At 42.9% G+C, this 288,358-nt stretch overlaps 2 protein-coding genes and 1 pseudogene across 7 annotated transcripts; 2 read left to right on the top strand and 1 right to left on the bottom strand.

The window, feature by feature from the left end:
• Positions 1-111,324: 111,324 nt before the first annotated feature.
• On the top strand, positions 111,325-232,205 carry Fat1 (FAT atypical cadherin 1). 6 transcript variants are annotated; one of them, XR_005972364.1, is made up of 31 exons: positions 114,005-114,123; positions 126,194-129,476; positions 163,391-163,705; positions 179,817-179,878; positions 180,818-181,147; positions 181,435-181,645; positions 183,135-183,203; positions 184,141-184,280; positions 196,632-196,907; positions 197,013-197,223; positions 202,802-206,869; positions 207,513-207,709; positions 209,336-209,489; positions 209,992-210,225; positions 211,380-211,769; positions 213,140-213,354; positions 213,651-213,788; positions 214,860-215,003; positions 215,512-215,709; positions 216,021-216,822; positions 217,602-217,733; positions 218,991-219,148; positions 219,824-220,286; positions 221,162-221,315; positions 221,484-221,594; positions 223,210-223,841; positions 224,575-224,712; positions 225,257-225,309; positions 227,139-227,198; positions 229,792-229,827; positions 230,757-230,798. XR_005972364.1 is itself a non-coding variant. In XM_041632272.1 (30 exons), the coding sequence occupies exons 2-30, from the start codon at positions 126,212-126,214 to the stop codon at positions 231,383-231,385; spliced, it is 13,932 nt and encodes a 4,643-aa protein (XP_041488206.1). In that variant the 5' UTR covers positions 111,325-111,400; positions 126,194-126,211; the 3' UTR covers positions 231,386-232,205. The 6 variants fall into 6 exon arrangements, 5 of the variants coding, with proteins under 5 accessions (XP_041488206.1, XP_041488205.1, XP_041488207.1 ...); XM_041632272.1 differs by lacking the exons at positions 114,005-114,123; positions 225,257-225,309 and adding an exon at positions 111,325-111,400 and having other exon boundaries at positions 230,757-232,205; XM_041632271.1 differs by lacking the exon at positions 225,257-225,309 and having other exon boundaries at positions 230,757-232,205.
• Positions 232,206-240,606: 8,401 nt separating this feature from the next.
• Mtnr1a (melatonin receptor 1A) lies at positions 240,607-250,560 on the top strand. The gene is made up of 2 exons (XM_041632568.1): positions 240,607-240,807; positions 249,692-250,560. The coding sequence occupies exons 1-2, from the start codon at positions 240,615-240,617 to the stop codon at positions 250,558-250,560; spliced, it is 1,062 nt and encodes a 353-aa protein (XP_041488502.1). The 5' UTR covers positions 240,607-240,614.
• A 21,449-nt stretch (positions 250,561-272,009) lies between these two features.
• Positions 272,010-273,284, bottom strand: LOC121433802 (annotated as a pseudogene).
• Positions 273,285-288,358: the final 15,074 nt, after the last annotated feature.

Below are 288,358 nucleotides of genomic sequence, written 5' to 3'. Positions count from 1 at the left end.
AAAAAAGCTACTTCGCCCACCTCTTCTCCCTTTAACACCCCTATACTTGCTGTCAAAAAACCTAACGGTAGCCGGGCGGTGGTGGCGCACGCCTTTAATCCCAGCACTCGGGAGGCAGAGGCAGGCGGATCTCTGTGAGTTCGAGGCCAGCCTGGTCTACAAGAGCTAGTTCCAGGACAGGAACCAAAAGCTACGGAGAAACCCTGTCTCGAAAAATCAAAAAAAAAAAAAAAAAAAAAAAAAAAACCTAACGGAACCTATCGCCTGGTTCAAGACCTCCAGCTCATTAACTCCTCAGTGGTCCCTCTTCAAATGTTCTTGTTAAGATGTCACAGGAGCTTCACCTCAACTGGGTAAAATGTTTGCATCTGGCCCTTCTTAGGCTTAGGGCTCTCCCCAAAAGCCCCCTTTCCATCTCGCCATTTGAACTCATGTACGGGTGGCCAGTTTTAACCCCCAGTCTCTCATCTAAAACCTTTCCCCTTCCTGATCACCTGCCTACTCCACTGTTATCCCATCTTTGCTCCCTATTATGGGATTTTACTGACTACTCATTACATCAACCATGTGCTAATTCATGCCTGTCACTGATTAAAATAGGAGATCAGGTGCTATTCTCTCTTCCAGACCTATTTCCCTAACCCCTTTCCCCTAAATGGCAGGGCTCCTTTAAAGTAATTTCTGTAACTCCCAGAGCTGTCAAGCTCGAGGGACTTCCTCATTGGATCCACCTGTCCCACCTAGCTCAAGATACCCACTCCTATATGGTAACTCAAACAGGGCCCTGCTCCCTTAATTTCCAGAGGACACCAAGATCAGCCACTCTTTCTCCAGTTCCAGAAAAATAAAAGTTTCATCACCGCACTCTACCCTCCTGTGCCATATACTCCCCTTCTTCCTCTTTTTCCTATCTGCTTTACCAACTTCCCTGTATCTCCAATGTCATACTTAAATTTCCAGTTAACCACTCAGCTGTTATTACAGGGACCATCATCAAACAAAGAGCTGGAAGTACAGGGATTGCCAAAAGCCCAGGTTGTAAGAAACAATGAACTTGGGGACATTTACAGCCCCAGACTCCAAAAACTCACAAAACAGACTTTAACGTAACAAGTTTATCACTGACTGCAGCAGTGTCTTCTGGATGTTAAGGTAACACCATGATGCTAAAGAGAACAAGTGCCTTAAGATTTGCTTCAGGTAAAGCATTAAGGGATCTAATAATTTCCCTTTCTAATAATTCCCCTTTTCCTTCCTCCTCCCCAATATCTTCCATTCTAACACTATATCATCGTAATATAAGCTTTTAATATGTCTAAAAATTATTTCTTTTCAAACATTTTTTCATAAGATCCAGGGAGCCAATTGGACCTATCTAAATGGACCAGACTCACCCAGAATAAGTATTATTTAATTCTTCCCTTATCGTTTATAATCTCTGGAACCCCTTGGAAATTCCCTCCTCCACCTCACCCCAAAAAAAATCCCTCTATCTTCCATCTTGGGACTCTCCTCCCTTAATCACCAGGATCTAAATTTTTTTCCAGAAATAATTTTCTGCCTTTCCAGCATCTTGCAAGGTCCAAGCTGCCAGCCAGCCTGTTCCACAGAGCCTGGAAAAAACACAAAAGTAATCAACCACCCCAGGACGTGGTCAAACATCTCCAATGCCCACAAAATCAGCAGGAAGCAGTCATGAGAGACCTTACGACATCCCATTCCCACCCATTAAAGACCACAAACTCCCCAAAAAGGTGGAATGTTATTATTTCAGCCACAATAAGGCTGACACTTCTGGGTTCTAGGGCCATGCATGTGTGGACAACCCCTCAGGCAGGAGTGCCTAATGGCCCCAAGGCCCAGCGTGACCCAAGTGCAGCATGGATTACATCATCTACATATGACTCAGCTAAGCCCTCACGCATATGCATGAGCCCCATCATCTGCATATGATGTAGCCACATCAACCCCTTTGCACATGTGCTAGGCAGCTTTTAAGAGCTGGACGAGCCATCTTCCTCTCCTTTCTCTCTCTCTCTCTCTCTCTCTCTCTCTCTCTCTCTCTCTCTCTCTCTGCACATTGACTTCCCCAGACCTTTACACGCCCCCACCCCCATGAACTCCTAAGTGGGTTTGTCATGTGTTCCGCATTTCCTTCTCACTCATACCAGGTAATTTAAAAACAAGTTATTAAGGTATATACCTACAAGTTATAAAGGAGTGAGGACAAATAGACACTATGAAATTTCTCTCTCCCGCTGCCTTCCACAGTCTTAGAAATACTTTTCATTGTGCAAAAAACATCTGTCACTATCATTCTGCTGCTGTCTAAAACTTCTGTTTTCACAAAACCAAAGAACTCTTTGAGTTCCAGGGAGCTGAATTGAAGGATCCACCTTAAACAGGTCAGATACATTCCCTCAATTCCCTGATTCTAATTTTTTTTCCCCTAAACTTAACTTTGTCCTCTGTTCTGCCAATACCTTAAACAGGTATAAGAGATACCAGACATTTCCATACCACAAACACCAGACAGGAACAAAGAGACCAACTAACCCAGGATGTGACCAGCACTCAGCTTCCTTGGGTTCCCCCTACAAGATGACACCCACAAATAAGCAGAAAGCAGTCCTGAGAATCTGCTGCCCCAATTCCTTTAACCTGTTGTGCCTAACCTCCCACCTTTTTATTGTAAAAAAAAGAGATGGGAATGTAATGGTCTGTCCTGTCCCTTTAAGAGACAAGTCATGCCCACTCCCTCCCTCATCCACGTCTCTCTCTGTCTCTCTGTCTCTCTCTCTGTCTCTCTCTCTCTCTCAGAGCTTCTATCTCTCTCCCCTTTCCCCACTTCTCCCCTTTCCCCTGTCTGTTTCTCTGTTTTTTTCTCTCTCTCTGTTTCTCTCTCTCTGCCTCTCTCTCCTCTTCTCCCTTCTTCTCTTCTCCCCCTTTCCCCTGCCCTTGCATAACCCACTAAATAAATACCCACTTTCTATGCATGGGATGCCTATCCATCTCAGTCTCTCACCCGCCATGCAGCTTCCTGCCTGGGACCCAGCTCCCTTCATGACCTGTCATGGTCTCAGGACCCACTGCCCACTGCCTGCTGCCCCGTGGACCTGCAGCATGACCTTATGGTTCGCTGCCCACTGCCGCCACTCAGGGACCTGCAGCATTTTATTTAAACCATTATAGTAGGGCATTGCCTGTTCAAGATATTATTGACAAATATCAAAGGGGCTAATTGAAATTCTGTATACTCAGTCAGTAATGAATAAAGCCACAGATGAACAAGTTGAAATACCCAACTTGTTCTACCCCAGTTGTATTCTGTGTTCTGATTCTACATAGATTTTTATTTTTTATTTTTTTGACAAGGAAAGGAAAATGTCAAAATGACATAGTCAAGGCTTCCCGCCCTGCACTCCACCAGATATTTTGTGTTCTCACAGCAACCTGCATCAGGCATAATAGTAAGCAATGAGTTTGGCACTGAATGCATAAAAATTTTGCTTTCTGTTGTCCTAAGAAGTGTCACAGGCAGAAAAATGGTTTGTTTTGATTTCCTCGGGATGGGCACTAACTACTGAGCCATTACTCATAAAAAGCACAAAATTGGAACTGGGATCTTGCAAAGCCCATGCCAGCTATGACATCAGAATTTCAAACCTTCTGAGCATAGGCAGCTCTAACCAACTCCTCGCTGAATTCACCAGCTGGCTTTCATCACGAAACCAGCGCCCTCCTTCATGGTCGGCTGCCACTCCCAACCCCCACCCCAGCCCACACACTCTCCGGTCCATTTCTCCTTCGGTGGCAATGACTGCCAGCCCAAGGTTTTTCAAGAATCCCACCACTTTTCTCTGTGTTCATGTGCTCTGCCCCTACCCACCTCAGGGGCAGATGTTTGTCTGTCACAATACCATTCATTTGAACACAGAGGTACTCTTTCAGCCTTGTTAATGTATGGGAATCACATGGTGCTCAATGCATTTGCCAAACAGACAGAATGTTGACTACTTCGTTGTGTGTGTGAGAGAGAGCTTCTAACCTACCAGCACTTGATAACTCACATGGTTGCCCTAAGTTCTTACAACAATCTTAAGAGTATTTTACTCCTCACCCACAGCATCTCCTAGGCCATGACTCAAACAGTTTCATCATGAACTTCTGACATGTGACAGACAGAGGCCTCTCCCAGCACTCAGATGGCAGTGTTGCCTCTGTACCATCTCCCTCTCTAAGACTCATGGTTTTTGGTCACTCTTGGATACATGTTAGACATTTTCTATATCCCACCAAGCTGAGACTGTACACTGGCCCTGCAGGAGTCTATCGTTTGATTTTTGTCTATGGAGAAAGAAAAGCAGAAGGATGTGATGATAATGCAGTCAATTGCCTAAATGACTAGCTTAATCTAAAAGTTATTATAAAACCTTACACCTACTCTTAAGACTTTTCCTAAGAGGGAGCTCATTCCCTAGGTGTTGTGTTTGTATTCCATGACTGTAAACTGCTTTTCCAGTCTGGTAAAATTTTTGCCCTCTCCTAAGTCATGTAATCTAATTTCAAGAGAAAGCTAATACCATAGCAATTAAAAGGAAAACACAAATTAGAAGCCACAATACTCCCAAGTGCGTGTTTACAACATATTATTTATAATGCCATGCAAAGCCCTAGTGTATATCACCATGTTTACAGTTTTGTGGCCATTCCGAATAGGTTAATATTCACATTTTACAGGTGACAAACCAAAATGAATGAAGTTAAGAAAAGTGCCCAGCCTCGCATCCCAATGTTACATAAAGCTGTATTAACTAACAGTCATCAACCATTTTTAACCTGTAGTTTTTCAGGGCTCAGGTTGGTAAGTGATTGCCAGAACCCAGTCCTGAGTGTCTTCATCTTGTACCTTTATGTTTGGATTCTTAGTAAATGTGGTTTTTTTTAATGCTGCAATAAAAGATAAGAATTAGGCGAGTGCTATAAAGCACTTAAAATAACATTGCTGGCAAGTCGTGACTTCAAATGAACTTCCAAATGAACTGCATTACAGAGCAGTGAGTTAAGCCTCCCGTGTTCTCAAGGTAAGCAGAAACAGAAAAGGATGTAAAACAAAAATATCATAGCAGTATATAGGCTTCATAAAGCAGCCAAAATTCTGAGTTCAAGTAGGATGGAAGCAGCAAATTTCACAACTGGCTCTCTCATAAAAATAGCACCTCCATAATGAGATGTGGGCTCCTAGAACCAAGAGTAGAGTGTTTGCATTGTGTGGGGAAGAAAGATAGTTATTGAGTTGCTTGAAAATTGAGTTTATTAGGTCTTTTTACGTTGCTCTTCTAGTATCTGCAATTTGCACCTTTAGTAGTAGAAAGTAGTAAACTAAAGGTTAGCTTTATTTCAATTCCTGAGATACACCATTGCTTAATGATGGTACTACTGTAGTTCCCGTTTGTTGTAATTCACTCATCAACTTGCAAAAAAGGCACACACCCAGGAATGGTGTATAAAACTTGTAAATGAGGTGCATAAATATAGCAATACACATGATGTATGCTACCAGCATGGCCTGGAATACAATGATACACTTGAGTTCCAACTCAAAATATATCACCACTGTTTCTGGAAGACAATAACAGAAACTCTTCAACAGCACTGCAAAGTAACGGTTTTAAGTTGAATGCTAAATTGTTATAATAGATGAAGTCATTTCACATCAGTGAGACAGATGCAGCTACTAAGTAATTGAAGGTAAATTTAATAATGAACAAAGAGGGTGAGATTTAAAGGAATCCTATGTTTATTTTTGATGATCACTGCTACTTTTAAAACTGAAGACAAAAAACTAGAAAACAACCTGTCTGGCCTCGTTCTCATTTTGTGCAAAGAGAGCACAGCTCCCCATCAGACACAAGCGAAGGGATTTCACTTTAACCTCAGGTGTGAAGTCTTCCCTTCCAGTTCCCTGCCTTAACCATTTCCATCATCAAAACATATTCCGACTGAAAAGGTAGTAATGACTCAAATTGAGTAGTTAGGACCCATTTTTCTCTCTTTGCCCCACAGACACCAGGGAGAAAATGTCTGTGCATCACAGCATTAGAGCAAAAGGTCTGAATGCAAGTCAATTCCAAAATGACTTCTGCAAATCATTAGGGAACACTTCAAATTAAATATCAGGGTCCCTCTAAAGAATGAGCAGCTGAGCTTGGAAGAGAGAACAAAGAAAATCCTCTAAGGTCAAAACAAGTTTAAAAGTAAGAGCCCCTGGGAGGTACAAAGGCAGTGGAAGAAGTGGTTGAACTGGCCTGTCCTCTAGTTGCAGGAGACCTTGAACTTTGACTTTGGGTCGAAATAGGGTCTGGTGTACAGGCAAACCACCGCAGCCTGGAAGACTACTGTAACAATAGCAGGATAAAAGAGATGGGTGGAAAGATAGGGTGTAGGCACAGACGAATTTATCTTCCACTAAAGTTATCCATGGAAGGAAAGGAGGGAACACAGTGCTGAGAGTTGGGGGCCAGAAAAATCAAGTTGCTCAGAGAATTTGTGTGAACTTGGAGCCCGAAGTATCATCGATTTTACATCCCTGAAGATCGCAAATCAATTTCATTTTTGATTAAACAATACACACAAGGAATAAAAGGACACAAAACAGTAGTGAGCTGGTTGATGATTCTCGCATACTGAGAAAATGAAAACAGAGAGCTAGCAGCAAGCTGTGAGCCTTTGGGGGGGGGGGGCAGCTCCTAACCTCCATACCCCTCAAAGGGATGTCATTATCTGTCAAATAAAATAGTTTGTGAATTTATTTTTTTTATTGTATATTCTTTGGCAATTTCATACATGTCTACAACATTTAGATATGTACATGGATACAATATTTAGATAATATCTACCCCTTCCAGCTCTTCCCAGATCCCCACACCACCACTTCCTCTTCCTCTTTCTCTACCCTCTCTTTTGTTTTGCTCCCTTCTCCTTCTATGACCCTTGATATTAATTAGTACTATATACATGTATAGAGTCCCTACGTGTATGGTTGTGCGTTGGAGCCTAGACAAACTACCATGGGCCCTGCCCATAAGGATAAGGGATTCTCCTCTCCCTTTGTAGCCCTTACCTTTAAAAAGTTCTTCAGTTAGAGTTGGGACCTAAGGATCTGCTCCACAATCTACGGCAGGGTATTAGCTGGGTTGATGTATCAGATCTGACAAAGGCAACCACAGTTGCTATGAGTTTATTGGCAGAATGATCCTGTCATGTTCAGCAGCCATGGTTACTTCTGAAACATGTTACCCATGAAAGTGTACAGTATTAAATCTCTTGAGCCAGGCTTTTTTCTCTTTATTTTCTTTACTCTGTTCAACCAAGTTACTCATATCTGTTCTCATTGTGATATAGTTTTCCACTGAGTAAATACATCTATGATAATTTTTGTGATCATTATACTGTTGATTTGGGTTAATTTCAAGTATGAATCATATGTCTATGCTTTGATGAGTGCATTCATGTTTATCTCTTCCATTCATGAAAGGGACAGATGGATCATGGGAAACAAAAATCTTTGTAAGTTAGTGCTAATATCAAATATACTCTCAGTCGGCAAGGTATAGGGGTTCTCCTCATTCTATGGCCTAGCTAAAGCCAAGTCCTTTTCACCTGTTTTATGTAAGTTGTTTAGATATATCACTATTTTCAATGTAAACTATAACCCTGCTTGATAGTATATCCACATGTCTGGAAGAAGCAAATCAAATGCTTCCTGGAGAAACATGTTCTCAACTCAAGCAAATAACCAGAAGAAACTAAAGGAATTACTTTTGTGCTAAAGTATCATCAGAGAAAAAAACTTATAAACAGTGAAGATTTATTAAATTGGAATTGAGGGGTAGAGACCAATCTTGGTTATGGCATTTGCTGATTTCCATAGTGTAAGTATTAAAGTTTTCAAGCTACTAAGATGACTTCTCTGAACACAGATGTGAGAAGAGATGTCAGCTCTCAGGAACCCTGGGAGGTGGCTCTGGATTGCCTGCGACAATGTCAATGTTCAATGCGCTGAATAGCTTAGCCTGAGCAAAGCTACCTGAAATCATCAAACTCACCCTTGGAGTGGGTGTGATGGCTAGTGTTCGTTGTGGATGGGCTGAAATGGGAGATGCCCAGGAGCTAGAAAAGCAGAGTTTTGGGTGTGTCTGTGAAAGTCTTTTCTGACACACTGGTGTAGAACAACTGGAAGGGAAACAGTACGAATGCACGTGGCACCTTCCAACAGACTCGGGTCTGACCGAAGAAAAGTGCAAAGGAGAGAGCAAGCTCCGCTCTTCCTGAGCAAGTGAATGCATCACTGAGTGCCTGAGACTCTGGTGGCTTCAGACGTTTAAGGTGACTTCACACCAGCAACTCCCAGGAAGCTGTTAGGCTTTGAGCCTCACTTTGGTGGGATAGCCATGGTTTCCTCTGAGGCTTCTAACTTGTTTAACTGAGTAGGAACTGGACGGGTCTCTGAAGGGCCAAACATGTAAGCAGCCATTGTTGCACTAACTGGTCTCCTACTTTAGAAATGAGTCTAATGAATCCAGGTGCACATGTACGTGTGTATGTGTGGTGTGTGTGTGTGTGTGTGTGTGTGTGTGTGTGTTCTGTTCCTCTAGAGAACCCCTGACCACGTGGATTCCTTCCCCTGGGAACAGAGGACTAGCTCCCAGGCCAATCAGGCGCAGTTACAAAGGATTGGCCATAAAGACAAAATACAATGAATTGCCCTAACCCAAACTACATTTTCTCATCACAACTCAATACAGACAGGAACCAGTAACAACAGAAAGGAGCGGAATCACAGCCATTCAGAAATTGCGAAATTGATAGGATTTATCTGGAATGGTTGCTTCAGCTCTCCGAGAACAAAGTTTACTAAATATCAGACCAGAACAAAAGGCAATGTACTACTGTGGGTATAACTGATTCTTCATTGGTGGGGGATGCTGAGGATCAAACTAGACTCATGTGTGCTAGATACTCACCACACGCCACCCCCTCATCTAAAATTCTATGGTTTTTGACCCCGTGGTGGCTTTCTTATGAGTGTACTGATAAGCCAGTATGTTTCATATAATCTGATGGTTCTTTAGATGATGATTCATACATTCAACACAAATATTTTTCAAGGCAAAATGTAAACTAATATTTTGAGCTGGAAGTCTTGGTATTGATTTTAGGAAAGAGAATAAAAGCAAAGCATCTAACACTGGGTAAAAGAAGCTGTTTTCTTAGGAGAGATCCTACCCCTGTTATTTTGCTAATGGACATGGTATCAAACCACCCTCTGAAGGCTTATCTTTATACACGTAGACTAGAGTAGCTCTCAACACTTACCAGATCAGCTTCTTTATGTTATGATGATGAATATATCAATCCTCTGGCCAAGGTGCAGAGGATAATAGACTGTGAGGGTGGTCAACCTTAAGTAGAATGTGCATATCACAGCTCCTCTCCTCCCAAGGCTCAAGGATCACCACAGTCAAGCACAGGAAGACGGCTGACAACCCAAGGTTGTAGGGGACCATGTTTTCCGGACACAACAGTACCACTACACAGAACTCACAGCAGCCGTGGCTGCATGGACGCTATCGGCCCAAGACAGCCACATTTCCAACATGTTTCAGGACTATGGGAGGGCGACGTAGCCCACCCTTAGTTGATGAGCTATTGGCAGTTGATAGCTACTTAGGGAGGAAGAACTGATTTTCTTCAGGGAAGTGGCCACTGATAGAGTGCCCATGCTTCAGCAAATTACCTTACACCCGTACACCCAGGTACTAACAGCATTAAATGGACTCAGTGGGTTAAAAAGAAAGGCCATGAAGTTGGAAGAAAGAAGCAATAGGGGAGTATGGGAGGAACTGGAAGAGAGAGTGGAGTGCAGATATATTACTAAACATATTGTTTACGAGTATGACATTCTCAAACAATAGAAAGAACTTTCCCTTAGCTCCTTTCTTCTCATTTCCACTTTTTATTACAGTTTTCCCCATGTTGTTAATAAAAGTTGTTCTGTTTTCTCAGATGCAAACTGTTTTGCTGCAATATACTTCTTTGAAAGATTAAACTGTATAGTTAAGTTCACTACCCCCACCTAATCACGGGAAAACTGAAACAACAACCTCTCTAAATGTGTCGCCTTTTTCAGCTCAAGTATTTCAGGCGACTCACTCCTCAAGGTCCATTATTTTCTTCATTTGTTCAGTTCATATTTAAATGATATGAACTCTGTGCTCAGTCAACCTGGTCGTTGAAGATGCAATAAGAAATATAAGGACTGGAGAGATGGCCCAGTCAATTTAGAGCCCCGGCTGCTCTTCTAGAGGACCAGGGTTTGATTCCCAGTACCCACAGGGTGGCTCACAACTGTCTATAATTCCAATCACAGGGGTCTGTTGTCCTTTACTGCTCTCAGTTGGCACTGAATACACATTGTGCACATACAGAACATTCAAGCAAAATGCCTATAGAATAGAATAAATAGACACATATTATTTAAAAAAGAAAAATACTTAGTTCCAAATATCAGCTTACTTTGTAGTGAAGAAAACACATACATACATACATACATACATACATACATACGTAATGTGTTAAGTAAATATTTATCTAATTAACTAAACATACTACATATTCTACGGAACTCATTTCTTTTCATGAAAGTATGCAATGTAGAAAAAACTGTACAAGCGTTCTATTAAAATTGGTCCCAAATCTGTATTTGCACAGAACAAAGAGTCTTTGTATAAAACAACTGATCCCTTTAGCTTCAAAATATAACTTAGTCCAGAATAAAGCTGAAGCCTCCACTGCTTTAGAACAAGTGGAGAAAATTCTTCCTTTACGGAACATCCATTACAACAGCTTTTGAAATATGATCAGCTAACTTTATAACTAAAACCGAAGTGCCCAGAAAAACAAACGAGCCATTCTCCTCAGCAATGTGCTGTTCCTTTGCAACAGTTGTTAGGTGGTGGCATAATCCCTCTAGCAAAAAAGCCAAAAGGTTGCTCTTTCCCCCAAAAGAAAAAAAAATCAATTTGCGCATAGTGTTTAGTCGACTATGACCTATTTGTGTAGCATAATTCCCAAGATACTCAGCTCACAAATGGGACCACTTGTTGGATCTGCTGGCTGGAGCCAGTCTCTTAAAAGTTGAAGACGGAAGGCCTCTGGGGGCTTTATGTAAAAGGGAGAGACAGAATCCAATCCTTCATAGCATGCTGGCAGCCTGCCAAGGTGTGCTGGAGGAATTCAAAAACACAGATCCTGGAATGCAAGCCCATCTGGGGAGCTGGTCCGTGACAGAGGAGAAATCTCGGGGAGCTGCCACTGCCACTGGGTATGCTGGCTCACACTGACACTGAATCACCCAGAGGGGGGCAGAGACTGCGTCATCATTCTGACTTCAAGACATCCTGTTTCAGCCACTTGGAGGGAGGGACGGGGATGAAAAATGATTTGTCTCTCGCATAGAAACATAAGCAAATGATTTATCTTAATTATTTTTAGATTGCAAGATGTTGCCTCGTGTGTCAAATGTACATTAAAGAGCAATTAGTTGAAATGTCAGCATTAAACGATTCGCTACTTAGCATTTCAAAAGCAGAAGCCAAAACTGATGAAAGAAAGAATCAGTGTACCCCAGTACGAGAAGATGAAAGTTTGGGTAACTGTAGACACTTGCTTCTGCTCTGAATTTGGAATGAAGATGTCTCAAATGAGGCGCAGTACCAAAACTGTGTGTGTGTGTGTGTGCGTGTGCGCGCACACACGCATGCATATACTCACACATACACAGCACAATCCACTGCCGTCTCCCATGAGCCAAATCTGGCTCACCAATCTTTATACAGAAGTTTTATGGTTGCACAGCCACGCCCGTTCATTTCTGTATTGCCAATGTATTCCAGCTATCACGAGAGTCGGATAGTTGCCAGAGTCCCCATGTTCCACACACCCTTAAACAATTTTCCTTTCCATAGAAACAGAAGGAATGGGGAAAGTTTGCTTATAGAACAAAGCTTGGGAAAGTGAGTATCATCCTACCAGGTTCACTCTCGACCCAAATCCCACACTACACAAAAAGAGCTGTTCGGAGAGCCCTCGCCAGACTGGAGACTAGGGGTAAGGCTATTGAAGATGGGAGAGAAAAGCTATGGGAAGATGGCTAGGAATGGTTTCAAAACTTGCACAGAGTCCAAATGTGTTCATGTGAGTCATGCTAGAAAAAGCATGAATCCAAGGCACTGGGTGGACAACGAGAAGGGTGTTGTCGGGGCAGGGAGTGAGGAGACAAAAGTCCATTAAATAACAGGCAGCCTTTCAGAAGAAAAGAAGTACAAGTTCTATCATAAGTCCCCCAAATGATTTTTTTTCATCAAGTGAAAAAGTATTGAGTAATTTTTGGGTAATAATATACATTTCACTTAGTCCTTGGAAACAAGAGTAAAAAGAAAAACACCAAAAATGGGCAAATGATGGGTCAAATAATTTCATGTGTGACAAAGCACAGATTGTAAAGCTCAATAAACATGATACTTACATTAATTTCTCTCTTAGTTAGGGTTCTTATTGCTGTGGAAAGACACCATGACCACAGCAGCTCTTACAAAGAAAACATTTAGTTGGGGTGGCTTGCAATGTCAGAGGTGCGGTCCATTATGATCCTGAAGGGGAGCATGGCAGCAGGCAGGCAGATGTGGGGGTGCTGGAGCTGAGAGTCCTACAGACTCAGAGGCAACAAGAAGTCGACTGATGGTCACACTGAGGGACACTTGAGAAAAAGAGACTTCAAAGCCCTCTCCCAACAAAGCCACACCTCCTAATAGTGCCATTCATTTTGGGGACCATTTTCTTTCAATCCACCACAATTGCCCTCATCATTTCTATTTGACATTGCATGAGAAGTGCCAGCTACTGCAGTAATGCAAAAATTAGAAATGAAAATGCACCTGAAGCCAGGCAGTGGTGGCGCACGCCTCTAATCCCAGCATTTGGGAGGCAGAGGCAGGTCAACCTGTGAGTTCAAAACCAGCCTGGTCTATGAGAGCTAGTTCCAGGACAGGCTCCAAAGCTACAGAGAAACCCTGTCTCAAAAGAAGAAAGAAAGAAAGAAAGAAAGAAAGAAAGAAAGAAGAAAGAGAGAGAGAGAGAAAGAAAGAAAGAGGAAGAAAGAAATAAGGAAATATCTCTAAACTAAAAAGCAGGAAAGAAAACTCTACTTAAGGATGACAAAATTGCCTATGTGAAAAAACTCAATAGAAATTACTTTATCAAAAAAAACCCATTGGAACTAATAAATGCTTTTATAGAAGTTTTAAGAAAAAAAACATGATCAGTATGCAAAAGCCTATATCATCCTATATGCTGATGATAAACAATTGGAAGCTGAAATCTAATATCAAAAGGTATGAAACACGCCAGGATAAACACTTGCCCAGCAAATGACAGCTGAGAGAAATCTCCAGAGTTCTCAGATATTACATTACGAAAGCAGGATGCTAATGGCATCATGATAGATACGTAGACCCATGGAGCAGAGCAGAAAGCAAAAACAGACCCCCATGGACAAGCAATTTTAGGCACAAAATGTGAAGGCAACTTAGTGGAGGAAGGTATTTATAATAAGCAGTATTGGAACAAGTGGTAATGCATAAAATGCAATAAAAAACTTTAATCAATACATTGTATCATATTAAAAATTAATGCAAATAATATGGTTCTAAGTGGAAAACCAAAACCTATAAAACTTCTGGGAGAAGCGTCAGTTGGATAAATCTTTCTAACTTTAAACAAAAATTTGTTGTTTTTTGTTGTTATTGTTATTTTGTTTTGTTTCTGCTGTTTGTTTTTGAAGCAGAGTTTCTCTGCGCAGTCTTGGCTATCCTGGAACTTGCTCTGTAGACCAGGTTGGTCTCAAACCAGGCTGCGCTTAAACTCAGAGATCCGCTTGTCTCTGTCTCCTCAGTTCTGAAAATAAAGGTGTGAGCCACCATCATCTTTAGACAAAAAGTTTTACACCAAACACCAGAAAACACATGCATAAACATATTGACCAATATGATCATACTGAAATAAAAACTTTGATCTTTTAAAAATAACACCAATAATTAAATATAAAAACAAGCCTAAGAAGAGGAAAAAATATTTGAAAGGTCAGTTTCAGAGAGAGGACTCATACCTGGATTATGTAAAGAATTGAAAAAACCCAATAAGAAAGCAAACAGTTGAAAGATATTTCAGAAACTTTACACAAATAGTTTATCAGAAATGTATAGGTGACCTATAAGCCTATGAATAAAAACATTATTAGTAATTGGGAAACACTGCTATTTATCCATGAAAACTACATCAGCCACTTTCAGTCATAATATTCGAATCACAGTGTCCAAAAGTACCTAATACACTCAGTAAGTGTTAACTTCACACTCATTGTATTGAGGGAAAGGAGTTAAACAAAACAGAGTAAAATCCTATCCATTGTAATCGCATAAAACTCCGCAAAATGCTACGATACATTGAAATTCATAAATCAGTAGGTCCTCAGAAGAGAACAAGTCAAGGAGTAAAGGGCCATTGCCAGGGAGGGGCTTGGGAAAGCCAAGAGGACCGTTTGTGGGCAGACAGCATCTTCACACTTAATTGGTGGTGCCTCACACATGGCACAATGAATCAAGCTGGATAGTGTTCAGATGTGCATCTTAATGGCAGTGTGCACAGTGGAGTGGACGTTGTACCTAAACAAGGCAGCTCTGATGGAGAATATTTAAAGATGTACATCACAAAAAGTCAATTTCATTTGGAGCCAAGTTGATTACAATATATATCAATATTTATTGATCCTCCAGGCAATTTTGCATATCTTACTAGAGTCAGCCATCATAACATATCATGGGTGACAGGAACTATGGGCTTCATCTGAGAGATAAGAAAACCAAGTTGAGCGTCCACTAACTTCCTGAGTGTCACACAGCCTCAAGGAGCAACTTGCTTTTGAATTCTGAGCCCCAACCCACTCTCCAGCATGCTCTGCCTTGGCAATAATTATCTCATTTTAAGGAACAATTAGCAAGTAATACATTAACTTAATATCCATTCTAAATTGTCCTAATCTCTCAAGCCACCTAAAGTATTCTTAATTACGAACATCTATAAATCTAACCTACTTCATACAAGTATTTATTATCATACAAAAGTCCCACCTATAGTGTATTAGGAAGGGAATGGCCTTAGTGTTCTTGTTCTAGAGTAAATACAACTGGATATTTATGTACAAGAGAATGAAGTCTGAACCCCGCCCTATGCCACATATAAAAATTAACTCGAAGTGAACCAAATCTGAATGAAAGAGCTATAAAACTATAAATCCCTTAGAAAACAAAAGAACTCATCTCCGTGATTTTAAATTTGACAATGAACCCCTAGCGGTGACACCAACTTAAGACTACTTTATAGGACGATTTCTCACAGCCTGACGTTCTTCGGTACAGGAAGGTGCTAGAACAAAATTTGTTGATACATATACTTACTTAGCAAAATAAATAGCTGTCTTATGAGCCAACGAGCTCTTGCCTTTAAAGGACAATCTTCTTTTAAAAAAGAAATTGATGAACCATTCAGGATTGTATATGATAGTCGACAACCTTTGACTTATAGGAGGCTTCAAAATATAAGGTCTGCACTGTCTCTTATGTTTCCATTCAGTCTGTCACATCAGTCACAGAAAAACAAACTGAAGTTCTGTGTCAGATGAGTTATTACTTCCAAATCACAGAAAGTCTGCAAAGTACACCATGTGTTCACACATTATTTTATTTAAATAAATGAGATCTCGTGAAAACTCCGTCAGCCTCACCACAGTGTTTAGGGTGATAAATTTCCAAGGATTTCAGTAGCTGACAATTTTGCAAAGGAACAAAAACTGATTTGTTTCTCTATTTTACAACAAAAGGGACCAGAATAGACACACATGGCTGATGGAGGAACGTCATTGGCCAATAAAGAAACTGCTTGGCCCTGTGGGTGGAGTCAACAGAACAAAATGCTGGGAGGAAGAGGAAGTGAGGTCAGAGACTCCACCGCTCTGCTCTCGGGAGCAGACGCCTGAAAGAGACGCCATGCCCCGCTCCCGGGATGAAGCTCCGACCCAGGATGGACATAGGCTAGAATCTTCCTGGTAAGCGCACCTTGGGGTGCCATACACAGATGATTAGAAATGGGCTAAATTAATATGTGAGAATTAGCCTAGAAGAGAATGGGCCAAGCGGTGTTTAAAAGAATACAGTGTCTGTGTAATTATTTCGGGGCATAAGCTAGCCGAGCAGGCGGCTGGGGTGCCAGGGACACAGCCCCGCCGCCCTTATTACTACACATGGCTAAATTTTTCTGTGTGTGGTTTTTAACTTAAATATATCTAATGTCTCTCAACAGAATTCTTTGATACACAGTTTGAAAGTTTTAGTCTCTTTCTAGAACACACCAACATTTACTTCGTCAAAACAACCTCCTAGGATACTAGTTCCGATCATTCTGAACAGAGTCCTAAACTCTAGACTATTCCAAAGAGATGCCCTCTTTGACTAACAGATTAAGCCAGAGATACCAACCCCATTCTTCCAGTCCTTTCAATCTTAGTTATCAAAAAAAAAATTCACCTTTTATTTTTGACTGTACCACTTTGTGATTATGGTCTATGGCTACCCCCTCTATGGCACCTAAAACTCACATTATACAATAAATTCTAGTTGCATTCATATTAGACATGTGTATTTACATGGGTATCTCTATTCTTTGACACTGAAATAGACACAGAACTTGAGTTATACAGATATAAATCTGGAACCCGTCATGGATTCAGATACAGACATGAACAGAGCTGCCTCTGCCAGCAAGAGTCTATAGACAAAGAGCAGGATTTATATTTCCTAAATTAGACGGAAAAGCATAGCTGTCATGGCCAACCCCTCCTCAAGTGTAGGGTCTTCTCTTTGGTATTCCTGACTTTGACTTGGAATACATCTATTCATAGCTCACAAGATCTCAAAAAAAAAAAAAAACACATTGTACTTTCTTGAGCAACTCAAATTTATAGGCAGTTAATCATTGGAGCTGGGGTAAAAAAAATGTCTGCACCATGCGGTCTACCCACTGGCCTTAGATCAATCAAAATGTCTGTTTTCTGTGGGAAAAGGAAAGAAGAGGCATACTAGTGGGGGAAAGAATTTAAAAAAAAAAACATATGATGTAGTGAAATGACAAGTGGGCAAACTAATTATTAATGGGTTATGAATTCATTTGAGAAGGTACTTGAAGAGACTAATGATGAGCTGGACATGTTTCATTAAGCCAGCTATGTCAGGTTCTGGGCACAGGACCTCATCTGTAAGTAAAATGATTTGACTAGTCAAGGGTTACAAGATGGCATGGTTTCTAGAGACAGAAGCTCATCACTGAACAGATGACAAGAGAGAACACTGGCGACAGGGTCAAACCTAAGAACTATATGCTCACAGAAGACTTGAAAATAATCCCAGCGAGAGCCCCCCCCACACACAACAAATACACCCTCGGTCGCAATCTGGAGTTCAGGTTTATGGTTTCTTCCTTAGGCTAGACAGACTTTCAACATACCAGGCTTCTTCCATCCTAAACATCTCCAAGTTTGTGCTCAAGAGGCCCTTCACGTCGTTACTTTCTGGAAAGCCTGCTGCTTGCAGGTTTCCTGAACTTCAGTCTGTATTCCAAGACATGATGTTATTTCTACATTATATATTATTTTCATTTTTGTAAATTCATTGTTTCTAGAGTACTTCTTACAATCTGTTTCTCTCCCACAGGAATTTCATCGCCATCATTCTATAAGAAACTGGGTATGTTTTTCTAGGAATATATAGTTCCCTCTATGAATCTCAAGGGGATCCCTCCTAAATCCAAGGTAGAAGCATAAGACAGCATTCCGGGAATGCCCCTTGACACTAAAATTCGGTCAGTTGGGGAAAACAAGATTAAAATCTTCAGTGTTCTGTTAAGTGTATGACCTTCCAAGTTTTCGATATCCTTATATCACAATTAAAAAAAAAAGATGAAAACAGACTGAGGAGATGGCTCAGTGAATAAAGCACTTGCCACAAAAGCATGAGGAGATAAATTCAAATCCACAGAACCCACATAAAGCTGTAGATAGTAGTTAGTGTGTCTGTCATGCCAGAGCATCTACTAGGAGATGGGAGGTGGAAACAGGAGAATCCCCACGTGACTACTGTTAACTGCCAACTTGACAGACTGTAGACTCACCAGGGAGATCAGGCTCTGGCTTATTTATGGGGGATTATCTTGAGTATGTTAATTGATTGATAGTGCTAACTGTGAGCGGCAGCATTCCCCATTCAGGGGAGCTTGTGCTATATAAGAGTGGAGAAAGTGAGCTGAAAATTCGCATGCGTGGAGTCATTGCCCTCCTCTCACTAGGGACATTATGTGACCAGCTGCTTGTAGCTCCTGGTGGCTTGACTTTCCCACCGTGATGGACTGAACCTGGAATCACGAGGTGAAGTCAACCTTCCACGTTCAGGTGACATGCATTGAAATAGTTTATCACAGTAAAGGGAAGGAAGACTAAAGCCCCCTAGAAGCTTTCAGACAAGCTAGCCTGGCACACACAGTTTATAACAGCAGACCCAGTGCATGTAGTAAGATATCTGCTGTCAAAAAAAGATGACAGGTAGCACACATACTGGTAGTTGTTCCCTGACCTCCACAAGAGCGCTATAGTACATGCGTAGATGTTTTTTTATTCCTAAATATGTACACACGTAGACAAAGACATAGATCCCTACATTATACAGAAACATACCAGAAATACACCCTCATTGGATTTTTCTATCCTGCCAGCTCCCAAATCACTACATGGAGACTCATTATTAAGTTAAGTATGAAAGCTCAGCTGAAAGCTTAGACCTGTCCTGCTAGCGCTTACAACTTAAATTAACCCATTTCTATTCATCTGTGTTTTGTCGTATAACTCATAGCATTTACCTATCCTCCTGCAAGTCTTGCTTTCTCCCTGGCTCGCTAGTAACTCTGCCTTCTTCCCAGCATTCTCTCTGCCCCAAAGATCCTGGCTAGCTTTTGGCTATTTAGCTTTTTATTAAACCAACCACACTTTATAAAGTGTGATGTGACGCCAGTAACACTGTCCTTTGGAAAACTGAATGACTCACAGGGTCATTCCGTGCCCCCAGCAGATCAATCTTTGCGTAAAAGACAATTTGTTGTAACCTAGTTTTCCAATCTAGAAAGTCTGATGCTTATCACGCTTAATACATAGATTTGACGTGAGAACACACTGAGATTGTATTTACTTCATAAAATGTAAATAATTATATAATAGGAGATACAATTAAATTTATTGACAATCTCGGATGCTGAGATGTAGTAGTTGAGAAAGGCCAGTGTTACTACTGCAAAAATAGAAAAAAATGAATTAAAAAATAATAATGTGTCCATAAAGATAACAGAGACCTTTGAAAACAATAAAGGAGACAAAAACTAAAACTCCAGTTAATCAGAAAGCTTCTGAGGGAAACTGGTCATAAGCAGCCATTTTTGTTCCCTAGGGACATTTGCGGAGTCTAGACCAGTCACACACAGAGGTGGGTGCAATCTCAGACGCTATCATGAAAAAGAAAAACCAGGAAAGCATTTAGCTACAGTAGGAAGACAGAGAACACAATAAAAACCTGAAGAGCCTTGTGCCCTAAAGTTCCACATCCTGAAATATTCGTGAGGTTTAGAGGTTCTGCATTAGGCTGTCCATCTAAGCCTGAAGCTCCTAAAAGTCAAGACAAGATCCTCTGCCAACTCCTAGCATTCAAGAAGTCCACTTGTCAAGAGAGAGTTCTGTCAATTTCTTGAGCAAGACATTTGCCGGTTTCCTTTAAAATTCCGGTTAGTTCTTGAAGATGTCTGGAAAAGATGGCTGGAGAGAGAGCTCATCTGGGAACTTTCAAGACACAGTCTTTTAGGAATGAAAAGGATTATTGATGAACTTTCCATCAAATACCATGAACACTGCTGTTGTGCTTTGGCTAGGAAGTGTAGCCCAAGGGGGCACGTGTGCTAACTGCTTGATTACTCACTGTTGACTCTGCTGAGAGGTGACTGGATCCCAAGGGCTGTACCTCATCTGTTGACGAGCCCATACTTACTCAGGTTGGAAGAAGTAAGTCCCCAGGGTATGCGTTTGGAGTGTCTATCTTGCCTTCATCCATTGCTCTCTGCTTCCTGGCTATCTAGAGGTGAGAAGCATTCCCTGCCAAATGCTTCCTGTGCCATGACTTCCCAGACCTAGCTAGGAACGCACTTCTGAAACTTGGAGCTGAGACAAACGCTTCTTCACCCATGTTACCTCGGTGTCTTATCCGAGTGAAGAAAAGGTTGACTAACTTGATCACATTCAAAGAACAGCCAGTAAGGTGGAGAATGAATTGTGACAATATTACCTATCACTCAGGTACAACTGGTATCAATCTCTGACAATGTAAGCAATGATCACCATACACTGTATCCGTCTGTCTGGACATTAGTGGAGGACTAAGTCTTACAGAACTATGAACCATGCATACTAAAAGTCAAAACTTACTAGGTGTGATGGTCTATATTCGTCCATTTGACAGGTATCACCTAGGAGATGGCCCTTGGACATGCCTGGAAGACATTATGTTGAGTAGGTTCATTGATGGTGTAGACACATCTTAACTGTGAGAAGGACCATTCCCTGAACAGGGATCTCGGACCCTGATATTATATAAAATAGAGAAAGCAAACTGGGGACAGTCATGCTCTCTGCTTTCAGATTGTGTATGTCACATGACCAGCTGCTCTAAACACCGACTGCCTTAGCTTTACTGTGAGCCAGGATAAACCCTTTATTCCTAAGTTGCTTTTACGAGGGCATTTTATCATAGTAACAGGAAAAGAAATTAAGACACTAGATATTAATAAATCAAAAAACATGGCCATAATGAAAGGAGACAGAGACAGAAACCCACATGGGAGCACCGGACAGAAATCTCAAGGTCCAAATCAGGAGCAGAAGGAGACGGAGCACGAGCAAGGAACTCAGGACCACGAGGGGTGCACCCACACACTGAGACAATGGGGATGTTCTATTGGGAACTCACCAAGGCCAACTGGCCTAGGTCTGAAAAAGCATGGGATAAAACTGGACTAGCTGAACATAGCGGACAATGAGGAATACTGAGAACTCAAGAACAATCACAGTGGGTTTTTGATCCTACTGCACGTACTGGCTTTGTGGGAGCCTAGGCAGTTTGGATGCTCACCTTATGAGACCTGGATAGAGGTGGGCGGTCCTTGGGCTTCCCACAGGTCAGGGAACCCTGATTGCTCTTCGAGCAGATGAGGGAGGGGGACTTGATCGGGGGAGGGGGAGGGAAATGGGAAGCAGTTGCGGGGAGGAGGCAGAAATCCTTAATAAATAAATAAATTTTTAAAAAAAAGGAAAAAAAAAACAAAAAACATGGCCATAATCAAGTAGGGAGACTATGACAGTGAAATAAGCCCCAAGGATAATTTCAATAAGAGAGTTAGAATGCATAACAAAAAATAGGGAAATATGCAAACAGAAACACAGAGATACACACATCAGAAAGCTTATGCTCCATTGCAGAATTATCTATAACTCTTAAACTGGAAACCAAGTGAATAAATGAACTGTGATAAATTCAAAGAATAAACTGCATTTGGCAGTAACGCTGAACAATGTAAAGCGCCTCATAATGATGTGTATGAACCTAGTAAGTGAATTATCAAGTGAGAAGAAAGCCAAGTTCAAAAATTCATACAAGATTTTTATAAAACCAGAGTTAGTTTGCCATTTAGGCTGGGAGTCTAGATAAGCGATAGAACACGAACCTAAAGGTGGGAAGATCTGGGACCACGAAAGGAAAACATGTCTATAGCTTAGAAATAAGGTAAATCGTTACAGTGTGGATGAGAGAAAAGCCTAGGATGAAGCAAGAGCAGAATGTGTCAGATGTTGGGAAAGCTGGGTAGTGCTGATGGTGTCTGTTTATTTTAAATTGTTTTCCTTGCAAATTCAAAACATGAGTACTGCACTTCCATCATTTCCACCAACACCTGCTCCAACCCTTCCTGTGCCCATTCACTTCCTCCCAAACTCATGATCTCTTCTTCTATATTATCCATGTTACATATGGAAGTATAGTTGCTATCTTTCAATACAGCCTGCTGAATCCATTTAATGTTGCTCACATATTGATGTGTTTAGGACTGATCACTTAGGATTGAATAACCTATCCGGGAACTCATCCTAGGGAAACTGAGTCTCCATATTTTTATCTAGGAGTGCAGCCTTCTGAGATTTTATGCATTCGTAATGGTATGTCAATTGGCATTGGTAATGTGTGGGGATTTTGTTTTTAAGATAACAATAATGCTGAGATTTCACGGGTACAGTTTTCCTGTCATTGTCTAGAAAACACTATGTAGTCTTACCCTCTGACGCTTACACTCTCTCTGCCCTTCTTCTCTGGTGTTCTCTGTGCCTTGGGTAGAGGGCTTCCATCGTAACAGCTGTGCATGGCACTCACTGCCAGCTGTTTTCTACATTTCAACCAGTTGTGGTTTTTTAGTCTCTGCTGAAAAAGAGAAAAAAAAAGTGTTATTGATGCGAACTACTAAGAGCTACACTTATCTGCAGGTATAGGTACAAGAACTTAGAATGCAATTAGAAATTCTATTGGTTTAATAAAATGCCAGTACTAGAAAATTCTCTGGAGCCTACGATGTCTCCAGGCATTGGAAGTTGGGCAGTTACAGTACCAGGGAGGGATTCCCGCCTTCAGAGTGAGCCTTAAGTTCAGTAAAGAGACATCGGTTGTCACCCAAATGAACGTGCCACAGGTCAGGGAACCCTGATTGCTCTTCGAGCTGATGAGGGAGGGGGTCTTGATCGGGGGAGGGGGAGGAAAATGGGAGACGGTGGCGGGGAGGAGGCAGAAATTCTTAATAAATAAATAAATTTAAAAAAAAGTGCCACCATTGCAGCATTGTGCATATCTGTCAGACCAGTCATGATTGTCATTCACAGAACTTAATGACTCCTAGACTCCCGGTGGCTTCACTTCTTCCTTGGTAGCATGCATTGCACCTAATGTTACTGTAAGAGCGAAACCTCTAGAATGTACTTCCAAATCAGCTCCCCCTTAATCCCTGCAAATCCTTTGTGTGACGTGTATGTCGTTCCCAGCAATACCATCTTGCTTTTCAAGTTCTGAGAAACAACGCAACTGTTTCTTGGTGATCTGGAGAGGGGCAGGAACACCACAGTAAAAACTAAACACTTGTTCTCTGCATATATTCAAAATAGATCTCTTTTTCCATAAAATTCAACGCATAGTTTTGTTGTTGTGTTTAACTAAAAAGTAAGCCATCTACTTGTCCACAGAAATCCTCAATCTAATTATATAAAGCACATAACACCACAGCCTATGTGCTGATAACCTGAGAATATTCTAGGAGGAAGTCATCTGGTCCAGTTTTCTGGGGAGGGCATCAGAGATGTCATTCTACCCCAGCCTGTCAGTCTCCCAATCACAGTCTTGCCTCCTCTTAGTTCTTTATTGTTTTTTTTTTTTAATTCACCGATAATTCTTCCCTTCCTAACAATTGATTCCATTCGCAGAGCATTCCTTTGTGCATAAGCTCCTTTTAAACACTCAAAAGATCGGGGTGGGGGAACCCCAACATACAGGCTCGTCTGTTTGGTAAGATCCAGACCCGGGAGACTTGTTCTCCACAGTATTTCCACTGCCATTTTGTCTGGCAGATCGTCAACTGTAATCCTCAGCTAATAGCCTCCAACTGAAACTCAGTCACTCAGAACAACATGAAAGGATTCTGCTGCCCCGGTTACATTTGGCTTGCTCTGGATCTGTAAGGACTTGTTGATAGTACATCAGAAATCCCTTCTGTGGGACTCAGAAGGATTTTCAGGGTCAAAACTTCACTTAGTCACTCTTGCACGACAGCACGGATACAGAGGAAATGCTGGACCACTGTGACGGCCATTGAACTGTATACCTGGAGACGCCACGCACGCGCATAAAAGAGATCCAGGCAGCTCGGCAAACTGGCCCACACCTGTAATTCCCCATACTTGGGAAGTAGAGGAAAGATCAAAGTCAGCCTGGGTGACATAGCAAGACCCTGTCTCAGACAGAAGCAGTAGCAACATCAGATATTCAGTCAAAAACACCAGAATGACAGCTCCCTCCTAGTATTATTACGTTTGTATGTTTTTCCAGAAAGCCCCATGCACTTCCAAAATCTGCATTACATCTTTAATTCAAAATATTAACACATGTGCTCCCATGACACAATACATGCTATGTTTACGGGCCATTTTTCTTTGTTAAGAGTGACCAGAACATCTTACTTATGTGTTGTAGAATCTGCATTTTATTAGCAGGGTCCTTGACAGGAAATTTTTAGAAAACCCCAGCTTTCTAAAAGAAGATCCTTTGTGGGCTCATGGATTTAAAAAACATCAAATCTAAGACCACGTCAATGAGTTGAGGGAGGTAGACATTTTTCCCAGAGCAAACAGAGCTGCAATGAGACCAGAATTTCACAAACGAGAAGGGATTCCAGGAACACATCCACGGCTATAACTTCCTTGCTAAAATAAAAACAGTTTTTAAAGTCAAATTCAATCCTGTGCTGTAGTTTAAAGAATCACACTTGTGAGAATGTCAGTATAATTAGCAAATGCACATTTGTTCGTGACTGAGAAATCTGGATTTTTTTTTTCTTCCATTACAAAAACACTGTAGTTTAGGCTCTAAATGCCAAAACCACTGTACTTCCCTGTGGCTGCTTACAGGGACATGTCTGTGACAACAGTCGCTCCTTCATCTGTCACTTCCTCCTCGGGAGGATGGTTGGCACATTTCATAAACAACAGGTACAGGCTTGTTTACCAATTCCTTCTCTTCCTTCTGGATAAAAAGGGATCATTTAATCTGCATCGTCAATCTTAAGGTTTCCAAATGTCAAGCTTAGGAAGTCAAGCCTCACTGGGGGGAAGGCATCGAGTGAGAGTAGTGTAAGAGCTTCGCTTGTGTCTCGCAAGCTTCACCACGAGCCAGAGCAAAATGGCTGTGGACTGTAGAAGGCTCTCTAATGCTTGACATTTCATAGGCTTCGGGAAGACAGGAGGCCAGCATTGGATGGTTTGTTGAACGTTTGCCAGTTACATTTGCAACATTAGAGAAACAGTTTGGACAACATTCCTAGAAATGTCCTCTGGAAGCAAGTCTAAATTTAGAAGAAATCTTTTTCTTAACCCATAAACAATAGCCTTGTAATAATGAGCTGCATATAAATCTCCTGGTTTGGGTTAATCACAACTAATTATGAAAGAAAAATGCACCATTCACACGTCCACCCACTGAATCCGCAGTGTGCACCACGGTGGATTTTTTTTTTTTAAATCCAAGAAAAAGCCACTTAGATTTAGTTTCTCCCTGATTCTTCTGATGCCAACACTTCATCTTACCAAAACGTTAAATGCCTGGTTTGGGAAATTATCTCTTTGTAGCAGTCATTTGGATTTGTAAGTTATATTAAAAATGTGATATTAGAAAGATTTTTGCAACTGTGGTGTAATCTCTGTGAACACTACTGTATGCAGTTGAGTCATCCATGTTATAGCAAAAGTGAACGACAAACAAGTGTGGGAGACACTGAGACCATTTCCAGCCTCAGTCGACAGACAGCTTAGGCAGCTGCTTCTGGGTGCAAAGTTTCACTGAACGCAAGGTTTGTGCTGTTATTGCTGCTTTCTGAAGCGAAGGGACGGCAAAGTCCATGTTTAATGTCACAATTAATGATTAATTTCTAAATGGCAAATCCTTCCTGCTCCCTCCTTTCTGTTCCCCTCCCCGCTCCAGTAGCTTCTTTAGCTTTGAAGTGGTCGATCTATAAAACCAAGGGGTGGGGGCAGAATAAGCACAAAGCCTCCTTCAACGGCCAAACCTCCTTCTGGAAGGTTTCTTTTGTCCCACAGAGGACAATCCATCCTTACCCCTCATTAGTTCTAATAAACTCGGACAGGTGGCTGGCTTTCTCCAAAGACTGGCTTTAAGACGATAACAAAATTTATGTCTACACACATCAGATGAAGTGCAGAATTTAGCTACCTTCTGTTGAACTCAATTAGTATGGGCTGCCAGCTTCGATTATTTAGGGAAGAAGAAAAGAACAGGAAACCTTCCTTAATAGGTGGAAGCACTTGCCTTGAACTGCCCAGGTCAGCAAGGTGACTCACAGGCTGTCTATTCCACTGCCCTTATAAATAAAGTTTTATTGGAACTTTGCTATTTGTTTGCATATTTTCTAAGGATGCCTCCTGCTGCAATTGCAGCATGGGTAACTATGACACAGGACAAATGGCCCAGAAAGTGTAATATATTCACTGGGTGGACTTTTCCAGACCATTTGCCAACTCCTGAGGTGACATGCACTTCAACCTTCCTTATTTTCACTTCTGGGGAAGTGGCCAGTGATGTGGGAAAAAAGTCATGTGGAGCAGAGGACAGTGACACCTTGTTGATGATGACATCTGCTTTCTAGTCCTCCTAATTTTAAAGAAGAAAAGGAGAATCATTTCATCCAGGACTTTAGAAAACCCACCGGTAAGCAAATTGACATGGTTTTAGTTTTGCTATGGCCTCAAAGGGCATTTAAAAATTTTCCCTGCTGAAAATCGCATCTTACTCAGTTAAGGAGATTTGTTGCTTTGATACGTGTGCTTTTCTCTTTAATTGCTGCAAGGATTTGAAATTGCAGGTGAAATCAAACGTTGAAATTCTGAGTCTCTTGCAAACTTGTCATTATGCATGCTATAGGCAAGTTAGTAATTTAGTTATGCCAATGATTGTGATAAGATACATCATTGCTGCATTATAATGCATAAACAGGTTTTATGTTCTTCTGCATAATATTAGAACTCAAATTTATGGAGTCACAGGGCTGTTATCATCATCCAGTTTTTAAATAAGGTAGCGAGTGGTGATTTATGTCACATATAAAGAAGTTTCCTTGTCAAGGTGCTTGCTGATCCATGGCATATAACTTGGATAAATGATAGGAGCCTTAGATGGGGTCATTAGGGATTATTTGCATTCATGGTTTCTTAAAAAGTTGTTTGTTGCTGCTGTTATTAATCTCAGGTGGCACTCATATATTCTTTCTCAATAAATTGTGGTTGTTTGGAATATCCAATCAAATAGTGTTGACATCAAGACTTTTAAAATTATAATATATCTATGAAGACCTAGGCATTGTTTGTTTTGTAAGAAAACAACACCCAGGAAGTCCCTAGTGCCCTGGGTAATGAAATCAACTTCACTTAGGAGGAAGTCTTGCTCAAAAGCAAAGTTCTTTTTCTGCAAAAGCCTGCATCCGTTCAGATCCAATCTAATCCCTAGGGTCCAACTACTAGCTTCCAGGAAACAAAAAGAGCAGAAGAACACACTAACTGCACCCAAGGGGGCGGCATCTCCTCAAGTCCACCTTGGTATTTCCATACCAAATAAATGCCAAGAGCAGAAAATAAAGCTCCTAGAGCTCATAAAGACATTGGGCAGTGACAATGTGTTTGCCTTATTTGGGTCCAAATTCAAATGAACAGTTAAAAATATATCCGTGACCTTTAAGAGATATTTAGGGACTTCAGCCTTTCCTGGATGCATGATGGAAGAATTGCTGTTAACGTTTGGATGCTATCAAGAAACTGTTGGTGTCAAGATACGGCTGTGGCTAAGCTGTCATTTCAAACAGTTCTTTGTCCTTAGAGCATCTGCTGAACTCCTGAAGGTGTGTGCTGCTCAGGATTGGCTTCAACATAGTAAAGGGACCAAGTACAATGGTGCCTGATGACAGCCTCAACTGTTTTAGATGCTAAGGTACAAGGATCAAAAGATAAATAACAGCAGCTGGGCAGGGTGGCACTTGTCTATTATCCCAGCACCCAAGAAGCTGAGGCTCGGGGGTTGTGAGTTCAAAGCCAGCCTGGGCTTTTTCTCCAAAGAGTAAAGCAGCAAAGGAGATGAAGGCAAAACTGGGAGAAAAAAGGGGAGGATGGAGCATGGAGAAAAAGGAAAGGAAGGGATGTTGAAAAGCTACAATGGAAAAGAAGGGGGTTGAGCAGGAGAAATGACTCTGCTGTGTGACAATGGTTTTTTTTATCCTGTCACTTGTATTATTTTTAATAAAATGCTGATTGGCCAGTAGAAAGGAAGGAAGTAGAGGCAGGGCAATGAAAACAGGAGAATTCTGGGAAGAGGAAAGAGTCTGTCTGCAGCTGTCATCCAGACGCAGAGGAAGCAAGATGTGACTGCCTCACCGAAAAAGGTACCAAGCCACATGGCTAACACAGACAAGGATTATAGGCTAATATTAGTTATAAGAGTTCATAAGAGCCGGGCGGTGGTGGCGCACGCCTTTAATCCCAGCACTTGGGAGGCAGAGGCAGGCAGATCTCTGTCAGTTCGAGACCAGCCTGGTCTACAAGAGCTAGTTCCAGGACAGGCTCTAAAACCACAGAGAAACCCCGTCTCGAAAAACCAAAAATAACCAAAAAAAAAAAAAAAGAGTTCATAAGAAGCCTGAGCTAATAGACCAATCAGTTTATAATTAATGTAGGCCTCTTTGGGTTTCTTTGGGACTGAATGGATGTGGGACCTGGTGGGACAGAAATCACAGTCAACATGACTCCATGATTAAGAACCCTGACTGCCCTTCCAGTGGACCCAGGTTCTGTGCCCAGCACCTATGCAGCTGCTCACAACCATCTGTTACTGCTGGCCAAGAGAGCTGATGTTTTCTGCAGGTCTTTCTCAATACTGTACACTCACACCCTGCACAGCCAAAGCATCCATAAAATAAAAATGAATAAAATCTCAAAACATGTTAAAAAATAATAGAGGCATGTGGAATCAGCTCAGTAAGTAAATTGCTTGCAAAAGGACCCGAGTTAAATCCTCAGAACCTATATTAGAAGCAGAGATTTATTATCCCAGCACAGGCGAAGCAGAGATGGGCAGATTTCTGTGGCTTGCTGGCCAGTGAGCCAAGCCTACCTGATGAGTTCTGTGCAGTCTCCAGAAAATGTGAACAGCCAAGGACTCCCAATGGTTCCCTCTGACCTCCCAATGCATGTATATACATATGTACACATATCCACACATACATAGAAAAGAGAAAGAATGTGGGAAGATATTGTAATAAAGATGGTTATGAAGTTGGGATGTCACTGTGTGATGGAACATTGAGGCTCAACACGCAATCTCTATTTATGCATATATTTAGGTTTTCCACAGTAAAAAGTTTAAAATACATGTGTGATATAAAATAAAACAAGGTGTCTCTTTGTCAGTAAAGCCATCAGTGGAGTCTAATAAAAGAAATAGCTTTAGAAAATTTTGTAGATATAGAATGAATTTCCATACTAGCTCAAAAGAAAAAAAATTATCTGCATGGAACAATAATAATAGGTAATGAAAATTAAAATACAATTTTTGCTTAAATCTCAAAAAGTAGGTGCTTGCCAAACAAAATAATACAGGCCTATAATCCTAACAGTTCAAAAGGCTGAGGCAAGAGGACCACGAGTTCAAAGCCAGCCTGGGTAACAGAGCAGATATACTCCAACCTGGCCAATTTAGTGTGATGATGTCACAGAGTTGAAAACTAAGACGAAGGTTGGAATATAACTCAGCTATGGAACTATTAGTTCAATGCTAATCCCCTGGGCGGGTGTGGTAGAAGCAAGACTTGAGGTGCATGCTTGTCTTGTCATCCAATGTGACTTTGAATTTTGCCTTTTAAACTTCAAATCCTTCACATAACTTGTTCTAAAAGAATGTGTGTGTGTGTGTGTGTGTGTGTGTGTGTGTGTGTGTGTGTGTGTGAGAGAGAGAGAGAGAGAGAGAGAGAATTTGGGTGTGGGTTTGTAGTTAGCCAGAACTCAAGTTCCGACGGACTCAGCTCTGTGTCTTCCTTTTCCAGCTCTTCCTCAAGAGGAGGAGGACTATCTCTGCTAGAGACTTATGTCAACACCACCAAGAGTGACTTAATGCAGCTCTTTGTGCCACTCCCCATAATAACATGTTCTTCCCAAACATATGAAACTGTTTAACCACACTCCTCTTTGAAGCAGATGGTCAAAAATTGCTTACTGTGTAGGCTCTTATTTTCTTCAGACAGTTGCAGGGAGCGGGGTCTGTAATGAGCCATGCACAATCACACACACACACACACACCCTACCACCACCACCACCACCAAAACGATAAAACACCTTGGCGTTGACAATTCAATTTTTGTGTGGCGCATTCAACAAGACTAAAGGGGAATCTTTGAAATTCTCTCACAAAACTGAATCGTGAGCCAAGTGTCGTGATGTGGCCCTGCCATCCCTGAACATGGGAGGCAGAAGGAGGCCAAGGACTGCTAGGCCCCTACGACCCAGATCTCCAGCGCACATTCCAGGCCAGCTAGGGCTACATAGTGAGAAAATGTCTCCACGCAAATAAATAGTATACAGTGAATGATGGCAGAATGAACCCAGGCAAACCCATGGACTTGGCTCCGGGATAAAATTAACAAGAATATAGTTTTATCGTGCCTTTCTTTTCCAATTACTTATCCCCTCTTGTGAGTACAATTTCTTAATCATCTGACCATAACTTCTATTAAGTTGTAAATGTCCTTCTATAAAGAAACCGTACGAGTTCATCCAAGCGCAAACCCTCGCAACAAGCAGCTGGACGGCCATCTGCTCCCGTCTCCCACCTCTGACCCCAGCCAGGTCCCAGTTCTTATACAGACTCGGAATTTCACGGAAATGTTGGAGGTCTGCTTTCTCTCCTCTGGAATCTTTCCCTGCTCTGTTTTCTGCACTAATCCTGAAGTGACTGATTCTCTCATAAAAACCTGCTACCGTGTCCCCACCCTGCGCTGTTGCCCCTGAACCGGCAGGTTCTCAACCTCATACGCAGGCTCCTCCCCCGAGACATGCGCACATCTTATCCTAGGAGCAGCCACACGGAAGGCCTGCATCATTCTATCCCTGATGTGCCACACAATAGTGCATGTTTATCTACATACACACACACACACACACGTTCATGTAAGATCTGCTTCACATATACACGGTAACCCTTTGATGTCTAGCACAGACACAACATCCACCAGTTAGGAAAATATTTCCATCGTCCACATAACATGCTCCTGCTGTCAGTATATCCCACTTTTTGGTAACTTGTTGGCTAAATGTCAGCCTGCTCTTTTATGAGCTTGGTAATCCCAGCAGCTGTATTTACCTTTATGCCTCTAGTCCCCTGCCAGCAAGCAGTGCACAGCAAACCTTCAGGAAGTGTTTGTTGATTGAATACATGAATAATTGAATATTGTAGTTTAGGAAACCCCTCGCTAATACCTTCTGCAATGGTTTAATCAATTATTTGATGAATACAGAGTCTTCTGTGTATTACACTATGACCAGCAGGAATGTGGGATTCAGAACTAAGCAAAGAATGATAAAGCATCCAGGCTTTGGGAGGGAAGATACCTGACACGCATATGTTGTTACAGTGTTCAAAATACGAAACAGAGAACTGTAAGTCACGTATGGAAAGCAAACAAATTGTTCCACAAATTAAATAAGGAATAACAGAGATTTCATGGAGAATATGTCAAACTTTTTAGTCATATGGGGGGAAAATTAAGTCATTTTATCCTTTTTTTAAATAAGAATCATTTCTTTATATTTTATGTTCATCAGTGTTCGTGTGTGTGTGTGTGTGTGTGTGTGTGTATACCATGTGTGTGCAGTATCCATGGAGGCCAGAAGAGGGCATCAGATCCCCTGGAACTGCAGTTACATGCAGTTATGAACCCATGTGAGCACTGGGAATGAAACCTGGGTCCTCTGCAGGAGTAGCAAATGCTCTTAACTGTCCAGCAATCTTTCCAGACCCACATGGAAAAAAATTAAACCTAAAAAGAAAACCTTAAGAGATACCAAATGAAGTTACTGTTCTTTAATGACTCACTTACTACTTTTTACTACCCTTTTAACTAATGTTCAAAATGTCGTTCTTAAAACTTAGAAATATGAATATTTGAAAAAAACAGCACCCAGTTTTGGCTATAGAGATGACTCAGTGGTTAAGAGCACATTCAGGGATTGCAACTTGGGTTTTCTGTTCCTAACAACCACATGGTGCTCACAACTGTCTCTAACTCTAGCTCAATGGACCTATCCGCTTCTTCTGACCTACTGGGCTAGGGCATATCTGTGGTGCATATACATACATGCAAGCAGGCTCTCATGAACATAAAACAAACTTAATAAATTTTTAAGAACACTAAGGGTATTATCCAGTTGCCTTCTTTAACAAGGAGAAAGAGTTATAACCTAAGTCCTCTTCCTCCAACTCCACTATTGTTTCCACCATAATATTCGGCCTCAGATTCCAAAAGTTAAGGGCTATGACTCCATGGGACACCTCACCCAGACTGGTGCTTAGCAGCAATGTAGAATCCATGAGGAATGGGGGAATCCAACTTTTTAATTAAAGCAGAGAATCTCAAGGGCCCATGGTGGGTGCTGACATATGACTTCTGCTCAGCGCTCTGCATGTCAAAGTGACAAATTTAATGACATGCAGGTAGATAGTGGTGTTACTATAGACATCTACAGATTGTGCTTTGGGTTGTGGTCACCCTAGACACGGACCCTAAAATGTGATTGAGGAAAGGAAACGGAGAGACAAAACAAAATCTTGCTGATGCTTGGCTGACACACTATTGCAGACTCACTTCAAATTTCCTCTTTTTTGTATCTTTTATGTGCTATTTGTAGGTGAAAATAAAGATATATTACTTGCATGAGACAATAAGAATCACTCCAAAACTATTTGAAGTGAAATAATACGTAATGTTTTATGTCTCTTTCTCTCTCCAGACTTTTAAGCATTTGACATATTACAGGTTCACCCTTATAGAAAATAAGGGGTGGTTTTGTATAATACAATTTTGGCTAAGGTTTGCATTGGTAAATGAACCTGATATAAACAGAATTTGCTCAATTGTTTGAAGATATTATTTAGTATCTTCCTTGCATAAAGCACAGTGTTGCATCAACAGGCAATTACCCTGCTTTCGAGACCCACGAGAATATTGAGATTAGATAGCCCCTTTTCACCTGCCATGCTTACAAGCTACTTTTATATTTGTGAATAATATTTGAACTCAGACTAAGAATGAGTCCTTTCCATAGTCAGTAATTGCGATACATCGCGTCTTGTCTTTTTCACGGTGTGTTGCATTAAATGAGGTGCAGAAAAGATCTAGCGACTCCCTAATGGGACGCTTGGGACTGAAAATTCCCAGATAGCTCTCTCAGATGATTTGATGTTTTAAGTGATACGATAAAGACAGGAGGGAGATCCCTCTCCCTAGTCAATCACGATCCACAATCAGAAGCTTCCCACAGGACCTCGGAGCTGTTTTATTCTTATTTAAATGATAGTTTGAAACTTGGGAGATGTGTCAAAAACTCTTTGCTTTGCTGGACCAGTCACATCTAGGCTCATAATCACAACTCCAGGGGAGATGGAAACTCCAAGACAACAAATCTAATAGACTTCATTCTTGGCGTTCAACCCAAGTGATGACTAACTTTGGGGTAAAAGTAACAAAGTGGAGAGGTATTGCCACTGCTCTGAGGGGAAACAGAGAGAAAACCTAACTCCTGAGAAGATACATGACAGGTGCTGACTTATTGTCAGTTTGATGTGAAAAGTACCTGCCTGGTCCTTGGAAACATCTCTACACTGTTGCTAAGTGTGTTTCCTTCCCTGACTCACAATGTTTGTTCCTGGTTACAGTTTCCAGACTATCGATTTGATAATCAATAAAGTGTTAACTATAACTCTGACCCTTGACATAGCGGCACCAGTGGGTAAGGCTTTTGTGGAGTAAGTGTGTTTTTGGAAAAAAAAAGAATAGTTACTGTAGCAACACTTATATTGCAAAAAAAACAAAAAGAAGATAGCAAATGTTACAGACATGCCTAAAGGTGAAGTGGGAAAACACTGACCGGGGAATCTCACGTTCAAAGTCAGCCTGTTCTCCACAGAAAGACTTGTCTCAAGACAACAGAGAACACATTCTAACCGGCGTAGAGGAGGGGAGCACTAGCAAAATAAAGAACAATCCTTCAAGCTGAAAACCCTTTTTGTTTTTTGTTTTCTCACTTAGTACTCACTCTGATGGGGCTTTCAACTCAGGTCATAATGAGGGGCCGGTGTAGGGAAACAGAAGTTTGAAAGAGTCAAGGAGGGCACAAGTAAAAAAAAGGGTATCGATCCTCTCTGGGAACAAACTCGTTGTCTGTAAAGGCTCAGCTTGTATGTAGTGACCGAGCTGTGTAGAGACGGAATCGGCTCCGGGTGGTTGCAAAAGACGGATAATGGGAGACACATTTCCAAGTGGTTGATAGAAGGACAGATCGTCCCAGCAACCTGCTCCCTGTGCTTTAATCACACACACGCACGCGCGAGCACACACACACATGCATGCATGCACTCATGCACACATGCACTTAAAAGTTCTAAAGGAACTGTAGAAATTCCTAAATGTTTGTCCATAGTATTTCTTCTAGCCTGTTGTTCATTTTCTTTAGGGTAATAATATATGATCTAAGCTCTCTGGGACTTAAGGATAGTGTGCTTCCATTAAACGGCTCATAAGATCAGACTGGGGAATTGACTGAGAGATTACAATCACTTCCTTTTCTTGTAGAGGGCCCAGGTTTGGTACCCAGAACCCACATGGTCACTCACAACCATCTGTCACTCCAGTTCCAAGGGATCTGACCCCCTCTTCTGAATTCTGTGGGCACCAGGCTTGCATGTGGTGCTCATGCAGTCAAGACTCTTAAAAATAAATACACCTTAAAATAAATAAATTTTAACATAGAAGGTCTCATAAGAACCTGAGATGACTCAGAAGATCAAATGGCCCTCTGCTATGCCTGGTGACCTAAATATGACCCTGGGGCCCACATGACAGAGAGGGAACCAACTAATGTAAGTAGTTCTCTGACCTCCACCTGACCCGTTTATGTCCCTGCACACATATATACACCAAGTTAATCAATTAATCAATGTAAATATAATTAAAAACTATAAAGGGCTCCTGAGGAAAGCATTTTAAATGCTTAGAGATTAGCCATTTGTCCTCTGGTCATCCCGGCACTATCCTAGTGAACTTTCGGTCTTTATGATGTCATCTGAGGTTCAAGTGCCAGGTCTTTGGCACTGTTGTCAGCAAGATGAACCCTGACCTTGTAGATTACATCCCATGGCCACAGACCAATGTAGCAGAAACTGAAAGAGTTTCATGAAACCATGGCTACAAAGCATTCTTAAAAACATCACAGACTAGTTCAGAAAAGAATTCTTGGGATTTAGGATCAAAAGCAACCTCAGTGTTAGTGATTGCTGCAATTTCCCTAAGCATCATTAGTTAACAATAATAACGAAAGCGTGTTTTACCCTACATAGAATACATTGTACCAAAAGAATGGAAGGCAAAGTTGGTGGTGTATTATGAGTGAAGAAAGGCAGGGAAGTGCAAAGATGCAGAACGTGTAGATTAGATTAGTCATACTAAAGTCTTCTAGATCTTGAAAGTTTTGCCATATGAAGCTAGTATGTAGCCATGTACAGGAGAAAAGCAGGGGTGATACCTTATTTCAAAATGTTGTTCTTAATCTAAGTTGTTCTATTTAACAATAAAGACTCAGGAGTTTGATGTTGGGGTGAAAACCTGCTAGATCAGAGAAGTCGAGAAGCAACCAGTTGACCTTTCTTTTTGACAGGAGACCCATCAAGAGAACACATCTCTCTACCTGTCCCAAACTAAATAGGCCCATGTATCTCCAAGTCCCTCCCTACTCCTTCCTGTGTGTCTCTCTATGTTCCTGGGTTCTCCATACTCCCTTAGCTGATTCTTGACAACAGGTCACTGGCTCCTCCCCCTGACCCATGGTTAATTTTATTTACACGGTCTTCGAGTCTCACAGTGTGATCAAATATCCCACCGCATATCAAAATAAAAAGAATGAACACACCTGAATGTCCTTAGAAAATGACACAATAAAGCCAATACTAATCACATATTTCACCTACAGCTATCCATAGGCACAAACCCAAGGTGAGTTATGTGAACTATTGTTTAAAAACACTGGCATAAATAATTTTTTAATTTTAGAGAACTCAAGTATGTGTCACTGATGTCTGCCTTTGTATCCAACACTTCACAGCCAAGAGTAAGTGGTTATTGTGTCCCATGGACAACGTGACCGTCTCAAGAATGTATTTGGAGAAATAGCACCATTTAGCACGTTGTTGTCCTTTATACACACTATAGTAAGAAACAAATTATTGTTCTAAAGAAAAGAGTTGATTATATTAAATCGCCAAATATAAGCTAAGCGTTTCAGTTAGAGATGCCACCGTGACACTATAATATTTAGAAATTGCAATCAGAAGTCCTCAAAAATCAATTTTAAGCTTGTACAAGCTCACTCAGAACGACATAATCATGGCATGTGTGAAGCCAACGAAGAGAAAATGGTGGATCCTGGAGAGTAAAATGAAGAAATCCAGTCTACATTGGTCCAATTTGCATAATCAATCAGCTTTCGCTTTTTCAGATTCAATGTACTTTTCTACCATTATTAAAGCAATAAATATTATTCACAAAGAAAAGCGGAGAGTGTGCCTTTAAAATCTAGTTTCATAAAACAGGAAATAAAATATTGTTATTTGCAAAGTTCTGGCAACCATTTGGCTCACATGAATACCTAATGTTTGATGCTTAACACTGAAGATTCCTGTACTTCTGCGAGGAGGATTTAATCGATTTCTAAAATAAGTTAGTGTTCCGTTCTCTCCCTCTCTCATCTCTCAACAACTGGGCATGCGTTGAAGTCAAGTCACAAACAGAAGAGACAATGCAATCAGGCAAATACTGACCTCACATTTTGAGTCTCTGTTCCTTCTCCCTGATAACTGTGATGCTGCTCCCTCCCTCATAGCCCTTATGTGAGGACGAAATGCAATTAGAGTCCACAAGCACGCATCTAGTATCATTGGTAGCGCTCAACAGGATGAAGAGGAGAGACAGAAGCAGGAAAAACTGCAGGTGTGAAGGGGTGTGAATCACACCAAGGGGAAGGGCCCGAATTGAAGAGTTGGTGGCATCGGGAATGATGACTTCATCCATCATTCTCACACGCGGTTCAGCGCTGCCAGGGAATCAGATAAGGTGTAGAAAGATGACCTCATTGGGGATACTCGTGCAAGCAATATGGAAATAATTGCAGCCTGGTGACAAAGTGTAATTGGCGGTTCTGCTGTTACTTAATTCTTTCTTATTTCTTTTCCCTAGGATTTGCTTATTGCTTATTGATTGATAGCTATTTGGGTTTCTTTTCTTATCCCTGCAACCAAACACATGACTGAAAGTAATGGAAGAGGAAGGATTTCTTTGGGATCACTATTTGAATGAGGGAATACAGTCCATAGTCACGTAGTGGGGAATGCATGGTGAGAGGTGGAAGAGAGGCTGAACAGTCTGTGACCGGGCAGGTGATCACTGGGGCCAGAAGTAGCCACGGGGCTATGAACCTAAGTGCCCACTCCCCAGACACTCACCTACCTGCTCCCGCTAACTTTCACCCTGTAAGACTTCCCAACCCCCCAATAGAGTACCACTCACTGTCTGGAGACCAAGTGTTCAAAGCATGTGGGTCTGTCGGGACCAGTTCATATTCAGATTTTGGCAAGGCCTTTGATACTCTTTCTTTGTATATACTCTCACCCTTACAACAGTTATATCTTCACAGGCCCAAAGCCCATTTCTCTTTCTTCCTGTGACAAAAAAGTAATCAACTATAATATCTAATTAATAGTTTAATTTTTAGAAGGAGAACTCTGATCTTTCCATTTCATGGATTTCCGAACACACTTCCCTAAAATTTAGCGTTCTTGAAATTTGATAAAACACCAGACTTGGTTTTCTCTGTACTTTACCAGGCAAGAGAAGAATTCTCTGACCTTCTTCTAAATTAGCTAAGAGGCTCACAAGACAGAAGCTATCCCCCCACCCAAGAAAAAAAAGAATGGCTCTATCTCTGCAGACATGCAAACAAGGAGAAGAATCTGAACAAATTTTTTGCTGAAACCCTCAAGTTTATGACCAGCCACAATCCTTTTATGCAATGATATTTCTGCACATGATCTGCTGTTCATCCTATGGAAGGATGAAAGTACTCTTACCGTTGCAGTGTCACCTCTGAAGACCCGAGTCATAGAAATCATGTCACATACATCACATGCTCTGCTCTTAATACAAACTACAAATAAACCAGAAGGCCTCATAAATAAACCCAGCAATGAGCATGAAAATGTTAATATTTTCCCTTGTATAATTTTTTTCTTTTTATTTGTTTATTAAAAATTTCTACCTCCTCCTATTTCCCTCCCACTCCCCTCACTCCCCATCCTTCTCGTTCTCCAGTCCTAAGAGAAGTCATGGTGCCCTGCCCTGTGGGAAGTCCAAGGTCCTCCTCTCTCCATCCAGGTCTAGGAAGGTGTGCATCCAAACAGACTAGGCTCCCACAAAGCCAGTCCATGCAGTAGAATGAAATCCCAGTGCCATTATCTTTGGCTTCTTAGTCAGCCCTCATTGTCAGCCACATTCAGAGAGTTCAGTTTGATCACATGCTCTTTCAGTCCCAGTCCAGCTGGCCTTGGTGAGCTCCCATTAGATCATTCCCACCGTCTCCGTGGGTGGACACACCCCTCGCCGTCCTGACTTCCTTGCTCATGTTCTCCCTCCTTCTGCTCCTCATTGGGACCTTGGGAGCTCAGTCCAGTGCTCCAATGTGGGTCTCTGTCTCTATCTCCATCCATCGCCAGATGAATGTTCTATGGTGATATGCAAGATATTCATCAGTGTGGCTATAGGATAGGGCCAGTTCAGGCACCCTTTCCTCAGTTGCCCAAGGAACAAGCTGTAGACATCTCCTTGGACACCTGGGAACCCCTCTAGAGTCAAGTCTCTTGCCAACCCTAAAATGGCTCCCTTAATTAAGATATCTACTTCCCTACTCCCATATCTACTTTTCCTCCATCCCAATTATCCCATTCCCCCAAGCTCTCACCAATCCTCCCCTTATTCCTTCTTTCTCCCCATCTCCCCTTACCCCCATCCCACTCCCACCCCAGTGCTCCCAACTTTTGCCTGGCAATCTTGTCTACTTCCAATATCCAGGAGGATAAATATATATTTTTCTTTGGGTTCACTTCCTTATTTAGCTTCTCTAGGATCACGAATTATGGGCTCAATGTCCTTTATTTATGGCTAGAATCCACTTATGAGTGAGTACATACCATATTCATATTTTTGGGTCTGGGTCATCTCACTCAGTGAATTTCCTCCCCCAAAATAAGAAGCAAGAATACATATAAAGTAGACTTACATTACTTTTCGCATAGTTAACATTAATATAGTATGAACACAGTTTGAACTTGAGCTATGTTGAAGCTAGAATTCAACATCTCTTGACCTATGTGGGAGACTAATAAGACCATCCTCCCATGTTTCTATTTAAATTACAGACTAAAAGCTTTCTTAAGTCATATCTACCATAAGGAACGGAAGACTGAAGTACAGGCCTTTAATGAAAAGACGGTGGAGTAAAATGCTAGAGACCTTCCAAGTACAGGAATGTTTCTATCAACCACACGTTCTTCAGCACAAACATGGATCCATGTCTAAGTCCTGGAGAAAGGAGCTGCAATAAAACCATGTGTAAAACTCTAAATACTCATTCAGTACACAACCACTAAGACCAAATGAACTACAAGGCAACAATGCTTTGTCATTTCTGCAGGAGAAAAGATCAAGTTAAATATCAGAATTATGGGTGGAGGAGCCTGAGGTTTAGAAGCTGGATGAGCATCTGCCATCCTCCATGACCAGCTATTTGGGTAGGGAGAATCCCCCCCCCACACACAGTGTGCTTCTCAGCCACACTCCCTTGACCGGTAAAGCATCATAAAAGGGAAGGACCTTCAAAGGAACAAAGCTGAAACATCTCCCGGAATTTCCACGTAGAGAATCTCACTGGCTAGGATTTCCACAGGGCATGATTCTGTTATAGTATCAAACTTTTATTTCCAGGCATGATGGAAACAGTGAATGAGGACCGAATGAATGTTTTATTTCAGAAGACTCCAGTTCCTAGACTCAGCTTTTTAAGAAACCATTTCCTTAATAGTACACTATAGCATGGGCAGCAGATGTAAGTGGTAGAGGGCTTGCCCAGTATGCCCAAAGTCCTGAGGCTCGTCCCAACATAGCAAAAAAATTATTAGTGAATGTTTTAATTAAAGAAATAAACCATAGCACAAATATCCAGAAGGAATCTTGTCTTTATGCCAGAGAGAAATATTTTACAGTTTAACCAAAGAAAACAAGTCCAAGGATTACAACTCGTTGCATTCATTCAAATTACCCTTTTGCAGGTATTGTCGAAGCAAATAGGGAGGGTGAAGATGTGGCACCTCCCACGTCTAATGCCAGCCCTTGAGGCTGAGAGGTAAGACGATGGTGACAGGGTCCATGCCAGTCTGGCCTAAGTGAGTTCCAGGCCAGCCATAACTGCATAGTGAGACCCTGTTACAAGGAATAAACACTAAACAAAACAAAATAAAACAAAAGACCCCAAAAAAGTAGTTTTGTCACCAACATAAACACTTGGGTTTATGTGTTCGAATGCCAGCCAGCTGACGCTCTCAGACTGACGCTCTCAAATCCAGTGACTTCCGGTGTCTCATTGTCCTTACTTATAAAATGACAATGGCAAGTATAAAATGCCTCGTGGTGGTGTGGTAAGGGTTTCCAAAGGTGAGGGCATGTAATGTACTTAAACCAATGCCAGAGAGCTGCCTGAATTTAACTTAGGGAAAATTAATTAATATGTAATTTAATATGACTTGTTCCAAAAATGTCTATAGAGTCCACACAAATGAGGAACTCTTTGATACTGACAGTATAGGAAAGGGGAAACATGCCAGATTACCTTTTCTAAGGAGTTGATGTTTCAAATAATCTCAATATGCAAATACTCTTGGTACCACATTAAAAAGCTCCCATCCTGAGCCAGGCAGTGGTAGAGTGCTCCATTAATCCCAGCATTTGGGGGGTAGAAGCAGGCAGAGCTCTGAGTTCAGGTCAGCCTGGTTTATAGAATTAGTTTCAAAACATCCAGGACTACACAGAGAAACCTTGTCTCCAAAAACAAATAATGATAAAAATAATCATATTAATAATAATGATAAAAATAATAAAACCAAGTTTCCATAATGGGGATGAAAAGAAGGTTCAGCAATTAAAAACACTGCTGGATTCTTAGCACCTATGGTGGGTGTCTCACAATCCCCTATAATGCCAGCTCCAGGAGATCTGACACACTCTCTGGCTTCAATGGGGATCTGCATACACATGGTACAGAACACACAGACATACACACACAAATAAAAATAAAAGAAAACTGTTAAGAACTTCCCTACGATTGGCTCTTCTGAGTTCATAGCTTCTCAGAGCTGCAAACAGTACTAGTAATTATCAGCATTTTGCCCCTGTGGTGATATTTTGTTTGTGCTATAACAAATAAACCTTGCCTGAAGATCAGAGTACAGAGCTAAACCACAAGTTAGCCATAGAGACCATTCAGTGGTGGTACACACCTTTAATCCCAGCACTTGGGAGACAAGACAGCTGGAATCTGTGTGAGTTCAAGGCCACCCTCGGCCACACTAGACTGATCCAGGATAAAAGAGAAACAGAGCCAGGTGGTGGTGTCTCACACCTTTAATCCCAGTACTTGGGAATCACATGCTTTTCATCCCAGCAGTAGGGAGGTGGAGATAGGAAGGGACTGGTCAGAGAGAGGAATGTAAGGTGGGAGGAGACAGGAGCTCAGGGCATTCAGTCTGAGGACTTGTAGAGACAGGATAGATACCCCATTTGGTCTGAGGATTTCGTAGAGGTAAGAACTAATGTCTGGCTGGCTGCTCTGCTATCTGATTTTTCAGCTATCACCTCCTACTATCCAGCTCAGGATTTTTGTTATCAAAACCAATTCGAAATCGTACTACAGCCCCAATGTATATACTTTTTTATTGTAAAAGCTGAAATACTGGAATAAATGTTTCTAACATTTTAAGAAATACATGCATGGTTCTTCAGAGCAACTTACCATCTCTGACACGTTAGCGCATGCAAACGATATGCATGGCGTGGTACGTTCAAACAATGCCTAATTCACATTAGAAATCGGATGGAGTCATGTGTCCTGCCACTCTGATATTCAGGAGTTGATGACAAACTTAGTCCTTGGGAAAGAATAACCTTAAAGTTACTGAATGATGTTCAAAGAATAGTGCAGCCAGTAAATCTCATTTGGGAAGGTAAATTTCAAGTAAAACTCACAGAATTGGGGGGGGGGATCTGTGAATTTCTACCATCCAGATAGTCTTAAATGTTTCAAGAAATAATAAATCTCAAAACATGAATGACTAATGTTCAAAAATGCTCAGAGCTTTACTCCACCCTGATCACTGCTCCGTGGGCAGGGAACCGACTGTGCTACATCACAGAGAAATTCAGTGGCTTAGCTGTCGTTTCCCGCTTCCAGCAGACATCTCCTCAGATTCTGAAAGCGTCTGTGACAGTTCTAATACACCCGGCTTTATGAAACTATGTCTACATACTCTTAAATAGGAAACGTGCTTATTTAAAGACTATCTGTGTTTGCAATACTGAAGGGTCTGAGGCGCTGTGTTTCTCTTGGGGCCTCCCAATGCCCTTCCTCAGGAGTTCACCCTCTGTGAGAGTGTGAGTGTTTTCCCTGGAACAGAGCAAAGGACGCTAGTGAAGTTTTTACCTTTCCTCTGTCAAGAGCACAGAGATAAATCGAAAGGTTAGCTCATCTCAGTCCTATGCTCACTATAACTCTCTCTCCCTCTCTCTGTCTTTTTATTTGTTCTGCTTGTTGTGGATTTAGCTCTTCAAAGTACTACAAAGTACTATCAAATTCCTTCTAGAAAAACTGAGTTCAGAAGTCATACTTGGAAGATTATATTACAGCCGATGAAAATTCTTCCCCTGGTACTGGGGCTGTAGCTTAGTGCCTGGACTGCTTAACTAGCATTCTTGAGATCCTGGTTTTGATCCTCACCCCTGAGCAACCACTCTCTCCCAAGATCAGGGAATCAATATTTTTATACTGGTCTTACTAGAACTCTTGGTTCTGCTAGACAAGGACACAGAATGGACTTGACAGCCTTTTGACCACCATGTATGTTAATGCAGTAACGTGTTCCGCTCTGTGGTAGAAACCTTTCGGGACTATATCAATCTCTGCACTATGTGGGCATAAGTGGGAACTACTAAATTTGAACCCTAGAACTACTGTCAAGCAAACAGTTCATTCCTTAAACAAAGCCATTCCCATTGCCTGAAAAGTCATTTTAAAAGAAACGTCCGGGGTTGGTGAAGCCGCAAGCAAACAGTCATTCTGGGTACTTCTGGTCAAGATGTCAATGAACACTGTCTTGCAGAAGTAGTACATCCCAGCACCTTGCACAAGGCTTTGGTGTACAAAAGACCCAGGTCCTGGTTCCACTTTTCTTACATAGTGATTGTATGACTTTGGTTCTGATTCAGCATTTTTAAAGCCCATGTTCGCCATCTTTAAGTAGATAGGATGATAGCAATGAGATTGTGCTGTTAGGATGGAGACCCAGAGTGGCACACACTGATTTAATTATTGCTTTTGTTTTGGTTGTTTGGAGTTAGGTTTGTTGTTTGTGTGTTTGTTTGTTTGTTTTTGTTTTGAGTTCTTGTTGCTGCTCCTGCCACAGCCTCCCGGGGCATACACTACAATGCTAAACTTGTTCATTCCTTTTAGTACTGTGATTTGCCAGTCCAAACCAAAGTTCTTAAACATTTGCCTCTAACCCAGGAACTCCACTTTTAGGAATTCAGCCTTAGGGAATAATTACTGACCCCCACAACGATTTAACTACTGGAACACTACAGAATTCCAGAGTTCTAATTCTGAACATCAGTGTATGCCCCGAGTCTTCCAGCCAGAGCCAGGAGGGACAAACTGTCTCCATGGTGACCCTGGATTAGATTTGCTGTATTCTGGCCTTTCTAAGTGAAATAATGGACTTAAAAGTGTGATTATGAGAATATGACTCTTTTGATGATGTAATGATTTTAATTATGGAATGATTCCTGTAAGGAATGCTGGGGACTTAGGGAACGAGAACATGTTTAAAATAATCTGAAAAGTTTTATGTAAGTTGTAAGTCCGAGGAGCTTTCTCATCTTCAGTGAAGAAATGCTCTCCACTAACAATAAATTAATAAGATTAGCCCCAGGACAATGTTTACTTGGTGAGATTCCCTAAGACCCCTGTATTAAAATCCACTGGCTTGTTTGATAAACAGACAGATTCCTGTGTCTGGGATAGCTGCTAACTCAGTGTCCTGGACAAGCACAAGCTTCTGTTTTTCTTAAAGCATCAGGAGTTAGGCAGGCTAAAATTGATCTCCGCTTAACAGAGATGAGGGCTTGGAGTTCACCCAGTAGAAAGGCCGTAGGTCTGCTCAGAGCGATCTTGGCTCTGCTTGGAAAGAAAAACCAATGGATAGATGATGTCTTCAAAGGACAGTCTAAGACTCCGTTGTTTCAGTTCACTTAGACCAGGTCAAAATGTGCCATCTACATCTGTGGCTGTTTCTGATCACAGGCATTTGCAGAATTTGATCCCTGGGTTTTTTTTCCTCGAGTTCCATCATAAAGAACATCCACACAGGCATTCTTTTCTTTGAGGGGCACTTTCGTGTAAACTCTTATATCCCTGACAAAACACAACAGCTGTCCGGCCCAGCTCTAGCAAGGGTCGTGTTTCTCTCTTTCCACTCTCTTCGTCGGAATAAGCCTTGAATTTATTGTCACAGATGAAAGCAGCTGAAATATGGACTGTTGGAGGCAAATACCTCCTGCTCTATGGCCAGTGTCCTACAGAGCCAAGGAATCCCTTGAGACATCTTCCCGTATTGTCAGCTGCGCCTCAGTTAGAGTGAAGAGTGTGATCTTTTACTAACTTCCCTATCACTTTCTCCAACTGTCCAATTTCAAAAATAAGGGATGGGCAGCAATGCAGTTGCTCCGACTCTGAGATTCTGGGGTTAACAACAGGAAGCAGAGCTGCTTCTCCGGTGGCGTGTTCCATAGACAGTGCCTCAGAAGTCATGTGTTTAAGGATGACAGCGGCTTGAGGAAACTTCTGGAAGATGACCAAGAAGGACATAGTAGTTCTAGCATATAGAAGTCTTCTTTTTTGTGTGCATGTGTTTGTGTTCATGTGTGTGCGGTTGCATATATGCTTACATATGCATGTGTTGGTGGAGGTCAGAGGACAACCTCAGGAGATATTTAACTTGTTTTTTGATATAGGATCTTATACTTGGGCTGGGGCTTGCTGACTAAGCCAGGCCGGTGGCTGGTGAATCCATTGGCCTGCCTATCTCCACCAACAGAGTGCTGAGGTTATGAGCGTGTACTACGTCCAGCATTTTTTAACATGGATTCTGGGATACTGAACTCATGTCTTCATGCTTATAAAGCAAGCATTTTCCCAACTGAGCTGTCTCCCTAACCTTTGCAAAATTTTCTTAATTGACCGGTGATATTACATATTTCATATATAGATATAGATAGATACATCATGTAATTGACATGTGCTAAATATATGCATATCTTAGTTTATGCATAAGAATATGTGTACAGATCTTATTATCCCACATCTGTTAAAGGGGGCCAGAGAGACAGCTCAGTTGGTAAAGTGCTTTCTGAACAAAGACCTGAGCTTCATCCCCATCATTCACATAAAAATCAAGCCATAGTGGCACATACTTTCAACCTCAGCACTAGGAGGAAGCAACAGGAGGATCCTTGAGACAGACTTCCTAACCCTCCAGTCTAGCCAAGCCACCGAGTTCCCGGCAAAACCTTTGCTCAAATAACAAGATGGACGAAGCCTGAGGAACCACATCCACTGTTGAAATTTGCACCCCATATGCACACAGAGTGTTCACATCAATTATAAAAAATTGTTTAATCAAAACACCTTTTAAATTCTAATATCTAAAAACCTATAAGTATGAAATATAAAACTGTGTTTTTGGTTTTGGTTAACCAGGAACGGACTAGTTCTGCCCATCTATCTTAAGCTTGTTTTTCAATCCACATTCTTCCATATGCAAACTCTCCACATGTAAACAGGCAAGATCGTCTGATGTGATTTCTCAGCAATGGAATTTCCTCTCTTCCCGGTAACCTCTCCTGTCCACATGCTTTTCAGACTGCCGTTCCCGATGTTTTATAAAGAACATTAAGTTTCTATCCAGTATTTACATCTCTCGTCCACAAGGGCAGGAGGCCAGATTCTTAGTCTAAGAGAATGAGAGATACTGCCAGGGCTCAGAGATGTACAGGAAAGAAAGGATCCCTCACAAGATCATGAACCTGAGAATGCTGGGCAGAGGCAGCTTGACAGAATAGAAAAGGGGGGAGCTAAAGTTAAGAAGTAGAGTGATATGTCTATAGAACTGGTTAAGAAGTACCATCCAAAGCTTGCCAAACAGTTCTTTCAACCTTAGATCCCTAGTACCTGCGTCCAGAGATCTGTGCAAGCTCCCAGGGAGGTGGGAAAGGAATATTTGTCCTGTGTTTTCACCCCATCCCCTGGGCATTCTGTGGAAGACAGTTTGTTTTCAAAAACTTCATTAGCCTAATAACCTACAGTCTTCATTTATTAATTTAAAATGAAATGAATTTTAGTGTTCAATGTGAAATGTAAGATACACACACACACACTTTGGCATACACACATTTTCTACCAAGAGTACATAAACTGTAATTAGAGCCTGTCTTGATTTAATTAAGAAGAATTTCTGCTGCTAAGCACAAAATAGGAGCCAAAATAGCAGCACAAGAGGTAAGGAATGAGGAAGGGCAAGCCAAGGATGTGTACACAATTCTCACTTAACTGGTCTAAGCTTCCCCAGGGCCTGCCTCTCTCCATGCTGATGGAAACAAAAGATAGATATGTGTACAAATATACATGCACTATACACCACACACACACACACACACACACACACACACACACACTTTGGCTGTTAAATATTAGGCATGGCTGAGAACACAGTGAATTGGTCTGAATTCTACCCAGCATTGAATAGATGTAACTGATACCTATAGACAGAAGTTTCTGTCCTGCTTGGTCCCACAACCATTCAGTCCCAAAGAAACACACAGAGGCTATTGTTAATTATAAACAGTTTGACCCGTTATCTCAGGCTTATTACTAACTAGCTCTTACAACTGAAATTAACCCATAATTCTTGTCTGTGTTTGACCATGTGACTTGGTACCTTTTCTCAGTAAAGCACTCTCATCTTGCTTCCTTTGTGTGGTGACTGACCTCTGCCTTTCCTCTTCCCAGAATTCTCTTAGTCTGGTTGCCCTGCCTATACCTTCTTCCTGGCTACTGGTCAATCAGCATTTAATAAACCAATATGAGAGACAAATTTTTACAGTGTACAAGAGCATTATCCCACAGCAGATGCGACTGCTCTCCTGGATTGGTACTTCCCAGTAACTGAGAAAATGGAAACACCTGTATTTCTTCACATAACTACGTGATTGTTACATGGAAGTCTCTTATATCTTTTTCCATCCCATCTTACCTCTGTATTTCCAGCTACCCCATTAATATTTACCCAATCCCAAGTCAGGATTCCTACTGAGCTTTTCTTTCTTTTTTTCCATTTCTTTTTGCTCTGGATAAGAGATTTGTTCTCATGGTTTTATGTATAATCTTTATATCCCAAACACCCTCACCTGAACCTTCCCCCAGGAACTCTCTCTTGTGTTCAAGACCCTAATGTTCAACCTGAACTTCACACACTCTCTTGTCCATCCAGCAGGTGCCTCAACCATCAGTATCTACTGTCCGCCCTGCACTGAAGGCTATGTTCTCCTGCTGAGAATAGGCAATGCTGCCATGATCAAACAGGATCACCTAGATTAAAAACAGGACTTAGGGTGGCCATAAGTTCTCTCCCTCCTGTCATTACTCTATTCCATAGCTTCTATCTGTTTTCTCCAGGCAAAAACCATATTTCTCCTCCACTGAAACTTCCAGCTGATATTTCCCCTTTACTTTCTGTTTTCTTTAACTTCCAGTGCAAAGATCCAGAATATTCTTTTGAGAAATGCAAACTTCGCTGATATCCCACATAATGTTCTATAATAGTACGCCATTGCTTTCCAGCTACTCACAGGTCTAAATACGAAATCTCTGGTGTTTTGTTAAAAAAAAAAAAAAGCACTGCACTTAACAGAACAGTGGTTAAGAAGAAGGTAAGGTGGTGAAACTGAATAATATATAGAAACGTGCATAAAAATAGAGAGTATTGGGGTAGAGGGATACAGAAAATGGAAAAGCAGAGATCAAATGGCATGGATTGACAGTCGTAGAAAATAGCCAGCACAGGGAACTATTGCAATGAACACCATGGGGACAATAGTTAGCCCTGTGTCACCAATGGCTGAAGATGCAGGAAGCGAGTAGTTAGGTGCTATCTCTAATAAAGGCCCATTGATAGAGATGGCAATTTGTTGTAAATACTTCATTTTATATGTATAAATATTATGTCATAAACCTTAACTGTGCAAATATTCATTATATGTATAAACATTATGTCATAAACCTTAAATATGTGCAATGATAAAAAATAAAATACAATGTGGATATCCAACGTAATAGTATTCAGTCTTCCAAAATCAGGAAATCCTGATTTTGTATTCGTAACACTTGAATAAATGTAGAAGTCGTGCTGTAAGTGAAGTAAGCAGACACAGAAAGATCAATGCTGTACGCTTTTGAATATCTTGTATGGAAACAGGAAATAGAATTGTGGGAAGATGCAGAACTGTAGGGGAAATGGGAAGATGATGATCAAGGAGTATGAGGTTTTGGTTAGACAGAAGAAATCAGGTCAGGAGATTAATCGTAGGACACGACGCCATCGTTAATAATGTGCTGCAACCCGGAAAATTGCTCTAAGAAATTTTAAATGTCCTGTCGACAAAAAAAAAAAAATGATAAGTATGTGAGGTGTTAAGGTGTTAGCTATGTTAGACTCCTTTCTTCAATCATTTCACAGCCTATGCATATATCCAAACATCATGTCATATACTGTAAATATATGCATTTTTCTTTAATGACAGTACCTTAATAAAATATGGTGTGTTTGAGAAATGTGGTTTCCCCAGCTCTCAGGCTAGTAACATCCTTACAAATGACTTCTTCTTTTCCAAATCCCTATCCACATCTATCACAACAGAACCTACAATCTGTTGGATACAACTATGTGGATGGCTAAAATAAAAGAGATATAAAACCTAGATTTGCTCAGTCTGTGGCTTGCTGCTGCTAAGAGGTGACTTAGTGATAAAGAGCACTTGCTGTTCTCGCAGAGGACCCAAGTTTGGGACCCAGTCCCCATGTCGGGCAGCTCCAAACCCGTAGTCACTCCAGCTCTACGGGATCCAGTTTTCTCTTCTGATCTCCACGGATACCCAGACAGACACTCAAATACATACACACATACACAGAAATAAAGTTAAACCTTTCTTTAAAGTCTGTTTGAAGTCTCCTCGTGATCTTTACCAAATGATTGCTCTGATTTGTTTTGTTTTTAGGGAGGCTAGGGCTAGAACTGCTGCGCATGCTAAGCAAGCCATACACCTTTCCCACCCCTCCTCCATTCCCAGAAAGTTTGGTTAAAAGAAAAGATTCCGTTGGGATGTCTTAGTCCTTTGCCCCATTATCTTTACCTCAACTCTCTATCTGGGATCTTGGGAGATGTCCGTATGGGAGAAGCAACATTTTAGGGCTAAGGAAAAATCTGATGTTACCATGGTGGAACAAGACTGTATCCTGATATGGTAAGATGGAGAACCTCTTGTAAAGCTCCCTGCCTTGCTCCTTGTTATGTGTCTCATGCGGTGCTGGACACAAAGTAAAAACAATAGCTGTGGAGTGAATGAATTAACAGGTGGAAGAGAAAGGAAGGAGAGGAAAGGAGGACGTGACAGAACCATGATGACGACGAACGGCAGCTTTCTTCAAACCTAAGTTTCTTCCTTCGTTTAAAACTAATGTGTTTGAAGCCAGGCAGTGGTGGTGCACGCCTTTAATCCCAGCTCTCAGGAGGCAGAAGCAGGCAGATCTCTGTGAGTTCGAGGCCAGCCTGTGTAGAGCGAGTTCCAAGGCAGGCTCCACAGCTACAGAGAAACCCTGTCTCAAAAAACAAACACACACAAAAAAATAGGTGTGTTTGAAAGATGCAGTGAGTCGGTAGCTGTAAATAACAGGCTATGGATAGTTATATTCTCTCATTAATTATCTCATTTGAAACCTTAAGGTGGTCCAAAATAAATGAATTCCATAAACAGGGAAGAATGTGGGTCATTAATATTCATGCTCAAATTATTTATTATCAAATTGGATAATCTATTCCTAATTTGCTTACAGAATCTTGGGATAGACCAGGATTGCAGATTTCCCCATTGTTCATGGGGAAAGCAAAGTCAGTGGAAAGAATGGTATTTGACGGGTGTGGTCTATTCCAGAGTATATGACTTGGCCCAGTCCTACTCTCAAACATCTGCCTTAGTCCACACTGAGCAGCTCTCCAAGGGCCTCTGGGTATAATTTGTTACTTGTAGTGTCCGTGCTACTACATGTAGTAAGGTCCTGTAGCGCCTGTACTACGTGTACTACAGTACTACGCCTGTAGCCTACCACCTGCACTAGGGAACTGAACATTTGCGAGCAGGGCAAGGGCCTGGAGATTGACACATACACACACAGAAAGAGAGACAGAGACACGGGTCATACTTGAAACAAGAATGTTCCTCTTTATTGTGTTCCAGGGCAGCTTCTATATAGATCCTTAACTGATAGCCACGCCCCAGCCAAATGTACCAGAAACCACTCCCCTGCCATCAGGAACTCCTGAGGGTCTCGTGCTCAGAGCAGCTGCAAACACAGAAAAATAGGTTGTTTTGCTCAGAGCAGCTGCAAGCATAACAAGTTGTTTACAAGAAATTCAAGATCTGGGGGTCCACAGACCCCAACAGTTACTCTTCTTTACATCTGAAACTTTCCCAATATTGACACGGCCACAGAGAGGCGGCATCATTTGTGCTAATGGACATGGCACAGCTGTATCACTCGTGTTAACAGAAATAGAACGGTAAGTCCGTGTGAAACACTGACATAGGGCAGGGATTGTATTGGTGGTCGTGGCTGAAGCTTTGGTAGCAGCATTCTTACTGTTGCTGTCAGCCTCAGCAAGGAGCAGCCGTATGCAAGCTTCACATTCTGAGGCTAGTTAGAAATACATCTCTCAGTTTTCTAGAAGCCCTGGACTATTGTGCCTGTGTGGTCAGACTTTGACCAAAGCCAGGTTCTTGACTTGTAGACAGTTATTGTCCTGTTATGCCTGTACATGGTGAAAAGGGGGGCAAGGGAATTCTCTGGATTCTTTTTAATAAGAGCAGCAATTTCAATTCTGACGGCCCTATTCTTATGCCTTCGTCACCCGCAAGATATTTGTTTCACATTCTACAACTTTTTTTATGATGGAATTTTAATATATGCATGTTGGATGGTGAGGGCAGAGACATTTGAGGCTATAACCCTCAACCAGTGGGTCACGACCCCTTTGATGGTTGTGTAGCAGATAATCTGCATATCAGATATTTATATTGCAATTCATAACAGTTGAAAAATTAGATATGAAGGAGAAATGAAGTAATTTCATGATTGGGGTTGCCAGAACATGAGGAGCTATATTGAAGGCTCACAGCACTCGGGAAGTTTGAGAGCCACTGGACTATAACCATATGGGGAAACATGAGGGGAATGTGAAAAATGAGAGGACACTGTCTTCTGAAGAATGTTATTTACCACACCTCACGAAGACAAGAAAAGACCCAAACTTGTTGTGAAATTTCAAAGAAAAAGGGATGTTCAGTAAACTTCGTTAACAATATATGTCATTGCCTGGAATCCTAACTCAGGAGGCTGAAGCAGGAGCATTGTTAGTTGAAGTCCACTCTTGGCTAAATGGCATAGCCTTGTCTCAGAAAGAAACAGACAAGAAAAGCAACAGCAAAAGATCAGAACTCGCATGTCATCGAGTAGGTAAATAATTGGAAAGAACAAGGAAGGAAAAAATTATGGGTGCCTTTTCTAGCCCTTTGATGCTTAATGCTTACATTTCCAAAAAATTAAAATATAAACAGCAAAGAATACTCTGTTCCAATGATTGGCAGTTACCAATATCTCAAACTCTTAACACTTTGAAGAGTTGACAGTTGACACAGCATTGCTCTAGGCATCGAACGTCAGCCGTACTAAATAAGACATAAATTAATTGGAATTAGAGATTTTTGAAAGTACTTCTGTTTGGCTTTAATGAATGGAAAAATTCCAAATTCAGGTAATTGAATTTAGAAGATATGTTGTTTCTCTTTTTTGTTTGCTCTTCTTAATGAAAGGAATCTTACCAATGTTCTTCATGTCCTGAGTGGATGCAGCAGTTAGCATACCATTTTAAATTCTGCGGTCTGTGATTCAAAAGAGGCATGCAGGAACAGCCCTCTCCAACAATTGAAGGGCTGTGGGTAGGAAAGGGGACAGGAATAGACAAGACAAGCGAGGGATGGCGTTTCTGTTCTTTCTGGAGGAAAATAAACAGTTTAGGTTAGGTAGAGACAAAGGTTGGGAATGCACTGAAAGATGAACAGAAGGCCAAGTGAAGCTGGGAGAAACATGTGGTCAGAGAGAAAAATGCCACCGGTAACCCAGTCTCAGCATGTCCTTGGGAGGTGTCAGATTGCCAACAGGGAGAGCCTAAGAAACCTTCTTCTTGTGCTTTTCCCTGAAGGTGATTGCAGGGAGCAAGTAAAACCCCGAGCTGGGAGAGGGGACAGGGATGCTGGCTTGTACGCGTGCAGCCAACAAGAGAGATGCAGCAAAGTCTTTTAAAGGTCGTTTGCAATCATTTTTCTGTCTTCCGACCTAAAACATGCGTAGTCCACATCGCACATTGGCTTCCTTCTCTTTTCTTCTTTTGTTTGTTTTTTGGTTTTTTGTTTGTTTCTCCACACAGCATGTCTCTGTGTAACAGTCCTGGCTGTCCAGGCTGGCCTCGAACTCCCCACGTTGACTCTCAAGAGGCGTTCCCACAGCTGAAGAAGATGCTCACTGATGGGAATCATTCCAGCAGCAAACAGAGTAGACACAAGAGCATGGCCACATGTCAGGGTCAGAGTAAGAATTATCTGCATGGGCGCTATAGTTTCAAAACACTAGTTCAAGAAACGGTACATCCTAAGAAATATGTAAGCTTACATAAGTAGAAGCCCCAGGGAAAGGCTCTCTCTCTCTCTCTCTCTCTCTCTCTCTCTCTCTCTCTCTCTCCCTCCCTCCCTCCCTCTCCAAACAGGCTCTGAGGGAGTGAAAGAAGGTTCTCTGTGCCAGGAACCATCCCGTCTTCCCCATTTCCTCAAACCCCTCCTGGTCTAACCCAGTTCCCTCGGAATGCTAGCCTCACGTCTAATGCCCTCCCCAAGCCTGAACTTCTCTTCTGAAACCTACGGAATGGGAGAGGGAGGCAGCAGGTCTTGGGCAGCAGGTGACTAGAGCAGCTGCCACTTCGTTTGCCTTGTCATCTTCCTGAGAAGAGGAGTGGCTACGTCATGTGGTATTAGATTGGGCCTGCACCTCTAACACTGGTGCAAAGTTCAGCAGAGTCATTGCAATTATTAGTCTCATCGGCAAGGCATTTCCTGGCAATTGAGCCACAGTTGGCCGTTCCCTAGTAACGACACCTCAAGATTTTAAAACTACTTTTACTGCAGCCGTTAATGAGTTGAAATAAACTGATTTATTTACACATCTGTCTTCTCTCTTGAAGCTTTTTGAATTATGAGACTTCCTTGACAGACCTTATGACTTTTACATATTCCCTGTGTCCCCAAACCTGCAAGTACATTGTACTTGTCTGACACTTTCCATATATATTTTTTCTATTATATACATATGTATATATATTTCCATTATATATAATTGATAAATATAGATATACATGATTTTCAGTGAAAACCAATGTATTACAAAAGTCCCTGAAAATGACTTTGCCACATTTTTTTTGTCCTCAAATAGAGTACCTCCAAATTAGAGAACGGTAATTTTCAACATCCTCAACCACGAGGAAAATGCCATTTAAAATCTCACTGAGTTTCTGCATCATCCCTGACACAATCACTATCATCAAGAAAACAAATGACATCAAATACTAGTGAGGGAGGCTCAGTTATTTATTGCTACGTGACCTAGGGTAGCCATTATAGACGTCAGTTTGAAAATCAGACACACACACACACACACACACACACACACACACGACACTAAAAGCAGAATTAACACATATTCCAGTTCTGCCACCCATGGACTTTATTATAGATAGCTTTAACTATCTACTAGACACAGCTTAGATTTGCCTGCATCTCTATCAAAGGATTGCCCAGGTCAGATTGTTGGGAACACATCTATGGGGAACTTTTTTGGTTGCTAACTGAAGCAGAAGGACCCAGTCAACTGTATTCCCTAAGCAGGTGGTCCTAGGCTACAAGGGCTAGCTAAAGAGGAGCTTGTGTAGAAGCCAACAGGCTGCAATAAATATCCCATGGTTTGTCCCAAGTCCCTGCTTGAGCTTCTTCCCTAACTTCCTTCAGTGGTGAGTTCTGGAAATGTAAGCCCAATAAATCCTTTCCTGCTTGAAGTTACCTTTCATCTTAGTTTTCCACAGCAACCAGAAAGGAACTAGTACAACTGGGTACCCAAAGGATCCTAACCCAGAAGCCACAGAGGCACGAGCGCATCCATGTTCATTGCTGCACTTTTCACAAGTACTAAGAAATTAAGCCCAGATGCCTATGAGAGGGTAAAGAAAATGGGAACCATGGTGGTGGTGGGGAATAGAAGGGATGTAGGGGGCGAGAGGGAGAGGGGGCAGAGAGATCAGAAGGAAGGAAAGCAGAAAGGGAGGGAGGGAGGGAGGGAGGGAGGGAGGGAGGGAGCAGGAAAAAAGGAAAAATAACCCTCCAATAAGTCTAAAATAGAGAAAAGCAAGAAGCTTAGGTTTAAAGATTTAAAGCTGATCATGGTCCTCTAGGAAAGAGAAAATCTGAGTGTTTGGTCTGTCACTGCTCTTAGAATGAGAGAATTTGCTCATAATAATAATAATAATAATATTATAAAAGAACTGTTCGCTGAGCTGACAGTAGGGTAGAACCACATAGTTTGGGACTCAGAGCCTGGTGGAACATCAGGGGAAAAGCGCTGTTGCCTGAAGGAGGAGGTGGACCTAAGGTGGTTAGAGAGAGCCTGGAAGGATGCTCAGGAGAGGCTTGGTGTGGATCATGAGCCTTGGAAGTCGCACCTATCTAAGCTACTGTGGGAAAGTCACCACTCCGGAAAGCACTGCTCCAAACCCTTTTCTGAGTGCATCTCGGGGTCTTTGTTCTCACTGTTCCCTGGAGCCTCCTTTCGCTTTGCTGGTCTAATAAGTGTTGTGCTGACACAGGACCTTAAAGAGCTTCTGCAGGGCAGCCTTGTTTGCAGCCGCCTGACAAAAGAGGCAGCCATCCACCCACCTGCAGGTTCCCAGTGGGCATTTCTTTCCTGGTGCTGCTAACGTGAAGAATAAAGCCAAAAGCTACAGGGGAGAACAAGGGAGGGCCTTCCAGAGGGCAGCAATATGTAGAGGGAATTCCAGGAAACTCAAAGCCTGGTACAGAAAATCGAAGAAAGCACACAAAGAGGAAGCAGCCTGACTGATGCATGGACCACAATCACGGGGGCACAAGGCACATAGAAGATATACAAACCATAGTTCTGGTGTCCGCTTGAAAGAGGGTCTTTCGGGGTCCCCTTCACCTGGGCTTGTGCCTACCAGGAGAAAGGCTGAGATGGAGGTGGAGGCAGGGCAAGAAATTTGGAAGAGTCCTGTGCCCACCTACATTCTACACATTTAATTATAATTCAACAGTCATGCTTCTAGTCTGAGTTTCAAAGGTTAAAAAAATTTTTTCATTTTATTTTTCTTAAAGTCAATAAATAAAATTATAAGTTTATTGTTGCAATATCTGCTTATTCTGACCAAAGATACATCATTCTTTCATTGTGGGAGATAGGAATCTCTCTATTTTTGTATGAAGTAAGCCTGTTAGTAAAAAATAATTATAGATAAAACCCTCAGTCTTGGACAGGATGGCTTTGGCATTTAGTTCTGAAGCCCCTCAGCAGAGATCAGAGTGTCCCATTTACTCTAGGTTTGTAGTTTTTATTCATCCCAAGAGAATGCTAATGACAATATTTTCATATGCCAATTTGCCTCGTGCAAAATGGTTGTCTTCTACGCCTCTTTAACGGTTTCCTCGTTCTCATCAACTTCCAGAGAATCCATCGTCGTCTGCATAGAACTGTTCTTGCTTTGATTTCTACAAACCACCATGCGATATCAACAAAGGCTTGCCTGATGATTTCGCCCACAGAAACGCGCTTGAAAATAACGCTTGTCATCCACCTAATGTTCCACGAAACTGACACGTTCTTGCTGGGGTCTTTCTGCCTGTGTTTAATCTCTGGGCTGTTTCAGAGATGAGAAAAATCACTTCTATATATCCAGTATGGCAAGCACTTTAATCTGAGACAGAACGCCTATGTCCTGCTTTTCTTATTTGCACACATGGAAATACGTAGCTATTTTGAATAGTAAAAATAAAGCTGCATAAGCTATCAAATCAAATCCAAAAGAGTTTCATCGCACTCAGGTATGTAGTTTTGTGTGGACTGACCATCTGAATGCTTGTCTTAATGTTTGCTTATAGTACTGATTCTGTTTGGTTTTGCTGGTGTTGGGACACAAAACACATATCTAGTGTATGGGTTCCATCTCATAATTAGGTTGTACATATAATTTAATATGTATGTATGTTGCATGTCTGCATTTGTGTGTGTATGTATGTATGTATGTTTCCTAGAGAATCCATAATAGTATAAGAGTCAGTGGAGATAAAGGACAGAGAAACAGACTTCAGTGTTTGAGGTAGCCTATCGGTCAGACACTAGCAGGTCGAAGGTCACTGAACGTGGTCACTTCCCTCATAATTATGAGCTTGTGAAACCAGAACCTGAAACTGCAGGACTCTGATTACTGGTCAAAACACGGCCTCTCAAGAGTCAGGTCGCTTGCCCTAGGAGACGTAACTTTGTAAACTGTGAAAGAAGATTATAAGATTCATGTCCAGCAAAAGGCTTTCTGGTGGAGAACAAGAACCTTCTAGTGTTCTTCCCCCCTACACCCCGAGGTTTCATTTACATGGGCTTGTCAGTTACCCGCACAGGAAAAGACCCTTGAAGAAAGCTGGCTTCTCCAGAAATGTTAAAAAATAGTATAAAGCTCCCCTAGATGTATAGACCTTCACCGTAGCCTCTGGCTATCACCCACTGTCACCCCGATGACTGTGGCTTCTCCACAGTGGCCCCTTTGATCTTCACCATCTCTCACCTTTGGAGGGCCTCATGCCGTTCTGTAATAAGCTCCACTTGTCTTCTACATGACACTCCTTGTCTCCTCTGAACTCATTTGACAGACAGCGACAAGACTAGGGAGCTGCAGGGAGGCCACAGAGAGATCCCGGTAACAGGTGTTGTAAAATTATTCCGAAAGACCGAATTTAATAAAGATGCAAATAGATTCGCCGTTTGTAAATAAGAAAGGTATGTGGTTGGCCAACAAATTGTGTGAAACTACAGCAGGAAGGTTTTAATAATCTTTCAAGATTTTTGGAAGCAGTTAAAGTACAATAAAAGAGGAGAATGAAGAGGACTGAGGGAAAAAAGGTGGTATTTCCACATGGGAGACGCTTCATTTCTAGGAGAGATGGGGGATACCTCAGAGCAAACAAGGGGGTAAAAGAGAGAGAGAGGGAGACTATTAAATCAGGGGAGAAAAACTAAATGCCAATGGCATCATTTCCTGAAAGTCTTGTAGTAAAGCTGTTTGCTCAGGCCTGACACGACATCACTACCAAGGAATAGAGACCCGTGGTGATCTGTGGAACCCTATAACCCCACAGTTACAGAAGTGACCAAGCGAGCCCACAGTTACAGCTCGGTCCATGATAACGTAATGGAGCTGATAACATTCCCTTGTAGAAGGAAAAGAGGGTCACCCCACCCTCACCCGAGAGTACTCCTGTCGCTTCCTCCTGCATCGCAGCTGCACATGGTCCAGGGAGCTGCTAGAGTTCCTAAAACATGGAAGGCCGACTGAGGGCATGGCTCAGCAGCGCAGCTTGCCTGAGTTGTCACCCATGTTAGGTTAGGACTTTCTGTGGCACAGAAAGTTCCTGTAAGTCATCCCTCAGCCATGCTTCTAGAGCTAAGCACAATACAGGCACTAGTTTAGCAAGCAGAACTTGAATAAAAAAAAAAAATCACTACTTCCTTCAGTCAGTGCCCTGTTTGGGAAGAACAGATGTTTCTTCACGTCTCCCCAGAAAACGTTACACAGCAGTACAACAAAAGGATCTTGTATAAAAAGGACAGAAAGGATATATTCAGATAGAAACTCTGAGTTGGAAATAATTTGATTGTCTTTTATAAGGGGAGGTATTCTTCTTCTCGGCACCATATTACACTTAGTACAGAAAGTGGCAAATCACCAAGATCTGGTTTCTTGATAAATTTACCAACTTCACACAAGTCCAGTTAGATTGACATGTCATAAAGTGGGAGCGTAAATGACTTTACTGATGCCATTTCGTTTCTTTACCAATGCGTAAGCCAGCTAAACAGCCACAACAAAGCAGCAAAGAGTAAAGAAGAAAGGAATGCATTTCTCCTTTAGATGACTGTCCAAGGCGAGTGTTCATCAGAGCATGATTCTCCCTATACAAACCGATTAAGGACTGGTGGAGGAAGGTCATTGGCTAATAAAGAAACTGCCTTGGCCCATTTGATAGGCCAGGCTTTAGGTGGGTAGAGTAAACAGAACAGAATGCTGGGAGGAAGAGGAAGTGAGCTCATATGCCTTAGCTCTGCTCTCTGGGGCAGATGCGATGAAGCTCCGACCCAGGATGGATGAAGGCTAGAATCTTCCAGGTAAGCGCACCTCGTTGCTACACACATTAATAGAAATGGGCCAGGCAGTGTTTAAATGAATACAGTTTGTGTGTTGTTATTTCAGGTGTAAAGCTAGCGGTGCCGGAGCTGGACGAAAAGCAAGCCCGCGCAGCTCCATCAACAAAGGACCAGTGTGGCAAGATATTTCTAACATGTGGCATCACTGGTGGCTTCAAAGCCACTGGCTTCAAAAAAATGTTCCTTTAGAAGGAAATCTGATGAAAATAAACCCCTCCCTTCCGTTCACATTCCTTTGACGCGTCCCATGAACACATTCTCTAGGCAATAGTCAGATCCCGTCTTAGCCACAACTCCACGCGTGAGGAAGGAAAGAAGAGCGAACGTGGGTGGCACACAAACAGAAATCTTTGCCCTAGTGTCTTTAAAAAGAAACTCTTAATTACAGCTTGTGTCTTGGACACACTCTCCCAAAATTAGATTTCAGAAGTGGCTCTTCTCTTGAGGAACTCCCTCCAAGAAATGAGCCAGCCGTGAGAGGAGAACTCCGTGACGCGGCCGTTTCTCAAATGCTGAACTGTAGATAACATCCCCGCCATGGAAGAACAGATAAAAAGCCCGATAGATCATAGAGGCTTATTAATTATTTACATAAGTAGCGCTTACTATGCCTCACTTGTGGGCTCTGACTCTTACCCGGGTGCAATTAATTAGAAACGGGATCAAAGCTACACGCGCCTTTTGATGTCCTATTTATATAACTTATTTCTGTCAGAAGAAAATAATCACAATGTCATGTGCCATGCGAACACAAGCACGTCCTTTCAAACATTGTTTTGAGTTGCTTAGCTTTTTCTCACAGAGGGGACATCCTGTGATGTGACATCTTGTCTATTCTCACTGCACTCTATTCTATACACACGCTTGGTGGTCCTTCTAACCATGCAACTTCCTCTGGCTGAATTTTTTTTTCTTTATTGATGTAGCTTTCCTAGGTTTCGTGTTGTTTTCTTCTTGCTCTTTGGATTCGAGTCCTTTCTTAGGTAAATGGCCCATTAGGGTTAAGGTGGCACTACTGGCTGATGTGTTTAAACTGTAGTTTGAGTGATTTTTCACTTATTTCCTTGTCTTGTATTTTGATAAGAATGAGGTTGTACGTTTCAAAAGATATTTAGACCAATTATTGGGTATTTGGAAAACCAGTTATCCCTAAGTTATAACCAGTTAAAAAAAAGCTACAAAATGTTCTAAAAATAACCAGTTGTATATTACCAAGAAAAGTGTTCTTTTAGTAGCCTCCATAAAATCACTTTTGGTTCTGGGCCTGTGAGGAGAGCTACTGTGTTTGGGACAAGTGTCCTCCACTGTGTAAATTCCTAGCTGAGATCCTCACTGTCCTCAAGGAAATAGTGTCTTCCCCACCTGCCTTGTCAAGATACAGTAAAAGGTGACAACATCATGGTCATTATTATTTTAAGGTTTTAAAGAGATTTCAATTTGCTAATTGAATCGAAGAGTAGAAAGAAGTGACGGAAACGGTAGCGATAAAAGATCACACCAATAATCACTGGGGAAAAAATTCTGTTACTTTAAGGGTCAGGAAAATTATTAAAGAATTTTTTCCGTCAAGGCAGAAGGAAAGTATATTTCAGTATTAGTAAGAAATGAGATCTGATGGGTGGAAGACACACCGAACACCCTCCTACAAATACCATTAATTCATTTTGGCCCTTTTCAACAAAAGAAAATCAGATCCGATTTTAAGTTTTCATCAAGTCAACTAAATTTTTATTCTGAAATGTGGTTTTCTAATTATAAGGGAACCTAAGGGTGGGATTAGTTAACTGTGCTATGTCCAGACCATACTGCTACAACAAAGATACACTATAACGTGAGAGATATCCGTAGTTCCCAGACTGAAGGTGGATAGGTGGTCCAGCTAACAAGACAGCAGAAAGAGTGGATTTGTGTAGGGGCTCATGCTGAAATCTCAGGGTAATATTCAAGTTCTTTTGACTCAGAACAGAGAGTTAGAGGAAGGAGTATGGATACTAGCAGGGGGAACTGTTTGTTTGCAAAAGAAACTTTAAGCACATGGGAACAGGGAGAAAGTTTAGAAACGCAAAGGGCAAGTGCTATAAAAGAACAAATATGGGGTTTATGTCATACTGCAAATACTCTGGGGGTCATTTGAGTTATTTGGACTTTGTCATGCATGCTCCGCTCCATGCGTGCAACTTCATAAACTGCATGCCGCATCAACATCTCAACATCTCATCTCAATGACATTCTATATGTGTTAGTAGCATTACAAAGAAGGGGCCAGTAGAACATAGGTTATGGGAGCACACCCTCATAATGGAATTCCTGCTGTCCTTCGGCAATGGATCACATCTTCTAGTTCCCTTAAGAACAGTTTATTCTGAAACAAGCTGAACAGGAACTCCTCTCAGAGGGGTCACGTGGAGTAAGTAAGGTGGCTGTGGTTTGGCTCCCTCGTCTCTCTGATCTCTCAGCATCAACCACATATCTGACTCAGCTTTTATTATTAAGGCCTTTTAGAACTTGTACTACAATCATGTGCATGCACGTAGACTTGTTTCAGAATAAACTGTTCTTAAGGGAACTAGAAGATGTGATCCGTTGCCGAAGGACAGCAGGAATTCCCTTATGAGGGTGTGCTCCCATAACCTATGTTCTACTGGCCCCTTCTTTGTAATGCTACTAACACAAATAGAATGTCATTGTCATCCATAGACTGACCTAGGAGGAGAATCGAATGAAGGATTGTCTACCCTAGGTTGGGTGGGGGAATATCTGCATGAGACTATTTTAATTACGCTAATGGGTATGGGAAGATCCAGCCCACTGTGGGCAGTAGCATTCTCTATGAAGGGGTTCTGGGGCTGTAGATGAGCAGAGAAAGGAACTAGGAAGTAGGCACGCATGCCCTTATTTTCCTCTGCTCTTGAGTGTGGATATGATGTGACCAGTTGTTTCTAGTCCTTTCTACCTTGACATCTCTGCAATAATGGAAAGTAACTCGAAACTGTAAACCAAAATAAGCCTTCTCCCCTCTAAGCTGCTTTAGGACAGGAATATTTTATCTCAGCAAAACTTAAAACCAGGACACAGGCCATTCCTGGGAACCACATTTTTAAAACATGAACCTTTGGAATGGAAGCATACTCAAAGCTTGCAATTCTCTCACCCCAGAGGGAAGAAACCCTCAAGGTTTTTGGTCTCAGATTTTTATACTTGTAAATTTTACAGAGGGTTGCAAAATGCTCCCATTTTTGCATATTGCATAAATATCTGTATCACATTTGAGACGAAAACAGAATGTTTAAAGCGTTTACTTGGTTCTTTTTATAAAAACAACACATTAGCTTCTTGTTTTTTGATGTAACAAACCAACTCAACGTTAAAGTCTCAAAACAGTGCCATGCCATTTGTTTTGCCTCTGGAAACCGGAAGTCTAACCTCCCATCATTGGCAGGACTCCACCCCTCCTGGAGGCCACAGGAAGAGCCATTACTTTGTTTCTCCCGCTTCCAGAGGCCATACACAGGACATGAACTCTGACCCAGGTCATCCGCCTGAGCAGCGCATCACTCATCTCTGTCTTGGCTATTTTTCTCATTGCAGTAGAGAGAGCATGAAAGGGTTTACTGGAGCTCAAGGTACAGCTCACTATGGCAGAGAAGTCACGGCTGCGTGGCAGAACAGTAGCGCAGCAGCGAGAGCGTAAGCCAGCTGGTCACTCAGCATCCACCTCGGTTGACTTTTTCCCCTTCAGTCCAGATCTCCAACCCATCGACTGGTACCGCCAACAATCAGTGCAGACCTCTTCGTCTCAGTTCTCCCGTTCAAACAGTTCCTCACAGACATGCTCAGAGGTTTGTTTCCTAGGTGACTCAGGATCCTGTCAAGTCAACCACCAATATTAAATGTCACACTTTCCTCTCCCTTTACTGGGCTCCCTCCCCTTCTTCTGGCACAACCATCTCCCTCCTGAAGCATACAGGTCCTAACATTGTGCCTTCCCCAGCAACCTGGGTTATCTTCTTTCTCAACATCCTTAACTTACTCTCATCTGTGAAACTCCAGTGTCCTATAAAGAAGTTACAGAGTCCAGATATTCAGATGTGGACACATTTGAGATGTCATATTTCTACCACAAATATTAGTAAAAGCCATTCATGTTAACAGAAAAAGGGCAGATATTCATGGAAATATAACTACATTTCCTCAAAACAGAAACTAAAATTTAATGAGAAGGGCGACATTGCTTTGCATTCTATAAATTTCTTCAATACACAGATCCATAGATGATATCTATACTCTTATATCTACTCTTATATACAACCCATCAGTTGGCCCTCATGGATTACTTTATATAAAGTAATGAGGAAAATATATCTCTACGTTATTACATATTTTTAAGCATTTTAAAGGCTTTTGAGTCAGTATGAGCAGCTTGTTTAATTTCTCATCAAAGCTTGATTGTGGAAAAATTTTAAAATACTTTTTTTGATTCTTTGAGAATTTCATACAATGTGTTTTGATCATATTCACCCTATCTCCTCTCAGATTTCTCTCCACCTCTCCACCTCCTAATTTTTTGTCTTTTTTTTTTCAATTCTTTTCTCATATATTACATCCCAACCACACTCTCCTCTCCCTCCCCTATGTCTTTTTTTTCAATAACTCATTTAATCCAATTTATGTTACCCATATATTCCTGGGTGTGGGGCTGTTCACTAGAGAGCAACCAAGCTACAAGGCAGTAATCCTTAAAGTTAATTTACGGTCTGTTCAGATTACATTTTGGGCCAGCTTGATGCAACCCAGGATCATCTGAGAAAACACCCCATCAGATTGCCTGTAGGCAAGTCTGTGGGGAATTATCTTGATTAACAGTTGAAATAAGATGTCTATCTCACTATGCATAGAGCCACCCCACCACCATTGCCCCGCCCTGATCCCGGGTCTTATTAGAAAGCAGGCTGAACAAGCCATGAAGAGCAAGCCAGTAATCAGCCCTCCTCTATGGCCTCTGCTTCAGTGTCTGCCTCGCATTCCTGCCCTGACTTCCTTTGCGAAGGACTGTGCCATGAAACCGTAAGCTGAAACAGACCTTTCCTCCTCAAGTTGCTTTCTCTCGTGGTGTTTTATCACGGCAACAGAAACCCTAAGACACTCTCCCTCTCTGACTGGCCCTCAGTTGTCCATCGCTCCTCACTTAGCTACGGGGGGCTAATCCCTTCTCTCTCCACACTAGAATACTGACTGTTTTGTTTTTGAGCATGTCTTGTGCAGGTGACCACGCCTGCTGTGAGTCCAGGAGAGCAGCAACCACGTCCAAAAAAAAAGACCCTTCCACTCTTGTCCTCACCCACCCCATCTTTCTGCCTCCTCTTCCACAGTGGACCTTGAGTCTTGGGGAAATAGCAACAAAAGAGCTCATTTATGGCTGAGCACTCCACTGACACTGTGTTCCCTACACTTGGACAAGCTGTAAGTTTCTGCATAAGCCACTGTCCTCTTCTCTGATGAGGTCTGAGGGCTGCACTAAGCCAGGTCGTGAAGAGATACAAATTTAGAAGGCAGTTTGATACTATGTCCTAGAATGCTACAATAGATTCACCTCCTCCCTGCTTGGAACATTCAAGCTCCCCACCCATGCGCCCTTGGCCAGATTTTCAGTACCAGGCATGGGTTTCCTCCCTTGGAGCAGGCATTAAGTCCCATCCAGAAAGTAATTGAACATGGTAAAGTTTTAAAGGTTATCACAGTGTAGAACCTGTGACAATTTCCTTGAACTTTTCATATTCTGTCACACGGAAATTCACTGGCTCCCGTTGCAATCTAAATATATCTTTTCTGCATAAGCATCATATATTCATCATTTGGAAACTGATTTACTAAGTTGCGTATACTTTTGGAATTTTAGGAAGCATATTACATGATAGTGTAAAGATTCATCAATACCTGTACCCTGTCATCAAAAAAGTCTTTAGCTATCGGGACACTGCCAGGCTTATCCTGGTAGATGCGAGGCTTTCACTTCTAATTTGTGTGTGTGTGTGTGTGTGTGTGTGTGTGTGTGTGTGTGTGTGTGTGTGTGAATTGAATTTTATTTCTGGTAACAAACACTGTCGGTTATTTTGCTTGAAGTAACAGGTTTACTGTATTCATTTTCAAGTCAACATCTGCCCCTACTCAGTGTGAATAGCTACAGTGTGTCTGTTCATTGCTTTTTTTTTTTTAGAGGAAATGAGATGACATTTAAAAATAAAAACTCAGTAAATTCCCCATTCTTAGCCTACTTGTACCATGCTCCTTTCCTGATTGTAATACTTCCCCTGACCATGTTCTGTGTGTGCTCCTCACCACTTTCTATAGACTGACAAAAGGTCATTGTGATGGTTTGAATGAGAATGACCCTCATAGGCTCATAGATTTTGAATGCTTGTGCTGCAGTTGGTGGAACCACTTGGGAAAGATCAGAAGGAGTGGCCTTGTTGGAGGAAGGGTGACTAGAAGTGGAGTTTGACGTTTCAAAAGTCCACCCCAGACCCATCCTTCCCCACCATCCCCCTCCCCATCTCTCCATTGTTGTTTCAACATGCAAGCTCTCAGCTACTGCCCCAGTACCTTGCTTCACTGTCTGCTGCCCTGCCCCCTGCCACGATAGTCATGAACTAACCCTCTGAAACTGCAAGCAAGCCCCCAGTAAACCCTTCTGTAAGTTACCAACCCTGAGCTGGTGGTCCTATGGAGTATAAGAAAGCAAAGCAGAGCAAACCATAGGAGAAAGCCAGTAAGAAGCACCTCTCCATGGTCTCTGCTTCAGTTCCTGCCACTAGGTTCCTGCTTGAGTTCCTGCCCTGGCTTCCCTCAGTGACAGATTGTGACACAGAGGTATATGCCAAATAAACCCTTTTCTCCCAAGGTTGCTTTGGTTAATGCTTTTTATCTCAGTGGTAGAAAGCAAACTAGTTTAGTACCTCATGGTCCAAGGATATATGTGGGAAAATTACTCCCTTAGGGCACCACCCTTGTCCACCCTCTCAATGCATATCATATCCAAAGTTGAAACTTAAGGAGGGAGGACTGGGGATAGAGTGCTGGAAAAAGAGCTGTGCTTTTTTGAACCAGTGATGGAGCAGTGATAGACCAGTGATGGACCAGGAGGACTGGGGATAGAGTGCTGGAAAAAGAGCTGTGCCCTTTTGGACCAGTGATGGAGTTGTGGTGGACCAGTGATAGACCAGTGATGGAGCAGTGATGGAGCTGTAATGGAGCAGTGATGCCAGCTGTAATGGAGCAGTGATGGAGCAGTGATGTAGCTGTGATGGACCAGTGATGGAGCAGTGATGTAGCTGTGATGGACCAGTGATGGAGCAGTGATGGAGAAGAGATGGACCAGTGATGGAGCAGTTATTGCTATTACTTCCACTCACAGGCCTTTACTGAGAACTCGGTCACGTGATCAAAGCCAGTAGCTGAGGATGATGCACAGCGTGACTTTAAACCACTAGGCTATGGTAGAAAATATGGCCAGCAGTAGAACTCCTGTGTTTGTTTAAAATTGGACTATTATTACTGAATTGGGAATAAAATTTTAGGAAAGAGCGATAATAGTATCATATAAGTTACACTAAATTAGTTTCTTTTAACGACTGAACATATCTAGAGGAACCATAAATTATTTATGTAATCATATTTTTTTGTTTTTATTTTCAATGTTTTATTATTATATTCATTTACTCTGTGTGTGTATATACAATGTGTGCTACTGTGTATATAACTAGCTGGAGTTTGTTCTTTCTTTCTACCATGTAGATCCTGAGATCAAACCCAGGTCATCAGGTATAGCAACAAGTGCCTTCAGTAATGAGCCAACCTGCTGGCCTTGTTTCTGGAAATAAGTAGCTCAAATTGGTCCCCAAGCTACAAATTTTCTGCCTCAGCCTCCCAAGTGCTGGATTATGGGTAAATGTCTCGGAGTCTAGCTTTGGTGCAGTTCTCCTGACGAGTCCCCCATTCGGAATTTCAAAGACGAGATTACAAACAGTTTGTGTGACAGAGTGAAGCTGGACGAACTGTACACAAGACTTTCAGGCTGGGAAGAAAAAAATAAGAGCAGGGGATCACCTTTTCCATTAGGTGGGACCGGACTAGCACTGGATAGTGTTAATAAAAACCAAAGATCTCCATATGCTCTCTCAGGAGCCCTCTCCTCGCCGGAGATGAGAGCCTACACGGTAGTGGCAGCAACACTTTTTTGTTGGCTTGTTACTTTAGCACATATTAATTGTATGACATGCTGAATTTCCTCGTGACATTTTCACGCATGCGTAAATGTACTTCATTCTTGCTCCCCTGTGATCGCCTTCCTCTTCCCTGGGAGTGCACCTGCTCCTGTCATGTCTTTCTGTGCACCCCAGTCCAGCTCCACATGTAAATAAACCTTCTCAGAATCACCTTTCTGTTTCTGGATACCTTTGCTTATCATTGTCATTTTCTAGTCCACTGGTTTGCCTGTAGACAAACAAAAAAGTTAAATTCTCGCTTCATGTTTCCTAGTTGCAAATGTGGAGGGGTGAGAAATCCACCTCATGACTGAAGATTGTCAGGTTACATGAGACAATCTATGTGATCCGCTTACCACAGGCTGTTCAACATAAGAGTCTGCAAAGCGGTTGTAAATCATTAGGTAGACAGGTGATATTGCTGGTTGGGAACTGAAAGTAAAACTCCTGAATTATCTCTGTGTTCTAGTCCAAGCATTCTCTTTCAGAGATCAAGTCAAAGGGTAATAGCAGCAAGCCCTTCACACTTTCCCAAATGAACAGTGGTACATTTCCCAAGTTCAAGGTTCACTATTCCGTATCCCCAACTTGCCTGACTCCTGTGTCTTTGTAAACATGCCCCTCCAGATGAATGTCCAGAAATCTCTTTTGGACCAGATCCAGAAACCATCCAGCAATCTCCTTCCATTGGGGTGGGAACCCTGTGGAACTTTGTCCAACAGGGTGGACCAATTGAGAGATGAGCAAACACAATGGAGATTCTGCCAAGTGTTTCCTTACATGATGTTGGTCTCTGAGAAGGCAAATGCTAGTGTTTGTCTGTCATTGACTGCCAGAGTTCTATGGTTCTGTATGTAGGTGTGTGGGTAGGTGGGTATGTACTGTGTGTGCCTGTGTATGTTTGTGTGTGTGTGTGTGTGTGTGTGTGTGTGTGTGTGTACCATGTGTGCTAATTTGTACTGTGTATACAAAGGTCAGAGGACAGCTTGAAGGAATTAGTTCTTTCTTTCTACCATGTACATCCTGGGATCAGACATCAGGCTTGGCAACTATGTGCCATTAGCAGTGAGCCATCTCACTGATTTTGTTTCTTATGTTTTGGAAAAGGGTAGCTCAGGCTGCTCCCAACCTTGCAAATCTAGCTTCTGAACAAGCTGGTCTAGGACAGGCTTACTGAACAGACAGATTCTCCTCAAGCCCACAGGCAGCTCTCTCTCTCTCTCTCTCTCTCTCTCTCTCTCTCTCTCTCTCTCTGCCTTTTGTCACTGTAAACTGAGGCAGTATCAACCACCTGTTCAATAACTGTCAAAGACTGAGAAAACCTTGGGGACAGAGATGGTTTTCCCCTCAGGTGCTTAGTTAATTTCCAGTTCAGCCACGGCACACTGAATACTTTGATGAAGAGGAAAAAAGGCTCTTGGTGAACTTGGCTGTAGGGATCTGAGGCCATTTTCCATACAGACTCCTGGCAGGGACAGAGGGCAGGGGTAGGCAGAGGACACAAATGGAGGGCTGTCATTCTGCTGATTACAGGGAGAGCACAGGGAGGGCGGCAGCCTCGCAGTCTGCCAAGAGTCCGTCTCTGCACATCAAAGGGAAGATGAGACTCAAGGAGGCCAGAGGCTAAGCAGGCTGCTGTGATGCTTCAGGAAGAGAACACGCTCAGTCCCGGTCCTGCCCTCTCCATCTTCGGGATGGATCAATAGCCCATGGAGTTCTGTCAATCCTGTAGTGGCTCACACTGATCCTTAAAGGTAAGAAAACATTACTCCTTCTGGTGTGATGACTTAAAAAAAATAAAACCCTGCACCATAAAAGTTTTCAAATGTTTTCTCCTTGGAAAAAGAAAGAAGAAAAATTGCCTGAGAGTAGAAAATCAGTGTTCCTCTTGACTGACATGGGACATCTAGGAATGGAACACAGACTACATCCAAACGCCAGCATCCTTGATGCCTTTCAGTAGCCTACCTTCTTAGATGCTCTAGCCTTATTTATGAGCATGATGGAAGGCTTCAGACAGAGCTATGGCCAGACCCACCACACACAGACACACACACACAGGCACGCACGCGCACACACACACACACACACACAGGCACGCACGCACGCACACACACAGACACACACACAGGCACGCACACACACACACACAGGCACGCACGCACGCACACACACAGACACACACACAGGCACGCACGCACGCACACACACACACACAACACACACACACACACAGGCACGCACGCACACACACACACACACAGGCACGCACGCACGCACACACACAGACACACACACACACAGGCACGCACGCACACACACACACACACACACATATTAACACACGCGTATGCACACATGTACACACTCAGGAGGCTTGCCGATGCAACTACTGATACCAGCAGCTGCAGAGAAGCCCTGAGGAGTCCATATGTGCCAGCAACCTGGCACACAGAGCATGGTTGGAATACTAGGAAATAACAGGGCATTAAACACTTAAAACTTCACTCCCTCCCTGAGCCCGCCCCCTCCCCCTTCTTAAGGTTGTTGAAGTATGCCAACAATAACCAAAGGATAGCTTATTACTGTCTAAACCACTTGTGTAATAATATTTATCCAACATTCCATAAGTCAGTAAATAAAAGCAAACAGATTATAAAATCAAAGCTCGTGAAAGCAGAAATGGGGAGCCAAAGCACATTAGAAGCATAAATAATTTAGAAGTGTTTACAACTTCTCATATTTTCCTGCAAAGTTTTACTGGAGAGTCATGCTTCATAATAATTACAGACCTCAGGGTTGATTTCTCTTCTGCTAACATCACCTTTATCCTTCTGTTTCATTTGGAGACTACATCAAACCTAGCCTCAAACACTGCAACGACTTCGCGGGCCCCTCCTCTCTCACCTTAGCCGAGTATCTGCAGATTTCCACTTTTCCCATCACTTGTTGTTAGCTCAAGCAATACATTAAAGACAAGAAGCAAACAAAATTCTGAATCAGCCGGACAATTTATCCTTAGGTTTCCCCTACAATGCTTTGTACTCTGGGACTGTGAATACAGGCCTTTTACCCCATTCTCCCACTCCCGGGCATTCATCTCTTTGCTTAGAGCCCAGAACACTTATTTAGTTCAGTAAATTATTGGTACTCGAAAGCGTGTAACACACAACCCATGCAGAGAGAGAGAGAGAGAGAGAGAGAGAGAGAGAGAGAGAGAGAGAGAGAGAGAGAAAGTGCTTCATTTCCATCACACCCAAAGTGGAAATCACTGAATTTGAATGAAATCTTCATCTGGAGGAAAGGTCATGTCAACGTGTGATTATTTTCAATTTGAAAAGGTTTTCCTTTTCTTTTGAAACACTTTACCATCTTTAACAACACTGTGAAAACTTCTGAGGCAGTTGACATCACAGCCAGACATCTTGCTAAGTCCAAACTAAGAAACAACTAACTCTATCTAGATAACATCCTGGTTGTTTAGCTAGTTTAAAGGAAGACCCCACTAAACTCAAGTCCATAGACTTTCCTAGTGCTCCCTTTGCATTGGGAACACAATCAGCAGCCCCATTAACACTGGTCATTAGTATGAGAATCATAATTATTGTGGTTAAAATGCTAACACTATCCCGTTTCTTCCAAGCCCAAAGGAAGGGTGTTTGCTAAATTGATAATCAAAATCCACTTTAATACAGCAGTGGATTATTAGTAAATCACTTTAGATCATTGTCCTATCCTTAACTAGACTCTGTTATCTCTAGTAATGCCCCAAACATAAAACAGAAGGAATCTCAAGTTCCCCTTCAAATAGAAATTCACCTTGGCAAACATGCTTAATATCAGAAAACAATCAAAGGGTAAATGTCAGTAATCCATGCTGATCTTTAGTTTTCAGGCAACATTTGGCTGCCCCCTGTTTGACAGAAACATGCGAATGCCCATCTCAAAGCACCGATCAGTCCAGGAGACAAAATTTACAATCCCTTTCATGAGCCGGCACATGTGATAATGCGCATTTCATATGCTGCAAGTGAAAAAATAATTTTACCCTGGAATAGCATTTGTCTCTCTGTCAGATGACATCAAACATTTTTAATCTCCCTTTGACACAGACCATATACCTCATGAATAATTAAGTAATGATTCACAATTGGCCAGTTTTCCTTCATTTTTTTCCCTAACCTCGCAGACATCAAAGGACTGTTGTATAGGTAAGAGGAGAGGCTGATGCAAAGATCAATCAAAACCATCTTATCACTCCTTGTCTGGCTTCACTAAGGAGAAATGCTTCCTTAAACCATGACTGGAGGAATCCCAACTGCAGCTTCAAAGTCTCAAACAGAGCTTCGCTCATTCCATCCCATAATTCTAATTCTGCCACACCTGTTTACTCATCTGTATGAGAGTCTGTGTGCAGTTATGTAAATACATCCCCCGGGTTGGCCAAGACTAAGTCCTCCTGCTGACTAACCTATACAAGGAGGGACCAGGGCTGCCCAGTGTAGAAAATGTTGCTTCAATGTAGTCATACAGCGTTCCAAGCACAGACGGAAACTGAGAAAATTTGGTTTGTGATTAAAATCTGTAGTTCATGCTCTTTTGTAAATATTTTGTTGAATGATTTGGTTTCCAATAGCATAAAAACTAAGAGAAAACAACTATTAGAGTAAGCCCTGGTCCTAGGCAGCCATCCCCTTCTTATTAAAATCAACAAGTGCTAAGCTAAGGATGGACTGGAATCCAATTACGCAGGATACTAAAACAAAGCATATTTCAGAAATATGTTGCAGATACTCAGTTAGTATTAATTATGGCGTGTTTGGCCTTCAAAAGTCATGCACTTAGAATTGAATTATTTCTCAAAACTTTTGGGTCTGATTTAATTTCCCTTGTTTTCTTACTTTAATCCACTGTTCTTAATAAAAGATGTGTTCAACTTTGACCAATAGGATTAAATTACCCTAGTTCAAATTTAAGCCAGCCTCTGGGTCACATTCTGCTAGAGATGCCTACAAGGGACTGACTTTGGCACGTGGTTGCCAGAAGATGGATGCTGTTCTTGGACTAGGGCAAAGGCAAGTTTAAGGTTGGCACCAACTTCAAGTCATATTCCTTTGAGTAGACAGTTGGTACACTCCATCTGGGATCATCCTACAGATTAAATGTTGCTGAGACTCAGAAAAATGATACCCTAAAGTATGGCGCATTGGCATGCTGAGTACTTTGAACTAAAGGAGCTTGGGAGGCCCCAGACACAAGGTCTCTCTCTTTGGACCTTATCCTGCTTCCATCTCCTGCTGGTTCCTCTTTTCCCTCTGAAGCGAATCATAGAAAACAGAATTCTTCTCCAAACCAGAACAAACTCACTGGAACTATTCTCTGACAAAGCAAGCCACAAGTCACCCTATTCCACTGTCTCTTCTTCTTGGGAAACCCTCATTATAAAGGGTTGGTACTCAATATTCAAGAGAAAGAATGCTATGTAGAGAACCAAGAAATATCTGGACATATAGGATTTGCTGGGAGTTCCCCTCAGTCGCTCATCAATCATATCATGAAATGTCCCGTTACATTTCTACACAAGTGTCCACTCTGCAGTTAATTGTAAATGTGGATGTGTTTACTCATTAGCTTCTGGATTCTTGTCCTAGAGGAAGGAGTAGTGCGGCAGAGCTTCTCATGGTATTGCATGCTTTCTGGAACGTGTGTTCTGTGTTCAGCCATAGGAAGAAATTTGGACATTAGAAATAGAATAGGGTGAATCTCTGATCTTCTTGATTAAGAAATGGGTTACTTTCTGTTGTACTTTGCATGTTCTTTATTCCAGTTTTTACTAAAGAGGCAATTATGGTCAGTGTCCTTCATTTTGCTATCCTGATGTACTCATGCTCATTTAGAGGAAGCAAAACTAGGCCAGAGTAAGGTGTGAGTGAAGAAAACATTGGGGCTGAGCGTAGTTCCTTGCGGTTTCACCATCATTTCTGACCATTTTCCCTTGGTCTTCATTTCTAAACATTCCTATGCCACATAAAACTTTGTGGCATTACATGAATTTGCTATGTTTCCTCTTGGCACAAAATCACCAGCCACAATTCTTAGGATAGAGAAGGTAAGATGTCTCACATTGTCTTGTCAGTGTGGTAGCATTCAAGTACAGTCACTTCATAGAAAATGTTTGGGATGGCGCCTGGTATCAGGAGGAAAGCATGTAACAAATATGGTTATTATTTATTAATGTTGTTTTATTGTTGCCGCAACTCTTGAGGGACAACTGGAGAAGCAAATCTCTACCAGTCCTCAGTATTGGCTTACTGTAAGTACATACACTTAATGTCTTTGCAATCAGCTTCATGTAGAGGTCTCAAAGAAAGCCTTTTCCATATGCACTATACATTATGAATAATTTATGTTGTATGTATGAACATACGTACACATATAAAGGTCACTGAAGGCTCAAAACAAGCTCTTTATTCAATTAGGAAAAGGTATTTCAGTGTTGATGTTTTTCAGAGCAGATGAACTTGTAGACTAATCCAGGAGAGAAAGTTGTCTTGAAGAAAATTGTGTATTGGGGTGGGGGAACCATATGTAAATTTATGGATAAGAATATTTGCACAATCTGTTACATAATCTTTCAGGATAAAGATAAACCTGGGCAGATCACAATTCATTTCCAATCATTTTGTATCTTCCATGAAAATCAACCCTAAATTCTAAATGCAGCTCCATTGTTTTTCTATAGTAAATCAGTTTATTGAACCATACATCTTAATATATATAAACCTATGTTTAATTATTTCATCAGTAAAGTGAAATCTTTTTTTCTACTTCTCCACTACATCAATAAAAAGTGCTTTTCAACACCAGCTTGAAGGCGTCTTACACTCCATCAATCGCTAGGAGAAACTTCTATCTCATGATGAGGCCTTGAAAACTTGAATCTCTCTGATCACACTTGGTTTGAAAGTTCAAGCTGAATTTTGAATTGTTGTATTTCTGTGTTTCCTGGAACCAGCCTCTGACAGCAGTGGACAACCCTGACGCAGCATGCTAAAGATGACAGAATAACCAGATAGCGCAGCACGTGCTTGCTGTCTCAATCTTCAGGAGGCAGAGGCCAGAGAGTTGTGAGTCTGAGGCCAGCCTGGACTGCAGAAATAGCTGAGGGCAAAGCATTCGCCGTGAAAACATGGAGGCTTGAGTTCAGATCCCCAGAACCACATAAAAGCCACACACAGGACCACATGTTTGTGATCCAATGGGTCAGCAGCAGGATGGCAAGAGACAGACATGCTCAGATTATGGGCAAGCTAGTTTAACAGATGCAGGAAAAGCCAAAGATTCTGTCTCAAACAAGGTGGAGTCTGATGCCAAGGTTGTCCTCTGAGGTCTATACTGCATGCCGTGGCATGCGTATGCCAACACACACAGTCAAACATTCATACTCTTCCCCCCTCACAGGCAGACACACAGAGAGAGGCAGACATTCACTCACACTTTCACACACAGCAAACATTCACACACACACACACACACACACACACACACACACACCATAAAAAAAGCAAAAAAAAAAAACCCACAAATGTAACCTTCCCCACAACAATAATAAATAAGTAGATAGATAGATAAATAAATTAAATAAATAAGTGGCAGAAATCCAAAGACAAGTTAGGAATCTTCAAGGCTTCCAGCATGAGACCTACATGGGCATGTTGGTTGCTTAGGAAGTGTGAAAGCACAAAACTGTGACTCAACAAGGCTTTGCTTATGCTAAATCTACTTTTATTTGATAATCAGCTCCTGATGGGTGAAAATGACAGAAGAGGCACTTATTCTATTAACTTTCCAGGGTGTACGTAGTTGTGCTCAGAGAGGTCATGGACAAAAGTCAGTCCAAAAGAGCCCATGGAAACGAGGCTCCCTCCCTCTCACAGCATTCCCACAGCCTCTCCTGCACGGGCATCTGGTGCGAGAGAGTGGGTACATTTCTGCCCTAGTCAAGGCGGGTTTTTCTAGTTACTTCAGTATGAAAAAGGAATTTTTAAAAGTGCCCTCCCCACTTTATTGCAATAAACTTCCTATTAAGTAAATCAAACTACATTTAGATACCCACATATGCCAGAGCCACTCAGCACATAGTCTAAGAGTCGTGATACTGTGCCCCAAGGAGGGTTCTTGGTCAAGGTGTTTTAAGGTCTCAATTAAGATCAACACAATGTTTGATTAATATTTCAGTACGAGTCTCTTTGATCTCTACTTTATTTGGACTTCCTTCTTGCCTATCTTTTTTCACTTCCATAAAAGTATATGCTGGGCAGAGTACGTACATATAAGTACTTTTCTACATATAAAAGTAAATGAGATGTAAATCTTACTGCTTTTATGGCAGTTCTTTCAAAAACTAAAATAAAATAAATGGAACACATGCAAAACATGCTGTGGTGGTTTGAAAGAAAATGGTCCCCAAGGGGATTAGCACTGTTTGGAGGTATGGCCTTGTTAGAGGAAGTGTGTCACTGTGGGGGTAGGCTCTGAGGTCTCTTTTGTTCAAGCTTCCCTCAATGTGACAGTTGACTTCCTGTTGTCTGAAAGATGTAGCTCTCTTCAGCTCCAGCACGACATCTGTCTATACAGGGCCATGTTCCCAATCCTGATGATAATGGACTGAATCTCTGAAGCTGTAAGTTGGCCACCCAAATTAAATTTTTTCTTTAATAAGCATTGCCATGGTCATGGTATCTCTTCATAGCAATTAAAAAACCCTAACTAAGACAGAAGTTGGTACCAGGGATTGGAGTATTGCTGTGATAGGCTTAGCCATGTTTTTGTTTACAGAAGCATGGGTCTTGGCTCTTTGAGTTAGAAAAGTTCCTTGTTAGAGGAAGTGTGTCACCGTGGGGGCAGGCTCTGAGAGTCTCTTTTGCTCCAGTTTCTCTCTGTGCTGGGTGGTGGTGGTGCACACCTTTAATCCCAGAACTCAGGAGGCAGAGGTAGACAGATCTCAATGAGTTCGAAGCTAGCCTAGTCTACAGAATCAGTTCCAGGACAGTCAGGAGTGTTGCAAAGAGAAACTCTGTCTCAAATACACACGCCCCTCCCTCCCCCCAAAAAAGGGATTGTTATGGTCATGGTGTCTCTTAACAGCAATAAAATCCCAAACTAAGTCACCGGCATACAATGGAGAACATTACTCCTATTTCTCTACCTACAGAAATCTGAGAAGAAGCAGGGCAAGAGAATGAGCTGGTAAATTTCAAGAGAGATTATGAAACAGGCAGCCCACAGGCTTGAGGGCAGAATGCAGGGCCTATAAACACAGGGGGAGCATATTTAAGAAAAAAATTAAATCAGCATCAGGCGGAGGAGTGGGTTACCAAGCAATCACACTTTACATTTAAATCTCTAAGCTCGGGAAGATTAGCTCTCACCTGGTTACTAACCCTCCGCTTGAACACACAAATAAGCAGGCTCAGGAGAGGTGGTCTCAGTGAAACATTCCTGGCCCATGAATACTGCGCACAGCTCCGAACCCGAGCCTGACCTGCTGAGCTGTGGGGCTCCATCTCCCACACCAGGCTGCTGCAAGTCAGGTCTGTTTTCTTTGGTGCCTCACTTTGGCCTCCTTGCATCACAGATATCCCATGTCTATATTCGTCACACTTATTTTATTGCATTCAAGTTTAGTAAAACATACATAAACTGAAAAAAAATGTTTGTTTTATAAGGTAAAAATGGCTCAGTGGCTAAAGACACTGGCTATAGAGGCTGATGACCTAAGTTCCATGTCCAGATCCTACCTCGTGGAAAGAGGAAACTGAACCACTAGTTACTTTACAGTATAATATATATACACTACATATTTTATGTGTGATAGCCACACATGGCGCTGTGGCATGCCCTCCTCCCCCAACCCACACATATGTACTAAAATTAAAAAAAAAATAGTGAAGTGTAAAATTGCAAAACAGAAGGCAAAGAAAGGGTCTCTGGTGCACACCTTGCTTTGGGACAGACTATTATATAGACGCTCATTTGTCTGCCAAGCTTAAGCTCTGCTGCAGAAACAAGTGAAAATGTGAAGACACCTTGTTCCCCTGGGCTGCCTGTGTTATTCTCCCTGGTGTTCTCTCAGCAGACTCAGATGTGGGCTGGGATCCTGCTGATAACCCAACCACAGGAAGGTTGTCCTCGGAACACGTTACTCTGGCTGTGGCTTCCTAACATTGTTCCTCCCGTGGCTCCAAGTAGAAAGCTGGGCCGGGGAGGACAGGAACGGACCTGGCTGGTCTTCAAACAAGGAAGAGGCAAGGCTCTCTTGCACAAAGAGAGCTTCCTCAGTTATGCAGTCTTCCCGCCCCCCTGCACCCAGTAGTAGGCCCATCTGTTGGCCTCATGGGCCAGCAGCTGTATTGAGAACAGAATATTAACATTCTTAATGTCAGGGGGTTGTGAAATTTTGCTTTTGTGACAAGAAGTCTTCAGGGCCATAATTAACAGAGCAGGGAATTTCAGCCCAAATAGTATAACTCCTTTAAAACTATGCCCATCTGCTAGCCTTATGTCCTCAATTGAGCTGAGTCTGGAAAGCAGCAGCAGGAGAAAGAAAGGAAATCATAAGAACTCATTTTCAGCATATTCCAAGGGAACAGGGAGTATTGAGGAGACAGTGTGAAAGGCGGGGTGTGCTCTGTTCACTGTCCACGAAGGGAGAAAGTGGGGCTATAATAACTGAGCTTCTGTGCTAAGCTTTTGCCAGTATAAATGGGGTTATAGGTTTGGGGAGCACAGGCTTAAGAGCACAAAATTACAGAATTCACACTTCCTAGTCTCCCCCCCCCCCCCATTATCTCTCCTCTATCACCCCGTTCCTTGTCAGCCTTTTCTCAAACTTGAAAACCAACTTCATTTTGCTCATGCGAGTTTAAGCCTCATACTGGTGCTTCTAGACTCATACTATGTGTAGGATCTCCAAGAGCACACAAGACCCCTCTAGGCCCTATTCTCTACCTGGGTATCTTCCTCCCCCACAAATGGAGATTGCAATAGAAGCAATATCAACTCTTATTTGGGCCAGATTCTAAGGATATAAAGATGCATAGATACAGTCTCCATCCTAGTCACAAAACAGCTCATTTCACCTAAGGGTTGGCTGCTACAATTAAGAAGAACCACAGGGCACCCAAAACAAAAGAATGACCAAGGTCAGGATGAATAAAACAGACTGAGTTTCTCAGAAGACGTGTGAGGGGAGAAGCAAAGTTGATAAGGTAGAAAGAGATGAAGGGGGAAAGCTGGAGGCAGAAACAAGCTGATCGCACAGTAAGAGTGTCTTGGTAATGATTCAGAATCTCTTGAGCGTGGAACTCCAGCTCCAGAGCCCTAAAGCTGAGCAGAGGACAAGCTAGGAGTGCCTTAAAATGCTGTTACAGGATTCAGGCTTTTCCCTTTAGAAACCATCAATTCAACAGCTGTAGTTGCCATTTCCATAGATGCTGCTGCTCGGTGCAGCGGAAAGTGCAGAGTTTTAAAAATTAATTGTATTTTAAAGCTTTTTCATAATTTTATGAATTTTTATTTTATAAGGAAGGGGTTTTGCCTGCATGTTTGTGTGTGCGCCACTTATGTGCCTAGTGCTCAAAGAGGCTGGATGAGGCCATTAAACATCCTGTACCTAGAGTTAAAGACAGCTGTGAACTACCATATGGGTACAGGCCCTCTGAGCCCTCTCTCCAATTCCTAAATTATTTTTTTAATTAAGATATAATTCTATCATTTCCACTTTTCTCTCCTCCCTCCAACTCATCCTATACTCCTCTCATAAATTCGTGGCCTTTTTCTTTCGTTATTATTGTTACATGCATAGAAGTAGATGTTTGTAATAATATACATGAAGAAATACACAAATAAAACCCGCTAAGTCTATTTAGGATCTCTGGTATGTATACATATTTAGGGCTGACCATTTACTATTGGATAACCAATTAGAGGGCTTATCCGCAAGGAAGACTAATTCTCCCACTCTTGGTAGATAATTGCCATTCGATAGAGGACACAGCAGTCTGGAAAAACAGTTATCTGGCTAGAATAAGTCCAGCGGAACAGAAAATACAGACGCGGGAGTGAAACGCTGACTATTTACTGGTTAAGTGGACTTTGAGATTCCTGCTTATTCTACCTGGCTGTTTCAGCAGAAAGAGGTGGCTATCTCTGCTGCAGTGAAGGGAGGCGAAAGCTGAGCTAAGTTGCATCTCAAATGCAAGGTGTAAGATGCATAGGACCAGGAAAGTTGGAGATAAACTTCTGACAAAGTTTGCTGTATGTATGTGTGGTGGTGGGGGGGGGAGGCAAGTGTATAATTTTATCTGTACAAGAGAAAAAAGATATACAAAGTGGGAAGAGGCACAGGAAGAACACGAGCTTGCATGCTTCCATCACTCTACAGCACCTAATACTGAGGTCACCAAGTTGAAGGGTCTCACGAAACAGCTGCTTAGGCATTGCTTAAGAGGTGCTTATAGTCAAACCACAGAAGATAACACGTGAGGTGATGTTCCCTAAAAGATTATTGGAAGTGTGATGGCTGATTGAATCTTTCATTTACTCAACAAATCTTTACTAAGCACTATATATAATTAACAGTTGAAGACTGAAGTGTGGGAAAGCCGGACAGGCTGTTGAGATAGCTAGGTGTTGAGCTTCCTAGTGGCTTTAAACGGTGGTTTTCAACGAAGGTGATTTTGACCCCTGGAGACATTTGAGAATATCCCAAGACATTTTTTTTGTCACAGTGCATAGGAAGTAAAAATAGCACCTGATAATTAAGAGTACAAAGTATGATTAACCATCCTGCTTTAGGACAGCCAACACAAAGAAAAGAATTATTGGTCCTTAAAATGCCAATAATGGCAAAATTGGCAAACCTTGATGTGTAATCAAGATGATGAACCCTTAGGAACCGCCTTGTCCGTTTTCATCTTCTCTCTCTGTGTCTGCTCCCAGCTTCCCAGTATCTACCAACGAAAGGATTAATGCTTTCTGGGATGTTTGACTCCATGACTGATGTCTGTTCTGGTTGGGCGTTTGTCATTTGCTATAGTAAAGTAATACTCAGGTCAAGATGTACTGACACTATAGCAAATGACAGTGGGGGAAATACTGTTTCTTACATATCGTCAAGCCAATCGTTTTCCACCCTGAAGCTTGTATATATATCTTATGAAATAGGAGGAGGAACCAATATGTTTTGGCTAAGTGGATCAGTGTGTCTAAAGCTTTCATAGAAACACTTTAAAAATGAAATATCCCATGGAACTTCCATTGCAAAGGAAGTCTGTTTTGAATATGTTGTTTCCCTCAGAACATCTTCACATATTGATGCGGTTAGTGACTAAAGATAAACATAAAATATTAATCAACCACCTACAACGCCACTTGCTGCTCAATGCTACTGGGAGTTAGGCAGCTGAATTATGCTTATTATAACGCGCTGTAAATTGGAAAAACAGTTTGGTAAAGGCTCATAATTTTCATGCTCACACAACTTGAAACAGAGCAACATGCTCTTTAGTTTAACATCCTTCAACGTTCTTTTCCTTTCACCTCATCGGAATTCTCAGATCTAAATAGGTGGCATTGGTGCAAACCCTGCTTTCCCCAAAGGGTATCTTTTTAGCAAATAATGTAAGTATTGTAACTATAGGCTGCTGGGAAAAATACATGTACAAGGGCTGTCTTCAAGAATATTTTTATTTCTTATTTGCACAAACAACCATTCTTTTAGCAAATAGAAGCTACCACCAAATGGGGAGGGCTTTCATATAAGATTTAAGCCACTGTTTGTTATATTGAAGTGGCATTCAACAACTGCCCTAAAATAAAATTAAAAAAAAAATCAAAGGATATGAACTAACCAAAGACCTTTAAAAAGTATAACCTAAGGATTTGAGGTGTCACCTCTGTGGTAGATCTCTTGTACAGTCTCTGAAGTCCTGGGTTTGATCCACAGAAGAAAATGAAGAAAGCAGAAAGGCAAACAAGTATTATGTTCACTGTCATTGAGGAAATGGGCCCTTGAAAGATAGTGCTCTAGTTGGGGACAAGAGAAAACAAAAAGAAGCAACTGTTTGTTGCTTTTTAATATTAAAGTGATTTCTTGCCACTTGAAATCTCCCCTGCTGAAATGGCTTTAAACATGTGTTCTGGTTTTTGTTGTTTGTTTGTTTCTTTGTTTGTTGTTTGTTCTTTTAGTCTCAAAGAGCCTACCTATGCGTAAGTTTCTCTGCAATGTCTGTTCATGAAACACTTGTGTTACATGTAAGACTTAGTGTTATGTCCCTTTGGGAATTTGGCAATTTGAATTTGTTCATACATGCCAAGAGATTGATTGCAAGGTCAAATGTATTTTATGGACCTCAACAGGGCAATAGTCTTAAGAGTCTGTAAGAAAATAGGTTCTGTTCAAAGCCCTTAAGTGATTACTGACCCTAAAGCCCATCTGGACTGTTCTTCAGTCAAATTCACTTAGAACAAAGGGATCCATAGCAGATAATTATTAAATATTTGACAGGTAAATGGTCGTGGACATTGAAAATATGTAGCTCTTTCATGATATCTGATACTTAAGATATTATATTCATTCATTCAGTTCGCTTGCAATTTTAGGAACCTGCCTTTCAACACATATGCATGTTTGACACTCCCAACCAATCCAGGCGAAAGATAATCTATTTAATAGAAATATTCTTAAATTAAATAAGTAATTTATCTGGTGATATGAGATTCAACTAATAATACATACCAAACCCAAACTTTGCTAATGCTTTAGAGTTTCAACAGACTTCAAATACCTAGCTTGTTTGGGTCTCAAAAATTAACAATAGCTATTACATCACCCATGGAAGCTGCATGGCTGGGCAGTCCCTTCGTGTGAGTATGAAGGCTGAGTGTATCTAACGTCTGCTCAACAGGTGGTGAGAGTCTACTTCTTTGGGTTACTCATTCTTTCTAATTCTCCATTCTTGTGCCTGACAAGCAGGAAAGATAAAACTAACCATGCCCTGTGTTGTTGCTAGACATAAATAAGTTAAACCGTGCACTTGAAAGAATAATTTTATGTTTATTCATAGGTGAACAAAATATTGAAGTTGAAAAAACCTCAGTTATTCATTCTTTATCTATCCATATCATTGAAAAAGAAAAGCCACAGGAAGGTCACAAAGTTTGTCAGTGATGAATCTAAAATCAAAGCTTTGTTCTCAGGATAGCCAGCTAAATACTATCTATATCCCGCAAGGCAGAAGTTAGGCTAACATTGAAATAATTAATGGTAAATTTTGTGTCAAAGAACACACAATAAAGTTCTATCTTTTATCTATACACACATACATACGACACACTAAATAGTAACACTCACCAATCTTCTTCTTATGCCTGAGGAGGAATTTTAGTGGAACGACAGGCTGACACGTTAAACTCTGTCCTCTACTGCAAACGTTCAGGTTGTATGCTCTCTGTAGAGACTATGATCCCTTGAAATCAGAGCAGTGGGAGGGAGACGTGGTACCGGCTCCTCTGCCTTTTCTTCTTTCTCATTCTAAGGTCCTGAGGGATTCTACTCTGGAAATTGTCCTGCTGTTTTGAGAAGAACTTGAATGTTTTAATAGCTAGCTTTTGTATTGGTCAGTTTCCATCACAATAGTGAAATACCTTAGGCTGTTAGAGCCTATGGGTTTGTTTTAATTCACAACCCTGGTGGTTCCAGTCTGAGACTAAGCTGCCCCATTCTTTTCGCTGGTCAGGGCTCATCATGCATGCTGGGAGTATGTAGCGGAACAAGCCACTCCTATCGCAAAGGCAGGAAGCAAAGACAGAAACATGGGGAAGTCTCACAGTTCTTCAAAGATTTGCTCTTGATGACCTAAGAACCTTCTTGAGATATACATCAATTCCCAGTTGTTCCATCCCAGTGATCAAACCTTTACCATTTACACTTTAGGATCATTCAACATCCAACAATGACAACCTTTTATTCCGAATATGCTCAAAATCACAAAAGGCACAGTATATAACAATGAAAGGCATTGGTTCCTGATCATCTTGACCAAACTAGCAACATTCTGTCTATATTTTCTATTCCATATATGTTCACATTTGTAGATACATGTGTTCATGCACACACATGCACATGCTCTCTCTCTCGATTTTTTTTTTTTGGATTTTTAAAAGTAAATCTTAGGTATGTTTTATTGTTTATAATCCTACTCTTTTATGACTATCTGTCACATAAAGACATTAAAAATATAATTATAGTGCTAGTATCACATGAAAACATTAAAAATGAATCCTTAGTATCATCTAATATTCAAATTATACTCAAATTTCCTAAGTTTTCTTTTAAAAATGTATATGCTAACCAAGAAGCTATTTACAATTAATATCTGCTGGAAAATGGGAAATCTATTTTTTATGATGGAATGTCACTCAATATATCAGCCAAACTCCAGTGGGGCAAGCCCCATGTCTGGGAGTAGTTGGCCAACACAAAATGAACTCCATGGTTTTCTGTGTGGGGCAGTATTTTTTTTTTTTGCCTAATTTTCTTTTGTTTGGGTATTTTCTTATCTTAATGGTTTTGTGTTTGTTTTGATTTTTGTCAGTTTCATCTCTGCTACTCCTCCCAGTTCTTCTCCATCTTCCCTCTCATCCAGGTACCACCCCTTTTCTGTCTCTTATTAGAAAACAAGCAGGCTTCTAAGGCATAAGAGTAAAATATAATAAGACAAGACAAACATCTGAATGAGACAAAACGACCAAAGAGAAGGAAAAGAGCTCAAGAGAAGGCACAAGAAACAGATAAATGTTGAGCATTTCCTTAAAGGTCTTTTAGCCATTTTAGATTCCTCTGTTGAGAGTTGTCTGTTTAGGTATTCACGCCAACTTTTTTATTGGATTATTTGTTCTTTTGATGACAAATTTCTTGAGTTCTTTGTATATTTTGGAGATCAGACCTCTGTCTGATATGGGGTTGGTGAAGATCTTTTCCCATTCTGTAGGCTGTTGTTTGTCTTGTTGACCATGTCCTTCGCTTTACAGAAGCTTTTCAGTTTCAGGGGGGCCCATTTATTAATTGTTTCTCTCAGTGTCTCTGCTACTGGGGTTATATTTAGGGAGTAGTCTCCAGTGCCAATGTGTTCAAGTGGGAACACTTTCTCTTCTATGAGGTTTAGGGTGGTTGGCTTTATGTTGAGGTCTTTGATCGATTTAGACTTGAGTTTTGTGTATGGTGATAGATATGGATCTATTTTCATTCTTCTACAAGTTGATATCCAGTTATGTCAGCCCCATTTATTAAATATAATTTCTTTTTTCCATTTTATATTTTTTTTTGCTTCTTTGTCAAAAATCAGGATGTTCAGAGAAATGCAAATCTAAACAACTCTGAGATTCCATCTTACACCTGTAAAAATGGCCAAGATCAAAAACATTGATGACAACTTATGCTGGAGAAAATGTAGGGTAAAGAGAACCCTTGTGCATTGCTGGTGGGAGTGCAAACTAGTACAGCCCCTTTTGGATATCAGTATGGCGGTTTCTCAGAAAATTAGGAAACAACCTTTCTGAAGACACAACAATATCACTTTTGGGTATACACCCAAAGGATGCTCAATCATGCCACAAGGACATGTGCTGAACTATGTTCATAGCAGCACTGTTTGTCATAGCCAGAACCTGCAAAAAAACTAAATGGTCCTTGACCAAAGAATGGATAAGGAAAATGTGGTACATTTACACAATGGAATTTTATACAGCAGAAAAAATAATGACAGCTTGAAATTTGCAGGCAAATGGATGGACTTAGAAAACATCATATTGAGTGAGGTAACCCAGACCCAGAAAGACAATTATCATATTTACTCACTCTTAAGTGGTTTTTTAGACATAAAGCAAAGAAAACCAGCGTACAATTCACAATCCCAGAGAACCTAGAAAACAAATGAGGACCTAAGAGATACATACATGGATTTAATTTACATAAGAAGTAGAAACAGACAAGATCTCCTGAGTAAATTGGGAGCACAGGAGAGGAATGGAGGGGAGCAGAGAAAAATGTATAGCTCAATAAAATCAATAAAGAAGAAAACCTTGAAAAAAGAGAAACAGATAGATGCAGAGACCTACTTGTTCGCACACTTCGAAACTCTAACTGGAAAAAATAAAAAAATAAAAAATAAATAAAAAAAGCCGGGCGGTGGTGGCACATGCCTTTAATCCCAGCACTCGGGAGGCAGAGGCAGGCAGATCTCTGTGAGTTCGAGACCAACCTGGTCTACAAGAGTTAGTTCCAGGACAGGCTCCAAAACCACAAAGAAACCATGTCTCAAAAAACCAAAAATAAAAATAAAAAAAAAACTCTAACTGGAAGCCATAAGACAAATATAAAGGACCTATATGGTAAAAGGAGAGAAAAAATAGAAAAGTAAAACAGAAATGAAAAATAAGATAAAATTTTAAAAAGAAAAGAAAGTCCTGACAAGGAACCTCCAAAGATGCCATTGAGTTCATTTTCTATCAGCAATCTATGGCTGGACGTGCAGCCTACCCTTAAGAATACTTTGTCCCCCCTTTAAGATTCTCTTAGAGAAAACTAAACTTCCATTTTCAAATAGTTATCCATTGACGAGAGCGTCTGGTTTAGAGATGGGACCTATGTCCACTTCTTCCAGCTCTCAGGCCCCGTCCAGTACAAAACCATGCAGGATCTGTGCATGCTGCCTCAGTCAGTCTGTATGAGTTTGTATCAGTTTTAATAAGGATCACTTAGAGGGCCTTATTTCTTGGTGTCCTCCATTTATTCTAGCTGTAAAGAGAGAATGGTTTCAACAATAGCAAAAGCTTGGCCAGTCTGTGGTAGCCTCAGTAGACAGAGAAGGAAAGAAAAGAATACATTTCTTAGTTAAATATTTGTTTTGTGGGGGTTGGGGGATGCATACATGCCATAGCACACTGGTGGATATCAGAGGACACTTTGGGGGAGATGATTCTTTTCTTCCCCAGATGGATCCTGGGGATTTTCATGTCATCAGTCTTGGTAGTAGGTAGCTTGACCAAGTGAATCATCTCACCAGCCCTTCTTTAAACATTTTTCTTTTCCCGAGGTGCTTGTGAGCAATCTAGGGGCTTACGACATACCTAAGCATACTCTCTACCACTACAAGACAGCAAACTTCTTTTTTTTTATTTTTAAGATTTATTTTTAATGTGTGTTTGTCGCCTGTGTACCCTTACACATTGATACCTGGAGAGGGCATTGGACTTTCTAAAGATGGAATCACAGGCTGTTATGAGCTGCCTGGTGTGGGTGCTAGGAACTAAACTTGGGTCAAGAGAGGTAAGCACTCTTACCTGCCTAGCCATTTCTTCAACTCCCAGCCCACCTCTTGAATGTGTATTTTAAAATTAGTTTGTTTAAATCAAAATCTAAACGTGATCATAAAACTGAAGAGTTGACATTTTCTAAGTATCTCCAAATATTTGCTTTCTTGCCTACGGCCATTCCCATGTTGCCATCTTGCTGTTGAAAAATGTACTATTGGTCTTATTTAGCTGACTGCATCTTTGGGGTATTAATCAGTGTGTTTCTCTACTCCTTATACTCCTGATAAACTGGTAAGTCGGTGGATTCTGGTTCAATTTTCAAGCACTGGAACTCAGAGGCGGTCCTTGCCATCTGGGTGTCTAGCCCACTTTTGAAGGTGAGGGTCAGCAGTGAGCTCCAGTGTTACCAGACTGCTCTGTAACGGAGGACTTTTCTTACCTATGCATTACTTTAGTCAAACTTGGGAAGGGAACAACCTCCATTTCTACCTTCATTTCTGCGTCTGCCCTTCTTAGGTGGGATTGCAGCAAAAGGCAGTAAGCTCACCTACTCCTCAGTTCGAGAGAAAATCAGAAGAGACAAGTGGGATCTTTTTCTGCTTTAGAAAGTTTTACTTTCAATTAATTTTTTAGACTACCACCATAAACTAACTTTTATATGTTTGATATGTAAGCAAACCATGGTGCTTATTCTTCCTGTTGTTGATATATCTCCTTCGGAGCTTGACGTTGTAGCACAGGCCTTTAATCCCAGCACTCCAGAGGCAAAGGCAAGAGGCTTTCTTGTGAGTTCAAGGACAGCCTAGTCTACTTGACTGGTAAACAAAGAACATTCCTGCACCGCAAGGGCTGTTACACAAAGAAACCCTATCTCAACCCATCCCCACCCCACCCACTCCCACAAAAAGCAGAAAGAAAGGAATATCTCCTTTGGCAGCAAGTGTCTCCTAGCTTGGCATTGGGTTCTCTTACTCTTCCTGACTTTGGCAGCCTCTTTATTTCCTGGCTCGATAAGATGATCCAGAATGATATTACAGGCAGTGTTCACCACAGACTTGGGAGTACCAGACTCAGTTTATATGCTTCCCTGGAATTGCTTGGCCACAGATTTTTGTTCAGGGTTAGTAATCTTCCAAAAATGCCAAATGGCACCGACCATAGCCACAGAGAATCTTGTTAAGAATCTTAAGAACCATTTAGTTTTATCACCACCTTTGAAATGGAAGGTAAGTTATTGCTATAGAACACCCCCTTTTGGGTGAAGCAGATGCTCTCTGTCCTCTTGTGTTGCTGAGGGCCCAACCCCACAGCATCTCGATCTGCATGTTTATCCTTCCACTGCTAAATCCCACCTTCTCACCATTGAACCTCCAGGCAGCAGGCTGTAGGCTGTAGGAAGGGTAATATAAGTTGTACCAGCTGACAAGTCACCATGGTACATTATGGCTCCATTAGTCACACTGCCTGAGGGACCAAGGAAGGGGACTAGAAACAAAGCCAAACTTTGACCTGTGAGGGAAGGAAGAGAAGAAGAGCCAGGAAGTGTGTTTGTCTTCGTGAGCTCCTTGTGAGACAGAGCACAGTGCAACAGAAGGCATTACTCCGTGCTGTGGTTTTGCTGGAGTCTCTCGTGGCCCGGTAACCAGCTAGATGGTCTAGAGCTATAGCTAGCTGATGGGACACTGCCTTGTGTTTGCTCTCCTTCCTCTTTTTGGTTTTCTCTTCACTTTTGCTAACCTGCAGTCACCACACAAAGAACAGCAATAAATAATTAAAATGTGGGTTTTAATGAGAAAATACATTTCTCATTAAATATTATTTCTAATAGGTAGCAATAGTATATTAATTGTCAAGATCACATACAGAGGCCAAGGAAATAGCAGAGGCATTGGGGGACATGCAAGAGGCTCTGCATTTGACCTCAGCAACAGCAGCAGCAGCAACAACACCCACACACACACACACACACACACACACACACACATATCATGGCAACAATTTCAGCTGTTAACACAATCAGCCTAGACTTTGCACTTCCACATTCTATAGATTAAATTGAAGAGTTGCGGTACACACTCTTGGAAAATATTAACTCTGTGTATGTGCCTTCATGTATGTGTCTGCAGTGCAGACATGTCACAGCAGCCATGTGGAGGTCAGAGGACAACTTGAAGTGTTGGTGAACCTTTTACCTTGTTCAAGATAGGTCTTGTGCTCCACTGCCTACACAAGGCCACCTGGCCCACACGCTTCCAGGTGTTAGTATTCAGGCATCTGTACTGGCCTGCCCTTGGGGTCCTGACTGTGTGAGTCCTCAGCTGCAGCTACTAGAGGTGTTGAATTGTCAGCAAAACTTTCAAAGATAAGTTTCCGTATTAATCAGACGTTTTCTTTTTACTTTTTACTCATTTTACATTCCAACTACAGTCCTCCCTCCCACCCCTCCCCCACTCAGACTTTTTCAAGGCTCTGATGTAACACCTGGCCTAAATGACTTAAAAGAAGAAACATGTATTTTGGCTCATGGGTCCAGAAGCTTCTGTCCCTCATGGCTGGCAGGATACGACATCTCATATAATGAAAGATAAAAGGCAGAGAAAGAGAGAAAACCTATATTTACCCCACCATCACCAGCACCACCACTTTAATGCATCCAGAGCCATCACTATTGGTTACTGCTGTCCTGGGTTAGGAGGGTGGATGGGTTCTTCCCCTCTTAGTTACTCCTCTCTCGACGTGTGCTCATCAGCACACCCAGAATATGCTTTCCTGACATCCAAGGTGCTTATCGATCCAATCAGATTGACACTCAGAGTTGGCCACCACAGTTTCTTTGTGCAATGGACCCATCCTTCCCTATGCAGACGTATTCTAGGACACTCACCTGGCGACCACCTAGATTTGCCAAATCTTAACATCTTTTCCTCAATCCAGGAGCAACTCTGTTACTCGCTCCTCAGAAATCTTTTCCTCAGTCCTCTACCGAGTACAATCATTTTCCTGTCTTTGAATTTTGCATTCTCCCCTTTCAATAATTTCTCAGCATACACACCCCAAATAATATTTGGCATTTTCTAAAACTGATATAGAGTATATTATAGCTTTGTGCAGTGCACTCCTTGACATTATTTTTAAGATTTATATGTTGATGTTCACAGCCTTCGTTCATTAAATTAAACCATTGCTCTTTAGTCCACCGCCTGGATATTTCACAATGTGTATTTGTTCATTCTTTTCCACGGATATCTAGGTTTTTCCTAAATGTCACTACTTAACAGTGTTGCAATCTAAATATATGCATTAGTTATAGCTCAGAAGCTTGGACCATTAAACATTTCTTTTCTCAGTGGGACAGGGATTTGGACATAGCCCTACTCCAAGCCTAGGGCATGAGAGAACAGCCAACAGGGGAATTCTAAACAATTTCGGAACATTATACTTTGCCTTACTTTTGCAGTAGTGTTTCTCAAACATGGAGCTTTATAGACACTGGGGAAAATGCTCTATCACTGAGTGAGCCCCAAATCCTCCGTATTCCTTTTTCTGCTCTTTGAATCCGCACTAGGACATCCTGAAGTGTTCTCTGCTCTTATTTCTGGGATGGCCAGAGAAAGTAGAGGAATAAGAAAACCTAAACAAAACAAAAGATTAAACTGCTATGGTGAGGTTTTCTGTGATCCACCCGTTAGGACAGTAAGTCATCTTCAGAGTACTCCAGCGCTGCCTCATGAGCTTTGGTTTGGTCTGGAGAGTAAGAGTTCAGTGGAGAGACAGGGCAGTTGCTATGCTCTCCATCTTACTTTTAACCCTCATTTTTATGTTATGTGTGTGAGTGTTCTCCCTACCTGTATTCCTGTGTAGCACGTGCGTGCAGAAGACTGAGTTGGGGGCCCCTAGAACCGGAGATACAGACATTGTGAGTTGCTGTGAAAGAGTTGGGATCAAACAAGGGTCTGCTGGAAGAATAGACAGGCGCTCTTGCTCCCCTCCCCGCCCCACCCCCAAAGTCTTCTTTATAAATTTTAGAAATGGATCTTCTTGGTAATGGCACTCTGAAGAGGGTAGTTACGTTTATCAATAGTTTGAATTTTTTGAGGCCTGCCTCGTGACCTAATAAATCTTAATTATTATGAACAGTTGTGTGTTTGAAAGAAATGCTGATGGCATCTCTCCTGTCCTCTTTCATTTGCTTTTGTAACAGTGCACCTTGCAGTGTTGCTCTTGGCCACTTGTCAGAGCTGATTGCGCACAAGTCTTTTCAGTTTGGTGCAGGGATGTCTCATGGAGAACCCAAACCGGTAGCATGAGAGTACAATAGGACTTTGAAGGCCGTCCTGTTCCTCAGGCCCACCACAGAGAGCCGCATCTGCATGCCTCCACAAAACACCCCTCCATCTACCCTAAGACAGACATGAACATTTTCCAATAGTTATACATCAATTAGAGTTCTCCAGAGACAGTACCAATGGTAAGATACAGATACATAGAAAGATACAAATACATATGGGAGTTGCCAAGAGGAAATGGCTTACGGCGTTGTGAAAGTTGATAAGCATCATCATAGACTATCTGTAATGAAGGAGGCCCAGAGAAGGGGAAAATGTGGCTGGGTCCAAATTAGAGATCCAGGAAAACAACATGGAAATTACCAATCCAGGGATGAAACTGATGGGCCCTAGGATGCCACTGTGAAGAGAGCTGATTCCAAAGGGTGAACAACCTGATGCTCTGATACCCAAGGGCAAGGGGAGGATGCCCAGCTCCAGAAGAGAAAGGTGATTACCTCTTTCCCACCTTTCTGGTCCCTTTGGGACTGTGGCTGATTAAATGATACTGGTTTGCCCATTGAGGACTGTCCTTTTTGTTGAGGACTGCCCTTCCCTATGAAGCCCAGCAAACACATACCACTCTCCTCTGAAAACACCTTCCCAGATACACATTCTGAAACCCCAGCCACCCCAGCACCCCTCCACCCAATTACATTGATGTCTAAAATTAACCATCACAAATTGCATGCTTAGAATGAGAGTTTGGGACACTTGAGCCTTGGGGGGAGATTTGAACTGTCATTTTCAAAGCCTGGCCTGTGATCAGCACCCCTTGGGAGTTTGTCAAAAATGCAAATCTTCAGGCCCCACTACAATCCTCTGGTTCAGAAACTCAATTGGAAGGGGGGGTCCAGCAATCTCCCAGCAGCTTCTAGGTGGCTCTGATGCCTGAGAAAGCTTGATAACTACCAACATAAAAGAATAAAAGATAACAGTAACTAACTTCTCGAGATAAGTGAAATGAAGACGTATGTGTTCTTTAATGTTTCTTAGAGAGATATTAAACAGTGGGGTTCTTTCTACGTTGCAAGAGGTTACATTAAAGGCGTCTCTGCAATTTGTATAATCTATCACACATGAAAAACATCCAGAGATATTGCATTGACGTATTTGTAAATAATTCTGATTTATGAGATAACTAAGGGCATTGCTATGGATTTATGGGGAGGCTCTACTTTGATTTATGTTTTTGTTTTATTACTACTGACCTCAGCATGATCCTGTTTTGGGAGGAAGTTCTTTGGATCACAGTGCTCCAGTATTGGTCTCTAAATGAACACTTCTATTGGAGTTCATTTTCTGGCTAATTTGCATCCAAATGGCCCAATCTGAAACCCTGATAACAGGGCTAAAGATAGTTTAAACAGCCGCATCTATGGAAGAAAGCTTATTAGTGTTCAGCTCCAAGAGTTAGTTGTGCAATGCCAGAAGATCAAGTTTCCTGTGTAACAGTTTTCTAATCTTTGCCCGTTGGAGACATAAAATGTACTTTCGGGTTATTGCTCAAATAAATAGGATTTGAAGATATTGTATAAGACTTACCAGATATGGTTGAGGTTGAAACATGGATTTGAAACATTGCTATGCTCTGTGTACTATTTCAGTAACTAATCAAGTAAGAATTATTCTGTGCATTTTCAAACCAGAAACAGGCAAAGATCTGTGAAGTAACTTAAATGTTACAAGCAGCAGCCTAATCCAGTTCTTTCTGACTTCAAAGCCTATGTTCTTGCTACTAAAGTTTGTATTCTGTGGTCCAGTGAGGAAAAAAAAATTTTTCTCAAGAAGTTTCTAGAAATAAAAAGGGAGATTTAGCTCATGGAAAATGCAGTAAAACTTACCCAAAGCAAAGATCAGCTCTGGGCTTAATGTTAATTGATAGCCAATTCCAGGAGATGCATAAAAACATAGATTTGTTAGCTTTTTCCAAGCTGGTATTTCAGAGTGGCTTTTTTTTTTTTTTTTTTTTTTTTTACATTTGGTCAGTGAATCTTGTTCAAACAACGAATTAGGGCAGCATGCCAAGCCATGATAGCGATCACAGTGGTACAATCAGTTATGAAAATGCTGCTTAATGAACACAGCACATATTCATGGCCACTTTCCTGGATCCCAGGCCAGCATCATTCCTTCTCAAGACACATCCGTATCAGAGTCACCGTGTCCTTCACACCCCTCCTGAGGGGACAGCAGACGTGGAGGAGGTTCTCTGCGATCTTCCAGCCATGATGTGCTACTCTAGCCCTCCTTTTAAAACCCACCTGTGCTTGCTTGTAAACGCTTAGGTTGAAAATGAAGCTCAAATAAACTAAGGCTGCCTTTTCGGGGGAACTCCAATCATTCACGTGTATGTATTTCAGAAGAACATGAAACTTAATGAAAGCTCTAGAGCATTCTGGAGATGATCAGAACTGGCTTTATTTGAATTGGAAGACTGAAGTCTACCTGAATTATCTCCTCAACAGAATAGCTTGGAATACACAAAACACATAGAAGAATAAAGCCACTGTTGAAAAATAATGTCCCAGTAGGAAATAGCTAGACTTCAAGAAAATCTAGACTGTTCCCACAACTGAACTTGGCCAAAACGTAACAAATGAATACAACATAAAATTTTACTAAGAACATCTCAGAGTTAGAACATTTCTCAGAAAAAATGATTATCTTTAAATTATTTATCTTTACTCCAGCCTCTAAAATTTAGAACATTCCCTCATAATAGACCCGAAATGACAAATGCCCACAACAAGCTCAGATAAGAAAAATCAAAACCTGAATAGAGGCAATCCGGTTATCTAAGGCTTCTGTAGTCAAAGTACCCAATTCTCTTCCAAAATGTTCATTTCATATCCAAGCAGTAAGATACCAGGAAGCCAGTACCAAATGAAGTACTTGTAAACTCATTTTGTGGCTGACTATTTAATCAGAAATGCACTTTATCCCAGAGGGTCTTTAACAGGCATGATGATGGAGGCTTTTTAAAAAAGGAAAATATGAAATTATTTTAAAAGTAAACAAACAGTAGCTTTTATCAAACCAGTGCTGGCAGAAGGTCTTGTCAGGTTATCTGCAGAAGCCCTGTTCTTGTGTGGCAGACATGACAGCTTACTGCACAAGAATGCCTTGGCCATAGGTGGTGGAACCAACCCTAAAGTATTAAGCTAGAAATCACTGAGCAGGTCCCTCCTGACAAAAACTATTTTTTTCTCATCGGTTTGTTTCAGCCATCTTTGAGATGTATAGGACTTTGGGGAACTAATTGTTCCGGCATCATAGCATCTCCCCAACACAATCGTGTTACCCTGGGTGGCAGGGCAAGACCAAGACTAAGGTAAGGCAGGGTAAGGCAAGACTATCACTCTTGACTTGTCGCTTGTCTATGAAGCCCTGAAAGGCCCAAGTAAACGTGAGGCCCAGAGGCAGCCCTTCAAGTGGTAAATCCTATTGGAAAATAAAAAGCTGTCCCTTTCTTGTCGGCATTGCTCCCGGCATCCAAGGAGTGAACACAGAGAGCTCCCATCTCCTCACTGAGAAGCCAGCTCCTTCTTGAACTTGCACTGCTATCCCCTACTACTTTGGTGGTTATTGTTGTGATTTGAGTAATTATAACAAGATGAACTCGCTTCGGCTGCTTCTTTCTTTTCCACCCCTCTTTATTAGCAACTTTTGAGAGGGCATAGGCTTAGGAGTTACATGATGATCTCATTAGCACAGCTCTCTTCAATAGGTTCCCTCAGTTCATTAATCTCCTATAAAAGGAACCTACTTAGGACACTGTTGAAATAGCCTTGAGTCACTTAACATGGCGGTGTAACAATCCACTAAAACACACCCCAGTTTAAATGTGTGCGAAGGGAAAATCTTCTTTCCCCTAGCTTGACTTTTAATCTCTTGTGCTTCTTTATATTGACAACAGCCAACAACTCGTCTGACTCGGATGGGGCTGTTTCCCAGCATGGTAAGAAAGTGGAACGAGAAGTCAGGATTGTGTTCTCTGTTTCCAGTTCTACCACACCACCTCTGCTTTTCCTCTCTGTAGCTAAGTAAGAGACGATCACCAAAAGTTATTTCCCCTCGACTCTTACACCTTCTGCGCCAATCTTCAGAAACTGGTCTGTGTCAATGGGGCTTCCTTGCTCTTTGGTTTCCATGCTGAAACCAAATGGAAGATGGGGAGGGAGGTCTATTTCTTTCCTGTGAGGTTACTGACCATGCCCTTTCTGCCATTACTTTACAGTGGCCTTTCTGTGCCACTGCTGTCACAGGCAGTAGGCTGGGACTCCTTCTTGCTCTGAGGCCTTCCTCCCAGGATGCGTTCAAAATTCAGCTGCTGTAAACATCAAGATGGAATGTTATTCCCTGAGAATCCTTCATGATAATGGCTTCTGCATTTCTCAGAATCCCAAGAAGAGTTTAGTAGAACAGATTTCTGACCTTTGCCCCTGACGTTCTGGACCTGTTCTTCTTTGGTGAGGCCCGCACATTTGTGGCGACTCTAACACATTCCTAGAGAATGCTGACTCTGCTCATGGGAGATCACACCTAGGAATCAATTAGAAAATGCTGCTCTATGTAGACACCTTTGTTTACAAGGAATATAGCCCAGGAGCAGGTGGCTGAAGCTGCCAGGAAACCACTCCCAACACTTAAAAACATCTGGCTTGAGAAATAATTAATAGGATTGCTTCTATCAGTTAGGGCTGCAACCGGAAACAGATGGTATAATTCAAATACGGCAAGTCCCTACAACCATCCAATCAGCAAGTGTGCAAACCTCTCTAAGCCCTGCCATTTTGTCCTAAAGACCTGAGCACACAGGTAAAATAATTAAATCCCCTCCATCTTCACACACACTTCACTTAAAGCAACAGACGCAAGGTCAGTTTTTGAGGTTACAACCACCTGGGCATGAGCTAGAAAGCTCAGCAGCAGCCAAGCTGTACAACTCTGTAACTTGGAGTTTTTCTTCCCAAGAGAACCCCATAGCCTTGGCTTCTGCATGGCACTAATTCATCTTCACTCAAAGCATGGCTCTCCCGAGTTTAAGTACCCAAGAAAGCTTTTCCGTGATGGAGCAGACTTTTATCGTAGCAGCCCTACTTCCTTCTGCTGATCTATGGCCCATTTCTCTATGACCCCCTATAAGAGCCCTTCTCTCCTCTGCACATGGACAGGAGGTATTTCTTTCCATTTCTGGGTGAGAGGTTATAGGCATTCTCATGACCTTCTTTTTCTTCAGATTCCCAGCAAAAGCGTATTAATTTGATGCGCTGAGATGAGTCTTCATTTCATGCTCCAGTGTCTTTTCAAGCCATCACTATCCTTCTTAAAATGATTACCCGACTTCTTACATAGCCTCACCTAAACCACATATTGTTTAGCTTTCTGGTTTGAAGCAACTCCTCAACCGTGTCTATTTCCTACCCCATATTACTTTTCTAAAAGCCCCGCAGACTCTTCTGGGCACCATGGTATCTTCACCGTGGACAGTCCAGCATTGGGCTATGCTTTAATTTGCAGACTTTCCTGTTGCTGAACGTTTGTGTGCTTTCTTATAGATGTGTCCTGGCACATATCTTATAGACTTCCTATTGGGTATATAGATTTAGTGTTAGAAGGTAATGTTAAATTGTTTTCAAAATAGTTTCATTAATTTACAATTCCACCAGTCTTGTATAAGAATTCCTCTTCTCCATGTCTTTGCCACCTTTGTTATTTGATGACTTTTTTTTTTTTTTTTTTTTTTTTTTGTGACAAGGCCTCTCCATGTAGCCCTGGTTGGCCTGAAAGTCATTATGTAGACCAAACTAGCCCCTGTCTCTCAGAGTTCTACCTACCTCTGCTCTCAAACGCTGAGATCAAAGGCCACTATGGTGGCCTCTAACAACCTTTTTTGATGCAGGGTGTTACTGTGTAGCTCAGACTGGACTCCATCTACAGTCCTCCTGCCCCTACTTCCAAAATGCTGGGGGTTACAGGGGTGTGACACCACACCTGGCTGATGTGGGTGATTGTAGTCAGTTTGCTGATGGCATTAATAAGAAAGGGTATCGATATTTTAACTTTCATTATTATCTCAAAATCAATTCTATTTCTTTCGTGACTAATGAAATCAGTTTCCTCTTCATGCATACTATTCCAGTGCTGTGTAACAGTTCCTTTCATAATTAAATCACTCCCTTCTGCAGGGAAGCTCCTTAAGCAGGAAGGTAAACAAATCAAAATAGCGAAAGGAAGTCCCCCAAACTGACAAGATTCACCAGCTCCCAGACCCCCATCCGAACAATAAAACTACTGAGAGTTTTATTGGTCCCAGAGAAGCCAAACTGCAAAGAAGACTCAGACCAAACCAGTTGCCTGAGAGAAGCAGAAACCAGCTGAGGTGCCTGGGAAGAGTCACTTGGGAAGGACACTCTCCAATCTTCTGAGCTGCCTGCAGCCTGTGCAGTGTGCTCCAGGTACCCAGCTCTTGTGAGCCGTCACTCACGTTGGGGATGCTCTTTGGTGATGCAGCCATCTTTGAGACATTTTTGCTCCTGGAAGTAACCCCTCACTTGTATTTTTATAAGTAATCTCACTAAGACCCAATGGTTCACCAAATTGAATTTGGGTGGTATCTGTACTTTGTTCTGTCATGGGCTTCCTCCCTGAGATGAATAAATATGGTGTGTGTGTGTGTGTGTGTGTGTGTGTGTGTGTGCCTCACCAGGAAAAGTTTTGTCAAACAACAGTTACTTTCATACAGTTGCTGTAACAAATGACCCTTACTGAGGTAACAAAAACCGCTTTCTCTCACAGCAATGCAGGCCAGAAACCCCAAATCAAGAGGTATCGGCAGGGCTGTACTTCCTAGGGAGGCTCCTGGAAGCTTTCTGCCTTGTAATTTTCTCTCCACTTTGTAGTGTCTGCAAGCATCCATGGATAACTTAGCCCCTGCTGCTGTCTTCAATGCCCTTCTCCTCCAATGTCTGCCCTGAGTGACGTTCATGAGGACATTATACAAGATTTAACAACCACTTCGAAGACCCAAGTCAACTCAAATTTTGTTTTTATTTTTGTTTGTTTTAATTCTGTTTAGTTTTGTTTTCTATTCTGAAATTGAAAGTGTTCAAGCTAGGCCAGTGTTCTACTAAGCTAAAATCCTAACTCAATGGCCGCCCATGCAAGACAATTTTTTTTTTTTTGACTGGGGGAGGAGGAAGTGAGACAGGATCACACCATGTAAGTCTGACCAGCCTGGAACTTGCTGTGTAGACCAGGCTGGCTTAGAACTCATAGATAGCTGCCTGCCCCTCCTTCCCCAGCTCTTAAATTAAAAGTGTGTACTAACATTCCTGATTCCAGGACAATTTGTAATTTCGACTATGTTTTCAAAAACCCTTGATCCAAAAATATCAATGCAATATATTCCTTTTGTTACTACTGTAATTTTTATTTTTAATTTAATTTGTTAGTAATTAATTTTTTTGAGACAGAGTTTCTCTGTGTTTCCTGGGATTTCATGGACTCAGTGTAGACCAGGCTGGCCTTGAACTCAGATATCTGCCTGGCTCTGCCTCCTGAGTGCTTGAATTAAAGGTGTTGACACCATCCCTCATCTAGTGTCATACAGTCTAGGGATTAGGATGTGGACAGATATTTTAGGAACACCATTAACACGCTGTATACACAATCACCATTTCCATTTCCTCCTCTTGAATTTGGTTTTTTAATTGTTCTCATTTTCCCATCAAACATTTCTTCACTTTTCTATTTAGTTTTTTTTTTCTTATTGACCTATGGGACTTCTTTTTATTAAGCATAGACATTTAGAATCAACCCTATTTATAAGTAGTCTTCCACTCTGAGTTTTTCCATATTTACTTACAATGATGTCTTTGGACTGAGTCCCATCCATATTTTCATGCAATCAAAGTTGTTTTTTTTTTTTTTTTTTTTTGGTTTTTCGAGACAGGGTTTCTCTGTGGTTTTGGAGCCTGTCCTGGAACTAGCTCTTGTAGACCAGGCTGGTCTCGAACTCACAGAGATCCGCCTGCCTCTGCCTCCCGAGTGCTGGGATTAAAGGCGTGCGCCACCACCGCCCGGCAGCAATCAAAGTTGTAAACCTTTTCTTTCACATTTAGACCACCCCCCCCACCGTGTTTTGTGGGGCTGGGATGGATCTCAGGGCCTCACACACACTGAGCAACCGCCCAACCACTGAGCTACTATCCAACCTTGCTTAGAGCATTTTATGTCTTTCATAGTAAATACTTAGATTCTTTCCTAAATCTTAACAAGTCTTTAAAGCCTTACCTTTTAATCCATTAAGAAAATGTGTGTGTGTGTGTGTGTGTGTGTGTGTGTGTATGTGTGTTTGTATGTGCGTGCATGGTTTGGAAAAGGCTGTAATGCGTCTTGTTTCCATGGATAAGGTTAATGTGGTCCTCTTCATTCTTATTTGATCAATGTTTGCAGCATCTGCGGTTATTTTATAATAAGGTGATTGCACATTTAAACACCAAAGTGTGATCTGACCTGACAAAAGAACTCAGGGACAGAGTCGATGTTTAAGTGACAATTAGCTGTTTTACAGATCACAACCAACAGATATCATTTAGAAGGAATTAGGAAATCCATATTAACCTCCCTCATTTTCTGGCAGCATGAACCCGACAAGTCATAACATGCCATCGTGTGTACTGGGAAGTCTATCTCTAGGCAGGCCTGACTACCAACACAAGGAACTTAGGGCAGTTATTAATTCCTTCCTTCATTCTGCACTATTCATCAGGCGCACACTCATCAAATGACATCATCGGCTGCAGTGGTGCCAAGAAACACTGAGGGTTTCGCTTTCATTCACCAGGTGGACGAGTCAGTATTGTCCCATGTGGGTCAGGAAGCCGTGGATACAGTGGCTCATTTCAAGTCTCTTCAGTCCGTTGTACGAGTTAGCCAGTTCTGTGAGAGTCAGTAGAACACACAGTCTCATGTCTAATAAACTGCACAAATACATTTAAAAAAAAAAGAAATCTCTCTGTGGTCTCAGAATAATCCAGTCTGGAAAAATATATGGCTTTGGTTTCCACAAGGAAGGAAATAATTGTGGAACTTAAGTCAACTGATCATCTCTGGGCCTTCTGAATAACACAAGGTTTCCTCTAGAAAAGTCATGTTGAGTGGAGAAAATGGGCCTATGATTTGTTTTTGTACGGTGTTTGCCTTTTTTAGATAATTGTTTTTGGGATAATTATTTGTTGCTTTAGACAGTCTCTAGACCAGCACTGTCCAAAATGGTAGTAGCTATTACTGCCTGTGACCACTTAAATTTCAATGAATTAGCTTGAGGGAATGGGGATGGTTGAGATGAGGGAAGGACAGAGACAGAGAACAAGGAAAGAGATATCTTGATTGAAGGGGCCTTTATGGGGCTAGCCAGAAACCTGGCACTAGAGAAATTTCCAGGAATCAGCAAGGATGACCTCAGCTAAGACCCTAAGCAATAGTGGAGAGGTTGCTGAACTGGCTTTGCCCTATAGTCAGATTGATGAGTATCTTAAATATCATCATAGAGCTTTCACCCAGCAACTGATGGAAGCAGAGGCAGAGATCCGCAGCAGAGCACTAGACTGAGCTCCCAAAGTCCAGTCGAAGAGAGGGAGGAGTGAGAATATGAGCAAGGAGGTCAAGACCATGATGGGAACACCCATTGAAACAGCTTACCTGAGCTAATGGGAGCTCACCAACCCCGGCCTGACAGAGAAGGAACCAGCATAGGACCAAATTAGGCCCTCTGAATGTGGGTGACAGTTGTTTGGCTGGGGCAGACTGTGTGGCCACTGGCAGTGAGACCAGGATTTATTCTTACTGCTTGTACTGGCTTTTTGGAATCTGTTCTCTTTGGAGGGATACTTTGCTCAGTCTAGATATAGTAGGGAGGGCCTTGGTCCTGCCTCAAAGCAATGTGCTAGACTTTGCTGACTCCCTAGGTGAACCTTACCCCCTCTGAGGAGTGGATGTAGGGGTGAGATGGGTGAGGGATGGTGGAATAGAGGTGTGAGGAGAAAAGAGAGTGGGAGGAGGGGGGGAGTGGGAACTGGGATTGGTATGTGAAATGAGAAAGGTAGTTTTTAAAAATAATGAATAAATAATAATAATAAATAAAATAAAAATTTGATCCCTCATTTTACGTGAGCCACAAGTCAAATATTCCATAGCATCATGCAGTATAGCACAGAGGGGACATTGCTAGCAGGATATAAGGTTCATCTGAATGATGCTGAAGATATTCTTCCCGAATCTAGTCTAGGTACTAATATTCATACTGTCCTCTGTAGTTTTCTGATCTGGAGTCTATGTGTCCCTGCGTGCGTGTGCGCACAGCTCTTTGCAGGGTGGGTGCAATAATGCACACGAATGTGAAAACCAGATGTAGGGTACCTTTTTTGAGGGCTCCCCACTTTATTTCCCGAACCCAGAGCTGGTGGAGTGAATTAGTCTGTCTCACCAGATCATCCAGGATATCCTCTTTCTCTTACTCCAGTGTGGCAGTCACGGGTGCCCGCAGGATTTTTACCTGTGCTTCCGATCTCCAGTTCCCATGTTTCCACAGCTCGGTCTTTATCCGGGGAGCTATTTTTCCAGCCTGCATCTTTCATTGATTACTTTCTCACAGTGCTATTGGTAGGAACCATTGCTCTAAAATTTTTCTATGTCTGAGGAGTAAGTCCCTCCCCGCCAAACTGGGCAGCTGAAAACATCTCACGTGGTTTTTTTGAGTGAGAACGTTGGGAACAGCTGGGCTGGGCGAGGTGGCGCAGGACCCTCCTGAGGTTGCGTTTAAGGTGTCTCCTGGGATTAGAGTCTACTTTAAAACTCTATGTGTGGCTGAGCCTGACCACCTTTTCTCATTTCCCACCATCTGTGAGGTAATATATAACCAGCTCAGCCTGCCTTCAGCAAAATTCCCGTACTCGGGCTTAGCTAGAATTCCCACCCACCCTATGTCACATACTAATAATGTCCACCTCACTAACCCCTCTCAGCTCCTTTGCCATTTTATTTTCAGGCGAGCTCAATCTCTTCCCACTGACTGGAAAGGCCCTTGCAGCCTTTCCTCCAACTTCCCAAGCGTCGGGATAAAGTCTGCTTTCCCATTTTAAGGGATATTGATTTTTTTTCCTTTAGCATTCATGGAACAGCTCTCAAGCAGAGAGGAAAATTAAAGGGATAATTATTTATCCCTTGTCATTCTTTTAATTCTCAGGCATCGGAGAAAAATAAAACAAAATTTTTAAAAGCGTTTCACAAACTGCTGCACAGAAAAGGGATGTGTTAGCTGCTTTTGAACACACAAGCCCACACGACCTGCTTGCAGAGAGTCCTATGTTCAACGACAACACAGTTATTAAAGAACAAAGCACAGGCAAAAGGGGCCACGGTGAATGCAGGCTGGTTTTGGTTTCTGGCTTGGCATTTGATATTGGCGATGGGAGTCACAAACAAATTCAAATTCCAAATGTCATGGACTTGCTGACAGTGGATGCTTCCAACTGATGAGCTTTGCCTCGGGTAATTAGTGGATATTCAGATTCAGTTAGCATTCGCTGGAGTAATCACTTCTGAGCAATCCTTCAGAATCTACAGGAACGTGTTCTGGAAAATTTGGGGACGCCTTGAGAGAAAAAAACTAAGAGCGGCTAAACAAATGAAATCTCATGTTCTTATTTTGTCTGCCATCGTGGTAGAAGAAGAGGCAGGCTGCTCTCCTAAGTCATTTTATAGAGAACTTGTTTTCTCATTGTGAAGGACTGAACTGAAGTTGTAACTCCCAAATGGATGCTATGTTGATAGGAGTGTCGTCCTTAAAGTGACTCCAAGGTTAAATCACATCATAGTTGTAGTAAGAGCCTGCTTGTTCGTTCCTGGCTGCCCAAAAGTGAAATAATCACTTAGAAACTGTATTAATTAAACCATTGCTTGGCCAATCACTTAAGCATATTTCTAGCTAGCTCTTACGTCTAGAATTAACCTATTTCCATTATTTTATATTTTGCCATGAGGCTTGTGGCCTACTGGCAAGGTTCTAGCTGGTAGCTCTGGTCTTTCTCCCCTGGCGGCTACATGGCTTCTCCCTGACTCTGCCTTCTTTCTCCCAGCATTCAGTTTATCTCTATTCTGCCATGGGCAGGCCCAAGACAGTTTCTTTATTAACCAATGGACCAATGGTATTCACAGCATACAGGGGGGAATTCCACATCACATAGTGGTAAGCGCTAATCCAGTAACTAGTAGACCCTTAGACCCTTGGCAGAAGAGGAAGATACTAGAAGTCAGCCTCTCTCTCTCTCTCTCTCTCTCTCTCTCTCTCTCTCTCTCTCCCTCTGTTCTTCCCTTTCTCCTTCCCATCAAACACAGAGGAAGGAAGTATCCCAGAGCAAGGACATCATCTATAAATCAAGAGGAAGAGTGGCCTAAGCAGAAATAACACTACTGGCATCCTGCTCTTAAACTTTCAGCCTTCAGAATGGTGGGAAAGACTCTCAATTTGCTGTATTTTGTTATGGTGCCTGAAAAGGCTACTTATCTCATTGCTGTAACGGAAAAACACAATGACAGAAGCAACTTTAAAAACAAGATATTTGCCGGGCATGGGGACACATGCCTTTGGCCCTAGAACTTGGGAGCAAAGGTAAGTGGATCTCCGTGAGTTCGAGGCCAACCTGGTTTACAAAGGGAGTTCCAGGACAGCCATGGCTGTTACATAGAGAAACCCTATCTTGAAAACCAAAACAAGCCAAAACAAAATCCTACAAAAACAAACAAACAAACAAACCCAAGAGATTTTGGTTTTGGCTTACAGTTTGAGTGCACAGTGCACCATGCATCCTAACAGGGACAGTATGGAAACAGGACCATGAGGTGACAGGTATCCTGGTATCCACAGTCAGGAGGCAGAAAGTGATGCCTGCTTCATGTTAGCTCTCTTTCTCTTCTTTTTATCTAGTCTAGAGCCCCATCCATGGAATGATCCCACCCACACCTGGTGTGAGTCAGCACACCTCAATTAACATAATTCAGATAATCCCTCACGGACAGGCAGAGAGACTTGTTTCCATGGTGATTCTAAATCACAGCAAGCGAATAGTCAAGAGTAACCATCATAAATACCCAGGCAGACCCACATACTCACAGCTAAAGGAAAACTTCAAGAATCTTTCCATTTGTTATCCTTAGAATTAGTCTCAATTCCTGTTAACCAACAAGGGGAATAAGCATAGAATGTATTATGATTTTATTTAAAATAATACGTTCCTTGTTTGTAAAGGGATCTTTAGTTATCGTAGATCTAACCAGATTCAAGTAACTCAAACCCGGATACAAGCCTGTTTGAATAAAATGGAAATGCATGCTCTCCCATATGAAGTCCTCAAATATGTGTAAGGGATTCAGTGACTTTGGGGACCGCCCCCTCCCTCCCCCATCTTTCCTGGTTTCCGGCTCATCCTCTGTAAACAAGATCCCCAAAGCAGTCCCTGGCATGATAGCCTAACCTGACAATGTCCTTAGAGATAGGATTTCTTGTGGACCTTTATTAGAAAGAAGTTTTTTATTTTGCTTTGTTTTGTTGTTTGTTTTTGTTTTTCAAGATAGCGTTTCTCTGTAGTTTTTGTCCTGGAACTAGCTCTCATAGACCAGGCTGTCCTCGAACTCACAGAGATCCACCTGCCTCTGCCTCCCGAGTGCTGGGATTAAAGAGTTTTCTATTTGTTTTTCTTTTTTTCATGGAGGCCCCAGCATATTTACTCGATCATCTAATTGGCCACAACTGATTCATAGGCCTATGAAGAAGAGTACAGAGTTCCTCTCATTCCTTTATACCATCTATTGGAGAATAGAAGTGGAGCCTCATTTTACAAATGAGATCCTGAGAGTTTCTGCACGAGATATGTTTAAAAGTGTTACCATGATAAGAGATCGGATCTAGTAGCAAAAATCTGGAGATGCGGGAATAGTCCCAGGGAAAAGAATTACTTGTCATATTGTATTGGTTATTTTTCTGTCACTGTGAGAAAACATCATGACCAAGCAATTCATAGAAGAGATTATTTAGGCTTCCAGGTCCAGATGGATAAGAGTCAATCATGGCATGGAGGTAACAGGCGTGGAGGCTAGAGTAACATGCTGAGAGCTCACATCTCGAGCTGTAAACATCAAGCAGACAGAGTGAACTAGAAGTGGCTTTAAACTTACAAAGCTCATCCCTCCCCCCCCCACCCCCCACCCCCCCCCCCCCCCCCGTGATACACTTCCTCCGATAAGGCCACACCCCCTACTCCTTCCCAAAGAGCACAACCAACTGGGGACGGAAGCTTCCAATACATGAACCTGTATGAAAACTTCTCATTCCAGCCACCACCTGCCTATAGGCATAGGCGAGGGAAAGCAAGGAGAGTTAAAAAGAGAAAGGAATACCCGAAAATCCAGACGAAGGACGTGAAATGCAAAGTAAAAATTAAAATGCTAGTCGTGAGATCCTGAGATGGTCCTTGTCAGAATTCATTGAAAATCATCGGTGTGTGTTTTTTGTTGTTCAGCTTAAAGAAGTTAAAAGCCAGATGGTGATTTTGAATGTAAAGACAATGTGCATAAGTGCATGCATATCTACCTAGGAAAATAAGTAATCCAAACAAATCATGGATGCGCTACAAGTATATTGCTAAACACCATCAGGGATGTTCTCCTTCCGTGATTAAAGGACTCATGTGTACTGGAAAGGAGCACTTCTCTGTAACGGTGACTTGGTAAGCAGTTTACCCTCTTCCAAGCCAGTTTTCAACTACAACATTGCTGGTCTTTAATGTAAGGCAGCTACGGTTGATAAGGAGTGCAGATGAGGAGCAGGCTCCCAGGAGCCATGCTGCATGACAGTAGACAATACTGTTGGCTTTGCAGACCACCAGCTGAAGGTTCTAGTCCAAAAGATTGAGTTATCCTATCTATTGTGTATTTATTTCAGTTTCTCATCTGTGAAGCAAGGGTAAGGGATTAATGGCTAATGCCGTCTAGAATTTTGTATTTGGGGCTTTTCAGAACCGATTTAAGGAAAGAAAGATTTATTTTAGCGCAAGGTTCCAGGACATTGCCATAGATCATGACATGGCAGAACAAGTCAGTCCATTCTGAGGAATAGAGCCCTTGAGCCTGTTCCTGGTGTCAGCACAGACAGAGTAAAGTCAGAACCATGGGCTGGGCTATGATCCTCAAAGGGCTGCCCCTAGTGGCTTGCTGCCTTTAGCCAGGTCGTATCTAATACATTTTCCACAGCTTCCCCAAACAGCACCACCAGCCATAAGAGAAGAACTTAAAACAGGAGCCCGTGAGAGCACTTTAGACTCTAACCGGAAAAGACTTTGTAAGAATTAATGAGAATATGTGTGTTCTCATAATATCTCATATTATGTGTGTGTATCTTGAACACAATCATAGTACAACTGGTGTAGACAGAGACTGCTCATTTGTTTCCCAGTTGCCCAGATCTGAATAATCACACAGAAACTATATTAATTACTATACTAGTTGGCCTATTAGCTCAGGCTTTTTATTAACTAACTCTTACATCTTAAATTAGCCCATTTCTGTTATTCTGTGTAACACCACAAGGCTGTGATTTACTGGTAAAGTTCCAGCATCTGTCTCCTTCAGCAGCTACATGGCCTCTGTCTGACTCCACCTACTCTCTCTCTGTATCTCTGTTCAGATTTCCCGCTTGGCTTTACTCTGCTAAGCCATTGGTCGAAACCAATTGGTTATTCATCAACCAATAAAAGCAACACATATACAGAAGGACATCCCACATCAAACCCGCTCTGGAGTAAATACGTGTGACTATTTATTGTGGATCCTGTAAAGCTTGGGAGCTGACCTGGGAGTGGCATGGTGAATTTCAGGAAAATAATGCACTGTAACAATTGTAACTCTTTATTGCTATCTCTCACAACTAAGAGCTAGATTTGCTGTTGTTGTAATCATAATCATTTTGGAGACCTTAATGGGGTAAATTCTGTGAAATGATATAAATTTAGACTTTTGACTGTCAAAGGCAAATTCCACCCTAGGTTTTCCGACGTCAAGCCTAATTCTCCCTTTGTTACTTCTACTGAGAATTTAAACAGTTTCTAGATTTTTCTTGTCCCCACTTAACAAGGTACACTTGGAAACGTTCAGTACCTGAGCTATGCATGACAATGGTTCTATTTTTTTTTTTTTTGCAAAGCTCTATTCCCATACTACTTGGAGGATAATAAGCTTATATTTTTGAAGGGACAGCAGCAATCCACAACTCCCCAGTTTCATTATGTGTTTTCCAATGAACCAAAGATATATTCTGTACTTTTTAAAAACAAAATACCCAGCAACAATTGATTGGCAATGCCTCCACGTATTTTCCTGACGGAATGGTTATGGCATCCAAAATGTCACCATTCGGATGAAAGGCTAGCACTAAGATAGAATTTTAAGAAAGCCCTCATTACTCTGAATTGAGAGGGGAGGGGAAATACTAACAAGTCTATAGGTAACCACAGCTGGATCTCACCAGGCTGAGCAGTTAGTTGTGTGGCCCAAGGTCCCAAAGTAGAGCTGGATTTGAAAGCAAAGGATCACACTTTGTTTGAGGACTTGGAGAGATGCTTCCTGCCATCTCCAGATTTGGGGGATGGGGGACTACAACTACGAGGACAATGACTACAAAGAGACCTAAATGCAGCAGAGAGGGACCAGAGGGTGGGATGCTAGAAGCCAGTCAGACTTATGGGGAAGCATTTGGCTCTAAGGCAATTCCTAAAAATGACTTAGAACGCTGCCTTGTTTAAATTACTTTTCCCCCTTGTATTATGTACTGAGCGAAGACATAAAGCAGCTAAAAGGCTATGTGAGTATTTCTTAATCACTTAAACACACCTTGCCTACTAGGACTTGAATCTTACATAATTTCACTTAGCATGTTGTTGGTACTCGAGAAATGTCCTCTCATGACTCTCCCCCACTCCGTATACTTCAGAAGTGACTCACTACTGGAGTGGGAGCTTCCGATCTATTGCTTGATGTAGCATTTAAAGCACAGGAAAAAAAAGTTTTAAAGATATATAACAAGGTATTTCTAGTAGCACTCTCTCTCGTAATCAAGATACTGTTAAATTTATTTTTGCCTTGAACAGTAGCCACTAGTCAAATGTAGGGTACTGAGTATGTGATAGGCACTTGGAAAGACTAAGGAAATGAATACTAATTTAATTCATTTAAATCAAAGTAGCCACAGATTCCGAGTCTATGTCTCCTACATTGGTCAGGCCAAAGGGTTTTGTTCAAAGTGTCCAGTCCTCACTTTAAAAAGGAGTTATTTTGCCGGGCGATGGTGGCGCACGCCTTTAATCCCAGCACTTGGGAGGCAGAGGCAGGCGGATCTCTGTGAGTTCGAGACCAGCCTGGTCTACAGAGCTAGTTCCAGGACAGGCTCCAAAGCCACAGAGAAACCCTGTCTCAAAAAACCAAAAAAAAAAAAAAAAAAGAGCTATTTTAAAGAACGAGTACTATGAACAAAATGTACATTTCCCTATGTTCCTTTAAAATTGAAATACCTTGGCTTGCCTAAGCAACTCTAGACACTAACTAGTATACGAAAGCCAAATTGACTCGCGGGAGTGACAGTGCTTCGGGAGAATTCGCATAATTTGAGGACTTGTAATAAATAGGTGGTCAATTTCTAACAGCAACTGCGGACCTAAAAGGAGTGTTGAGCATGCGTAGTTGCCATAGTGAAGTATAAAAGTGGGCTGGGCATTGACAGGCTAGCTTGACAAAACAGTTTTCCCTTGGATTGCTTCTTCCCTCTGCGCAGGAATCTGGCACTTTCCGGCTGCCCCAGGGTATGCAGGGGACGCTAAGGTTCTTTCCCCAATCCTCCCGCCCCCGGCCCCTCCAGCCTTCTAAAGCCTTCCCAGTCCTTACAAGAAACCCCAAACTGCAATGGAAAATATGGGGCTCGGGAGGACAAGTGAAGCGATAGGAACTCCCTTTTAGGTGTTCCCTAGACACTTTCTAAGATGCTCAGTAAAAGCTTGTTGTCTGCACCAATGGGTTGTTACCCGTGTGGCAAAAAGATGAGACCCAGCAAGGTTTGCTTTTAATGTACAGTTTTTATCATGTGAAGCAGACATTGGTCCCATACTTCAGGTGGGGGAGTTCCCTGGAGCATGGAGCAGCCCTCACGCGCGCGCGCGCGCGCACGCACGCACACACACACACCATTTTGCCTTTTCATCTCTTTCCTTACTGACACCCCTAGCTTGTTTGCTCTTAACCTCTCAAATCTCCACAGACCAATAAATTCACGCAAATGGAGGAAAACTATGTTGTAGAATCTGCCTCCAGTTCCCGCCCCCTTTTTCAGGCTCTTTAAAATTTAACAACAATCTTTTGGGGGAGTGTCAATTTACATAAACGGCTCCCTTAGAATTTCATGCTGTTCAGAAGATGCATTTGGGTACTTTAGTTGCATTAAAAAAAATCCCATAGCAGATATTTTCCCGGAGCCTGGACGCTTATATAAAAGCGACGCGTTCATCTTTTAAGTGAGCTTCAACAGGGTTTGCATTTTTATAAATCTGTGTCGTTTGGAGGTGTAGACGATTGACTTGTTTATTAGCCACTATCACTACAGATCACTTGTAAGACACGTTAAAAATTGGCTCCGCCCCCGTCCTCTTCCCCCACTACTCCTCGAAATCTATGATTCAGACGAGGTCTAAAGACAGGAGCATTTGGAAAGGATTTGGAGATTAAAAATACGACGCTGTGATTTTTCAATACAAAGACCACAGCCAGCCAGCCATAGACAACAAGAACTATTTAAAATAATCACATCTCCAGAAGTTGCAGGACGACAAAGTCCGAGTCGTCCAATAAGCCGGTAGAGACTAATCGCGCTTCCGCCCTGCAAAAACCCAGGCAGGCGACACGTTGCGACGAGTTTCAGCTGCAGAAGAGGAAGAGCATCACCTGCAGTCCGAGGCGTGGGAAACGCTGCCCAACTGGGTTTGGAAGCACCGGAGGTAAGCGCAACTGGGGACCCTGGTGGCCTGATCCGGTGCTGAGTGCGAGATAGCCTGTGCTCGGCTGAGCGCCAAGACTCGGCGGGGAGAAGAGTGGCGGATATTTCATCGTGGGGACGGCTGGGGCCAGGGAGATGACTGCGGCGGGGGAGCCGGCTGCAGCCAGGGCGTCCGAAGCTGCAACTGGCTGGGAGGCCCACTGAAGCCGGAGAACCCCTTCAGCACCCGGGAGTCGGGGGCGAGGCGGAGCCTTGACGTCACCTCCCCTCCCCCAGCCGCTCCTGGAAGGAGGAGTGGGGGAAAAAGAGGCAGAGATCCGCCGCAGTTGCCGGCCGTAACTCCTCTACTCGGCAGCTGGCTGCCTGGACATGTCCTGACAAACTTGGCTTCTCATCGAAGACCTTCACTTCTCTCTCCAGACCTCGTGCGCTCTTTCTCTCTCTCCACCTCTTTTGGTGCTCAAACTTTCCCCGGGTCGGAAGCCACTGGAAATGCGACCACCTGAGTCCCGACTGCACTGGAGGATCACACTCTGGTTGGGGATATGCTGAAGATTCTAGGGAGGCAAACTTGGTACTTCGAGCCCGGCTCCTAACAAAAATCCGATCAGCGTGGGATATACCCAACTGCCGGGGACTGTAAGGAAGAGCACCGAGGACCGGGCTACTGTGGTGAGTTCTTTGTTCAGTGCATGCCTTGTAGAATTTAAGTTTAAACGTAAATGAAATAACGTGGGGGATATTTCATTGTAAGCGAGTGGCGGAATTCATGTGAATCTCGTCGGGTCTGCGCTTAGGGAACTGGACTCCCTTTATGGGGCGCGGGAATGAAAGACAAGCATGCGCAGATTTTGGAATTCACAAAATACACACAGAGCGCTGTTCAAAAGAACTTGAGAAGCGAAGCCGTTTGTGCATTATTTTCAGTGTAACTTGTTATAGAAATGGTGCCCAGGGAGGGCGCGTTGGGGACTGGGTGATCTGCAGTGGCGCAGCGCCCTCTAGTCCGAGCACCGGGCAAGGCGCGCTCCCAGCTCCTAGCTCAGTGCAGACCTCGAACTTGGACCTGCTGGGCACACTAACGACGTGGACCAGACAGAGCTCGGTCGCTTCCATCACAGCCTTCATTTACACCGGTCCACACTTAATGCATTAACAAAAATCAGCTTGCGTGGACTGAGTGCAGAAGCCATGCTGAGGGGAAAAGGTTTTTAGGGGGAATAGTTCCCCCTTCCACCTAATTTCCACGAGGCTCTAGGGACAGGGTCACGGAGGATGGACCATTTAAAGGATGTTCGTGGAACTTGAACTACACTTCTCTTCAAGTGAAGGCAATTCGCTCGTAGCTAAAAAGGTATCTCCATTTGGTTTCGTTGGTGGCTGAAGGATTAGCAAAATGTGGCAGCTTAGCAGACTGACTGCATCTTTGCCTCTCAGTGGTTCCTATAGAGACCGAGTGCAACTTCTTCTAGGCAGTAAGGTTTATCAGTTAGCCTGGATAGTGAGTATTCTTAAGATATTTCAGCCCTACTAAGCACTAATTAAATATTCATATATGTTTGAATATTTTTTAAATCAGGAATTCCTTTGTGCCACTTAGAAAATCCAGCGATTTAATGTTACCGAATAGTGTGTTTTTATACTTTTTATTGTCCTTTTCCTCTCCTAGCATGACTACCCCAGGCCCTCTCACATCCCCTCCCCCAACGGCTGGCTTTCTTGTGTGGTTTTGTTGAGAGTTAAAATTCCGTCAGGGTCGCAAACCGGTTGAGCTTGGAGATCAGGTCGTTCTCTTTCGCGGCGTTCCGGGTATGGAACTGTGACCGTCACTGCGCGAGCGCTTTGCGCAATTGGTAGCCGCGGCCAGAGTCTTTGGGTTATGATGAGGCTCGTTTTTGCTGGGTGTTGTGAATTTGTGTGTGTTCCAAACAGTGAGCAGGGAATGGAGAGCTACAAATCAGCACACTCATTCTGCAGGCACTACTTTTTCTTCCTAAGCGTAACCTGCCAGGCATTGTTATTATCTTTATTTTTAGTCACCTTCCTTTAAGGTGGCTTAAGTGACTTTCACTCTGAGCCAAAGAAATGCTCTCTTAACTAGTCTCACTAGCCCCCGGCTGCAGTGCAGTTCTCCCGGCTGTCCCTTCCGCCTGCTCCTAGGGAAATCTGATCTCTTCGTCGTCGCGGCGTTAAAATGTTAGAGCCCCACAAACTTTCCGAGGTCAAGTCTCTTCTCTGGGCTGTGTCCAAAGCGAGACTGGCTGGCTTCGACTGACTCCCGATTGCGCTTTCAGCTGGTACCTGGAGCACTGCCCACGCAGTGGATGGACTTGCAGCCCTGGGATGCTCTGGCTGGGCACTCGGGCGCCAGAGGGAGTTCTGCAAGTAGGGTGCCTGTTAGCCGGGGATCTCTCATTCTCACTGGAGAACTTGTAGCCGTGGGGCCGGGATCTAGGACTGCGGGATTCTTGGTGTGGAATAAAGCGCTGAGAATGCGCCCAGGGAGGCTCAGCTGCTTTTAGTCCTACAGACCCGGGGATTGGGGGGCGTCTGTCCCGGAGGCCAGCGTTGGGGTTCACTGCCACAGTCCGGGAGGGTCTGAGGTCTAACCAAATCTGCACTAACAGGTCTCGGGAAAACTTGTGCACCCCTGCCTCCACCCCCATCTCCGGTCTTAATGTGGATTTCAGGAGGAAGTAAATTCCGACCTAACTGCATTCCTTTCCAGACCCTCAGTAGTTTTTCACCCTGGTGGTTGCAGACTCGGAGCGAGGCTTTCAAATGCCGATTCGGGGATTTCCTGGAGGTTGGGAAAAGTCTAAAGAGAGGCTTGGCGGCGGCTGGGTGGGGAGGTGTCCCTTACCCCGTAGGTGACTTCTTCTCCCCCTTTACTGTCGTTTTTTTTTTTTTGGGGGGGGGGAGATAAGCAAATGTTTCCCCTTTCCTAGCAGAGAGCATCCAATAAAATTCCGCGCAGCAGTAACAGGCGCAGCAGCCAGCTCGAAATTCTAGAACAGTCCCCAGACTGCCCCTCCCGCAGTACTACAAGCTCCTCGAGGGCGCTCGCCTCGGTGCACGCCGATCGTGGTAGTCCCCGGGCGCTTCTGTCCAGGGGCGGGGCGGGTCTCGAGCTGCGCGCACCGAATCCCGAAGTCTCGGGGCTGGAGAAACGAGAGCCGGCGCTGGCAGGCGTGGCCGCGGGCGGAGGGATACACACCGCGGGGCGCTGGGCGCGCGGACCAGACTGGACGCGGCGGGGCTTGGACGGCCGACGGCGCCATGCGGACGTGCGAGTCCAGTGCGGCTCCCGGCACAGCGGTCTACCGCCGCCGGGCGCGCTGAGCACCCGGGCCGTGCGCCCCACCGCACCGCGGCTACTTGGAGCCAACTTTGCAGTAAGTTTGCTGCGGGTGGAGTGGAGCCCGGGGCCCGGGTTAGTGTCCTCCCACCCACGCTTCCCCGGCTGCACTGTGGCGGGGGCTGGAGCTCGTCTCCTTGCCCCACTCTCAGAGTTGAGTGACCGATCGCGGCTCCGGGATGCGGGGGCGGAGGGGTGGAGGGACCGGAGGGACGTGCGGGGAATGGTGATTGCGGAGTCGGGGGACGGGCGCCGCGGTTCCGGGACCAGCGCGGTACTCACGCAGCGCCGGTCTGTCTGACCCGGGAGCTCGAGTGCTCGCTCCTGGTTCGACTCCCGTCTGCCTCGGCTTTGGAGTTTTTCCCCAAGTACTGAGATGAAAGCAGAGCCGGTTACTTGAGCGTGGGATCCTCGAAATGGAGCCACAGAGTTTCTTAGATGTTCTGTGCTCGGAGGAGTGCAACGCCGAGGTTGAATGCGGCTCCTTTGCTAGGCTAAGCCGCAGGGAATTGTGTGGCCGGGCAGTTGTCTGTTCTCTGGAAGATAAACTTATGAGCTCTTTATTAAAGAGAGGGTCTGCCTCATAGTCCTCACCTTGCTTTATATTAGGCAGCTAACTTTTGGTTGTCTTGTAAGACTCCCACCCCCTACTGATGGGAATTGCAGGACCTTGGAAACAAGGAGACAATTGTGTGCTATAGCAAAGTAAATTCGCAAATATTTTCTGTGTAGTTAATTTTTTTTTATGTGCCTGCTCTATGGTTTCATTAAGTGGCTTTTGTTAAGCAACTCCCGAGTGCCTGGAAGATTTTTTTTTTAACTGGGAATTTGCATAGAAAATTACAGTCAGAAAAGGTTAAAGGCTTGTACTTAACTTTGCAAAAGTTGATTTCTGCTGCTTCGTGTAGTCTATATTTAATAGTTTAAAAACATTTTTATGTGCTAATACTAAGGAATGGTGATGTTTCACACATCAGTCTGAGAGTGTTAGCCATGTTATTCAACCACATGTCCACGTACTCCCAGGTTCATTCTAGGTTATTGGGCTTTGTGTCTTGGGAATGACTGTTCTGATCTAGCAGTGAGAACTTGCCCTCTCTCCTTTTTCAATATTTTATTTTAAGATAGATACTTAAAACATGATTTTTTTTAAAAAAGTGCAATTCCCAGTTTTGACTAAAGTAGTATTTTACAAGCTTAGTGTAAGTTTTATTTAGAAGTTTGCCTTTGTGTGCCCATTTTTTGAAAAATTAACATCTTAAATGAGCCAGGGTCCCCCCCCCTTTAATCCCTACTGTGAAAGGAAGTAAGGTTATTAGGGGGCCTTCATAAAGTCATTTGGGCCACCTGTGAATTCATTTTTGAGGGTAAGAAGCCTCTAGACGTGACTTTATTGGGTTCATGGCATGTATCAGTAGACTGGTGGGTTACATTCATGCTAAAGAGGTGTGTTCAAAGCAGTAAGGCTTTCATCTGAATGGCTCTGCCTTCCGAGCATACATCTTCAGATTGAGCTCTTGAGCCACCAATCTGGAGAAGCAATTTCCGTCTGTGTTAGAAGTGGAAGGGACCCAGGGGCCCCTCTACTTAATGCTCTTAGGACATTTTCCTGGACTGCTTGTTTCCACCCAGGTCTGGCTGATTTTACAGAGACTCCAAACCAAATCAAGTTGGTACACTGTTGCCTCATATGCTGCCTAGGCGGCCGATTTGTACCCTGAAGGACCTTCATTCTAATCTTCATGCCTGGGAATTTACAGCCTGGAAGTATTCTCCTGAGCAGATTGTGTGGAAGATGAAACCAAGGACTGTCTTGGAATCTCACTTAATTGTGTAATTGCAGGTGTTTGTCCCTAGACCCTGGCAAGGTGTTTTCAAGCAATATGATATACATCATTTAAGATTCAAAACTGCTATTTCTCAAGAGGAGAAATAACAATAATTTAAAATATAAAATTTACTTTTATGGGTGTGTCGCCTGTTTGTATGCCCTGTGCCGTGTGTGTGCCTGGTTCCCTCAGAGGCTAGAAGGAATCCTCTGGAAATGGAGTTATAGATGGTAGTGAATTCACACATGGGTGCTGGGAATCGAACCTGGGTCCTTGGAGAAGACCAGCCCAATGCCCTAAACCGCTGAGCCATCTCTAACCCTTTCCCGCAGTTTTAAAAAAAGATCACCTTTTCCATTTAAATGCTTGTCAGATTCTTGCTTAATTCCAAGAGATCATTGTATATGTGAAGGTAAACACATTGATTGCTTACATATTTTGTATAAGCTCCTTGGGAATTCAGTCATCATTTATTTTTGTATTTCATAGAATGTTAAAGCATAGGGTTTTGTGACAAAGTTGCTCTGAGACACTGATGTGGTATCAACTCTAGCCAGTTCTGAAAGGTTTTGAAGTGGTGGTGACATCATTTTAGGCCGGGTAGAGCCACATAAAGGCCCACCATCTGCAATGCTGTTGCTGGCCCAGTGGCCTTGCCTGAATTTTCTGTTTAGGGGAACAGAAACTTTCTTACAGCACCCCTCTGTATATCCTCGCCACTGTTTAATCTTACCTTCTCTTCTCCATTCCTAGTCCTTTATCCATCTGTCCAGCAACTGTGGGTCTTCTTTGCAAACATTGGGACTTAGGCTCAGTGCTCATTGGTGAACAAGTCAGATTCCCAGCCCATAAAGAGCTGAAGTTCAGAGAGGGAGAAGTGTAGGAAATGCTCTGTTAGAATCAAAATAGTACATCACCACACTTGAACAAGATGGAGCACCTGGAGGAGGTAGGTTAGAACGAGTTCCTCACAACAGGGTGTGTGTGTGTGTGTGTGTGTGTGATGGCAGGATACCAGGGCAAGGGAATGACAGTGGAAAATAGTATGTGGATTGTATGGCTTGATTGTGGCTTGCTGACTGGAGAGAAATGAGACCACAGCTGTGAGAAAGCGAAACCCCTGGATCTGCTTCCGGTGTAGCTTCACTGGACTTGGCCACGGTCCTCTCTTGGCCAGGGTGGCACACAGAACAATAAATGGTGGTGGTGGAAGTTGGCTTGTGAAGACTGGAGGGTAGTTTTTATAGGGCAAAGGTTAAGGACAAGGAAACAAGGAAATATTGCAGAGACAGGTGAAGCCACCAAACTGTATTAGAAGAGTTTCATTCGCATCGTCTTTCAGGTGGGAGGAGGTGTAGCTGTTGTGTTAGATCAGAGTCCTCAGACTCTGGTTGGGAGTCCTGGGCCCAAGACAGCTTGGCTGGATACAAGCTTGTGGGAAAGTGCCCCTTTAGTTTGAAGTAAGTGATACTGTGGTTGTATTAGAAAAGTAGGCAGATTTCAGATTTATCAGAGTTCGTTGTAAAAACCTCACGGGAATCTACCAAGTCAGAAGGCGCAGTGGTAGTGAGTGCTTGCTTCTCTTGCAGAGGACCTGAGTTCTGTTCCCAGCACCCACATTGGTGGCTTGCAACAGCTTATATATAACATAGCTGTTGGAGATGGAAGGTCTCCCACGCAATACTCCCTCACAGATACATGTCCACACAGTTTGAGATAAAGTACATCTTAAAGAGAAGAATAAACTGAGCTAGCAGGCAGAGGAAGGGATGGTAAATCTTATTCAATTGAGGGTGAATATCAGAAAGACGTTAGAGTAGGCTCAATGGGATGGGGTGAGAAAACAGTATTTCTTGTGTGTGTGTGTGTGTGTGTGTGTGTGTGTGTGTGGTTTTTCGAGACAGGGTTTCTCTGTGGCTTTGGAGCCTGTTCTGTAAATAGCTCTTGTAGACCAGGCTGGCCTCGAACTCAACAGAGATCCGCCTGCCTCTGCCTCCCGAGTGCTGGGATTAAAGGCGTGCGCCACCACTGCCTGACTGAAAACAGTATTTCTAACATAGTTAAAATACCAAGTCTGAATAAGTACATGTATGAACCAGGTGGTATGGCACAGGAGTGTGTGTGTGGGGGGGGGAAGCAATTCTGAGAAATTGAAACAAAAATTGACACATCCTCTCAGTAACATTTTTATAAATGGAGATTTGACAGTTTTATAAATGGAGATTTGACAGCGGTAAAAGGCCATCTAAACTCTGAACTTGAGGGGCAAAGGGGCAAGAAGGGATGGGGGAGTGTGTCAGCAGGCTGTCAAGACTGTATTTCAGCTCCCCAACTTCACTCAGTTGGTTAATGCCAAGAGCGGGTGGCTAGATTTCAGTTTTATGACTTCTGGTCCCTTCCTTTGAGTTTGATTTCTTTGCTTGCAGATTTGAGCGAGGCAGGGGGAAATCAAGACTCTGCACTAGAACATAGGAAAGTACACTGGGCAAGGTGCTACTTTGTAGTGGGAAACCAGTGGCAAGATAGTCTCGCTTAGAGCAGACGGCACTTGGGGAAGACTGTTCTCTAGGGACGGGACAGGCCCGACTGAGCTGTGGGGTGTTTCTGTTGGACCCTCTGAGGAAGAGGTCTTTAAGGCGGCAGTGTATGTAGGGAGATGGGCTGGAAGGTTATGTTTGTCTTACTGTCCTCTCGTGTGAGTAAGGTACAGAGCATCAGTCGAGAATTGGGAAAGTGCACTGCCTTTTTGGTTCTTGTTTTTTTATGTGTTGTGGATTGCTTTTTTGTTTTAGGCCCGTGGACAATGGGAAGGACGCAGGGTATTGCTTAGGGAGGTGAGTGGCATGAAGCATGACGTATGTATGTATGTATGTATGTATGTGGGTTTGTGTATGCATGTGTATATAAAACATCTGGGAAGGTAAACACAGAAGGTCACTTGCCTTGACATTAGCTTGTGGTGCCCGAAGAAGCCATGTGTTGCCAGGAAGGCCGTGAAGGATTTCTGTAAGGCATTTGAGGATAGCTGTGGTTTGGTGGGGGAGGGGGAGGAGGAAATGTGAAAATACGTCAAAGAAGTGCTGAGAATGCACTTTTGATTGAGATCTCTGCCAATATAAAAGAAAAATAAGGGTGTTAACTAAAAGGAAACACAGGGTTGAGAGCCGTTTAGTTTTAAGCAGGGAGAAACCAGTGTTTATGGGCTCAGCGGAAGATTGCTGGGGGTTGGAGTTGCTGAGGGCTGAGCCCTAGAGCTGTGGAAGATGCAGCGGTTTATGGGAAAAGAGGATGGGGCTCCCCCATTCTCCCCGGAGAGGAAGGAAGGTGAGGGGCCCTCGCCCTGACTTTACTCTCCGTGGAGCGTCCCCCTTCCCGACCTGCCATTTAGCGAGGTGCCCATACATGCACCTGAGCGCACAGGGAGCATAATTTGGCTCTTACCGAGGCTGTGCTAATTTGGGAGTGGAAGAAGTAGCCATGGTAATTGCCGCTTACTGTTCCACAGCATCCTGTAAATTATTTCTGTCTGCAGAGAGAAGCACATTAGGTGATAGGGAGTTAAAATCACAGGAGGCGAACAGCCTGTTTCTGTGGGCAAAGTTTGTCCTGGAACGTGGGTGTGACAGGCAGAGCAGGAGCAGCATCAGCGTGGATGGCCGCAGTCAAGAAGAGGGGGAATCCGCAGATGCCGTGTCAGCCGAGACGCCATGCCCCCGTACCTGCTGTCTTGACTTATGTCAGCCAGAAAAGCCGACTTCATAGTTCTAATAGCCTTGTTCCCACAGATTCATGTACATAGTAAATTATATTTTAGGTACAGGTCATCAAAAACCGTGTTTGCCTTTCTTAGAGTCAGAACACATTTAACTTTTACTTTGGGAACCAGTGAAATAGCCCAGTGGAGGTGTATATTTATAAAATAGCCTGACGTCCTTGAGGTTGATTCCTAGCCCACGTGGTAGAAGGAGAGAACTTAAACCCTACACTTATCCGCTGACTTCCATGTACATCCTGTCACGTGCACTTAGCGCACCCACGCACGCACGCACTCAGGCATGCGCACTTGAGCAGTCCCGCAAATGAAAACTATACTTTTTTGTTTGTTTGTTTGTTTGTTTGGAACAGGCAAACTAGGGGAACGCTGGTTTTCCATTCTGAGGAGCGTGGCCGTTCTGCACTGTGTGTGCCAGGCCTGTTCTCAGATTGGAATCCGTTGCTGATACTTTCAAAGTAATATTTAAAAGTCCTGCTGGAGTAGTCATCCTGTTTGCCTCTTGGATTGAAACGAAGAACATAGAAAGTTACCAGAAATAATTACTTAATAAAAACCAAGCTGGAAGCTGCCTGTCTAGTTCTAGGTCCCCTCCCCCTTTACTGAAAATTCTGTGAACATGGGTTAAAAAAACAAAGCAAAACTGATGTGTACTCAGAAAACAGATTCTGCTTGTGAGTTCTTCGTTGTTAGAACAGAAGCCCTTAGCTGGGCAGTGGTGGTGCACGCTTTTGATCCCAGCACTCTGGAGGCTGAGGCGGGTCGATCGCTGTGAGTTCGAGACCAGCCTGATCTACAGAGCGAGTTCTGGATAGACTCCAAAGCTACAGAGAAACCCTGTCTCGAAAAACCAGAAAACAAACAAACAAACAAAACAGAAACAAAAAAGAAACCCTTAAGATTACTGTCCTGCTTAATTTATTAGAAAAGTGAACTTTAGTGCCTTTTATCTCCCCAATGTAAATATTTCTGGAAACCACCAATCGTTATAACGGGGTGACCGTCTTCTAGTGTGAGGGGAAGATACCTTTTCACTTCTAAATAATCTTACAGATCGTTAAATATTTTATCTATTGCACAGTAGTCTTTTAAAAAGTTCAATATTGTCTTCCTACTACATAGAGGATAAAAATGGCCAGTTAGTGTGTGTGAGGACGGTTACCTCTCTCTAAGGCATGGTGCTGAACAGGACTCACGAGTTTGAGGTGTTGCCATGTCTCTGAAACATGGGAATTGCTTATAAAATCTTAAACTTTTTGGTGAAAACAGGAGAGTCAGAAAAAGTTCCTCTTTTTAGGAGATACGGTTAATCCTACAGAAATTAGTAGTTATGGTCTCTGCACGGACGCTGTGTGCTGTTCATGAAGAAGATGCATTCACAGCTCTTGGGACGTTTTACATGAAGATATATGAGGATAGTTTAATTTTACTAGAAAAGTTATTTTTTTTTCATGTACATGTATGAGTTTTAGAACTCTATACTAAAGATGTTTACGGGGACCACAGGCTCCTTTTCTTGAAAGCTGAGCTTAGTACACATTCTTTTCTCCTTTGGTGAACTATAAATTAGGAGTTTCGACTTAATTATGAGTTCATGCCCTGCGACCTCCTTCTAAATATCAAAGGATATCCCTGGGCTCAGATGATTTTTGGAGTTTATTTTTTCTAAGTATGAGACTTAGATAATAACACACTTTTTAGACAGAATGGTGGGTCCTCTTCCTTCCTGTGTAACTGTTCCTCTTGCATAGAGTAACAGTTTGATCGTGAAGCCCAAGGCCGCGGTTCTTTATTAATACGTCTGTAGGATCAATTATATCCTCTAAAAAGTGATTTTTAAAAAAATAATTATGTGATTGTATTTAGTAATTTCACCTAGTTACAGTGGCTTTCTGTGAGCAAATTCAGAGTTTAAAGAAAACAGACCGGTTGTAAATGCTAGTCAGAGTGGTCCAGAAAGTTACTTTGCCTGTGATACATCCTATGGCGTCCCACGAATTTGTTTATGGAGAGAGAAAGAGAGGGGTTTGGGGATCCTGAGAGGATCCGACGGGACAATGTGATTGGCTCACTCCATGGGGAGAGGACAGCTGTAATGTTTATCTGCTGGGATATCTCTTTTGACTGAGAAGTTGGGAGGGAACCCCAGGGCCTCTTTGCGGTGCTGGGAAGGACATCATGGCAGCGGCTGGCATAGGTTGAGTGTGCCCAAGTCTGGATGTTAGGCCTCAAGAGACTGGTGTCTTGTTTCTTGTTTCCCTGTTCCTATTTCTTAGTTTTCCTCACCTACCTCAGGTGCTAATTTGACTCCTTTGCCTTTCCGTCTTCTACTCTGCCTGCCTCTGTCTCCACCAAGGCTCCTTGTTGTCTGGCTTCCAGGCCCTCCCTAGCTTTAAAGGCTGTCCTTATCCTGATGGTTTCTCAGATGAGTGCCTCCAGGCGGGAACCCTCCTACTTAAACCACAGCTGCCTGCTTGAAGGCTTTATTTGCACGGCCATGTGTGTTAGTCACCTGTCTGCTGCTGTGGTGGATATCTGAGGTAATCTACTTGGGCTGAGGAATGGTTCTTGATTTCTGTCCTTGGTCACTTTGGCCCTGTTCTTTGGCCCCCCGAAGGCACAGACATCCTGGTGGGAAGCTGTGGAGAAGGTCTGGTTACCTCAGGGTGACTAGGAAGCAGAGAGGTGGGGTGGGGATGGGGAGAGAGGGAAAGGAGCTGGGGGTCTCAATAGCCCCCTTCAAGGTCTTGCCTTCAGTGACCTACCTCTGTTCTTTTAGACCCCATCATTTGGGGTTCCATCATTTCTCAAGGGTGCCACGGGCTAGCTACCAAGCCTTTGACAAGGCTTTGGGAGAACTCTTCTAAACGGCAGTAGTGGGGACATCTTGTAGTAATCTGAACTCTTGACCCTGTTTCCAGGCCTCCTGTTTTTCCCCTCCCACTCTGCTAGTAACTATGCCGTCTGTCCTCTTTGCTCAGTCCTTTCTGTCTCTCTCCTTCAGTTCACCAGAGAACCTTGCGACAGACGCGGTGTGACCACTCCTCTCCACCTCTGGCATCTGTCGTAATGGTTCAAGCTCCCTGGCTTCTCTCCTGTCTTATTGTAGCAGCCTCGGATTGGGGATACCCTCCCCTCCGCTGTCTTTGTGCCATGCTGCCCACATCTCTCAACACTGATTCCAGAGAGACTCCTTCCGCAGTCAGCGACCACGCGGCCGTGCTCCAGATCCTCCCCCAGTTTCTCATTTTATTAGGAGTAAAATCTAGGGCCATAAAATGTGGTTGAGTAAATATAAAAATGGTAAGAATGGACAAATTAACTTCAGAGAATTCTCAGTTGTAGGCTACATTCTCCACCCGAGGAACTGTGGCTACCTTTTGGTCTCCTTCCAGAGAGGATCATACAGAAAAGTGGGTCAGGGAGAAAACGGACTTGTCTCAGAAGAGGTGGGGACGAGGTCAGTGTCAGCAGCACTGGGAGGTCATGTGTGTCACTTGTATGATGTGTGGAAGATGACACTGGTCCTCTTCATGACAACCCCAATCTAATTATAAAATGTGACCAATTCCAGTGCATGGTGATGCTGGTTCCTTTACCTCCTGCTCTCGTGAGATGCTAGTGCGGAAACTCTGGAAATACTCTCTAAATCTAAGATGATTTCACAGTAAATCTCTTGGTGATTTTTTCCCCCTCCCTGTCTCTGTCGCTGCCCTGCTGGGCTCCAGCCCCAGGGCTCTCTCAGCTGTTTTCCCATTCCACAGTGTCCTAGGGAACCCAGGCGTTACTTCGCAAAAATCTCACTCATGCTAAGCTTGAGAAATACATTTGGAAATGACTTTCCCCAGGCTCGTGTGCAATCTCTTGCTGTGGGCTTCTTCTGAAGCCCTTACCCATCATCCACTGGGCTCTTTTTCTCTTCACGGCCTATTTGTCTTAGCGGGGAGCGCATCATCCATCAAGTGTGGGAAGTTGGGTTCACTTTCACTTGCTCAGCGCTGTCCCTGACTCTCAGGAGGTGGCCATTAAATATTTGTTGATGGACTTGACTTATATAATTAAAAGAGCAAGCAGATGATAAGGAAAATTAAACTAAAAATTAATACAGTACAGGATAAACGAATACATCCCCTTTCTGCTTATTCCTCTTCCCCCCAGATGTTGCTAGTGTGAGTTTTGTCAAGAATTTGTGAGACTCCGTCAAGAATTTTTTCCAGTTTGAAGCATGTTCGTGTACATACACAGTTTTTCTTCCCTCCTTTGGCAAACATGAATGGGATCAGTTAAGTTTTGCTAGTCCATATCTCTACATACCTATCGATATGTTAAATACCACCTTATTTTTGATGGCTATGTAGTGTTTTATTTATACAACTAAGCAAACACTGAAGTGGTTACAGTGGAATCTTGATGTAATTGTTCTTTGTGAAGTAGAGCATACTAGCATTGTCTCCTAAAACATGCTAGCCTCATTTCTGTAGAATATCTTTCTTTTTATAGTCTCTAAAAACACTTTCCTAACATGTACTTTTATATTCCTAGTGTTTGGATTATGACCTCTGCCTTTCTTAATCTTTACGTCCTGGAAGTGCCGGTATTGGGTAGCGTGACCTTGACGCCTGCAGTTGAGCTGAATGGAACTTCTCTTTTTGTCTTGTTAAAATTACTGGGTTGTTTTTAATAAAAGCTCAAGTTCCCTCAAATATTAGAAGTGGTGAGCACATTGAGGTTTTTTTAGAGGTCGTTTTGGGAGAGGCTTTGGTTCTGTTCCGTAGTCCTCATTCCCCTGGAGGTCAGAGATGGGTGTGGTGTCCTGACTTGTCTGCTGAGGAGGAGGTGTGCCGGTTGTACAGCAGGTGAGGGTGCCCGAGGTGAACTCGATTCAGGATCAATTAAGCTGCTAATTGCTTTAGGCATCTCAGTTCTCTCCTTTCCCCCTCTGGTACAATGACGAATGGGGCAAGTTGGCAGAGGCTGAGTTAAGAGACTGTAAATTCATGTTGCCATACTCATTTTGCTGGGCTGTCAGGCCAGCCCTCCAGTCTGCTGTTTCTTTCACCTTAGCTAGCACTTAACAATTTATGCATATTCATTTAAGGGTTACTTTGCAAGGGTGCGTTTCGCTGCTGTGCTGTCGGCGCTGGGAGTTTGTGAAGATGCACTGATTTTTTTTTTCCCCTGGATGAATTTGTTGCCATGGTAAAGAACAGCTGGTCGGGAGAAACTCTGTTCTCTGGGCAGCTCTCAGCCCCTTGAACCTGGCCTACCTTCCCACTTGTTGAAGGCCACCTTTTGTTCAGGCTCCTTCTTGCCCTCCCCAGTCACCCTTTGCCCTTCCGGAAGTTCTGCCTCCTTTCCCCCTGGAGTCGATGCTTGGATGTGTATTCAGAATTCGTCTTTGACTGGGGACCCCTGGGTAACAGGTTGTTCAGGGTTTTGAACAAGGGATATTGGTGGCAGGGATGCTGAAATGGCAATGCTCGGGGTGAGATTTACTTCTTTGCCCTAGGAAGAGCTGTCACCTGTTCAGGTTTTCATATTATGAAGTGACCTTTTACTGTGTGCTCACATTAGTGTTTAGAAATTACTTGGGCACAAATTTGATGGTAGTGATTACTGTAATTCCTTCAAATAGTTTTATAGTACTAAATGAGACAGTAAAGACAGGCTGTAGGGAGTGAACTTAATTATTTTTATGAAGAAATAACTTGAGGATAAAATTTGAAATGAGATTGGAAGGTATCATTATACCGGAGCCTGTAAAAGCACCATTTCGGACTTTTTCTTAGAAGCTTTGCATGTTTGCAATACTGTGTTAGCACAAGTCCATAAGCTTCCCTGGCTTGGTGACACATGCTTGTCATTGTAGCCGTGTGAGATGGAGGCAAGAGGACCAGTCCATCCTCAGCTACATAATGAGTGTGAGGCCAGCTTGGGTGACATGAAACCCTGTTCCAAAGAATCCCCCCCACCCATGAAAATTAGTCCATAAGATTTTAAAAATGTAATTCCTGCTGTGTAAGAGATGATAATAGTACCCATTGCCTGTCTTTTCAAAAACTGATGTTTTTGCTCGCTCTGATGACTTAAGTATAACAATAAAACCCAGGGCTAGAGAGATGGGCCAATGGTTAAGAGCACTGCTCTTGCAGAGGACTTGGATTCTTGGGTTCAAATCCTAACACCCACATAGCAGCTAACAACCATCTGTAACTCTATTTCCAGGGCATCTGACATCCTCTTCTTTAGGCACTGCCTACCTGTGCACAAATAACACACCCCTTCACAAGCTTACACACTTATACACATGGAAGCAATAATAACAAGAAACAGATTGCTGTCAGGCATATTTCTAGACTTGTTAGGGTGTTGATGTTTATACTGGAAAGCATTTACTCATATTCTGTGTAGGTGGGAAATGCTTCCTTACATGTGTAAGGGCTTAACTTTGTAACTTACTCCTGTTTTATTTCCCCAAGTAACACTTCTTACTTCTCCTGTTACAGGTGGCCAAGAATTAAACCATGGGGAGACCCTTGGCCTTGCCTCTGCTTCTGCTCCTCTTCCTCCAGCATTTTGGAGATAGTGATGGAAGCCACAGACTTGAACCGACTTCTCTACAGTTTACACACTTGCAGTACAACGTCACTGTGCACGAAAACTCTGCCGCGAAAACCTACGTTGGCCACCCTAGGAAGATGGGCATCTACATCTCAGATCCCTCGTGGGACATACGGTACAAAATCATCTCAGGGGACAGCGAAAACCTGTTCAAAGCTGAAGAGTACGTTCTTGGAGACTTTTGCTTTCTAAGAATAAGGACCAAAGGAGGAAATACAGCTATCCTGAATCGAGAAGTGAGAGACCACTACACACTGGTAATCAAAGCGGTTGAAAGGAACACCAATGCTGACGCCCGAGCCAAGGTCAGGGTGCAAGTGCTGGATACAAACGACCTACGGCCGCTATTCTCGCCCACCTCTTACAGTGTATCTCTGCCTGAAAACACAGCCATAAGGACCAGTATTGCGAGGGTTAGTGCCACGGATGCGGATATCGGAACCAATGGGGAATTTTACTACAGTTTCAAAGACCGAACCGACATGTTTGCTATCCACCCAACGAGCGGCGTGGTCGTCTTGACTGGCAGGCTCGATTTCCTAGAGACCCGGCTCTATGAGCTGGAGATCCTGGCTGTGGACCGGGGCATGAAATTGTACGGTAGCAGTGGGATCAGCAGCATGGCCAAGCTGACGGTTCATGTGGAACAGGCCAATGAGTGTGCTCCCGCGATAACAGCTGTGACGTTATCGCCCTCTGAGCTGGACAAGGACCCAACATATGCCATTGTCACTGTGGAGGACTGTGATCAGGGTGCCAATGGGGAGATAGCATCTTTAAGCATTGTGGCTGGCGACCTTCTGCAGCAGTTTAAAACAGTGAGGTCTTTCCCAGGGAGTAAAGCATTCAAAGTCAAAGCCATCGGGGGTATCGACTGGGACAGTCATCCTTACGGCTTCAATCTGACACTACAGGCTAAAGACAAAGGGACTCCTCCCCAGTTTTCCCCAGTGAAAGTCATTCATGTCGTTTCTCCACAGTTCAGAGCTGGGCCGGTAAAGTTTGAAATGGATGTCTACAGAGCTGAGATCAGTGAATTCGCTCCTCCACATACACCCGTGGTCCTAATCAAAGCCATCCCTAGCTATTCCCATCTGAGGTATGTCTTTAAAAGTACCCCTGCAAAAACGAAATTCAGTTTAAATCACAACACGGGTCTCATTTCCATTTTGGAACCAATTAGAAGGCAGCATACACCCCACTTTGAACTCGAAGTGACAACAAGTGACAGAAAAGCTTCCACCAAAGTCATGGTGAAAGTCGTGGGCACAAACAGCAACCCCCCTGAGTTTACACAGACCACATACAAAGCCTCCTTCGATGAGAACGCACCCATCGGTACTACTGTGATGAGGGTCAGCGCAGTAGACCCCGATGAGGGCGAGAACGGCTACGTGACCTACAGTATAGCAAACCTGAATCACGTGCCGTTCGTCATTGACCACTTCACCGGTGCTGTGACTACTTCGGAGAACCTCGACTATGAACTGATGCCTCGCGTTTACACGCTAAGGATTCGGGCTTCCGACTGGGGCTTGCCATACCGCCGGGAAGTTGAGGTCCTCGCCACGATGACTCTCAATAACCTGAATGACAACACCCCCTTGTTTGAGAAGATTAACTGTGAAGGGACAATTCCCAGAGACCTAGGCGTCGGGGAGCAGATAACTACCGTTTCTGCTATTGATGCCGACGAGCTTCAGTTGGTGCGCTACCAGATTGAAGCTGGAAATGAGCTGGGTTTGTTTGACTTAAACCCCAGCTCTGGGGTACTGTCATTAAAACACTCGCTCTTGGAAGGCTTGGGCGCGAAGGTTTCTTTTCACAGTTTGAGAATTACAGCTACCGATGGAGAAAATTTTGCCACACCATTGTACATCAACCTAACGGTGGCTGCCAGTCGCAAGCCAGTCAACTTGCGGTGTGAAGAGACCGGCGTTGCCAAAATGCTGGCAGAGAAGCTTCTGCAGGCAAATAAATTACACAGCCAGGAGGAGGCGGAGGATATTTTCTTTGATTCTCATTCTGTCAACGCCCATGCCCCACAGTTCAGGAGTACTCTTCCGACTGGAATTGAGGTAAAGGAGAACCTCCCTGTGGGTGCCAACATAGTTTTCATGAACGCTACTGACCTGGACTCTGGCTTCAATGGAAAGCTTGTCTATGCCATCTCTGGAGGAAATGACGACAGTTGCTTTATTATTGACATGGAAACAGGCATGCTGAAAGTCTTGTCTCCACTTGACCGTGAAGTAACAGACAAATACACCCTGAATATTACAGTGTATGACCTTGGTATACCCCAGAGGGCCGCGTGGCGTCTTCTGGATGTCACGGTTCTGGATGCCAATGATAATCTGCCTGAGTTTTTACAGGAGAGCTACTTCGTCGAAGTGAGCGAAGACAAGGGGATAAATAGCGACATCATCCAGGTGGAAGCCACGGATAAAGATCTGGGCCCCAGTGGACATGTGAGGTACTCCATTCTCACAGACACAGATAAGTTTTCGATCGACAGCGCGACTGGCGTGGTGAAAATCATCCGGCCTTTGGATCGTGAGGTGCAGCCCGTGCATTACTTGAAGATTGAGGCCAGGGACCAAGCCACGGAAGAACCTCGGTTGTTTTCCACCGTGCTTCTGAAAGTGTCCCTAGAGGACGTTAATGACAACCCACCTAAGTTCATTCCACCTAATTACTCTGTGAAAGTTCGAGAAGATTTGCCGGAAGGAACCATAATCATGTGGCTAGAAGCCTATGATCCTGACGTAGGTCAGTCCAGTCAGGTGAGATACAGTCTCCTGGACCACGGAGAAGGCCACTTTGATGTGGATAAACTCAGTGGAGCGGTTAGAATTATCCAGCAGCTGGACTTTGAGAAGAAACAAGTATATAATCTCACCGTAAGGGCCAAAGATAAAGGGAAGCCAGTGTCTCTGTCTTCCACGTGCTACGTGGAAGTTGAGGTCATTGACATGAATGAGAACCTGCACTCGCCAGTGTTTTCCAGCTTCGTGGAGAAGGGCGTCGTGAAAGAAGATGTCCCTATTGGCTCCTCAGTGATGACCGTGTCGGCTCACGATGAGGACACTGGGAGAGATGGAGAGATCCGCTATTCCATTAGAGATGGTTCTGGTGTTGGTGTCTTCAGGATAGATGAAGTAACAGGCAAGTACCATTATCACTTTCGTTGGCTATTCTTCCTCCTATCTCCTCACGTCTCCACTTCATAATTTCTAGTTGGTTTCTGTTAGGGCTCAGCATTGAAGTACATAGATGTGTTTCTGTCCTTTCGAGCCCTGAAGATCTATGAGGAACTGAAGGATTAAATGTACATAAGAGGAGCAAAAGAAAATTGAAATCGTTACCACTGATACTGATCTCTTAAGTTTGTACTCTATTATCAAGATCATCATTGTGATTTTGTAGTAACTTTGATGAGGATTCTGGTTAAGGTGTTACATGGTGTTAGGGTTGCATGCTGGTACAGTAACATCAACACCATTTGGCATGCCATCTAGGGGGTGTTGCACACCTGCAAAATTATGCAATGTACCCAGACTTTTATGTGCGAAAACTTCTTTAGCATCTGTTTTACTCCCTCCGGGATTTGAGAGGCCATTGTCGGGTAGGGGACTTTTGAACTGGAAAGACTTGGCTTGCAGCTGCCTCTTTCAGTCATGATCTTGGACACGTGAAACACTTCTTAAAGTTCTTTTTATTTATAAGATGAAGACATTCAGTTTCTTTTATTTATTTATTTTTTTGTTGCTATACTTTTTTTAATGTTATGGGCATTGAACCTAGTAAATTTTGCATGCTAGGCCTGGTATATCCTCAAGGCTTATGTGTGAAAGTAGTAAGGTAACATGTTGGATTTATTCATATTTCTTTTAGAAATGGTAGCAGTGTTTTTGCTACAATATGCTTTTTCCCAGAATACAGCTCTAAAACTGGAATCTCCAGGACAGCCAATTCTTTAGTATGTACTGGTTTTTTCTGGGTGCACATATTCTGTACAAGTCAGTGTTCTAATGGGGTATGAGCTTTATAGGGCAGGCATTTTCTAGCCCATCTAGCCCAAAGTGCCACCATCTAGCCCAAAGTGCCCAGTGTACAGAAACTGTCCAGTAAACAGTACTGTAATAAGTTGGTAAATTGAGGAAGTCCTTAGCTCTTGACTACCTTGCCCCCTGAGTATGCTAAACAAAGGGAAACTAGAAGTTCTAGCACCAGTTGGGGCTAGGTGGGCCTCAGTTCACAGATCTATGTCATTGGAGACTGCACTTTTGTTTCCCGGCCACCCTGACCTGAATAATCACACAGAAACTATATTAATTATAACACTGCTTGACCTAGGCATATAACACTGCCTAGGCATATTCCTAGCTATCTCTTATATCTTAAATTAACCCATTTCTATTAATCTATATGTATCACCATGAGGCTGTGGCCTACCGGTAATGTTCCAGTGTCTTTCTTCTGCAGCTACATGGCGTCTTCCTGACTCTGTTTTCTTTCTCCCTGCATTCAGTTTAGTTTTCCCCGCCTAGCTCTATTCTGTCCTGCAGCTTCTTTATTAACCAGTGGTAATAAAACATTTACAGCGTACAGAGGGGAATTCCACATCTGATCATCCATTCTAAAGAGACCTTTGTTATATTAAAGACTGTTATGGTAAAGATTGGTATTATGGCTAATATCCTACGGGCTTTTGTTGATGTTTTTAGCCATAATTCACCCTAGAACTTATACTGCCATCTAAGGGTGCACAGCATGTGGAAATACAGGCTTTTTTTAAAATTATGTTTTCTATTAATTCAAGGGGTTTTCCCCTAATTGATTATATTTCACTAGCATCACTCATGCAGACTTCTCAGGATTAGTTAAAGACAGAGGAAAATGGCATAATCGATAGTGTTGGTAAACAGTTTCCTGAAAAATAGACTCATTTTTGGCTGTGTGCGTGTCCTACTGTCCAATGGAAATTAGAATTTCTGGTCTGGTAATGATATAGAAAAACACTCAATTTAAGGCTGAAATGAATGGTTTTTCTGTAAATTTCCCACCCAGGAACAGTTATTCTTACCTCCTTTCTCTCTTTTTTTTCTTCTCTCAACATAAATTTCAAAGCCTATAAGGAGCTGTTAGAAGTTAAAGTTGAGTCAGAAAATATAATTTGAGCCCTAATTTGCATTTTCTTCATCTCTTCGTGACTTACATTATGAACACTGCCTTTTGGCTTTTTTTTTTTTTTTGTGAAAATAGCTTTTATTGCTGTTTCTAAAGGACCATGAAGAAACTGGTATTTTACACCTATAAGGGATGGAGTTGTCCCTGCTGCCAAATGGGGAGCAGGAGGAGACAGCTAGGCAAACTGGATGACCTCCTGAAATAGGTCCATAGTAGCCTTGCAGCCGCAAGGAGGGGCCTGAGTTTTTCCAGTGATAATTTATTGGTAATTTAGGGAAGGTCGGGGAGGCACAGGGATTCTGGGTGGTGAGGTTGGTTAGTGTGCGGGAGACTCTTACCTGTGTCTATAGTGATATTTTAAGGTATGAGAAAAGCCGGGACTTTCTAAGTCATTATTCAGTGCCTCTTGTTCTACAAAGGCGTATTCTCCCTGTGGGATAGATACGTGGTTATGCATCTGAAGTCGTCTGAGTGACACACTAGTTAGACATTTGGACCACCGTATTTAAAGATGTAAGTTGGGCGGTAAAATTACTCTGTAGATTTCTAGCTAGGACAGTTGGTATTAAGTGTTCATTTTCTTCAGGAAAAATATGCATATTTTATGTGTAGAAATGCTGACAGTAAGGATATGGGGTAAATTGCTTGATATGTAAGGCTGAGTTTGAATTCCCAACATCCTTGTTAAAAAGCTGGATGTGGAAGCCGGGCAGTGGTGGCACACACCTTTAATTCCAGCACTCGGGAGGCAGAGGCAGGTAGATCTCTGTGAGTTCGAGGCCAACCTGGTCTATAAGAGCTCGTTCCAGGACTGACTCCAAAGTTACAGCAAAACCCTGTCTGGAAAAACAAAACAAAAAAACCCAACCAACCAACCAACCAACCAACCAACCAAACAGCAGGGTGTGGGAGCCTTTGTCTGTAACCCTAGTCCTCAGGAGACAGATTCAGGTAGAGCGCTTTCTCTGGCCAGCCTAGCCAAGTGGCTGGACTCCAGATTCAGTGAGGGACCCTGCACCCACTTCCCCCTAATAAGATGAATTCCTGCAAGGTGTCTCATAGGTAAGGGCTCTGCACCACGCCTAACAATCGGAGTTCAGTCCCTGAGACGCATGGTAGGAGAGTACTAATGCCTGTCCGTTGTCGTCTGACCTCTGTGTGGGTACTGTAGCATGGTTCCTCTTCTCTCTCCAAAATAAATCCATGTTAAAATAAGAAAATAAAGTAGAGAGAGATTGAGAAACACACCCAGTGGCCTCTACACGCACGCTACACAGCTGTACTTGTACCTGCATTCGTGTGCACGCACACGCGCACCGTAAACACATACAGCTAATATTAGCAAGCTGATTTCTTTTTTAATTTGTCCAGTATAGAAGTAGAAAAAGATTCCTGTCTACTGAAGAAAAGTAGGGGCAATTGGGGAAGCCTGGGAACCTCACAGAAGACAGTCCCAAAATGCAAGTCAACTGGAGGCAGAATGGCCGAAGTCAGGCTAGCCCTTGGCTCCTGGCCCATTTCCACTGCATTTACTTCCTCTAACTTTGGTGCATTTGATGTTGTGCTGAGTGATCAGGACCTATGCGGGGCCACCGCGTTGGTTAGTTTCTGTCACCTTGACACCAGCTAGAGCCACCTGGGATGAGGGACCTGCCATTGAAGATATGCCTCCATCTGATTGGCCTGTGCATATATCTGTGGGACCATTTTCTGGGACTGTTGATAGATGTGGGAGAGCCACACCCACTGTGGGTGTGGCCACCGCAATGCAGGTGGTCCTGAGTTGTGTAACAAAGTAGGCTGAGCCAGTCACAGGAAGCCAGCCCGGGCAGTCCTACCTAGTCTCTCTAGCAAGAGCAGTGGTGTTCCTACAGGGTCTCTCTCAGTTCCTCGCTCCAGGTTCCTGCTCCGACTTCCTTCACTGATGGAGAGTGCCCTGGAAGTGGAAGATGTAGCAAATTCTATTGCCGAGTTGCCTTTGGTCAGTGTTTTATCACAGCAGCGGAGACACTAAGTAGGACAGCTGGTTTTGGCTTTGGAGATGAAGATCCTGTCTACTTATCAGTCTGCTTCTTGCCTTTGGCGTTCAACTGCTCATGCTGCTTTAGTAACCGGACCAGATTTTTGTGGAGGCTTAACCATTTCAAAACTACCAAGTATGCATATCTTTATGTACTTCTGACAGGCCAGAGAAGAGTGTCGCTGCCTGACTTGAATTTTTGCTCTGTTTAAGATTCCTCTCTTTATCTGCTTCGGTTTCAAACACCCACAAAGACAGTAATTAAAAAAAAAATTCTATGGTCTACCTAAAGTGTGTCCCCACATACACAATCCTATTAGCTGTGAGTTTCATACATATTTTGCTAATTGCTTTGCAGGGAGGTAATCTGTAGTTGCAGCGTGGGGGTGACAGCCGCGTGTCTGTCTGTTCTCCCTGTATGTTTTTCTGAGCAGCTTTTGGGGCTCAGCTGCTCTCAGGGATCCTCATCTTCATGACCACTCTGCCCCTGAGGTTTGCAAGGATAGAGCCTTGCGTGGAAAAGCTACTTGGAAAGCCAGTCCTCTCCAAGTGCCAATTTGCAGAGCTCTAATTACGGCTTTTGAAACCAGCCAAGGGACTGGGAAAGTGGCAAGTAGGGAAAGTCTGTGCCACTTAGACTTGAGTTTGCATCCCCAGCACCCATGCAGGTCAGTCCAATCAGGGTAGGGCTGGCTCCTAGCCCAGTGCCAGGGTGGGGCAGAGATGGCAGCGCCTTGAAACTCATTGGAACACACATGGTAGACGGAGAGAACAGAGCCCTGTAAGGTGTCCTTCGACCTCCTCCATGTGGGTACTCTAGGATGGTCCTCTTCTCCCCTGACCAAATAAATAGATGTTTAAAAAAAAGAAAAGGTAGATTGAGGACCACACTCAATGGCCTCCTACACATGCTTGAACATACACATCTGCACATGTATGTGCCTGTGTTCACATGGATCAGGGTGAAGAGGATTGAGGAAAAACTTGACTAGCTCCTAGTGCACCAGCATGCACATGCCCACCAGCACGCGCGCACAACACACACACACACACACACACACACACACAGTATCCTTGCTGATGATTCTAAAGAGAGATTACTAGAAATGATTCATGGGGTATCTTTGAGGCATGTCTGGGTTTATGTTTAGATTTTGGTTCATCGACATTATACTCTTCTCCCCCCCCACACACACTTTTTTTTTTGCTTTGTTGTAAGCTTTGATAAGAAACAAAAGAAGCAGCTCCCTTTTTTGTACATTTCTGGAATAAATTGTCTAGCTCTCCTTTCCCCTACCATGTCTGTTATTGCCCGAGATCTAGGATCTTAAATCCTTTTCTTAGTTTTGAAAGCTAAGCCAGTCTGCAAAAATGCTCAGCCCATTTTTTCTTTCTTAATTGTTAGTGGACATTTAGGTTGAAAGCAGTGTTTCGTCGAGTCTGTTCCCCAGGGTGGGTGGGGTAACTGGATACCTGTGGATACAATCCCTCTTCGTCCTGGAGTAGTTTGGTTCAGTGTTGGGTGGTCAGAGTGCTCCCAGTTCTAACTGCACCATTGGGGAGTCCCTATTTTTAATTAAGATCAGAGCAAATTGAAAGCTTATTAATGCTGTGTTAACTTGTAGACTCTCAGTCGTGTTTTCAGAATTGAAATTTATGTCTCCATGGACAGGTTGGAATGAGTTCATGTGGACCTCTAACTGTTGTGACAAGAGAAATCCTCATCCAAGAGATGTGGGCTGGAAAGTGACGGTTGTGGTCCCCCCCCTTCATGCGCCCGTCCCATCCCTCGCTCCCCCTACCCCCCAACAGCTGCTAGACAAGTATTCTCAGACCTTTAACTACTTTGAAATTTGATACTCACTGAGACCACAGGCTTCCACTCCTGAGTATTGGACTGCCTTTCTCTTACGGGGAAATGGGGTGGTGTTCTCTTTATAGGAACATCTTAGTCACCGATTTTGGTATTGTTCCTCTGGAGGTTGACCCGTGGCCTTCCACTGTGATGTGAACACTGGGTGAGTACATTTCTGTGGTGAAAGCAGAAAGAATTCTAGCCCAGGCCAACCTGACTGCTGACCACATTGAGAGGAAGAATGTTCTGGACCTCTGAATACGTTGATATTATGTAGTTACTGGTTGCGGTTTTAAGAATGTCTTTCCATAACTTAATGCGGTCTGTTGTGCCTACAAAGGCCTCCTGGAAGGCCACAATGAGGAGGATCCTCCTGGGCCATGACGGCAGGATCTGCAGAAGTGGCTGGGATCTGGGTGGCCCTTGGTGGTGTGGTTAACTGCAGAATCGGCACAGTGGAAAGAGCCAAGCGGCCCTGGGCAGGGTGCTGACTGCCGTGGGGAGCAGTTCCCCTCATTGAAACTGGGTCTAATATTTCTGGTGACAAGAACTTAAGAGGAGATACTGGTGGGAGGCCTGTTGGGGAGTTGAGAAATTTGCTAGTGAAAGGGTTTTTGTGTTGCGGTTTCCTCCCTTAAGTGGCAGCAGCTGCTTTCCGCCCCCTAGAAAAGTTGAGGAGAAAGAAGTTTACTCCCCAGCCCCAGAGAGATGGAAAGCCAGGCAGTGGCAGGAATCATCTCTGAAGGTTTGCAGTTGCTGTTTGCTTGAGGCAGGCCAGGCAGCCTGTCCTAGGGCAGGAAAAGCTCCTTAGGCAGGAGGATTTTTTTCTTAAGGTGCAAGTGAAATCTAATTAGTAATCTAGGAAACTCCCTTTTGTTTCGAAAGGAAACAAGAGTTGCTTTTCTTGGGTTATTTGTGTGGTGCTTACCATGTCTATGCTTTTAGTGCTTAGTAATGTCTGGAGTGGGGGTGGGACAGCACGGTCAGTCAGGGTTGTGTACACTCCAGGGAAGCAGGGCTTTCCTACCACCCTTCTTCAGGTTCAGATGAACGGTGGGGGTGAGGGTCCGGGGAGCTGGAGGGTATCAGGTAGAAGAAACCTTGAAACACGGTTTGGAGCCCCGCTTTTCTTGGTGGGAATAATGATGGGGCAGCATCAGTGTAATAAATCACAGCCAGTTCCAAGTTTGAAGCCAACCTGGGCCATACACATAGCAAAACCCTGTCCCCAAAACAGAACAGAAAAATCCACAACAGCCAGTTGCAGAGTGCCGCAACCAGGAAGTGTCAGAAGCTCTCCATATGAATTCATGTATTCGTTTTCTACAACACCAGATTTTTGGCCTGCATTTCAGGTGCGCTAACCTTTTGTGGGGAGGCTGAGGAACTTGCCCAAGGTGGATTGGTACTCCGCAGCAGGACTTTGGACGGTTCTCATTCCCAGCTGCGGTGCCCAGAGGGATGCTCAGAGGAAGCCCGCTTGAAAGCTCCTGCCTGGCTGTAGGCCGTGTTGTAGGCTTCAGTCCTTCTCTTCAGACTTGGTCTTGAAGGACCCTTGCGTCTAAGGGTCTTGCAGCATGGTTTCCTCAGAATCACACACTGTATTTTAGCACCAAACTGACACGTGCCTCACCTGGGTTTGCAATTAAAAGCGCATGTAGTTTCAGTACAAAACCTGCCTCTGGATAGTTGAGGGTGCAGCGTCCTGAGCCTTCTGTGGAAACAATGCTTTAGATCCGTGGTTCTCAGCGTGTGGGTCATTGAGACTCTTTGGGACTCAGAGGGCCCTTTCACAGGGGTCACCGAAGACCATTGGGATGCACAGATGTTTACATCACCATTCATAACAGCAATAGGATTACAGTTATGAAGTAGCAACAAAACTAGTTTTATGGTGTGTGTCAGGGGGTCACCGCAATATGAGGAACTGTGTTAAAGGGTCACAGCATTCGAAGGTTGAGAACCCACTGCTGCAGGTAGACCCTAGGCCGCTTCAGACCCAGGGAACCCTGAAGGGTAGCCGAAGCTAAACTAACCTGTGCTTCCCCTTTGCATTGAGTTCCCTGTGGCCCTTGTGCTCTGACATTGTTCTCCTTGATGCCCTGGCTTCTGCAGCTGTCCCCACCCATCACCTGGCGCTTGGTGAGGAAGCCAGTGTTCCACTGTCCTGTCAGAGAGCCATTTTTATGTTCTCAGAAGGTGACAGGTTAAGATGCTTATAATCTGATGAGTGAGTGGCCTGTGTCTAAAGATGTAATGTTCAGTGAATACCGGGTCTTTTCGGATTTTACCCACCTTCTACAATCGTAAAAATAGATTTTTATGCCCTAGGTGTCTGTCCATGTTGAATTTTTCTCCCCCCATAACCATTTAATTGCTTTTGTTTTGACCATGAAATGTTTTAGCCTGGCATGCTGGATTGGTCAAGTTTTTAGCATTTCAGCTTAGATTTTTTGTTGATTATATCACGTTGCAGTTAACTCTAGAGCATCTATTGATTTATCCTTAGCATATATAAATCATATATGGCACGTTCACCATATAAGACCTAGTGCCACGGGTCTGCCATGACTTTGTTACTAGGGATAAAGGGTGCTGAGAAGATTGCCATTCAAGGACACATGCCTCTGCTTGCTGCCTTGGCAGCTCTCCAGTTCAACTGCAGTGATGCAAAGCAGGAAACATGTATGAACGTCCAGGGCCAGTCTCATCCCTTAGTTTAGCTTGCTTTGCTGGCTAGGCTCTTTCTAATCTCTGGATAGCCGATACTGCACTGAGCCCGCTTCATGGCCGATGAACTCACCTATCTAATGAGATCTGTACAGTTGTCCTTCTTTTGCTTTTGCAGGATTAAAGAGGCTACCAAATATAGTTTCCAATAAGTGATTTTTTTTCCTCAAAATTAGAAATGACCTGGCTATTTCGATAATTTCTTAATACTTTTTTTTAGTTGGTGATGATTTATCCCACAGTCTTGCCACTGGTTAGCTTCTCCCCCCTCCCCCGCCCCCTTAATCCTCATCATCTGTATGTAGTTATTGTGGATGTTTCCTGAGGACTCGCAGTGTGTCACACCTGTTATAAATAGCCCTTTACATAGACTGTTGTCTTAGCTGTGTCAGAGTAGTCCAGGAGTAAATTTAGATGCCGCTCTCTGTCACTTAGGTTTTTATTAAGTGACACACATGCGGTGCCGAGCAGAGATTTCTGCTCATACTTCGATATCTTCTGTTGCATCTTGAAATATTCTTCCTTGATAAAACATAACTGCCTTCCAGTTTTCCTGAACTAACTTTTTGATAGAGCTGCTCCATCTGTCATGGGCTCTTCCTTCACCCTCTGTGCCCCCGTACATGAAGCCCCAGCTCTGTGCTTAGCCTGTAATGCCTCATGACCTTGCCTCCTGATGGTTTTGTGTGCGCCCCTCACTGTTTCCCTGCCTCCCCTTTGATCTGGGTCCCTTCCTCCTGTCCCCACCCCTGACAGTCCTCAGCTACCAATGGGCAGTTGCTTCCATTGCCCCTGTTCTGGGGTGTACTTCTATTACCTGGTAGCTTTTATTCCTGCCCCACATGACTCTGCATACCAACACTTTTTTCACATAAGACTGATTCTTTTGTTTGTTTGTTTGTTTGTTTGTTTTCCAGTTTTTTTGAGACAGGATTTCTCTGTGTAGCCCTAGCTGTCCTGGAACTAGCTCTGTAGACCAGGCTGGCTTTGAACTCAGAGATTCGCCTGCCTCTGCCTCCTGAGTGCTGGGATCAAGGGTGTGTGCCACCACCGCCTGGCCTGATTGTTTTTTTTTTTTATGCACTTAAAAAGCTGTTCTTTTCTTGTAGACGGCTCGGGGGGATTCTACTTTTCCCAGCGGATTCTGATAATTAACAGTAAATCATTTGTTAGGTCGGTCTTCTCTGGAACAGCTTCTCCTCAGTACCGAGTCATCTTGCTTCTCTGTGGTTAAGGGGATGGTGTACTCAGTGCTGGGACCAGACTCTTCCATTCCTGTCTCCTGGGACTCAAAGTCCAACCTTAATCATCTGTCTCCTGTCTGGCCAGCGCAGCGGTACACAGTTACCAGGTCAACAAGCAGATCGGCTGACATAGTAATTGTAGTTATGAAGACTTAGCAAAATTCCTGCATCCCCCGATACCTAGGTCTAAGTCTCTAAAACAGCGGTGCACTGTGGATTTGGTTGCCATGGAAACTTTCGGCTCTGTTTCAAAGCTGTTTATTCTTTCTTCAGAGGTGGAGCAGGTTGCTTATAGTATCACGGGTTCACCCTGGGCTGAGCCTGTATTCATGGACCTTCAGTGTCCTTAGAGCCCCAGCTTTAAGTCCCTCTGTTCAGATGTCTCAAAGTTGACAGTCCTCACAAGCTGTCATGTAGAGGGACCAAGAGGGGAAGGGTACCTGACGGTCATTTGGGTGATGTGTTCCAGCCTACCCAGGAGTCCTCATTACAGGGGACTTAAACCAAGGTTGCTATGCTTTTAACATGGTAGTTTTCTTGTTTCTCTTTTAAAAATGAACTAGAGAAATCTCTCTGATAGAAAAGTATGCCCTTGTGTTTAAGGTTATTCAACAGAAAATCATTTTATGTTGTGTCAAATAAAATAATTTTTCTTCTTTTTCCTTGTAAGACGGTGCTGCCTCCTCATTGGGGTGTACTAGGGACACAGCAAAAAAGAAAACATTACAGTGTATGTTTGTTGAAGGTAAGCAGTTCTCCAGACTAGGATCGGGTCCCGAGGAGTGCCACCTTACCACTCTTGCTCCAACGCTGCTTTATTAGAGTAAGCTGTCAGGAAACTCACACTTCAGTGGTATAGTTAGCTTTCTTGACGACTACTTCAGGTTTTATGTCCACAGACTTAAAAATCAAAGGTGTGTAGCATTTAAACTTAACTGCGTTACATTTGGGAATAGGTCTCCTATGTAGGACAGAAGAAGAAAATGAATGTGCCTCTTTTGAGAGGTTATTGTTCATTACAAAAGAGGGTCAAACAACCATGGGGGAAGATGGAGTCAGGGTGCCTATGATCTGATCTGTGGTTTACAGCCATTGATACATATCACTTCAGTCTTGAAGCCTCTTAACATTGGGCCATTTCAAATATCCATGTCTCCTTTATCCTTGTTCCTGGTGTACAGTTGATATTTGGCGATGGCCATCTTCGGATAAACGAAACCAGTGTTACATGGCATTTTTCATCTTGGGATTCGTTGTTCAGCTGACCATGTTTAATCTGTTTAAATGAGGGCGAACTGGCCATATATATGCCAAGTTAACTTGGTTGTTTGGGGCAACAAAATGGAAATCATAATTTCAGATCGAAATGTCTTTGAAGTATCGTTAAAGGTGTGGCAGTACATGCCAGGACTTGAGGGGATGAGGCAGGAGAATTGCAAATCCAAAGCCAGCTTGCTACATTTTAAAAAATATCTCAAAAAACGTGTTTATAATACCCTGATAACATGCCCAGAGTGGTGGTGCACACCTTTAATCCTAGCACTGGGAGGCAGGAGGCAGGCTAGTGTCTGTGAGTTTGAGGTCAACCTGCTCTATGAAGCAAGTTCCAGGACAGCCAGGGCTACAGAGAGAAACCCTGTAGAGATACTGTGATAACATCCTATAACTGATGGATGCTGATTAGGCAAGCATGAACACAAATAATTTGTGTTGGGTTTTAATTACCTGTGTTACTGGTGCCAGAAAGATCTAATTAACCATCACAGCCACAGACTATAATGTTATGATTTAAGGCCAATCTTTTTTTTTTCTGAGCTAACCCCAGCTTCCCATTCACACCTCCTTCTGACCTCTCTCCTTCCTTCCGTCCATCCCTCCTCTCCTTGGCTTAGCCCCACCCTCTTCTGCTCATGACCAAAGGATTTTAAAATTTTTAAATTTCTTCTATGTATGGTGCATTTTAGAAATCTGCTTTGCCCTCCTTCTAGAAAATAGGGTTTGTGGGGGCAGAGGTTGCTCTATGTCCCATGTCTAGAGGCACACACACAAAATGAGCTTTCCTTGAATGTGAAAAAAATTGGCATCAGAATGAGTGTCATAAAATGGTAAAGGCAAACACCTAAATAAATATTAATGAAAAGACCTTATCGATCTGCTCTCTGGCTTGGCTTGTTCTGTTGAGGTGGTGGCCACTTTAATTGGAAAGCATTCTTTGGCTGAGCTGCCAGGATAAGAATTAGAACAAGAAAACAGTTCAACACATAATGCTGACCCCTTTTGGTTCACGTTTTCCTGTTTCTAGAAACAGCTTCATTTGTCTTCCAGAATACCAAAGCCTAGAATGAAGAGTCAGAGAGGTTCTAAGGCTCCTTCTTAGTACCAAAGCCTAGAATGAGGAGTCAGAGAGGTTCTAAGGCTCCTTTCTAAGTGCATGCACATGTCTGGAGTGGGAAATAGTTCCCTAGGGTTGCAGCATGCTGATAGCGACTTTGAATCCTTCTGAAAAGTGTTTGCACATTCATTTCCACAGTATGTCATTCATTTGCCCAAGCCTTGAGCTCTTGTCCAGTTCGCAAAGCAGTGAGATCTATTTTGCTTGGCATTGTTAATGAGTTTCTTAACACCGCAATGGTATACTTCTAGAGTGTACAGAGTGCTTTTGAAGTTATTTGGATTGAATTGAGCACATGCAGATATATGACTTAAAAAAAAAAAAGCAGGGCTGGCAAGATAGTTCAGCAAGTAATGGCACTTGTACCTAAATTCTGTTCCTAATCCCACACATAAAGATAGAAGTGGTATGGGAGGTCCTTCTGTCTATGTGTTGCTTTTATTGGTTAATGAATAAAGAAGCTACTTTGGCCTGTGATAAGGCAGAATAGAGTATGGGGAAAACTAAACTAAATGCCGGGAGAAAGTAGGCAGAGTCAGAGAGAAGCCATGTAGCCGCCACAGGAGACTGACACCTTCTCTGTAGCCAGCCGAAACTTTGCCAGTAGGCTACATCCTTGTGATGATGCACAGATTGATGGAGATGGATTAGTTAGGATATAAGAGCTAGCTAACAATACACTTAAGTGATTGACCAAGCAATGTTTTGATTAATACAGTTTCTGTGTGGTATTTTGAATCTTAATGTCTGGGAAACAAACGAACAGCCTCCTACTACATGGAAGGAGAACACTGACTCCACACGATTGTCCTTTGACTTCCCCATGCTCCTCCTACCCCCTTGATGAATGCAAATACACAATAATTAATAATCTGATTATTTCTGTTGGTGGGAGCTCCTTCCACCCATTTGATAAATGTAAATATACAATAATAATCTGAATATTTCTGTTGATGGCTACTATTGACTTAGAAGCAAATTCCTGAAAAGCCATATGGGAGATTATGTGGCCAGAGCTGTTCCCCAGATCACATGCCCCCTATTTCTTTGGTACACTAGGCATTGAGACAGAGCCTTGCCTACGTGCTAAGCAAGTGAAGAGCTCTATCCCTAACCTTTTCACTTTTTATTTTGAGATAAATCTTACTGTAATTCTCAGTCTGGCCTCAGTCTCCTGATGTGGGGTTCCCTGGATATAGATATGATAGAATAAAAGGATAGATTATTGAATCTATTCTGAAAAGAAAAAGGGAGGATATAGATATGAGATAAAAAGGTAGATTATTGAATCTATTTTTAAAAAGCAGCACATATACAGAAGGACATCCCACATCATTCTCCTGAATAGCTAGGATTATAAACCCATTCCTGACTGGCCAAACTGTTTTAAGGACTATAATCCATATGAAAACTAAAAACAAACCCAAACAAAACATTAAAAACCCTTTTTTTAGTGACTATATTTGAATAAACTTTTAACTTAATCTTTACCTACTTCCTTGCCATTTGGGCCTCCAATGACAAACTTTTCAACTGTGTACACATAAAATTCAAAGTATCTGGTTACTCGTTGGGATGGGAGGGATGGGAGACCTTCCCTCTGTATCTCTGTGGAGTCCTTCCTGAACAGACTGTTCCTTCAGGGTTTCAGAGAAGTTGGAGCAGCATAGTGGAGTCTACATTAAGTTGAAGACCCACATGGAGTAAGTATAGAAAGATCCAGAGCTGAGCTGAGACATTCACTGTCATAGACAGAAATACCCCCAAGTCTTTATTGGCAAACCAACCATTCTCAAACAGCTTAAAATAACTTTCATTTCTATCTGTCAGTTTCTGCAGCGTCTGCCAGGCATTTTCTTTTCTTTGCTAGGTTCCCCTGGACTCAGTTGCTGTGCAGCTTGAGGCTCTGCCTCTGAAGTTGGTTTGGTATAGTCTCTCTTCAGTCCAGGATGTTCTTGTTCTTGTTCTCATGGTGGCACCAGGAGTCTTCCTTGTCTCCTCTCCCACGTTCAGTTGACTTCTTAGTGAGCTGACTCAAGACCAAAGAACTAAAACAGATTGCTATTGGTGGGGAGGGATTCCAGGATCTGTGTTCATGTTTCAGTCTGACATAGGTACTTTTATCTGATGCTCTCTTCCCCTTAATATTTTTGGGGGGTGGAGTTGGGGGGGTGCTTTAAGTGCTGAAGAAATTACGGGCTTTGGAAAATGTTTTATGAAAATAACTGGTGTCTTAAACTACCTTGCACAGTCAAGCTCACTTCTGATTTTTTTAAAAAATATATTTCCATTTAAACTAGAACCAAATCCTCACATCTGGTATTTCTGTTTCAATTTCAGCATAAATGGAAATGTATTAAAAATAACTTGAAAATACATTGTAATACCATTTAATGTTAGGCAAAATTAGTCTATGTTAGAGCCATGCTGGGTAAAATATAAGGACACCCTGAGAAATGGAAGCAAGCCATTAGTTAGTTCTCCAAGCATCCCAAGCTGTTGTAAGAGGAGCAGGCTGTGTCCCACCACCCAGCTAGCTTACTTATACCTGAAATAACCACACAGAAATTGTATTAATTAAATTACTGCCTGGCCAATTATATCTAGCCTCTTATTGGCTAACTTTCCCATCTTGATTAACCCATTTCTATTAAATATGTATGTCACCACGTGACTGTGGCTTACCGGCAAGATTCTAACCTACGTCCATCTCAGGCCAGAAATTCATGGTGTCTGCCACTCTGCCCTTTTCCCAGAATTCTCTTCTGTCTTCCCCGCCTACCTGAGATCTGCCCTATCAACTAGGCCAAGGCAGTTTCTTTAATAACCAATGAAAGCAATACAAATACAGAAGGACCTCCTACACCACCAAGCTGTATGGATGAATTTTGTTCGCTTAAATTTGGGTAGTGGGCTATTGGATTCTAGCATGAATATCCTTCGTGATGTATATGGCCTAGAGGTTGGTCTGACTAACTCACTCATTTAGATTTGTTATAATGTGCAAATTGTTCTCCTGGATGCTTCTGGGGTATCGGATAATTTGCTTTTTGGACTTTCACTGTCCTGGTTACTAGCGTTGAAAACAACAGTAATCATGGTTCAAAGAAACTGAGTTTATTTCCTAGGTTGTCTGTGCCCCTTTCTAGTGTACACTGTCATGTTTATTACCCGGCCTCTGTCACTGCTCCCCACCGCTTTCCTGGAGGTAGAACCTAGCTGTATTGCCCGAGCATCTAGCTGGGACTTCCTGCTTTCAGCACTGTGCCTGGCTTCCCAGACCTTTGTATAGTGCACTGTAATAACTAATGTTATTTACTGATAGAGGAAGGGGGTCATAATCATTGGTAACTGAGGAAATGCCTGCTGAAATCCAAAAACGCTAATAAAATAGTAAGAAAAAAAATTTTCTTGAACTTTGAACGAGTCCTTTGGTAATCAGGAACCGTGTTTTCTCTCGCTTTCCGATAGATAGTAAACGACGGTCGCCATCAAAGCTAAGCCTTGGCACTCAGGTGAGGTCTTGGTGGAATTTCCCGTGGTCGGTGAACCCTTGTGAGCAAAGGGTTGGTAGAGAGAGTCCCGTGCTGCTGCCTGTACTAACGGGCTTTAGCAAAGACATTACAAGTCCATTGCACTTCTGTGGCAGAGATACCATTGTCCAGAGGTGCTGATGGTGAAATACTGGCAAGGGACATACATGGCTTTAAAACCTCACAGTGATGTAATTCTTGCCAAGGTAATCAAGTTAAGCTACTCTCAGCTAGATGGGGAGCTCATTTTGTAATTATTTGACCTTGGCACTGTCTTAATGGATGTGGAGAGTTGGGGGAGGGGAGAACTCACCAATTAATTCACACCCACCTAAACATTGTTTCTAATTACAAGCTATACAGTGGTAGCTTTTGTTAAGTTCTGAGTCAGTTAACATCTATTACAGTATTGAAATTACTCCATTCAAACGGCTTTTGGGGGTCAGTGCCTAAACCTGGCGACTTCACCTGTGAGACCTGGCTTTTCATAGGCCTGCATATGATGCCTTAACGTGGTTCCTTCCTGAGTAATTTTCTAAATGATTTATTTAGTCTGGGCTGGCCATTTTGAAGTGAACTGAAAAATCTTAAGTTGTTAATTGGCAGGGTCCTGTGGGCTTACAGAATTGTTAACTTGTGTAATTAATTTAAAAACTCCCCCTCCCCCTTCTCCCTGGAAACCAGAGGCGTCAACGGAAAGTAGCTGTGGCTCTGTCAGCATGCTGTCTGTGTGGTTTCAGTGTTCTGTGTGTTCGGTTCTGTTAACGAGGCCGCATTTTCAGGACTTGGGGGATTTTCTGTGTCTGTTTGAGGATAGACACACCGGCTGAGTTTTCTGTTTATTCTTAAGTGCCGAGTCCTTTTCATGTCACTGATTTTAAATGAACACGGGCAACACCAATTCATGTCATCTTGTCCTGCGGCCCTGGTATCCTAACAAATCTACCTGTTTCCCCTTGGGCTTGGGCAATTTCACATCAAAAGTTGTGAACGAAGTTTAAGTAAATATGTTTATTTTGTGCTGGCTGCTGACCAAGAAATCCGCAGCAGCCTAGAACTCTTTTTTTTTTAAACTCCCGCTGTGTGAGCCTTCTTTGCACAGCAAACCTCCTTCCTCAATAAGGCTTGAGGAAACCCCTCCACTTCATTTCTTCAGGGCTGGTGAAGGTAGGAATTGTCTTGCTAGGAACCCTATTGATTAGGTCACTGCCTGTTCTGCGGAAAACGGAGCTGCCCAGGGGCCATCTCCCTGCAGGGGATTTGCTAAAGCCCCTCTGAAAGGGGCCCCTGGGGTCTCACCATTGCCTTATGAACAGGAATCGGCTCAGGCGGTGGAGTCCGTATTAAGGGCCTATTAACTTCTACAGGCTTGTCTTTGAGTTGGAAAGCCCTTGGGAGCAAAGGGATAATAAAAGGAAATTATTGCCAAAGCTTCTGAAGGTACCTCTTGCCATCTCTCAGTGGGTGCATCTGTTGAATTGCAAATTCGTTTCCTGCTGGGGCATCTGCCTACCTTCTGAAGTCCCCTTTAGAGGTCTTGAAAGGGGGGATTTAAAAATGATGGCATGTTTATTCTTTTGTCGAAGCACCGGGACAAAATTGGGAAAAGAACTACCTTTATTTTTAAGATTATACTCTATAGAAGAATTAAAAAAGGGGGCGGTATTGTAGAACTATGGGAAAATATAGAGTACCGCATGAAACTCAGGAGAAAATTCCTCAAGATAGCATCGAGGAAGCTGTAAGCCCACACATCTCAGTTCTCCAGCACCATGTGGTAAATTTCCAAAAATCTGCTGCCCATCAGTCTATAGAGACTTTGCGCTTTGTAGACTTTTTTAGAGACTATGGTTTGGGGCAGTCATCTACACCACCCGGAGCTTGCCGTGAGTAAGGTGTGACTTTTGTACAGGTAGGTCATCCCCTTGACTGTGTATCTCTTCTTTAACCTAGCCTATGTTCTAGGAAATGACGTTCCTAGGTCAGTGGGGACAAGGACTTGGCATAGTTGAAGACAGATCGCCACATTTCTGGCCAGAAAGGTCACGCCAGCAGCTTTTCTTGTTAGCTCGCCTGAATATTTCGACTTCATCATGGAAATCAAACTGGTACCAGTTAGGTGAGAGGGCACTGTCTGGTACTGTGCAGCCATTCACTTTGTGGCTCGGCTTCTGGCTTTGTTTGAACATCTAATATGCTTTAATAAAGTAAGCTTTGCGACAGTGCTCTGATTTAACTTTGACTTTTTTTTCTGGATTTTTGTTTCCCTAGTGACATCATAAGATTCATTTCTTTATATTGTTAGTGTTTTTAAATGTCAGTGTCTTCCCAATGTCTTGGTTGTTTGGATGAAATTCATCCTTCCTGACTGGACAGTGCTTGCTGGGATGGGGGAAGAAAGTGGGGGCGGGGGGGGGGGACACGATAGGAGGGAGAGGGAACTGGGAATTGGTATGTAAAATAAGATTGTTTTATTAATAATAATAAATGTTTAGTTTTAGTTGCCATGGAACTTTTTAAATTAAAGGGAAAAAAAATGGCTTTACTTTTAAAACCCAAACCGTACGTTCTCCCTTCCTCCTCTGACCGTTATAAAATAATCCCCTTTCAGGGTCTACACATATGTAACAAGCAGTAGTTATTCAGTGACACAGGTCTTTCTCACAGGATGAGTGAAAATAATCAGACTTGTATTTGGGCCACATGCTTATGTTAGCTCCTAAGGCGGGTTGAAAGGTTAGAAAAGGTTATGGGTGTAGCTCAGTTCATAGACTTCTTGGAGCTGAGTTGCACCTCCAAACCCCTATGAAACAGCTGGGTAAGGTTTATTACCCTAGCACGGGGAGCCATAAGAGGTGGGCCACTGGGGCTTCTGGGCCACCAACATAGCCTACCTACTCAGGGAGCTTTCCCCAAGTGAGAGATGGTGTCTACAGACAAACAAAAGAGCACAAACAAAAAACCTGGGATGAACAAAGGGCCGCGCCCAAGACTGACCTCTGGTCCCCATACCTGTGAATGGGTATTTCACGCATGCATGCACTCACGTATTGATTGACGTCATCCCAGTCCCTCCATGATTTAGAAAAGACTAAATGAAGGAGATAGAAACAGGGTTCTGTTCAAACCCAAGAGGCCACATCTGTTGAAAAAAGACAATTTAAAGTTGCTCATTTAAGACAGTGGAATTGTCGATATTTTCATTTAGGGCAGAGTGGTGCATTGGGACATGCAAGGCCCTGATGCTATAGGTTAACATTATAGATTTACATGGACTGAGGGGATAGTGAGCCCTTGGGAAAAAGAGCACACAGTCCGAAACACAAACATTTATTCTCCTTGACTTCATGTTGCATATTTATATAATTTTGGTAATTCATAAAAACTGCACTGTAGAATGTAGCTTACCAGTAAAGTTGTAAAGACGGGAGAAGCATGTGTGTCAGGGGATCCTTAGAGAATTGGGTGGAGAACCGAGTGCACAAACGGTTACGGTAGCTACATAAGCTTCCTGCTTTGGGTACAGCTCCTCTAAGAGGTCATGGTGCTGAGCAGATGCTTCTTTTAATCATCTGGAAGTAAGGAGTCCACTACTCTTCTGACCCAGACAGTGGTTGTCTGTGTCAATGGGACCCTTGGCTGATTATAGCTTTTCAGGGCTGTGTTTCCAAATGCTTGCCCATTGGGTATTTAAGTCCTCATGCCATAGATGGCTCAGAGAGCCAGACAGCTTAGAAGGACTCTGAGGTTTGATTTTTTTTTTTCTTGTAGCATTACAGGATTTATGGGAAGCGATTCCTTACAATAGATTCCCACAGCCTGGGTGCTTAGAAATCGTCCATCACCTCTAAATGCAGGAGGATACCTTTGGTGCATCACATTGCAACCTACCACGTAGAACCAAGAGTTCCAAAACCTGGTATTTTCTTTGTCAGTAGAGAGAACTCTTCCTTCAGTTGAAGGGAACAAGTCAGAGTGGAAATGAACAAGAAGCCTTGTCTGCTACAGTAGCTGCAGAACGTGTGTTGGCTTTGGAGGAGAGAGTTCCACTGTAGTTACGGAACTGGCTTACAGGCATTTTTAAAGATGCTTTACCGGGTAAATTCTTCAGAAAGGGCTAGAAAGGAAACTCTAGAATATACGGGAAAGAAAAGCTAACCAGAGTAAAATGGTTGATTGCACGTTGCCTATCAGAAAAGAAAGGACAACTAACGCTACCACAGACCCTTTTTTTTAAATTGTAAAATCTGAATTTAAGAATATGAAGACTTTTGAGTTGAAATAGGAATCTCTAGGCCTTTTACTTTATGGACTCACAAATATCAGATAAGACTGCTGTTTTATCCTAGTGGTCCCTCAGCGTTCCCCAGTTGCGGTTCTGAAGAAGGGCTTTCTGCTAGCAGAGAGAATATTTAAGGCCACAGGTAACGCTCCATCCTGTGGGGTTCGGTTTATTCCTTCTTGCTTTTTTGGGTTTGTTCTCCCTTCTCTTGCCTTTTTGGGTTGCTTTGTTTGCTGAAGATTCGGCGGCCTTGGCGTGCCCTTCCTTACTGGTAGAAAGGCGAGGTTGCTTCAAAGGGATGGCAGATAAGACAGGAATGTGCTCCTTGGTTCCAGCTGTCACCTTGGCTTTGAGTCTGTGCTGTGCCTGCTTCACCTTTCCTGCCCAAGGGATTATAGAGGCACTGCTTGACTTTTCCCCCCTTTAGATACAGTGGTTCTCACACAACTGGGAATGGCTGCTTAATTCCCCAATTCATGGCTTGGTTTTGGATATAAGAGGAGTTGGCAACGCCTGTGAGTCTAAACCAAATGCCAAATCTTAAATCAAAGCCACAGTCTGTGTTTACTAAGAGGTCACCGTTTTGTTTACAGCTGTTACAGTTTTGTTGAATTGTCACCCCGTTCCCATTGTCTGCCTGAAAGTGTTTGTGTGCTGCCATTGTCCCTCCCCTGTTATCCCAGGGTTAATGATTAACATCTGGCCTGTTCACTTGTGCAAGGCTATTGATGGCTTTGGAAAATCTGTGGTGATCGTTCCAAGCTTCCGGAAGAAGCGTGGAAGACGTTCATTCTGCTGACTGTGGGCCAAATGGGCCAAATGTCAGCTTGGCTCTCCTGCCATGGAATGCCCAGCTGGCGAAGGTGTGCTTTGCAAGGGATATAGCACAAAACAGTGGTGCGCCTTGTAAGAGAACCAACGGGAAAATCATGTTCTCACGCAGCTAACTTTGCCCTCCTAAAGCATGGTTTCAGATATTCAAACCTAGATGAACTGTATTGTGTGCCTCTTGCCGTCCTTGATGTATATGCAGGTGGGGAGGCGTTTAGATTATACAGCTTAAGCCAGGGTGTATCTTATCAAATTCACAATGCATAATCATTTGAGTGTGCAGGTGAGATTCTCTTATGTACAGACAGTACGTTCTTTAATACAGTAAACAAATTCTGCCTTATTTCCTCAAGGAGGTAGCACGCATTTACAGTTCTAGCTGGCCCTTAATTTCCTTGTTCACTTATTTGCACGAGTGAGTCATGGCATGTCTATGTATTATCTCAGTGGAATTAATGAAATAACCATCCTTTTGTGCTACTCTGGTAAAAACTGGAAAACTCCATTTCCTTGTATTTTTATGCAATATTTTTTTGGTCTGATTTTTTTTTGTCCATGAAGATTTTAGGGGTGCCACTGAGAGAATTTAACCATTTTCAGATATTTTTTTCCATGGATATCTCCAATCCCCCCGCCACAAATAAGTAGCTACAGAGAATAGAAAGAACGAAGAACCAAGTATAAAAGCCAGTGATCCTTGGTAGCCTCTGTACCTTGAAGACAGTTAGCTTGTTTATTGAATTCGCCTAGAGCCCTGTAGGAGGCCGTGGGAAATGGGAATGGAGTTGGGGGGGGGAGCTGCCTGTTCAGTGTGCATGTGTGAGTGGAGCCTTCTTCCTGCTCCATTCTCAAGGGACTGGAGCATGAGAGGCAACCCCAGTGCCTTTCCAAAGTGAAGAGTTGGATAATTTCAGAGGTGAAGTTACAAACGAAGGAAGGCTTAAAGCACCAGTTCTCAACCTATGGGTCGTGATCCCTGGGGGGGTCGGATAGCAGATCACACAGTTACTTTACTATTCACAACAGCAGGAAAGCTACAGTTAGGAAGTAGCAACAGAATAAATTTATGGTTGCGGGGTAACCACAACACGAGAGCTGTGTGTGCTAAAGGGGCACAGCAGTAGGAAGGTTGAGGACCCCTGGCTTGAGGGAAGAGCTGCTCAGGATTTTACTTAGCATATACCCCCCCCCCCCCCCCCCGCAAGACCTGTGTAGAGTGTTGAGGGCTTCAGTGTATGAGGTAGACACAAGGCAGACGGCGCTGTTCTTCATGAAGCTTGCTTTCTAGAGAGGAAGCCAGGTGATAAACCACGCTGCTAGGTAGCTTGCAGGTGCTACCCACACTCCTCCTCGAGCTCAGGGGTATCATGGGGGAAAATAAGCAAAGCTACCGTGTTTGATATTCAGTGGCAAAAGAAGAATTTCTAGGCAGGAGTTAAAAGCTGGAACTCCAGTGAGCTGTGTGAAGAGACAGCTGTTGGTAGATACTTTCTCACCAGAAGGGAGTAACCCCATTATTATACAGGCCTGCTACTCAGGCTGCAAGTTTGGCATGAGGTTGGACCAGGCTGAGTCCTGAGGCTGCCATGTGAGACTGAAGGGAAGGCAGGCTGCCCTCATCAGTTCCGGGGGCGGCGCTGGTGGGGGGCATTGCTCATCTGCCTCTGCCTACTCTCTACAACCTCGCCAGGCCTTTCCAGAGCCTGTCTCCTGGTCTGCTCTCTGTGTTTGGGGACTGGTGCTCCCTTCCTTACCTTTGGTAGTTTTTGTTCTAGTCTGAGCTTGACCTCTGGCTCCTCTGGAGCCTCTGAGGCAAGCTCCCCTCACTTCTTCGCGCCTTATGGCTCCTTTCGGTTTGGATGGTGTACCAAACCAGTTTACCTCTTTGCCAGTTTTCCTTTGGATATAAACTTTATAAGTAAGATCGTTGCTTTAGTTACTTAAAAAGATATCATTAAAAGCACATTTTTTTCCTTCTGAGAAGCATGTTTTTAATTTCTAAAAAGTTGTCTTTATGCATAAAATTCATAAAAGCCATGTTAGAAGCAAGTGCAGTTTTTAGTAGCAGAAGGTAAGACAATAAATATGTAGAAGGCACTCTCCCGGAGGTGTGTGATTCAGACTCCTGCATTCCCAACAGCCTGGGGTTTCTTCAGCTCTTCTGGAAGGGTTCCTGTAAAGTCTCCTGTCTCCTTTATGTGATGCTAATAACTTCATTTGGTGACTAAGAATTAAGTCTTACGTTGGGGTAAAACGTTTACCTTAAGGATGAGTTTAACGGACTTGGTTAGTTTGAAAATTAGCAGCTGCTAAACTGGGTGGAAATAGAGAGCGGGCTTTGGAGGCAGAGTTGATCCTGGACTGCTGTTCTGCCATGCTCCAGGCGTTTGTAATGGGATTTCTCCTAGTTGGATTTTCATTTCATATCTCAAGTGAAACTTTATTATGTCTTATAAAAACTAGCCGCGTATTTTATTGGTGTTGGGGAAACATTTCGCCTTTGTTTTGCCGACACGGAAGTATGCCGTGCGCAATGTCACCTTTATGCATTGAGAAAAACTAACATTCTGAAATTCTTTGGCTCCGCTTAAGTCTTTTCTGTTCAGGAGAGCAGTGGCTTCTTGTCTTTGTAAGTCACCAGCCTCGAGGGCAGGGAAGATGGCTTTTATGGGCAGAGAGTTTATGGACAAAGAGCTGTGAGGACCTGAGTAGTAGTCCGCAACACTTATGTAAAAAATGGAGCTTAGTGGCAGTGCCTGTGATCCCTGTGTTGGGGAGGTGGAAACAGGAGGACCCCAGGGAGTCATTGGCTAGCCAGTCCAGTCTTAAAAAATACGGTAGACAGGCCAAAGGGTTGACTTGGCAGTTAAGAGCACTTGGTGCTCTTGCGAAGGACCTGAATTGAATTCCCGTTACCCACAAACAGGCAGCTTACAACCACCTGTAACTGTAGTTCCAAGTGATCTGATACCCTCCTTTTGTCTCTGTGGGCGCCAGACATGCATGTAATAGTGTGCATGCATGCATGCAAACACGTAAACTTATAAACAAAAATAAATAAATCTTTAAAACTTGCTGAAGGGCAGTAGAGGAAGACACTCCATATAAACCTCTGGCCTCCACACATGCAAGTCCCAGGTATGGGCACCCACACTTTCTTTTGTAAAATAACTGCTAATATGTAAATATTACCACCTTGGCCTTCTAGGCATATCCAACCTCTAATCCATAGGCCACTTGTGTTTCAGTCCCAGAGTCATTTGTAGATCATGTCGCGATGTCATTCCTCGAAAGTGATTCTAGCAGCTCAGTTTCAAACACGGTTTCAGCATCGTGTGCTTTAACTAGCCGATTTTCTCTCTAGAAAGTTAATATCCTTATAAGCCCAAAGGTTGGGCCTTAAGGCTCGGTGATTTTAGGCTTCATTAGTACACCATTTTTTGTCATTAAAATATGAAATTAGAAACGCTCATAAATGTCATTTTATTAAGAAACTTGTGGGATTGGAAAGCACATACCAACCAGGCGGTGGTGGCACTCACCTTCAATCCCACCACTCGGGGCTGAAGCAGGGGGATCTCAGAGTTTGAGGCCAGTCTGGCCTACAAAGTGAGTTCTAGGGCAACCAAGGCTGTTACACAGAGAAACCATGTCTTGAAAAACAAAAGAAACGAAACAAAGGATGGAGGGAGGGAGGAAAAAAAGAAAAGAAAAGAAAAGAAAAGTCATAGCGGATTCCTAAAGATCCCATCAGTGACCTTTATTTTAACAGAGGCTCCCGGGTCTGTGTAATCAAACCTTACAGAGTTTCTGCCAAGTAACCAGCTGTGTCTGTGAAGGAGCACATATGAATAGGTTAGCTTGACCTAAAAGTTTTTTTTTTTAAATTCTTATAGATTTGGGATTTGACAGCAATAAAGGGTGTTTTTGATATTAATGATATGTAAATAGTGCCTGTAAATTTCTTCTGTGGATAACTGATTTTTGTTTTGTCTATGAGACAGGGTTTCTCTGTAGCTTTGGAGCCTGTCCTGGAACTTGCTCTGTAGACCGGGCTGGCCTCGAACTCACAGAGATCCGCCTGTCTCTGCCTCCCAAGTGCTGAGCTTAAAGGCGTGCGCCACCACTGCCCTGCCCAAATAACTGAATTCTTTAAATTGAGAAATTGCCTTATTAAAGTAAAAATTAGTTTTAAAAAATCTCTACAACACATTTGGTCAAAAATTCTAGCCAAAAATAAGAATAAAAGGAAAGAAAGTTGCTACTTGAGAGTGGGAGAGACAGGTAGGAGTTAATCCAGGCCCATTTTCAAAGCAAATGGAATTTTTATTTGCTTGGTTGGCACTCAGTGTGCGTGGAACACACCTTGTACAGCTGAATTGCATATGGATGGTAGGTTTTATTTTAAGAAAATCGGTTGCGGTCCTTCTGCATTTAAATTTGGTTTACGGGAGTGCAGGCAAGCTGAGAACGGAAGCCCTTCTCCATCCCGCTCAGCTCTGCTCCGTTCTGTTCCCTTCCAGCTTGAGCATTCTAGGACTCCAGAGACAACTGGCCGTTTTGGCAGGAGCTCAGTGTGTGCAGAGTGTGACCTGGGCGGTCTGGGAAGGGCCAGGCCCAAGCTCATTCCATTCCTTCTTTAGCTTGGGAGGCTGGCACAAGACCGGTTGTTTCAACTGACATTTCCCTTGCTGAATGGTTCTTTGTCCTCATCCTAAAACGTTCTTCTCCGTATGCATGCTCTATGCGGTCGTTAGTGAGGTGAGGAAACTCAGCAAGTCATTCTTAACTTTTGCCTTTTGGCATTTACATTCTTGAGATTTATTAAACTGTGTTGATAAGACCTTCAGTTAACCCCTTGTGAAACAATGTTTTCTTTTTCAAAGTATGATACAATTCACATTTGTAGAGATTTTTGCACTCATTAGAAAATATTAACTGTGGGGCAAATAGCATCCACGCGTTGCTCTAACCTCCCAGTGCCTTTCCCCCTGTTCGTTTCTCACAAGATGGAGCCGTGCTGCGATTATTTTGTAAGGTGATGTAATCCTGTATCGGCCCCCATGAAATTCAGGCAGGAACCCCTAGCTTCAGGTCGGACTTTATGTGTGAGAGCACTGTTAATATGCCTGGCTGTTAAAATACAGTGCTGCCCTTCCCAAACAGTTGCTTGCCCTGCTGTTCTGGTGAATTAATTTTTACTTAGTTATTTTCCCAGAAGACCCTGTTTTCCTTTCTTACTTCCTTGAGTGCCTGGCACCATGCCTGGTACGTAGCAGAAATTTCATAAGTGTTGCATGGATGAAACCAAGCAGTAGTCAGTAATGTGAAGTTCTAGATTATTCCTAGCAAACTCCAAGGTGCTACAGACAGCGTGAAATGGTGATGAAGAAGAGAAACCATGCAGTAGTTTTCAGTCATTGTTAGATGAGTGTGGAGGACTGCATTCGAGCTAACAAAAATCTGTTGACTTTTCTTCCCAAGGAATTTCCTTACTGTTTCCCTTTTGGTCCGCTATACACTTTCATAACTGGCTCATGATTGAGAGCTCTGGGGTACTCCCTGCACAGTGTTTTAGCATTGATAATGTATTCCCAGTTACCTCATGATGTCTGTCCTGTCTGTTTTATTTTCAGAGGAGTGTAGGCTGACGCACAGGGAGATGCTCTAGTAAGAACAGTAAAGTTGCAGTGGTCACAGTGGAACGGAGTGGTGTTGAGTCCCCCCAACACCTGAGCCTCCTCCGTGTGCTAGAGGCTTCCTGTCTCCTAGTTGGACGCCCCATTTCACCCGTGCTGCTTCTGGGTCCTGGTCAAGAGCTTTCAACAAAGGTCTAGAAACGTCACCGTTAGTTTGTTGAATATACTTTGTGTTTCAGTTTCGCCAAAGGCAGTCTTACTACGTATTGGTGTTCACATAACTTTTTTATACCCAAGTGATGAGCCTCCTTGCAAAGAGAGCTTAACCATGTGAGCCCTCAGAAGTATCAATGATTCTGATGTGGAAATCAGAACCAGGGTCACTTCTCCACAAAGCTTGAAAGCACGGGTTGGCAGAACTTGCCCTGGGAATGCCTGCCGATTAAAGGGATCCCCAGACTTGAAACATGATACCCCAAATCAGATTATGTGCTTAATTAATGCGAGGCTGGCTAGCTTCTAGGCTAAGAGCTGCTGAGATTACTCTAAAGCTGCCGCATCAATTTCAGATGAAAGTTTAGAGATACACACTTTTTAATTAAAGGGACAGCAGCTAGTATAAAGGGACTATATACTAGCAATAAAACACAGTCTTGACCATTTCTATATAGAATCCTTTGAATCATTAATTTATGACTTACTGCTAGAAAAAGACAAAGCACAGAAACCGTAGTTCTAAAACTTCATAAGTTCACGCAAACACACTTTGAGATGATATTTGCAGATGTTAGAATGTGCATTGTTAAACATCTGTTTACAAGTGACTGGCACACCTGAGTGTGACAGTTGCCTTTGTTATCACGACTGTCCTCTGTTTTCAGATAGAAATGGTTTTTTATAAAATGAGAGTCATGTCAAGTTTCTGACTTTGACAAGATCGAGGCATGGTAGTCATTCACATGTCCTATGCTCGGCAGGAGAGGTAGGAATTATATAGGGGTGACTGTATTCTTATGTACAAAGGGGTTTCTCTGTAGGATACAAGTACTCAGCCTAGCGCTTTGTCTGGCCTGTAAGAGGTAAGAGATGGCTTTAGATCCTGTGTTTACTTTCATTTATTTTACCTGTTTTCCTCTTTCTCTCCTTGTTCCCTTTCTTCATCTTCCCTTTCTGTTTTTATTAGACATGTGCTCACACTGGAGCCTAGCCTGGCATCAGACGCTGTGGCAGTTTCTTCCTTCAGCCTCCCGAGTCCTGACTGAGATTACAAGCGTGAGACACACCTGCATCTTACTGTCATTCCTTACAGAGTGCTTGATAGTTTCTTTAGTCACGTGACTTCAGGGAATTACAGCTTTAGTTATTTATGTGTGTGTTCATATACACGGGGCATTCTGTGTTAGTTTCATTCTTTCTGAACAAAACACACAGTTCTGTAAACTGCTTTCTGTACAGAATGGATGACTATATGGACTTCTTACTGTAGTGCTGAAAGTGTGCTTCTGTTTCATTCTCCAATCAGATAGACCCAGGAAATAGCTGCTCCGGGCTCTTAACCATCCTTAGTCTGCCAGAATCTTTCTTCCATTTCTTTTCTTTTTTTGGTCAGTAGGATTACTTTGTCAAATAATGGCTGAAGCAGGCAAGGGCATTGTGTGTGTGTAAAATTATAAATTACAATAATATATTATAATGTTTATATATGTAAACTACATATAACATAATGTTTTATATAATGTATATAATGTGCATGCACACACACACAAGGGTTTCTTAAATAATGTTGTGTGTGGAATTGGTGGTTTTTATTAAAGAGGAATCAGATTTCAAAAATTTCCCTCCTTTACAAGGCTCAAAGGCACGTGACACGTGATGGTGTGTGCCTTTGATCACGTTAACTGGTTTTGTATTTACACTAAAGAGACCCTGAAACACGAGTTGTGGAAATTGGGTTTTGGTGAGTGAGGCATGGTGAGACTTTAACTCAAGACGGTGCTCCCTGGCAAGTGCTCTGACTAAGCTGCATCCTCAGCCCCTCCCAGTTTGGGGGGGGGTATAGTGTAAAGTAGCGGATTGAAGTTATTTTTGAGTGGAAGTAACCAAGGAGTCAGGAATAACAAGCTTTTTGTCGAGATCGCTGGCACTAGGACCTCTGAACGGTCGTGGTCTGTTAAATAAAATCGGCAGAACTTAACAAGGGAGGTGTCTGTCAGCGTGGAAATTTGAATCACTGGACTTATTTTTGGCGGTGTGGCGGCTTCGTCTGGCCTTACACGAGTTACTCTGTGGAGACTGGAGTTACTGTGTCGGCTGGGGAAAGTGGCGGATGTTTGGGACAGGATTTGAAGTAACCGTAAAGCCAGACTCAGTGGTAGTGAGAAGAAGGCAGGCTTGGAAAGCTTTTTATTTACTTGAGCAAGTGGTCTTATGTGCCATAAACCTGGAAAAATAAGGGTGGGGAAGACGACATCCATACCTGCTTAGTTAAATCTCTGTTGTGTCCTTTCGAAAGGAGGGCCGCAGCTATACTCTTCTTTTTCTTAATTTTTTAAATTAATTTTCTTTCATGCAATGTATTTTGATTATTCGATTATACTCTTTCATTATACTCTTTCCCTACCCCAATTCCAAGACCCTACCTGCCTCCTTCACTCCTACCTACCCACCCACCGACTTCATCTTTTTCTCTTTTTCTGCCCCACAGAAGAAACAGACCAACCCCCACCCCACTCCTTGAGACTCAATTCAACAAATTAAAAAACAAAAAACAATAAGACAGAAAACTCAAAACAAAGCATCTACAAAAAAGCATGGAGTACGTTTTGTGTTGGTTAGCTGCTTGCTGGCGCAGGCCTGCCCTGGAGAGTAGTTGGTATACCTGGTGACTCCATTGAAGAGAACTCATATCCCTTTGGCAGCTGGTATTGATCACAGGTACCTCCTTGAGTAGGGTTGGGACTTTGTGTCAACTCCCCCTTCTCAGTGCAGATATTGCCTCTGGTTTGAACCTGCTCAGGCCTTGTGCATGTTGCCCCAGTCTCTCTATGAGTTCGGCTGTGTGTCTGGCCTGCTGTGTCTGGAAGACACTGTTTCCTTGGAGTCGGCTCTGAGCGTTGTTCCTCCTCCTCTTCCACAAAGATAGGTCCCTAAGACTTGAGGGGAGGGATTTGATAAAGACATCCCATTTACAGCTGAGTGTTCTTTCAGACATTGCTTGATCGCTCTTTCCCTTCAGAGTAGAAGCGATTTCAGTAGTTGGCATATTTAAAGTCAGTTTCCATAGTGACATCTGCTGGTGACTTTGCAATACCATCAAGCATGCTAGGAATGATAAATATTCTTAGCTAATAGTTTCATGTTTCCAGTTTTTTTTTTCTTCACAGTGTCCAGCTTATTAACACCTTTTTTGGAAATGTCTTCATTGTGGTCTCAGGGTTAGAAAGTTGGACTCTTAGGACTCCTGGGCTACTTCTCTAAAGCAAAGGAACAATTACCGATTATGCTGCACTCCCGGGCAGTGCATGGAACAAGCATGTCTGGGCCTGTCTTCCGGGCTCAGCGTGACCATCATAGCCAGTCTCTCTGGTCGCCCTGTGCGGGTCCCGCATTCCTCGTGAACTGAGAAGCCTGTAATTTCCTGGTTCCTCCCCATGCTTGCTGGATTCTTCTTCTGCATCTGGCTGGAGGAATTCCCTAGAAGGGAGGGTTGCCTCTTCCTCTTGACACCCTGGCCTTATCTGTCCTCCAGTTGCACACTGTTCTTGCTATCTAGAGGGAGCCAGGCCTGGTGGCGTGCATCTGTAATCCCAGCACCTGAGAGACAGAAGGGGGAGATTCGATCTCATAGCAACCATTCTGTTTTTGTTTTAAAAGCAAAGAAATTAAAGATCGAAAATTGTAACTGGGAACACAGAGAGCTGAAAAGAAGACAGGTTGTAGAAGAGTCTGAAGATAAGATCCATTTTATTTGTTTAAAAAAGTCTGTAAAGACTAATAGGTTTCACTAGTTCTTTATTTTCCTTAGGAAGAATGAGTTTGCAGCTTCTTACACAAAAGAACTTATTACGGATTATCAACAATGACACTTGGTTCATAGGCAAGAGAATTAAGAATAGGAGCTGATTTTAAGAATGAATAGTTGTCTGATCCACACCCAGTGATGACTTGAGGACCTCGGTTTGATTTTTGTTTTTCCTCTGAGCTGGTAGTAGCTTTAGGAGTTGCTGGGTGTAGGAATAAGGACTCAGAGTGACTCGAACAATAAATGTGGTTTCTAGTCAAGCTAGTGGGTGAGCTTAGAAACGAGGCTTTCTGTAAAGAGTGGACTGGAGCCGTGTGGTGGTGGCTCGCACCTTTAATCGGGAGGCAGACAGGTGGACCTCTGTGAGTTTGAGGCCAGCCTGATCTACAGAGTGAGTTCCAGGACAGGCTCCAAAGCTGCACAGAGAAACCCTGTCTCGAAAAACAAAACAAAACAAAACAAAAAAAGGGACTGGATTTCTGTCAACCCCTGGTTTGATTGAGGAGGTATACCAATTTGTATTCTGGGCTCCTCTTAGCCCATGGCTTCATGCCCTAGGAAAGTGGGCCTTTCCTTCCTTAATCTTAGTCTTTCAATTAACATTTGATACATTTGTTTTTTTTTTTAAATCTAAGCAGAGCCACTGTTTTCCATTTTCACCTTTGTTGATATCCAGCTATTCTCTTCCCTACCACAGCTAGGAGTTCACGGTGGGGATTTGTGTTAGTAGGAACATGTGCTCTCCTCCCCCTATTGCCCAGTTGATTGGGGGCGGGGTTGAGAACCAGTTCTCAGCAGAAGACTGCACACATGAGACTGGGGGAAGATGAAGGAAAGGAAATAAACGGTTTTACATTTTATAGTTTCCCTGTGGAGCTGTTATATCTAAATGAATATATAATCTTTACCCAAATATTGATGTTAAAAAAGTGCCTGCGATATGAAGCCAGCCTGTCTTGTCTTCAGGGTTATTATGTGAAGTTTTTTGTTTTTTGTTTTTAATCCCCTGATTGTTCTCAGAACACTGAATTCACACGAGTGCTGCCCTTTAGTGTGGCCCTGGGAAAGTTCCTCATCTCTGAGATTCCCATCATGAAGTGGGGACAATAGCACTGCCAGTGTAGGCTGGCCAGACAGATGAAACAGTACAGTGCAGGACTGCCATGTCGCCTGGCTAGAGTAAACTGTCTATATAATTGTCATTGCTTTATGAACTTATAATTACATTGAAAGGACTACAGTTTAAAAAAAAAGCAGCATGAAATATTTGATGGTTAGAAGTGAAAGGCAGGGGGTAAAATCACCATGTGTGTGTCTGCTTGAAATTTTCTAATTATACTTCACTTGTCCAATGAGTTTAATTGCATTTCAATGGAGCAGCAGCACGGGAGTCTTCATTTCGTTAATATGTAGTCCGGGTCGGGGAAACGGCCTGTGTCTCTGGCTTCCGTGGTTGACATGAACAAGGGAATGGCTGCAGTGAACAAGGGAATATAGAGAAGATACACTCATTGAAGATACAAACCGTTACAATGCAGTCATGTGCCGGATTATTGAATATGTTTAGATCGTGTTTGGGTTAGAGGAAAAGGAGAACCTTCTTAGTGTGAAATTCCTTGTTAATCATGAGTGGCACTGTAAATATCCATTGTTATGTAGTTCACGTTACATTTCCTTATTCCTTATGCTCTTACTTTTGCTGATATCACCCCCTCCAAATAAGCAAGCACTTACATTTAAATAATCCAAAATGCAAGCGTTTATTAACTATAGTAAATAACCGTATATTGTGTCTGAAAAATTGAGTAGATATTAAGTATTCTTCTCTCTCTCTCTCTCTCTCTCTCTCTCTCTATCACACACACACACACACACACACACACCCCTGTAGTAGAGGAGATGGTGCATAGTTAATTAGCTCAACTTACCCACTCTACAATGTATCCACATTTCAGAACTTTGTGCTGCATACTGTTAAGAGTTTATTTGATAATTTAAATACAAAACCTGGGTTAGTGGTTAAGATAAATACTGTCTTAGTGCTGAATGTAGACGACCTTGGTTTTTGATTTTGTATTTTGCATCGGATGGGGAACCTTGGTGATTCTGAAGCTAGAGGGCTTCTGAAGTGTAGTCAGGTGCATGGCACGGAGTGCTGAAGGTGTCAACAGTTCACAATGATCAGTCATTCGGGAGCCATTAAATGAAAGGCCAAATTTGCTTAAGAGAGTTGGTATTTCCACTTCTAATCACTTTGTGCGGGATGATTCTGGAATTAAAGTTTTAATAGATTTCCACGACGGAGCCAAAATACCAGCGTCCTCTTAACTCGTCTCAGCCATCGGGCACTTTCTCTTGTACCGGTTCTCTCCATTAACACGTGTTCTGGTTTGAGCCTCGGTGGAAGCCTCCCGATCCCAACGCCAGCCAAAATACCGGGGCAGTTCCCTCAGTAAGTGGGTAGCTACTGTGCTACCCACTGAGGAGCCAGAGGAATCATGGGTAGCTGGGGAAGATCCACACTTCTGCAGTTTAGAACATCACAGGGAGAATTTATGTTTTTATAACATACTGATTTGCTTAAGATGGCTAAAAATATTAAATTTAGCATATAAGAGACTCAAGCAATCGCTTATGGTAGACTTGCAAAAATTTCCCATTTTCTTTTCTTCACATTTTTTAAACAATCAGGTAGTTGAACTCAGAGGAATGTTATCTCTGGTCTCTGTCCCTGGCTGAGGCTTACGGAGTAGGGCTAAGACCATGGAGCTGAGCCCTTGCTCTGGTTTGTCTTTGGTTTCCTGCTTAATCTCCATGAAAGTTAACATTTCAACCAGCCATAAATTTTCTCTTTGAAAAGCAGAGTAATTATTAGACCATGAGATGACCTCTTAGTGCCTGTTTCAGAGCTAGATCATAAAGTGCTCTGGTTGACAGTAGTAATTGTAAATACTTTCATAGTCTGTATTATGTGCGACACACTTGACTGTTTACATAGGAATTAACTTTTTTTTTTTATTTTTTGGATTTTTCGAGATGGGGTTTCTCTGTAGCTTTTTGGTTCCTGTCCTGGAACTAGCTCTTGTAGACTAGGCTGGCCTAGAACTCACAGAGATCCGCCTGCCTCTGCCTCCCGAGTGCTGGAATTAAAGGTGTGCGCCACCACTGCCCGGCTAGGAATTAACTCTTTTAATCACTCATTAAGGAGCATGCCCTTACCTCCATTCTGTAGGAAGGGAACTGAGGCAAGGGAGGTTAAACTTACCGAAGTTCGTACATCTGGTAAGTGGTGTCTTGTGCTTGTCATTAACTCGTTGCTCTGATCCCCTCTTTTCTTTCTAGGTGCTATAGAGACTTCAGATCGACTGGACAGGGAGTCGACTTCCCACTACTGGCTCACAATCTATGCCACGGATCAGGGCGTGGTGCCCCTGTCGTCTTTCATAGAGGTCTACATAGAGGTGGAGGATGTCAATGACAACGCGCCACAAACCTCAGAGCCTGTGTACTATCCAGAAATCATGGAAAACTCACCCAAGGATGTGTCCGTGGTCCAGATCGAGGCATTCGACCCAGATTCTAGCTCCAGTGACAAGCTGACATACAAAATTACAAGCGGAAATCCACAAGGATTCTTCTCAATACACCCTAAAACAGGTAGGTCAATACTTTTAAGTGGCCTGTGTATGTATACTCTCCAGTTCAAAACTAAGAGTTGGCATTTCTTTGTTGCCAAGTTTTCTTTAGTTTGGCACTCACCTTTCTTTTTTCAGTTATTCAGAAAAAGCCTTTGTTTGTGGATGAAATCTAATTCAAATATGTGTTTACCTCTTTGGGCTTACCATATGTCTCAGCTGTTCTCAGCCTGAGGGTTGCGACCCCCAAAAGACCATTAGAAAATACATATTTATATTATATTATGATTCATAACAGTAGCAAAATTACAGTTGTAAAAACAGTGAAAATAATTTTATGGTTGGGAGTCACCACAACATAAGGACTGTATTAAAGGGTCGCAGCACTAGGAAGGTTGAGAACCACTGATAAAGCTGGTTTATGATTTTGCTTCATAATAAAGCTTTTTACTCAGGGTCTAAAGCAGTTTTTATTATTTCAATAATAGTTCAGTGATGATATAATAAACCCAGAGCAAATTTTGCTGCTACGTATCGGAATTTTTATAATGGTGCTTTATTTGGGAAGAATATTAGATTTTATTTCACAATTCATTGCTTTGTAAGTACTGTTTTAAGTTGTTTTTTTTTTCCAGTGCTCTGACTGTCAGTAATGGAATCGGGGCTGAACCACTATGGGGTTGGAAGCCATTACTTTCATGAACCGATACCCCAGACATTTCCTTTATTTTTCTCCTCTCCGAGTCTGGGACCCCACAGGGGCTGGAAAGAGCATGGGCTCCGCTTGCAGAAGACCCGAGTTCTGGGCGGCTCTCAAAATTCTGTAACCTCAGCTCTGGGTGTCTAATGCCTTTGGCCTCTGCCGCGCCTGCACATAGGCACAGACTCATAGACAGGTGAACACACATACGCTCACAGCGTGAAGCAGAAGTGCGTGTGACCCTCTGCTTCTTAGAAGGGTGACTTCATGGCCAGCGGTCATCCTCAGTCCTGTGAGCCCTCAACCTCTGCTCTTCCACACGGGAGAATGTGTTTTATTCTTTTCTTGGCTCTTAGGCCTCTTTACTTCCCATATTAAAAAGAAGCGGTCAATTCAGGTATTTGCATTTGCATAGTGAGCAACGTGGCTCTGTTTGGGCTATGAAAATTTTACATATTAAGTGCAGGACAATTTTAATATTTTTCAGTTAAAACAACAGCTACATGACATTGAAGACAGTTTCCATGTGGGGTGATGAAATGGCTTAGCCTATCAATTACTGGCTTTAAAAAATAGTGTATGTTTCTTCCATCTTTGATGGTAGAATCTGATGAGCCTGGCATTCTTATGCCCTGCCTAACCTTTGTTTGAATGTCAAGAATTTAAAAGCTTAATCTTTGTTATTGTGTCTCCTCCACATGTCATTCTTACTTCTTTCTTTGTTTCATTGAACTTAAAATGAAGCAGATCTTAAGAGGATAGGCACCAGATCTTAAGAGGATAGGCACCTGAGTTTTGAGTTTGTGGAGGAAATGGCTATGTGTAGCTGCCCGTGGAGGTCATGAAGGTACACTGTTCTTTGTCTCTTGAAAAATGTGTTTAAGGACTGGTGACTTGAGTCAGTGACCATGTATTTGTTCAACATATGCACAGCTAGGCTTTGTGTGTGTGTTAGTGTGTGTGTGTGTGTTTGTGTGTGTTAGGGGCTTAAATTGTAGCTGAATGACTTCAAGATTTATTTTTAGTGTTTTGTCATAATTTTTTTTTGTTTGGGGATAATTATACTCCAGCTTTTGGGGAAAATTCTGGTCCAGTTTGGGTTCTTAGAAAACTAACCGAGTGTCAAGACTGATTGAGCCTTTAAAAAAAACTGGAGCATACAAAAGAGAAATTGATAGAATCTAAGAAGTAGGTTAGCATCTTGGCTGGACCGTGCCGACTTTCAGGCAGCCGCTAGCAAAAGGCTTGTTTTAGCAGTGTGATATGAACTGCTTTCGCCGTACAGGTGGTAATTAGGTTCCACAGTTGTTGTGAAATCAAATGAAAGGTATCCAGAAACTAAGAGTCAGACTTAGAACACGTTGCCAGCTATGAAACAAGAAATGTGTAAGTTTAAAATAATTTCGGGGTGAGGGGATTAAGAATCCAAAAAGCGTACTCAAACCAAAGGGGTGGTGGTCCCGGTGTCGAAAGAAAAAAGTCTAGATGTAAAAGCCGTGATGAGATAACTAAAGAATTCGACTACCTCTGCTTAAAACTGTTTAATGAATTAGACATCTTATGCCTTCAGTCCCCCTTTTAGATTAGATTAAGTCTCCTGTGAAGAGACAGGAACGAAAGCAATAAATGTCCTTCCATTATCGGACTAAATACTGCCGGTCTGGGCATAATTAATAGGAGAAAGAAACTTAAAATGGTCTAGGTTAGGTCTCAGGAATAATGACGCCAGTGTCATGTCCCTTGGAATGAGCCCGTGTCCAGCCTGGCTTTCCCTTTGAGTTTCTTCTCCCTGGCCCTTAGGAAATGACATCTGCTGCAGACTCCTGCTCCCTTCCTCATCTTCCGTGTGAATACACACCCTCTAGGAGTTCACAGCAAGCTCTCACCCCTGGGTGAGAAGCACAGCTATCCTGCTGGGTAGATAGTAGGAGAAAATGCCGGTTGTTTCTTATGGCTTGAAGGCAGATAGAAGTGGAGGGTAAGTGTATGGGTCTCATTGCTGAGAAGTGTGTTCCAAACTATTGTATGTTTAGGGAACAGGAGAGTGGCACAAATCACCGTGTCTTTAAAGATCCCCAAATAGCCATCACTCAGCAAGCATATTGTTAAGAAAATATAATAAGTACAGTTTCATGAGCCATGTCTCCAAATGTTTCTATTCTCCCAACTCAGCCTAAGCTCTAAGTTAGATCCTCAAGGCTCTAGCTGTATTCATAGGAGGCACCTTATCCCCTGAAATCCTATAGCAGGTCCTGAGTTGTAAGAGGTGGTTTGTTCAAATGGGGGTCTGGATTGTGGGAGCCGGTGAAAGATGATCTGAAAGAAGAAAGTTCTTGTGATTTACTGACTTGGAACACCACCTGGAGACCTTAAATCAGGGTCCTCAGTAATTAACGACCGAAGGAGGAAACCACTGGACTGGAACTCTGAGATGCCGCTATGGTCAGCCTTTCCTCCTGGGACCACAGCGGAAACAGACATCAGGGGGTTAGGCTTTAGATTAGCGATGAGTGGTCAACACTGTTAATAAGGTTAGTCCCCCTGGAGTCCTCCAAGTCCTTTGTGGAAAATTTGCCGCCGCCTGTTCCTCTTACATGTTTCAGTTGCTTGTTTAATGCATGCGAGCAGCCAGGGTTTTAGTGGATTAATACAGTTGTGCGCTTTCTTGGCAGAAGCAAATGGAGGGTGAAGTGCACATTTGCTTCGTCGTGATTATCGTCTGTGGGGACCACAGGAAACCTAACAGTCAAAAGTGTCTGTTCGGACATGGAGTGGTTTCTGCCTTTGCGCTGGGAACGGGGCACCTTGAGTAGGGCTTTACAAGCCTGTCATTTGGAGGTGTGAAGGAGCCTAGGGAAGGGCTGCGTGAGGCAGCCTGGCACAGCCTATAAGGAAGGTGTGCGGGGGAATGGACAGTCGGGAGAACCCCAGAAGCGCTGTTGGTTGGTGAAAGTGGGGAAGCAGATGGAATCGGCAGCATCCAAGAGACAGATGGACAGATGGCAGCCTAGACTCTTGAAAACCAGAGTAAAGACTGAAGATAGTGTTTGTGTTGCCTTTATAAATACGGACTTATTTTCCCAGAGTCTGTATAAAATCCTTAGGACATTCTGTACACATTTAAATGACCTCCTTATAGTCATTTTATAAATGAGGCATGCATCCCAGTTTTTGTTGTTGTTGACAATTTTTTTTTTTAATAAGCCTTCTGGAACTGAGTTTGTTTTTTTTTTTTTTTTCCCCTGAATTTTCATCTCCAAGCAGCAAGTTTGAATGAGCTACTTTTAGTATCTTCCAGTGTTTAATTATGGTGCTGAGGCCGTCTTTCTACATATCAGACAGTTGTTAATACACTAATTATAAGTAGGCTTTGATGAGATTTCTCATTTAGGGCACACAGGCAAAAAAGGCTTGATTCATTTTCCTCTCCCAACACAGACCCTTTTGTCAACAGCGTAGATTTTAACAACTCTTTTTTTTTTTTTTTTTGTTTGGATATATCAAATATCAGTTAGGGTCAGTTTGCTTCTTTTAACATAAATTGTGCCTTTGCTCAAGGCAGGAGAGAGGCAGGAGCATAGATATTTTACTGTTTGGAGCCTTGACAAGGCCTGCTCACGCAAGCAGAAGCACCAGAGCTCCATGGTATGCCAAGGACAAGGGAGGAGCCCCAGACAAAAGAGACCAGTGTGAGCTATATGTGCTTCAATGTCCTCCAGTAACCCTTGAAAAGTGACCCCACCTGTGCTTGCGTCTTCTCACTATCAACTTGAGTTGCCAGATAAGTTTGAAGGTTACACTTGAGGCCTGTGCCCGCTTCACAAAAGACCAAAGTCGTCTTCGTCTCAGTGCATTTGTTATCTTTTGGGCTTTTGATACAAAAGTCGTTTTTACTTTTTAGAAGTTCCCTTGGGGTACAATTAACATGCAAGTAAATTGCACATACTGCAAACCTGCAGTTTGGTAAGTCTTGACATTTGTCTGTACACGGGAACCCCTCACCGCATCAAGCCATGGGCATACCCTTCACTACAAAGAATTTCCTCTTGGTATTCTGCTGTCCCTCTCACTCTCATTGCCCCCCATCTCTAGATGGTCTCTGATCTGCCCCTGCCCTGCCCTGCCCTTTAGCTGGAATCTCCCCAGGCAGCCTCTATGCCAGCTGCTTGATGGTATCTAATCCAGCCAACCCCAAGTTCCTTTTGCAGCAGTCAAGGCTCTTGTCCATGCTTTCCTGGCATCCTTTCTGCCTCTTGCCTGGTCCCAATGCTTTCCCTTGCCGCTCTGCTTAGGGAACATGCAGTGGGACTTAGGAAACCAGAATGATCTCTTGGACTTTCCACAAAACAAAACAACAAAAACACTTCCTCTTCCTCTTTTTCCTCCTTTCCCCTCATCCCACTATGGGGATTGAACCTAGGCAAATCTTCTACCACTGAGCCATATCCCCAGCCAAAATTGCAAGGGTTAGATTGAGGATCGGTAGGTTAGTGCACATTAGACTTTTCTAAGTGCCGCTGGTGTTCTTTTTGGACTAATTTCCATAGTGAATCTCAGTTGTCTTTGAGAGTTGAGCTTCCAGGAGACAGGCAAAGAGAGACCAGCAAACCTTGTTTTTCTTTCTTTTTTTTCTGAATTTTTTTGTGTTGTTGTTTACTTATACTTTCTAAACCTCCTGCTATCTCTTAACTTCGTTTTAACCCTTCATTGGGAGTGTGAAGCACAGTCTCCTCTACTCTTTGTACTTTGTATTACTTTATAGTCAACTTCTACACCCTCCAGTCTTTTAAATCTTTATGAGAAGGGTACAGACTACAAACACTTTATTTGCTTTTTCCCTACATTACAAATAATTACATGACTTCAGAGAGGTCAGGACCACCCAGGGGCCGAAGCCACAGGCATGAACTTCTGGGCTGCTGCTTCTTGGTATAGTGCCTTTGATGACTGAGTGTGGCTTTGCAGCGTTATTATGTATCCTAAAGAATGCTGTGTCACCTAATAGTTACTTTGAGGGTGATTCTGTTTCTGTGGCACTTTTCAGTTTAAAACCACAGTGCTCTTAAATGACACTGGAAGTTTAAGCTTGCTGCCAGTAACTGTGCATTGCAGGAATCACTGAACTTTTTGTGTAAAAGACCACAACAAAAGTTTTCCGGTAGGCAGGCTGTCCAGTGTCTGTCACATCCTTTCAGCTTTTTGTTGTTGCTGTTTTTGTTGTTGTTTATTTTTTTTTAAGCTCAGTCTGTCATTCAAGAGATGAAGGCACATGCCAGATGAGCATTGAAGTTTGTTTCAGTATGTCAAAATGTTGTGTTCAGTCATTCACAATTTAAAGTCCATACAAGCAGTGGTCTCCTGCCTCGGATTGCCTAACACTGGAAATAGTTAAGGTATTGATTTTTTTTTAATGGGGGCAGGAAGTGGGTATTTAAATTAGTTTTTCTGGAAGAACAATATCTAGCTTTCCCCACTGCTGTAAGCTAGAGTGCGTGGAAGGGTGTACTGAGTGTCCCCTCTCCAGGTTCTTCCTCTTTTAAATTGCAACAATTAGACTAGTCGTTATCAAGATCACGTTTTTTGAGACTTAGCAAGTTCATGGTAGATACTTAGAAGTGGATAGTGAACTACTAATTTGTTCCTTTTGCCTTTAAGAAATAGTTTCTCACATGAAGATAAAATATGTCCAAATTTTGGAGATTTCTGTCCTTGTGCTTCTGGTCTATCTTACTAAAAACAACTAGAGCTGCAAATGCCAGCTCACGTGGTTGACTCTTTGCGCCTGGCGGACTTTCACTATTTTCTCTTCGTTCTTTTCATAATCTTATCTGGGACTGAGTTGTTCGTGCTCAGATGGCTACATTAAAATTTCTGTGCTCTTTCTTGTAAAGATGTAAAACAGTGTGTTTAATACAGGACTGTTGGTGTCGGATATAAGTGATGCTGTGATTGATGATTCAGTAGGAGATTACAGATAGATTGAGTAGAGATAGAATATTTGCATTCAGTAATCCATAAACCTTTCTAAAACCACAGACGTCCTACAGTGTCTAGTAGATGCACTGGGCACCTGTCCAGGTTCCAGCCCCATGCGTCTTCAGTAATGAGTCTTGTATTACTGAGTAATGAATGAGGTAATGAGTAAGTGGCGTTTTATTGTGGCTGGAAAAGAGACCTAACAGTGCAATAGGAAGCAGCTACAGCTGCAAACAACTTCCAAGGGTTTCCGGTGACATTTGATCACTCTAGAGAGGAAGGAAATGGAGGACCGAGCTTACCACAATGAGAGGAATTCATTTACAAAGGACCCAAAAAGTTTACCTGTGTGTGTTTGTAGGGACTGTAGACTACTTTCTTAGCCATTTCTTATACCAGTCTTTAGTTTGTAATGGAATATCTTATCTCTAAAGTTTAAAAAGTCAGATTTTATTCTCTGCCATTTCTGCACAGGTCAAATCTGTTTTCAGGGGATCCCGGGTATCAGTTGGGTCATGGAGAATTCTGCTTTTCTATGTCACTGAATGTCAGTGATTAGAATTACATTTAAGATTTTACACTTAAAATGCTTATGTTGAGATGAGCTGATAGGAACCTTCAATAGGTCCAGAACCTTCCTCACCTTGCTCCCCTTCCTGACCCTTCCCCCCCCCCTCCCTCCCTCCCTCCCTCCCTCTTCTTCATAACTTGTGTAGAATACTAAAAACAATTAATTCCTTGTGAATTAGACTTGCCTTCTGCTCTTGTGTTTTGATACCACCAATTTCCAAGAGGGTGTAAAAGCAGAGGGAAAATCGGTGATAGTGGCCTCCGCCACTCCCCGTGTGACTTTAGAATGGCCATTTGATTTATTTTATTAGTGTTTTCTGTGGAGCTCTGGAAGTTTGAGTTAAATGAATGCCGAGCTGCTTTTCAGCCTTGACAGCCTATGAATAGAATTCCATTTTTGGCTCCAAGCCTAATCCTGCCGGCACCAGTACCACAGCGACAAACAATAGCTGCTCAGATGGCCACAGCTGCCAAAGAACCCCCAGCCGACCGCACTTAGATGTGGCCTCAGAATACCACCTAAATGAAGACAGTGCACGCTGCAGAGCCCCTGGGCTCCCAGTCCCTGTCGGAAGCTCTATGGGAGTGGATGCTGAGTGACAGCTATCGGCAGAGTTGAGCATTTGCTCAGGGTCTGCCTATGTGCGTCTCTAGCACAGGACGTTGGAAGAGGTGCTGTCCTGTGGCCCCGTTGGTCTGAGCTGAGCAAGGACTCCGACTTTCCATTGTTGGTTCTGATCTTGCCTGTTCTGTTCCTGGCACAAGTCCTTAAGGGCCAGGACCTTTCTGTATCCAGTTATTGTATCCATGACAGAACCAAGCACAACACTGAGTGTGGGAACGCTACTCAGTCCCTGCTTTCCAGTTCACTGGTAAAGAGTTTAAAAACCCAGCCGGTTGGAATGGTTCCGCTTTTCATGTGCCCTCTTTAGCATCCGTGGCTTGTCTGTCTTCCATCCATCTTCTGCGATCTTTGCAGCTGCTACAAATGACCTCGTTCTTAAGCCATTTTTATTTTATCGGGGCTGCTTGGTACAGATATGCAGGCTAGAATGTTCTTAGAGAAAGAAGGTGCTTGCACAGCCATGTGTTGCCCGGTGTTTTGTAGTCGCTGTCTCCTGTATGGAGGATGTCTCGCAGTGTCTCACAGTACATCTACTTTAATATGTCATTCTAAAACATAGTGATTTCCCCCTCATTATCTTCCCTGCGACTGTAGTTTCTGTGGTCCTTTCAGCATAAGTAATGCTAAGTGTATTTCAGCATTATACCACCAAGACAGGAAACCTGCTTAGCAGCCCAGGGTTTGGGATGTATAAGGTTCTGTCTAGACCATTGTCGTTTAAGTGCTGCTTTTATTCTAATGATTGGCATTATCTTCAAAGTAAAAAATGGGTATCAATGTATAAGAGGAGCAGAGAGACATCTGAACTGGAAAGGATGGGTTTGTGCGGGGAGAGTAAGCGTACATTTTCTGACTAGAGGGGATATTGTCATCCGGTTAGTTTTGGAGATGATGCCTTGATTGATCTCATTGTGCACTTCATGTTGCTTATCAAGTGAGCTCTTGAGAACACAGAAGAATTTGTAGATTCTATCTTGATCCTTAGTTCTAGCAGTTGTATAAGCAAGACCTTCTGTTTCATAGACGTTAACGAAATATTTATAATTGTTTTTGTTAGTGTTACTGAAAAAAAACAGCAGATCACTTTTTACTTTTTTATTTTTTGGTTTTTCGAGGCAGGGTTTCTCTGTGTAGCCCTGGTTGTCCTGGAACTCATTCTGTAGACGGGGTGAAGTCTGAAGATAGCTTCCTGCAGGCTGTTCTCCCTCTGAAATCATTCTATAGTTTTGGTGTGTTGCTTAGAATTGTGTCTCTGACTGCAGGACCTTTGTTGTGCCCCTCGGTCTGGTTGAATTCAGAGCCTTTTCAAAGCTAACTTGTTGTCACCTGAGGTTCTTAGTCTCAGCTTCAGAGGCCTTGGTTCGACAGAAGCCACATCGCCATGTTCCAGGGGAGATGCACCTTTTGTCTGGGGCTTGCCATTCAGCTCACTATAGATGGCATTTACCCAAAGTTAAAGAAAAGTAGGCTGTGAGGCAGACATTTATATAGTGTTGGGATTCTAGGAGTATTGGTTTGTGCAGTGAGAGGCTGTTTTACAAGGTAATTCATTTCATGTTGAGTTGGTTCAGCTAACCAGAGGAAGTTGTCTCCCATTCAAAAGTTGCCACCGTGTATAAAAGTTTGGCTTATGTTTTATCAATGGCTGCCTAGTTGAGGCTTGAAAAATGCCTCCTTTGAAACTTTTCAATCTAAAATTAATTTCACCCAGTAAATTGTTCTCTTATATCTTTTGCTTCCAGCCTTGAGGTATTTTTAAGACTAAAGTTTCTTCAGGGAAAAATATTCATTAAAAACCACAGATCACTACCATAAAGAATTGTATTAATGTAAGAAGTAGAACTCTCTCCTTACCCCCTCCCAGCCTCTGCCTTGGCCAGTTCTCTCCTTTCTCTTGACAACATTGGCTCGCCAACATTTTTGTCCGCATTTCCTGCCTGCACATCATCGCATTTCTGCTGGAGGCTCACACTGACATTTGCCTTTTTGTTCTTGCAGCTCTCTTTGTCTGATAGTTGCTCAACGGCTGTACCTTTGCCCAGCCCACCTATTGGTGTATCTTAGGCTGATTGTTTTGATTTTCCTTCATGTTTCAGATTCTTAGAACGCTTAGCTTGGAGCCAAGCAAGCACCCAGTTATTTTGCTAAAAAGGAAGCCAGTTATGGTGGCCCACACCTGTAGTGCCAGTATTCTGGAGGCCGAGGCAAGAGGAACACAACGCCCTGGCCAGCCTAGGCTAATGATGCCCAGCCCCCCACCCCCAACAAACAAAACAAAACCAGCTTCCACCACCACTAACAAAAAGTGCAGCTTTTCCTGTGACCAACTCAGCTTTCTCTACCTGTAATAAGACCAGAAGGCTTAAGACAGCTCTTTATTGGGGCCTAATGTTGAGCCCAGACAACTACAGACAGCCTGCTTATGTAGTTAGGAAGGAAGCATGGTGTACCATAGGTTAGTTTGTAACTCCACCTCCACCGGTCATGGCACTGTTTCCACTAGTTCAGCCTGTCAGATGCTTAGGAACCAGCCACAGGGCCTTGCCTTCCCTTGTGTGCGAGCGTTTTGTTGAGTCACTGAGAGGGCTGTCCTACCTGGTTTGGGCCTAATCGAGCATAGCTGTTACTAGGCATAGCAACCAGCCAAGGGTCTAGGCCTCAGCAGTGGCTGAAGGCCAGGTCATCTGGAGGTCACTCAGTCTTGACTTGCTTGGTGTGGATTCTTCTAAGTTGCCTGGAGTTGTTTTCTTTGGAAGGGACCTCCCTTAGTAGTCTGTAGCTATAGCACAACCTTGGTTCAGTGTTCCAGTAGTCTGACTGCACTTCCCTTAGGGCACCTTCATAATGTTCAAAACAGCTGGGATGCCATGATAGCAGCTTTGCTGGAGCCCTAAGTAGGTGTAACTTACTCATAGGCCCAAGGGAAGGATCTTTGATAGCTGTCGATCAAAAGGTCCTCTCTTCTGGTCATTCTACAGCTTGCCTCCTGTGAAGAAAAAGTAAGCACGAAAGGGCGCTTGCACCTGAAGACCCAGCACGAACATTCTGATGTCATTGACACGTTCATTAGCTCCTAGACAAATCCTTCAGGCCTCCCTGCCCCTGATCTGCCTTCCCTTTCAGGACAGGTGCTTTGTGTGTCTTTCAGAGGGCAAATTTGGGGAAGCCATTCTGGTAAACACATTGAAAATAATGCAGGCAGAAGCAGTGGGTGTTTGAGCTGGTGATTAGGACAGCATGACTACCGCTTAGGAGCTGAATTAGTCAGCTTTAAGCTGTTAGAAAGAAGCCATCCAATGCAAAACGATGATACCGGTAGACTAATTAATATTCAGAAGTTGGGGTTGAACACGAAGAACTGATTTTGGGGTATTAGACAAAGCTATAACCTAACAGTAGTATACTAGGATTCTTCATCTCCAGCTGGGTCCTGTGAAATGATTTTGGTAATAGACGTATGCACTATTCAATTGTAGCTTTTGATTCTCAACCACAAATGTTTTTTAAGTTTTGTAGATTCACTTTGGCATTTCGGTACTTTGAAATGAGAGACCGTTTAAAGGAGCTGAAATGGTCGGTGGCTTTTTGAGTTCTTTAAATCCAATCTGCAAGCCCACTTCTCCAGTTAGCCTCGCCACATTCGAGTTGCTCAGTGGCTTGCGTGGCTGGGGGCTGCTGCGTCAGACTGCAAATTTGAGAGGCTTTCAAGCTAAGGGAAACTGCTTTGAACGGTGCGCTTGAAAGACAAAGGCCGCAGCAGCTCATATATTATTGGGAAAGGCAAACAAAAAAAAAAGTTGAAGAATTAGAAAGGAAAATGAAGTAATGGTTTGGTGTAGTAACTGTCGGTTAGGTGAATGCCTGCCCCGCTCCTTGGTCTTTACCCCTTCCTGGCTTTAGTCTCAAAGTACAACAATAGGAAAATGACTGAAAGCGAAGTTTCTGCCAAGCAAGGACAAGCAGGGGCTGCACACACGCAGGACCCTGTCCTATAGCTTTGCAGTTATGTCATGAGTGCTCAGCTCTTCATCGCAGTTGGGCCTTGGTCCTAGTCAGAAACCAGGGCTTTTCTTCTGCCTGCTCCCCTGTGTAGTGTCTATGATACTGTTGTTCTTGTTCAAACTAGCTTCCTTATTTCCTTCATTCTTTGTTTCTTCAAGAGCCTTAGATCCCCTTCTCTCTCTCCCCCTCCCTCCCTCACCCCCCTCTCTCTCTCCCCCCTCCTCCCTTCCCCCCCCCCCCCTCTCTCTCTCTCTGTGTGTGGAGTGAGTCTGACTGTCTGTCTGTCACGGTTGTTTTCAGGAATACTTCCTTGTGCAGGCCCTTGCGGAATCTAGAGGTGGGTGTTGAGTGTCACCCCTTCCCCACACACTCCACCTTCTTGCTTTCTGTTTTTGAGGTATGGTCTTTCACTAAGCCTAGGGCTCACAGTGTTTGCTACACTGGCTGGCTAGATGAACTCAGGTCTTCATGCTTCCAGAGAATTCACTTTACCCACCGAGGCATCTCTCCAGAAGTTTCTCCTTTAAAGTAGACTTTAGGCACTGATGGTCTGAGTTCCTAAACTGCCAATGTGCCACGTAATTTTTTTTTTCGAGACAGGGTTTCTCTGTAGCTTTGGTTCCTGTCCTGGAACTAGCTCTTGTAGACCAGGCTCGTCTCGAACTCCCAGAGATCCGCCTGCCTCTGCCTCCCGAGTGCTGGGATTAAAGGCATGTGCCACCACTGCCCGGCGTGCCACGTAATTTTTGAGTAAGAATTAGTCTTTGGGGGGAAAAAGGAATCTTTGGAATCAGAGAGCGAGAGAGCGAGAGCGAGAGCGAGAGAGAGAGAGAGAGAGATAGATTATCCAGTAGGTAATGTATTTGAAGATCAAAGCCTAGTTAGGCTCTGAGCTTTTAGTAAGCCCTATAGCCATTAATTATGATAGCCACTTGCTATATATCAGCCATCCTAAACCTGTATGGATTTAAAAAAAGGTCTTAATTTAGATCAGGATTCTGTTGGCCTTGTACAGACTTGGCTGATTGTTTATACAAAGGTGGCAAGATCTTTGCTGGCTTGCGGCTGGTTGGTATTGGGTGGGCCTACTTAGTCGGGTGCTTGGCTGTGAGGAAGAAGGGGATGAGTACAACCTGCAATTGGCGATCCAACCAAACTCTGATGTTCTCGGATATCAGCCTTCTCAGCGAGTGTTTTCTGCGTACACACCACTTACTTGTCAAGTTCTTACTTCTACCCGTTTCTCGGAGACAGAACTCTTTGTTAGGCACGTCTGGGTTCTGAGCGGACAGGACAAGGAAGTTAAATAAGCACCTAGCCGCAACTCCATCTTCACCTGGTCAGCCTTCGCTAGGCACTGTGTGTGTGCTGGCTGCCTCTTGAAGACCTTTTGTTGCATGATGTCCCGAGGTAAAGGTTTTTAAAATTCGACAAATACTGACGTTATGCGTCAGACAGCCTGTCTTAACTTTCTAAATTTTTTAAGTAATATGAAAGACTACAAGTGAGTTTAAAATCATGTTCATTACTTTCTGTAAGGTTTGGGGGTGGTCTTCAGTTTCACAGACGTTTATGAAGTAGATTTGTAGCTAACTAGTAACTAGTGGGAAGGTCGGAAATTGACCTCTTCTTCCAGCCTGTATAGAGAATGTAATGTTTTTCTAAATCAGAGAAGGAAAATTTCTAGTCTTTGTCCTGTTTTTTTTTTTCTTCTATTTTTAGCTTCAAGGTACTAGCAGAAAAAAAAATACAGAGTTACAAAAAGAAACGCTTGCTTGTGCATGTTTTCTGCCTTTATCTTCTCTTTCCGTTTCTGTCTTCCTTTTTTCGGACCTACTTAAATGAATAGGGAGTAATCACGGCCACTTCTCCCTTAAGTTCTGAGGAAGTCGTAATTACGACATTAATAAGAATTGAAATGCCACAACACAGTGAGTTGCATACGTGATGTGATGGGAAGCCAACCCCCTCCTCTGGGACGCACAAGAACTAAATTCTAACTGTGACCTCGTTAATGAGTCACTGGTGATGTAGGAGAAAGCAGCTTCCTTTTCGCTCAGACACCTGACCTTGAGCATTGTGTTGTTTCTGTTACCCCCTGTGTCTTTCTGGAATTCGGGATGGGGGGGGACACGGCATACATATAATTTTCTTGAAGAAAAGGAATGTATAATGCTGTTTCTTATGGCATTTAATACCACTCAGTTATAACTATAAGGCTGATCACACAGTAACATTCAGGTTTGAAGCAAGGGTTTGTCGTGTTGGGAGGGGGTCAGGTGGGACTCAGCAGGAAGGAGGCTTTTAAATCAGAATGATGAAGAAGATGAGTATGTACATAGAGTAAGTGCGCAGGCCAGGAGCCAGAGTACAGGGTGCTGACCTCTCATTTGGGTTGGTAAAGTGGAGCACGCCTCAGAGGCTCCTAGTTCTCAGCTGCGTTAAGGAATTTTATTTCAAGTTCATTTTGAAGGAAAAGTCTGTAGTTAAACACTCCTTGGCTCCTCGCAAGTCGATGTCCTCATGCTGTGATGTCAGATGCACAGGCAGGATCTCTCCTGGTGAAGGTTCCTGGGAGGAAGCTCAGGACAGCTTTGATGGACTTCTCCCGGTGGGGTGGGAGCACTGTGCCTCTAGGAAGCCTTCATTGGAATTATCACGCATGCTGTCTGCAAAACTGTAAAACACACACGCAGAGTTTCTCTCAGGACCTTGTTGGGGGGTTGTAGTCTACATTGGCATCAGTGCTTTGGCGCCCCAGGGAACCTAACAGTTGACCCCAGGGGAGTTTAAAGTGAGGGGCCGCCAGAGTACATTGGAGTAGGCCTTTTAGTTCACCGCATTTAAATGGAACCTCTGTGCCCTGTGTTGCAGAAGGGGATGTGGATGGGACAAGGGAGTGGGGAGGTGGGAGGTGTTTGGCTGGATGCCTGGAAGAAGTGCAGGTAATTCTAAATCTAAACCTGTAAAGGGGTGTCAGGTACCTTGCTTCCATACTGAACGGAAATACAGATCGTTAAGTCCCTCGTTAGCTGTTTGATGTAAGTGAAGTATGAAGGGAAATTTTGTTGGACACCGTTGGCGAGTGAGTGAGCACCAGGCAGTTTGTCTTGTGAGCGTGCCGCGCCGTTTCCTGTGCCATCTTACACAGTGGTCGACGATTTGCTAGGAGCATTAGGACAACTAGGTGGGACAATATAACAATGATTTCTTGTCTTTTTTTTTTTTTTTTTAACTGTTTGGAATCCACAGTTCAGGGGTGGTGGTGGTGGTGAACCTCTCGTGGAAATAGGATTAAACAGGTCTCTGCCACTGAAAGGGAACCCTCGTGCCACATTGGGCAATGCTGTCCTGTTGTTACTTATAGAACTGCTCGTGTTCCTTGAGCCCTGGCAGTCTGTAGCTATAGTCTGGGAAAAAGCCCAGTGTCCAACTATAACATAGGCTTCTGTTTTGTCGAAACGACAGTACTGCTGTATTACATTGTGTGGAAGTTAGCCGAGTAGATATAAGAACCAAAAGCATTGAGTTAATTAAAATACATTTCTTATATTTATAAATTTAGAGAAATATTTTAGCCTCTAATTGCTTCTGTGATCGTAGTTATAGGAGAAAATCAATTATTAAGGAAAGTTGGTTTTCTTCTTAACATGACACTTTCGAAAGCTCTTTGAGAATTTCCTAGAATATGTTTGGATCACACTCATTTCCAACCCCCCAGATCAACTTTTACCTGCTCCCAACTTCCATTTTTAAATACTCCACCAAGTTCAATTATGCTGCATAGGCTTACGGGTGTGGGGCCACCCACTGGAACACGGTCTACTCATAAAGGGCCCCACTCTTAAGAAAGCTCTCCTTGCCTCCCCAGAAGCCATCAACTGCCAGTAGCTCCTCAGGAAGTGGTAGGGACTTGTGGGCCTTTCCTTGTTCCGTCCTGGAAAATCAACCGGCTTGGTGGGGTGGACAACCACAGCCATAAGGCTGGTTCCTGAGTGCCTTGAGCTAGTCTCCTGGCAGTTCTGGGAAGGAGGAGGACCGCCCCAGCACCTGCCTTTACTTGGTCTCCCGGGTCTCCCGGGTCTCGTTCTCACCACACTCCCACTCCGATGCACCTGTCTCCACTGAAAGCAGTTTTACAGGAGGCTTTGCTCGTTGCAAGAAAATGCAACGAATTCCCGTGGTTACTAAATAGAACAGCCAGGCATGGCATAACTGATGGTATTTTGTTAGAATCAATAAACGTGCACCTTTTTGCAGGTCTCATCACAACCACGTCGAGGAAGCTGGACCGGGAACAGCAGGATGAGCACATACTCGAGGTAAGCCTTCCTTTATTTCTAATTACTTCTGAAGCATCCACCTCCTAGCCACCCTGAGAGCTCTGACTTCTGGCCTTCATTGCTGCTAATATTTAATAATGAATACCACACACGCACACACACCTCAAACATCCTCAGAATAAACAAACTCTGCCATCAGAACCTTTCTGAATTTCGTACATTATTACATGGCAGTCCTCACACACATTTATAAGTACATTGGCAAACAGTGCCATTTGAATCTCATTTTTGTTTACGGAAGTGGTATTCTTCTCTGTACGTCCCATAGATTTCTTTTTCCTCAGATATGCCTTTAAGACATGTTCATATTTAGATATCTAGTTGAGCCGTTTAAACTGTGTTTCGTTTATTTCCGGATGGTTTTATTCTTAAATCATTGCATTAGCCATGCAGTTTTACACTCAGGTTTGTTTATAACCTAGAGATATTTTCTAAAAATATCCGAAGTATAAATAGGCGGAAAACAAACATCGCCACTTCTAAAATGTTCTGGTTAATTTAAGATGTTTCTGCACTTATTTCTTTACTTCATGATGGCTGGGGGCCAGTCGTTAGCAGAATGAGGGTGGCAGGGTGGGGGGATTTGAAGGAAACAGGTAGACGGTACCATGGTGACCAACAGGGGCAGCCAAGAAAGGCGACCATCGGAGGTTGGGTGTAGCAGAGCGAGCCAGGCCTTGGGGCCAGGTGCTTTTGTTATCTGTGAGCTGACTGTGTGAGAAGTGGCAGCTATGTCCTCGCCACTGTCCAGGTCCCCATCTCTTTGCCGTGAAGCCAGGAGAGTTTGGCTCACCTTGAGAGGCAGTGGGATGAACATTGGTGTCGTATGAGCTGTAGCTCTTTCTGCAAACACTACCTCACCTCAGGAATGGCTTCACTTGTTATCTTTCTAAAAGCTTCCTTACTTTTGAAACCCAGGTTACTGTTACAGACAACGGCACGCCCCCCAGATCCACCACTGCAGGGGTCATCGTGAAAATCCTTGATGAAAATGACAACAAGCCCCAGTTCCTGCAGAAGTTCTACAAAATCAGGCTCCCGGAGCGAGAGAAAGCGGACGGGGAAAGAAATGCCAAGCGAGAACCCCTGTACCGCGTCATAGCTGCGGATAAGGACGAAGGGCCCAATGCCGAGCTGTCCTACAGCATTGAGGAAGGGAACGAGCATGGCAGGTTTTCCATTGAACCCAAAACGGGAGTGGTTTCATCCAAAAAGTTCTCTGCGGCTGGAGAATACGATATTCTTTCAGTGAGTTGGATTTCTCTCTTGCCTTTCTGGGAACATAAGCCATGTAGTTCTTTCTCTCTATTGAGAAAGTGACAGGCGGGGTTTGGAAAGTGTGGGTTGATTTTCTTTGTCAGCTCCCACTCCAGTGACTGTGGCCGTGCAGCAATTATTCTTGTCACCAAGCATCGAGCATACACTGTGTTCTAATACAAGTCTGGAGTACCTGAAATAGACAAACGCGTCTAGACTTGGGTTAGGAGATGTAGCTTGCGATTGCTGTTTTCATCCCGTCTGGTCCTGTTTTTTAGATTAAGGTAGTTGACAATGGTCGCCCTCAGAAGTCATCCACCACCAGACTCCATATCGAGTGGATCTCCAAACCCAAGCCGTCGCTGGAGCCGATCTCATTTGAAGAGTCGGATTTTACATTTACGGTGATGGAAAGTGACCCGGTGGCTCACATGATTGGGATGCTCTCGGTTGAGCCTCCGGGCATACCTCTGTGGTTTGACATCATCGGTAAGCATTACTCACAGCTCTTGTCAGCCTTGCGTGGGTTGCACTGAGAACCTGACAGGGTTTTCTGATGATTCCTCACTTGAGAATGTTACTATGGGGAAAGATCTATAGGTGAAGAATTTTCTTAAACTATAGTGGTTTGACAGCAGCAGCAGAAGAAGAAAATTCTTACAACATACATTAAAATTACTTAAAGTAAGAACTCCTGGGTGTGTAGAGATGGCTCAATAGAGCACCAGCTGCTCATCTAGGGACCAGAGTTTATTTCCAGCGCCCTCATGGCAGCTTATAACCCTCTATAACTCCTGTTCCAGGGGCTCCGATGCCGTCTTCCGGCCTCTACAGTCACTGCACTCATGTGGAAAGCCATCCACACACATACAAACTTTAAAAAAAACAAACATAAATAGGTATTCGAAAACCATTTAGTCAGTTAACATTTTTGCAAAAACTTACTTTGGGGGAGGGGCATACACAGGGAGTTTCAGGAACCTAAATGTGTTGGACCAGGTCCATATCTATATCATACACATGCTATGTTATTAGTCGTGATTATATGAAATTTAAAGCGACTACGGTAGCTTCTCATTTTTACATCTTTTTCCAGGAAGCTTCACCCTCCTAAAAAATACACATGCTTAAGTTAGCATTTTTGCTATTTGATGAACTCACACCTAGAATATTCGATTTGCTTTTTTAAAAGATTATATTAGAACTTTACAGTGCATGCGATCCGCTGCCTTTTCCACCCCCTTTTAGACAAACACAGGCCCTGAACTTGACAAACAAGCGCTCTGCTACTGCACTACGCACCTCCCCTTGTTTTTGCCTTTGAGACAGGATTTTATTAGGTTGCTCAGGGTGGCTTCAGATTTGTCACCCTTTCTGCCTCAGCCTCCAGAGTAGCCACAATCATAGGTGTGGGCTTTGATGCCTAGCCTTAGGCCTTTAAAAAATTCTTTTCACCACAATTTTTGCTTTTTGGTTTTGAGAGGGGGTTTCTCTATGTAGCCCTGGCTATCCTAGAACTCCCTATATAGACCACGCTAGCCTCAGACTCAGAGATCAGCCTGCCTCTGTCTCCCGAGTGCAAGGATTAAAGCCACCACCATGTGCTCTCCACAAGATTTTAATTAAAAGGCTGCTTTATGAATTAAAAGTATGTTTGTTTGCAACCACCATCTCCACTTGGGACGCAGCCACTTCTTCCTTTCACCTTGTAGCCAGGTTGCCTCTTGCCTCCCGGTGTGTAAAATGTTCTCTCTGCAGCCATGGCTGCTGTTCTTGACGGGGAATGACGACTGCCATGAGTAACCGTAATCACGATGTTTTCTTTCTCTTCACTTCTCTCACGTGTCCAGACTAACCAGCTTCTGTTGTACCGTTATCAGACTTGCTTTTAACTCCTTACTCTTGGGGACCCGTTTGATTGACTGTTCTTCTCCTGTGCTTGCTTTCCACGCTTGCTTGCTTCCTTTGGCTGTGTCAGGAGACACGCTTGCTAGAGACGTCTTTTACATCTTTCAGATGGCGTGTGACCTGAACTGTACAGCAGAAGGTATCTGCTGAGATCACATAATTTGCCACGTGATTATGAGATCAAAAATCAAAGCATGGATTTTGTGTTCAGAGTCGGATTCCCCCTCCTCCCCAATCCCAATTCTTTTCATGGTGTATATGCATGGCCACCCATCCCAGTTACAAACATGTTGACTCTTAATTGTCCCTGCATCAGTAGTTTCAGGTTTGAGACAGATGACTCCGTGTGTGTGTGTGTGTGTGTGTGTGTGTGTGTGTGTGTCTGCCTGCCTGCCTGTCTGTTTTGTTTGGGGTAGATTTAGCCTATAATTTAAGTATGACATTAAGCCTTATTTTTTTTTTCATTCCATTTCTTTCCTATTTGTATGAGTGTCTCAACCTCCATGGGTTTGAAGAGAGTTTTATTTAGAATGTAATTGGAGGATAGATATCTGGATAGTAAATAGGACGAGTAAACTTGCTTCTGAAAAGTAGTTTTAAGGAGTCCGAAATAGAGCTGATTCAAATTAAATGTAACTGTTTCTTTCAGGGCTCAAATTTGTTTTTAATAGTTATTACTACTGAGCATAGTATATTCTAAATAGTACAACTCTTTTTTTTCTAGTAATAAAAACTATTTTCAGTGAGGTTTTCATAGTCATGCGCAAATTTTTATATTGCCTGCAAAATCCAAAGTAATTGACAGGTAGGGTTAGCATGGCTGTTTGCTTGTGGACTTGCTTTCTTCTCAGTTCTTGACCTCCTCAACATTAAGGCCCAGTGTTGTGTAAAAGCACTCTGAATAGCTAGCCATTCTTTCTTATGTTTGGAAATGCTAGCTCCTTTGAGTCACTTTGATCATTGTATTATTAAACCTCTGTTTTCATGGCCATTGAGTATCAGAAAGTATAAAACACATGGCAGATCTTTATTGTATGATTTGCTCTAGCACCTCTGTTTGTCCTAATTTCAATTAGGTGGCAACTATGACAGTCACTTCGATGTCGACAAGGGCTCCGGCACGATCATTGTTGCCAAACCCCTCGATGCAGAGCAGAAATCCAACTATAACCTCACAGTGGAGGCGACAGACGGGACCTCCACCATCCTCACTCAGGTAAGTGAACGCTAGCGATGCCTCTGTCAGAAGGACAGAAAACGCCCTGCCGTCAGGATGTGAAGACAGCACGGGCAGTTGTGTGTTGGTGTAGTTTACACACATACACACCAGGAGTCCTTACTCAGGGACAGAAACCGCAGATCCTGAGTGCGGTTGTGCCTTCTGTGCCTGCTGCTGAACAGTCCCATAAAAATGTCAAGAGGGGTCCTGACCCCATTGTAGTCTTTGCACTTCCCCTCACAGGCTTAGTCTGTCGCTTACTTCAAGCCGTGGTGCTGGAGTTTTCCCACAGGATGAGCTCTACACATCATTTTCTTGAAGCTCTTAATAGCTTAAACAGCTGACAGGTTGGTTCCCTTCCTTCCTCCTTCTTCCCCTTCTTCCTTCCTGTTCTTTTCATTCAAACTAAACCCAGGTTTGTATAAAAATAACTCTTGAGTGAGATTGGACCAACAATTCTTTTGCACTTTTATTTGTTGCTATCTGATCGTCAGTGGCTGGCTAGATTTCTGGTTTCAAACTTTAATGTTAAAACCCTGTAAATTAATTGAATTTTAATTGAATTCTATTTTTTAAGCGAATTCTCTGATGCTTAGTAGTGGCTGTCCAAAGTGATGTTCCTGGATGATTAGTAACTGTGGGTTTTAGCAGGAAACCTGCCTGTCTTTCTTTCCTCCTTTCCTCCCTCCCTCCCTCCATCAATTTTATTAGACCACGTTTCTTTAGAAGCAAAAGTGTGGCAACAGGATCCAAATCCCGAAGCTAAAAGGCTTGCGTGTTACTTAACTATCCCTAAGGAAGCTGAAGCTTAGAGACGGAGATGCTTCTGAAGTTTTCTGTCTTTAGATTATGTTCTCCGAAACCGTAAATGAGACAGGTCATCCCCCCCTGTCATTTGGTTGCCTTCACGATTGCGAATTACAGTCTGGGATGTAGTTTCAGTTAATAAATGACTAGATAATTTAAGGGTAGCTATAAAAATATTTTAGTCCTTTCTCCCAGTGCCTATGACTTTACAGTCCGTGAGACCGGCAGCACATGCTGTGTGTGGCTTACGCTGTGGGGATTGTTTTGAGTGGCCATGGGGAAGGCGCAGTGCTGTACTGCAGTTTCTCTCAGCTGCGTATTTCACTGCAGTAACAAGCAGCACGCATGGGATTTTTCTCTCTTCGGAAACGAGCCCCTGATGTTGAACTGCAGAGCACAAGAGTGAGAATTAAAGCATCAGAAATTATAGTAAGATTAAGCAGTGTCCCTGTGCACGGTCTCCTTCGTGTGAGTAACTGGAAATGTAGCCAGAGGGATTCGGGAAGCCGTGGAAATGGCCCTCTGTAGCAGCCGTTTCTCGTGACTAGACCTGTGCATCCACATGGTGTTTTTACCTCGTTAGGAGGTAATTGGTAATGCATCTCTGAAGGCATAAGTCACAAACAATGCCACACCAATTCGGGGTTATGATTATTAGGGTGGTATTTATTTAAAGGGGAAAAAACTTACAGATCACTGTCCCAGGCAACAGCCCTCTAAGCAACCAGGAAAGGAGTCTAGTCACAGGCGGAGCAGGAAGTGAAGAGAGAGAGGAGAGGGAAGTGACCGCTTTTTTTAAAGGGAGAGAAACCACGCCCCAGTGGGCTGGTACCTCAGCGGTGATAGGCTGGAGGAGTGGGAGGACCTCCCGCAACACCTCCCCCTTTTGTTTAAATAAGAGAGTTCTAAACCTACTATGAAATTATATACAATAAGTACAAATATCCTATTCTAACTAGCTTAGGTCTTGTATAATAGATAACTTGGCCAAGTCATGAGAGAAAGTAACTACATTTATATAGTCTTCAACCCCATCAAAGATCTGAGAAGGGAATTAATGTTACCTGGGTAATTAGGAAGTTCAGTAAAACAACTTCCAAAACATGCAACAAATCACAGAGACAACTGGCTACCTGGGCAATCACCCAAAATCACGTTAGCAGCGTTGAAGCAACCAACTTTGGCTAAGGCCTAACATAACTGACATACCATTTTCAAAGGCAAGCAACTTTTCAAAACTATCTTACCCTGTCTTGGCAGGATATGACAGCCCTGTTTTATCCACTGATGCACGCTCTGTATCTTTGTCAGTCGTTGAGGTATGGGAATTTCTTTGCCCCAAGGCCAGTTCTGCCAAAAAGAAGGCTCCAGGTGGAGTGTCTTTGGTGCTCAACATTCTCTCGGGAATAGAGTGGTGTTGCCAGGAGCAATTGTGTCTCACTACCACAAAACTCTGAGTTAGATTAAAGGCCATTTTCTACAGCTCTTTGAAGAAGTTGAAGATTATCTATCTATACTGAGTATAATCTCTATATATCTAAAGAACCTGATTAGTCTATTATAAATGACAAACTTAGCTGCCTATGAGTCTATATAATTCTCAATATCTATCTAACTTAAAGACTAAGACAATAAACGACTGTGAAACAAATGAGGACAATGACCTCCAAATATAAACAATGTACAAATATACATTGCAGTAGGTAAATATATATCAATACACAATCATTATATAAGTATCTTAATCAGAGGTAGAAATGTACACTGCAATATGGTAAATATATATATAATATATATATATATAAATACAATATATGTCAATACATAAAAAATGTTTTAAACAGAGGTAGAAGCATGCGTACAATAGTCAATATAATTTAACTTTGTATCAATATACAAGAATCTATACCAATGTATTTGTCTAAAAACAGTAACTCACAATTACAAATCTATTATCCCATCATCCCTTCTTTTTTTCAAAATGATCCCTGAGCGTATAAAATTCCTCCCCCAACCCTCAATCGCATACTAATTATAATCAACCCCTAAATGATGTCCCTAAACCCAAGGGCAAACTTTACTGGGAGAGGGGACGTCGTCCTCTAGAATTACTTCCAGCTGTCATGGGGGCGACGTTCTTTCTGGGGGATCCCGTGAAAGTGAAATGATGGTTAAATTTCAAGATCAATGTCTTTAAAAATTGCCAATAGTCTCTGAGTATTTTGTGCAGGTCTGGCCAAAATGTTGTATAAGATGTGCACCATTTCAGCTAACCAAGTTGGAACTGTCTTGTGCAGCTGGTACCAAAAGCAGGTCTTGTAGTAGCGCTATCAGTATCATGACGTCATATCAACCAGGTGGAGTTGTTGTTATGGGGCCCCATCTTCTTCCTGGAAACTTCAAATGTCACTTCAGGAAAAACTCATTGTTCATTATGAAAAACTTAAACATTAATCATATAGACATATATATATATATTCAATGAAAGACATGATAGATATATTCAATGAAAAGTATGATAGATATGAAGAAAAGCAAAGATGTTTTCTAAACTCATATTTCTTTCTGTCCCGTATCATGGCTCTTGACATGAGACAGAAACTCCAGAAACTCTGGGTTTTTCTCTTACTAACAGGCTTGGAATTGGAGAGGGACTGAGCCAGAGTCCAACTTCAAAACCAGCTTTATAAATTTAGAAATATGGTTTAATATTACTTACACAACCCATTCAGTTGTCTTGATATTTCCTATTGGGCAGGTATTTTTCCATCTGTCAGTATCCAAACATCCAGGGTCCCTTGAATTTCTCAAAGATGAGTGTTTTCCTGTGGAGATAAGAACAGAACCCTGCCCCCATTCTATATGTTATTCTTACCACCTGTATGAATATCATCGTTGTGGATGAGTTGTCATTTCTCCTTTCCAAGAGGTTTCTCCTCTTCAAATCGAAACTTTATTAATTTTGATGGTATCCACAATTTTTCTTCTCCTGTGGAAACAAGAGCAAAACCCCTTCCCCAACGTAGCACATCTCCTGGCTTCCACTGAGAGGTCAGCACATCTTTGAAATAAATCGGTTGATTTAGTTCAGCAAACTTTTCCATTATCCAATGTCTTTCTGCTGCTGTCGTTCCTTTCTCATTAGCATTAAGAAAATTCAAGGTTAATAAAGCATTATGTAATCTATTTCTGGGGGTATTTTCAGTCCCTTTCTGTTTGTTCAGCATATCCTTTATAGTACGATTTGATCTTTCTATAACTGCCTGACCTGTAGGATTATTTGGTATACCTGTAATGTGTTTTATATTATAATAATCAAAAAAGCGTTTCATTTTCTTAGATACATATGCTGGACCATTATCTGTCTTAATTTGCGCAGGTATACCCATGATGGCCATAACTTCCAATAAATGTGTGATTACTGAATCAGCCTTTTCTGAGCTCAGGGCAGTAGCCCATTGAAAACCTGAATACGTGTCTATGGTGTGGTGTACATATTTTAATTTACCAAATTCCATAAAGTGGAACACATCCATCTGCCAGATTTCATTTCTCTTAGTACCCTTTGGGTTACTCCTGCAGGCAACGGTGTTTGATTATAGAAAGAACAAGTAGGACATCTCTTTATAATGTCCTTAGCTTGTTGCCAAGTAATGGAAAATTCTTCCTTTAGGCCTTTACTATTGACATGATGCTTTTTATGAAATTCCGAGGCCTGCAACACACTTCCAATCAATAATTGATCAATCTCAGCATTGCCTTGGGCTAGAGGACCAGGCAGACCTGTATGGGACCGGATGTGTGTTATGTACATCGGACAAAGCCTGTTCCTGATTATGTCTTGTACCTGGATAAACAATGAAGTCAACTCTGTGTCATCTGGTATAAATTCAGCGGTTTCAATATGCAAGATAATCTTTCTGCATATTGTGAATCTGTAACTATATTAAGAGGTTCTTTAAAATCCCTTAGCACCATAAGAATGGCATATAATTCTGCCTTCTGGACAGAATTATAAGGGCTTTGTTCCACCTTACTCAATTCATCTGACTTGTAACCTGCTTTCCCTGATTTATTTTCATCAGTATAGAACGTATGGGCTCCAGTTATTGGAGCATCACGTACAATTCTAGGAAGAATCCAAGAAGTTCTTTTTATGAGATTAAGTCTATCACTTTTGGGATAGTTGCTATTAATTTCTCCCAAAAAGTTAGCACAAGCTCTTTGCCACGGTTCATTGTCTTCCCATAACTTTTTTATTTCTTCAGTAGTAAAAGGCACTATAATTTCTGCTGGGTCTATACCTGCTAGTTGACGAAGTCTCAGCTTACCTTTTATAATTAATTCAGAGACTTTTTCCACATAAGTTTTTAATTTTTTACTTGGTTTATTAGGTATAAATATCCACTCTAAAATAATATCTTCCCTCTGCATTAGAATCCCTGTAGGAGAAATTCTGGAAGGCAATATGACTAGGATGCAGCTAAGATTTGGGTTCACCCTATCCACATGTGCCTCCTGTAATTTTTCCTCAATCATTGTCAGTTCCTTTTCTGCTTCAGCTGTCAGTTCTCTTGGACTATTCAAATCTTTATCACCATCTAAGGTTTTGTTTAAATGAACTATTAGATCAGGTGTTATCCCAACAGCTGGTCGTAGACTGGAAATGTCTCCTAACAATCTTTGGAAGTCATTAAGAGTCTTTAACCGGTCTCTCCTAATTTGTGCCTTTTGCGTTTTAATTTTCTCTAACCCTATTCTGTAACCTAGGTAATTAATAGAATTTCCTCTTTGAATCTTTTCAGGGGCAATTTGTAATCCCCACCTAGGCAAGACTTTCTTTACTTCTTCAAACATCCTTTCTAAAGTATCTTTATTTGAATCAGATAATAAGATGTCATCCATGTAATGATAAATGATGGACTTGGGGAATTGTTTACGAATTATTTCCAATGGCTTACTTACAAAATATTGGCACAGTGTAGGACTATTGAGCATACCCTGTGGGAGGACAGTCCATTGATATCTCCTATTAGGCTGAGAATTATTATAAGTAGGCACTGTGAAGGCAAATTTTTCTCTATCCTTTTCTTGTAACGGTATAGTGAAAAAACAATCTTTCAAATCAATAACTATAAGAGGCCATCCTTTTGGTAACACAGAAGGCAAAGGAATTCCAGATTGTAGTGGGCCGATAGGTTGAATTACTTTGTTGACAGCTCTTAGATCTGTCACCATTCTCCATTTACCAGATTTCTTTTTTACAACAAACACAGGAGAATTCCAAGGGCTGGTTGATTCTTCAATATGGTGAGCATCTAGTTGCTCTTGCACCAGCTGTTCCAATGCCTGTAGTTTATCTTCAGCTAGAGGCCATTGTTTGGTCCATATCGGCTTCTCAGTTAGCCATTTTAAAGGTAGGGCCGTTGGTACCTCTAAAGGTTTGGTATTTGCTGTATGTTCTTGTACAGCCTGAATGGCTGGTGACCTTTTTCCATAATACCTCATCATATCCTTTCCAGAATTATGAGTTCCTGGAAATACAGGAATGTTAATCTGGGTATTCCATTGCTGTAGCAGGTCACGGCCCCATAAATTTATGGCAATATTGGCTATATATGGCCTTAGTCTTCCTATTTGCCCTTCGGGCCCTATGCATTCAACCCATCTTGTGCTTTGTTTTACACGAGATAGGGTTCCAATTCCCAGGAACTGAACATCTACCTCTTGAAGAGGCCAATTCGGATGCCAAGATTCTGGGGTAATGATACTTACATCCGCACCTGTGTCTAACAAGCCTTCAATAAAAGTGCCGTTTATACAGACTCTTAGCTTTGGTCTTTGATCATTAATAGAAGTCTGCCAAAATATACGTTTACTCTGTCCTATTGGGTTTTTTGACTCATCCTCCACACGTAATTCTTCATTTAGACCAGTATTACTTTTTACAGCAGAAATTGGAGCTTTTAATTTTCTTGGTGAGGCACGTTCTCCACTGTGACTGGGAATGACTGGGCCACTGTTGGCTTGGGGGCCTGCGAGAGGCCCCCCAAGGAGTTTCCCGATGATTTCGGATTGCCCCGTCTGTCTGTTGTTGACCTACATTCGTTGGACCAATGCCTGCCTTTACCGCATCTCCTACATATACCTGAAGGCCGAGGTCTCCTATTTTTGTCATTCCCAGAAGAGATATTATTTCTAGAAATTCTTTGCCTGCAATTCCTTTGCAGATGTCCTAATTTACCACAATTAAAACACCTGGCAGTTTGACGTCTCCTCATTGCTTTGGAAATCACTTCTCCTACCCAAGATTCGTCATTATAGCTAAATGTCTCAACATTCATCGTATGCTGAATCCATTCATCCATAGGTGCTGATCTAGACTTTAAAGGCCCAATTATCTTTTTGCATTGTATGTTTGCATTCTCAAAAGCTAGAGATTGAAGAAGTATTCGTCTAGCTTCTGGGTCTGTTACCCCTATGTCCAGAGCCTTAATAAATCTTTGCAAAAAGTCAATAAAGGGTTCTCTCTGTCCCTGCCTAATTCTGGTATATGATTCAACCCTTTTTGCTGGATCTTGTATCCTATTCCAAGCATTTAAAGCTGCTTGGTGACATAGACACAGTACTTCATCGTCATAAAGAGCTTGGACCTGTGGATCAGCATATTCTCCTGCACCAAGAATTTGATTTTTGGGAATCCTCAATACCTTTTGCTCTTCCTTGCTGTTCCATATGTTTGGATTCTTCTCTGAAATAAATTCCAAACATCAAGGAAGGTCCATTATCTAAAACTGCAGACACTAACTGATGGAAATCATGGGGAGTAGCTCTAGCATTAGAAGCCCAAGTCCTTATCATTTCCTTTACATATGCATTGTGCAAGCCAAAATTAACAACAGCTTGCTTAATTTCTTTCAGATCATTCATTGCTATTGGCGTCCATCTAGCTTCTCTGACTCCCTTTGAGCCTTTAGAAGTTGATGCTTTTTCAGAATTAAGTATAGGGTATGTCGCTAGAACCCTGGGTAAGCCAGTTCTAATAGCTGGTGGAGGCCTTGTATCCTGTCCTTGTGCCTCCTTACTCTGTTCACCAGCTGCAATAATTTCCCCAATCTTTTCAAATCTTTTTATCATTGTCTCTCTTAAATCCTGAATCTCCTGACCTGTGTATATTTCCAGTGATTTCACTGGGGTATCAATTTTTTGGTCCCCATTCTGCACCTGTGATTCCAAAGCTTTAATTTTTTCCTTCAAAGATAACATGTCCTCCTTAAACTTTTCTTGTATATCATGTAGATTCCCATCTTGGAGGTACATTCTGTCTGTTACCTTATCAAAACTTTGTGATAAAGTCTGAACGTCAAATTCAACAGCCTGAACCCTTTCAGGTAACTTTCTAATACCCTTGGATATGGAATCAATTTTGTCTGTCATAGTATCCACTTGTTCAGATAACCTCTGATTTTCAATAATTTTAATCCTGTCAATTAGTTGTTCATTATTAGTTTGTAAAGATTCTATCATTCTTAGGAGTGCCATATTCTTCTGTTCATTATTAGTTTGTAAAGATTCTATCGTTTTTAGGAGTGCCATATTCTTCTGTTCATTATTAGTACATAAAGATTCAATCGTTCTTAGGAGTGCCATATTCTTCTGTTCATTATTAGTACGTAAAGATTCAATCGTTCTAAGGAGTGCCATATTCTTCCTTAATGATAGAATATGGAAAAGAAAACTGAAGCCTAGTAACAAGCAAATTAAGGTATCCCCATAATCATATAAACCTTGTATGATGTAATTCATTGTATTAGTAAATATAAATTTACTAATCCATTGTATTAGTGAAAACAAAGCAGTAAAATTTGCGTTAGAAACGAAAATTGCAATATTACCTATTATCCAGCAGGTGGCGCTGTTGCAGAGTCGCGTTGAAAACATGGTCCTGTTTCAATGCCTTAGTTGATGTTAAAAACTGGAAAATGCAAGTTTCTCAACAAAGTAAATGTAATTAAATCAATTCCAGAGACGGAACCAGAAACCCAGAATCCAGGGGTAGAGAAGAGCAATCTGGAAGCCGCTTATGCCTCCACGTGACAGAGTCACCCTGAGGGGTTGCAGCTTTCAGCAACCACGTGTTCTGGTTCGCGCCACTTAAGAGCTGTGCTAACAAGGGAGATTTAAAAATGACTCAGAAAAGAGCAAACCACGCGGCCAGAGACTATGCGGGCCTGTGGAGTTTAAATCCACGTGGGGAGGCCAAGGCTGCCCTGGAAGGCACAGGCAGCAGCTGAGGAAGGGAGGGCTCCCGCCTAGCCAAACTCACGGCTGCCAAGCCGGACTCGCGGCTGCGAGCGGGGAAAGGAGAGGTTCTGAAACCAAACGTTGGGTGCCAAAATGAAGGCGTAAGTCACAAACAATGCCACACCAATTCGGGGTTATGATTATTAGGGTGGTATTTATTTAAAGGGGAAAAAACTTACAGATCACTGTCCCAGGCAACAGCCCTCTATGCAACCAGGAAAGGAGTCTAGTGGCAGGCGGAGCAGGAAGTGAAGAGAGAGAGGAGAGGGAAGTGGCCGCTTTTTTTAAAGGGAGAGAAACCACGCCCCAGTGGGCTGGTACCTCAGCGGTGATAGGCTGGAGGAGTGGGAGGACCTCCCGCAACACATCTCTTCCCCCGCAAAACTGTGTCTTCGGTGTGGTTGGGCTCTAGGTCTGCAATTTTGATGGACATTGCTAAAATTCCCCTGAAATGCAAGAGATGATGAATTAGTTTCCCCTTAAAATTCAGGGCAGTGTTGATGGTTCTGTAACTTTCTGTGACACCTGTATGGAGAGGCCTGGCGGTGTCCCAAGGGATCACTGACACAGGGAGGATCTCAGAATTCAAGACAATGTGACAGAGCCCAGGCTGACCTGTGATGTTGGGGACAAAGGGAGCAGACAGTCATTAGGTTTAGGTTTCCGTCTGGGACTGTGCGCAGGGAGATAGAGATCTGGGATGGAGGGGATTGGATCCTGTGAAGAGGCCCGCGGATTCCTGAGCTACACCGATAAGGCCTGGAACAATGGGCAGATACAGGTTTGTTGGTGAAAATCAAGAACCCATGTAGCAGCTTTGTGCATTCAGGTCGGTCGGCCAGGTACCAGATGTGGGAGGGACTGGGTGATGATTTGGTCAGGCCCTATGCTCTCTTTGCAGAGTAGAGCAGGGAGGAGGCAGGGTGGATGCCAAGGTTCCACGCATAAAACTTTATCCTTCCAATCAGGATGTTCCTCGGCACCAGGTTGAATCGTTTTTCTTTCTCTCCTTTGTGTCTCCAGATAACTTACAAATTGGGCTGCTTTTTGTTTGCTTGCTTGCTTGTTTTGTAAGAGAGGCTGGTGTGGTTGCACTGAAGCAGTTTCATTCCCATTTTCTTGCAGTTCCCCTGGAACACGATTGTTGCATTCTGGGAAGGCAGCCTGGTTGGAGACTTGTCTCCACCTCTCGCTCTTGCACAGAAACAAACCTCAGACTCTCTCTATTTCTATTGCCTCTGCTGGAAAGAAAGGGGAATGGGTAGTGCGAGCCACCTTCCCAGTTCTTCTGAGGGTCAGGGGAGAGGGTAGAGAACTCGCTCTGCATGCTCTTACGGCCTCTCCTCAGGACATGTTCCTGTGACATTGATGTCACCTAGCATCCCTGTGCAGGCTCCTGAAACATCCCTTGCTTTCTGTCTCTGGTCCCTGAGACTCTGGGGCCGCTTAACTGAGAAGAAGAGGTGGAATGCCTTTCTTCTGCTGGAAGGTTGTGAAGTATATAAGATAGCGAATTCTCCATTTTTAGTTTGGGAGTTCAGGCAGTGCAGGTTCAATTCCATCTTCTTCCTGATCCTCTATTCCTTCAGGTCCAAGTCTTTCCGGTCTCTTAAAGATAGGTAGGCATTCTCAACTTCGACCTTCCTGGTCAATCATCTTCTTCTCAGTTTCTTCTCAGTATTCCTTACTTTGGAGAGCCCCCACCCAACTCTGGATTTTCAAAACCTCATCTTATGACGTGCTAGCAGCTTTTAGGCTTTGTAGGAATATGACATGGCCCCTGGAGACGGGAGCCACCTTTGCACCCTTGCTCTTCGCCTTTAGACCTTGTGGGTGAGATTTGGCCCAGTGCTCAGCAAGAGTGTGTCTGGTGAACTGCCTTGTCAAAATGGGTCGCTCGTTCTTTTTAGCTGAACCCAGGACAGCATCAGACTCCTGCCTAGTTTACACTTCGTGGTCAAGTTTTAAACTTGTAAATAGACCAGGATTTGATTTATAGAAGAACGGCCATTTGCAGCTGTGCCTCCTGGGTCCTCTTTTATCTTTAAAAGCGAGCCATCAGTAGATCCAAATGGTTACATACTTTTCACATAAAACCTTCTTTTGTGGTTTGGTGAATGGATTTAGGATTCACATAGAATTGAGTGTGAAAATGCATCTATTGACGCTGTGGTCTTCTTTGGGAATATGGTTACAGTCTCACGAAAATCCCGTCTTCATGTGGATGCAGCCGCATGGTCTACAGTTACCTGGCATCACTTGTTCCTCTTAAATTAACAAACCCTTGTTTTCTGTAGAAGCCAGTGAAACTCGGCTTTCTTGTTCATAAACTATAAGGAAGCCATATTCTATGATTGATACTGAGTTTTACTATGCTGTCCATCTAAATCACTTCATTTTAAAAATTAATCATCTGTCAAAGTAAATATTTTTTGTTTCTAATTATGACTAAGTTTTTTGACATCTTCCTTTTTGCTCTAAAACTTTAATTTTATGTCACTATCTTTGACAAGAGTTTTTCTGTTCAACCTACTTAATTGCCTTTCGGAAAGAAACATTCGCCACTTAGGGATTTTGAAGCCACGGAACTGTAATTTAAGAGCATATTTTGGCAGGAGTGGGGTTCTAACTCTCGGCTCACGTATGCTAGAAAGTTCCCAATCATTGAAGTACATCCTCAGTGATTTCTAGCTGTTTCTTTTGTATTAAAATCTTATGAGGAACTTGGAGTCGCAGGGCTTAGAATGAGAAATTTAGGTAACATTGCCACCCCTCTCGCTGGCCTGAATCTAACATAGGAAATGGGTATACTGGCAGAGTAAATTGATACCTGTCCTGAATCGTCTCCAGAGGTCTCTCGTAGAGATCTGTGGCAAATTAGCCAGCATTTCATAAGGAATTTTCAGCTGTGTCCAGAATCCTATTTCCATAGTTATTGTTCAATATTACGTAAATAATATACCAAAGAATCTGTAGAAGGTTTAATTTGGTTCAATAGCATTTTTCTGTCTTTTTTTTTTTTTTTTAGTTTTTTGAGACAGGGTTTCTCTGGTTTTGGAGCCTGTCCCGGAACTAGCTCTTGTAGACCAGGCTGGTCTTGAACTCACAGAGATCCGCCTGCCTCTGCCTCCCGAGTGCTGGGATTAAAGGCGTGCGCCACCACCGCCCGGCTCAATAGCATTTTTTAAATTAATTATGAGTGTATCTTTATCCAAGTCCTTTTGTCGCTCATTCCAGGTGCTTATCAAAGTCATAGATACAAATGACCACCGCCCTCAGTTTTCTACATCAAAATATGAAGTCACTGTTCCCGAAGACACAGAGCCAGACACGGAGATTCTGCAGATCAGCGCGGTGGATAAGGATGAGAAAAACAAACTGATCTTCACCCTACAGAGCAGCATAGACCCCGTGAGTCTCAAGAAATTCCGCCTGGATCCTGCAACTGGTGCTCTCTACACTTCAGAAAAGCTCGATCATGAAGCCATCCACCGGCACGTGCTCACGGTCATGGTAAGGCCACACCCTTTTTGACTGGAAGGGATGGCGATACCTTTTTATTCTTAGTCCACAGGAAAGAAGAAGCCCAAGAGAATAACAGTGTGTTGATTCTTTCAGGTACGGGATCAGGATGTTTCTGTGAAACGCAACTTCGCCAGGATCGTTGTTAACGTCAGCGACATGAATGACCACGCCCCGTGGTTCACCAGCTCCTCCTACGAAGGCCGAGTGTACGAATCGGCTGCTGTGGGCTCGGTTGTGCTGCAGGTTACCGCTCTGGACAAAGACAAAGGGAGAAACGCGGAAGTGCTCTACTCCATCGAATCAGGTATTTGTTGAAGCAATGGAGTCTTGTCTTTCTGTTTGAAAACTGTATCTTCCGTTTTCTAAAATTACTTCTAGGTATTGAAGCACTTCTGTGTACCACTGCAAAAATGTTTTAAATTTTTAACTTAAAAAAAAAAATACTCCGCCAAGGAACAAAGATAAAATCCTAATAAGTTTGAGTGTCAAGAATTCTGGAGATTACCAGTATTAACATAAATTAAGACTGATATATCCTGCGGGGGCAGGGGAATGTTATTTTCTAATTCAGTTTTCCTGGAATTATTTTAGGCAGTCATTTTAGGCTCTGAACCCAGTCAGGAAAATGCTGGCTTAGAAATTCAACATTTTAATGAGAATATTTTCTCTGGCTCAGAGTAAGAAATGCCACGACAGTATGAAGACTCTCCGGTCTTGGCTCAAAAAGGGGCAACCTGCTTCCTACACCTTGCAGACTGGCCCCACAGTCCATCCCCACGTACCATTAGCAGTTAAATGACATGCATAGGACCAAGTTGTTGAACCAGGCCACAGGGTGGTTGGTTCTGGAGAGAGAAGTCTTTGGAAGGGGCCTCTGGCATTGGCTAGAGGTCGCACAGTGGTGGCCTGAGCCAGGAAGGGTAAACCGAGCCTGAGCCTAGAAATTCCAGAATAAAATCAGGCAAGAGCCCCCCCAGTTGAGGGTCATCGGTGCCGTCACAGCAGTAGAACAGGTGTTGTTCTTTTTCCGCTGCTGCTCACTCATCCAGGGGACTGCACCATTCGTGTGCCAAGTACTGTGTAAGAGGTCTCCATGCTGTGTTTATTAGGTGGGCCTTTCCATCGGCCTCGCGTGGATGAGGCGAGAAAGGCTCTTCTTGGAGCGCATGCTCACACAGCTAGGAGTTGTTCCTAGCCCTGCCCACTCCAGTCAGTGATGCGTGTGGAGAAGGCACCTCAGTGTCCTACAGTCCTCACTGTTGAAGTTGAAGAAATAAAGCCAATTTCATTCTTTGTAATGAATTTAGGGTATTTTAATCTGATTTTTTAAGTGCATAGCTCTCTCCACTTACACATGGTGTCTTCTAGGCATCAAATCCATAGACCTTGTAGATGATCTATAGATCACAGACACGAAATAAATCTGAGTATATACAGAGTGATTTTGACACAAATACCTCCTGGTGTGCTTATGCGCCAATCAAACTATTTTTATTTCCTTACGTGTTTGAAAACTCACTTGTTTCCTCTAAAAAAAACTGGATTGACTTCGTTATTCCCAATAAGATTTTATGATTAGAGTGTTAAAATGCACGGTAGTGGGGTTAGTACCTTGGATAGACACACAGAAATTTTCCTCCCACTGCTTGAGAAATTTAGCAGTTAGGAAAACAGCGCATTCCATCCGTGCATGCCTGAGCCCTCAGTGAAGTGACTTTGTCGCGGGCAAACTGACTGGGTTGGTGGAGGAGAAAATGCTCATTTTTCCTCTTTGCTTTCACATAATTCTCAACAACTGGGTGTCTAAACTGTGATTGCTGGTGCCCGAGTGAAGGCTTGCACATTCTTGGAGTGTTTGTGATGACTGATGGCCTTAGTAATTTGGTATCCTAAGAATGGAACTCTGTCTCTCCCCAGAGAACAGACTAGGCACCAGTGGGCTGTTCCCATGTGCAATAGGGTTTTAGGACAGCTTTTATCATGCAGCATTAGACTGAAAAATTAAAACAAAACAAAACAAAACAAAAAACCTCTCATAGGAAGCCACTACCGTGAGTGTGCAGCAGCATTAGCGTGTGCCCGTGTCTGTGTAGATACACAACACCTGCTGGAATAGAAGGAACTGTAAAATGTTCACACTGCCTTTCATTGAACACTTCATTCATAATCAGCTGCTTTTAACTTATATCTGATTACATCTAATAAAGTTCGGAATTCTGGTCTTAAATTTTACTCGTAATACTGCATAAGTTTAATTAAGAGAAATTTATTGAGCAAAAGATTTAGTCTGATTTGGAGTCCTCAGGGAAAGGAGTTTAATGAAAAGTATTTCCATTTGCAACTGGATTACGTACCAGAGACACATAAGCGCTGTACTCTGGGCTGGAAGGTGTTGGTCTGTTGAAAAATAGATATAGCATTACTCCTTTTCTCACCCCTGGGGAGAGATAACACTTGGTGAATGTATTAATTGATTAGGATTGGTTTGGTTCCTCAAACTTATATCATAATTGCCACTGAAACTTGGTAGAGGGTCCCACACCGTCAGCAAGTACTTACTGAACACAGGCTGTATCTGTTGTCTCTCTTTTGTACTCTATAGGAAATAGTCATGGGTTTAGGCTTGTTAGTGCAGATCATTTTCCTGCTGACACGCAGAGATAAATTTAAAGTTGTACTGCTCCAGCTAATGCAAGCGAGTCAACCCCACCCTAGTACAAGCTTCTGCTTGCCTCATTTCCATCAGCAGCGAGCAGACATGTATTCCAGGGCTTGGGGAGTGCACCTGCTACCTGACAGTCTGCAGCCTTCTGTACATCTGATGCTTTGTGCCTCAATACATAAACACGTGAGATCCAAAGACCAAGTCTCTGGCTGGGCTCCCGGTGTGACAAGCTCAGGGTCCTCTGAATCCAACGCCTGGGTCTCCCAGATGCTGAAAAATCGTTTTGAATTTTACACAGCAAAATTCTTGATAAATAGCAAGAATGTTCTACATACTATAAAGAAAATGGAGAAGCTTGGTGTGGCGGCATATGCCTTTAACTGCAGCCCTTGGGAGGCTGAGGCAGGATTATGAATAAGAGGCCAACCTGAGATACATAGTGTGGGGTTTTTTGTTGGGTTTTTTTTTTTTTTTTTTTGGTTATTCGAGACAGCATTTCTCTGTGGTTTTGGAGCCTGTCCTGGAACTAGCTCTTGTAGACCAGGCTGGTCTCGAACTCACAGAAATCTTCCTGCCTCTGCCTCCCAAGTGCTGGGATTAAAGGCGTGTGCCACCACTGCCCGGCCATAGTGTGTTCTTGATGAGTCTGAACTGCACAAAAACAAAAGACAAACCAAAAATAAATGAGTGGGAAGAAAGAAAATACTTAAAATGAAAAACTATAATAAAGAATAAAAGTAGTCATACCGGACAGGCAAGACAAAGAAGGTCTTCAGGCAGGGCCATTCAGTTAAAGTCTGAGTGAACGTGTAAATGGGTGAATGGAGAAATTGTGAGAATAGCTAGGGAAGGCCACATTGGGAGACAACATGGTCAGTATACAGGTCCGAGGTAAGAGAAGAGCAGAGGATGCTGGGAACACAGTCACGCATCATAACATTGTCCATTTCTGCCACATTAAAAACGTTGATTCATGTCTTCATTTTGAGACCTTGGACCTATGAAACTTGACTGGCAAATAAGATTTCAATATGGAAAATAGGACAAATACGTGCAAATGAAGGGATATAAATGTTACCAAATGGGCTGTTTTCCAAAGCAGGCATAAGAAAGACTCGGGGTTTCGGTTGTGGTAGGGGGATAAATTCAGTTGCCCAAACTGTGAGCAGGTGCACCTGTTAGGCTAGGCAGTCACCACAGGTTTGCAAGATGACAGTAATGGGCGGGAAGAACAAGAAAGGATCTCTGAGTTTTGATGTTTGCCTAAGACACAGTGACAACCTGGGATCATGGATGTTCCTAAATACAGAAAGGCCGGAAATCAGTATCTGAGCAGCCTGGCAGAGGCCCGGGCCAAGATTCAGCCCAGACCTTAAGGGTCTGGAGGAGCCTGGGCTTCCGCCCTGTTTCAGACCAAGGCATCGCCTTGGGGCTTAGACCCAGAGCCAGGCCAGCTTAATGAAAACCAGGCTACGTCTGGCCTCAGAAAAAAATGTCGTGGATTTTTGGAAAATATATTTAATGAAGGAAATGAACACTGCAGAGGAAGTACTTGCGTTTACTGTGCAGAAAGAAGTGCTCGTTAGTTAATCCTCTGGTTTGCAGATCACACTAAGTCATTCTGGTGTGAAGGGTGTTCTGGTGTCAAACCCAGGAGGAAGAGGAGTGTGAGAAAATGGCAAGTGAACGTAGCTTTGCCATGCAGTGTGCATTTGGGAAGAATGGAGTCGGTGCTGGGGCAGATTTCTAGATGCTTATTTATAAGACGGAAAAGGACTGGGAAGGATTCACAGAGGGGTAGAACCCAAAGATACCCTCATACACACATACACACATACACACACACACACACACACACACACACACACACACACAGTGCCTCGGCTCCGTCCAGAATATCTAGAGAACGACTGGTCTCTTTAGAACTGCCATTGCTATGGGAAGGTTTAGACTTGAGGAAATACTAACTCTGCGTAGGACAGGCTGCAGACGTCCAAAGAAACGCCAGTACAACCATCTGTCCTAGCAGTTTGCTTCTCGGCTGCATAAGCACTGTTGATGTTTTGAAGCAAACAACTCCCCACTGCGAAGGCTCTGGTGTGCCGCATAAGCTGTTTTTGTCTCTTGGCCGCTATCATCCACAAAGTAGTAGCACTTCCTCCCTTCGGGTTGCGACAGCCAAACTGCCAGATGTCTCCCTGGAAGCAAAATCCCGCCTACTCGAGAGGCGCCCACTAGTAGATCAGTCAACGTGGAAAAGGTTAAGGAGGGAATATTGTTGAAATCCTCAAAACTTGACAGCTAGGGCGTGTAGTAATATGGGGCGGCAGGGCTGCGTCCCCCACACCCGGCCGCCCACATGGCTAGCTTATGCTCCGAAATAACAACACACAAACTGTATTCTTTTAATCACTGCTTCGCCCATTCTCTTCTAGGCTAATTCTCACATATTAATTTAGCCCATTCCTAATCATCTGTGTGTAGCACCCCAAGGTGCGCTTACCGGGGAGATTCTAGCCTAGTCCATCCTGGGTCCGAGCTTCATCACGTGTGTCTGCCCAGGAGCCAGGAGCATGGCGTCTCTCTCAGGCGTCTGCTCCCGAGAGGACAGCGGTCGAGTCTGAGCTCACTTCCTCTTCCTCCCAGCGTTCTGGTTCTGTTCTGTTTACTCCTCCCACCTATCCTCTAACCAATAAAATGGGCCAGGGCAGTTCCTTTATTAGCCAATGACCTTCCTCCATCAAGGGCGGGCTACAGAAAATTGCTTCTCGGTTCCCTAACAAGGCTTTCCTTAAGCGCAGTGCAAGTTTTCTCAGTGAATTAAAACTCTCCCTTGTAAGCGGTGAACACTGAGGACTTGATGCACCCTGCAGGATTTCAGGACACTGCTGTAAACTGCTTAGCCGTGCAAGTGGAGAGCCGCGTGTTTCTACAACACATTTTTCAGTTCAGCAGAGAGAGTTTTGGCTTTAGGTACAGAACAGTATTTTTTTTCTATTTCTTGCTTTTCATATTTGACAACCAAAATTCTGAACAGTTTAAAGGACTAAAAATGAAATAAGTAGAAGGTTTCATCCAATTGTTGATATACCCTGTTTTCCTATTTAATTCAGGATGTAAGTTTTAAATATCTCTTTTTCTGTTTCTCTGCTCTTTCTGTTGCCTTTGGGTTTTTCTCTAATAGATTCTTTCCTTTTTTTTTTTCTTGTCCTTCCAGGAAACATTGGAAATTCTTTCACAATCGACCCCATCTTGGGTTCTATAAAAACTGCCAGAGAATTAGACCGAAGTAACCAAGTAGAGTATGATTTAATAGTAAAAGCTACAGATCAAGGCGATCCCCCGATGAACGAAATGACCTCTGTGCACATCGCCGTCACCGTCGCTGATAACGCCTCCCCAAAGTTCACGTCCAAAGAATACTCCGTGGAAATCAGCGAAGCCGTCAGCGTTGGCACTTTTGTCGGAATGGTCTCTGCTCACAGCCAGTCGTCAGTGATGTATGAAATCAAAGATGGAAATGTAGGCGATACCTTTGATATTAATCCCCATTCCGGAAGCATCGTCACTCAGAAAGCCTTGGATTTTGAAACTCTGCCCATTTATACTTTGACCGTACAAGGGACCAACATGGCTGGTTTGTCCACCAACACAACTGTTGTTGTGCATTTGCAGGACGAGAATGACAACCCTCCAGTTTTTGCCCAGGCACAATATTCAGGATTCGTTAGCGAATCCGCTTCGGTCAACACTGTGGTTCTGACAGATAGGAATGTTCCGCTGGTGATTCGAGCCACGGATGCCGACAGGGAGTCCAATGCTCTGCTCGTGTATCAAATCGTTGAGCCCTCTGTGCACAGCTATTTCACCATCGACGCCACCACTGGCGCTATCCACACCATGCGGAGTCTGGACTATGAGGAAACACGTGCTTTCCACTTCACTGTGCAAGTGCACGACATGGGGACTCCGCGTCTGTTTGCCGAGTATGCAGCCAATGTGACTATTTATGTAATTGACATCAATGACTGCCCTCCCGTCTTCTCTAAATCACTCTATGAAGCCTCTCTTCTGTTGCCAACATACAAAGGAGTGAACGTCATCACCGTGAACGCCACTGATGCCGATTCCAGGGCGTTCTCGCAGTTAATATACTCCATCACCGAAGGCAACATTGGGGAGAAGTTCTCAATGGACTACAAGACGGGCACAATAACAATACAAAACACGACTCAGTTACGAAGCCGCTACGAGCTAACCGTGCGAGCCTCTGACGGCAGGTTTACAAGCACGACCTCTGTGAAAATCAATGTGAGAGAAAGCAAAGAGAGCCCACTCAGGTTCACCCAAGACGTCTACTCTGCCGTCGTGAAGGAGAACACCACGGAAACCAAAACGCTCGCTGTCATTACTGCCAAGGGGAACCCGATCAACGAGCCTCTGTTCCATCACATCCTCAACCCGGACCGCAGGTTCAAGATCAGCCACACGTCAGGCGTGCTGTCCACCACCGGCATACCGTTTGACCGCGAGCAGCAGGAAGCATTTGATGTGGTCGTAGAAGTGACCAGAGAACGTGAGCCGTCAGCAGTGGCCCACGTCGTGGTGAAAGTCACCATAGAAGACCAAAATGACAATGCACCAGTATTTGTCAACCTCCCCTACTACGCTGTCGTGAAGGTCGATGCTGAGGTGGGCCACGTCATTCGCTACGTCACAGCCATTGACAGAGACAGCGGCCGAAATGGGGAGGTCCATTACTACCTCAAGGAGCATCACGACCACTTTCAGATCGGGCCCTCCGGTGACATTTCTCTGAAGAAACAGTTTGAGCCCGACACCTTGAATAAGGAATATCTTGTGACAGTGGTTGCTAAGGACGGAGGGAGCCCAGCTTTCTCTGCCGAAGTTCTAGTTCCCATAACTGTCATGAACAAAGCCATGCCTGTGTTTGAAAAGGCTTTCTACAGTGCCGAGATTCCAGAGAACATCCAGGTGCACAGTCCCGTGGTCCACGTCCAAGCCAACAGCCCGGAAGGGTTGAAAGTGTTCTACAGCATCACAGACGGAGACCCTTTTGATCAGTTTACCATTAACTTCAACACTGGGGTATTAAATGTCATAGCACCGCTGGATTTCGAGTCCCACCCAGCCTACAAACTGAGCATACGGGCGACCGACTCCCTGACGGGCGCTCACGCCGAAGTCTTCGTTGACATCATAGTGGAGGACATCAATGATAACCCTCCCATGTTCGTTCAGCAGTCTTACGCCATAACCCTGTCGGAAGCCTCTGTCATTGGAACACCCGTCCTTCAAGTGAGAGCCACAGACTCGGATTCAGAACCAAACAGAGGGATTTCCTACCAGATGTTTGGAAATCATAGCAAAAGTCATGATCACTTTCACATAGACAGCAGCACGGGACTCATTTCACTCGTGAGACCTTTGGACTACGAACAGTCTCAGCAGCACAAGGTTTATGTAAGGGCTGTGGATGGAGGGATGCCCCCACTGAGCAGCGATGTCATCGTCACCGTGGATGTCACCGACCTCAATGATAATCCACCCCTGTTTGAACAACAGATTTATGAAGCCAGAATTAGCGAGCACGCTGCTCATGGGCATTTTGTGATGTGTGTAAAAGCCTGTGATGCCGACAGCTCGGACCTAGACAAGTTAGAGTATTCCATCCTGTCCGGCAACGATCATAAAAGCTTTGTCATCGACGGTGAAACGGGGATTATAACGCTCTCAAACCTGCGCCGGCACACCTTGAAGCCGTTCTACAGTCTCAATGTGTCTGTGTCTGATGGGGTTTTTCGAAGTTCCGCTCAGGTTCACGTAACTGTGATGGGAGGCAATTTGCACAGTCCTGTTTTCCTTCAGAACGAGTACGAGGTGGAACTGGCCGAAAATGCCCCCTTACATACTCTGGTGGTCCAGGTGAAGGCAACGGATAGGGACTCTGGCATTTACAGTCACATAACTTACCATCTCGTGAATGACTTTGCAAAAGACAGATTTTACGTGAATGACAGAGGACAGATATTCACTCTGGAAAAGCTCGACCGTGAGACCCCAGCAGAAAAAATAATCTCCGTCCGTTTAATGGCAAAGGACGCTGGAGGGAAAGTGGCGTTCTGCACTGTAAATGTCATTCTCACAGATGACAATGATAATGCCCCACAGTTTCGCTCAACCAAGTACGAAGTGAACATTGGATCCAGCGCCGCCAAAGGAACGTCGGTCGTTAAAGTCTTTGCGAGTGATGCCGATGAAGGCTCTAATGCTGACGTCACCTACGCCATCGAGGCGGACTCTGAAAGTGTGAAGGAGAATTTGGAAATCAACAAGCTGACCGGCTTAATTACAACAAAGGAAAGTTTAATTGGTTTGGAGAATGAATTTTTCACTTTCTTCGTTAGAGCTGTGGATAACGGGTCTCCGCCCAAAGAATCCGTTGTGCCTGTCTATGTCCGGATACTTCCACCGGAAACGCAGCTTCCAAGGTTTTCAGAGCCCTTTTATACCTATGACATTTCAGAAGACATGCCCATTGGAACAGAAATTGACCTCATCCGGGTAGAACATAGCAGGGCTGTTCTCTACACTCTGGTCAAAGGCAATACTCCCGAGAGTAATAGAGACGAGTTCTTTGTGATTGACAGGCAGACCGGAAGGCTGAAGCTAGAGAAGAGTCTTGACCACGAGACCACTAAGTGGTTTCAGTTTTCCATCCTGGCCAGGTGTACTGTTGATGACGCTGAGGTGGTGGCTTCTGTCGACGTTAGTATCCAAGTGAAAGATGTCAATGATCACAGCCCAGTTTTGGAGTCCAACCCTTATGAAGCATTTGTTGTCGAGAACCTGCCAGGGGGGAGTAGGGTCATCCAGGTCAGGGCATCTGACCTAGACTCAGGAGCCAATGGCCAGGTCATGTACAGTCTAGATCCATCCCAAGGTGCAGACATCCTCGAGTCCTTTGCCATTAACATGGAAACAGGCTGGATTACAACCCTGAAGGAGCTCGACCACGAAGAGAAAGCCAGCTACCAGATTAAAGTGGTCGCATCGGATCATGGCGAGAAGGTTCAGCTGTCCTCCACAGCCATCGTGGATGTTACTGTCACCGATGTCAATGACAGCCCGCCCCGGTTCACGGCTGAGATTTACAAAGGGACTGTGAGTGAGGACGACCCTCCAGGTGGCGTGATTGCCATCCTGAGCACCACCGATGCCGACTCTGAAGAGATTAACAGACAAGTGACCTACTTTCTAACAGGTAAACTGCTCCCGGCAACTGTGCAGTGGACAGGGACCCCGTGTTATATGGGGTATGCTAGGTATGGATTGATGGATTTGCAGAGTTAGTGTGCTTTCAGTCACGTGTGTCTAACGTGAGGAGAAATAACATGGAAGCTGAACATAGGCCTTTCAGCTGAGCTGTTTCAGCCAAGACTCCTATGACTTATTCTGTTAAACTTAACAGTTAGTATTTAATAAATAACATCTAAAGGAAAAGTGTAGGTTTATTACAAGCTATTTGATAAACTTTAATCTCATACTTGAATAGAAATGGTACTGCTTTTCTATTATTATAAAGGGAAAAGCTAATATGTACAAGTATGTATAGCACACACCTGTAATTCCAGCTCAAAGGAAGCTGAGGGAGGAGGATTCTTTATGAGAGGCCAGCGTGGGCTGTAGCCGAGACTACATAGAGTTCAGTCCATCTTAGGATACAAAACCAGAGCAACAAAAACAGAAAAGTATCAACTTGAATTATACTTTGAATGGTCTTAATCCCCTTTAAATCATAATGTCATACTTTTTTTTTTTGGTGTAGTTTCTTTTATCTTGTGGTTACTTAATTCACTTTGTAGCCCAACAGTTTTGGCCATCATCTTCCTCTCTTGGTTTACTAGGAGGGGATGCTTTGGGACAATTTGCTGTCGAAAATATACAAAATGAATGGAAGGTCTACGTGAAGAAACCCCTGGACAGGGAGCAAAAGGACAGTTACCTTTTGACCATCACAGCAACCGACGGCACCTTCTCTTCCAAAGCCAGGGTGGAAGTGAAAGTTCTCGACGCCAACGACAACAGCCCAGTGTGTGAGAAGGTAAGTATGTGTCCCTCAGGACGGTGCATCAGCTGTGGGCGCCTCTGTCCCTCTTTTGTAGGACAGCCGTCGAGGCGCTGTAATTGACATGTGTTTTGTGTTGTAGCTGCTTATTGTTGAGGTGGAGGGGAGGCAGATGCACAGGACTTGAGAAACTCTCAAAACTGCTTGTTGATCGAGAACTTTTTTCTGAAATACTGTCAAATGCGGGCCTCTAATTCCAGTTATTCTAGTGTCTGACTCTAAAAATGCTCTCTAAACTTTTTGTAGCGGTAATCTCTTCCTTTGAGGATACAGTTGTTTGGGGGAGGGGGAACATCTGGCCAGCAGCTTTTCCTGCACAGCCCAGGTGTGCTTCAGCAGACCATTTTGAGGCAGTGGGGTTGTTCACACCAGAGAAACCAAGAGGTCAGTGGAATGACCTGCTACTGCTGGATCCAATTTTACTGGGGCTGTGGAGCCGTAGCAGGAGAGATCGCTGGAGCTGGGGTGGAAACAGAAAGCCTTGCAGTGTGAAGAATGAAGGCAGGGGGCTGCTGGGGGTGGGGGCTGGGGGGATACCAACTTCATTTGCCAGCAGTGCAAAGGATCCAGACATAGGGGCACACACCTGGTATCCCAGCACGTTTGGCTGAGATAGGAGAATTGCCACAAGTTCTCAGAGGAGTAAGCACAAAATTCATCATCAGAAGGAATGCACTGTTAATTTTAACATGTATTTGTATTTTTGGATGACATTATTTGATGACAGTGACTGGCTATGTATCTGCTATTTTAGAGTACATACATAATATATCTATATCAATCTATGTATATTACTTATAAATATATACACACACACGTATATATATATATAACATTTTTCTCTATTCTTATTTTCTAGATATTATACCAGTCTGCCTTGAGTAATAATATAATTGGGAACACAACCACTTATAATTATCACTGTTACAAAATACTCAGTTTTGTGAACCATAAAATGTATTTCCCTGTATTAAGCTCTTCCTAAAAAGTAATTCTGCAGAAGCATAATCTCTTTCCCTCATGTTCTATTTATGGCATGACTAACGTGATAATTGGAAGTGGAACCAAGTGTCCAACTGTGTGAAAGAGGAAACCAGGCATCCACCAACGTGCCTGGCCATTACCTAGCTCCCGTTTCCCCCCATCCCAGGAAGACCATTTCTAACTGTAGTTATTCGGTTCTCTGGGATGAATGGTTGGTTGTGCATTGTAAATCCCCGTGCTTCAAACTAAGTAAATATAATGTAACAGCTATGTGCTTCCTCGAGTTTTTAGAGAAATCCGGACTACCGCTTCACATTCTCGCATAAGCATTTGAATTAAGAATGAAACTGTTGGGAAACACATCATATTCTGTATCCTGTGGATTAAATGTCAGGCCAGACTCGCCGATACGGGGCTGGTGCCTGTTACAAGGCTCTTCTTTGTTTTCACATCTGTTTTCAGAGAGTGATCACTTTTAAAAGCTCTTCGGGCGTTAGCTTCGGTCGTTTCCCACGTTTCCCGCGGCCAAATGAAATGATTTCTTTTCCGTCATTCTCTTGGCAGTCACTGCTCGGTTTGAATGCTTCTGTTATAACGGTGTTGTTTAACATCTTGTAGACTTTATATTCTGACACCATTCCTGAAGACACCCTTCCTGGGAAACTGGTCGTGCAGGTCTCTGCCACAGATGCAGATATCCGGTCCAACGCGGAGATTACTTATACATTATTTGGTTCAGGTGCTGAAAAGTTCAGACTAAATCCAGACACAGGTAAGCATGGAGTTTGGGACTAATTTAATTTGTATTTCCTGTATGTAGGTGACATGAGATCATGTGCCAGACTGGAAATTGCATTTTTTTTTAAATTCGTTCTGATGCAGTGGAAATGACAGCTAAACCTGAAAGGAACTTGAAGTATAAAAATTGGGATGAGGTAAAAATAAATAGCCATAGTGTCAGCTACTTGAACTAAGGACTTTAGGATTTACAAGTTATTCAGTTTCTCAGAAAAAGCTCAGAGTGTATCTTAAAGTTTCTGATTTACTTATATAATATAGTGTGTTTCTTAAATTTGTGGACCTCAGTTTATAATTGGCATTTTCTGTGATGAAAATGATCCATATTTTCTTCATCTTTAAGCTTATTAATTTGGTAAGGAATTGTTGATACTATTTTTCTCCAGATGAGAATTAAGGTTCGGATTTTGTATTTGTAGGAGAACAAAACAAGATGGATAATCATGGTTCATGTTATAACTCCTCTTTGTCTCTAGGTGAATTGAGAACGTTAGCCCTCCTTGATCGCGAGGAGCAGGCAGTTTACCATCTCCTTGTCAAGGCCACCGATGGAGGGGGACGATCCTGTCAGGCTGCTGTTGTGCTCACCTTAGAAGATGTGAATGATAACGCCCCTGAATTCACCGCAGATCCGTACACCATCACCGTGTTTGAAAACACGGAGCCAGGGACACTGTTGACCAGAGTGCAGGCCACTGATGCAGATGCAGGTACTCCGAGACACCGAGTTGTTCTTCTGCCCTTGGGGTGTGCAAAAGACTTTACCCCTCCCCATCATGTATATTCCAGTGCATGTGTTTGACCATCTTGTTTTCCTTGTGCACATGATGGAGCTCAGCATTGTTGTAGTAACAATAACTGAGACGTTTTCCATGACGTTTAAAGTCCTGACAATTACACTGGGGAAACTTCCTGCCACAGTATAGCTTCGGTGTCTCTAAGATTGTGGTTATCGTCTTCGTTAACTAATTTGGCTCCCAGTGTTGGGGATTGAACTTGTGGCCTTCATATGCCTAGCTTACATTTTGCTAACTTCCTCCTTAGCTCTTTGAGGTGCTTTTAGTGAATAAATCAGTAGTGCTGTAGAGATATTGTTACATTCATAGGAACATAGCAAGCAAGTACTATATTTGCTTAAATTTTATCAGTTTTCAGAAGTATTTGTGAAGAAAATGAGTGTATGCCTTCAGACATTCCGATACTAGAGAATATCTTCTGGAGTCATTGATACTGACTTTTAAAAAGTGACATTTTAAATAATTCTTGGTCACTGAAGCCAAATATCAAATAGATGTCATTTTAATAAGACTAGCATTGAAGGTATAGGGGCTCACGAGCCCCATATTCCTAGATGAGGAGCTATTGACAATTTATGCTTCAGATGGAGGGAGAGTGAGTTTCCTTTAAGCTGTGGCCCCTGGTTGGTCACCCACACTCTGATGGGTGCTCCCATACCCATGAGTAAAGAATAGCACACATTTGACATGGTGAATTATTTTTTAAAAAGAAAGAGCATAAGAAGATGGGAAGGAACATAGATGTGGACCGAGGGGGCGCTGGAAGTGACAGTGAATATTACCTAACTACATATTATAGATAGTTCTCAAAAAAATAATAAAATAATATTCCATTGAAAAAGTCTTGGCTACTGTCCATGTAGTCTAAGTGAGAGCCTAAAAAGTTGACCATCTATGGATCATATGTCAAGTCTAGAAATTTGTAATTCAGAGTATGTTTTCAGATCATCTACATGGTGGGGTCTTTAAAATATATCTGTTTGCATTTTATCATTTGAAAATGTCCCGCGTTTTAAAAATGTTACATTCCTCCCTGTGAAACCTGATAGAATTTTATGCTTTGCCAGGACTGAACCGGAAGATTTCCTACTCATTGATCGACTCTGCTGATGGGCAGTTCTCCGTTAATGAGCTCTCTGGGATTATCCAGTTAGAGAAGCAGTTGGACAGAGAGCAACAGGCAGTGTATACTCTCACTCTGAAAGCAGTGGACCAAGGACTGCCAAGAAAACTGACGGCTACTGGCACCGTGGTCGTGTCCGTTTTGGATATAAACGACAACCCGCCCGTGTTTGAGTACCGTGAATATGGTGCCACCGTGTCCGAGGACATTCTCGTCGGAACTGAAGTTCTCCGGGTGTACGCAGCGAGTCGGGATATTGAGGCAAATGCAGAAATCACCTACTCAATAATAAGTGGAAACGAACATGGAAAATTCAGCATCGATTCTAAAACAGGTAACCTTCCCTGTAAACGAGGAAGCCCTCATTCCATACTGAAGGCTGGATCTGTCTCGACTTCATGCTAAGGGATGGGTCCCATGTCCTTAGTTACTGGGTGTTCCCAACAGGTAAAACTCAAGTATTTTCTCTGTTATTTAGACTGGGATTGAAAGGGGTTTGGGAAGCTCCATACTCAAATTCTGTATAGTCACTTCTTTCTGGCATGTCTGTGTAGAAAGCTGCTGACTCTCACCCAGTCTAGTGATGGTGTATAGTGTCCCTGGTTTGCCATGGTAGGATGCTTAGGGTAATAAACCTTGTGTAACTACTCGTTTTATCCCGATTATCAAAGGCATATGGAGTGGCTTCCCCGGTCACACTATTCTTTTGACCTCTTAGATCCTAATTCCCACACTGGACATCCGTTAGTTCTTCTTTACCATGCCAGCTGCATACACTAGTTGACAGAGATTGGATTACACCGAGCCAGCAGTCTTGAGGGGTCAGCATTACTAACTCCTGCTTTGTGAATAGAGGTGTAGCTGTGTTAGCCTGTAGTCTAAAATACCTGTTAACTCTCAGGACATTGTAAAACTTTGCTCTTTCAGACTGCACCTAGTTGACTGTCGTGTGCGACTGTTTCTGATGAAGCATAGGTGTCCAGTGACGCCATTCTACAATATATTTTTAATGTCTGTTATAAATGTCCTTAGGAATTTTATATCAACTATTCTTTTAAGTAGGATAGACTAGGATGAGCCAAGGAGAAATGTTTCAAGTGTTGTTAAGTCAGTAAGGGATTTTATTTTATTTATTCGATTGTTTATGGGAAGCAGGATATTGGTGTGTTGTCCAGGCTGGTCCTGCTGCAGCCTTCTGGCTGCTATTATTAGAAGCATGTATCCCTGTGTCCCATCATTGTAAGAGGGGGTATTTAATACGATATTTAATATTTAATACCTCAGAAACTTCTTTGTAAAAAGGACATGCATGAAAATAATAACAATAAGAAAAAAACCAAAAGGCACTGAGTTGAATTTTTTTTAAAAAATTGTGTTGAAACTGAAGTTTGTGGTAAACTACGTCCAGGAAGGAATGAGACCTGCCATCATTTTTAAAACTTTATAGTCATTTAAAGCAGAGATAGCATTATTGACGGGGACAGAAAATTAGACATCACTTAGAATAGAAGGAAGATAAAGAAATGAATGGGGATATTGGGCAGGTAAAAATCCTAATTTTAATTATTTAATTAAACCAGAAAATATACACAGTTTTTGTTTTGCTTTTGAAATGAGAACTAAGTGCGTTTAAAGGTGGTAATGTTGTAATAAGAGAAACCTGGAATTGCGGAGTGCCGGAAGTAATTCTGTCTCTCCATACAGGGGCCATATTCATCATTGAGAACCTGGATTATGAGAGCTCCCACGAATATTACCTGACCGTGGAAGCCACAGATGGGGGCACGCCCTCACTGAGTGATGTGGCAACGGTGAACATCAACGTCACAGACATCAACGATAACACCCCAGTGTTCAGCCAGGACACCTACACCACGGTGGTCAGTGAAGACGCGGCCCTTGAGCAGTCGGTCATTACGGTGCGTGGTTTTCCTTGCTGCTTGCCTCTTCTGCATCTTTAAGGAACAACCAGTAAAATCATTCCAGTTCTTCTACTGGTTCTGTTTAAATGTGGTAGCACGTTGAACTGTTCAGCCAGAGGTCATAACTTGGCGCTAGAGTGCTCACCTAGTCCCTGTGAGGCCGCGTCCCGCTGAATCTTTAGAAGGTCCTTGTTGAGCCAGTTATTGGCTTTGAGTCACGGCCATAAAACAGCTCGCTGTTATTTCTTCCAGCCCTTCCTTAGCTGTTCCTAAACGAGAGTGATGTTTCCTAGATTATGGCTGATGATGCTGATGGCCCTTCAAACAGTCGCATCGACTACTCAATTATAGAAGGGAACCAAGGAAGTCCATTTACGATTGACCCTGTCAGAGGAGAAGTGAAAGTGACCAAGCCCCTAGACCGGGAAACGGTAAGCTTGCACAAGGCATTTAAACTGTTGACAAAGCACTGAAGTGTTGTGTTCGTATCTGTGTGTGGTATAATGTGAGATCCCCAAAAGGAACCCTCATCCTAGGAAATCACATATTAAAATAGAAATATCTTGAAGTTGATTAAAGTTTCAACTCTTCAGATTTTTTTCCCTGAGTTACTGAAGAGTCTGTGAAACACGACTGTTAAGCATAGAAAATTCAATTATACTAGGCAGAGTAAGTGACTTTTTTTTTAAGCGCAGGATCTTACTGTATAGTTGAGGCTAGCCTCAAACTCACTGAGGCTGGAATACTGCAGGTCCCTTTCAGCATACCTGCCTGAAATGTAGTGATTGTAACTACGGAACCAGGCTCTTCTGACACATTAGTATCCACTAGGAGATGGTAGAGGCGGAGGCCTGTGGAGTTCTCAATTATGTTACGGTTGAACACCTCGCTAGGCCGATGTCCTACAGAACGGTGCTCTGGGATTTAGCCATCTCCCTGGCTGCTCCCAACGCTTACTCTAAAGCTATCATAACAGGCACTGCCCTGTCAGGGAAGCTGACTCACTTGACTTGATATCTTTTACAAGAGGCCACAAATATTACCTTGAGGGATTTAGACAACTCGGTATAATCCGAGTGTGAAATTGAAGGCAACGGTGACCTGGCGTATATCCGCACACAGGGCGAGAGGCAACGTGTCTCTTTTCTGCCTCAGCACAAGCTAGCTTCTTGGGAAAGTGACATCTATGGCATCACCAAAGTAAGAGCCGCTGGGCTAGGGCAGCCGTTTCCCCAGTCATCTCCATAATTTGTCTCCTTGTTTAGGAGACTGTAAGAGGTTCTAAAACCAAGCATTTGAATAAGACCCCAAGGGGAGACATCAGAGAACCTGCTTCTTGTTGATAGCTATTTCTGTTGAGAAAATAGTACACGCACTGGTTGGGAGTTTTCATTTTTAATCATAGCGGGCTGCCTAGACAAAAGCTTGGCAAATGAGGTCTGTGATTGCCAGTTGATTGGCCCCGTACCAATGAATGGGGGTTCTGTGTTTCCATTGGGCAGATCTCAGGTTATACCCTTACGGTGCAAGCTGCTGATAACGGCAGTCCACCCCGAGTCAACACAACCACGGTCAACATCGATGTGTCCGACGTCAATGACAACGCACCTCTCTTCTCTAGAGACAACTACAGTGTCATCATCCAGGTAAGGGGGTGGTGTGCTGGGGGGTGTGGCCCCTTCCAGCTTTTCACTGGCTCTCGTTTGACACAGACCATGGTTTAAAAAACCTGGAACAGATGAGATTAGAGGATTCCTTCTTAGTCTAGAAGAGTCGTTTACAAGACACAGGTCAATGTTCATCCATTTCGTGCTCTGTTCTTTATAAAGATATTCTCACTGATCTAGGATTAACTAGGAAGAACTTTTTATAATCTTCTAATGCTCTGATTTCCCCTCCCTTCCCCCATTGTCCTCTTGCCTGCTCCTTCTCCCCTAACCCCCATGGGTCCTGTTCCACCCTCCCCACCCCTTGGAGACCCCATCCCCCTCCCATGTCCTTCATGTCTCCAGGTCTCTTTCCTCTTCCTTGATTTATCAGCAGGAAGGTTTTTTTTTTTTTAATTGTCCATATGCTTATCAGAAAGCCTCACGTGTCCCTTACCGTATACACTTGGTTGTGTGGACAGCTTTTGTTCTGTTTGACATCACGCAGGAGAACAAGCCAGTGGGAGTCAGCGTCCTGAAGCTGGTAGTCACAGACAAGGACTCTTCTCACAATGGTCCCCCCTTCTTCTTTACTATTGTGAGTGGAAGTGATGATAACACATTTGAAGTGAACCAGCATGGGGTCCTCCTGACAGCTGCGGCCATAAAGAAGAAAGAGAAGGATCATTACCTTCTGCACGTTAAGGTATCACAATCTTTCTTCGTGGTTTCGCTTGGATTCATAGAGAACAGCTTCCTTATGTGTTATGGAAAACAAAAGAGAATATAGTTTGTTTTTCCCAATGCACTTTCAGTTTTGGCCTAGTTGCACTTAGGTTACCTTTTCATAGGCAGGCGTGGAACTTCATGTCTGTATGTGTAAGCGACAAAATAGCTGTCCTTTCCTTGGTGGGCTCCTGTTGATAAACAGTTGATAAGTTTGCAGAGCTTAAGCAAAACACCTAGATGTTTATCAAGTAGTTGTGACAAGGACTGAGGCAACTTCTATTTTTGTAGGTGTCTGATAATGGGAAACCTCCACTGTCCTCGCTGACGCACATTGACATTAGGGTTATTGAGGAAAGCATCCACCCTCCTGCCATTTTGCCACTAGAGATTTTCATCACTGCTTTCGGAGAGGAATATTCAGGTGGGGTCATAGGAAAGATCCACGCAACTGACCAGGACGTGTACGACACACTGACGTACAGTCTGGATCCCCACATGGACGGCCTGTTCTCGGTGTCCAGCACGGGGGGCAAGCTGATTGCACACCGAAAACTTGACATTGGCCAGTACATTCTCAACGTCAGCGTGACAGATGGGAAGTTTACCACGGTGGCCGACATCACTGTGCACATCCAGCAAGTGACGCAGGAGATGCTGAACCACACCGTTGCCATTCGCTTCGCCAACCTCACCCCGGAAGAATTCGTTGGCGACTATTGGCGTAACTTCCAGCGGGCTTTGCGGAACATCCTGGGTGTTAGGAAGAACGACATCCAGATAGTTAGCCTGCAGCCCTCCGACCCACACTCGAATCTAGACGTATTGCTCTTTGTTGAGATGTCAGGTAGCACTCAGGTTTCAACAAGACAGCTTCTGCACAAGATTAATTCTTCTGTGACCGACATCGAGGAGATCATTGGTGTGAGGATACTGGACGTGTTCCAGAAGCTGTGCGCAGGGCTGGACTGCCCGTGGAAGTTTTGTGATGAGAAGGTGTCTGTGGATGAAAACATCATGTCGACACATAGCACGGCCAGGCTGAGTTTTGTGACCCCCCGACACCACAGAACAGCTGTGTGTCTCTGCAAAGGTAAGAGCACGCACGTTTGTGGAACTGAGGGTTACAGAATGTTCTCTCTCAGGGGCACTGGAGAGATGGCTCAGAGGACTCCGGTTTGATCTCCAGCACCTGGTAACCCACATCGTCACTCAACCTGTAAAACTCCTGTTCCAGGGATGCCCTCTTCTGGTCTCCATGGGGACCAGGTGCCCAAATATACATGCAGGCGAAGCATCCATATGAAGCATAAATCTAATTAGTCCTAATCAATGAAAACCAGGAGTCAGATATCAGGAATAAGGGCATACTGGGATTAAAGGTGTGTGCCACCACTGCCCAGCTTCTATGGTTAACTAGTGGCTAGCTCTGCCCTCTGATCTCCCGGCAAGCTTTATTTGTCAGAGCACAAACAAAATATCACACATCTATACACATGATAAATAAAATTAAATTAATTTTTAAAAAAAAAAATTAGAAGAAGAGTGTTTCATGGCCGGACCTGGTACTCCCAGTCCTATGATCCCAGCTACTTGGAAGAATTGTTAAGTTCCAAGCCACCCTAGGCTAAATAATCAGTCCAGGTTAGCCTGGGCCACGCAATGATATCTTGTCTCGAAACTGAGAAAAGGGCTGGAGATAAATGTAAGCCAGGTAAGCCGGTGGGAGAGTGCTAAGTCTAGCAGATGGGAGGCTGGAGGTTCAACCCTCCAGGGCCATGACAATAAATAAATAGATCAGTAATGAGCTGCTGCTTCTTTTTATTTATTCCTGTGTTCTCACGTTTCTTCCTCCTGTTTTTCTAAACAAAGATGGGAAATGCCCGCCTGTCCACCATGGGTGTGAAGAAAACCCGTGTCCTGCAGGCTCCGAATGTGTCCCTGACCCCAGGGAGGAGAAGTACAGCTGCGTGTGTCCCGGGGGCGGGCTTGGTAAATGTCCAGGTGAGCGCTCCCGTGACCAGGTGTGCGTTCATTTCAAACCATTGTCACTTGGAACGTTTCCGTGTTTGTTCTCCTGTTTATCGCAGCAAGCTAAGTGCAGAGGTGAATGGAGACTAGAACCCTGAGCTAGCGCTTGGCGCTGAGCCCTTCTCGGTGGCCGTAAAAATCTTCAGAGCTTCGTTTTTCCTTTTTGCTCTCTCTCCAATCCTGATTTCTACCACAGCCCTCAACTTCTTACTTTATTCCCCTGCCTAGCTCTCTAAGGCCATGTTCCCAGCCCGTTATATGTAATCCTCACTTGTTTTAATAGCTGGGTCAGGTCACCATTCTCTCTGGATGGAGGCTGTAATCTGTCTTTCCTGCTAAAAATCTTCTGAAGTTCATCTGTTCATGCTGGGGCTTTCCCTGCTCTGTTTCATCATGTTCTAAAACTAAAATCCACTGTCAAAAATTAAATATATTTTTTAAAAACTTAGGTATACTGTTATATTAGTTTTGAAAAAAAATTGAACTAATAATTCCCATTTTTTTTTCTAGCCATCCATGAAGTTCTCATCTACTTATCTATATTGAAAGCTCTCAATCAAAAGCCATATTTCCTCCTTAGTGGGCCTAGAATACTTACTTAAGTGTCTAACTTCTCTTGCTGCTGAAGGAAGGAATCACTGATAATTAGTTGGTGTTAGCCTTTCCTGTCGTGTGGCTTACCTCTTGGGCTGTCTGTTTCTGAATGTCTATAACTCTTTATGAATTATGAACATTAGCATGCTTCCTATTGCAGTTTACCCTCCCTTCTTGGTATTGGTCTTTGTTTCGTTAAATGTGCCTTTTGTCATTTTGAAGTTGAATTTTTGTTTAGTCAGTTCTGCATAACTTAATTTTCATTTCTGGAGGCTGATACGATTTTCATCTTCCTTGAAATGGGGATTGCTGTGTGTTTTGCTTGACAGGTTTTGCCAAAACACCTCGCGGCTACATCACTATTTTCTGAAATTGCCTCCTAATAACTTCCATAGGACAGTTTTATATTTAGTTCTGTTATTATTTTAAAACTTATTTCTCTGTGATAGAGTGCTGTCATTCTCCTCCACGTGGAAAGTCAGTTGTGCTGTGCTGTCTGGTAAAGCCAATAGATGCTTCCCATTGCTATAATCTTAAATTTAAAAAACAAAAGCCAGCCTCTGGGGAAAGAGCGATCATGCATTAATAATGCGCTAAAGTTCGGTGCTGATAGAATTGTTCTTCTGTAATCCTTAGGGAGTTCATCCATAACCTTTACCGGAAACAGCTTTGTAAAATACCGCCTGACGGAAAATGAAAACAAATTGGAGATGAAACTGACCATGCGGCTAAGAACCTACTCTTCCCATGCAGTGGTGATGTATGCTCGGGGAACCGACTACAGTATCCTGGAGGTGTGTGTTCATACATCCTTCCTCCTCAGGTTGTGCGAGACTATGAATGTAAATTCTATCTTACGTTCTGACTGTTCCATTGAAAACAGAGAAAGAAAGATGGGTTTATTCCATGTCTCAGGGATTCATGGCCTGAATAATTTTTGACACTTGGGTGGGATCAAAAGTTCTTTCTGCCACCCAGTAGCAAAGAAATTTACTTCTGATGTTCTTTAACAAATGTTTTTTTAGACACGTGACAGCCAACACTCAAGTCCCTTATATCTTTCTAATATTACCATAGTGTATAGAGAGATCCTATATGATATTTTGTGTGTATATGTAGGCTGAATGTGTTCAACTGTTAATTATTAATCACTTCCATGTTATAGTGTATAGAGAGATCCTATATGATATTTTGTGTGTATATGTAGGCTGCATGTGTTCAGCTGTTAATTATTAATCACTTCCATGTTATTTTTGGATATGTGATTGGCTTTTGGGAGCCCCCAGAAAATCCATTTATGTCATTTGTATAAATAGATAAATGAGTTTGTGCTCTTTAGCTCCCAGTCACAAGTTTGCCTTGCTTCTCCCCTCATTTGCTAATCATACCCTTCCTATAGAAGGGTTCCTTCACGGACTGCCTTTGAAGACGGTATGTGATTGGTGTGAACGGTATTTATTCTGTTGTAGATCCACGCTGGAAGACTGCAGTACAAATTTGACTGTGGAAGTGGCCCTGGGATTGTCTCTGTTCAAAGCATTCAAGTCAACGACGGGCAGTGGCACGCAGTGTCCCTTGAAGTGGAGGGAAACTATGCTAAATTGGTTCTAGACGAAGTCCACACTGCCTCGGGCACTGCCCCAGGGGCCCTGAAAACCCTGAACCTGGATAACTATGTGTTTTTTGGCGGCCACCTCCGCCAGCAAGGAACAAAGCATGGAAGAAGCTCCCAAATCGCCAATGGTTTCAGGGGCTGCATGGACTCTATTTATTTAAATGGTCAGGAGCTGCCTTTGAATAACAAGCCAAGAGCCTACGCACACATCGAAGAATGGGTGGATTTATCTCACGGGTGCTTATTATCAGCCACAGAAGACTGCTCCAGCAACCCTTGCCAGAATGGAGGCGTGTGCAACCCCTCACCTACTGGAGGTAGGCTCTGTACCGCTATGGTCACCCGGATGCTATGCATGCGTCCATTTCAAAGCAGTTTTCCCAGGTAGCATTGGTGTGCCTCCTTTTACTCGATGACGTCACTTCTTGTGTTCACCACAGATAGTGCAGTCAGAACTAAGCAGCGTGTGTTATAACTTTGGGCCAGTCTGAGGGGCCAGTATTTGTTTACCATGTTCTTTTTCCTCCTGCAGCAGTGTCCAAGGCCAAAGATAAATTAGAGCCGTGTCTAGCCTTTAAGGGAACAGAGACATACTGTCTTGCCGTGTTCCCTAAAGGCATATCATTGGAAATAATACTTGTGGGTATTAACATATCATTGAATGGTATCACTTGTGTGTGTGTTCACCAGGGATCAGTGCATTTGACCCATTAGCCTTGTGAAATTATCATTAATTAAATATAGTCATGAATATTTTATCACGTCTCTGTTGAGCTTATCCAAGATGAATGTGTTAAATTTTAAAATCCAAAATCTAAAATGCTACAAAATCCAGAACTTTCTGGCTGCCAGTATGTTATTCAAATTTCCAGGGTTTGGGGCATTTGGGGGGTATCAGATTTCCAGTTTGGAAATGTTCCACCAGTAAAATCTATAAAAAGTATTCCTGAATGTAAAAACCTCTAAAGTCTGTGTCCTTCCGATCCCGGAATCTTGGATGAGAGATACACAGCCCATGGCAGTAGGAAGACGGCTCCCCATATGGATAGCTCTTCACCCAGAGAGAATGGATATTTTACTGCCTTTCATAGATTTAGGGGGCTGTGTCTTCACTTAACGCAGAGGTAAAAGCACATGAAACCTTTCCTGGTCATCGAGTAACTGGTGTTTTTGTTCTTTCCCCGCTGCGTAGGTTATTACTGCAAGTGCAGTGCCTTGTACGTAGGGGTGTACTGTGAGGTGAGCATTAACCCGTGCTCTTCCAACCCCTGCCTCTATGGTGGCACGTGCATAGTGGACAATGGAGGCTTCGTTTGTCAGTGTCGGGGGCTGTACACCGGCCAGAGGTAGGTTTGTCTTTCTTAACAAATGGTAAAGTCGAATACTTAGAGCATGGGATTCTGCAGAGGAGAAGTCACTGCGTTCTTTACTTGTTGATGCTTTCTGTTTGGTGTCTTTATTTGCGCTGAACTCATGAGGGTGTTTTGTATGTTTTCTTTTTCTTCCTGATTTAGATGTCAGCTTAGTCCCTACTGCAAAGATGAGCCCTGTAAAAATGGTGGAACATGTTTTGACAGTTTGGATGGTGCTGTCTGTCAGTGTGACTCGGGCTTTAGGGGAGAAAGGTAAATGGTTTCTTTCAAGCTTCATACCGGCTATTCCTTTCCGCAGGGTACTGACCATTATTAACACTTCAGCCACTTACATGCCTCTCTTCAGAATGTGTGGTCCTCACTGGTCTTAGGACTTCTAGACCAAAGGAAGTATCAAAAAGATTAATATACAGTTGGAAAACCCTGCTTCTGTCCTATGGTGCTGGTATTTATAAGTCTGTGGGTCTTTGGCAGGGAGCAAATGCTTGTGCACTGGTTACCTGGTTGCGTTGTGTTTTCTAAAGCAGGTACCCGTGACACAGTGCCGTGTATCCTAGATAGAGAAACTTATGACTGTTTCTCCCAGTGTTTTGTTACCAGCATTGATTGATCCAGCATCTAAACCTTCCTGGTTTTTCCTTTGTAACCCCAGTAGACACCTAAGAGGGGTTATGACTTAGATGTTTAGACATTTAGAGTTCACGAAAGACTATGCACCTATATATCTTAGGGAAAAGTGTACCAGAACCTCTACTCGCAGATGCAGCTTTGTATTTGGCAAGTCATTTGTCAATCCTCTTTTTAAAAGTTAGTGGAGTCGGGCACGGTGGCATACTCTTTTAATCCCAGCACTCAGTAGACAGAAGCAGGTGAATCCCTGTGGTCTAAGTAGTGAGTTCTGGCTTAGCCAGGGTTGTGTAGTAAGACCGTGTCTCAGCAACAGCGGAGAGCTCCTGAGGACACGTAATTTTACGTGCCTAGGACAGAAGATTGAGATAAGTGTCCTTCAGCTTCATTACGCTGTGAGTGCATGGCCTGCCTGGAGTGATTCTCTATCACTATCCTGCGGTCATTCGCGTCCTGAATTTTGCCTCTAGTTATGCGGCCCCAGTTCATTAGCTGATTTTTTTCCCCAACCCTGATCAATAAATATTCCTCTATATTTGACAAAAATATGCCAGTATTCAGAGTTTTTATTCTAGTTGCCCATGATTTTCCAATAGGTTTTTTTTCCCCAAATGAGAAAGCCCTCTAGGCGTGAGGAGCAGAGACGCACCACAGTCCTGCATGTCCCAGTTTAGAAAAGCAGAAGGGACGGTTTGTGGTCTGTTCCGTGAGGGTGACATGCCCAGGAAGACAATTCTGGAAGACGTAACATTTTAAAATGGGAAGTGTGTGTTCTACCCCCTCCGAGGTCCCACAGCGCTCTCACAGTCCCAGACAGGACCGTTTTCACTGAATCCCCTCTGGCCCACGAGAACAGTTTGCAGCACACACTCCTTATGACAATGCACCTCATCGTCCCCATTTCTGAACGGTAGACTGACTGTCAGACCTTGAAACAGCTGAGGTTTTAGCCGTTGAATTGATTTAGTAATCTGTTAACTCTGGAGAAATGTAGGTAGACATTGCTTGGTATGATTACCCCTCCACTATCCATGCAGTGTATGAGCGAATGACCGAGTATTCTACAAAAGGCCCAGCCTTTGCTCTACTATTTTTTGTTGTTTTCTGATTGTTTTACCATTCACTTTGTTTTGGCATCTCTTCTGAAGGAGGGGTGTTACTTCGTGTTCATTCTGACGGATGATGGGACTGGCGTGGTCTGATACCTGTTACAGCGATCTCTCACTCTTCTCCCTGGCAGATGTCAGAGTGACATCGATGAATGCGCTGGGAACCCCTGTCGGAACGGCGCCCTTTGTGAGAACACCTATGGCTCCTATCAGTGTAACTGCAGCCACGAGTACAGAGGGAAGCACTGTGAGGACGCCACTCCCAACCTGTACGTGTCCACGCCCTGGAACATTGGCCTGGCTGAAGGGATAGGAATTATTGTGTTCATAGCCGGGATCTTCCTGCTGGTGGTGGTGTTCGTCCTCTGCCGGAAGATGATCAGTCGGAAAAAGAAACCCCAGGCTGAACCGGAAGACAAACGTTTGGGGCCAACCACGGCTTTCTTACAGAGACCTTATTTCGATTCTAAGCTGAACAAGAACATTTACTCCGACATACCACCCCAGGTGCCTGTCCGCCCCATCTCCTACACTCCGAGCATTCCAAGTGACTCTAGAAACAATCTTGACCGCAATTCTTTCGAAGGCTCCGCCATCCCAGAGCATCCAGAATTCAGTACTTTCAACCCCGAGTCTATGCACGGACACAGGAAAGCTGTGGCCGTGTGCAGCGTAGCTCCAAACTTACCTCCACCACCACCTTCCAACTCCCCGTCGGACAGTGACTCCATACAGAAGCCTAGCTGGGACTTTGACTATGACGGTAAGAACACGTTTTCCACCTCTCCAGGGCCACTGGGATGGCACTGGGGCGGCTGGCTCAGCTGTATTTATGGGGCTGGCGGTAATGTTTTCCAACCTGAAATGGTGACGAAAACTCAATTGGATATTCCCATTCCTAGCTGGGCCTGGGAGCTTGGAGTTTTCTTAGTAAATTAGATCTAATCGTGCTCTAAGTGATATTCTGGAAGGATCATTTCAGTTTTGTAAACAGTACACATTCTCAACTATGATTTGGGGTGTTTGATTATAACAAGAAGTAATGGGTAGGCTATGCTAATTAATTTTTATTAATAGCTTTTAGTTAATTATTTGTTCACTTATATACTTACTATATTTATAATTATTATATATTGTGTCATTCCTACACTAATTAATTTTTTATTACAGCCAGACAAGGTAGTTGAGTTTCCTGTGAGTGGTGTTTGTCATAGTGGCTTAGCACATACCTGAAGCTTTAGAAAAAGCCGGCTATATATGCTATTTTAGGATGAATTTTGGTTCAACACCTCTTCACAGGCTTCTTTATGGAGAAATTCTAATTTGTTGAGTCTTTTGAGAATATCTGTAGGCCTTTTTATTGTTTCGTCTCTGGGATGCTTCCTTAGCTCTCTCACCTCCGTTCCATAGCTCAGGCACTAAGCTCAGCTGGGTACTAGCTTATAGACTATGAACCCAAGGGAACTCACTGCTCACCTGCCCTGCCTTCCTTTCAGCCAAAGTGGTGGATCTCGATCCTTGTCTTTCCAAGAAGCCCCTGGAGGAAAAGCCCTCCCAGCCCTACAGTGCCCGGGAGAGCCTGTCCGAGGTGCAGTCCCTTAGCTCCTTCCAGTCAGAGTCCTGTGACGACAACGGTGAGTGTCGGGGTGATGTGCTATGGCCACTTGGAAAATGTGTTCATGTTCGTGGTGTTCTGTAGTGATGTAGGTGGACCGGGTTCCCTGATTAAGTAGGAAAATGTCCCGTTTCCCTTGGCGTAAATGTATACTACGGTATAAGTGCTTACGTGAACTTGTGCCAGGGAAAATATTGAAAGATAGTTCAGTCATAGGGTACTTGCCTAGCGTAGACAGGGGCCTGGGTTCAGTCCCTAGCATTGCAAAACAAAACGGTGTTCTTACTGAAATGCTATTTTAACTATAACAATAGGAAAGAAAAAATAGTTAATTTCAACTGTTTGGCTGTTCTTGTGTTATTTGTACTTTTTTGTGCATAGCAGTGTTACAAAAGCTTTGATTTTTTTTTTGTTTGTTGTTTTTGTTTTTGTTTCTGACCTTGCAATGCACACACACATATGTGCACCCTCTGATGTGTAGAAGTCTGAAATGTTCACTTTCCATCACACCTTTGGTATTACAAGGTTTTATTTGTCTCCTCCCCACCCCACTGCTGCCCCAGCTCCCATTTGGATCAGAGCACACTGACTGAGAGCAGAGTGTAAGAGATGGCTAGTAAGTTGGATTATATTTCTAATGAAGAAGGCTTGCAGTGGGATCTAGGACACCAGCTGTGTTTGTCTGGTTTCCCCAGGATGCATCGTACTGACATAGACAGCCTCGCTGTATCAGCACACGTACGGGAAATGATCATCAGTACTGTGATAGTGATTGTCTCCTGGAAAAGATTGAATCTCAGAATTGTATGCTCAATTTTAATTTATGCAATGTGTTTACATATTAAGGATATGTTAACATTGTAAAGAAGAGATTTGCTAATAACTATCAGTTTCAAAATAACATAACATAGTCCAAAATAACAATAGTCCGTCATCAGAGCAGTATAATTTATAGTGAATCGCATCTCTGGGTCTCTGGGTCTGCTTGTCTATAGAACTTTGCAACGCCCTTTTCTCGTTAAAGGTGAATGTATTCTATTTCCTGAAGATTTCAAGCATGTTTTAGCATTTAAAGCATATCCTTGTTTACTCCTGAGTGGAGAATATAGATGTATTGTTGGTTATTAAACCATTAAGAACAAAACAGAATTATTTCTCCCATTAGTTTCAGTTTTCATAAGTTTGTACTGCCAACTTATATGATTTAGACTTTGGCCCCTAAATGCCATTCAAAAATACTTTTGAGAATTGTCAGTATTTTCTTTCTTTTTTTCTTTTAAACCTCACTCTTAACAATATTCAGATGCTTTTTGCAAAGTCACTGCCAGATTAGTTATAAAAGTTTTTAGGTGAAGCAGTGTGGGGAAGGTCTGCACAGGACCGTTGGTGGTTTGATCGTGGCATTCATTGTCAGCCACCAAGTTCAAGTTTGTGCCGAGTGTGCACTTGACGCTTCGTCAGTAGTTTTCTCAACCACGGAAGTAGTTAGCGTATGCTTAGCAGCCCAAGAGATCACAAGTAGTTCTTGTGTGGTTCTGTAGTATACGAGTCCACTGTGTCTCGGGGCTGGAGGCAGGTGTCAGTAGAGCTGCATCTCTGCAAGCTCTCTGCTCCCTTATTCTCCAGTGCCTAGCAGTCGTTCACCTTCTTACTAATTCAGGCTCTTAGCTTTCACAGTTCACTTTGCTCCCCATTCAGTACCTGTAGTAAAAATGCCAAGTTGTACCCACAGCTGGGATGGCTCTCTTTTACAAGCCTGTCCAGTCCACTCAGCCCACCCACCTCCTCTTCATATGAGCCTTAATGACAGCAGGACGGTTTTGTTTGTTTTTCATGTATTAGGTAAAACAGTCATTAGATCCCGGGATTAGAACGTACCAACTGTTTACATGCACATTTATGCTGACGTTGGTACTTTAAGCTAATCTTACACAAATGCAGAAGATGTCTATACAGTATCTGTGAGACAAGAAATACACTCTAAGCAAAAGGGACGCAACCAGTTTATGTTGTAGTTATGTTATATTTTTGTTGCACATGTATCTCCCTAGATTTCCTTATTCTCAGGCAATATGCTAGTTCTTTGAATGTGTAATCGTTTGTTCAGGAGATGTAGATCTGAATTGTTTTCTTCCCTGATATAACCCATAATTATAACTGTAGGACATACTTAGCCGAAGCTTTTCCTCTAACATCCACTAAAACATAGCTGATTCATGCACTTGATTGATAGTAACTAGCCTGTATACAGCTGATTAGAAATGTCCTGAGACCCGTAACTAGTGGGGGAGTGCAGGGGTCGTGCATAATTGCCTAATGGTATCAAAGCATTGTACATTTTTAAATTAGGGGATAAATTGCATTAAATTAAGAAATTTTATTTATCACACTGTTTTCTACTAAATAAGGATTTTCCTAATTGCTCTTTTTGTGCCTTTTTCCAAGCTTCCATAGTGACTGTAATACACCTTGTCAACCCTGTCGTTGACATGGTGAATAAAGAAGGTATAAGTGCTCATGTTTTGTGTTTGTGCTTCCAGGTGACTGTCAGTGGGGTGACGTGTTTCTGCCTATTGTCCTGTTATTAAAGTAGTGCATATTTTGGGGAGGTTTGGTGACTTTCCTTTGGGGGAAATGTGTGTTCACAGTGTGAGTGCATATAAAAACATTTGCATGTCTTTTCGTTACTTGTTTTTTAAGTATTGTGGACGGCTGCTGAAAACATGGAGGCTAGTTCCAGTTACGCTCAGACTGCGTAGGTCCGTGTTGGGCCCGAGAACTTTCATTTTTAATCAGTTTACATTTGGCTTGGGTCTAGAAATATCCTGATGTAGAAATCATCCCTTGGGAAATGCTTGCGTAGACCATCAAGAGCCTGCAGTTGCGCACATACTCACACACGTATTCACACACACACGCGCGCGCACACACACATAGATGCACACACACGCGCACACACACATGCACACACACACAGAGACAGACAGAAAAAGACATGCAATACTCAAGCATCTCTAGCAGTGAACACACAGATTCTTCCACAAGACCACAGCTGCAGATGCCTTTTAGGTGGAAGAGGCAAGGTTTCCTGCTGGATTTGGAGAGAGAGGAGCAGGGCCAGTGTTTCATGTCAAAGGTTACAGTTACCAAGGGTACTGAATTTCCCTTAAAAGTACTGTGTTTTCACTTTGTAAGTCAGAACGTTATCTGTATTTTGTCTACCCAATTTTAGTTGAAACATGATGACATTCCAATACGTCAAATATTTATAGTTTAAAGAAGCAGAAGATTTTAAAAAATTTAAGCAGTCTCTTCCATGTAATTTCTACTGTTTTTCTTATCTAAAGTGAATTTAAAGTTGAGAACTCACATAAGTGTAAAGGGTTATCAAGTGCCTCCTCTATAACAAAGGCTGCCAGTCCTCACCTACAGAGAAACGTACTACATTATAGCAAACAACTCCATAGATACTTTTCCTGAATGCCCACTTTATTCATATTTTTGAAACCTCTGTCTTTTCCACTTTTGTTTACACTCTACCAGAGAGGTCAGTTAACTACTAACTTGCTAAAATTAGTCCACTGTCTGGGTTTTCAAGGACACTGTGCAGTGCACAGAGAGAGTTAGGGACACTGTGCAGTGCACAGAGAGCGTTGGGGACCCTGTACAGTGCACAGAGTGTGTTAGGGACACTATGCAGTGCACAGAGAACATTAGGGACACTATGCAGTGCACAGAGAGCATTAGGAACACTATGCACTGCACAGAGAACATTAGAGACACTATGCAGTGCACCGAGAGCATTAGGGACACTATGCAGTGCACAGAGAGCATTAGGGACACTATGCACTGCACAGAGAGCATTAGGGACACTATGCACTGCACAGAGAGCATTAGGGACACTATGCAGTACACAGAGAGCATTAGGGACACTGGAGTGCACAGAGAGCATTAGGGACACTGTGCAGTGCACAGAAAGCATTAGGGACACTGTGGAGTGCACAGAGAGCATTAGGGACACTGTGGAGTGCACCGAGAGCATTAGGGACACTATGCAGTGCACAGAGAGCATTAGGGACACTATGCACTGCACAGAGAGCATTAGAGACACTGTGGAGTGCACAGAGAGCATTAGGGACACTATGCAGTGCACAGAGAGCATTAGGGACACTGTGGAGTGCACAGAGAGCATTAGGGACACTGTGCAGTGCACAGAGAGCGTTAGGGACACTATGCAGTGCACAGAGAGCGTTAGGGACACTGTGGAGTGCACAGAGAGCGTTAGTCCTGTGTAGAGCAGGCAGCTACAATTCTGCCATGACGACTGTTCTCACAGTGATGATGACGACCTTACCTAAAGGGCCCTGTTTGACCCACATTGTCTTCATTCTACCATAATCTGTAAGGTTTTCACCTCATTTCATAGAGGAAATCAATCTAAAGCTTCCCTAGGCTAAACATTCCATGGTCTTGAGATTTTCTACCTGCTTCTGTGGACTTGGGGCCAGAGTTCTGTGGGTAGTGCAATCAATGGGACAGAGACAGGAGCTACAGATTTGGTGGGAAGGAGCCAAGCAATAAATGCAGCTAATGAAGGAAAAGGTTGGCAGTATAAATATAAAATCACATTGAGAGGTGCATAAGGTCTTGGGAGGTGGCCGGCGTCCGGTTGGTTCTGAGCATGTAACATCAGTTTCTCTGAACTTGGACTTTGGAAGCATGTATGTGCACACTGTGAGGCGCCATGTGTTTTTAGATGATCACTTAAGCAACCAATCAAACAGTATCAATACATTGCACTGGTGCCTGCAGCTTATCATTTTTTTAGGAAAATTCCCCTTCCAGGGTTCATAGCAAAGTTTCTAGTATACCCTTGCTTGTCTTCTTTTTTCGTTTCCACGTCCCGTTGGGTTTGGGCAACATGAGTTTCTCATCCGCGCTCACTAGAGAGCATGAGGTGAAGACAGTGTGTCTGTCTGGCTGGGTCTTTACAAACTCGTTATATCATACCATGTGCTTATGATCTGTGTTGCCATTTCTGCCATCTATCTGTTTTAATTATCAATGTTTTCTTTTCTTTCTACTCTGCCACCAAAAGAATCTTTGGCTGCTCCTGACCTCAGCAAACCAAGAGGTGACTTATGCATGCCAGCTGTGCATTGGTGACCACTAAAAACCTTCGGGAAAGACTGACCCGATGCCGACTTGCTTCACTGGGGTGCTTGGTGCTACAGCAGTATTTAGGGCCATGGTTGGGCACTGCCGTGTAAGATGGATGGGTCGTCTAACCTTCTCTCAGCTGTCGAAGATTTTTTAAACCCTAAAAAGAGTAAAAGAAAAACACCTACCCTTAAGTTAGGACTTGGTTTTCTTTTCTTTCTTTTTTTTTTTTAAGATATTTTCATACTGTCCAGAAAGACCCTTAGTCCTTTTAAATATAACCAAGATTTATTGGTATAGCCTGTTGCAAACTGTTGTTTTAACTCTTACTTGGTTTTATTTTGTTTGATTTAGGGATATAGTCTCTATTAAAATAGCTCATCATGGTTACTAAAAATAAAACTATAACTGTTACCTTTACTACTGAGTTTTAAAAGGCTATTTATATTATTTTTAGATTTGCCTTAATTAGTATTTTTGGGATGACAGGCAACACAGAGCCCAGTAATATTTGAAATTTCCCCTACTAGAGAGAGACCTTGGCTTCGAATGCTTCTTACTAACTTACTATACTACCTTCGTATCGAGCAGGGCCAGCAATGACAGGAGGGAAGCTGAAGAGTGGTTGGGATCGGTTGTAGAAATGCATGTGTCTTAAATGGTAGAGCTGCTTCTGTTGGAACTCTGTTGCCTTGAATGTCAGATGTGGACTAAACCGTTCCGGGAAGAGAGTCCGGATGTTGGGGCTGGGCTGTGTCTTCAAGGCAAAGGGTTTGCAGAGCCATGCGCTTGGAATGGAATGAATGCACAAACTGTGTCTTGCCTATGATACACTGAGCTCTTTCCCCAGGGCACAGAAGCTGAAAGAAACAAACTGAAAATATCTTTTTCTTTTCTACCAAGGGTACCACTGGGATACATCAGACTGGATGCCGAGTGTTCCCCTGCCGGACATCCAAGAGTTCCCCAATTACGAGGTTATTGATGAGCACACCCCCCTCTACTCGGCAGATCCCAATGCCATTGATACTGACTATTACCCTGGAGGCTATGACATTGAAAGTGACTTTCCACCCCCACCAGAGGACTTCCCCGCGCCTGATGAACTGCCACCATTGCCTCCAGAATTCAGCGACCAGTTCGAGTCCATACACCCTCCGAGAGACATGCCTGCTGCAGGGAGCTTGGGATCATCCTCCCGAGGTCGGCAGAGGTTCAACCTGAATCAATACCTGCCCAATTTCTACCCTGTCGATATGTCTGAACCTCAGAAACAAGGCCCTGGGGAGAACAGTCCGCGTAGAGAACCCTTTGCCCCCTACCCTCCAGGGTATCCAAGAAACTTGGAAGCCCCCACCATAGAAAACATGCCCATGTCTGTGTACCCCTCCACAGCTTCCTGCTCTGACGTGTCAGCGTGCTGTGAAGTGGAGTCTGAGGTCATGATGAGTGACTACGAGAGCGGGGACGAGGGCCACTTTGACGAGGTTACAATCCCTCCGCTCGATGCCCAACAGCACACACAAGTGTGACGCTCAGACTCCTCCCCAAAGTGCCTGGACTTTTAACGAACCTAGAGACAGTATCAATGATCTCCGCATTGTTCTTTGCAGCGGTCTGACGGGCTTCTCAGCGAGCTGCAGCGGGCATGGCTGCACGGAACCACACACCTCTTGACATGTTAGCCATTTCCAGTGTCCTAACCGGTTGACTGTCATCGATAGGGTTTTCATTGCCTGTGCCATTTCTGAGAATCTTTTTCATATTTAGATGTGTCTCTGTTAAAATAATGAAACAGAAATCAGTCCTGTCACCCTGTTAGCATGATCCATGTATTTATATAGATTCGATTATTTTAATTTTGCTTTTTTGTGTGTGTGTGTAAATTTTATGTACAGATTTGATTTTTTTTTTCATAGTTTTAACTACGTTTTCAGGATGCCTTGTGCATTTGTTTTCCTCTAGATCTGGGTGGTGTTAGCGTTGTCCGTCACCTAGAACCCTGATTTTTCTAATGTAACCAGGGTTTCACTCTGTTCCTTCCTACTGATGTGTGACATCTCATCAACACATCTCAGTCCGGTCATTTATTTCTAGCTGTACATATAGGGTGAGGAAGACCTGTTACTGGACATGTCTTAAATGGGTTGCTGTATTAAGATTATAAACATTTTTCATTATTGGAAAGTGTAAAGGGGACCTTCTGCATACCTGTTTAGAACCAAAACCACCACGACACAGTTTTTATAGTGTCTGTATATTTGTGATGCAATGGTCTTGTAAAGGTTTTTACTGAAAACTATCATTAGCCAGCCTTTCTTACTGACAATAAATTATTAATAAAATACTTTAGCTTTACTGCCTGGTTTTCTTCTGCATTTCTATTGTTGTTCGTGATTCGCCTGGTAAATTGGAATAGAGGAATCCATACAGATGTGAAGTCTCTTTCCAGTGGACGAGCCAGGCCAGGCCATACTTATGTATGTAGCCACTAGGTGTCAGTATATGGCTAGAAAAATCTTTTTTAAAGAGCCTCTTCCTGTTCTTAAGCCCTCCTATCCCAGCTTCCCTGCTGCTGAGATTATAGTTGCCTACAAACATGCCCAGTTACAAAACACATCTATTATAATTATATATATATATATGTATACACATACATACATACATATACACAAATATATGTATATATAGATGTGTGTTATATATTCATATATATCTTATCCAAAATTTCCTCTTAACACATTTTAATTAATACTTTCACTAGTCATAATTTGAAAATCTTCTGCCAAGGTCATACATCTGTAGCAGGCTTTCTTGGCCCACCAGCTTCCAAATCATGACAAAGAGACTGTTTTAGTTACAAGTTCTTGGCTTTATGCTTGTCCCACTAGCTCTTATAACTTAATCTAGCCTGTTTCTCTTCATCTGTTTTGCGTCAGGACTTTTTGCCTTTCTTTGATTCTGTATGTCCAAATTTTCCTGCTTTTTTCATGTCTAGCTGACTGACCCTGGGCGTCTCCCTCCCTCCATCCCTCACCCCCCCCCTTACCTTTTCTTTTTTTAATTTACTTATTTATTAAAGATTTCTGTCTCTTCCCAGCCACCGCCTCCCATTTCCCTCCCCCTCCTCTAATTAAGTCCCCCCCCCCCTCAGCCCGAAAAGCAATCAGGGTTCAATGTCCTGTGGGAAGTCCAAGGAACCCCCCACCTCCATCCAGGCCTAGTAAGTTGAGCATCCAAACTGCCTAGGCTCCCACAAAGCCAGTACGTGCAGTAGGATCAGAAACCCAGTGCCATTGTTCTTGAGTTCTCAGTAGTCCTCATTGTCCGTTATGTTCAGAGAGTCCGGTTTTATCCCAGGCATTTCCAGACCCAGGCCAGCTGGTCTTGGTGAGTTCCCAGTAGAACATCCCCATTGTCTCAGTGTGTGGGTGCACCCCTCATGGTCCTGAGTTCCTTGCTCGTGCTCTCTCTCCTTCTGCTCCTGATTTGGACCTTGAGAATTCAGTCCTGTGCTCCAATGTGGGTCTCATTCTGCCCCTACTTATTCTCTTTGCCCACCAGCCCTGCCTGTCCCTCAACTGCCTAGCTTTTGGCTGTTCAGCTTTTCATTAGACCAATCAGGTGCCTTAGGCAGGCCAGGTGAAACAGATGCAACACATCTTTACATGGCATAAACAAATGTAACACCTTCACATTGTTAATAATATTCCACAACATAAAGTCACTTTCGGAGCATTTTCCTCACTGTTGTCAAACACTCACACTTTTGTATGATTTAATATGAAATCTAAACATCTTTCCTGCTTATCTTTATATTGTTAAGAATCCATCCGTCCAACAGGTAGTTATAGAATTACATGCTAGCCAGTGTGCTTGCTTACATACAATGCAGATTGACAAAATCCTCTGTTTTGGGGGACTTGCCTTACTGTGGGTCGAGTGACGACACACCAGATTAGTGTAAAGTTGAGTACTGAGTAGCGTGAATGAAGGAAGCAGACTGTGATTTGGAAAATGACATGTCCGAGGGAGGGAGAGCCCTGGCCTTACAAGGAGGCAAGCTGTCATTTGAATGAAATCCCATGGGTGAGGTCAATGAATGCCCGAGGAAAAGCGCTCCAGGTGGAGAAGCTTGCTTGTCAAACGCAGTGAGGCTGGAGAAAAGGAGCTCCAGTGGGAGGCAGAACCCCATCCCTCCACCGCTACAGCCCTTTAGCATTCGTGCCTTCATGGAGTGCCAAGCTGTCTGGGGTTGTGGACCACGGATCCAAGACACTGCCCTTCTGTACTCTTTCACAAGGTTATTCGTGGCGATACCTGGTTTACCTCCACTCGTGCCTTCAATAGGCAGGGTAGGAATGGACGAGTGGAAACCTTGTCAGCATTTTATAAAGATTATGAGTAAAGTCAGCCCATTTAAAAGCTGTCATTCCATAATTAATATTTTTTTTAGTTTACAAAAACAATGATTTTGTATATATTCGGAATCAGCCCAGCATCCACAAGCAGTTGTCATTTCGTGTGTGTGCTTAGTTAACGTTGGGTGCAGCACTTAAGTGTGATAACACCTGGATTGGTACTTGTACCAGGCGTTGCATCCTGCTTGCTCACTTCAACAAGTGAGAGCATTTTTCAAATACTGTCTTAAGGAGCTGCAAAGTAGCTCTTTGCCGAAAGTCGGCCGCGCACCCGTCTGCTGCTTTTTAAGACATTTTTTCCTTTCTCTATTGCGCATTCCGGCATTGACAACTTTAAATATTACTTTTGCTTCTCTTCGAGGAATGTAGATCATCTGTTCCTAGAGCATTGCTTATACCATGGAGCTGGAATTCCAACCGTGTGAAGCTTTGACGCTTGGCGCTGTGTGAATTCTTTCTCCCTTTGCATTGAGAGAGCAGCCCAGTGGGGCCAGCAGGGCAATATCTCTGCAATAGACTTTAGCCAAGAACTCAGGACGATCCTACTCTGTTCTCCTATTGAAAAAAAAAAATCAGGAGCATTTATTTCAATGAAAATTAAATCTAGATAGAAAATGAGCCATTTTTGTGACATTCGCTTGAATTTTGATTCAATTTGCAGGAACTTGCATGAAGGTAAGTTTGGGGTCTGTCACCCATGAGACCTCGCAGTGAACTATCTTGACCCTCCACTCCATGTGGTTTGAGTTAACAATACGCTATGGATTACAGTCTCTACCTTGTCTTGCCGGCATTGGGAATATTCTGCCTGAATTCAGGCTACTACCGAGGCTCACTCTGAAGGTCACGGTGGACTGTTTTCTCTATTGCCAGTTCCTTCTGTGTACTTTCTGATTGCTCTTCAGCAGAGACATTAGGTTCAATTTCAATTAGTGCGCCAGCTGAGGGGAGAGTTGTTTGTCAGAATTTAATTTTCTCAGTGGCTGTTTACAGCCTCGGCTGTGAAGGGAATGAACTGCTCGAAGAGAATGCAAATGGAAAGCTTGCTTTTTCTTTTCACCCAAGAAAATCCCAACCCTTATGAACGCTTAGGAACTTAATGCCCTTGTTGTGCTGGGTGGACATGTAGGAGGCCACCTTTCCAAATGATACTAAACCCTGGAGGAAAAGAACATGATATGTTTCAATGAAAATGCCATCAGGCCAAATAGATCCTGCAAAGAGCTAATAGTGTAGGTGTACGTGGAAGAGATGATTAATAGGAGCTCTTTCTACGTCGTAGCCATTATCCAATTATCTCAAGGGGTAAGATGAAATTGTCAAAATACCTAATGACTATCGCTTCAATTCATTTTCATGTGTATGGGGCCTCACCAATTGTTATGATGCAAGAATGCACCTCTCCTGAGCATGTGTTGACCTGCAGTCAGACACATGCGAGCTCGGTTCTTTTTCAAATTCATGCTTGTTAACCTCCTGCCAGTGAGGGCTGCGGCTACATAGTTACACGTTGTTCTAGTTCCGTGATTGCTGTTTATATTTTTTGTCTCAAATGGGAGTCTTATATTCTTTTTCTAATTGTAGATATTAAACATGCATCATGTTTTGATACAGTTAAATGATTAATTAGTAGTCAAGCAAATTCATATTTATTCTATCATCTCACAGATGTCACTAGTGTGTGTGTTTGTGTGTGTGTGTGTGTGTGTGTGTGCGTGCACGCGCGCGCATGCGTACTCACATGTGAAAAGTACTGGAAACCTAGGCATGGTAGCACAGGACTGTAATGTAAACTCCTTGAGAGGTAGAGGCAGGAGAATCATGAACTCCAGGCCAGTTTGGGCTACATAGCAAGAAAAAGTCGATAAAGACCACAGAGTGAGACCTCTGGGCCTTGCTCGCATGAACCATGGAGGTGAGGCTGTCCGGCTCCTGCTTTGGAATGTTCCCGGATGCTCACAGCTTCTGGGAGGTGGAAAGGGAGTGGATTCACTGTGGGAACTCCATGGGTATTATCTCTCAATTGTCTGTAAACTGCAAAAGTTTGCACCTGGTCAGCTCCATTTATTGGCGCTCCCTCCCCGGCACAGCCACACACAGAGACATTTCTCCTGCTTTCTTCCTGGCAAAGCCCCTCATCTTCACAGACACACTTCCTGGGTTAGTAAGGCTGTGACTTACTGAAATTTCCCGGATGTGCTCAGGAGACTCAGGGATGAAATTGCCCATGACATTCGGGCCCCAGTTCTAATCCAAGCTTTATGGAGGGCCCTCTAGAAAAAGAGAGCCCCTGCTTAGATCAAGGGATTAGAGCCCCTACCCCCCTTGGGGTTTAAGAGGAGGTCTGAGCCCGGCTATAGATGAACTCACTGCTGAAATCTAATGATTTCTTGAGGCAGAACTAGGTTTATTAAATCTTGGACAAGTCTCTGTTGCTTTAGCAGCAGGCAAATTCCTATAGATTGTGGCAACAGTCTCTCTCTCTCTTTCTCTCTCTCTCTCTCTCTCTCTCTCTCTCGTGTGTATGTGTGTGTGTGTGTGTGTGTGTGTGTGTGTGTTCACACTCCTATATCAGCCTTTATTTGAGCCTGGCAGGATATGTTCAGGTGTATAATGTGTGATCACACACCTTCTTATGTGTCAGAAAGAAAGAAGGAAAAAAAAAACCAAGGAGGCTTGGCGGCTTGTATTCAGAACTTGTGTTCAGCAAGTTTTTGAGCAGCAGAGAACACATTTATTGAGAGATTAATGATGCAGATTCTCACATGTAGTGGAGAAACGTATCTTTCTCTGTTACAGCGCTGTGACAAACATCCTCCTGTCCTACCGGGAAGACCTCATTCCTTCTCCTGTGAGTCATTTGCGATCCACCCCTCCTCTGAGATAAGACACTGCTCAGGACGGCTTTGATCTCAGGCGTTCTTACAGGGTCAGTCTCCAGAGTCACGCAGAGGCCGTGTCTCATAGTGTCTCCCACAAAGATCACAAACTCACCGTTAACCTGTTCCTGTCCACTGAAGCTCTTACTAGAAACTGCAGCTATGAAAAATCAGAGATCCTGTGTGAGCCCCTTTGCAGGCTTTCTTCTTTATGTGAATGTGCATGTATGTGTGCTTGTGCATGTTCATATACGAACATGTACATGTGTGTGAGGGTCTATGTGGAGGCCAGAGGCCAACCTCAGTGCTGTTCTTGGGGAGCTGTCCACCTTATTTTGAGAGACAGGGCTAGGCTGAGTGACCAATAAGATCCAGGGATCTTCCTAAGTGTGCTATTATACCTGGCTTTTCATATAGTCTGGGGATTTGAACTCAGGTCCTCATGCTTGTGTGCAGGCACTTTACTACTTGAATGATCCTCCAGCCCTATCGTATCTATATTTAATACATGTGTATGTGTGTATATTAGTGCACACATGCCAAGGCACAGGTGTGGAGATCAGGGACCAACCTTGGGCCTTGGGTGTCAGTCCTTGCCTTCCGTCTGTTTGAGGCAGAGTTTCTTGTTCACTATTGGGAACTCCAGATTAGATGGCTGGACTTGTGATCCATCTGGACATACAGGCACTTTTGTGTGGGTTCTAGGAATTAGAAACTCAGGTCTTACAGAAAGGGGGTGGGATGGGAGAGGAGATGGGGAGGAACTTCAGAAAGTGGAGGGAGATAAACCCATAATCAGGATATATTATATGAGGAAAAAAATGTCTTTTCAATAAAAAGGGGGAGGGAGAATCTCTGATCTCATACTTGACAAGTTGAGCCCCTGGGTTGTTTCTCTAGTCCAATTCTTAGATTTATTTTATTTATTTATTTATTTATTTTTTTTAGTATACAGTTTGCAAGAACTTCAGAGAGAAAGGCTTTGGGGATTTTTCCCAGATACTGAGCCATTCTGATGTTGAAGCGATGGTTCAGGAAATTAAACCCAAGGCTTCAGGGATTCTAAGCTACCAGTGATAGGCCCAAATTTCATTTTAATTGTCGCCTAACTATGAGCTTTATTTATTGCTATTGCTTTATCCACACTCACCGGAAAAAATTATTTGTATAAGTATTCTTTATATAATTAATATAACTATATCATATACATTAACTATATACATTATCTATAAAGTATGTTAATATATAAATGGTTATGTAAATAATTTATACAGATATAGTTATAAAATATAAAATGTATAATAAATATGTTTATTATATGGAACATTTTATACCTATAATCTGCATAAATTATTTGTATAGTCACTTATGTTTTATACTTTGTTCTTAACATTTTGTATAATAAAATGTCTTATAATAATTTGTTATATAAAATTTACATAAATAATATATTATGCTCACTAGCACTTCATTCTTAGCTATATCATGGAACACTCCCCTGACTTCTTCATGTTTTAATAGTTTATGATATATATAAATGATAATATGATATATATTTAATTATAAGAGTCACATTTTTCTTTGGTCAACTCTAGTCTACTGAGAAACGGTGTCTCTTGGAAATGAGGTTTGAAGCTGTGGAATCAGACGTACTCAAACCTGGCCCCATACACTGCCAACTTCTTACCTCTGTACATTACTTCACTTGCCAGTGTTACAGGCTTTCGGTCAGCGTGTGATCCTCACGGTGTCAACCCCTTCAGACGAACGCTGTGCAGGACAGCCATGTGACATAGCTACCCCAGGGCAGTGCAGGAAGCTAGTTCAGCTGGTGACAATCATCAGTGCCCTTCATATGCTCCTGATGGTTTTCTGTCCTGCTTTCTCACCCATGCTTCCAGAGAGTCCTTTGTCACCCTGAGGTTACAGAAACATTTGACCACGTTTTCCTTAAATGTATGTGTCTTTGCTTTCGTCATCGAATCCTCTTCTTGCTAATTTAAATGGTAGGCTTCTTAAATCTGTGTTTCTTTTCTCCCCCCCCCCCAATCCCCCCAGAGCATCTCACACATTCCGAAATTGTTCTGAATAGCCAAGGACAATGTTGAACCTCTGACCCTCTGCCTTCTCTCTGCTGGGTTTATATGACTGAGCTATAATATCTAGTTTATTCAGTACTGAGAATTAAGCCTAGGTTTTCACAGATACTGGATAAGCACTCTATCAACCAAGCTGCGTGTTCAGGCCCGTCTATCCTGTATTTTATTTCTTCTTGAATTGTTGACAAATGTAATGGCTAACAGCTTTGCTTAATATAACTGGCTGAGACAGGACCTTATACTACAGCACTGGTTGTCTGTCCTCACACTGGAATCCATCCTCCTTTCTTGGCCTCCAGGGCTACGACACAAAGCCGCTATGCCTCGTTGCTTAATTTTCAATGTATATTTTAATATTGTAAGATCACATTTTTTTTCTGCTATTCACCTTATTCAAATTTCCTTTTCTCTTTTTTCCTTTTACCCTTCAGTGGAATTCTGGAGATGTTTGGGAATTCGGCTGGTATAAAATTTAGTGAGAACATGAAAATGTTAAGTGTCCAATATGAGAACATCAGATGTCTCCTAGTTTGTGTAAACCTCCTTTCCTGCATCTCAGAACGTCTTGGGATTTTGCTTCTTTCTGTACCGAACTGGCTAATCCATTCCCCAGCAATCTTACTTACATCGTGGTACACATCCGCTTTCTCATCTTCTGTTCCTGTTGTCAGTGATATTCTCAAACGAACGCACACACCAATCAATCTGCAAATACTCGATTTTTCATTTAATTACTCGAAATAGTCAGCACAGACGTTAAATGGTGCGTTTTCAGAGCAAAAAGGCGTCCCTTTTTATTTCATAATTATTTTAATTTTACATGTCAGTGACTATAAAGTTGATGAAAGTCTATTTCACCCCACTCTGCCGATAAGAAATCGAGGGTATCTAGTGGCTACGTTATCTACCTCAGTCCTGGTTAGGGTTCAAGCCCCTGCCCGGCGTCAGTTCTGCCTGAAAGGTTCAGATCCAAGAAGGAAATTGAAGATCTTTGCTAAATTTCAATTTCCTTGTTTTCCCTCCGCTTGAAGGTTCGGCCTGTCTCGCCGAGTCTCGCCACACGGCGGCGCAATATGCACGCGCTGCGGGACCTTGGCGTCCAAGTTGCCCAGCAGTGGACAGCAGGTGTCAGCAGACGGCAGCGGCCAAGTGCAGAGAAGGTGTCCGACCAGCGGGAGGGGCTGGAGCGGCCAGGAACTCCGCGAAGCAGCCTTAAAGATGCAAAGTAGGCGCGCGAGGGTTGAGCCAAGCCATAAAAAGTGGCGGAGAGGGCGGGAGCAGAGCTGGTCACTGGAGGGCCCGGGGCGACGGGGCGACGGGACGATGGCCGTGGCTGTGCTGCTGTGAGGCACCCAGGGGACCATGAGGGACAATGGCAGCGCCCTGCTCAATGCCTCTCAGCAGGTACCAGGCAGCGGGGAGGATGGGCGGCCGCGGCCGTCGTGGCTGGCGTCTACACTGGCCTCCATCCTCATCTTCACCATCGTGGTGGACATCCTGGGCAATTTGCTGGTCATCCTGTCTGTGTATCGCAACAAGAAGCTCAGGAACGCAGGTAGGGGCTCCCAGCACGTCTCCCAACGCTAGCCCCCTTGTGGGACAGCAAGAAAAGTTCAGAGAGTCGGTTTCTGAGAAACGGGACTTTGAATCATTTTTCCTCCTAGAGAATATGGGCTATCTTCTCTTTACCCCGCCCCTCTAAGATGCCTTCTCTTCAGTCCTTAGAGATGGAAAACTCTTCAGTGATTTCTGTTCCCTTCAGGGGCCTCTCTTTATTCTAGCTTTCTGATCATCGGGTTCATTACATCGGGTACCTGCTGAGTAAATTCCTCAAGACAACTTTTCAAATTAGATCAACGAACTCATCAATTGTTTGGATTTGCATATAAATCAGTTTTCCCAACTTCGCTGAAATATGAGCAGATGCATAAGCGGCCAAAATGACAGAGCTGCTGGTTCTGTTTTGTTGCCAGGTGTAGGTTTTTCAGCAAATAGTATCAAATTGTTTCAGCAAATGGTATCAAATTGCAGGGAGGGGGGATGATCTTAGCTAAGGATGCCGGGAGAGGGGAAAAATGGCTTAGTCCCACACAATGCTGTTGTAATTTTTGCAGTTATCAAGGGAAATGATGCCTATGAAAATACTTTGAAAAAGATGGAGAAAGTAATGCTAGATAGACATTTTGGACTTTATTGCACGTTTTTGTTTGGTTTGGTTTTGGTTTGCTAAAAAGCAGCGTTGCAGGCTCTGGATTGGTGGTTTGTTTTTTTTTCTATATCTGCATTATACTAAAGTAAAACAAGACAACAGCATCCTGCCTGTTCAAAATTCGGTTATCTGGCAAATAAAGCCTTATAGGATATAAACTAAGGGTGAAAATTAACAAAATGGTAGACTTTCATGCATATTCAAACTCTGGCTCACGTGAAGCCCATGTTCCCTATACACTGTTTGTTGGACATCTTGTCCATTTTTTTTTATTTTTTTTTTTTGGTTTTTCGAGACAGGGTTTCTCTGTGGCTTTGGAGCCTGTCCTGGAACTAGCTCTGTAGACCAGGCTGGTCTCGAACTCACAGAGATCCGCCTACCTCTGCCTCCCGAGTGCTGGGATTGTCCATTCTTAAAGTCCTTTCCGGAGGGACGTCCTTCGTCCTTCAACATGGAACAGGCCCTTCCTGTTCCCCCACAAAATCTGCCGCGATAGTAACGTCCCTGGAGCATTTTCAACACTGCCGATGCTGTAGTTGCCTGTGTGGGTCTCTACTGCTGATGCTGTAGTTGCCTGTGTGGGTCTCTACTGCTGATGCTGTAGTTGCCTGTGTGGGTCTCTACTGCTGATGCTGTAGTTGCCTGTGTGGGTCTCTACTGCTGATGCTGTAGTTGCCTGTGTGGGTCTCTACTGCTGATGCTGTAGTTGCCTGTGTGGGTCTCTACTGCTGATGCTGTAGTTGCCTGTGTGGTCTCTGCCCTTCCCTTAACACTGGAAGCTCTTGTTTGAGCAGGAAGGAAATGGTAATGCTAGATTGTTGGGAGCTGTGAACACCCCCCCCCCCCCCAGATCCTGAATTTCTGGTAAACAACTTGTAATGCTTGCAGCTACTCTGAGCACGAGACCCTCAGGAGTTCCTGATGGCAGGAGAGTGGTGTCTGGTGGGTTTGGCTGGGGCGTGGCTATCAGTTAAGAATCTTTATATAAGCAGCTCTGGTATACAGTAAGGGGGGGGGGGGGCATTTCTGTTTTAAGGATGACCCGTGTCTCTGTCTGTGTGTCTTTGTGTGTTTCATTCTCCAGCCCCTTGCCCCGTTCGTGAACTGTATGGTAGCGTATAGAGTGCAGATGGGCGTGGTGCACTGCACTAGGTGATAATGGAGAAGCAACAGGGTAAGAGTAGGAACAAAGATGTATAACAAGGCGGAGATGTTTCACAGGCCAGTTCTTTGGTATTATAACTCATATATGTATTATAATCTTTACAAATTCTCTCTCTCTCTCTCTCTCTGTATAACCAAATGTTCCAGAATGTGAGAAACTGGACACATGGCTCAGCAGTTAAGAGCATGTACTGCTCTTGCAGAAAACAGAAATTCAACTCCCAAAACCCATGTTGGATGGCTCACAACCGCCTATAACTCCAGCTCCAGGGAATTCTTCTTTTGGCCTACACAGGCACCTGTACTCCAATGCCCCCCCCCCCACACACACACGCATACATATAATTAAAAGCAAAATACAAGATTTTAAGAAGTTTCAGAATGTGTAAATATGGAATTCTTAGCTATAACCGGAGTATATAATCCATGACACTATCTAAAACAAAGATTTGCCATTAACTTTGTTTTTAAAAAATACCTAGAAATTCTCCAAAGGATTCTGTATAAATAAATTCTGATCAAATTCAGTTCGATTCATTTTTTAAGTTGCAGATTTACAGGACACTAAGTCGCCTACCATCTTGCTTGCTGAGTGAGTTAATTCATGCATTTCTCAATATTTGTTTATGCAAACAAGACTTGAGTCGAAAGGATATACAAGTAAACCCTGATTTAGGACCAGCTGTATGGACTTCTCTTCCTTTTCTAACTGTGTTTAGGTTGTCAGGCTGGCAGAGAGCCCCTGCCTTCTTCAACAGAAACTCGCGTGCTCTAGACCATCAAAGATGCCATCAGTGGGCGTTTCTTAAAGATATGTCGGTGCGTGCGTGGAACCCTGCGTGCACTGCTGACTTCGTTTACTCTACTCTCTCGTCAATTCTTTAACTGGTCCCTGCATTTTTCTCACCTCTCAATTAGGTCGGCCAAGCAAGTTGACCACACTGGAGGTATAGAAACTTCCACTGAATTTTAATAGCATTGCACACAAGAGACACGTTTAGGTTTTTTTTTTTTTTCTGGCTGAGATGCTCAAACACATCTTCTTTAGAGAGCTACCCATTTATGACAACCACGTTGAAGAGATTAGTCTCGGAGGAGGGAGCAGGAAGGATTGCTGAGTATTATTCAAATTGTTGCAGGTAATTTGAGTTGTTAGTGCACACAACTGGAAAGGCTGCTTACCTGCCTGGGTACTGAGCTGTCTGCATGCTGATTTAATTGACTATTCATTTGGATGGATACTCATTGTATTCCTACAGTATGAGGTAGAATATGAATGAGAGTTAAAGTTTTGATGATGGGTCAGAGGGAAAGACTCGGCTCTAAGCTTGTGTAAAGCATGGCTTCTAGAGGATGAAGAGATAGCTCAGTGGGTAAGGGCATTTATTGTGCACCCATGAGGGAGGACATGAGTTCAAATCCCCAGCACGGACTTAAGTGTTGGACGTGGCCACACATGATTGTAACTCAAACATTGAGAACCAGGGACAGGCAGATCCAAAGAGGCACAGGCCAGCCAGCCTAGTTGAAACAGTGAGTAACAGGCTTTGTGAGTCCTGGTCTTAAGGGAATATGGTGAGGAGTGATAGAAGACACAATGTCTGCCCCTGGCCTCTGCACACAGGAAAAATGGACATATATGCACACATCACATATATGCACACATCACATATACACATCACATATACACACACACACAACTGATGTGGGATTCCCCTCTGTATGCTGTGAATATGATTGGTTAATAATGAAAGCTGCTTTGAGCCTATGACAGGGCAGAGCAGAGGTAGGCAGGGAAGACAGAACTGAATGCTGGGAGAAAGAAGGGAGGAGTCAGAGAAAAGCTATGTAGCCTGGCCAGAGACAGACACCGGAAATTTAGCCGGTAAGCTGCAGCCATGTGGCGATACACAGATTAATAGAAATGGGTTAAATTAATTTTTAACAGCCAATAAGAAGCTAGAACTAATGGGCCAAGCAGTGTTTTAATTAATACAGTTTCTGTGTGATAATTTTGGGGCTAAGTGGCCAGGAACTTACTAGCAGCTCTCCTCCTCCAACACGCCAACTAATACAGAGAACAATAAAACATCCTTAAATACTCTAAAAAATATATGACACCTACTTTCAAAGAGATGTCTTTCTATCAATTACTCTAAAGTGTTTGTTCATTTTACTTTCAGGTGAAAATAAGGCATAAATTCAAAATTGAAATTGTTACATTATTTGTGATTTAAAGTGAAATAAGCCAGGCACAGGATAAGAAGAGCCTGAGGGAGGGGCAGGACAGGTTGGTCAATGGGAACTGAGTGGCAGAGAAGGGAAGGAAGTTCTGGTCTGCTAGCTCACGGTGGGGGGTTAGGGATAGAGACTGCACAGTGTACCCTGTGTAATCTCGAAACGCTAGAAGAAAGGCTTCTGGAAGTTTTCGTCACAAAGAAGTGACGTAACTTTGAGGACTGGATACACATACTCATTGTGTAATATCAATTCCGATTGTCACCTTCTGTTTCTTCAATATGCATACCTTTTTTATCCAATAGTCAAAAAGTTATTTTATGTAATAGATGAGAACAAAACATGAAATGAAGAGATATGAGAATCAAAGCATATTAACACGACAGAAAAGCTGTCTGGCCCACGGAGGCCAGAAAGGGATGTTGATCCCTTGGAACTGGAGTTGCAGGCGGCTATTAGCGGCTTTTCGGGTACTTCCGAGCAACCCAGGTCCTCTGCAAGAGCAATAAGAGCTTTTTCCAACACTGACCACCTATCTGTGCCTGCTCTTAAAAATCCCTTTTATGAAAATCTTGTTTCATACTGTTTTATCATTAGTCTTTCTCTTTCATTTCCTATCTTTGGTTTAATTTTAATATGTAAACAAGCAGCATGATTTTCTTATTATAAATAATGAGGGTGATTCTCTTTTTGGATTTAGTGATTTGGAGCTACTATTCAGTACAATTGAATTGTTTACTTTGAAGTTTTCACAGACAGGTTAATGCCACGCACGGCACCCCCGTGTCTGCGCTCTGTGCGCTGGCACCCAGTTCCCGAGCTTCGGGCAAGGGGGCTGGAGGTCAAAATACACAGACACACACAGACAGAGAGACAGCGACACGGGTCATCCTTGAATTCCCCAAGAATGCCCCCTTTATTGTGTTCAGGGGCATGCCCTAGCCAAACCCACCAGAAATCACTCTCCTGCCATCAGGAACTCCTGCAGGTCTCGTGCTCAGAGCAGCTGTAGGCACTCAGATCAGGGGATTACAAGAAATTCAGAATCTGGGGTCTCACTGCTCCCAACAGGTTAAGATTGAGGAGAAGTTGTAAGGAAGCAAAGACCACCACCCGCAGCAGAGCTAATGATCTTTAATTCTCTGTTATTATGGCCGAAACATTACCCTTTCGTTTGAAAATTTTCCCACTGATTCACTGAAATGAGGAACCCAAGTTATATTAACGTCAGCGTCCACTTTCAGTTTAATGAAACCATGGGCTCACTTGCTGGTGAAAGAGTGTCTTCCTTGGAATTAAGCCTTTAGCCTCTCTGTTCTAATCTACACAAGTGTTGGGACAGACTGATATTTTAGGATGCATGCGACCCATGGCCCGAAACCTAAAGTTGCAAAGGTAGAAGACAGGAAGCAAACAGTTTGGTAAGGAGTCACTAATGTGACTATGAGAAGAAAAGCTAAAACCTTTGATTTTATGACCAGCGAATCTTTGGTATGAGGTTAATACTAGAGACGAATTGCAGATTTAATACTCATGTCCCATCCTGGGGTATCTCTACCACAGGATGACTTAGTTAGCTTTTAAATGAACCTTCAAAACCAATATTCTAAGGTGGGAAACATGACCAACCCAGTGAATTCCAAGAGCATGTCCCTGTCGTTGTACGATACATTCCTTAGTTAGAAGCATGTCTTGAGCAGTTCCATCCCAGTGGACAGGGCATCCTATAGGGAAATACTGTTCAGTGTCTAGAATTTGCTTTTGTTCAAGTCAGACCAAAGGAACGCCGATGCCTGTAATCCCAGGAAAAAGACCAGAGTCAAGGGTCATCTAGGTGGGGGATGGAGGGGTATCTGGGTCTCAGCTAGACAGATTCTGCCTTCTCCAAAGGCAAATATTTGCGTGCTTGTTTGTAGAGCTCGTTTTCCCCCATTTCTAGGTTGTACTCCCAGAGAGAGTGTGTATACTCCTCAGGTTTGCATCTCCAACAGCACCCACAGGGACGTTTGCCTGGGTTTGATCACGTAAATTACGTTGTTACCGCCAGACAATTAAGACAGAAGAAGCTTCGTACTGAAAGTTCCTGTTTCTTTCACTACAATTAAAGAAGGAAGATGAAAAGCAGTCAGCCATGATGTCAGAAGTGCACTGAAAGTTTTCAGAAAGAAATTGCTGTAAAAGCAAATTCTTTGTGTGCCTGTACATATATTTGTATATGTTACATGTGTGTATGCATATGCGTGCATGTGTTTGCATGCATGGATAATGTACAGTACATGTCTGCACATGTGTGTAGGCCAGATGGCTTTGTCCCCCTTGCTGTAATGTTTGCATGTGTTACATTTAAGAAATGTAGGGAGACTTCTTCCTTCCTTCCTTCCTTCCTTCCTCCTTCCCTCCCTCTCTCCCTCCCTCCCTCCCTTCCTCCCTTCCTTCTTTCTTTCCTTCCTCCCACTTAAGGACGCTATTAGGTAAGAGTACCATATCATTTTGTTATAATTATCGATGTTTAAAGACCATGTGTTCTTCTGGGTGGTGGAGGTGGTATGGTACACATGTGTTGGGCTGTGTATGTATGTGGGAAGTGCACATGTGTGTGTGTGTGTGTGTGTGTGTGTGTGTGTGTGTGTGTGTTTGTGGGGGTAAAAGGTTGTTACTGATCATCTTCTTCCAATATTTTCCTTGCTGGTTTTTGAAACAATATATCTCCTGATCCTAGACTCCTCTGTTGGCTATAAAGTATGGTCAGTGAGCTCTGGGGCCCCACCTAGCTCCATGTTCCCATCACTGTGATTACAGCTGTGTGCTACCGTGCTTCACTTTTAACATGGGTGCTGGGGATCCAAAGTTGGGTTCTTATGCCCGTGTGTCAAGCCTTCTACCACCTGAGATGCTTCCCTGTCCCTCAAGGTCATGTTTCTATTCTCAACTGTGTGTCATTCCACATATATTAGCATTCTATCCATTTCTACAGCTAGACATCAAACTTGCTCTCGATTCTGTTATAGTTTTGTCTTCCTGTCTGTTCCTACTCAGTTCCCCAGAACCCTTTATATGCATTTGCTAAACTTCTTATTGAACGGAATGTATTATAATCCATTCTGAATTAAGTGCGGTATAAATAAAATAATTTTGGCATCTTCAAAGTGGGAGCTGCTGGTCTCTGGTTGGGCAAATAAGAAAAGGATGTGGGCATGTGCATTTAGGATGGACTTGAAAAATTAGCAAAATTTTCAAAACTGGATTGAGGAGCATTAAAAACACAAGGGATATCAAGAAATCAAGCTTTTTTTTAAAGCCACAAAAAATGAAAGATTACATTGGTAGAATATCTCATAAAATTTAGCTAGAGTCTTTTTTTCTATACACCGAAAATGTGCTCAGTTATCCAATTAGGACAGATTACCACTTATTCAGAATATGCATGGTTCAATGTTCTAATCTTGTTATACAAAGGGATTTCTATCTTTCCTTTTGGTTTGAGGGAGGGAGTTGCAGAACATAACCAGTTTTCATGTGGGTGGCAGACAGTTCACAGTGTCTAGGGCTCACTTGACACTAGGAGACACTATCCACCATCTCTCTACCATAGAAAAGACCTGGGACCTTGACCCTAGGAGACACTATCCAACATCTCTCCATCATAGGAGAAGATCTTGGGACCTTGGCAAAGTGAAGCACCTTGGTTAAGTTCCACGGCTAGTAAGAGATGGAGCCACTACTCAAAACCAGAAACCAATGGAGGAGCCCTTTTTTCTTAGGACAAAGATACATATCCTCCAACATCAGAAGTCGGGGCCCCTTTAAAGCTTTGGAATGGCCAGAGAGATCAGAGATCTGGAATTTAAGGAATTCATAGCTGACTTGACAAGTAAGGCGATGTCAGATTTCTCAGGTGAGATCCCAGACAAAAGACGGCATGGACGTCTAAGGGATCTCAAGACTGGTTATGAGAAGAGAAATTCGTCCGAAATTCCATACTTTGGGAAATAGAATGTTCTGGATATACAGAAACTCATAAAGTGGACTTGACTCAACAAGGGCAACATTGAGGCTTATTGGTGGCATTTATTTCATTTATCACATGACAATCATGCCACATGGTTTCAGGTCATCCAAGCTGCAAAAAGAACATGTCCCATGTCCCTCCCCAACCTTACCTGTCTGTCTCTTCTGCCTTCCCTCCCTTCCTTTCTTAAGCATATGGAAGTATATATGCTACATGAGCATATGTAGTTGCATGTCTGTCTGTCTGTCTGTCTGCTTGTGTAAGTTCATGGGGGTGAGAATAGGGCTTGATATTGGTGTCTTCTTCCATCACTCTACAACTGAGTTTTGAGGCAGACTCTCTCAAATGAACCCAGAGCTTGCCACTGTTACTAATCTGGCTAGCAAGCTCATTCTGGGGATCCCATGTCTCCACCTCCTTTGCACTGGCATTATAGGTAGGTACCCAAGCCCACAGGGCTTTCAGATGGGTCCTGAAAACCCAAAATCCAGTCCTCAAGCTTGCATGGCAAGTTGCACTAGCTATCTTTCCAAATTCCCCTTTCTTTAACACGTGTTTAAAGATGTAATGCTGGGGGGGAGGGGGGCTGGAGAGATGGCTCAGTGGTTAAGAGCACTGGCGGCACTTCCAGAGGTCCTGAGTTCAATTCCCAGCAATGTCATGGTGGCTCACAACCATTCATAATGAGATCTGGTTCCCTCTTCTGGCTTGCCGGTATCCATGCGGGTAGAACACTGTATACATATTAAATAAATCTTTCAAGATGCAGTACATGTAATACTGGTGCTAACCTGTGTTTTACACATCTTCCTCTCTTAGGAAATTTATTTGTGGTGAGCTTATCTGTGGCGGACCTCGTGGTGGCTATTTACCCATATCCCTTGGTGCTGGCATCCGTCATTAACAATGGATGGAATCTGGGTTATGTGCACTGTCAAATCAGTGCATTTTTGATGGGTTTGAGTGTCGTTGCCTCGATTTTCAGCATCACCGGGATCGCCATCAACCGCTACTGCTACATTTGCCACAGTCTCAAGTATGACAGACTATACAGTAACAAGAACTCCCTCTGCAATGTGTTCCTGATATGGATGTTGACCCTTGTCGCCATTATGCCCAACCTGCAAACCGGAACTCTCCAGTATGATCCCCGGATCTACTCCTGTACCTTCACCCAGTCTGTTAGCTCTGTGTACACGATATCATTGGTGGTTTTCCATTTCATTGTGCCTATGGTTATCGTCATCTTCTGCTACTTAAGAATCTGGATCCTGGTTCTCCAGGTCAGACAGAGGGTCAAACCTGACAGCAAACCCAAACTGAAGCCACAGGACTTTAGGAACTTCATCACCATGTTTGTTGTTTTTGTGCTTTTTGCCATCTGCTGGGCTCCACTCAACTTCATCGGGCTCATTGTGGCCTCAGACCCTGCCACCATGGTCCCCAGGATTCCAGAGTGGCTGTTTGTGGCTAGTTACTACATGGCATATTTCAACAGCTGCCTCAATGCCATTATATATGGACTCCTGAACCAAAATTTCAGACAGGAATACAAAAGAATTATCGTCTCGTTGTGCACAGCCAAGATGTTCTTTGTGGACAGCTCAAACGATGCAGCAGATAAGATGAAATGTCGGCGTGCTCCATTAAAAGCCAATAATAATTTAATAAAGATGGACTGTGTTTGAAAGGCCGGTGGTGCCAGCAAATCACCCACGCTGGCCGGTGGTCTCACCGCTTTCTGTACCCATGCTGGCCCGCGGTCTCACCGCTTTCTGTACCCACGCTGGCCCGCGGTCTCACCGCTTTCTGTACCCACGCTGGCCGGTGGTCTCACCGCTTTCTGTACCCACGCTGGCCGGTGGTCTCACCGCTTTCTGTACCCACACTGACTGGTGGTCTCACTGCTTTCTGTGTTTTCTTTCTTTTGTCTAGAAATCAGAATAGTTCGACTTGATGCTCATTAGGGTGGTCTCTGTATTGCTGGAACTAACCCACCTTCTGCAGTGCAGGCATCACCCCTTACCTGTGACGGAATAAAAATAGTCACGGAAACTCCGTCTGTGCTGAACAGGGGCATGGTTCTTCTTCTTGTCACCATCTCCTCAATGATACAGCGTAATGTTTATAGTGTACTAAGCATTGCATGTAACCCAGCAACGATTTAAAGTGCTGTATGTGTAAGGGATATGGGTCAGTTAGCTACAAACTCTGCCTCAATTTTCTCTAAGTGCTGTGAGCATCTTCAGGTTTCCAGATGCTTGGTGTTGGGGACCCTGGAACTAGTCCACAATAGATACAGAGCGATGACTCTGATTTCTTTCTCCTCACATCTTCCAAAAGATCTCTAACAGCGAAAAGGGTCACCTGTTTTATTCGTAAGTGAGTGTGTGGAATAGTAAGGGGAAGTGAGATGAAAGCCTCCTATTAAGAGCGAAGAGTTGAAAATGAATCTACAAATGACCCCACAGCCATAGCAAGAACCTTAGCAGCACACACCGCCCAGCTGGCAGATTCACAGTACTGGGCACCTCTATGGATAATCCAAATATTTGCTACCCTGCATCGTGCTGCAGGGGTCAATGGGCCAGGAACTCCTATACCATAAAGCTTGAGTCAGACGTCAGTTATTGTACTGTTTGAAGGCACTAGCTAAGTACAAAGATTTATTCAACTTTGTTAGGCATGCGACCTAGTGTTCTGTCCCTACTTTGTATTTCTGTGGATTGACTGGATTATCCAGACACTTCATTGAAAAATGAAGGGTTCAGGAGAACTTAGGGACAAGTACAGCAAGTGCTCTTGATTGGTGATCTGATTGGATAAGTAATTTAAACCAAATAGCTCTTGCCTGACAGAAAGTGCAAAACCAATACTCTTCAGTAATTCACTTCTGTATTTGTTTGTCTCAAGATTTTGGGGCTTAGAGTGTAAACCAACAAACAAAGCATGTTAGACAGAACTCTGGTTTTATAAAAGCTGGCTCTGCATCACCCCAGACATCTGCTAGGGGCTACTGTGGTATTTTTACATGCGATACGTTGCTGCAAATTATAGGTATATTTTACCATCGTGTTAAAGACCTATAACAAAACTGATACATAAAAGGATAAGTTGATGACTGTACACACACACACACACACACACACACAGATAAGCAGGGCAAAAACTTTATTTTGATAAATTTGTTGTTATCTGTATATCTACATAGAATTTCCTTGGGAAATTTAGAGATTATAGCGTAAGACTTCTCTAATCAACCCCCCCCACACACACACACAAATGTAGAAAATATTCAATTATTTGGGAGGCAGTTGTTGTTGGGGTATACATACCCACAATTTTTAAGACCTTTTACACATTAAATTATGTGAATGCATGTGTGTTCTGTGTGGATGTATGTGCACATGAGTGCGGGAGCCCTTGAAGGACAGAGACATTGGATTCCATTGAAACAGAAGACACATGCCGTTGAAAGTCACATGGCCTGGTGCTGGAAACCAAACGAGAGTTCACTGCAGGAAAAGTACAGGCTCTTAACTGCCTAGCCATCTCTTTCATCGTATAAGCACAAGCTGTATCTTCAAAATGTTACCCAATTGTTTTATGTTCAAAATTTCTATTTCTTATCCAAATAAAATTTAAGTAGCTGAAATCATATTTAACATCATATCGGGACATATCACAAATTCTACATTTACACCATGCTCTGAACAAGTGAGCTGACTGCTAAGAATATATTATAGTAAGTGTCTTCATTGTCATATAAAAGAATACCATCATTTGTTCAGAAATGACTTGATAGATATTACAGATTGAGGGGAATAATTTAATTTTCCCAATTGCACATTTTATTCCTAAGTATGTACATGTGTGTATGTGTGTAAATAATTTACATGTTTAGACAATGGCATTCCCCTCCTTATATCTTTAGACTTTTATGTATTCTTGGAGGATATTGGATAGGATAAATCAATCTTAAATATTAAAATTCATAATTGCTTATTGAATAAGCACACTCATACTGAATGTCATAATAAATAATAGTTTAGAATTTTTTGGACTACCTCTGGTGCTGTTACCAAATATTTAACAGTGAACAAGCAGACCCATTTGGAATGTAGTAAATATATTTCCAGTCAGTTTAAAACACCCAATTATTATTTATTATGTTTCCTGAGCTTAATAATTGTGTGTGTGTGTTTTATGTGTGTTTGTGTTATTGGAGATTAAACACAAGACCTTATAAATTTTAGGCAAACAAAGCTGTGTTTCCAGTCACTCTTTTCCTTATTATTTTGATGGGGTCTCACTAAACTTCCTAGACTGGACTTGAACCTACTATGTAACCCATGTAGGCTTTGAATTTGTAGATGCTTCAGAATTGGCCTTGAGAATAGCTGGAGTTAGATGCCAGCACGACTGTTAACTAGTTGCATAATTTTAAGTAACTTTTTTCTTTAAAACAATAACTCATAAAATTTCTTCTTCTATCCTACTTTTATTTTCTTTGACTTTTATGTTTCAGAACAAAACAGCTCCGACTGTAGAATGTTCTTGGATAGTGAAATTACTGTACTCTCTGCACTTCTTGGCTGCTGGTCACAGACACTGGAAGTCTGTGATGGTGTGTTCCTGAAAATTTACAGGATAAATGCAAGTGGCTTGGTCATCACTATTTACATTGATAATAAATGAGTGTTTATTTCATCAAAGGACAAAAATTGATGGTAAACCAACTTTTGGCATGTTTGTGTGCATATAGGTTCATACTGTGTGCATCTCCCAGCTAACTGCTTTGTGTCGAATTTGTAATGTTGGTGTTGTTGAGGGATATGAATGGTTTCAACAGCTTGGAAGAGTCAAGGATTCTGAGCTATATTGTTAATGATGGTAAAATAATGGCATATTTCTACGAAATAGTACCTTTATTATGAGGATACCTTTCTTTGTACATAGTTCACAAATACAACACTCACTAAAAACCAATTCATTACTATTGCTTTAGACATCGGACAATGGTCATGTCTTTTCCTGTGTCAATCTGGTGCTCCATTTTCTGATAGAACACTCACATTTCTGTGTTAGGTGTAATTATATCTAATTTAGTAACACAAGGTGAAGAAACTGTTTTGAATAACACAAAATTAGAGGTGCCTTTCATTCTTGTGATGATGATCAACAAACCCCTAAAATCTCTCGAGATTTGGTGTATCAAGGAACAAATGCCAGATGAGCATCAACGCTTATAATGCAGGACTAAGAATCGTATCAATGAGTGCATTTGCATTGTAGGGAATAACTAGTAAATATTTTTTTCATTAACGTTGTGACTATTGAGCTAGAGGGTCCATGCTTAGTTCAGTAATGTTTGGATAATTCAAAGTAGCTTAATATACAATGTCAATTTGAGTTCTGTTATTTTGTTCTTTCAACTGTTTTCTTATCGTCTGTATACATTTGAATAAAACCTTAAGAAGTTCTTTAATACCAAATTTATATTTCTGAAAATATGCCCATTATCTTGTTGATTTTTTTTTACTTCTTTTTGCTTATGTGTGCACCCTATCGCTGTCAGGGATGAATTACAGTGCAATCTTTGACAGCAAATACTTTGTTTTGCTAAAAAGTTACATGTGCGAGTTTGTGTGAACACATGTATAAAGATGAATATGATTTACTGTTGCTCTCAGTGTTCAGTATGTCTTCTATTATCTGCTAGCAATTAAAAGTCAATTAAGAATAGAGGGTGGTAATTTCTGCTGTCCTCAGCAGTCATTCATCAACTTCTTGTCATAGCATGAGGAGGGGAAGCCAGGAAAATAAAGAACCCCTGCTGACTGGTTTTACGTCAAATTGACAGAAGCTGGAGTCATTGAAGAGGAAAGAGCCTCCACTGAGAAAATATCTCTGTAAGATCAGGCTATAGGCAAGCTGGGATGCCATTTTCTTACTTGGTGATTGATGGGGAAGGGCCCAGCCCACTGTGCTGGCCCAGCCAACCCTATGCTAGTAGTGTTGGTTTCTATAAAAAAGCAAGCCAAGCAAGCCACGTGGAGCAAGTAGTACCCTCCCATGGCCTCTGCATTAACTCCCGCCTCTGTGTTCCTGTCCTTTTTGAGTTCCTGCCCTGACTTCCTTCCCTAATGGATGTCACTATGGAAATATAAGCGAAATGAACCCTTTCCTTCCCCAACTGGCTGGTAGTCAGCGTGTTTCATCATAGCAATAGTAACCCTAATGAGGACAAACCCCAAAATGCAGTGGGTGAATCTTGAGCTTTCATGCCTCATCTCCACTCATGTTCACTAATGAGATGGACATATGTCAGCAGGACTTCTGTAAAGGATTATGGTTCCCTCTTCATCTAGCCCCAAATTCTCAGACAGTTAAGAAGCTTATGGTAAAGTTTTACTTAACTCACTAATAAGAAGACCTCAAAAATGACAGAAAACAAAAACCAAAGATGAAAAGAATAACATTGACTTCAAGAGTCACCAGAGAAAGCAAAATAAACCAGGCACAAAAACACAAATACTATATGCTCCCACAAATGTGTGAAAAACTAGTAATTTGGTCCTAAGAAGTAGAGAGTAAAATAACACAAGTGTTTCAGCAAGAGAAAACGGGGTGGGGGTGTAGAGAAGTGTCATTTGATACCAAATAGAGTTAGATCTGGCAATAAGTTTCTGTTGCCAAACAAGATGACACTTAGTTGCTTACTGTATATTCTAGAAGAATTTTGAGTATTTACAATACAAAAATAAATGTTAAAGAAGATGGATATTTTAATACCCTGATGTGATGGTTAATCTTGGTTGTCAACTGAACATATCTGTGTTGCAAGGAGAGGGCTGCTTGTTCGTCCCAGCCGCCCAGAAACAAAATAGTCACACAGAAACTATATTAATTAAAACACTGCTTGGCCCATTAGCTCTAACTTCTTATTGGCTAACTCTTACATCTTATTTTATCCCATTTCTATTAATCTGTGTATCGCCACCTGGCAGTGGCTTATTGACTAAGTTTCAGCAGCATGTCTTACTCTGGCGGTAGATCCATGGCCTCTCTCCAACTCTTTTCTTCTCCCATTTCAGTACTGTCTTCCCCGCCTACCTAAGTACTACCCTATCAACAGTCCAAGGCAGTTTCTTTATTCATTAACCAAGAAAAGCAACACACAGAGGGGACTCCCATTACAACAGTCCTCTGCGCAAACAGAAAGACAGTCTAGAAGCTGGAAGCAGGAGCCAGAAGCAAGAGAGTGGGCAAACATTTACCACTGCTCCTACAGTATAAGAGACCATGCCCAAGTGGGCTGGTATCTTAAAGGCTATTGGCTGAAGGAGCAGAATGGGCCAGCATATCTGGGTAGAGAAAATCTCAACTGAGGAATTGCCTTCCTTCACTAGATTGTCCTGTGGACATATTTGTGGCACTTTTCCTTGATTGCTAATTGATGGAGAACACAGCCTTCTGTGGTCAGCACCATTCCTAGGCAGGTGGGCCTGGTTGTTTGAGAAAGACAGCTGAATATGGTGATCCTAGAAGCATCTAGTAAGCACGATTCCTCCATGCCCTCTGCTTCAGTTTCTGTCTCCAGGCTTCTGTCTTTACTTCCTGCCTTGGCTTCCCTCAATGATGGACTAGAGCCCATAAGTCAAATAAGCCTTTTCCTTCCTACGTGGCTTTTGATCAATATTGTAACACAGCAACAGAGATGCAAATGAGAATCCCTGATTTTGATCATACACATTGCATGTACAGAAGTATGTGTGGTTATTATGTGTCAAAAATAAGAATCTCATTGCCCCAATATATTACAGATATTGAGGGCAGGAACAGAATCTTATTCAAAATCCCATGACAGCTGGGTGTAGTGCAATGGCATATATCTGTCGAGAATTCAGAGAGGATATGGCAGAAAGATCAAGAGTCTGGAACCAGCCAGAGCTACAAAGTAAGATCTTTGCAGGGGAAGAAAGGAAGTCAGCTATCTAGAATAAGGAAATCTACTCATTCAAATGAACACAGTGAAATGATAGACCCTTAAGAGAACTTAAATAGGGGGCTGGAGACATGGCTCAGTGGTTAAGAGCATTGCCTGATCTTCCAAAGGTCCTGAGTTCAATTCCCGGCAACCACATGGTGGCTCACAACCATCTGTAATGAGGTCTGGTGACCTCTTCTGACCTGCCGACATGAATATTGTATACATAATAAATAAATATTTTTTTTAAAAAAAAGAGAACACTTAAATGGCAATCAGGGGAATTAACTGAAACTCACACTGTGGCTCTGCTTATATAATTTCACTGTTACCCTTTAAATGTTATACATTGTGCCATTGTGAAGGCGGGAACTCAAGCAAGAGCCTGGAAGCTGCCATCGTTCCTGGAGACGGACTAGTAGGTCTTACGTTGTCACCATGCCCCTTATTTGATGATCCTTATAAGAACTGGAGAGATGGCTCAGTGAATAAGAGCACTTGCTCCTGCAGAGGACCCAGATTCAATTCCCAGCACCCACATGACAGTTCACAACCATCCATAACTCCAGTTCTGGGAGATCTAACACCCTCTTCTGACCTCTTGGGTCATGTGGCATTGACATTGTAAAATTATACAAATTCGAGAAAAACACCCATATATGTAAATAAATACATCTTTAAAAACTTATAACTCTTTTCTTTCAGCTACTTTAATATGACATTTACACAAGCATATTGTTCAGATTGTCAGAGCCCCTTCCAATAATTCAACTTGCGCCATAATGGCTCACACCAAAGAGAGGGCCTCTCCAGAGGCTTTTGAAAGGCATGCTATTCTGTTAGATATTTTCCTAATACCTCATAAAAAAGTGAACTTCCACCATTCCAGATACATTTGCCCTTCTTCAGAGCTGTTCACGGAGGCTAATAGGTCATTAAAGAGTGTTGGGAGCATTATCAGTGGTTGCTAAGGTTACAGAGAAATCCTAATGAGCTGCTATTGCTGTGTACATCAGGACTCTTGTCTATTAAGACTCATTTTCTCCGTTTAGCCCTCGGAGATAGTGAAATTACTCAGCGGTTAAAAAAAAAAATGACATCTTGAATTTTGCATGCAAATGGATGAAAATAGAAAACACTATCCTGAGTGAGGTAACCCAGACCCAAAAAGATGAATATGGTATATACTCACTCATAAGTGGATTCTAGCCATAAATAAAAGACATTGAGCCTATAATTCGTGATCCTAGGGAAGCTAAATAAAAAGGTGAACCCAAAGAAAAAGATATAGTTATCCTCCTGGATATTGGAAGTAGACAAGATTGCCAGGCAAAAATTAGGAGCTTTGGGGTGGGGGTGGGGTGGGGGTAAGGGGAGATGGGGAGAGAGAAGGGAGAAGGGGAGGGATGGGGAGAGCTTGGGGGAATGGGACGGTTGGGATGGAGGAAGGGTCGAATTGGGAGCAAGGAAGTATATATCTTAATTAAGGGAGCCATTTTAGGGTTGGCAAGAGACTTGACTCTAGAGGGGTTCCCAGGTGTCCAAGGAGATGTCTCCAGCTTGTTCCTTGGGCAACTGAGGAAAGGGTGCCTGAACTGGCCCTATCCTATAGCCACACTGATGAATATCTTGCATATCATCATAGAACCTTCATCTGGTGATGGATGGAGATAGAGACAGAGACCCACACTGGAGCACTGGACTGAGCTCCCAAGGTCCCAATGAGGAGCAGAAGGAGGGAGAACATGAGCAAGGAAGTCAGGACGGCGAGGGGTGTGCCCACCCACTGAGACGATGGGGGCTGATAGTAAGTTGTTACACAGAGAAATCCTGTCTCAAAAAAATTAAAATCCAACAAACAAAAAGTCTTCCTCTAAATTGCATGGCCCTAAAAATGGCTCTGACTTACGGTGCAGGATCCAGGCCTTCTTCCAATTCATGTTTTTTTTCTATCTCGGCCTCCCTGGTGCTGAGATGACACACCAGCCCCCACACTCTGATTAAGCTCTAAGTTCTTTGTGTGTGAGTTTCTGCAGATTTTTTTTTTACTTTGACAATTGGAGACAATATTTACATAGGCTATTTGTTAAATAAGTTGGAAATGGGCACATTTAAAAAATTCTGACAAAGAAACAACATGATTGTCCCTGTCCTATATAAAAATAGCATGCAACAGCCTGGTGGGGCTGCAATTCCCTTAACAAATTTACTCAGATCCTATTTGGGGTTAGGTGGTATTATTATTATTGGAAGTTAAGCTCATTTGAGGCAAGGTATAACTCTATATGCAATATGCTTTGTGAATTTTCACTTTGGTATTAAGGTTAAAGATCTGAAAACCTACAGTATCCACTGATTTTCTTATATGTGTGTTCAAAAAACTGGCAGAATACTATTTCCATAATTTAATAACTATGATAATGGGATAATTCCTTAAGTTATGATTGTGTCTCTCCACCTCTACGGATAACCATCTTCTGCTCATAAGACTTCAATGATGGTTAATGGTCTCTTGCATAAAAGCATTCAAAATCACTTAAAGAGCCCATAGAGGTGGTGCCTATAATCCCAGCACTCAGGAACCTGAGGCAGAGGAGGCTGAGGTAGGGGGGACCCCTGTTGCTTTAGGGGTAAACTGAGACACACAGTGAGGTCCAGACAAACCTGGGCTACAGTATGCAAGACCCTGTCTCAGCAAGCAAACAGCTCACTAAGGCTCACTTTGCCTGAATCAGCTGTCGCTGCTTTAAATTGAAGGGAAATAGCTCACAGGATAGTAAGCTCTAACTAATAGAGAAACATCCAGGGGGGCTATGTGTGCGCATGGGGTTTATTTCCTTCTTGTTGAGAATGTTCTTGAACTAGGAGGAAAACAGGGTGTCTCCTCCCTCCTGATGGCCAGGGAGCAACTCTTTCACTGTGGGCCTGGTCCCCACTGGATTCCCGGTGCTGCTGTTTATTCCGCAAGGGTGGCCACTTAGCTTTCTAGTAGCTTCAGGTCGGAAGGGGGGTTGATTGTCAGCTTAGGCAGAAGAACTTTGGCAACCCCTGCTTTTTTAGAAGCTGTGCTCTCTCTCCTCTCAGCTCCGATACACTCATCAGTCTGCCGAAATGCAGGCTTGCTCTTGTTTGGGGAAAAAAGACTACTCTCTTCATCTGCTACAGTTCCCAGTTAGGATTCTCTTTAACAAAAGACATATTTACAAAGAAAAAAACAGTCAGAAGTGTATACACACACACACACACACACCTCATGTACGCAAGGGAGACACTTTATCTATAAATCTCTATCATCTATCTATCTATCTATCTATCCATCTATCTATCATCTATCTATCATTTATCCTATCTATCTATCTATCTATCTATCTATCTATCTATCTATCTATGTGATATCTGATGAGCTAACCTGGGAGACTGAAACTTCACACCATAATCTGATGAGCTGTGGGAAGAAGCATGCGGTGAAGGACTGGTTAGGACAAGGTAAGATGAACACAGCAAGCAGGGTGGAGGTTTGCTCTGCGGTGCTCAATCTATGTCTTCTCCACTGACTGGTATCCAGAGACAGTTTCCTTCTGCTGGCACAGGGGAGGGAGGGTGCGTTTTCCTTTACAGACATACATTTCCTTCACAGGTCACTTACAGCTTCTTCTCAAATTTCCCCCGAGTCAGAGAGAAAAGAAAAACCCATTTGTGTCCTGACATTCTCCTTCCTCCACTACCTGAAGTCAGCGAGCAGCCTCTTGCCCCTGCCGCTAAAAGGACCTCTTACCACCCTGCCTTCCTGTCACAGCGGATGAACGGGGAATCCAAATAAAGTCTCTTCCCTTAAACCTTTTCTCCCGAGACTACAGTTCCTAAAGAACAACAGTAACAAAAATACTCAAAATCCCTGTTGTGCCAGTAAGGCAGATAGGACATGGCATCGTCTGATCTCCCAGAGTATTTCGGGATGCTGTTTTCTAGGTCCGTTCCATTTTGCTTCCGAGATTCTTTTATCAGAGTCCTATCCAACTTTCCAATCACCCCCACCGGCAGCTTTTCTCTCTGCAAAACTCTGTTGAAGAATGAGGCCACAGGGCGGCTTCTCTGTCCTCTACTGACTCCCCCGCCACAACCCCGCAATGCAAGTAATAGGATGTTTTAAACTCAAAAGTAAATGATTTCCCGAGATGCTCTCTGGAGGCTTACGGAGGTGCGGAGCCTGCAGGGAAGCAATGAAAACCACTCTTAAAAGAAAGGAAGATAAAAGTGTGTGTGTGGGGGGGGGGGGGGGGGGTGCGTTTCAAATAGAGCTAGGAGGCTTCTCTGCTGAAGCTACCTCGGCGCAGTTCCAACTTGTGCTGCGGGCTATCGCCACCTGTTGGTGACAGGCTTCTGAAAGCACCCGACTGAAAAGTTACTCCAGCCAGGAGCCTCGGTGCCCATCTGAAGTCACCAGGCTTTATGTTGTGAAATAGAGACGGGTTCCAGAACATACCCGGTGAGGGCTCGATCTTTGAAGTACATTCTAAATTCCTGTCTATAGTTTCTTCTCTTTATCTTCTCAAGCTCCGTACCTCAGACAGGGTTTCACATTTCCTGTCTTCCTCATGACATGGATTCCAGTTCTTCCTTCTTCCCCCTGCTGCGTGGGCTGATATTAGGGGGATGCGCAGCCACCCCAGCCTGCAGCGTCTGAGTCTGAACTCATCAGAAGTAGGGGCAAGGGGCAATGAAGGGTTAGCTCAACCTCGAGGATCTGGGGAAAATGGTTTTGGAATGATTCGATCTGAGAAAATCTACAAATACATGCATTCTGCTCTCCTTTCTCTCCTTTGTCCGTTTTGCTTTTCTTCTGTGTTACCCTTCACAAATTCAATCTTACTTATTGTTTGTTATTTTGGTTCTTTGGCTTTTATTCTTTTGATAGGGTCTCATGTAGCTCAGGCTGGCCTTGAAATCTGTATGTAGCCTTGGATGCATGATCTTCCTGCCTCTACCTCTCAAGTGCTAGGGTTTCAGTCAAGTTAAAAATCCTTTCTCATCCCTGCCTCCCTCTGTCTTTCAAATATTGTCTCTGGATATTGAGAAGGCAGCAAGATTGTTGCCCAATAACCACTTGGAGACACAAAATAATGATAAAAGTAATAATCGTAATATTTCCTTATAATAGGATTGCTCTACTTTATGGAACCGGGAGCAAATGTCTTAGAAACTTGTCCTTATCTGGTTCCCATGGTACTGAGGAAAGGTACCCTAAGCACGCTGGGTCAGCTCCTGGACCTGCTCTGAGGCCAAGGAGTCAGTCAGAGCAGAAATCCTATTTCTTCACAAGAAGCATCTTTCTTTGGGGTTACCACATAGTCTCCCCAGACTTGGTTGACTTAAAAATTGTTCATTTGGGAGGTCGTGCAAATTAAGACTTATCAAATTTCCCTAACCTTGTGCAGTACCACCTCTGATGTGTATGTTAACTGTTACCTAAGCTGTGTGACAGGAACCCAAGGGCCACTTTTACACTTCTCACCTGTAGATGCCTGTAGATGTCTGACGGATGGCTAAGCAAGGCAGAGGAAGCAGCCACTGATAAATGATTTAGCCCAAGACAGAGTCTCCTGGTCTGGCTTCCCTTTGTGTGCTGGGGATGTTTGTGCTTTTTTTTTTTTAATCATTCATTTTGTGTTGAAAGTATTTTAACCCTGACACTAAGGATTTTTCTGGAGAATTACTCCTAAGCCCCTTTAATTATGACATTCACACGGGGATGCTTTGTAAATACCAGGTGTCCAAACGCCAGCCCGAGTTCTTCAGTCAGAATCTGGAATGAGAAGAGAAGGCGAGGGAAGCCAGGGAATTGTCAAAGTGGCTGGATATTGAATATTTCATCTGTATTTTTCTAAACCATGCACAGAAGAGAAATAAATAATTCTTCTAGCTATTGTGCTAAGCATCCACTGTTGACAGCTGGGTATGAAAAGTTGGTCGGATTTGAGTATTTAATAGATGCTAGCAGAACTACTTGTGACTTTGCTCCCAGCTATTCGGGCCCTGTTCCTGGACTCCATGTAAAGAAACACCAGCAGTCTTTGCTATTAAACACGCGCGGTCATATGAAGCACCTGTAGTCCCTTCCAGAGTGACAAGCCAGGGAGGCGGGGAAAAGACCACTAATAAAAGTTTCTTCTGTGAGAAAAGGGGTAGCTCTCTTCCGGGTGGCAAGACACCTCAAGATGAGAACTTTCTTTATAAATGTTGATTTTTCTTCACTAAAGTCAGAATTTATTTTTGTGTTTGAGGGAGGTAGAAAGAGACAAAAAGCTTTCCCTGTGTCTGCTGGGCCTTAAACTTTAAGGCCACCTGGAGAGAATCAAATTTCTCATGTGTGACTAGACATGGATATCTGTGCGTGGAGATTCAGAGTGCCTGACTACAACCTTTTGTTTTGCTGTCTGTATTATCTCTTATTTGGAGGTTCTGACAGTGAAGGTTGGATGGTAGGGGACAGTTTCTTTTTTCTAAGACAGTCCACCTTTTACAATTTTAATGGTCTTACATTTAATACAAGAGGGCCCTGTACTATGTAAACCGAATAAGGTGTATGTTGATAATGAAAATGACCGGTTGGAAATACCTATGTCATGATCATCTAAAATTTTGTTTGATGACAGACTAAAGAACTGAAATTTGCCTTTTAGGTGGAATGCCTTTTTGTTTAATGTTAAACATGACTTTGACAAAATATTGATTGAAGCTGGATATTGGATGACATTCCTGAAGGCTGAGACCATAGGATGCAAGCTTGAAGCCAGGGATATCTACATAAAGGGCTTAAAGCCAACCTGTACATAAAGAAAGACCCTTCTGTAGGTGGAGTTTTCCTGTCCCTACCGCCTGGTTCCAAATCACTGACACGGAGGCGTAATATTGTTTATAAATGCTTAGTGGAGAGCTCACGCTTGTTACATTTAAATTAACCCATATTTCTTACCTGTGCTTTGCCACATGGCTCATGGCTTGTTACCGGTTGAGGACCAGCCTCAACAAAATGCTGGTAGGTAGAGTAGGGGCATGGGAAAATAAAAGATAGAAACCGCAAGACAGTATCAAGAGAGTGTTTCGGGGATTCCTCAGATCCCGAAAATCACCCGTATTTATCTTTCTACAACTTTTATACCAAACATAAACTGGGGGAAAAGGTAACAAAACACTTCATTAACATTATACAAGAGGTGAACTCATACAGCCAATTCTGGGGTCACACACACTGAGTAGGCAGACCGCAATCCCTCTCCTGGTGTCCTCATAATTACAATGGAAGGCACAGAAGTACCTCGGCATATCCTGACCACCTGCTGGCATAGCACCAAGCTATCTCAAGTTCAAAAAGGGGGGCCAGGCAGCCACCTCCTGAGCTAGAAGGTGTGATTAAACCTTGTTATTCGTCAAACTCTCTGGCCATCGGATAAGGTAGGAAATGGGCCTGCATTTCTAGGTCCCCACAGTTGCCTAATTTTCTATACATTTTACTTCCTTGGTGACTGGCAGGCATCTCCCTGACTCCGCCCTTCTTCATCCTAATATCCTCAGTTTGACTGTCTCACCAACTAGCTTAATATTACTTATAAATGCTTGGTGGAAAGCTCAGGCTATTAGCTAACTCTTACGCTCAGATTAACCCACATTTCCAATCTGTTTCGCCACGTGGCTCATGGCTTGCTGCCTAATTCTCTATACATCCTGCTTCCTCGGTGGCTGGCTAGCATCCCCCTAACTCTGCCATTCTTCATCCCTGTGTCCTCAGTTTGACAGGCCTGCCTTACTTTATTCTGCTTTGTTATAGACCAATCAACTTCTTTATTAATCAATGAGAGTAATACATATTCACAGTGTACAGAAGGATTATCCCACAGCACCCTTCTTTAACAAACAAACAGTAAGAAAAATAAAGTTGAATCTGACAGGCATGCTTTGTTGGGTACCGTGTCAATCACTAGCGCATCTCAATTCGAAACATCAGAGAATCTCATCTGGCATTGTCCAAGAGAGGAAACGAGGCTGTGCCAACTGTCAGGAGAAAGATTTCATTATTTCCTCTTTGTAGTTCTGACACTACTTGAATCTATTGTTTCTCTCCAGGCTCCAGACAGATTTCTTTCTGTGAGATTTTCTGTGAGATCCTCATTATGATAGCTGCCTCTGTACCTTCTCCCTTCCTGCTGCACAATGGAGGAACTAGTTTTGAAGTTCCATAGAGCTTCAACAACAGGGCGATTGGAGCCACGCACAGAAGCCAACTGTCAGTCATATAAATCTCCTAGGGGCTCAACTCCAGACAGAGTGTAGAGATGGTGAGCTTTGTGCTTCTCTAAGTGCCGATTCGGTGCCTGTAATTGTAGGCCAACTGTAACTGTCTCTTCACTAATAACACTATCACTTTCGGCCTGCTCCCCAGCCTGATTATCAAAAATACTGTATTTCATTAAAATAGGAATCACTTCCATCAGGTCTAAACTCTGAGTTCAGTGATGATGCTTTTCTCATTTGTGTTGAGGCATCCTGGCAACGGCCCCCGAAGTATAGCATTTTGACATAAGAATTGTCCTTAGCAAAAGCAACTGAAAGAGAAACATTTATGATAAAATGTCTGACCATCCTCCTTTGCCCTCTGGTCCTTTAAAACAGTTTCGCTGTATACTGCAGGTTAGCCTTAAACTTGTAATCCGCCTGCATCAACAACCCCCTCCCCCAGAATTAAAGGCCAGGATAGGTCTTAATCATTAGAGTTAACTCTAGACCTCACCAGCCCAGATAATCTATATAACAGGAGCTTTTATTCCAATCCTCATAACTAGATTTCATCTTTAGAAGATGTTCCCCATATGCTCACTTCCCCATAGCAAACTTAAGGGGCATTTTCTCTGTAGATTCTTAGGTCTCCATCTTAGGCTCTAGAAATATAATGGATATAAGGCACATAACAAAGCAAAAGCCAGTGGCTTGGGAAATGGCACAGTTAAAGTGTTTGCCCCACTAAGCATGAGGACCTGAGTTCATTTGACCCAGGCCAAAAAGCTAAGTAGTGTGGTCAACATCAGGCTGGAAATGCAGAAGCAAGCAGATCCCAGGGCTCAGTTGCATGCAGATTTCTTGCTGGCCAGCCAGGCTAGCCAGTTTGTGAGCACAAGGTTCAAAGAAATCTAGTCTTACAAAAGACGGAGAGCAATAGAGAAAGACAGGTGATATCAGCCTCTGACTCCTGCATATATACTGAAGGTGGGGGTGGAGAAGAAAGAGAGAGAAAAAGAGATGAATGCACATTCATATGCACACTACAGATGTGCACTTATACGTATACCACTGTCTTAGGGTTACTATTGCTATGATGAAACACCATGACCGAAGCAACTTGGATAGGAAAGGGTTGTTTGGATTACGTGTCCTGAGTTACTGTTTATTTAGGGAAGCCAAGATAGTAAGTCAAACCAAGCAGAAACCTAGAGGCAGGAGCTGATGCCAAGGCCACAGAGGGATGCTGTTTAATAGCTTGCTCCCCATGGCTTACTCTGTCTGTTTTCTTATGGAATCCAGGGACATCAGCCCAGAGTGGTACCACTTGTAATGGATGGGCCCTTGTCAATCACTAATTAAGAAAATGTTCTACAGGCATGTCGGTAGCCCAACCTTATAGAGGCAACTGAGGTTCCTTCCTCTTGGATGACTACAGCAAGTGTCAAGTTGACACAAGACTGGCCAGCACATCCACACTCAAAACAAAATTAAAATGGGAAAAACAGTTTGTCTATATACTCCACATGTGAGTTTCACAAAGAAATGAGGATTGTTAGGGAGGCAGGGGAGTGCAGAAGATTGAGGGTTGTGTAGGACCTTAAACTAAATGAATGAAAAGCAGCCCACTGCTTTAGGATGAAGGAGACAAAGGCAAGGTGTGGAGACCGGAGGCCTTGTGGGCATCTGCTGTTTCTCAGTTACCTTCAGATCAGAATAATCCATTTACCAAAGAGGCACTTTTGGATATAGCATTTTGCTGGTACCCTTCAGCATCAAGGGACTGATGATTGTTGATAGCTATTTAATTGCTGAGAATATTTTGAAACAGTTCTTAAATAAGAGACAAAAAAATGAACTGTTTGAAAAAGAGCTATCCTAGGGATTTCCAAACACAAATTCATCATCCTAAAAGTTCTCCCTCACATTTTCAATTACCTGAAATCAATTGTTGTTTGAAAATACTAATATTTATTTTGGCCCATTCAGGAAAGAGATACTATGATTTGGGATATGACTCAATAGTATAGCACTTTCTTTACAAGCTTGAGACTTTGAGTTTGATCCAAGAACCATAACAATAAATAAATAAATAAATAAATAAATAAATAAATACATACATTTAAATTTAGAACCTATATTCATATAACTTTTGTTAAAATGCTCTAATCTGACTTTTCTATTTTGTAATGTAAAAAGAAAAAGATTACAATTTGGATTGAAGATCTTATTTGCTCTATTTCTCTCTCTCTGTCTCTGTTTCTCTCTCTCTCTCTCTTTCTCTTTCTTTCTGTCTCCTCTCTCACTGTGTGTGTGTTGCTGGAAATTGAAACCAGCCCTTATGGATAATAGGAAAGCACTTTACCACCGAGTCATACCACATAAGGCTTAATCCATAGCTTGTTATTCTAGCCCTGTGTCTTGCCCCTTGGTTCCTCATCCATATCTATTAATAAATCCACTTATTCCTTGGCATCCCTGCAATACCAGGACTTTCTGCTGATAACAAGAGCTGTGGGTACTCAGATCTTTTACGTAAATGGCATGGCATGATTCTTACATATAACCTACACATGTCCTGTATAAGTTATCTCTTGCTTGTTGGTAGTACCAAATACAATGTAAGTAAGTACTACATTATGTGGTAAGTGCTACACTGTGTTGTTTGGGAAGCAATGGCAAAGAAAAACGTCTGGACGTGTTTAGTAAAGGTATGTTTTGATTTCTTCCTCAAATACTTTTTTCTTAATCTGAAGATGCGAAACCATGATGAAGATGGCTTATTTTATCACTTTGGGGTTTTACTGCAAACAAGGATCCACGTCAAGAAAGGGAAGTCATTAGCGGAGTCATTGGAGTCGACCTGCTTGACTTCCCTCTTTGCACTGTTGGCTACTGTTTCTTCAGCTGCCTCCGCTGTAGAGCCCAGGCCTAAGCTGTTTGTGTACCCAATTCTTCTTGTCTCTCCATACAGCTCTACTGCTAGTTAAATGAAGCTTCATCAGTTAAGGAGTCTATAAGAAAAAGAGGGCACATGCACTTTTATACACTTGGTTTCAAAAACATTTAGCAAATTGAGTCTTGACTAATGATTCACACACTTTTTTGTTTTATCCATTCATTAATTTAATTTACTTATAATTAGATTTTATTAAAACTTTGTTCATCCAGTATTTTTGATTATATCATTTCCTCCTCTCTCTATCTCCTTCCAGATCCTCCTCACCTTTCTACCTACTCAACTTCATATACTTTTTCTTTTAAAAAACTTAAAAATATAATTAAATGCAAATAAGGCAAAGCATACCGAAAGAAAAGAAAAAGTACACAAGAAGCAGGGATTCTGTTTTGTGTTGGCCAACTACTCCTGGGCATGGCTTGCCATGGAGTGTGGTTGATATGCATGGTAGCGCTCCATTGGAGAAACTGATTTTCCCTTTCCCAGCAGGAGTCACAATTGCAGACAGCTTCTTGGTTAGGGTGGGGTTTTGTGGATGCCCCCCTCCTCAGTGTTGGGATTCTAGTTGGTCTGGTTTAGGTCTTGCTCGTCCTATTGCAATCTCTGTGAGTTCATATGTGCATCGGTCCTGTTGTATCTGGAAGATGCTGTTTCCTCGGAGACATCAGTCACCTCTGGCTCTTACAATCTTTCTGCCTCCTCTTCCATATAGATCCCTGAGCATGAGGAGATGATTTGATGAAGACATTTCATATAGAACTGAGTGTTTCAAAGTCTCTTGCTCTCTACATTTTTACATTTTCCAGGTGTGTGTCTGTGTGTTAATTATCATCTACTACAAGAAGAAGGTTTTCTGGAAGGGGTTGAGCAATGCTCTGATACTCTATCAGATAAAGATACACACAAACAAATATGCATATACACACACACACACACACACACACACACATATATATATATATATATATATACATTATACACACACACTAAAGTATTACAGAACTGATTTAACTTCTGGAGCACTCTCTTTCTCTGCAAAATTAAGGACAAAGATCATTTACTGCATAATTTATGGTATTTGTGTTCATGTAGATGGATAAATGCAAGATCTTAAAATATGCTTGAAATAAGTTGTCCTTAAAACCAGCCCTTCCTGGAAATGCCCATTTACCTCAAAAGGAAACACCAGCTTTGTCTTGGCTCTAAGTGATCACTCATTATAAAATAATGTTGCTTCACATTGTCAAATAGCAAATGGCACCTTGCAGTTTGAATATGATCCATAAATTGGGACCAATTTGGATTTCTCGCTAAAGCATGCAAAAGAGTTAATGAAGAGCCGGGCGGTGGTGGCGCACGCCTTTAATCCCAGCACTCGGGAGGCAGAGGCAGGCGGATCTCTGTGAGTTCGAGACCAGCCTGGTCTACAAGAGCTAGTCGCAGGACAGGTTCCAAAACCACAGGGAAACCCTGTCTCGAAAAACCAAAAAAAAAAAAAAAAAAAAAAAAAAAAAAAAACCAAAAAAAATTCCACTGCGCATTTTATCTGCAAATGTCAAGTCAGTTTATTCGATTTTTCTTTCCCAGCGAGTTTGCTTTCTTCTCTTTGAACCTTATTGCTATTGTGTTTCCTGAGTCTTATTGGACTGGCTGCATCACACACGTGACTATTTGACTATTCAGCATCTGAATTTGAGCAGTTCACAGAAAGACAGACAGTCCTGCCTGCTTTGTTATGACACCTTTGGATGTAACTAAATGTAATTGGACCTAGAGAAACACATGCAAAGGCAATCAGAGTAGATGTAATATTCATCCTGCAGGATTCAGACTCACTCTCAGGCTCTAAATTGTCTGGAATTGAAGCAGAGAATTCTAACAGCTGTTTGATTAATGTTTTAGAAAGGAGAGTCCTGTAGTTTAAAAAAAAAGCATCTTTTGGAATGGAGAAAAGGAAATTAAGGGGCATGAAAGTGAAGTTGTGACATCTAATTTTGTTTTTGTCACAACAGCATATGACCCGGTAGCTTTTCAGATTTTAATATGTATTGGCATCAGCTACAGAGGTTATACAATGCAAATGACAAGGTCTTCTATTTGAGATTTTGATGCCATGGTCACAGAATAGAGTCAAGAATCTGAAATTTGGAAAACTCGCTTCAGTTTGTGTGCATGTGTTTCTTTTTTTTTCTTTTTTTTTTTTAAATATTTATTTATTATGTATACAGCTAGCCAGAAGAGGGCACCAGACCTCATTGCAGATGGTTGTGAGCCATCATGTGGTTGCTGGGAATTGAACTCAGGACCTTTGGAAGAGCAGGCAATGCTCTTAACCACTGAGCCATCTCTCCAGCCCTGTGCATGTGTTTCTTGACGGGCACTTTGGGAAGCATCAACTATACCACCATTTATCTATTGTTATGTGTTCCTCCACATACACAAATTATTCTATGAAGTTAGTTCCTGCTATATAAGACGCAGCTGAGGGAAAGTGGGGAAACATGGAGAATGTCAGAATCTTACATACCTCTCTGGTTTGCTCTATGCTGCTGTGGATAAACACTGTAATAGAAGAGGAGCTGCTATTACGTATCATAAGTCACGTGCCATTGTTGAAGGAAGCCAAGGCAGGGACTCAAGGTAGGAGCTCAAAGCAGGATCCATGGAAGCACACTGCTTACTGGCTTGCTGCCAACGGTTTGCTCAGCCTACTTTCTCTGCAACCCAGGACACTTGCCTAAGCGTGGCACCACCCACAATGGACTAACTCCCCTAACCCCCCACATCAATCATTAAGCAAGAAAAGTCCCTATAGAAATGCCCAGAACCAGTCTGATGGAGACAATTCCTCATTTTCACCTCCCTCTTCCCAGGTGACTCAAATTTATGTCAACTAATAAGTACACTACATGCTTGTACTTAGTAAATTATGATGGAATTGCTTTCTAATTTATATCCAACTTTGGAGGTTCCACAAATATTTCTTGCCATTTAAAAGGGCATGTTGGGATTTTATAAGTATACGTATACAAATTAATTAGTCCATATGTATATAACATATACAAAACAATAATATATACAATCCCTTTGGCTCCTGGTGAATGATTTATAAGTTTTTAACAATCTGTCTAAAGAAAGAGAACCAGAGGTTCAGAAAGCTGAAACTGGAAAAAGCTAAACAGAGTTCAAAATAATTGTGTCTTTGGTGTGTGAGTCTGTGTCTGTGCCTGTGTGGTTTGTTATATGGACAAGAACCACACTTATCCCATCAGGTACAGCATCTTCATTAGGGGATATCATTACTACTTCATCAAAAACATCCACAGGTGTAACAATGGAGCTTAAATAATGGCATATTTTTACAAAATACTTAGGTTAAAATATAATTGTATTACTCTACCCCTTTCTCTTTCCCATCTTCAATCCCTGCTATTCCCTCTCTCCCAGACTCATCCTACATCTCTCCATCATTCCCTCTGAAATTAATGGCCTCTTTTTCTTTGGTTGTTGGTATATATGTGTATTAATTTATACATTTATATATGTGTATTTATATATGAATACAAATAAAGTCCCCTGTGTTGTTCTCTTGCGAGACCACAACTCCCAGCATCCCTCTGGACTCCAGCGCACGCAAGCACGGAACACATTTCCCAGAAGCCTTTGCATTCCCCGTTAAAAGCAAGGGCCGACACGAGTTCGTCCCTTATTCCTCCCCGTCTTTCCTACCGTGTCTGCACGCCCCCCTACCTGTTTGTTATCCCTTCCCCATTAAAGTGCACCCACGTGGGACCGCTGCGTGTCTGTGTTTTCTTCCTCACGTAACGTCTCTACCATCTAACCCGCAGAATTAAGAACAACACCCTGAGTCCATTTAGTGTAGCCTGGATGCATGTGATTTCAGGGCTGACCACTGTTTATTGGCTAACCATCAGCACAGACAATGACAGTCAGTAACTCTGAGTGCTGACCTAAGAAAAGCCTTAGTACATAGAGACCCTGCGTGTCTTTAGGCTGTGGGAGACGGCTGGCTCTCCTAGAACATAAGCAAAGACTTAAATCCAAGTTTAAATGATCGTCAAGAAATAAAATAATGGTTACCACTTAAAGGAATGCTTGGTGGTTCTAGGCAGAGTTGAACAGTAAGCCACAGGCCAGCAAGCAAGCCGGGTAATGCGAAAAGCCAGCTGTAAGTGGAGGAAAAGATTTGTGTGAGCAGACAGATGTGGTATTCAGTAAAGCTAATACCTAGAACAACAGCTTCCTAAAGTAGGAGAGAATGGAGATGTTTACCAAGGAAGGGCAGAAGCTCAGAAACTGCTAGGGAGAAGGCAGAACTACTCCAGAAAACTCCAGTAGATGTTTTTGCTTTTCATTCCAAGTATGAGGATACATAATTATGTTTTCCCAAACATGATCAAGAACAACAGACAATTAACACCTAGGGCTGCTTTGACTGATGCAGCAGATGCTGAAAGAACAGGTTTTTTGAAGGAAGAGCTGTCGTATTCTTAGTTAAATTCCCTTTTATCTTCTTTCTTCTTTTCTAGACTTGAGCTTATGAGTTTCATTTTGCAGCCTTCAATTGTTTTGCTGTCAGATCCTTGCATGTCGTCTTATTATACCAAGCCATGTGAGTGAGCCCCCTAAACGCGACTATGCATCTTTAGCTCTTCTTTGTGGAGGGGCTGAGTGATGAGCATCCCTGTCCAGCCACCAGCCAGGACAGCATCTTTACAACCTCAGCTTGTACTCCGCAGCACCCAGGCAGCATGAGTAGCTTGATGCTGTCTACCCCATGATTGCTCTGAGGTTGGACTATGCATCCTTCACCTCTGCTTGCCACCCCTGTTAGCATTAAAACAATTACTGTTTTTATTCAGGTCTTATTTGAACGGCTAGACTGTTGAAGTATTATGGGTGTAGCTTGGGTGTTACAATCCATCTTAGGTGTTAGAATCTCACAGCCGACTTCCTGGTTCTCTGACTCTGATAATCTACCCATTCCCTCTTCCATGATGTTCTCTGAGCCTTAGGTGTCATTAGTTGGTTGTTAACAACAGACCAGCAGGGGCCTCAGCATAATGTCAGAAAATCTGGCTTCATTGTTTCTCACAGCCTTCATTGGAAATTGAGTCATGTGTTCCAGATTTCAACCTCTTACCTGCAACATGGAGAAGCTTAATCCTCATGTTAGATATTTGAAACCAAACCAAAATCAGTTCTATATGGACAATGGATAGTATCTCGGGGTAGTTTTGGTTAGTAAATGACTTGACTTGCTAATACTGCTTGTTTTCCTAGGAATAGATGTGTTAAAAGTAACAGTGTATGGGACAAGATTGTCCCTTCTAAAGGCCAGTAGTGACCACCATGAGAAGCAGTCATGTTACATGTTTTCTAGTCCAAGAAATGGGACCCTCATGTCTTCCTTCACCAAGAAGCAGTTTATTATTTTCTAAAGGCTAGAGCCCTGAATGTTTTAGAGGCTTTCAATTCCTTCTGGCTTCTCTGTTTCCTGTATATTGCTACCTACATTCTGACTGGAAGCTTACAAATTAATGGCAGGGATGAGAAGGGAGAGGGGAATAAAGAGACTTCAGAAAGATGTGGTCAGTCTGCATGTCCGCCCCAGTGTACCAAAACACACATATGCACACATGGAAACTGACCAATCCATTCTTTATTTAGCCCTCAGCAACCCCCTTTTTCTCCCTTTATGACAGTAGGGTGATTCTATTGTATTACGTCTGCAATCAAGTATATGCAAATAGACATATGCCTTTATTCTTTGCCCATTTTGACCAAGAAGTTGAATATAATGATTTAGAGTTACTTCCCATACTCATACATGACTCAGAACCAGGCTGATGTATCACCTTCAAGTTCAACACATAAAGCTTGCCGTGGGGGAAGTCTGGCTGAGCCTATAGGGTCCTATTGTAGCACTTGACCGGGAGAATTTTTCTCTAGAATGAACCCTAGTTTTAAATAATCTGAGGGATGCATTTTCCCCTATCACAGGCTCACCATCTCACTTTGATTAGTTATACTTTTTTAATGAGCTACAGTTGCATCATTTGGACCTTGAGAACAAGGTGCCCTGAGTATGCTCCCAGCTCACTCATATAGCTAACTTAAGACACAGCCATATCTTCTCTGAAGTTTGTTTATCAGAGAAGAAAAGATTCAAGTTTTTTTTACAAGTCTGAAATCTGAAAACAAATATTGACTACACTATTTTTTCTCTTTTCCCTCTCTTTTCATTCCTATTTCCTTTTGTAAGGGAGTAATGCTATCTAGATAGGTGTGCAGGAGAATAAAGTATTTTTTATTTGTAATGCTTGCTGGTTTCCAGGGTACAGACAATCCTGCAGTGGCCCATTTCAGGCTAGCAAGGTGAAAACACTGGATGATAAATTGACAGGGCCCATACACAGCGTGTCCTCCAAGGCCTGCAGAAGCTGGTGCTAACACACAGCTGTCTGAACCACGCCAGTCTTTTCACTGTTGCTTGCTGTTGTTTGTCAAACACATCTAACCATGTTTAGATATTTTCGGTTTTATGAGTTCTCTAGGAAGACGAACCATGTTCTTCTCAGCTATGTGTCATTAACCATCCTAATCTTCTGAAAGGTTGGCCTCAGTTTGCACATTTCATCACCAAATATTTACAGAGCATTGAATATTACTGAGCACCAAATTGATGGGATTAAACAGTAAATACGGCAGACAAAATTCTTGCTCTCCCAGAACTTCAAGTTTATTTCCACATCATTCAAAGACTCTTATAGAACAAGACTGTTACAGTAGGTAAGCACAGAGCTGCACATCATAAACAAAAATGGATGTCATCTTTGTAATAAAAGAACTTATTGGTTCATAAAATTGCAAAGGCCAGATGTATTCCCGAGGCAAAGACTTAAGCACCAGAGACCCAGTTTGTGCCTTAATAATCTATCTTTCCTTCTTCCTTATAAGACCTACAGGCCCATGACATCCACATGTGGTAGCAAAAGATGACTGGAGTTTCAGACCTCCAACTTGACAGCCGGAAGGAAAAAGGGACCACTCAGGACTTTCTGGATACCAAAGGGCAGGGATATTTGCTTCTTTGCCTGGAGTCTCAGAATGCACACACCATTATGTAGATGACTGGATTATTTACACATCCTTTAGCAAACCTTCCTGCCAACAATTTTACATTTTTTTTCTCTTTCAAGTTCATGCTTAAAGTTGAGTCTTATTTCCATACAAATCACAAGGAGGAAACTCAGAAGGGAGTTCTGAAGGATAACAATAGCTTTTAGAAGCATGAAAGGATGCCCTATAGGAGTACAAACAGCGGATGTCAGTGCCTGGCCCCTTCCATATAACTGAGATGTCTGAGCATACTGATAGAAAAGTACTCAGTACTCAGAGCTTGGACTGTTTGTTTTTGTCCCATCAATTACAATATATAGAGACTGAAGGCTTACTCTCACAATAGTTAAGAGAAAGTGGTACAGCACAGATTCTAATTGGTCTTCATAATAAAAACCTGGAGTCAGATATTAGGGGGTGAAAGCTGGAAGATCAGAAAAGCAGAGTGACTAGCCACTAGTTCTTATCTCTACTGAATCCTCAGAGCAAATGGACTATCCTGTTTCTAGAACTCTTCAGACTGAATGTCGTCTCAGTGAAACCTCAGACTGAATCCTGAGCTCTTGTCTCCTCCCATTTATATTCCTCTCTCAGCCCTGCCATATCACTTCCTGTCTCCACATCCCTAGTGCTGGGATTAAAGGTGTCTGTCACCACTGCTTGGCCTCTATGGCTAACTTGTGTGGCTAACTCTGAACTCTGATCTTCAGGCAAGCTTTATTTGTTAAAACACAAACAAAATCTCACCACAGTGGTTGTATTCAAGTAAGAAATGTTCTTGCTTTATGTCATTGTTTCTAACAAAATATGTCTTTGGTTTCTAAGACTCGAGCTGTTTTCTCCAAAATCATGTGCATAAAGCATATTTCACTCTCAAGTAACTGTCTCCAAACTACATCTAAGCTACAGTTCAAAAACATTGAGGCATCTTGAAATTTGTTGATTTCTGTGCTTTGGTTGATCATAAAAACTATGAGACTGATAAAGATTGTCTTTGGCTTTTAGATAATTGTCCTTCAGCTACCAGGTACAAGTTTTGTTGGGATCTGATCAGCCTTTACTTAACAGGATCATCTTGTAAACTGTAACCTAGGCAATGACGTCAGTAGGCTCATATGCCATCTTGCTGTGCCTATGTGTTCTTAATCTAAATCCTGTCAGTTTGGCTGTAACTCAAGCCAGGTTTTACTTGTTATATTCTCCAGAGAAATTAAGGCCAGAGACTAAGCTAGGGATTTAATTACAATTCTCATTTCCTGATGCATTTCACCCTGGGCCTGTCCGTTTCTTGAGATGCCGTCTTACTGAGGAACCCAAAGGCCTAGAACCACTCACTGTGCAGCCCAGGTGGATCTCCAAATTCTCTGACTTCTCAGCCTCCAGACTGAGCTATCATCCCCCTCTACAGGCAACTTTTTCTATAAGGAAACTTCCACTGTCCATGCTGCAGTAGACTTAGGTTGCTCCATCTGTCTCACTGAGTGACAGTTAGTTGGAGCACGGGTCTTCCAGTAATGTATTGCTACATAACAAATGACATGAAAACTTAAATGTGGCTTAAACAATCATTTAATTAAATCTCCGAGTACTGTGACCAGAGTGTTTGGGCAGTGTCCATGAGGGTGTTTCTGTTGCACTTGGCTTTTTTTATACACCGTTTGAGCTGTTGAGCTAATGGCTGGTCTGGTCCACGCCTTAAGTGAAGGCTCTTTTCTGATACTGTGAATGTTTAAATTGGAGGCCAGCAGCCACAATGAAAAGAGGGGAAGGCTTTTAACAGTTACAGAGACAAAAGAAATACCTAAGGAAGATCAGATCCTGAAAACGTTACTCAAAAAGTAACCGATGCTAACCACTGAGTAGCAAATGATTTGGAAGCTTTCTGTGGATTGTGCTGTTTCTGATTTGGCTCTTTGGTCAAAGATGGCCTCATGTTAAGGCCTTTGAGAGTTAAACTGAATGTTCCCCAAACAAACAAACAAAAAAAAACAATAGTTAAACTGTCTCTTATAATAAATAAATCAAAGGCTGACTGTCTCAGAAAATCTTTCCACAAAATTAGTGAGGGCCTTTAGTGGGTTTCTGGTGTGAGCCTTGTTGCATAAATAGTCATTCCCCGCTCAAATTTCTGATTTTTCTCTTTTGGCTCTGCAGAAAAACACAGAAGAAATTGCCATTTAAGCAAATGCGGAATGTCCAAACAGCTGAGATCTGGCAGAAGCAACCAAGAATCACCAAAGAGTCACATCACCGGAGTGGCAGGTGAGCAGATCTCAGGAGAGTTAGCCAAAGTCACTTCCTGCAAACAGTGGGCCACTGCAGTCTGAAGCAGCAACCCCCTCCTCCCCCAGCAGCTGTGAGCCAAGGAAGGGGTAAAGATGGAAACCTCCCTGGCCTTAGTTTGTGTCAAACAAGTGAAGAAAAGGAGCGAGACAGCGGGAAAGAAATGAAGAAAATGCAATCAGTGGCCCTATTCCCAGGGAGCTGTCTGCTTCCACGGTTGTGAAAGCCAGGTTCTTTTACACTTAAAATTCTAGACGTTTCCCCCGACACCCTCACCCTATGTGTAGGAAATCCCCCCAGGTCTGATTCGTTTGGTTATAGGGAAGAACAGTTGTGACCAGGAACTAGGAGGATACTGACTTGAGAAAACACTTGAAAAACAAAACAGAAACAAGCTTCAAAGAAAACAGCGAAACTTATTCAAAGAAATAGCCAGGAGAAAAATGTTGCCACAGCACAGATAAAACAAAGTCTCAAGATTTCTGTATGATTAAAACATGTTATTCAATAAGTATTCTTAAGCTGTATGGGTGCAGGAAGATCACAAATTAGAAATTTGATAGCTTCAAGAAAAAAAAAAAAAACAAACAAACAACCAGGCGGTTAAATAATGGTAGATGAAACACGATCCTGCAGAACCCAGAATCATAGATGAAAATGAAATTGGAAGAAGAACTAGGAAACACAATTGAAATCTAAATCTGTGTTAGTAAAATTACTGAATTTTGGAGATAAAAATTTGGAAGGCTGGAGACATAGCTTAGTGGCTAAGAGCACTGGATGCTCTTCCAGGGGACACGGATTTGAGCCCTAGCATGGTGTGGCAGCTCACTGTCATCTGTAACTCCATTTCTGGGGGATTAGGCTTCCTCCTCTGGCCTCCGTGGCCATCAGGCAGGCACAAGGAGCACTTACCTACATTCAGGCAACACACACACACAAGACAATAAAAAATATTTTTTAAGAGGAGAGCAAATTTGGGGAGGGGGTGGCAACAAATCTGAAAAGAAATGTTTCTTATAAAATTGGTGGGAGACTTTCAGTTTCGAACTGGAACATGGGTGATATTACAAAATATCTAAAAAGAAAAAGAAAAGGAAAATATAAACTAGTTTAAACAGCTAATAAAACTTTTTAAAACATGTGATAATAAAATAAATATTGTTCTCTTAAAATTAAAAGACAATTACTAGAGAGTAGATCTTAGTTCATGAAAACGTGACAAAGGAAGCTATAACAAAGAGATTTGTGATGATTATTAAATGCATTTATTGGCAGAAATAGGACTAACAGATGTGGCTCCTAAAGCCACAGGTGATGTATCTGAAATATAGACACCCCGAGAGCCAGTAGCAGAGATTCTGTAGATGAAAGTCAATGCAAAGAAAGAAATCAAAGAACACGATTTTACTCTCTGACAAGATCGAATTTCTACCCCAAAGCCAGCACAGCATGTGGCTTAGCATTGTGCATCATTACAAAATAGAGATTTGGGGTAAATTGTTATCAGGTAATTTTTATCATCCTCTTTTCATTTAATAGTTATAGACATTTGGAGAATTGCTAAGGGGAATATATTTAAAAGCATGCATACCATATGGAGGAATATGTCAGGGACAAGGTTGGTTCATTTCCGGAAATTCGTGACATTCAGAGACGGTTCATTCGAATCCGTAATCAGCTCGCATTCAGAGTGCTATCCTCTGTCCGTGTAGGAGCTTCTGTGCTACCAAGAGCACTGGCCGCACAGTATTTCCTAGGAGTCCTCTGTTAGCAATTCCAGAATTGTTTTCTAAGCCACTGGCTCTGGTGTAAACCATGAAACAGGTGGTACAAATAGGCAAGTATAGGGACGTCTGTCACAGCTGTGTCTGTAGATATGGGCTGCACGTACGACTCGGGAAGGAAAAAGTACTGGCTCTGGTTCTCAAAACCAAATCTCAGCACAAAGGATATTTACTTGCCCTAGAGGGACATAGGGAAGGAATAGGGACAAAAACAGGAGGAAGTGGGAGAAGGGGGAAGGAACCAAGAAGAGGGGGAAGGGGATTTGTTCCGGAGGAACAAAGGACTGCCTCTGGACAGAGGGGAGACAGAAATGGTCCGTAGGGAAATGGCAGTTTTTAATGGTTAAAGGGTAAACCCTGTGTTAGGATGAGGTGTTTAATTTTAATTTTGCGTGTTAATTAGTTGAGTCAAATGGGGACTTTTAATTATTGGACTTCAATGCTTTGCTAGCTGGACCTTTGTAGTCAACCTCAGGAGGGCCTAGGGATGTAATCTAGCAGTTTTTAACAAGGCAGAGGGGATTGGAGAAGGGCAAGGCCTGACAGAGCCACGTGCTTGCTCCAGTGGGCCAGTGCTCCTGCAGCTCAGGGGCTCAGCCACAGGGAGCTGCTGCCTTTGCCAGGCCTTTCTGCATAGAGAATGTTGAGCTGTCTGGAGCTTCTGGTTGAAGGACACAGCAGGTGCACCTGTGGGGTGGTCCCGGAGAATTCTGTTTTTCTCCTCTGATTTCCTGCTGGGCGCTCTGCTGGTGAGCAAAATTGAATGCCAAAATGTAATGGAGCCCATTTATCACTGCAGCCCTCCCAGAACTTCCTGGCTCTGATAACGGACGGCAGAGACCGAGAAGCCATGGAACCTTTGCAATCTTCTTTCTCTGTACGTTTTACACGTTACGCACTGTTCTTCTTACGGCATCCCACTGTGTTATCCTGTATTTGTCAATTTAGGTGTCTGTTTTCCCCTTCAAGACTCTCAATCTGCACCCCCAGGGGTGGAATGGATACAGAAAGCTCGGGGCATTGCGGTGGTTTGGCTTCAAATGCCCAAGCTCCCATTGGCAGATTTTTTCTTTTTGTTTAGTAATATGAAAGTAAAAATCAGACACTGGGGTGTGATTAAGTCATTTTACAGATGATGCCAAGGTTGGAGAAGGTCAGGAATCATAGGAGCAAGGACTCTGAGGATGGCAGAAAGTGCATCCAAAGATACGCCTCTTTGGGTGGGAGTTACTTGGCAAAAGACAGATGACAGACGGACCCTAACTTCTCTTCTTCATATGAAAACTTGAGTTAACAAAGCAGACACAAACAGAAAACAAAACCAAAAACCAGAACAGAAAACCTTCGTGAAACACAGAGTTCCTAGACCAGGAGAAAAGAGACAATTTTGTTGTTGAGTCGTACAAGAAATCTGTTTAATTCTTTCTCGTTTATATTCCTAACACGATTCGGTTCTTGGCCCACAATTGCTTCTCCACTTTGATGTAACATAAAAGCACTGAAAACTGTTACTGTTCCTAGAGCATCTACTGGAGTATGGGAAACCTATGAGGGGGCCATGACCTGAAGAAAACTGGCTTTCCCTGTCCCCAGCAGCCATCAACTGCCTCGCGGTCCCCTTCCTCATCCATGCTGGGCTGTTGCTCTTAGTCATGTGTGATCAGGCAACCACAGCTGCTATGAATTGGTGAGTGGAACAGCTCTGTCATGTCCAGAGGGCACTGTGTGCATGGCCCTCCCTGTCTCATGGCTGGTACAATCTGTGTAGCCTTCTTTAGTGATGGTTCCAGGCCTTTTCATTCATCTTCTGTCCTTCGACTGGCTGTGAGCCTCCGTGTCAGCTACTGCAAGAGGAAGCTTCTCTGATGAGGAGTGACATCGGTGCTAATGTGTGACTCTATGCCTGGGTGTTTAGAAGACAGTTTGCAGTTCTGATTGTCCTCAGTGGGTTCGAAAGAAAAAAAAAAGAAGGTATGAAATTGGAGCTGAGAGCAGGGGCAGGTGGGGGCAAGTGGAGGATGGTAGGGCTAATGGATAAGATCAAGATTCACTGTATAATATGTGAAATTGGGTTCATCTGCCTTGTCTGTGGATAGCGGGCCAGCCTGGCTGGCTGTGGGGCTCAGGAGTAGGAAGTGTCTATGGTTTTTAGTTAGGCCAACACTTCAACACTCACGTCAGTGACAAAAACTGGCTTTGTCTTAGTAGACTCAGTGTGGATGGAGCGTGCCTTCTTTTCCTCCACTCTTCCTGGGCCCCTCCACTGTCTTTTCTTTACTTTCCTCAAGGTCCATGTTCTCAGCTTATCATCCCATTCCACGGGGCATGCTTTCATTGCTGGACCACACAGGACTTCCCCTGGTTTGACTTCTCATTCCTTGACAGCTTCGAATCTCAACCTAAATCTCTTATTCCATATAGAAACCCACCATGATCTGTCCCTTTTATACTTTGCAGTGGGAATTTTAAAGCCAGAGTACACTACATCAAATGTCTTTTATGGAGACATTTGAGTCTTAGCATCCACAGATAACAGACGGTTGCTATGATCCTCTGCAAACAGAAAATTTGCTTAAGGCAATTCTGAAAACATCTTAAATCGAGTCACTTTTTCTTTTGTTCTTTCTCAACAGCAGAGGAAGGCTCTGCATTCCTGCCTGTGTGTCCTGTATCTGAAATAGTTTCTCTTTGTGGGTTTGGTTCTGGCATAGTAGCTACACTCCTAACTAGATACAAGACAGATATCCGTGCTTCAAACAGGTAAGGTTTATTCAGACTTCGAGCAGCATGGACCACGCTGGGGTGCTTAGGATGTTTTCAACCTGCCTTTTACCAAGCTCTGGTCCCCATCTACACAACTATGTCAAAAGCATAGGACAACAGAGCTACTCCGTAGACACTGTCTGTGGATTGGGTCCTAGAGCTGTGGTCTTGTGTTTCCTTGTAAATTTTTTTCAAATATTTATTTACTTATTATGTATACAATATTCTATCTCTGTGTATGCCAGCCAGCCAGAAGAGGGCACCAGACCTCATTACAGATGGTTGTGAGCCACCATGTGGTTGCCGGGAATTGAACTCAGGACCTTTGGAAGAGCAGGCAATGCTCTTAACTGCTGAGCCATCTCTCCAGCCCATCTATCCATAACTATCTCTTCTATTTCCACTTCCTAGGGAAACACATCTGCCACCCCCTAGTTGTTTACTCTGTACCTTCCCTCTGTATGTTTACAGATTGCAGCTTGGCTGCCAATGACTTAACTGCTAATACCCACAATTAATATACATACTTCCTCTGCCCCTGGAGAGAAATCATGGTAAGCAAAAGCTCAGAGATGTGAAAGTTTGGAGGTTCTTAGTATTTTATTTCAGGTTAGGCAAGGTAAGAAGAACTTAAATAGAATAAGAAAGTTACAATATCAATCCCTTCTTTTACTTCTAATAATAATAATAATAATTGATATTTTTCAAATCATTGAGTCCAATTAATACTGCCCATACCTTCATGAGTACAGAGTTATCCTCTGAGGTCTGTTACCATGCCCTCAAGGAAAATGACTTTTGCTCACTTGGATGCCATCCAACGCCAAAGGTTGGGGCTTTGGTTGGGGCCTCACTCATCCATGCTGAAAATTCCAACTGGCTTGATTCTTTGCAGGTAACCATAGCTGCTGTCACATGTCCAGAAAACAGCATTTAATAGCACCCCTCCCTCTCCCCCAGCTCTTACATTCTTTCTGCCCTTTCTTTCTTGGTATCACGTGAATCTTACAGGGTAGGTGGTCTTCCAGTCAGGGCTGATCACTTTTAGTAGCCTATTCCCAGCACTCTGAACAGTTACGAATCTCTTCATTAACCACTACCAACTGCATAATGCTTCTCTGGCCAAGGCGAAAAGCAACGTAAACATAATTATTTAGCAGGCAGTTTGAAAACATAACGATTGAGATTAAATAGAAGTATATTTGTCTCTAGTACCTATGACCTCCATCACCATGGTTTTTGACCATCTTTTCATCACTAGGGATGAATCTGAGCGGGTCTCAAACCCAAACAGAGAACCGTTTGCTATTCCCCACAAAGAGCCTTGCTGCTGGTGGGCACACTGAGTTTAGGTCTGTATTACAGCATGCAGGCTGGAGCTCTACACAAGACCCCTGATGTCTTTTATCCTCTAGGAGACTGCACATCAATGCCTTCCAGGACAATGAAAGCCCACAGAAAAAGGTTTTCCTAAAGATTGGTTTCTCTCTATCTTGCATCTAAAGTGTGTGGTTTCTTCAGACATGGGGTCTTACTATGGAGTTATGCTTGGCAATCAAGAGCAATGGTAACAGCTTGTAGGGGTGTGAGTGCTTTTGGGATCCGCTGGAGCAATCGCTTGCAGGGAGATATCCCTTGCCTAGCACTGAGAGGTGCGTTTAAGAGCCCGTGTCTTCTGAGAGCAGCACCAGCACTGTCTGTCCATACGGGTTATCTCTGCGCAAGGGCCTCTGTACTACACGACCACTTTCAATTAGCTGACAGACATGAGTCTTCCTCAGTTCTGGGAAACCTCCCCCTTCCCTCATATCTCCCATCCCCCTACCCCATCCTCAATTCTTTCATATCACACACACTCTATTACTAAGAAGTGTGGAAACCTATGATCTTAAAACTCAAGCAAAAACTATTATCAGGGGAGATAGGAGAGCCGATGGGATAGAAGGCAGCTTTCATTTTTAAGAACAATCAGAAAATTGCAGCATTATTTCAAAGTAAAGTACAGAGAAATTTTTACCCCCTACCACCTGCTGCCAACCCCAACATTTGAGTCCGAATTTCCCAGAGACAAGAACACTCGCATAGGTAAACATCACACCCGGCAGTATTTGTGTCAGGGAATCAGCACTGAAACATCACTGATGTCTGCTTCTCAGGGACATCATCTGCTTCAGCTGTTACTTTAGTATCTTTGTTCTCAGTAAGGCAATCCAGCCATACTCTGACTCTATTTAGTGTTTGGGTTTGAAATGATTCCTCTGTCTCTCTCCTAAGCTTTCATGACTTGCACACTTGAGGACTAGAGTATTATTTTTATGGTTCATAACAGTTTTGACGTGTCTTCATGAATTTTTCTGGGCTATGGTCTCTATGGAGATTCGCTCTTTCTCTCTGGTTCCTATACCTGTGCATCTGCTTGCTTAATTAATGACTTTCAAAAATGGATAAATATTCTACACGGAAATATTGGGGACTCTATACACATCATTAAAGCTGAAATGTATTATTAAGGTGTTTTTAATTTGAGTAAACCCATGGTTTCTGATTATATTCAAAACACAACACTGCTACTATCATTTGTCTACATGCTACATTGGCAAGTGGAAGTTCACTGAAGCCGAGTCTCTGGTTTTCGTTTTATTTGTCCTCATCAGTTTTCGAACAGCCTCTTTCTAAGTCTTGCTTCCAACTCCTGCAATAAAGCACCCTGACAAGATTCACTTAAGGCAGAAAGAGTTTATTGCCTCTCACAGTTTAAGGTACAACCAGTCATGACAGAAAGTCAAGAGAGCAGGAGCTTGAAGCAGCTGTCGCATTGCACAAACTGCGACCAAGAAACAAAACAATGACTGTTTCCTAGAGTTCTGTTTACTTTCTTCATTTTATACAGCCCAGGATCCCTGGCACAGAGTCAGAGCCTGCTCCCGTGAGTGGACCTGGGTAGCTGGATAGTGGTGTGAGGCTAAGAAAATGGCAAATAATAGAAACGGAGACAGAAACACAGGACAGACCAGGGAAGTCTGCTGGCCAGTACCAAACCGTCCTGAGTTTACCTCAGAACTTGCTGAGGTACAGAGTAAGGCAGAACCAAGAGTAGTGCAGTCAGTCAACCCCTCCCTGAACTGTCCTTGGAGAAAGCGCAAGCAGGCTCATCCTCCATCTTTTGAGTCCTGCAAGCAGCAAGCAGTTTCTCTTTCTATCTGGATGCATCTTCAGCTGGCATTCACCAGCTGTCTTAGTAGGTAATGTGTTCTTACCCATGGGCTTAATGAGAACATTCTCACAGCTCTCAAGGAGACTGAAGCAAGCAAGCTTGAACTCAAACGACTTATAAGTCACAACAGACTCCAGATGGAAACAGAGTCACTTGTGGGCCACCACACAGAGGGAAGACTGTAGTTCTGCCTACATTTGAGATAGGATTTCACACGTCAATTAGCTCTGTCAAGATAACCCCTAGTGGCATGCTCAGAGTTCCATGTGCCAGGTCATTCTAGATTCTATCAAGGTGACAATCAACACTAACCGATACACCATCATCTGGTTCAAGATCTTCCAGGTCAACCTAGACTTTACTTGTGCCAAACTGATAATCAGTCATTTCCAAAGAAACTTTGATTCTTGTTAATAGAGAATACAATTTGGAAGCAAGACATAGATGCTAGGCATACTTATACTGGTGTCATTAGTCCTGGGCTTTCCTGGTGTATGCTCTAGGAAGAAGCATCTACATGCCCCCCCCCCCAACACACACATTAAATAAATATAATGAAATTTAAATTTGTATTTTTCTTAGGCTCTAATGATTTATTTCCTTATTTACTGTATTAATCCCCTTGAATAGAAAAAAAAATCTTTCATCTTCACTCCCAAATTGTTAAAAAAAAGGGGGGGGGAATAGAAGAAGGAAAGAAGTAGACCTTACATCCCTGTTTGAAAGTAGAAGTCCCATCTTTTTTTGTGCTAGAATTAGGTAGCCGCTGGCATCTACCTAAGAGCAATGACGTGGGAAGGGACAGTGGTTGGTATATAGCATCTCTCCTCCCTTGGTTGGTCCAGGCTCTGTAGCCACCGGTCAAAGTGAGGAAAACAGTGATTGGAGCCGGGGAAGAAAATGCATTTCTCGGTCTGGCCGTGCAGCTCTGTATTTGCTATAGCTGGCAAAGTGTTAAGCCTCACAGGGCTATATGTGACTATGTTTAGAAGAATTCCCAAGTGTTCCCTCCAATAGAAATAACTTACGTCGGTGCGTTCTTTCTTCCTGTCACTCCCAGTACCCATCTACTTCTCTAGCATCTCATTCTTAGCCGTTTCCATGTGGGAGTCGTCTCAAATTTTTGTAGACATTTTCTTGGGAAAACAGCCAAGTACTTCCATTGCTGCAGACCTAAATGTTCCTATTTTGGAGCAAGTACTGGTCCCCAGGGGGCAGCTCTTGAACTGAAATGTTCTGGGAAGAGACATCCGTGGAGATCCATGCAGTATGCACCGTGTGAATCAGACACCAATCCTTTGCACCTCCCAGCTGTGGAGAACACATTCCAATATTCATAGGCTGTTCCCATAGAGGACTCTCTTTATTAGAGCTGACATTTTTTTAAAATATTTATTTATTTATTTATTTATTATGTATACAGTATTCTCAGTATTCTGTCCGCATGTGTGCCTGAAGGCCAGAAGAGGGCACCAGATCTCACTACAGATGGCTGTGAGCCACCATGTGGTTGCTGGGAATTGAACTCAGGACCTTTGGAAGAACAAACAGTGCTCTTAACCACTGAGCCATCTCTCCGGCCCCTAGACCTGAGATTTTAAAACATAGTTCTCATGGCTGGAGACGTGATTCGTTGCTGCTCTTGTAGAGGACCTCGGTTCTGTCCTGAGCACTTACATGACAGCTCACAAGCAACTCTAACTCCAGTTGTAGGGAACCTAATGCCTTCTGAAGACAGGTATATAAACATTCATGTAGGCAAAACAGTTACACACATAAAGTAGAAATTTAAAAAAATCATTTTAAAGTAGCTATTGACAGAGTAGTATACACCCATATATTTCTGCTCTTTGCATAGAAGATACCTTTTATATGCTGAATATGACTGAATGGCCTATGGGCTCCTTGTGATTTCTTTTTTATGAGTTTGACTGATAGATATCTGCTTCAAACCCGCTTTGATATCAGACTCCTTATGGCCAATGAAATTTAAATCTAAGCAGAGTCAGCCCTGTGTCCATATAATGCTATAAACATTGATTAATTAAGTACTGAATAAAGAAGACAGAAATAAATGAAGTTTTATTCTTTTAAACCTTTAATTATAGCCAGAAAGACGGTAGCCAAATAAGGTAAGACATATACATCGTGGGGCTTACATTATAGGGACAGGTGAGGTACAGAAAAATAAGCTGGTGTAATGAACAGAACTAACAAGAATAGGTAAGTACAGGTTTAATAGGACGGCGATGAAAGTATTATCTGGCAGGAATGATGGGTAGAATTGTAAAGAACCGAGAGAGTTAGCCATGAGCAGCTGAGACAGAGGTTTGCAAGGAGAGTTGAAAGCTACTATGAAATGCCTCTGGCAGAACGAAGCTGGGCATGATCAAGGAAAAGCAGTAAGCTATGTAGTTCATCACAGGGAGCTGAGTTAAATGGCAGTTAGTAGATCATAACACATAGGGCCTCTGAGGACATGGCATAGGCTTCTATTCGATTCTCTCCATGAAGAGATCTAGTGGGTATTGGATGATTGGTTTGGGGTAGAAGAGACAGTTCTCCTGGCAATTGGTGGAGCTGATCAAAGAGAATCCCAAATCTGATCTGAGATTTTTCATAGTGTGTACCAATGTGCTGGCTCATTTGTACTGCAAATGTCCCAGGCTTCACAAAGGCTCCTAATACCAGAATCTATGTATTATACACTTAACTACATGTGCAGACTTGTTATAAACTAAAGTTTACTAAGCTTTTTACAGACCACTCATCCTTTGGAGGTATCTCCCCACTTAACCTGACTTTCACAATATCCCATGGAAGGGTCTAATTTTCCTCTCTGCCCTTCTTCACCACAATCTACACAATAATGATTTCCCCTTCAGAGCATAAAACATCCTTCTCAGATGATGTCCTTCCTCTCACACCTGTCATGACTGTTCCTGTATAAAACACACACACATATACATACACATGCACATACATACACATACATACACACACATGCACATGTACATAACACACACATATATACACACATACACACTACATACATATACACACATACACATACACG

The sequence above is a fragment of the Microtus oregoni genome, unplaced genomic scaffold, assembly GCF_018167655.1.
Source record: "Microtus oregoni isolate MIOR12 unplaced genomic scaffold, Mior012 000041F_ref0000270, whole genome shotgun sequence".
Classification (NCBI taxonomy): Eukaryota; Metazoa; Chordata; class Mammalia; order Rodentia; family Cricetidae; genus Microtus; species Microtus oregoni.
The sequence above is the reverse complement of the archived record's forward strand: the minus strand, read 5'-3'. Positions and strand labels throughout refer to the sequence as shown.

Coding starts and splice junctions, on each gene's coding strand:
- Fat1 (XM_041632272.1), top strand. CDS start 126,212: ATGGGGAGACCCTTGGCCTTGCCTCTGCTTCTGCTCCTCTTCCTCCAG. Junction 196,908..197,012: donor GGCACGTGCTCACGGTCATG/GTAAGGCCACAC, acceptor TGATTCTTTCAG/GTACGGGATCAGGATGTTTC. Junction 229,828..230,756: donor TGACCTCAGCAAACCAAGAG/GTGACTTATGCA, acceptor TTTTCTACCAAG/GGTACCACTGGGATACATCA.
- Mtnr1a (XM_041632568.1), top strand. CDS start 240,615: ATGAGGGACAATGGCAGCGCCCTGCTCAATGCCTCTCAGCAGGTACCA. Junction 240,808..249,691: donor CAAGAAGCTCAGGAACGCAG/GTAGGGGCTCCC, acceptor TTCCTCTCTTAG/GAAATTTATTTGTGGTGAGC.